The sequence below is a fragment of the Zosterops lateralis genome (assembly GCF_965231275.1).
Source record: "Zosterops lateralis genome assembly, chromosome: 25".
NCBI classification, from domain to species: domain Eukaryota; kingdom Metazoa; phylum Chordata; class Aves; order Passeriformes; family Zosteropidae; genus Zosterops; species Zosterops lateralis.
In genome coordinates, this window is record NC_139785.1 from 5,565,372 (window position 1) to 5,797,913 (window position 232,542).

The window sequence follows — 232,542 nt, forward strand, 5'->3', positions numbered from 1 at the left end:
TCCCATTATTGTGCATTAAACCTGAGAAACTGATTCTGCTGGATCTCACACAGCCCCTCATGCACAATCTTAATATATCCTAAGAAATCACCTTACTTGCTACATTTGAAGGACTTTCTCCCCTCCAAATGCTTGGGTGACACAAAGTCCTCCAGAGCTGTGGCGAGGGATAAAGTTCCCTGCAGGAGTGAGAAAGGAGCTGTGAGCTGTGGGAAATGTCCTCAGCCAAACATTGCCCAGGAGATGACAGTGGGAAATGTCCTCACCCAAACATTGCCCAGGAGATGACAGTGGGAAATGTCCTCATCCAAACATTGCCCAGGAGATGACAGTGGGAAATGTCCTCACCCAAACATTGCCCAGGAGATGACAGGGAGCTGATGCTGAGGAGACCCACCATGACCCCACTGTCCATTCCACTTCCCACCCACCACCCAGATCCTTCGTGCTCACAAAAGAGGTTTTTAAGAGAAATGTTTTGGTTCTGGAAAGCTCCAGGGGCTTTGGGACCTCTCGAAGCACAATTGCAAACCTCTCACCTTGATTTTCAGAAGGACATCCATGAAGACCTTGTAGAAATCAGAAACTGCTTTGCAGTTCAGGCATGTGACTGGAAGGAAAATCAAAATGCTGAGGGAAGTTAATTGATGGTGTCAGTTTGTGCTCCTGGGTCCTCCTAGGCCGGTCATCACAGGACCAGCTGCCTGTCACAGGCACAGTAGGGCACAGGACAGGCCAGGAAGAGCAGTGGCTGTGGGAACACACCTCTGGATCTCAGAAAGCCCCCAAATATTTGATGGATGACGGTCGTTTCTTCAGAAGAAGACAAGCTGGAGATAAAACAACAAGGCAGAGAGTTACCTCCTCCAAGAGTTTAGCATTGAAAGTCCTGGGTGTAGGTTGTCACTCTTCAAGGAGTCCAATAGATTGAGGAGCATTGAAAAGGGAATTTTCTGGTGCTTACTCGCTGCCTCCACTGAGACAAGCTGCCTGCATGGCATTGAGGGTGCAGCGCAAGAACTCGTAGGCGTCTCCCGGGATGTCAGGCTTGAATTCCCCTATGACTATGAGAAAGAAAGAAAGAACTCAGTAGTTCTCCTCTCAAAGAAGGAAATAAAACCTGTCAAAGCACCTGGAATTTCTTACATTTGAGGTCCCTGATGACAGCCCTGGGCCGGATGGCAGTGGCTGAGGAGTACAGGACCTTCCGGACGTGATCCTCCATGATGCACATCATGCAGAAACCTTGTTGGCGACCTGAGGAAGGAGGGAAGCCCCTCAGGTCAGCAAAACAACCCCCAGGTGGGAAACCTAAAGGAGGTCTTGAAGTTGTAAAGACTCTCTGCTCATCTTCTCCCGAAGTGCCAATGTCCTGACAAAGCCGGGACATTTTAGTGCATTGAAAATGTTCTTCATTGGGAGGCTAAACTGGCACGAGTTTTCTGTGCAATAAACCAAGAGGGACAGAGCAGAGGTGCCTTTCTGAGGATTGAACACACCTTGATAACACAAATGGCTTTTAGTTTCAGGGTTTGAGGAACACGAGCTCCTGGGGCTAACAAAGAAGGGCTGCTGTTCTCCTAAATGAAGAACGACTGAGGGAACTGGGGGTGTTTATCCTGGAGAAAAGGAGACTCAGGGGTGACCTCATCACTCTCCACAACTTCCTGAAGGGGGGTTGTGGACAGCTGGGGGTTGGCCTCTTTCTCCAGGCAAAACGAGAGGACACAGCCTTGAGCTGCACCAAGGGAAATACAGGTTGGATATCAAGAAGAAGTTTTTCACAGAAAGAGTGATTAAATATTGTAATAGTTTGCCCAGGGAGGTGGTGGAGTGGAGTAAAACCATCCCTGGATGTGTTTAAAAGGAAACTGGATGTGGCACTCAATGCCATGATCTAGTGAGGTGTTGGGGCTGGGTTGGACTCGATGATCTTGAAAGTCTCTCCCAACCTACACATTCTTTGATTCTGTGAAATCCAACTGCAGGTCCTGGGAATCCTTGGGACGCGCCCGAGAGATTTTAAAAGGAGATTATTTCTAAAGGCACTCACAGAAGCGGCTGTGGCGACGAGACAGCAGGTAATTAGCCAGAGGAGGTGTGTACGTCAGGCATTGCAGGATGACGTTGAGGTAGCAGGTGCTGCCCAGGTTGTAAAGCCCCGCTCCGGGTCTCCGCTTCAGCCGCCAGTCCATGAAAATCTTCTCTGGGGGGAAAAGGGGCTTTTGTGGTGGAGTCATTCCCTTGCCAGTGACTGCAGGCAAACATTGGAAAAGAGATGAGACTGTGAGGGAGACAGTGAGTTGGGATCAGGGGCAGCAGGGGAAAATGGACAATGGGGGACAATAGGGGACAATAGGGGACAATAGAGGACAATAGGGGATAGGTGATTTTTTCCCTGGAGAATGGCCAGGCAGGGCCCAGAGAGTGCTGGTGAATGGTGCTGGATCCACTTGGCATCCGGTCACTGGTGTGAGAAATCACCAGAGTGAGACAAACTTAATTAGCAGATCTAGTCTCAGGGAATGCCCCAGGATCCACCCCAGGCTCTCAGCACCTCAACATTTAGGGATGCAGCAGTGGCCATGTCCGTGGTCCGTGGGCGTTCACAAAGTCCAAACCAGATGGGGAAAATGTTACTCAGACAACTCATTCCTTGTTGTAGCCATTGCTCCTCTCAGGTGCAGAGTGAAAAGCTCTGGATGACAAAAGGTGTCAGGACCTCCTCCAGAAAAATCACCTGTTGGGGGAAAGGAAATATTGGTAGGTCAGTAAAATGATTTTTAAAACCCCAAATGTCACCCCAAAAAGCACCTTCAGCTGTCAGCAGCAGTTTTTTTGGTGCTGGTGGCTGCTGCCAAAGACAAAAAGAATACTTGAGAAAAGGCAGGCATGCAAGTAGCAGGGGAAAGAGCCAAGTTATCCCAATGGGGAGCTCAATGCAAAAGAGCTTTTGCTGCCCCACTCCTGGGGGCACCAAACATCAGACGGGTGAGCTCACAATCACCAGGCACAGGTTCCACCCCTCTGGCACTTCTGTGACACACAGCAGTGTGGCCACCACCTCTGCCACCTCTCACAGCTGGAACCACCCAAGTGCTGGTGCTGAAGGGCTGCCCATGGGCCAGCAGAGCTCCTGCTGCTTCAGGACCTGCAGAGCCTCCTCAGGGCTGTGCTGGAGCCTGGGCACAGCTCCTGGATGGCACATTCGGGGTGCTGGAGGTTTCTGTCCTGTCATTTCCAGGTATTGGAAATGCCCATTGGGGTTTATGGTTTGTTTTCAAGTTTTCTCTTCCCCTGGGCTGACCCTGAACTGGCACTGTCACACCTCCAGTGATGGCACAGGGGAGGTTTTGGCTGCCCACCAGGCCCCCACCCACAGGCTCTTTCACCCTGGAGCTCCCAAAAGTGATCATGGGTGGCTCCTTAGCACTGGGATGCTTTGGAGTCCACAGCCTTCTGTCCTGGCACCTTTTTTACAGGAGCAATCCCTGCACAAAGTCAATTTTGGAGCTCCTGAAAGAAGAATGAGACGTTTTGGAGGTGGTTTCCTGGGACAGGCTCTGCCCCAGGGCCAGGGGCTCTCCCCACATCCATGGGGGATCCTGCAGGTGCTGGATCCTTGGCAGCAAAGGTTGGATGTGGCCACCTCTGTGCTCTGGATGTCTGTTCACTCTGGAAAGGAGAACCAGGCTGCAGTTTGTGTCTCCAGCTCTCAGTTCTCCCACACCCCTGGGCTGTGGGACACTGGCAAGTGTGTCTTTGCTGTCCCCAGCCCTGGGAAAGGTTTCAGTGCTGAGTCCAGCCCCTCCACACTGCCCACACACTCCTGTGCTGTGGGGCTGATATTTCTGGGTTTTTCCCCAGGAAAAAATTTCTCAAGGAAGCTTCTTCTCAAAACAATCTTGGCAAATTCTCCTTTCTCAGAACAATCTTTCTCCAGGTGGTGTTTTGCTGTTTCTCTGGTTTAACCCATGGGATCAGAGAGGTGTCGTTCCTATTCACCAACCATGTTCAGTCTGGATGGGAACACCTTATAAAAAGTAGTAAAAATTAAATAATAAAGCCTTTTTTCTATGCTCTTTGCCTTCTGAAATATTTGGAGTCTTTCATCTTTCTTTCATGTCTTACAGCAACAGATCCATCCCTTTATCATCCACCATCCATCCCTCCCTCCATCCATCCATTATCCATCCTTGTGGGACTGATATTTCTGGGTCTGGGAGATTTCAGCCTGCTGGCAGCTGCTGACTTTTCCCCCCAAGGAAAAATTTCTCAAGAATTCTTCTTCTCAAAACAATCTTGGCAAATTCTCCTTTCTCAGAACAATCTTTCTCCAGGTGGTGTTTTGCTGTTTCTCTGGTTTAACCCATGGGATCAGAGAGGTGTTGTTCCTATTCACCAACCATGTTCAGTCTGTATCAGAACACCTTAAAAAAAGGTGGTAAGAATTAGACAATAAAAGCCTTTTTTTCTGTGCTCTTTGCCTTCTGAAATAAAGCTACTAAATTCTGAGTGCTGCAAGACGAGGGACACTCACTGAGGCTCCAGGAAATTTCTATTTTGACTGAAACTGCCCCAAAATGTTCTGTGGGTTAGAAAGGGCTGAGAAGGTGTCACAGTTCTGGTTTTTTATCTCTGCCAAGGTCAGGATGGAAGACACAGGAAGATTTCCAGTTTGGACTTTAATGTTTATTATTTCTTACCTTTCTTTTTGATCTGTCTGTAGAGTTTCTAACTTTTTCCAAGGTTATTTAAGTGATAAATACCCAATAACGAGGTATTATTTGATAATTACCCAATAACAAGATGACACCAATATTATTTATATTTCTGACCCAATAATGACCACCCAAGGCCCTCCATGTGGACATTTATCACCCAATGACAGAAAACCACCCAAACCCATGAAGAAGAAGGAAAAAGAAGATGAACAAGAAGGTGAAGAAGTTGAAGAAGAAGGTGAAGAAGAAGGAAAAAGAAGGAAAAAGAAGGTGAAGAAGAAGGACTCAGACAACACCCCAAATCCTTCCATCTTAACTCACACGTATTTTTATATACTAAAGTCTTAAATCTAAATTTCCAGCAAGAAATGGCCATTTGAAGCAGCATTTCATCACTCTGATCATTCTCATTGTTTTTTTTGGTTCTGTCCTGCCTCGACAACAGAGAAAAAAACCCATCAAATCTCTTATTCTTCACACCTTGCTGGACTTTGAAGCCGTTTTAGTCATTTTATTTATATCTTATTCATTTTATTTATATTTTATTCATTTTATTCTGCTCAGAGCTGGGGGGACAGGGCATCCCTCCTGCTCCTCCTCTCCCATGGCAACAGAACACGGCCCCAGAGGGGACTGGGGAATGTTCACCTCAACCCTGGCACTGGTTGCCAACAACAGAATTTGGTCCTCACCCTGCCCAGGGAGAGCTGTGACATAACCAGGATTCCCCTGGAAATGATCACAGGCCAAAGAGGGAATTTTTGTGCTCTCAGCCATGGCCAGGTGCCGCCCGTGTGGGATCCTTTTCTCCCTGAACCACCCAAACCGAAGTAAGGAATTTAATTTCAGGGATATTGTTTGTTTTTATAGGGAGAATTCTGACCTCCCAGTGTGAGGCTCGTTTAATGGTTATTTTCAAGGTTATTTTCAGTTATTAGGGAGAACTGGGCTAATTTGGAATCAGTGAAAATAATACAAAATTTTTTGGGTCTAATTTAAGGGAATTTCTTAAATTAATTTCCTTGTGTTGTGGGATTCCTGAGCCCCCCTTATTTTCAAGGTTATTTTGGTGTTCACTCCTTAATTAGTGAGAACTGGGGTCCTTTGGAATCAATGAGAATAATACAAAATTTTTTGGGTCTAATTTAAGGGTATTTCTTAAATTTCTTTGTGTTGTGGGATTCCAGAGCCCCCCCTTATTTTCAAAGTTATTTTCAGGCCTTGGTGTTCACTCCTTAATTAGTGATAACTGTGCTCCTTTGGGATCAGTGAAAATAATATGGAATTTTTTGGGGGTCTAATTTAAAGGTATTTCTTATATTTCCTTGTGTTGTGGGATTCCTGAGCCCCTCTTTATTTTCAAGGTTATTTTGGTGTTCACTCCTTAATTAGTGAGAACCGGGGTCCTTTGGAATCAATGAGAATAATACAAAATTTTTTGGGTCTAATTTAAAGGTATTTCTTAAATTTCTTTGTGTTGTGGGATTCCAGAGCCTCCCTTATTTTCAAAGTTATTTTCAGACCTTGGTGTTCACTCCTTAATTAGCAAGAACTGGGCTCCTTTGGGATCAGTGAAAATAATATGGAAATTTTTGGGGGGTCTAATTTAAAGGTATTTCTTATATTTCCTTGTGTTGTGGGATTCCTGAGCCCCTCTTTATTTTCAAGGTTATTTTGGTGTTCACTCCTTAATTAGTGAGAAATATGCTCCTTTGGAATCAATGAAAATAATATGGAATTTTTTGGGGTCTAATTTAAGGGTATTTCTTATATTTCCTTGTGCTGCCCAGTGGGATTCCTGAGCCCCCCCTTTATTTCCTGGTGATGATGATCATCATCTCTCCTGACACAACATTCTCTCTCTGCTCTTTGCAGTTGACAGAGGTGCCAACAACAGCTGGGCCGTGCCAGATGTGCTTCAGTGAGTGCCACTGTGGGTTTGGGGTGGGAAAAGGGGATCCCACCACCCTCCATCTCCAGAGGGGCTTCCCTGGGTCTCCCAGAGACAAAACCCACCTGAAGTTGTTCTCCAAAAATCCTGAAATGGGTGGAAAACATCCTCCAAAACACCCCAAAGCACAGGGAGTAATGATGGAATGGGAATAAACCCCGTTTTTCAGTTATTTGACCCAGAGTTGTGGCATTTAGGGCTCTGTTTGCTGCCCAAACAATATTTTGCCCAATGGTTCTTTTCTTGTTCTGAGCATGAAACTGTTGCTAATTGTTGATTTGTACAATTGTTACAACGTTGTGTAATCGTTGATTGTGGGGGAAAGGAGAATAAAGGGTGTGAGTGATAAAGGAGGCAAAACTGGCCAATGAGAACCCACTTGATCATTTAAATTGATCATAAAACATAATTCTTGGACTATAAATGGATCTTGGATCATTACTTGTAGCATTAATTAACATTAATTTGTTAATTTCATGTTAGCACTGCCTCCTTAAACCTTTTTCTGTTGTTTTTTTTTTGCAGCAATCCTCAAGCCTTGAACAATTTTTTTCCTGGATGCAGCAAGGTGAGTGACAACTGACCTCTCTCCCCAAACCCACAAAAGGTCTGTGACACAAACATTTCCTTTAAAGAAAAACTGGATTTTTACATCAAACCGCCCCCAAGGTCGGAGTGTGTCTGTTACTCCTGAACTTAGAGGGGAAAAAAGTTGTGATGTGGGTGCGGACCCTCGCAGAGGACAGCAGGCACAGCAGGTCAAACATGGTCAAACTCTTTATTATCTGACTCTAATTTTACTTATTTACATTTTGTACAGAGGGCCCAGATTGGCCCAAGGAGGTCACAACCTCCTGACTCCATTGGTCACTCTTAATTTCAATCAAATTCTCCTCTCAGAGAACAACTATTCAAAACAAACAGATAAATTCTGAGAACACAATATCATTTATGTGAAGCGGCATGGGAAAAGCCGCTGCAAAGGTTCAAACACTCAAAAAAAAAAAAAAAAAATAAAAAAAAAAAAAAAATCAGGGGTGACAAGTGTGTTTCTCATCTTTTCCTTTGGCAGGTGTGGGAGCCCTCCCTGAGCACGGAGCTGCCCATCCCTCAGTGCTCTCCCTGGGGCAGTGGGGCAGTGGCTGGAGCAGCCCAGCAGCAGGACCTGCTCCAGCAGTGCCTGTGGGCTGCAGGCATCACTGAGCAGCTGCTGGAGGCTGAGGCCAAGAGGGATCCAGGGAATTTCCAGCCCTCTGTGCCTCCCCACAGCACCCAGCAGAGATTCTCTGGAGGAATCCAGAGCCACCAGCAGCTCTTGGTGCAGCACTTTGGGGCTTTCCCCAACCTCCAGCCCGGGGGACAGGCAGTGGCCCTGCCAGCACAGCAGGTCGTGTTCCTGCAGCAGGCAAGTGAAACCCCTCAGCTCTGATTTTTCACCCTTCTGATGTGTTTGCATTGTTGTATCAGAGTTCTCACAATTTTAACATAAAGTAGATTTTCACATTCCTCTCTGTGCTGGACTGCTGGGTTTGACCATTGGGGTCAGAGGGGTGTGTGGGCATTATTTCATGTCCACACAGAGGACAGCAGGCAGCAGTTTGTGGGTTAAAAAGCACTGGATTTAGGGCATGAACATCAAGCACTTTGCAGGTTAAAAATCACCGGATTTAGGGCACCAACCTCAAGCAGTTTGCAGGTCAAAAATCACCAGATTTAAGGCACCAGCCTCAAGCACTTTCTGGGTTAAAAATCACCAGATTTAGGGCACATTTTAATTTTTTTCTCTCATTTTTTCCCCCCTCCAGGTTCCACAGGGGATCATCCTGCAGGTGAAGCCGCCTGGCCCCAGCACTCTGGCTCTGCTCCCCAGCCCTGCCCCCCGTGTCCTGGGGGGTCCCCAAGGGCCACCAGCCCACAGAGCCACTGGCCACCCTCCCTGTGCCACCCTGTCCCCCTGTGGCCACCAACAGCCCAGAGCTGTGGCCCCCCAGCTCAGCAACATCCCCAGGGCTGTGGGGATGGAGCTCTGCCATGGGGAAAACCTTTGGGGCCTGGAGCCCAAATGGGGGAACACAGATTCTTTTGTTTATTTTTAATAAATTCATTTGGTTTTAATTTTTTTTTAATAAACGCGTTTGTTTTTTAATAAATTCTCGATGGGAAGGGATGTGAGAAGTTGCAGTGAGGTTATTTGGAGTTAAAAGGTTTGAGTTTAAACACATCCCCAGGCTTGTTTAGTGTTTTGTTTTGTGCAAAGTATCATCAGCCTCGTCTTTGAGGAGAGGAAAAGCTTCTCCGGTGTTTTTGTCCCCAGTTTTGCTGGGAACTCACCGGGGTCCTTGTCCCTTGAATTGAGGAGCTGCAGTTCCGCGCTTTGTCCACTCGGGGGCAGCCGCGAGCGTGGGAACTGCCCGGAGCTCCGGGAGGGGACACGGGTGACGCAGGGGACACAGAGGGGACACAGAGGGGACACTGGAGGGACACAGAGGGGACACAGAGGGGACACTGGAGGGACACAGAGGGGACACAGAAAGACATGCGGTGACACTGAGGGGACAGAAGGGAGACACGAGGACACAGAGGGGACACAGAGGGGACATAGAGGAGGACACAGGAGGACACAGGGGGAGACAGAGGGGACACAGAGGGACAGAGGGACACAGGGACAGGGAGGACACAGAGGGGACACAGGGAAGACATGAGGAGGACACAGGGGTCATAGGGGGGACACAGAGGGGACACAGGGGGACAGGGTTAACACAGAGGGGACACAGAGGGACATGGGGGACACAGGGGAGACACGGAGGGGACAAGGGGGGACACAGAGAGGAGGCTCCAGGGCCAAGAACATTCCTCTGGATGGTTCATTCAACAGCCAGATCTGACATTTGACCTTATCCCATCCCTTATCCCACCCTGGAGCTGATTCTTTGTGCCCTTCTGCTGTGGAGGAGCAGTTTGAGGGCAGAGTGCACGGGGCAGACTCGATATTTTTTGAGCTTGAGAGTTCTCAAAAGGAACTTTTCAACAGTTTTTCCTAAAACAACCTTGTGTAAACAATATTCCTTTCCCATGACAACAGGAGTTGTTTGCTATTTCTGTCACTGAGCCAATGGGAGAAATGTCAGTCCTATGGACCAATAACGTGACTTTAGCACAGCGTGTTATAAAAGGGCTGAATGGATTGTAAATAAACCTTCTGATTTCTCCTGACTGGAGTCAAACATCTTTATTTTGTGTCCCATTGTGACAGCAGAGGCACAGGCAGTGCAGCCCAGCTGTGGGGGCTCCCCCAGTGCTGGGATGTTCTAAATCCATATTATAAAGTTGGCATTTTGCATATATCAAAATTAATGTTATATGTGTAATATGGGAGGGGTTTACTGTATTTTCTGTTCTTATTAACAGATGTGATGAATGTGTGTTTTGTTTGAGTTGTGACATATTAAGGACTATGTTTTTGTGGCATCCAAACCAGCTGGACCAAAAGGATGGAGAGGATCCCTTGAATTCCTGAATTATCTTATCCAGATGAAAACTAACTTGTGGAGGGTGAGTTCCTCCAAAAAATGAGGGTATGTGAGCAATGCTTATTGGGAGAATAAATCTGTAACCCCTTCAAGGGCAGCAAAAGTCATGGATAAGGAAAAACAAAAGGGTCTGGCAGAGGGCAGGGTTAGGTGGGATTTTGGGAAGAAATCCTTCCCTGGGAGGGTGGGGAGGCCTTGGCACACGTATCCCATGGGAACTGTGGATTCTCCGTCCCTGAAGTGCTCAGATCCAGGTTTGATGGGGCAAAAGGAGCTTTAGGAGCTTTCAGGCCCTTTCCAGCCCAAACCACTCCAGGATTCGAGGATTCCCTCAGCTCTGAGCCAAGGCACGGGATGCTCCAGCCAGGGCTTGGCAAAACCTCCTTCAACTTAACAACAACCATTTCACAGCCTCTTTTAAGGTTTTTTTTTTTTTTTTTTTTCCTTAATATGAGCAGCTCGAAGCCAGAGGGAAAACACTGCTCCTGTCCTGCTGCATGGAAAAGCAGCATGGAGAGAGAGCAGAGCCTACCAAGGGCTGGGAAAATGAGTTTAAATCCAGATATTCCACTGGGTTGTGAATTAAATCTGGATTTAAAAAAAAAAAAAAAAGAAAAAAAAAAACCCCACAGCCTACATGACAACATTCATCCAAAGCAATTGTTTAAATTGTTGATAAATTAAAAAAAAATTAAGCTGAAAAAACATTATTATAAAAAAGCTAATCATTTCTTTTGATTGCTGCTTTGGTTTTTTGAGAGGAAAAAACGCTTTTTTTTAATTTTTGTAATTCCCTTTATTTTTATTTTATAATTCCCTTTATTTTTATTTTATACTTCCCTTTATTTTTATTTTGTGATTTTGAATTGCTTTATTTTAGAAAGAATATACTAAATTTCTTTTCTTTTAGAAAAAAAAATAAAAGAAAAATGCTTTATTTTAGAAAAAAAAATATTTTTTTGGATATATGACTTGACCTATATGACATCTTTTTTTTTATATTTCCTATATAAATTTCCATTGTCATTTCCATGGTTTCAATTATTTTTATTCCTTTCTCCCTCGGTGTCCCCGATCCGTGCAGGGGTGTTATGAACGCAGGGATGGAGGAAATGGGGGGTTCAAACAGATTTTTTAGGGACCCAAAAAAAGGCTGGACCCCCCCCTGGGCTGAGCGATGACGTCACGGCTCCCCTGACCACCATCCGCATCCCCCTCCCGGTGACGTCACCAGCCCTCCCCCGCGCCTGCGCAGTGCGCGCACAGCATCCCCCCCCCACACCCCCCCGGAGCGGCGCGGAGGATGCGGGGCTGAGGGTGGGTGAGGGGCCGGGGGGCCTGGGGGGGCCTGGGGGGTCCTGAGGGGTCCTGAGGGGGGGTGCGGGGCTCGAGGGTCCTGAGGGATGCGGGTGGGTGCGGGGCTGGGGGTGCCAGGGGGAGGTGGAGGTGGTTGCGGGGCCGAGGGGCTGTAAATGGGGCTGGGGGCTCGGGGGGGCCGTGAGGGGTGCGAGGCTGAGGGGGCCGGGAGGGATGCCGGGCTGGGGTTTGGTGCGGGGCCGGGGGGCTGCAAGAGGGGCTGGGGGCGAGGGAGGCCCTGAGGGATGCGGATCTGTAGGTGGGTGCCAGGGGGGGCTGGAGGTGGGTGCGGGGCTCGGGGGGCCGTGAGAGATGCGGGACCGGGGGGCTGTAAATGGGGCTGGGGGCTCGGGGGCGGTGAGAGATGCGGGGCTGGGGGTGCCAGGTGGGGCTGGGGGTGAGTGGGGCCGTGAGAGATGCGGGGCCGGGGGGCTGTAAATGGGGCTGGGGGCTCGGGGGCGCGGTGAGGGATGCGGACATGGGGGGCAGTGAAGGATGCGGGGCTGGGGGTGGATGCGGGGCTGGGGGCGGTGAGGGATGCGGGGTTTGGGGACAGCAGGGGCGGCGCTGTCCTGACAGGCGGGGCGGGGGTCGCTCGGGGACCCCCGGGGGGCGGTGACAGCGGGGCCTGTCGCGGGGAGGGCGAGGCCGGGGGGCTGCGCTGCCGCTGCGGGGGCCGGGGGGAGCGGGGGAGGCGCTCGCTCAGCGCGGGGGCGGTTTTGGGGGGTCTCGGGGAGCGGGGGAGGGAGGGGCGGCGGGGGCAGCGAGGGCGGGTCCGGGTGTGCGCGTGTGTTTGTGTGCGTGTGTGCAAGGGATGTGTGTGTGTGTGTGTGGAATGGATGCATGTGTGTGCAAGGGATGCGTGTAAGGGATACATGTATGTGCAAGGAATTGTGTGTGTGCAAGGGGGTGTGTATGGGATGCATGTATGTGCAAGGCCTTGTTTGTGTGTGCAAGTAATTGTGTGTGCAAGGTGTGTGTATGTGCAAGGGACGTGTGTGTGCAGGGGATACTGTGGGTCTGCAAGGGATGCTTGTGTGTGCAAGGGATTCTTGTGTGTGTGCAAGGGATGTGTGCGTGTGTCCAATAGAGGGGTCTGTGTGAGGGATTACATGTATGTGCAAGAGCTGTGCATGTGTGCAAGGGATGCGTGTGTGCAGGGCTGTGTGTCTGTGCAGATGCGTGTGCATGCAGAGGTGTGTGTGCATGTGAAGGTGTCCGTGTGCAGCTGCAGGGGGCACACGTGCAGATGTGCACGTGTGTGCAGGTGTGTGTGCAGATGTGTGTGCAGGGGTGTGTGCAGATGTGTGTGCAGGGGTGTGTGCAGGTGTGTGTGCAGATGTGTGTGCAGGTGCGTGTGGGGCCTAGGGCTGGCTCTTGTGCTGCACGGGTGGGAATGCACAAGTGCAGAGCTGTGCACGGCGTGTGCAAGGGGGTGCACGGGGTGTGTTTGTGCACAGCACTGCACATGGGGATCTGTGAGTGTGCACACACAGGCACTGTGGGGATGCATGCACACCTGCATGGGACAGGGGGGTGGATGTGTGTGTGCAGTGTGTGCAGCCCTGCACGTGTGTGCACCACTGCAGCACCCCTGCATCTGTCTGCAGGCACTGTGTGCTCACATGCACTGCTCCATGTGTGCTCTGCATGTCTGTGTGCATGGCGTGTGTGTTCACACAGGTGTGGGCACTGTCCTCTGTGTGTCTCTGTGTGTGTGTGCTGCATGTGTGTGCAGGGCTGGGCTCACACGCATGACCTGCACCCTGTACATGTGAAGGGTGTGTGTGCTGCAGGTGTGTGCAGGGCTGGGCTCACACGCATGACCTGCACCCTGTACATGTGGAGGGTGTGTGTGCTGCAGGTGTGTGCAGGGCTGGGCTCACACGCATGACCTGCACCCTGTACATGTGAAGGGTGTGTGTGCTGCAGGTGTGTGCAGGGCTGGGCTCACACGCATGACCTGCACCCTGTACATGTGAAGGGTGTGTGTGCTGCAGGTTTGGGGCACACGTGCATGGGGGTGCTGCACACAGGTGCTGCTCAAAGTCAGGCCAGGTTTTCCCCCCAAAGTTGAGATGTTTGTGCTCCCCTCCCCAGGGAAGCATCACCAGGGCTGCCGATGCCTGTACTGGGCTGTTCCTGCCTTACTACTGAGTTACTCTTTGCTTCCTCTGAGGATGCTACCGGGATTATTCTCAATAATCTCCTGAGGGAGTAGTGAAATGCTGTCAAGGCACAGCTGAGGTTCTCAGGACACTGCTGAGGTGCTACTCTGAGTTTACTAGGATGTGGACAGGCTACTCTGCAGGCAGCAGTAGGGCACTTCCAGAGTGGCACTGGGGTACTCTCAGGATACTATATGGATACTCCTGGGGTGCTGCAGGAGCTCCACTAAGGTACTATCAGGCTGCTACTGAGGATTTCCAGAGATACTCAAATGAAGCAGCTCACACAGGGTTCCTCTCAGGATACATTCAGGTTACTTTCAGGATATGTTCAGGTTGCTGTGAGGATCCTATCAGGACACTCCTTATCTACTACTGTGATACTACCAGGGCACCAGGATGTTGTGGGGATGCTCCTGACAGAATCAGGATATTCCTGCCTGTGCTCATACGACGTCAAGGCAATGCTGAGCTACTCAATGGCTGCTACCAGGATACTCTCAGTGTAGCACAAAGCTACTGTCAGGATGCTGCTGAGATATTAATAGAATTACACCCCGGATACATCCAAAGTGTCACACTGCTAACGAGGCACTACTGAGATACTACAGGCTCATTACTAGGATACAACATTAGTTACTACTATGATACTACCAGGATTTTATGACAAAGCTACCGAGGTGCTGTGAGGACAGGAATCAGTTTGTAGGAGGATACTCTGAGGATTAAATTTAAGTGTAGGATACTTCCAAGATGCTACAAGAAAAGATTGTGGTGAGATACTTCAGGGATGCCATCAGGGCAACACTCACATTTTTGGGATATTATCAGCACATTACTGATACTTTGCTTAGTAGTGATAAGGATAAGGATACAACTAAGATACTACCACTTCAGGGAGACAGACATTTCTCACACAATCTCAGGGTAGCACTGAGCTGCTTGGACCACTGTCAGCACTTTGTTGTAACTCATAAATTGCTACCAGAATAGTGCCAGGCTATCAAAATATTTCTTCTGGAGGTCCTGTTGGGATACTACAGAGATACTGCTGGTTGTGTAACCGCCCTGGGAGTTACAGTCAGTGAAGGGGACAGAGATCTGGCTGTTGTAACCTGTTAGTAGCCCAGTGGTTGATGAGTGTAACAGTAGGGTTCCAGTGAGCACGGCAGCAATGAAGGGGATGGGGAGCTGGCTGTTGTAACCTGTGAGTAGCCCAGTGGCTGATGGGTGTAGCATTAGGGTATCAGTGAGCACAGCAGCAGTGAAGGGGACGGGGAACTGGCTTGTGTAAGCTGTGAGTAGCCCAGTGGCTGATGGGTGTAACAGTAGGATTCCAGTGAGCTGGCTGTTGTAACCTGTTAGTAACGTGATGGCTGATGGGTATGACAATAGTTTCAGTGAGCACAGCAGCAGTGAGCTGGCTGTTGTAAGCTGTGAGTACCCCTATGGCTGATGAGTGTAACAGTGGGGTTCCAGCGAGCACAGCAGCAGTGAGCTGGCTGTTGTAAGCTGTGAGTACCGTGGTGTCTGAGGGGTGTAACGGCAGTGAGCTGGCTGCTGTAACCCGTGAGTAACGTGGTGTCTGAGGGGTGTAACGGCAGTGAGCTGGCTGTTGTAAGCTGTGAGTACCGTGGTGTCTGAGGGGTGTAACGGCAGTGAGCTGGCTGCTGTAACCCGTGAGTAGCCCCCTGGCTGACAGGCACTCTCCCCACAGCTGAGGCAGCAGTCAGAGCTGAGCAGGATGGAGGCCCCGCTGGTCAGCCTGGAGGAGGAGTTCGAGGAGGGCCCCGGGGAGGATGGCGGGTCCCCGCAGCGCCCCGCAGACCCCGCCCTGGCCGAGCTCGAGAGCTTCTCGGCCGAGATGATGAGCTTCAAGTCCATGGAGGACCTGGTGCAGGAGTTTGACGAGAAGCTCACCGTGTGCTTCCGCAACTACGACGCCGCCACCGAGGGCCTGGCCCCCGTGCGGGGCCGGCTGCAGGCGCAGGAGGAGGAGGAGAGGCTGCAGGATGAGGAGTGAGTAAGGCCCCCCCTGCTCCCTCCTGGAGGCTCTTCACACCCCTGAACCTCCTCACAGTGCAGGCTGACTCCCAGGAGTATCTCTGTAGTATCCTGTGAGGAAGGGTCTGTGTGCTGGCGAGGTACAGCCCACATGTATCACAGTCGTGCAGCAGTGTGGAAGGGCTGTGTAGTATCTTTGGAGTAGCTGTGTAGCATCCTGTAAGTAGGCCACCCTCAAGCCTCCATGCATCCTGTGCTGGTCATGAAATGCCTCCATTCCCAGAGGCATTTCCTCCTTTTCCTCACAGTGTGATTGTGCAGCACTTCAGAGTAGTGGTGTAGTATCTTATGAGTAACAGCCCTACCTCTGTGCACTCTTCTATGAGCCCATCACACTCAAATCAGCACCTGGACTGTGCTGTGATCATGCAGCACCTTGGAGTAGCTGTGTAGGATCTTACACCTTCAAGTAGCTTCGAGATCCTGTGTAGGATCTTTGGAGTAGCTGTGTGAGCTCCCTGGAGTAGCAGCCTGTGAGGAGGAGGAGGAGCAGCGTGTCCTGTGCCACATTGCAGCTCTGTGTGTGCAAGAAAAACCCCAGGGGTTGAACATAAACCTTGAGTAAGGTGTGAGTAGAGTTCAGCCATCCCTCTGTACCAACTTCCCCAGGGTCAAATCCTCCCCCAGTTATTATTGTGCCTTTTGTGTTCAATTCTGGTTTCATTAAAAACCTTGCTTTTGTTCCAAAATGTCATTTTTTTTCCCAGCAAACCCTTGGGCTTTTTCACTGTCACATTTCTACTGGATTTTTTTTTTTGTGTATTTAATTTGGATTATTCCAAAAATTCCTAACCCTTCTTTTCCCTAAGAAAGGGGTTGCTTTCAACCCCAAAAAAACCCCAAATCTGTTGATTTTCTTGCTTTGTGTTTGGATTTACCCACTGAGGCTGAATTGATTTTTTTGCAATTGGTGAAATTCGTGAGGTTTTTTTTTCAGAGCAAAACTGAGCTTGGCCCAAGGCCGGGGCTGTCACCGCTTTGTGCCACTTATTGTGTCTTTTTTTGGGTCACTTTGGGCAAAACAGGCCTTTTTTTTTTTATTTTTTTTTTCAGTCTTTGAATGAGCTCTGTGTGCAAACCAGGGGGAGGAGCCATGTCCTCACAGGGATCGAATTTCCACATTTTTTAACCATTTCTTGCCATAATTAACTCAGAAATCACTGCTGGTCTTGGCTCTGCTCTTGTGGAATGCTGGTCCTTTAACAGCAGAGAAAAAAAAAAAAAAAAAGAAGCAAATTTAGTGGGATAATTACTAATTTATATTTAATTTATTATAAACTACTAATTTGCTGCGCTCGGTTCAAAAATAAGTATTAAAGATTCAGCAGCCGCATATTTGTGTGTTAATTTGTGAAATCTGGAATTCTAAGGGGAATTCAGCCCCTGGTGAGGAGGGAAATATAAATAAATAAATCCCAAAAATGAGCAGTTTGGGGGTTGGAGAGGGGGCAGATGGTTTTGGGGTGATTTTCAGGGTTTGGATGTGGCACCATCATGGACTGAACACAGAATTTCTGGTGGGGAAATGGAGGGGGTTGCCTGAGATGGGGAGAAAATTTCTCAGCTCTTTCTGTGCTTTTCCCCCCATTTTTGACCTTTTTTTCCATTTTTAGCCTTTTTCTCAATGTTGTCACTTTTCAGCTCTTTTTCCCCATTTCCTCTTTCTTTCAATTTCCTCCCTTTTCTCCACTTTTCCTCCATTTCCCCCCTCATTCTCCCTTTTTTTCTTATATTTTCTCTTTTTCCTCATTTCCCTTTTCATGTGATTTTTCCTTTTCCCTCCTTTGGCCCTTTTCCTCTTTTTCCTATTCCCTATTTTCTCCTCTTTCCCTTTCTTCCCCTTTTCTTTCCTCTTTCTCCATTTCCCACCATTTTCCTTCTTTCTCATTTTTTCTTCCACTTCCCCCCTTTTCCCCAGATTTTCCTTCTTCCACTTCTTCCCCTTTTTGCCCTTTTTTGCATCTTCTTCTTTACCCCTTTTTTTTCCTCTTTTTTCCTGTTTTCTCCCTTTCCTTTTTTTCCCTCCCCCCCTTCTTTTCCCTTTTCCTTTTCTATTTTCTCCTCTTTTGTTCAGTATTTCAGGAAACCATTTTAGGGCATTTCTGGGTGTTGAAAAATGCCATTTTGGGATCTCTGGGGTATCTCAGTGACCTTTAGGAGTCCCTTTTTGTGGGTATTTCAGAAGAACATTTGGGGACAGTTTGGAGCATTCCAGGGCAGCATTTTTGAGCTGTTTTGGGGCTTTTCAGAGACTCTTGAAAAGCCTGCATTAAGAGAATGTTTTGGGTCACTTCAGGTTGCCATGGTGACATTTTTGAGTGACATTTGGGGACATCTGGAGACATTTTGGGACATTGCTGCAGCTTTTTGATAACAGCATTTCAAAAATGACATTTAGAGGGCATCACCTCAGCTGCTGGGGCAGCATTTTTGGGGATTTTGGGGTATTTCAGGGCAGTATTTCATGATGAGAAGCTTTGGGGTTTTTTAGGACAACATTTGGGGTTTTCCAGGATATCATTTGTGGTGTTTGGGGATGTTTCAGATGTTTGGGGATTTGTGGAGGTCACTCCAGGATGTTTCTGTGCCGCGTTTTGGGATGTTTTGCGGCATCTGGGCGTGTCTTTTTTGGGATGGAACATTTTGTGCTCAGGCCTGACCAGCTGTGTCTCCCTGCAGGGTGTGGGACGCCCTGACCGATGGCTTTGCCCCCCGGAGCTCCCCGAGGCCCTGGCAGCTCCCTGGGACTGAGGCCCTGGATGGCAGCGAGCCCCAGGTATGGCTGGGACCCCCCTGTCCCCACAGGATCCCCTGGCAGGCTCAGTGACCATCCTGGCACTGCAAACCACCCAAAAATTCAGTCATTTTAACATCTGGCCTTTGCCATTTTGTCACAGGTGGGGTGGGTGGGTGGTTTTTGGGGGTAGAAAATGTGTTTTCATTTGTAGTCAGTCTGTGCTTTGGGGTTATAAAAGTGTCCCAATATCCATGGAATTGAACCCATTTGGATATTGTAAGGGCCTGTTGTTAAAGGGGGAAGAGAAAATAAATTCCTTGGGTTATTTTCTGTTAAAAAGGTGAAAAAAATAGTGAAAGATGGGAAAAAAGAACCCTCCTCACCCAACATCTCCATCCATCCAGTCCCTGGTGGTGTTCCCCTCTGCCATGTCCCCATCTGGTGTCCCCACCCCGTGTCTCCATCAGACCTCTCCCATCCAGCTCCTCCTGCCCTGCTCTCCCCATCCAGCATCCCCTGGATCTCCATCCATCCAACACTCCTGGCCTTCTCCCTGTCCTCCTCCTCGTCCATGGCTCCATCCTACAGCTCTCCCTGCAGTATCTCCCTGTCACACATCTCCATCCATCCTCTGGCAACATTTTTTCTCCAGTGCTTCCCTGTTCCTTGTCTCCAGCATCCCTGGAGCCCCATCCAGCCTCTCCATGGAATACCCTCAATCCAACAGTGTCTCCCCATGCCACCCCCATGTCCCCCTGAGCCACCCTGGTGGCTTTGTCCATCCTGGGGCCTGTGGTGCCACCAAGGCTGCCCAGCCCGTGTCTCCTGCAGCTCGGGAAGGAGGAGGAGGAGGAGGAGGAAGAGGAGGAGGAGCTCACTGAGAGGAGTGAGCAGGACTCTGGGATCAACGAGGAGCCTCTGCTGACAGCTGAGCAGGTACCCCAGGGGCATCTGCAGCCTGCATGTCCTGCATGGGGAAAGGATCAAAGTGTGGGGGGCACAGGTGGGATGCAGCTGCAGGGTGAAGATGTGGGGTGCAGGGTGCAGATGTGGGGTGCAGGGTACAGGTGTGGGGAAGGGGGTGTGGAGGCAGCTGCAGGGTGTGGATGCAGCATAGGGAATGCAGGTGCAAGCACGGGATGCAGGAGGAGGTGAGTGCAGAGAGGAGCAGGATGCAGGTTTAGATGTGGATGCAGGTCCCCTGTGTGGAATGTGGGATTTGCATGTAGGTGGGAATGTGAAATGCAAGATGCAAATAGAGAACCCAGGGTACAGATGGATGTAAATGCAGGTGCTGATGCAGGATGGAGAGCAGAATGCAGATGCAGGATGAAGGGGAGGAGGATGCAGATGCAGGATGCAGAATGCTAATAATGATGGAGGATGGAGGGAGCAGGCTGCAGATGGAGGATGGAACTAGAGGATGCAGGTGCAGGGTGAAAGGAGTAGTTGCAGGTGTAGGGCAGGAGTGCAGGGTTCAGTGCAGGACAGTTGCAGGTGTGGGTGCAGGGTTCAGTGCAGGACAGGAGTGCAGGATGCAGGGCAGTTGCAGGTGTGGGTGCAGGACAGGAGTGCAGGGTTCAGTGCAGGACAGGAGTGCAGGATGCAGGGCAGTTGCAGGTGTGGGTGCAGGACAGGAGTGCAGGGTTCAGTGCAGGACAGGAGTGCAGGATGCAGGACAGTTGCAGGTGGGTGCAGGGTGTGTGGGCTGCACCAGAGACAAGGTGCAGGAGGATGCAGGTGCACATGGAGGTCACTGATGCCCCACAGGTCATCGAGGAGCTGGAGGAGCTGATGCAGAGTTCACCTGACCCCGAGGCTGACCCTGAGGGTGAGGAGGAAGATGAGGAGGAGGAGGAAGAGGATGAGGAGGAAGAAGGCAAGGCTGATGCTGAAGGCAAAGGTGGTGGCAGGGGCACGGAGCCCATCCTGCTGCGGGAGCTGCATGCCTTCTCCCCTGCCCTCAACAACAACTGCTCCCACGAAGGTATGGCCAGCAAAGCCCAGGCCAGTCACTTTTTGGGGACAATTCCAACCAAATTGGACAACTGAGTCTCTCCAGGCCTCAGTGCTGGCTTGCTCGGGGACTTGGCCAGAAGGGCTCTTGGCAAAAACTGTGAAGAACACAGGGATGTGGCTTTTGGTGTGGAAAGGGTTCACCAGGAGCCTTGGTGTTCTGCATGGGCTGTTCATGCACGTGGGATTTGTCACCAGTGGCGTGGGCTGTGTCACCAACAAAGCCCAGGCCCTTCACTCACTGCTCTGCTCTTCATCACACCGTGCAGGTTACTAATTACACCCTGTCACTAATTGCACTGTGCATGTCACTGATTGCACCATGCATGTCAGTAATCACACCACACGTGTCACAGAATGCACCATGCATGTCAATAATTGCACCATACATGTCAATAATTGCACCATACCTGTCACTAACCCCACCCTGTCTGTCACTAATTGCACTGTGAACAGTCACTGAGTGCACCTTGCATGTCACTGATGGTGCCAGGAAGTTCCTTCATTGCTCTGGGCACGTTGTTGATGCCTCTGGGCATATCAGTAATTGCACCACGGGTTTTATCTCTCTGTGTCTCAGAAAATGCAGAGCACGAGGTGCATTTTAATGGTTGCAATGTGAGTTTCACTGACTGCACTGGGGGTGGCACTGACTGCACCAGGCCTTTCTTTCCCTCCTTTCCCCATGCATGGCACTGGCTGCAGCGAGTGCAGGGGAGGCCACAAAGGTTGGGAGAGCTGGGAGTGCTCAGCCTGGGGAGGAAAAGGCTCCAGGGAGAGCCCAGAGCCCCTGGCAGGGCCTAAAGGGGCTCCAGGAGAGCTGGAGAGGGACTGGGGACAAGGGATGGAGGGACAGGACACAGGGAATGGATCCCAGTGCCAGAGGGCAGGGCTGGATGGGAGATTGGGCAGGAATTGTTCCCTGTGAGGGTGGGCAGGGCTGGCACAGGGTGCCCAGAGCAGCTGTGGCTGCCCCTGGATCCCTGGAGTGTCCAAGGCCAGGTTGGGACCCTGGGACAGTGGAAGGGCTCGCTGCCCTTGGCAGGGAGGTGGAAGGAGATGGGCTGTGAATCCCTTCCCGTCCCTATTCCGGGATGTCCCGCGGTGCTCGTGGAGCACCACCCGGGCAGGGGTGGCTGTACCCGGGCAGGGGTGGCTCCAGGGGGCAGGGGTGGCTGTACCCGGGCAGGGATGGCTCCAGCCGGGCAGGGATGGCTCCAGGCAGACAGGGATGGCTCCAGGGGGCAGGGATGGCTCCAGGGGGCAGGGATGGCTCCAGGCAGACAGGGATGGCTCCAGGCAGACAGGGATGGCTCCAGGGGGCAGGGATGGCTCCAGGCAGGCAGGGATGGCTCCAGGCAGACAGGAATGGCTCCAGGGGGCAGGGATGGCTCCAGGGGGCAGGGATGGCTCCAGGGGACAGGGATGGCTCCAGGCAGACAGGGATGGCTCCAGGCAGACAGGGATGGCTCCAGGGGGCAGGGATGGCTCCAGCCGCCCCGTCTCTCCCCGGGCAGGGCTGGGCCAGCTCTCGGCGCGGGAGCTGCTGGCGGCCGCGGGCCGGGCGGAGGCGGCGAGCCGGGCGCTGTCGGCGGAGCTGGTGGCGCAGCTGGCCCGGCGGGACGAGCTGGCCTTCGAGAAGGAGGTGAAGACGGCGTTCATCGGGGCGCTGCTGGCCGTGCAGGGCGAGCAGAGGGAGCAGCGAGAGGCCGCCCGGCGCCGCCGCAGGGACAAGGGGCTGAGCCTGCAAGGGGCGCGCTCCGAGCGCGGCACCAACAACATGCCCAGAAAGGTGCGACACCGGGACACGGGACACGGGACACGGGACACGGGACACGGCCGGGCGGGGACGGGGGGCGGGATGGGGCACGGGGGTGAGGGATGGGGCACGGGGGTGAGGGATGGGGTGGGAATAGGGGTGGAATGGGAATAGGGATGGGATGGGAATAGGGATGGGATGGAGCAGAGGGGCGTGGGGGGCAAGGTGACGAGGGATGGGACAGGACAAGATGGGATGGGAGTAGGGATAGGATGGGAATAGGGATGGAATGGGAATTGTGACAGGGTGGGGCACAGGGACAGGGACACGGGGGCAAGGTGACGAGGGATGGGAATAGGGATGGGATGGGATGGGATGGGATGAGAATAGGGATGGGATGGGGCAGAGGGACATGGGGGCAAGGTGACGAGGGATGGGACAGGACAGGATGGGATGGGAATAGTGACAGAGGGACAGGGACATGAGGACAAAGTCATGAGGGATGGGATGGGAGTAGTGATGGGAATATTGATGGGATGGGAATAGTGACAGGGTGGGGTGGGGCAGAGGGACATGGAGACAAGGTGGTGAGGGATGGGACGGGAATAGGGATGGGACAGGGCAGAGGGACAAGGGGACAAGGTGACAATGGATGGGACAGGACGGGAATAGGAATGGGATGGGAACAGTGACAGGGTGGGGCAGAGGGACATGGGAACAAGGTGATGAGGGATGGGACGGGAATAGGGATGGGAAGGGAATAGGGATGGGAACAGTGACAGGGTGGGGCAGAGGGACAGGGACAGCATGGAAGGGAAGGACACAGGACACGGGGTGATGGAGCAGGGATGGGGAATGTGGGACACGGGGACTTGGAGCAGGGGGACAAAGGGATACGGGATGGGGGTATGGAGCAGGGTGATGGATCTGGGAGTCAGGGAGTCGTGGGGACGCTGGTGCCACAGGAGGTGCCATGGGGCTGTCACTGTCCCCGGGAGGTGACAGGGTGACACGGTGTCCCCCCAGCGGTTCAGCATGGAGGGCCTCTCCAGCATCCTGCACTCCGGCCTGCGCCAGACCTTTGGTCCCACCACCAACGAGAAGCAGGTACCCTTTTTCCCTAAAAAAATTTACCCAAATCTGTTGGTTTTCACTCCTCCTCCCCACACTCCCCGTTCCCCTGCATCCCCCAACCCCATTAAAATATTTCTTCATTTTTCAGCCCTGCTCTGTCCCCTACACCCTGCTAATCCCTCTTGGAAAAATTACATTTTTTCACCCTAAACAATCCTCTCTGAGGACAGATAGATTTGTGTGGAGTTTGCAGCACCCGATTAGTTCAGTACTCCCCAAAATACCAAAATTCTGCAGGAACTTTGCAGAAATACTCTTATTTTTGCACAAATTTGGGGTGATTTGTCTCAAAGCAGAGCAAAAACCAGGTGGTTTTGTGCCATCTGGGTGGTTTTTGGGGAGTGGCTTTTTTTGTTTGTTTTTGCAGTACCTGAACACGGTGATCCCCTATGAGAAGAAGGGCTCCCCACCCTCCGTTGAGGACCTGCAGATGCTCACCAACAGTGAGTAATTCATTCAGGCTGCTGCTTTGGCTCAGCATCACATCTTTTGGGGACAAAAAGGCACATTTTGCTTCGCTGCAGTGGCTGCAGTTTGAGGTATCATGGCTGCAGTTTGGGGTATCATGGCTGCAGTTTGGGGTATCATTGCAGCACAGCTGCTTTGGGTTTGTTTTTTGGGGGTTTTTTTTGTGGTTTTTGGTTTTTGTTGGGTTTTTTTTTGTTTGTTTGTTTGTTTTTTGCATCATTGCAGAATGAGCAATTTTAGGTGCTCCCACCCCACGTTGCATCATCATTGCAACAAACCCACCTGGTGGGGGAAAATTCCTTGGTTTGTATCAGTGCAGCACAGCTGGTTGGCAGCCAAAAATTCTTCCCAATTTATGGTTCTTTTACCAGGATTGATCTGGGGGTAAATCATTTATTCTGCACTGCCACAGTCTGGCTAATTGGGGATAAAAGTCTTTTTTGGTTTATGTTGCCAGGCCTGCTGCATAAATTGTATGGGGAAATTGGCAGCTGTGGGGCTGGTTTAGGGGGAAAAAGGGACATTTGGGGGGCAGCAGGGCCAGGCTCACAGCTTTGTCCCCCTCACAGTCCTGTTTGCCATGAAGGAGGGGAATGAGAAGGTGCCCACTCTGCTCACGGATTACATCCTCAAAGGTACCTGCTCCCCTCCTGCCTGCCCTGGGCCCTCCCTGCAATCCCTTCTGCATCCTGCTGCCTCTCCATTGCATCCTTTGTGCATCCCTGCCCATCCCTCCTGCAGCTGCATTCGTCCCTTGTGCATCCTCAGAGAATCCCAGATACATCATTCCTCGTGTATCCCAGGTGCATCCTTTGTGCATCCCCCACATCCTTCAGGAACCCCAGGTGCATCTCCTGCACCTCCCTCAGGCATTCCTTGCACGGCTCTCCTGCTCTGCCACACCCCTGGAGATCCCTGTGCAGCTTCCTGCCCCATCCTGGGGCCCACCTGCTTCATCCACACAGCCTCATCACCCTCTGTGTGCCCTCTGTCACCCTCCTCTGCCTCCCTTGGGGATCCCCACCCATCTTCCTTGCATCCCCTGGACATCCCTGTGCATCTCCCACCTCGTGTGTCCTTCGTGCTCTTTCTGTGCCCTGTGTGCATTCCTTGTGCATCCCTTCCATGTTCCTCCTGCATCCCGTGTGCAGCCTCGTGCAGCATTGCATTGTGCATTCCTGTGCATCCCCTTGCACACTTGTACTTCCTCCTGCATCCTTGTCCATCCCTGTGCATCCTCATGGATCCACAGTGCTTCCTCCTGCATCCTTGTCCATCCCTGTGCATCCTCATGGATCCACAGTGCTTCCTCCTGCATCCTTGTGCATCCCTGTGCATCCTCATGGATCCACAGTGCTTCCTCCTGCATCCTTGTGCATCCCTGTGCATCCTCATGGATCCACAGTGCTTCCTCCTGCATCCAGGTGCATCCCTGTGCTTGCTCATGAGTCACAGTGCCTCCTTATGGATCCCTGTGAATCCTCCTGCATTCCAATATGTCCTTCTGCATCCTTGTGCATCCTTGCACATCCTCCTGCATCCTTGTGCATCCCTGTGCTTGCTCATGGATCACAGTGCCTCCTCATCCATCCCAGTCCATCCTCCTGCATTCCAATGCATCCTCCTGCATCCTTGTGCATCCCAGTGCTTGCTCATGGATTACAGTGCCTCCTCCTGCATCCCTGTGCATCCTCCTGCATTCCAATGCATCCTTCTGCATCCTTGTACATCCCTGTGCTTGCTCACAGACCACAGTGCCTCCTCATCCATCCCTGTGCATCCTCCTGCATTCCAATGCATCCTCCTGCATCCTTGTGCACCCCTGTGCATCCTCATGGATCACAGTGCATCCTTATGTATCTCTATGAATACTCCTGCATTCCAATATATCCTTCTGCATCCTTGTGGATCCCTGTGCTTGCTCATGGACCATAGTGCCTCCTCCTGCATTCTAATGCATCCTCCTGCATCCTTGTGCATCCTCCTGCATCCTTGTGCCTCCTCCTGCATCCCAGTGCATCCTCCTGCATCCTTGTGCATCCTCATGGATCACAGTGCCTCCCCATGCATCCCTGTAAACCCTCCTGCATCTTTGTGCATCCTTCTGCATCCTTGTGCATCCCTGTGCTTGCTCATGGATCACAGTGCCTCCTCATCCATCCCAGTGCATCCTCCTGCATTCCAATGCATCCTCCTGCATCCTCCTGCATCCCTGTGCATCCTCCTGCATCCCTGTGCATCCTCCTGCATCCCTGTGCATCCTCCTGCATCTCTGTGCATCCTCCTGGCTCACAGTACCTCCCCATGCATCCCTGTGCCTCCTCCTGCATTCCAGTGCACCCTCATGCTTCCCCCACACACCTGTTGATTCTCCTGCCTCACTGCACCCTCCTACAAAGCCCCCACCCTCCCTCTCCCTCTCTCTCTCTCTCTCTCTGCAGTGCTCTGCCCAACCTGACGCGGTGCTGTCCCCACACTCCCACCCCGTGGCCTCCAAAAAACGGGGCCAAACCCCGAGGAAAAAGGGTCACCCACCCGTGGCTGCCCCACCCTGCACTTCCCCCTTTGCACAGCTGGAAATAAAGAATTCCTTACATTAATTAAGCAGCTGGTGTCCAGTGTCTGTGTGTCCCCCATTGCAACTTTTTGATAGGAAAATGATGTTTTTAAGCAAAAAAATCCCAGTACAGGTTTAGCTGTAGTGCTCACAAATATTCTGGGATCTGTTAAAAACACAAATTTCTGGCTAAGGAGCTGCTGGGTGCTCAGAGGCAGCTGCTGCTGCCACCACAAGAAGGACAAAATTCAGATTAAATTCCATTCTCGAGGATTTTTCCCATTTTTTTTTTTTACTTTTTTGCAGCTCAATTTTTGCTTAAATTTGTGCAGAAATCACCTTTTGGGTCATCATTTGGTTCTGAGGAACATCCCTCATTTCTGGAGACTCATTTTGGGGTGAGCATCACCCATTTTGGGGGGTCAAACACTTTGGGGAACCTTCTGGAGGGAAAAATCATTAATTTTTAGAGAACACAGCTCATTTTGGGGTTTGGGGGTGTGTCATTCATTAATGGGCAAAATCCCATTAATGGAGCTTGTTTGGGGGGGAAAATTTTAATTTTTGCTGGACCATCAGCTTTGAAAGTATAAATCTAATTTTCTCCACATCAATCAATTACCAATTTGGGTGCCTCCACTCCACTTTGGGGGTAAATTGGTTTTATAAAGAGAATTTTGCCCATTTTTGGGGGGTTTATTCCTGCATTTTGGGTCTTCTCCACTCAAAGGAAGAAGCTGCCAATAAATACAGGTGCCACCCCCTGATCTTGTAGCACTTTTATAATAAACGGCCAGGAAATTAATACTAAATTACAATGAATCCTTTATGAAATTACAGATTACATTCACGCCAGATCAGTATCCAAAAATAGGCATTTCTGCCCATTGCATCATTTATGGTTTTTTTTTAATCCCCAGCTCTTTGTTCAGGTTCTTTTATCAACTCTTCAAGAGCCAGGAAAAAAAAAAAAATAAAATAAAATAAAATAAAAGGACAATATGGGCAAAAAAAGCCACCAAGAAAATGATCCTTCTCCCAGAATCTCCCATTTAGAGCAGGAACCTGCAGAAGACAATTCCTTTATTTTTTTTTTGCCCTGGTTTTGATTTTTGCATTTCCTCCCATGCCACGTTTTAAGGCGAATACACCCTTTTTGCTAGCATTTAAAATAAAATTTTAAAAAACCCCAAAATACAGGGTTTTTTTGGCAGCTGCCTCCCCCAGGGGGATAAATCCCCACCATTTCCCATGTGGAGGGACAATATCAGGGAAAAATCACCTTTTAAACCACAATACTGAACTTCCTTCCACCCAGGCGAGTCTTGGGGATTGCCATTAAATTTTTGGGTGAAATTTTACATTTTCTTAAACCTGTTTTTGCCCAAAATTTTAACTAACTCTGTGCCAAAACGCCCTTGGGGAAAATTTTATTTTGGCAGCCTTTGCCCCAACTCTGCTGCCTCCAATCTCATCCTTAAAGACGAGAACAAGGTGAGTTGGTTGAGGTTTTTTTTTTTGAAATTCAGCAGAGGTTTTAGCACATAAATTAAAGGATTTGGAGGAATTTCCTCCCCTTTGCAGAAAGTTGTGTCCAGAGTCACCAAAGAGCCACAGCATCGAGGCCAAAATTGGGAGATTTGGGCAATCCCACAAGTCGAGCACCAAACCCTCCTCAGATATGGCAGAATTTGCACTCGCTGGTTATTTTATTTTCCTTCCCCCTCCTGTGAATGATTTTTCTGGGGGAAAAAAAAATCAAAAAAAAAAAAAAAGCATCAAGTCCTGGGGGTTGGTTTGGCTTTTTTCTTTGCACCAAGAAGATCCAAGGGATGCATCACCTGCCACTGCCCAACAACATCCGAGCGTCGCGTGGGGAACGAATAAAACACTTCCCCTAAAAATGCTTTTGCTTACCAAAAAAAAAAAATGAAGGGAAAAAAAAAAAAATAAAACCTGAAAGAAAGGATTAATCTGGCCACAATATGTGCCTTGTAAACGTTGTGTCCTTCACTTCCTTGCGCTGCCGTTGGTGGTCCCTGTGCTCCTGTGGGCAGCCAGGGCCTCTGCCAGCGCCTCCAGTTTGCTTTATTTCTCACCAATTTCTTCTTCTTGCCTTTTATTTTTTTGCATTTCAGGGGGGAGATTTAGTATCTGGTGCTGTCAATGATTTGGGAGGGTGTAAGAGGAGCTATTCCAGTGAGTCACTGTGGTCCAAACCAAGGTCAGCACCAGGTGCTGCTGGGAGGCCACCGGGCTCTTCCTCCAGCTCTTCCTCCTCTTCCTCCTCCTCCTCCATCTCGTCCTCGTCCTCCTCGTCCTCCTCCTCCTCCTCGGTGCCGTCCAGGGAGTCGTCGTGGGCTGCCAGCATCGCCTGCTGCATGGCCATGGTGGCAGTGGCTGAGGACAGGGGCTGCAGGTTCTCCATGCTGAGCGAGCCTGGAATTGAAAGTACAGAAATGAGGAGAGTCCCCAGCTAATAAATATAGAAAGGATAAAAGAGATGCATAAACCAAGAATAACTCAAGGGAAAAGCTTGGGGAGCTTCACCCATATGGTGTCCCACCCACCCCAGTCACTGCCCAAGGTCCAATCCTTAATTTTTTTAGCTAATGGATCATTAAATAATGAGAAACCTTAGTTCTGAGCCCAAATTGGTTGGGCAGATCTTCTCTTCATCTTCTCTCTAGTCCTACCTTCTCTTCATCTCATCTGGTCTATGTTCATTTCTGCTCTGTTCACCTTTTCTTCATCTCCTCTCTTCATCTGTTCTTTGTTCATCATCTCTCTTCATTGTCATAATCTTTTCTATTCTTCTCTTCATTTCCATCATCCGTTTTCTCTCTTCATCTTTTCTCTTCCCCATTTCATCTCCATCTCTCTTCTCATCTCCACCTTTCCAAGCCTCCCCTCCCTCCCTCCCTTCCCCAGCCCCTCAGGGGATGCCCCATGTGGGTGCCCATGGCAAGGACCCCGCATTGCCCCCTGTCCCCGGTTGTGGTGTAGGATGTGCACACAGTATTTATCCCATCCCCATCCCCATGAGCTGCTGGAACCAGGTGGGGCAGTGTTTTCCCAGGCCCCTCCTTTGGGCTCTTCTGCTCATGGCCCATCAATGCCTTGCCCAGGACTCACAGGGAACTCCCTCCAGGAGCTCTCTCTGTTTAATGGGCCATCAAGGAGCCACTGCACGACTCCTCATCCCATTGGGAGATGCTCCCAATGCCCAGGGGGAGGAGCCAAGCATTCCCACCTGGAGAGAATCTGGGATTTGGGACAGGACAAGCAGCCCTGAGCCACTGGATTCCCAGAGGAGCAGAGCTCCCAGACCTTTCTGTGGGATCACTGCTTCAGGAAGAGCCCCTCACCTGGACTGCTCCCCCCACCCTGCTCAGGGTGTGTTCTGACTCTGGCACTGCTCCTTTGTGTTATTGCATTGATTTTATTTTATTTTATTTTTACCTTTTTTTTCCCATTAAATTGTATTCCTGCCTTGAAGCCTCTCACTCATTTTGCTTTTCAAACCACAACACCCACCTCCTGCATTTCCCCACAACCCAACAAAAACCTCTAGAAATCCCCAACTGATGCCATCACTAATGCAATGACCACTCATTCCTGGAAAAGCAGGGGCTGGTCCTTACCATCAGGATTTGTCCCTGCATTTCCCCCCTGCTGCTGCAGGACACCGGCGGCGATGGAGTTGGGCCAGAAGCGCTGCGTGGGCCGGTGCTGGGATTTGATTTTCTTGGCTTTGGGGGCCGGGTCCGGGTTGCTGGCGTCCAGCATGGGCTGCAGGATGCGCCGCCGCGCGTTGATGAACCTGCCCGTGGGGCACGAGAGAACACGGGGGTCAGACAGAGCTGTGACACCAACACCAAATTGAAACATCGAGTGGAGAATGTGGGAATTCACAAAAGTGAGACTGATTTAATTAGCAAATCCAGTCTGGTGACTGGGACGCCCTGGCGAGGACAAACAGAACTTTGAGTTTATATAAAGATGGGATTAAAAACCTGCTCACAGAAGAAGATTCAATCAACCCCCTACATGGATATGTTGAAAAATGTATGAGTTGTTTGTATGATCTTTTAACCTAATTATTGTAGCAGAAATTATTAACTTTACTGAGATGGTTTATAAGTTCTTGGAAAATCAGATTCTGATCATGGTCAGTCTCTCCTTCAATCACCAATAGGAGAAGACCCAAAATGCAGAAATAAACCCCCAAAATGGGCAAAACTCCCCTCATGAAACTAATTTACCTTCAAAGTGGGGTGGAGGGACCCAAATTGGTAATTGATTGATGTGGCGAAAATTAAATTTATACTTCCAAAAGTGATGGTCCACCAAAAATGAAAACATGAGTCGCAATATAATTGTCGCTATTTTGGCCACACAAAGGATGAGGCAGCAGAAAATCAGGCAGGACAGGAAAACTCTGTTTTCATTTTCTGACTCCATTTTATATTAATTTAGATCAGGAGGCAAAAGATTGGCTGCACCTCTTTGACCTCATTGGTGAAACGTCCCCATCAATCACATTTCTCCTCCCAGAGCAGAAATATGTGAAAAAAAATAGATAAATTTTAAATATATTACACAGTTTATATCAAGCTGCCTGAGAATCTCCACTGCAGGGATTCAAACACTGGAAAGCAAGAAAATTTAGGGCGACATATAATAATAATAATAATAATAATAATAATAATAATAATAATAACAATAACAATAACAATAACAATAACAATAACAATAACAATAATTTAATAATTTAATAATTTAATAATTTAATAATTATAATTATGATGATAATATAATAATAATAATAATGATAATAATAATAATATTTTTTTAAAAACAGCTTCATGGTTCAAAAAGCTGAGGATTTTTAATTTGCACGTTATAGCTCTGCATTGATTTTTCCTGCAGAGCTGCACATTGGATTTGCCAGGAGAGGGCACTGAGACCTTGCAAAAAAACCAGTGCTGAAATTAAACAAAACTAAGCTCATCTCCCAAAAAATCCCACAAAATCCCAGAATGTGCTGAGCTGGAAGGACTCACCAGCATCACTGAGTGCAGGACACCCCAAAAATCAGCTTTAACCACCCAAAAAAGCATCACAAAGCACCAAAAAAGGATAAAAAATGATCCTAAAGGCAGCAAAATGACTCTGTGGACCACCAGGATCTGCTCACCAGTTGTTGACTTGCAACAAGGTCAGGTTGGTTTGGGCAGCAATTTGTCTCTTCTCATCCTCTGTGGGGTAGGGGTGCTGCAAAAAAAAAAAATAAAAAATAAATAAATGAGGCAGCAAAATTATATCTCTCCATGCAAAATGTCATCCCTGAGTGAAAAATAATTAAATCTGCCTTCTTTTTTCCCCTTTTTTTTCTTTTTTTCTTTCATTTTTTTTTTTTTTTTCATTTTCTCACCCTAAATTTGGTGTTTTCTTGCATTTGATGAGTGTAAGATCCAAGAACATTGAAATTTCCTCAGGGCTTTTCCAAGGTTTTCCATCAAATGCTTTTTCCTTGAAGGAAAATGTCCTTGGAGTTGATTTTTTTTGTTTGTTTTTTTTTTTTTTTAACTTTCCGGTGATGATTGTTGGCAAACATTGGATTTTTGAACTTCAAAACTCACAATTTTTATTGTCAGAGGCGATTTTGCAATTTCTGTGTTTTGACCCCCAAAATACAAACCACTTTGCATTTCCACACAGGAATTCAGACAAACCAACACCTGAATTCGAGAATTTCTGGGCTTTTTTTGTCCATTTTTTGGGGGTTTTTTCCCCCCATTTTTTGCCTTAAAAGAATATTTTTTTTTAACCCACCTGCAGTGACAACTCTCATTCCCAAAATACAAATCACTTTGCACTTCCACACAGGAATTCAGACAAACCAACACTTGAATTTGAGAATTTCTGGGCATTTTTGTCCATTTTTTGGGGGTTTTTTTCCCCCATTTTTGAGGGTGTTTTGGTGGCTCACCATGAGGTGCTGGAAGAGCCACGAGCGCATGATGTTGGTGGCGTGTTTGGGCAGAACTCCCCTCTTGTTCTTGGATTTCTTGTCTTCACCATCCAGGAGGGAGGTGAGATCCAGGTTCACCTGCCAGGGAAAAAAAATAAAATAAAAAAAAAAAAAAAGGAATGGGGAGAGAATTGGCTGAAAAGTGATTTTTAACCAAAAGGATTGGTTGGAAATGGTGATGGGGAACCCAAAAAAATGAGTAAAACCAACCCAAAAAATGGGAGTGGGATGAGTAAAAAAAAACCTGGCACTTATAGGAGCATCTAAAAATCATTTCCTGCTCCATAAATACAGATTTTTCAACCAGGATTTGTATCTTTTATCTCAATTTTTTTATTTTTTGTCAATATTTAGCAAGGGGTTATGACACCATTGGGGACTGTGATGGTGCCATGACCAATTTCAATATGAAGGAAAACACTTTTACCTAAAAAAATAAAGTTAAAAACCCACCTAAACCTCATAAAAATATGATTTTCTCAATTGAAAGTTAAAAAAAAACAGCCTTGCCACTCACCATCCCCTTATCCCTCACCCATCTCATTTCCACCACAAGGAGGGAAATGCCCATTGAGCCAAAATTTTTGCTTTTTTTGCCCCCCAGAAATTAAAAAAAGCATCATCTTGCCGCAAGAGAAGCTTTAATGAGGATTCAGGAACCAAACTGAAATCTAAGCACTTGAGTAAAAAAGGGGAATTTTTTTTTTCTTTTTTTTTTTTTTTTTCCCCAAGTCTTCATCAAAACATTTCTCCTGGATGAATTAAACATCAGCCACAGGTCCCTGTGGTTCCCCTGAGCTCCAGATGAATAAATTGTGCCAGTGGCATCCAAAGGTGCCTGTCCAGGTTCTCTCCCTGCCCCAAAATTCCCTCTGCACATGTTTTTTCCCCACCACAGAGAGTTTTGCTGCAAAATTTAAATCTGAAGTGGAGAAATATTATAGAAAGAAAAAAAATTTTAAGCATTTTTAAGCATTTTTAAGCATTGCACAGGCAGAAAATAAAAAACCAGCCAGGGAGGTGCCACCTTTTTTTTCAAAATGCTGTTTATTGATTGTTTTATAGTTAAAATTAAAATGCAATTAAAATGGGGCATTTCAGTAATAATGGGGGTGAGTTTCTGCTGCTCTGCCCCTCAGGAAGCAGTTACAGAAATTGATGGGGGTTTTTTTTTCCCCAGATTTCTGGAGATTAGAGGTTGGGAAGAGCTCAAATAAATCCAGTTCTGCTCCCAAATCATTGTGTCCCTGCAAGAATGATCATTGCATAACTCATTGCAATGTCAGAAAAAAAAAAAAAATAAAATCAGAGCAAACGGCTGAAAAATGTCCCAAAATTCAGAAAGAAAGACCTAAAAATGAGCTTTTCCCATGAGTGTTTCCCATGATTGTTGTGCTGGACAGGCAATGCCAGTGATCCCAGATCTATAATAAGATAATAATTATTATTTTAATAATATTAAGATCCTAGATCTATAATAATACAATAATATCTGTCCTATCCTATCCATAATAATTAATAGAGAGTTTGGAATCTGCAATATTGGTCAATGAGAGGAACAGCTCTCTGAGCCCAGTGGTGAATCCTGAAATCCACCACTGAGAGGAATGAAAATAATCTACATTGTTTTGAGAGACTCCAAAGGAAAGTATGTAGACAATCATCATGACAATAATTAACAATTTAAGATGCTCCAAGGATTGGATTTATGGAGGACTGGGAGGAGCCTGCCTGTGACTGGTTCAGCCTTACCTGGGCATTGGGGATCTGCAGGGCCCCAGGGGTGATGGCCTGGGCGAGCACCTGGCCCTGCGACGTCACCATGGTCACGGGCTGGTACAGGGCTCCACCTGCGGGGGGTGATAAAAACCCAAATGTGGGGGGACCAAAACCCCAAATCCCCATGTCCCCATCCCTGCCCATCCCGCATGTACCCCCTGTCCCCATCACTGCCCATCCTGCAGGGACCCCATGTCCCCATCACTGCCCATCCTGCAGGGACCCCATGTCCCCATCATGTCCCATACCCCATGTCCCCATCACTGCCCACCCTGCATATACCCCCCTGTCCATCCCCTACCCACCCCACACGTACCCCCCTGTCCCCATCAGTGCCCACCCCACACATACCCCCATGTCCCCATCCCTGCACGTACTCCCATGTCCCCATTCCTGCCCACCCCACACGTACCCCCCTGTCCCCATCACCATCCTGCACATATCCCCATGTCCCCATTCCTGCCCATCCCACACATATCCCCATGTCCCACCACTGCCTATAAGCCCATGTCCCCATCACTGCCCACCCCACCCGTACCTGCCCCTGTCCATCCCTGCCCACCCCAGCCATATCCCCCTGTCCATCCCTGCCCGGCCCAGCTGTACCCCTCTGTCCACCCCTGCCCATACCCCTGTCCACCCCTGCCCACACCCCTGTCCACCCCTGTCCATACCCCTGTCCACCCCTGCCCATACCCCTGTCCACCCCTGCCCATCCCTCTGTCCATCCCTGCCCATACCCCTGTCCATCCCTGCCCATACCCCTGTCCATCCCTGCCCATACCCCTGTCCACCCCTGCCCATCCCTCTGTCCACCCCTGCCCATACCCCTGTCCACCCCTGCCCACACCCCTGTCCATCCCTGCCCATACCCCTGTCCACCCCACCCATACCCCTGTCCACCCCTGCCCATACCCCTGTCCACCCCTGCCCATACCCCTGTCCACCCCTGCCCACACCCCTGTCCATCCCTGCCCATACCCCTGTCCACCCCTGTCCATCCCTGCCCATACCCCTGTCCACCCCTGTCCACCCCACCCATACCCCCTGTCCACCCCTGTCCATACCCCTGTCCACCCCACCCATACCCCCTGTCCACCCCTGTCCATACCCCTGTCCACCCCACCCATACCCCCTGTCCACCCCTGCCCATACCCCTGTCCACCCCTGCCCACCCCTGTCCATCCCCCCTGTCCACCCCTGTCCACCCCACCCATACCCCTGTCCACCCCTGCCCATACCCCTGTCCACCCCTGCCCACCCCTGTCCATCCCCCCTGTCCACCCCTGTCCACCCCACCCATACCCCTGTCCACCCCTGCCCATACCCCTGTCCACCCCTGCCCATACCCCCTGTCCACCCCTGCCCATACCCCCTGTCCACCCCTGCCCATACCCCTGTCCACCCCTGCCCATACCCCCTGTCCACCCCTGCCCATACCCCTGTCCACCCCTGCCCATACCCCTGTCCACCCCACCCATACCCCTGTCCACCCCTGCCCATACCCCCTGTCCACCCCTGCCCATACCCCTGTCCACCCCTGCCCACACCCCTGTCCACCCCTGTCCATACCCCCTGTCCACCCCTGCCCATACCCCCTGTCCATCCCTGCCCATACCCCTGTCCACCCCTGCCCATACCCCTGTCCACCCCTGCCCACACCCCTGTCCACCCCTGCCCATACCCCTGTCCACCCCTGCCCACACCCCTGTCCACCCCTGTCCATACCCCCTGTCCATCCCTGCCCATACCCCTGTCCATCTCTGCCCATACCCCTGTCCACCCCTGCCCACCCCTGTCCATCCCCCCTGTCCACCCCTGCCCATACCCCCTGCCCATCCCTGTCCCCCCAGCCATCCCCTGCCCCAGCCCAGCCGTACCTGTGGCTGCAGGGGAGGCAGCAGCCGTGCCCAGGCTGAGGCCGGCCGGGGGCAGAGCGGCCGTGGGCACCACGATGCCCGGGGGGGGGTTGGAGGCGGCGGGCAGAGCCCCCGGGGAGCTCTGCAGCATCTCCTGGGCACACACAGGGAGGGGGAAATGGGGAAAGAGAGAAAAAATAAATTAAAAAATTATGTGGTTTTAGTGTGAGAGAGTTTTTTTTCCCAGATTTTATTTTATTTTATTTTATTTTATTTTATTTTATTTTATTTTATTTCATTTTATTTTCCCAGATTTTATTTTATTTTATTTTATTTTATTTTATTTTATTTTATTTTCCCAGTTGTTTTTATTTTATTTTATTTTATTTTATTTTATTTTATTTTACCCAGTTATGTTATTTTATTTTATTATCTTTATTTTATTGTTATTTTATTTTAATTATTTAATGATTATTTTATTTTATTTTATTTTATTTTGGGGGGTTTTTATTATTTTATTTTATTGTTTTATTTTGTTTTAATTTTTATTATTATTACTATATTTTAATTATTTTTATTTTATTATTTTAATTATTTTATATTTTTTAATTTGGGGGGTTATTATTTTATTTTATTGTTTTCTTTTGTTTTAATTATTATTATATTTTAATTATTTTATTTTTCTTTATTTTATTTTTATTTAATTTGGGGGTTTTATTTTATTTTATTATTTTATTTTTATTTTAATTTTTTTTTTTAATTTTTTTATTTGGTTCAACATGAAAAAATTCCCAGATTTTGATGAGTTTCTTCACAATTTCATTTCTCCTGTGACGCCAATTCCAAAACATTGGAGCCAATTCTTCTGCCACAAGTTACTTTTATTATTTTTCTTATCTGAAAAATTTTACTGTGAATTTTTTTCATTCCCTTCCCAGACATTCCTGAATTAATTATAAAAATGCAAATGTGACTGTAAAATCCTTGTATTTTTTTTTATTCCTTCCCCACCTCCAGTCCTCTGGGGGATGTAATTTTCAGTTTGAAAAATGAATATTTCTCAAGATATAGAGAGGAAAAATCAACCTCTATTGAACACACTCCTGGATTTCACCCTGACAAAGGATCTGACTGATAAAAATGATGGAAATATTCATTAAAAACCAAATGTGGTTTAGAAAAACACCAAAAAATAGAAGTTTGGAGCAGCTTGAGGACCTTTAACTCTCCTCCCCTGCCTTGTTTTTCCATGATTTTTCCTAAAGAACACCCAGAAAACCATTTTTGGTGTTGGAATATCAAAAAAATGAGAACAAGAACCTGCTCAGTGCCATTTTCAACAATATTTTGTGATGAAAAAAAAAATTACTTTTTTTTTTTTTTTTTTTTTTTTTTTTGTGGTGTAAAGGAAAACTCTCCCAAAACATTGGTGTCCAAAAAAAAAAGCAGAATATTGGTGATTTTTAGAGATATTAAAAGAATTAATGGTTTTTCTGCAGAACAGAATTGAGAGATCAAAATGACTCAATGGAAGAGGAGGCTCCACCTTCAAATAAATATAGAGAAATATCTCCAAGAAGATTTAAAATATATATATATATATTTTTTATTTTTTTTTTTTTTACATACTAATTGCCTCAGATTGCAAATGTCAGCCAAATTCTCTTAGGCTTGGCAGTTTTTGCTGCAGTGGAAAAAATATTTTATATATATTTTATATTTTATATTTTATATTTTATATTTTGAGACTGAAGGAAGTTCACAGAATGGTTTGGGACCTCAAAGATCATCTCGTTCCTTCACATTTCACTGTCCCAGGTTGTTCCAAATCCTGTCCCAACCTGGTTTTTGGATAATTCCAGGGATCCAGGAGCAGCCACAGCACCCTCAAGATGAAAAACTTTTAGCAATTTTTAAAATCTGAATGTGAAAAAAAAAGCATCACTAGGTGTCTCTGCAGACCCACAACCGGCACATTGTCAGATCAACAGCAAAATATCATTTCCCTGAATTAAAATCACTTCAGTGAAACAGCAAAACATGATTTCCCTGAATTAAAATCACGTCAATGAAACAGCAAAACACGATTTCCCTGAATTAAAATCACGTCAATGAATAAAAATATCTGGGACATGACACCAAAAAAATCCTCTTTTCTTACAATAAGGAAAATTCCCAAGCATCAAATGGTAAGAAAGTGCTAAAATTCAAATTCAGTGCTAAAATTGAGCTGCTTTATGATACAGATATTAATTTTTAGGTGGTGCAGAGTGTGTAAAAAATGTGTGTCTCATCCCAACTCTGAGAATTTCTTGTGCTGGGGGAAATTGGGATTATCTGGAGAAAAAAAAAAAAAAAAAAGATACCCATGGGTTGGCCAAGAAAGAGCTGGCCAAACTCAAAGCCATGTGAGATAAATTCATGAGGCTCCTTTGTGAATGGATGGGGTGGATGGAGAGGAGGAAAAAATTGGCTTTAAATTAAGAGAAATCCAGGGGAAAACTTGGATAAATTAAGATCTATCAATTAAAATAATAAATTAAGATCAATATAGGGAAGCATTGCATGGAGTTCCACCAAACCAATCTCCAAACCCATCTCCAGCCACCACCAGCCTGGGCCAGTGGAAGGTGAAACAAAAGCTGAAAAATATAAAATTTGATCCCATTTCCATGTCCCTGGCAATGCTGAACCTCCCACAGGGATTTTTTTTTTTCTTGCAAGCAGAGAGCAATAAGGACCCCTTTGATGTCAAGGGAAAGGTGAAGTTAAACATTGATTTAAATTGGTTTTCTCCCTCTACCATGAAAGAAGGGCCTCCCCTCTCCTATTCAGGTCAGAAAAAAGCTAAAAATATATTCATTAAATAAAGTGAGGGACTAAAAATGAGGAGCTGAGGTGGAGGAATGAAAAGCCACCAATGAAAACTCCAGAGGAATTGCTTGGTGGACTTGCAGGACAAAGAGACTCAATCACAAAACAAAACAAAGCAAAAAATGAGGAAACAACGTGGAAAACAATGGAAAAAAAAATCTTTGTAAGGTAATAAAAGTTCAGGGAAAACCCTGAAACCCCAAACTTGGCCAACACCAGGAATCATCTCTGGACATGAGAAAATTTCAGCAAAAATCAAAAGACTTTGAGTGTTTTCTCCTCTTCCCATCATCTCAGGCACATCGCCATCCCAAAAATTCTTGCATTTTCCATCTCAGAAAGCAGAAATAACAGCAGGGGAAGGACCATCCTTTTTGGACACACCGGGGAAATCCAAATAGATTTGTTGTGCTGTGATGACATTTTGACAGGTGCAGGCATTGTTTTGGTTGATATCCTCGTCCATAAGTCTTTAAACATGTCCTGGGGTAAAAAACTCAGCCAAAAACTGAAATATTCCACCTTCATGACAAACTTGCTTTATCTCCTCACAAAATGATTGACATTCCTTCCAAACCCTACAAAAAACTATTTGCTGAGAAACCTCCTTCGCTGACACTAATTACACTTCAATATTTGGATTTTTTTCCATTTCTTTAAACAACCAATCCCACGATTTTTTCAGCTCTCTGGAGCATCCTTCGCCTCTAAAACTCAAGTGATGGATATAGAGCATTTCCACTCTTTTTTACTCATGCAAACTCAAGTACACTCCATGATTTGAAGTGTTCAAACTCTTGACATGGCACAGTTGGACACAGGAAATATTTCCCAGGGTATTGTCACCATGACCAGATGAGATGGTGGCTCTTTCTTGGTCCATCACCGTGAATATTTCAGCTCCACCTGCTGAAAATCCCTCAGTGGCTGAGCCAGTATTTACACTCCAATATTTGGATTATTATTTACACTTCAATATTTGGATTTTTCCATTTTTTAAACACCCAATCCCACGATTTTTTCAGCTCTCTGGAGCATCCTTCGCCTCTAAAACTCAAGTGATGGATATGGAGTATTTCCACTCTTTTTTTATCATGCAAACTCATGAGTTGAAGTGTTCAAGCTCTTGACATGGCCCAGTTGGACACAGGAAATATTTGCCAGGGTATTGTCACCACTCTGTCTTCCCATGACCAGATGAGATGGTGGCTCTTTCTTGGTCCATCCCTGTGAATATTTCAGCTCCACCTGCTGAAAATCCCTCAGGGGCTGAGCCAATATTTACACTTCAATATTTGGATTATTATTTACACTTCAATATTTGGATTATTAATTACACTTCAATATTTGGATTATTATTTACACTTCAATATTTGGATTTTTCCATTTTTTAAACACCAATGCCATCATTTCTCAGCTCTCTGGAGCATCCTTTGCTTCCAAAGCTCAACTGATGGATATGGAGTATTTCCACTCTTTTTTACCATGCAAACTCATGATTTGAAGTGTTCAAACTCTTGACATGGCACAGCTGGACACAGGAAATATTTCCCAGGGTATTGTCACCATGACCAGATGAGATGGTGGCTCTTTCTTGGTCCATCCCTGTGAATATTTCATCTTTACCTGCTGAAAATCCCTCAGGGGCTGAGCCAATATTTACACTTCAATATTTGGATTATTAATTACACTTCAATATTTGGATTTTTTTCCATTTTTTAAACACCAATCCCACTATTTTTTCAGCTCTCTGGAGCATCCTTTGCCTCCAAAACTCAAGTGATGGATATGGAGTATTTCCACTCTTTTTTATCCATGCAAACTCAGTACATTCCATGAGTTGAAGTGTTCAAACTCTTGACATGGCACAGTTGGACACAGGAAATATTTCCCAGGGTATTGTCACCACTCTGTCATTCCATGACCAGATGAGATGGTGGCTCTTTCTTGGTCCATCACCGTGAATATTTCAGCTCCAGCTGCTGAAAATCCCTCAGGGGCTGAGCCAATATTTACACTTCGATATTTGGATTATTATTTACACTTCAATATTTGGATTATTAATTACACTTCAATATTTGGATTATTAATTACACTTCAATATTTGGATTTTTTTCCATTTTTTTAAACATCAATCCCACGATTTTTTCAGCTCTCTGGAGCATCCTTCGCCTCCAAAACTCAACTGATGGATATGGAGTATTTCCACTCTTTTTTATCCATGCAAACTCATGAGTTGAAGCGTTCAAACTCTTGACATGGCACAGCTGGACACAGGAAATATTTCCCAGGGTATTGTCACCACTCTGTCATCCCATGACCAGATGAGATGGTGGCTCTTTCTTGGTCCATCCCTGTGAATATTTCATCTCCAGCTGCTGAAAATCCCTCATGGGCTGAGCCAACATTTCTCCTCCAGTTGGGTCGTTCCTTCAAACCCTCACTCAAATTCCTCAACTTCCAAGCCTTGGCCCAGAAGGGAAATTCAGCAGCTCTGGGTTTCCAGGAATCAGAAGCACTCGGTGCCTCTCCACGGGCCTGATTATTTTCCAAAGCCTCCTGCTAATTTTCTGATATGATCCCCACCTCTTTGTGAGACACTAAATCCTCATTACTTTTCCTGACCGATGCATTCTAATTAGATCAACACTTAAAAAAAAAAAAAAAAAAAAAAAAAAAAAAAAAAAAGGAAGGAAGGAAAGGAGAGGGGGGAAGAAAAAAAAAAAAAAAAAATTCACAATAGCCACAGGACGGCTTTCCATCTCATTAACTCCCTCACTTTATTATTTTCATGAAAATTACTGATAAAAAACGTGCATCTCCATTTGCCGGGACCGGGAGCTTTGTCGGCTCCTATCTAACATCTCTCTCATCACCCGGGATGTGAGCTGTTGCCATGGCAATGCACAATAATAGAAACTAATAAATTACAAACGAGATGCTCGTTGAGCAATTATTGTTCTCTTTTATGCGCGTGTCTTGCTAATTTTGATCATAAGGAATGCTCCCATAAAGCAGCCCAGGGATAATAAGTCTATTTCTAGAGATTAGTAGAATATGGAGCGAGGATGGGGTTTCTTAGATCGGTGATTAAGTGGTTTTGGTGATTTCGGGGAACCCAAATAAGGCACGGAACTTTTCCCCTCATCGTGTTGGGAGCTTCAAACTCTGCAGCACCCAAAGCTGAGCTGCTAAAAAATTGTATTTTTTCCTTTCCAACCACCTTAAAAATCCCCCCAAAAAGCCCTAAAAAGGCTCTACCAGCTGCCTCCTTTTTTAGGGAGAGCCCCAGAAGCTGCCTGGGTTATTTTGGGTTCTCTGCAGTTATTTCTGGTGGGATTGTGCAACCCTAAATTCTGTTTTTCTACCCCAAAAAGCAAGTGTCTCTCTGAGAGAGAGAAATGCCCTAGAGGAACACAATATAGCATGAAATTTTTTGGGATGGAACCAGCCAAGATTTATTCCCTGCACATGAAAACCCCAACCCATGGGCAACTTCCTTTTTGAATATTGAGTTACATCCCTTATTTTGCCCCAAAAGCCACCAAGGTTCAACTGGGATTGGCTATTTCAGTTGATATTTCTGTAGTTCTTCTACTCTTCCACTGTGCTTGAGGCACCAAAAGTCTTCTTCTCCCATCTAAAAATCCAAATTATGCAAAAGAAGAATTCAAGGGAATGTTGACGGTGCTGGGGGAGAACTGCAAGATCTGCTGGGACAGAAAAAGAAGCAGCAAAGCCAGGAAGGGTCACCTGAGACCCAAAAAATCCTTTGAAACAAAAAGTGAGAAGCGGCGGAGAAAATCCTGATGTTTCTGTCCTTCCTGCCAATAAATAGCATTTTTTTTCATTTTAAAAAATGCAACTTTCTTGTTTAAATTCCCATACACTTGCCTTGCCTTCATATTTAATTGTTGCAGTATTTGAGTTTAGGAGTTATTCATTCTCTCTCTTGCAGAACCATAAACAATTGGGGTTGCAGCTCTGCCAACCCATAGAAAAAAAGGACATAAAAAAAATTAAAATAAAGAAGAAAAAGCACTCCATGAGCAAGGTACAGGATTTTTTTTTTTTTTTTTAAATTCTTGGGGATAAACACCAATGACTTTTCAGGAGGCCACAATTCCTGAAAATAAAGTCTGAAACCTTGTTGGCCCAACTCCCTGTTGGCCAAAGTGTAAAAATGGTTATTTAGAGAGGAATTTGAAGGAATTACCTGGGGGTGGAGGCTGATGGAGGAGGGGTTGGGGGAGTAGGGCCCCCCCAGGTCGTTCCTGAGTAGGTTGTCACTGTGCATCTTGGTTTTGAGGCAGGTGATGTAACGGTTGCAAAAGTCTTTGCACAACTCGTTGACCTTCTCCAGCTCCAGGAGGTGGATGCGCAGCACCTGGATCGCCTTCACCATCTGCAAAAGCCAAAATCAATATTCAAAATCAATATTCAAAATCAATATTCTCCCCCAAAACTTAACGTAGAACTCATCCCCTACACCAGAATGAAATTAATTTCCATTCTCAATACAAAAAAAAAAAATAATATTCTTGCCCAAAATCCATCCCAAAGCCCATCCCTCTCCATATCTCCATACCTTTTCCTTACATCACAACTCTGAGATCCAAGAGGAAAAAAATCCACCAAATTCATCGTTGCCTTCATGATTTCCTTACATCACAACTCTGAGATCCAAGAGGAAAAAAATCCACCAAATTCACTGAGAATTGCTCCCCGTGCCCCCCCAAAAAAATAAAAATACAAGCCAAACCCTTCGTTGTTGAAAAGTGTTTGGTTATTCTCTGGAGGCCACTTCTTCTAACGAGATTACGGGGCTGCAGCTCAGCCGTGAGCTGTTGCTGGTGCAAAGCCTGGGCCTCATTAAAACGTACCCCATAAACCTTCAAAAATTTACACATAAAACATTCCTCTCGCTCGAGCTGAAAAAACCTTAAGTTTTACAGCCGCCGTTTGAAATCTTGCATAATATATATAAAATTTCAGCTATTCACTCCGGGGCAATAAATCGAGGTTTTTATGTAACAAAGCGTCTTTGCATTTCAAAGAGTGGGTTTTAACTTGCAAATTTTAGTGGTCATCTTTACAAACTGCGAGTTGCCACGGTTGGGGGAAACATCGTGAAAAATCCGGGGGCCAAACTCCAGTGGCAGAAAGGGAATTTTTTTTTGGTCGGTGAAAAACGGGGATGATGAGTTGAGGCTGGAAAAAAAATCTTTTATTTAGTGGTTTTTTATTTCTTTTCTTTTTTTTTTCTGGTTTATTTTTTCCTCCTCCACACTCGAGGCAGGCACAGCACAAGGTGGATGAAGGCCCAAGGAATTTTCACATCTCGCCGGCCATGAAAGTCAATATTCAAGGGCAAAGCCAAGAAGACCTGACACACATATATGTAAAAAAATAAATCTCTCAATTATCTCAGCTCATTTGCTTAGGGTCTCATTTTATGTCCCTGCTCCGCTGCCTCGTATATCTGTCCGGAAAAAAAGAGTTACAGTCCGACGGCGGACGTGCGCGGGGTCGTAAAAAATACAGATGCTGAATTAATTGACTGTGTGGCACTCGGCAGCTGATTGAGTTGATAATGGTGAGATCTGACCTTTTTTTTCTAATTTGTAATTATGTGCATCTTGGCAGCGAGGAATACATGACTCTTGTTCTAATGATGGCGCTAATGCCACTGGCCTTTTCAGCCCCCGCTGGGCCCATCGCTGGCATTGAGAAAATAAAATTAAAAAAAAAAAAAGACATCCGAAAAATAACAACAATAACAACAAAAAAAAAAGGACAATGTAAATAGAGGAATAGAGGAAAAAGAGGAATAGAAGAAAAGTGTCAGCTCAATAACAGGTTGAAATATTGAGTTTTGAGCATTAGAAGAATTTTTAACCAAAAATTTCATTCAATTTGTGCCTCCCACTAACAGCAATGCGCTTCTCCAGCATCATCATATCGACCATCTCCTCTGTCCTGATGCAGGTTACCCACACTGAGGTGGATAATCTAAAAACTCCTCCTTTTCTGGGCATTGGATAGAAAATATACAATATAGAAAATGTACTACAACTAGGGCAAACCCACATAAACAGAGATATAGATACACAAATAAATAAATATAAAAATATATGAATATGAATGTATAAAGTGCTGCAAGGTTATCCACGGGATCAATCCAGCTGCTCACGGCCAAATTTCACCTTGGCAGGAAGAGTTGTTTCAAAATATGTCTAAAAACCACAATTGGCGTGGTTTAAAAACTACAAAAAAATCTGAAAATATCCAGTGTGGATACATTTCCTGCACTAAATATTTGCTGGTGATATTTCACCTTGATACGTACAGAAATATGTTTTCCTTTCTCAAAATTTTGGAATTTTTTTTCTTCACTTGGCCTCATTACACCCATTTTTAATGCAATTTAATGCAATGGGGGTTTGTTGGTGCAATCTCAGCATTTGTTTGTCCAAACACTGAAATAATCCAAAACATTGGTTGGGTTGGTTTTTTTTGGAGTTGTTTTTTTTTATTGCTTTTCTCAGAGCAATTTCTGTTCTTCACTACAAGTTACTGCAAAATGGGTTTAGAAATATGCAAAAGGGGTTTTGCCAGGCCTGGCAAATTTTTTGGAGGCTCTTGGTTTAGGGATGTTAAAAAACTTTTCCTCCACAAGCTGAAACTGGGATTTTACTTCATGTAAAACATGTGGGATTTTATTTCACCTTGAAATCCTCTCTTGCTTAAAAAAAAAAAATAAATAAAAATAAAAAAGTTGTTTTTGCACCTAGACAAGTTTTGCTATTTCCTCCCATCATCATTCAAAGTCACCTCCTTGACATCTGTAATACTCAGATAAAGGAGTCTGTGAATTGCCTGATTTTGCTTCTTTTCTGGGATGGAAATCCCTCTGCTGCAAGTCCCAGGGCACACATCAGCCCCCAGGGAAGGAATTTATTTTGCTGCTTTATCATTTCAAGTGCACAGAATTTCCTCTTCAAACCTTGAAGATTTGCTTGTGGAGCATCAGGACAGTGCCACCAACTCTTCAACCCACATATTTGCCATGGAGAACATGTTTGGATGCTTTCTGGACAAAATAATGGGATTTGTGGATATTTTCTGAGGTCAATATGAGAAAAAACCCCAAGCAGAGTCTTCTGAGGCACCTTCCAGCAGCAATGGACGCAGTAGGAAATTTGAGTTGATGTGACGGGGAATCCACCAAAACCAGACCAAGAGTTCCAAACTGTTGATCTCCCTTACATTAAGGAAAAACTAATTATTTTGCCCTGATTCCAGGACGTGAGCTGGCCACGACACCCCAAACCAGATGACACCAGTGAGGAGCTGTAATTCCTACAGAGACGGCAAATTTTGGGGCACAAAGCAGACAGCTGCTTTCAGGAACCTCATTGACCCCATGGAGGTTGTGTGGGACAACAAACAAAAAGGGGGCAGAGAAGTTGTTCCTACAGAGAATCTTCTGGAAAATATCTTGGGAAGGGTCACACAAGGTTTGTGGAGAACATCACCAAGATGAGCAACACTACAGAGCCCAAAGACGTGGTGGTAGATCTTTGTCTGTTCCTCACCCCCCACCTTTTCAACACCCCCCAGAAATCATCTGCCAAGCCCCAGCTGCCTGTACCAGGTTGTCCAGCTCGGGGTCATCACTGAAGAAGGGCTTGTGCTCCTGCTCCTGCTGGTGGACGAAGTTCTCAATGTCGACATCGAAGCTGGCCGAGGTGATGCACTCGGAGCCCTGCGTCGCCTGCTCGCACTTCTCAAAGAGCAACGTCAGCAGCGGGAACAGCGGGTGCCTGCAGGGGACAGAGGAGACCCCATAACCCCACTGCTTTGGGGCCCATGTCCATCTTCACCCTGCATCATTTATCCATCCATCCATCCGCCTGTCCGTCCATCCATCCGTCCATCCATCCATCCATCCATCTGTCCATCCATCCGTCTGTCCATCCATCCATTATCCCTCCATCATCCATCTGTCTGTCCATCCATCCATCCATCCATCCATCCACCATCCATCAATCCATCACCCATCCATCCCTCCATCCATCTGTCCCTTCATCCATCCATCCATCCCTCCCTCCATCCATTATCCATCCTTCCATCATCCATCTGTCCATCCATCTGTCCATCCATCCACCATCCATCCCTCCATCCATCCATCCATCCATCCCAGGCTGTAAGAACTTGGCAATGCAAACGTCAGTCCCAAGTCACACACTGGCAGTGCTCGCTCTAGTTCTCTTTCAACAACAACAAAAAAAAGCTGAAAATTTTGTAAAATTCACTATCTTCTCCATCAGGCAATGACCTGTTCCGACATCTTTGTGTTTTCCACCATTGCACCAAAGTCAGCATTTCCTAAAGGCTGTGTCATGGACACAGTCAAGATGTCCTGGAGCCATCTGCTGTCCAAGTGGCCTCTCCCTTCAAGGATGGACATCAGCACCTGCTCATTGATGGTCGTATTTTACCTCAAAATATTTCTGTTAGTTGGAGATGATGGATGGGGACTTCCCATAACAATCTTGTTATGGGCTGCTCCTCCACCAAGAGGTCTCTCTGCACCTCTGACATGTCCACAAAGATGGGTCAAAACCCCACTTCTTTCTTACCATGAGATGATCTCGAAAACAAAGATTTATAGTTCTTCTTGACATTCAAATCCCTCCAGTGATGACGTTAAGTTGATGCAACATAAAATACAAATTCACAAAGAGCACCAATACCAGGGTGAAGACCACGGCTTAGGACAAACCTCCATGAGCCTCTCCAGCCTTGAAAATTCAAATCAAAAATGTTTTATGGGAGCCTTTCCAGGCAGAAATGCAAAACGCTCTCTCACAGCACTTCAGTCATCCGAGCACGATGGGATTGGCTCCACCATTTCACCTCCAAAAGATGACCCAAAAGAGGATCACGAACCACGTCCTCAGAGCCTTTTTGAGCCGGAGTCAGGCGAAGGGGTTAAACCCCTTGGCAAAGTCTTCATTTGCAGGCGTTAATACCACAGCATATTATAGTTTAATCTGTCCTGATCCTGGTTTAATGCGAGATTCACCGAGGCCGGAGCAGAGAGTGGCGAGAGGGGGGGGGAAAATCATTTCATAATTTCAGGAGGCCCGGCAGAGCTCAGCCAAGGGATATGAAAGGCAAATTCCAGGCGGAAGGTTGAGTTATTGGGATTTAAGGAGCGCCGGCAGCGCGGCAGGTGCCTCCTGCCATTTCCACTCATCAGTCAGGGGCAGAGCAATGGAATGGCCCCAAGGATGGGGGTTTGGGGAGGGGAGAAAGGGGGTTGTAACCCCTTTTTAGAGCAATTTTTAGACTCTTTTTTTTGCGGGGTTGCATTGAGAAAGAGGGATTAAAATCAATATCACTCCGTGTTTCTCAGTATTGATAATGGGGCAGTGCTGCTCTGGGCCCCCAGGAAGGTTTTGGGGCTGGCAGGGAGTAGGAGGAGGAAGGAAAGTGGCTGAAGGGAGAATGGTTTGTTTTTCAGCTGAAAATAAAGTGGAATTAAAAAAATTAAAATCTGAGATGTAATAAAAAAAATAATAAAACCAAAGTGGAGTCCAATCTGATCGAATACACCAATAAATAAAAATACTAAAAATAAAAATTTAAAAAAAATAAAAAAAAAAATAAAAAAAAACTAAAAAAACCCCTAAAACTAAAAATAAAAATAAAAATAAATTTAAAATAATAAAAACCTAAAACTAAAACTAAAAATTAAACTAAAACTAAAACTAAAAATAAAAATAAAAATAAACAAAATAAATAAAAAATAAAAAATATCATTAAATTACATTAAACAAACAAAAATATCAAAATTTTAAAAATAGATATATTAAAAGAAAAAAAATTTAAAAGGGGAAATCAGGGGGCCAAGCCCCCAGAGATGGATTAAAAGAGACCACCAAGAGCCCTCTCTGAGTTCACTCTTAAGAAGTGCTGGAATTTGGGAGTTTGCCATGAGCTTTACGCTGAATTATTGTGGAATTTGTGGGGTTTTTTTCATTTCTACACGAGAAAAAACCCAACCCAAACCTCTGTTTTCCCCATGTGGCCACACCACGCAAAGGAAAGGACAACCCACCACGGCAGGTGGAGGTTGGGGCATAAAAATTAAGAGTTGGACCCACTTTTGCTACAAAATTTCCAGTGGGGGAAATAGGTGGATATTCAGGAGGATTTTCCCCACTGTGGGTGCTACAGTTAAAATCCTCCTACAGCATGAAAAAAGAGTTTTGAGGTAAAAAATCTCCTTTTGCTAATTATAGTTTTGCAGAAAAAAAAAAAATATTTTGTTTACTTGGTTTAATTTTGATTTATTTTTTTTTTTTTTTGCCCAGGAATCCTCCAAATGAAAGGGCTGAACCAGCCCTGACATTTTCCTGCAGGAGAGAGGTCGTTTGCAGCCACTAATAAAAAGGATTCGACACGGGCTAATAAAGAGGAATGAATTCCTCTAATGGCCTAATTTCCCACCTTCAGCCGAGCCAGCAGCGCAGCAGGCACGTCACAACAGGAATTTTATTTTTTTTCCACTCTTTTTCCCTCTAAAAAAACCCTCAAACAACACAAAAAAAGCCCCCCAAAAAAATCCTCCAACAAACGAAAAAAAAAAAAAAAAAATAAAAACCATAAAAAGCCCCTTCCACCAAAACTTAATGCAAAAAAATCCAGTCGTTTCCCACTTGGAAAAATCCAATTTGTGGTGCTCGGGTGGTTTAAGCATCATTTCCCTTCAGGAGCATCATCTTTTCTGGTCCAAAATCCATTGGGAAGTTCCGAGCCCTGATGTTCCATAAAGTCAAGAAAAAACCACTTTATCTGACACTGCTGGACCTGCCACACCAACAAGGGTTTGGGGAAGGATTTTTTTATTTTTTCTCCTTTTTTTTAATTTTTTTAATGGGTGATAAACCTCCTGCTGGGGCATAAAACTCAGCGGGGTGACTTGTCCATCGCTTTTTTTTATTTTTCCCAGCAATTTTCCCTTTCCAGCTTGATGGACCGACGCTCCCAACCTTCTGCCTGGGTGTAATTATTGAAAATTAACAAAAAAAAATCCATTGTTTTGGGCAGAGGGAAATGGACTTAGAAGGGCTAAAAAAAAAATCCTTGATGCCTAATGACACGTGTACTATTTATTTTAATCACCATTTATTTTTTTCAGCAAAAAAAGAGGTTAATTTGATGTAAATATATAATGTGTTGTGTAAATATTATGTTTGTTTTATAGGAAAATGTATTTGTGGGGTTGTTTTGGGTAAGGATCCAAGTTTGGGCACACAACAAATTTCTAGGGGGAATAATTCCCATAAAGTGGTTTTTTTTCATATTTTTTGACCTTCCAATTAAATTTGTGAAAACTCCAAGGAGGGAGGATTGGGTTTTTTCCCTTTATCCCCCAAATGTTGCAGAACTCCTCATGGAAGGGCAAAAAGAAGGTGGTTTTGTCTTCAAATGGCTTCTTTTGGTTTGAGGAAATGATTTCCATCACTGGGAAACCTGCAGCCAATAATCCTTTGTGTTTTCCTGGGGAAAAGTGAGTTTATTCCACACCTTCATCCACCTTTTCAGACCTTTCAGCCTTAGAACATTTGAATATTTGGAGGAAAAATATTTAAATTCTGTCAAGTCCAAGTTGCAATTTTTTGGTTCACAAGTCCCCCCATTCCTGGTCATTGACAGGTTAATCCTAAACCTTTAAACTTTAATCCTAATTATATTAAAATATTGTTACTCTTCCATCATTGCTCTACGTTGCAATATTGTAAATTACTCCATATCACTTGTATAATTATGTGTTACTTATATAATTACACTATTTACATAATTAGCATATTACTTATAGTGGTTATACAATAACATTGCTGCATATATTAAAATAGAATATGTTATTTTATATTATATATTACATATAATATAATATAATATATAAATTATAGTGTATATATTATATTATATTATATTATATTATATTATATTATATTATATTATATTGTATTGTATTGTATTGTATTATATTGTATTGTATTGTATTATATTATATTATATTGTATTGTATTGTATTGTATTGTATTATATTATACTGTATTGTATTGTATTGTATTATATTATATTATATTGTATTATATAATATAATATTATATTATCTTATATAGTATTATATTATATTATATTATATTATATTATATTGTATTGTATTATATTGTATTGTATTGTATTATATTATATTATATTATATTATATTATATTGTATTATATTGTATTGTATTATATTATATTGTATTATATTATATTATATTATATTATATTATATTATATTATATTATATTATATTATATTATATTATCCAACCATCCCTTGCCCATCACTGCCCACATCCTGTACAGATGCAAGAACTGCACATTTCAGGTTCATATGTGACTCCACTCCTTGTTCAGCCCCAAATCACTCGACTTTTCCCCCAAAAAAAGGTTAATTTGGGGCTTTTTGAATATTTTTTTGACTATTTTCAAGAGACAGAGATGCTGCAGAACAAAGTCCGCGAAGGCGCCCCATCACCACCCGCTATAACCAACGGCTATTATTGCTAAAAACGAGCTAATTGCAAATTCCCCCCTTCCCGTGCGCTAATTAATCCATTAGAAGAACAGCAGATTAATAATACATAACAATAAAAATAATAAAAATAATAACGAATGCATCAACCAATCAACCAACCCAACAACCGACGCGTCAATTAACGCATCACCAAACCGACGACGCATCAATTAACGCATCACCAAACCGACGACGCATTAATTAAAATACATCACCAAACTCACGCCGTAACCCTACATTACAACAACGAGGCCATTGATTAAAAGGCATTAATTAATGAATGCAATCATCCCAGGCTCACCTGTAGACAGCCCTCTTGTCGGCCTCCAGCTGGGCCTGGGGGTCTCCGCCCGCCGCCGGCACCGCGGCGTTGGCGCCCGCCGCCGGCGTGGTGAGGTGCACGGGCTGGGCTTTGCTGGGCTGCTGGGCTGTGGCTGTCATCTGGGGGAAAAAAAAGAAAAGATGAAAAAAAAAGAATATAAAATCAAATTTAAAATAAAATATTTAAAAAAATAAATAAAGGGTTTGGCGTGAGTTTTAGGTGAGTTTACGGCGTTGCGCGCGGAGTTTTGAGAGTTGGGGATGCAACGCTCTGGTGGTACAACACCAACACAACACAGGTATTTTATCTTTGGTTAGAAACAAAAAGTTTTGAGATTTTTACCCCATTTTCCCCCATTTTTTCCCCACTTTTCACCACCATCTTTATTGCGCGGGGTAATTCAGGACGGGCCGTTTCACACGAGTCGCGGATTATTAAATCAACCTCAACCCCGCCGTTTGCCAAGAGCCCTTTCCAGGCAGGTATTACTGTCTAGACACTCTCATTTGCAATTTTATCCTCAAAATTAACTAAACCTCTTTTATTTTTCCAGCTCAGCAATGAGTCACCTCAGAGCTGTGAGGAAACAGCCAAAAAAAAAAATCAAACTTTTTTTGGTGCTCAAATCACCCAATGGGAAATAAATCACCCTGACAATAAATATTGTGTTTTATTTTAAAAACAGCAATGATTTTTAGGTAAATAGGAATATTGAAGATGGGAGATGTGTTTGTGTCATTGCTCCAGAAATACCCCAAAATTCTGGTCCAGACTAACACCAATTTAGGGGCAGTTTTTACTTAAAACAATGAAATCCTTAAAAAAAAAATTTGAATTTTGCTGTCAGACATGAAGACTATTAAATGCTGTCAGACCAAAATGGTCTTTGCGTTATCGTCGCAAGATTCCTTTAAAAAAAATAAAATTTCAGGGAAAATTTCCAATAATTGAGGTTCAAACGCATCAGCAGCACCTCAAATCCAGTGGAAAATTAAAAATCCCAGTGGAAAATTAAAAATTTCAGTGGAAAATTAAAAATTTCAGTGGAAAATTATTGCAAAGTGGTTGGTTTTGCTGCCTCTCTGGTGAAATTTGTGAAAAAATTAGTATTTGCCTATTTTTACCCGTAAATGTTCAATCCTCCCTCAAGGCACGGAGCAAAAGGAAGTTCTGGGTCTTGCTAAATGTTATAAATTTAATTTATTTATTTGTCTAATACAATTATTTCTGTATCTATAGATAATTATATATTATCTATGTCTATATAATGTTTCTTCCTGTGGTTTGATATAAATAATAAATATATAAATAAATATTATAAATGTATTTTATATATATAATATTATCTATATATAATTATAAATAAATAAATATTATTTACTTGCCTGACACACTTTCATATTTATTTCTGTGTTCATACAGATAATGGGCTTTACACATATTTTTTTATTTCTTTGTCTAACGTGCCTTTAAATCTATTTGTGATTATTAATAAATAAAAACATTCATATACATAAATTATCTTGTCATAAATTAGTATAAATTTATATACATATATGTCTATTTATATATAAATATATAGAATTTAATATATTACATTTAAATATATATATTTAAATTTAATATATATTACATATTATATATATATAAATTTAATATATATTACATATAATATATATATTTAAATTTAATATATATTACATATAATATATTTATATATTATATATTTATATTAAATATAAAAATAAAATATAGACAAATATATAAACCCAAGCTGGACCCAAACGACGATATTTTTTCCTTTTAAAATATTTGTCTTTAATATCTCCTGCCTGACCTTTTCCTGCCGCTTTTTTTTCCCCTTTTTTTATTTTTTTATTTCCCTTTTCAATCTCCTTTATTGTTCATAACTCCAAAGTTGGGCTCCAGCACCTGCAAATTCATTTCATTTCCAACTCTCTCCCAACAGGTTCAATTTCTGTCCCTCTTCCCTTGTGCTGAAAAAAATGAGTCAAATTCAGGTTTCAGGTCCCAGCAGTTGAAATTTCACCTTTTTCTCCCTCATTTTCCATTTAAATCCAAATTGGAGCAGATTTTGGGATGTTCCAATCACATCATTGAATATTTCCTCACCTTAATTCCCTTTTCCCCCTTTTTTCTCCATGAAAAAATTCATTTATTCAAGGAAAAAATGGCTTTTTTTCCCCAACCTTTCCCCTTTTTTCTCCTCACCCTTATTCCCTTTCCCCCTTTTTTCTCCCTGTTTTCTCCATGGAAAAATTCATTTATTCAGGGAATTTTATTTTTTTTTCCCCAACCTTTCCCGTTTTTTCTCCTCACCCTTATTCCCTTTCCCCCTTTTTTCTCCCTGTTTTCTCCATGGAAAAATTCATTTATTCAAGGAAAAAATGGCTTTTTTTCCCCAACCTTTCCCCTTTTTTTCTCCTCATCCTTATTCCCTTTCCCCCTTTTTTCTCCATAAAAAAATTCATTTATTCAGGGAATTTTATTATTTTTCCCCCAACTTTTCCCCTTTTTTTCTCCTCACCTTTATTCCCTTTTTCCCCTTTTTTCTCCCTGTTTTCTCCATGAAAAAATTAATTTATTTAGGGAATTTTATTTTTTTCCCCCAAACTTTTCCCCTTTTTTTCTCCTCACCTTTATTCCCTTTTTCCCCTTTTTTCTCCCTATTTTCTCCATAAAAAAATTCATTTATTCAAGGAAAAAATGGCTTTTTTACCCCAAACTTTCCTCCTTTTTATTCCCCCTCTCATCACACTTATTTCCCAAAATTCCAAAACCTTTTTTTTTTTTTTTTTTTTTATTTTCCATCCTGCCAAGTTATTTCCAGCCAAGTCTGCAACTAATTGAGCTGTTACCTAAAAAAAAAAATAAATAAAAAAGAGAAAAATCTCCTTTGGGGCAGCTCTGAAGGCATTACCTCACCTTGGACTAAAGAAAAGAATAAAAAATAAAAATAATTCCAAGAAAATGGAAAAAGAGGTGAGAGGACTCTGGGATGGGGGAATTTGCAGCTGAAGAAGGAGAAAAGCAAAAAAGTGGAGCCAAAAATGAGATTTTTTTTGGGAGCAGGTGGGGAAAAAAATAAAAAAATAAAGTGGGAAAAAAATAAAAAATAAAGTGGGAAAATGGGAAATAAGAGGAAGAATTTTGGGGTAAAAGTTGTAAATTTTGATTAAAAAAACACAAGTTTGGGGTTTTTTTTCCTCCCTGGAAAAGGATCAAAAATAGTTGCAGGAAAAGGAAAAAAAGGAAAATAAAAAGCACAACCTTTAATAATCAATAATTTTTCCTTTTTTTTAAATTTTTTTCCCACTTTTTTTTTCCCAATAAATTTGTGTGATTTTTTTTTTCCAATAAATTTGTGTGATTTGCTTCTCCAACCCCAGGAAATCCCAAATTTTCAGGTGAAAAGTTCACAGCAGCTGCAAATGAGTAAAAAAATAAGAAAAAAAAAATAAAAAAATCAATTCCTGGCTGCAGCTTTTCCTCCAAACCCACTCAACACAGAGAGAGAGAAAAAAACTCTTTGATAAGATAAAAATAAAAAATAAAATAAAATAAAATAAATAAATAAATAAATGAAATAAAATAAATAAATAAAATAAATAAAATAAAAAATTAAAAATTAAAAATTAAAAAATAAAAATAAAATAAAATAAAATAAAATAAAATAAAGAAAAATAAATAAAATAAATAAATAAATAAAAATAAAAATAAATAAAATAAAATAAAAAGTAATTAAATAAAATAAAAATAAATAAAATTAAATAAAAGAAAAAAAGAAAAAATAAAATTAAATTAAATTAAAAAATAAAAAATAAAAATAAAAATAAAATAAAATAAAATAAAATAAAATAAAATAAAATAAAATAAAATGGGCAAGATTTGGTCAACAACCCCAAAAATTCAATATATTAAAACAAAAAAGAGGAAGAGAAAAAGAACCATCTCCAAAGGATGATACAGAAAATATCAACTATTTTAAAACTCCCTTAAATTGCCCATTAAGGACTCAAACTGTGCCGTGGCTCCCCCGCTGTGTAAAATAAATAAAAAAATAAAAATTTGGGAATAAAAAAAGAAAAAGTCCAGCTGAAAACAGAGCAGTGAATGAGGAAACGATGACACAGGAGAAATAAAATCCCACCGAGGGTTGTTCGGGGAAAAGTGACCTTTTCCCACCCGGGGAAATGAGGAGAGAGGAGATACGGGTGGAAAATCAATTTATTTATTTGAGTTTGGAGAGGATGAGCGTGGGAGTTTGGGGCTTTTAGTGGATTTTTTGTGGGTTTTTTTTTTTTGTTTTGTTTTGGTTTTTTGTGTGGGTTTTTTGGGGGGTTTTGGGGGTTTTTGGGGTTTTTTGTTTGTTTTTTTCTTTTGTGAGTTTTATATATATATATATATATGTAAAATATATATACATTTTAGTTTGGTTTGGTTTGTGGTTTTCTGGGGTTTTCTGGGGTTTTCTGGGGTTTTGGGGGGTTTTTTTGTCTCTTTTTTTCTTTTTTTTCCTTTTCTTGGGTTTGGTTTGGAGTTTTCTGGGGGATTGGGGGTTTTTTTTTTCCTTTTTTTTTTCTTTCCTTTTTTTTCCTTTTTTTTGGGTTTGGTTTGGGGTTTTCTGTGGTTTTGGGGTGTTTTTTTTCCTCTTTTTTTTCCTTTTCTTTTTTTTTTTTTTTTCCTTTTTTTGGGTTTGGTTTGTGGTTTTCTGGGGTTTTGGGGGTTTTTTTCTTTGTCTTTTTTCTTTCCTTTTTTCTTTCCTTATTTTTGGGTTTGGTTTGGAGTTTTCTGGGGTTTTTTTTCTCTTTTTTTTCCTTTTCTTTTTTTTTTTTTTTTTTTTTTTCCTTTTTTTGGGTTTGGTTTGGAGTTTTCTGGTTTTGCTTTCAAACCACAACACCAGGGAAAGCAATGCAGGAGTTGGGGGGTCTGGGGGACACTCACCTCTGGGGGGTCTGGGGGACACTCACCTGTGGGGGGTCCTGGGGGACACTCACCTGTGGGGGGTCTGGGGGACACTCACCTGTGGGGGGTCCTGGGGGACACTCACCTGTGGGGGGTCCTGGGGGACACTCACCTGTGGGGGGTCCTGGGGGGTCTGGGGGACACTCACCTGTGGGGGGTCTGGGGGTCTGGGGGACACTCACCTGTGGGGGGTCCTGGTAGGGAGGAGGAGGAGGCACAGTCTGCGTGGCCATCATGGTCAGAGCCGGGGCCGGGGACACATGGTGCATCCTGCTTGGGACTCACATCGAGAACCTGGGGGCAGCACAAGGAGCTGATGGATTATCTGGGATCTCTTCCCTTTCAGGAAAAAATCCCCACAGAAAGGGAAAGGAAAAATGAAAGGTGTAGGAGCATCCATGGAGGGCAGGGAGAGGGAACTCTGCAGAGCTGAGATATTCTAGACACACGGGGGTTTATTGCAGGGTGGTGGGGAAAAAGGGCTTTGCCTTCAGCCACAGCCTGGGCTGGAGGGAACCCCAAAGAGAGAGGGAGAGAGAGAGGGTGTGAGGTGAGGGAGGTAAAAGAGCTGAGAGGGGTAAGAGAGGTAAGAGAGTGCAGGGGTCAGAGACTGAGGCCCTTGTTCCAATCCATTCCATCTCCTTTTGTGTTGAATATTCTAATTTACAGTGACCAACCAGTGCAAGATACAAACCCTACAGACTTTGCCTGCAGCCCATGAGAACTGCTCTATCACCACATCATCCTGTATTCTATATTCTATATTCTATGTCCTATATCCTATATCCCATATTCTATATTCTATATTCTATATTCTATGTTCTATGTTCTATGTTCTATGTTCTATATTCTATATTCTATATCCTATATTCTATATCCTGTATTCTATATCCTATATCCTATATTCTATATTCTATATTCATCCTATATTCTATATTCTATATTTTATGTTCTATATTCTATATTCTATGTTCTATATTCTGTATTCCATATTCTATATCCTATATTCTATATCCTGTATTCTATATCCTATATCCTATATTCTATATTCATCCTGTATTCTAAACTCTAAAGAGACTTTTCTTATCCACCTTTTCCCTGATGCCTTGGCAGGGTGGAGAGGGGCTGCACCCTTGGCTCCTTTTGTTTTCTGTCCTTCCACCCATCTCCAGCTCATCCCCGTCTTCCTGCCTGCCATGATCACATCTCAGAGCTGCCCTTCATTTCTATTTCCCTCACAGGTTTTACATCTCCAGTATTTCTCACCAGACAATCATATCCACAAGCCCTTCCTGTCCCATCTTTCCCAACAGAGAGGAGAGGTGACATTCCTGACACAATCCCCACGCTCTGTCACAGCCCCTGGAGGAAACTCAAGGTGGTTTGATGACCCTTATTGTGATTTATTTGATGATTTTTTGTGATTTTGGGTAAGGAATGCATTGGGGGGGAAGAGCAGCAGGTCACTGCAGGGAGATCTTCACTGCAGAGCTCTTGGAGATGGTGCTGCCATCAGTGAAACTCAGGATATTTTTTCCCCAGTGAGTCCAGGGCATTTTCTTTCCACTCCTCACACCTCACCCCAGTCCCTAAATGGGGATTTCCACCCCCTTTCCAGCTATTCCTCTTTTCTGGAAGCAGAAAGACAAACCATAAATACAAAAAAAAAACATGTCTTTTTTTAAATTACACAACTAAACCCTCCCAAAATGATGAGTCCCTTTGCCTTTGGCCATCACAGAGTCACATCCTCACACTCAGTTTCAGAAGGGACATTTGAGATTCACCAACACATTTAATATATTTATTTATTAATTTTTTTAACACATTCCCATGTTTTGCTGTCTCCTATTTTGATGTGACTGAGCCCATATTGATTAAATGCACAGAAATTATCTGAACCAGGGGAGCAAATCTGGATTTTGCACACCCCATAAACTAAGATGGTTCTCACACCAACTCCAACCCCTCTGGAAGTTGCTGCTTCCTCCAAAATCCAGTTATCTGGCAGAAAAACAGACTAATTTTTTATTATTATTCAGGTCCAAAAGAGATGGAGAAAAAAGAGAGGCACCAGAAAAGGAAAAAATTAAAAAACTCCATCCTGTCCTCCCTGTGGCTCAGAGTTCTGGTTTGGGCCAACTCAAAAAGCCCCCCAGAAAATCTTCCTGGGTCCTCCAAAGGTGAATTTCTTCTTGCAATTCCTCATTTTTGTCAGAGGTGACATCTCCCCAAGGGATGTGGTTATCCCACCTGGAGAAGAGCCACGGCTCCATCCCATGAGGAAATGCAGAAAGTTGTGTGAAGTCCCCTGATTTTGTAAAAGAACAAAAATCAGTGTCAGCAATATCTTCCACCAAGAAATGGTGACAGGGAAGGAAAAGGAATGAGCTCAGCCAAAAATGAGGCACATTTGGGAAAAATTTAGTCCTCTCTGTGAGTTTTTTTGGGGAAATATTCTGATTTTCTGGAGGCTCCAGGCTTTGCCAGGCACTCAGATCACAAATGCACCAAATCCAAAATGCAAAACCAAGTGTTGTGTGGATGGGATGAGCATCAACAACTCCTTTTTTATTTTGCATTAATAAATGAGGTTATTCCCTTTTACACTTTGCACAAATTTGGAATAACCCGTGAATTGAATGTTAAAAAATCACACCCCAAATCCCAAATCCATTGTGAAGGTGGATCAGGGTTCCTGCACGACACAAACCTCTGTCAGGGAGGATATTGCATTTATGGGATTAAAATCCTGCTTTTTCATCTTTTTTTTCCCTCCCCGACAGCAAAATAGCAGGAGGGGAAATGATCTGCTCCTGAGTGAACTCACAGCTTCAAATCTTTGATGTCCAATGACAAAACTCAGCTCAGAGCTGCAGGAGCACAAATATCTGTGTCCTCAGGGGGGGAAAAATTCCCCATCAGAAACAGGTTCAGCTGGGGAAAAGCAGAATTTTACACTGTGTGGAGAACTAAAATAAAAATATATTGGTATTTTTTGGGGGAAAAAAATACCCTGCCTGGGATTTATTGTTTGGGCCAAGAGGGATCCTACAAGCAGCAGAATTTCCTGAGATTTTTGGGTGAGGCTGTTCCCAGAAGGTGGCAGCCCAGAGCCCAATTTAATTGCTGAATAATCTATCAAAGCTGCTCAAATCGAGCCATTTATTGAGGTTTAGTGGGTGCTGATTTGATTGGAGAATAGGAGTGACAGCTAAATGTGGAGGAAATAAAAAATTAAATAAAAAAAATAGTGGATAAAAGTGGGAAAGAGCTGTGGCCAATTGCAGAATATTTATTTTGGGGGGAAATAAATGCATTGTGGCACTGTAAATATCCAGGAAAGTCTCTGGACAGGTGTTTCACTGGAGCCCCAGCCATGAATGTGAGAACAGAGCAGAGCTCTGAGCCCCAGGGATTGATCAGCAGCCAGGGCAGGGAAAGGCTGAAATCTGACATTATTTTGCATTAATCCTTCTGTATTTTTTATATTTTTTGTTCTATACATTAATCTTTTCTTTTTCTTTCTTTCTCTTTCTTTCTTTCTTTCTTTCTTTCTTTCTTTCTTTCTTTCTTTCTTTCTTTCTTTCTTTCTTTCCTTCCTTCCTTCTTTCCTTCCTTTCTTTTTCTTCCTTCCTCCTTTCCTTTCCTTTCCTTTCCTTTCCTTTCCTTTCCTTTCCTTTCCTTTCCTTTCCTTTCCTTTCCTTTCCTTTCCTTTCCTTTCCTTTCCTTTCCTTTCCTTTCCTTTCCTTTCCTTTCCTTTCCTTTCCTTTCCTTTCCCTTTCCTTTCCTTTCCTTTCCTTTCCTTTCCTTTCCTTTCCTTTCCTTCCCTTCCCTTCCCTTCCCTTCCCTTCCCTTCCCTTCCCTTCCCTTCCCTTCCCTTCCCTTCCCTTTCTCCACTTTTAAATCAATTTTTCTGCCTGAGCTCTTTGACTTTGGGCATCCAAATATTGTCATAAAAGCATCACCAAACCCCTGCCAACTCCTTAAAAATTGCTCAAAACTTGGGTGAAGAGCGAATTCTGGGGATCTGCAGCACAAGGAGAGCAGGAATTTCAGCCAATTCCAGGGAGATTTGCACAGAAATCAGAAATGTTGAGCAATAAAAACCCCATAAAAGTCTCTTCCATTTCCAGCAGCAGCAGCAGCACTTCAGATTTTGGCAGTGACTGGAAATCAAAGTGTCCCGAAATTTCCTTATGAAATAAAATTATTTCAGCTCTCACTGAAATGTTGCCATTAGGTTGGGAATGTTATTTTTCCCCAAGAGTTTGTGCCCATCTAAAAAACTCTCAGATTTATAGGCTGGGTTTGTTTTTTTTTTTGTTTTTTTTTTTTTTTTTGCCAGCAATATTTTACATCTTTATTCAAGTAAAAATAATTAAAGAGTAAATTGAAAAGTTGTGTGGTTTTTTTTTTCTTAAAACACTTTAAAAAACCAAAGTATTGTCAGTCATTCCGTCCTCCCTGATTAATAAAACAATATTAGAATGGTTAGGGCTGGTCAGAATTTGGGGCTGAATAAAAAAAAAATAAATCCTTTTTTTTTTTTTGGACTCTACATCACTATTTTCAAAACAAAATATTATTATTCAATTTTACATTATTATTCAATATTTATTATTATTCAATATAGAATTGATAACGGAGGATTGAACAGAAAAAAATCAAAAAATCAACTTTTCTTCCTTTCCTCCCTCTCCACCTGCAGCACCAAAATTATTAGAGATATTTGAATATTTTTTTTTCCCCAGCTATGTAAGATATTTTTCTGTATTAAAGCAAAATTGTCTTTTTTAAAGGGGAATTTTTTTTTAAGGAAGAGATTCCTTGTCAGTCACACTCTCCCCACTGCACACTCAGGTTTTTTTAGAGGTTGGAATTTATGATTTATCCACCCAGCTGAGTTCAAATGAAGAAATAGAGCAGAGGAGGGATGGGGAGGATGATAAATCTCACTCAGAGCCACAAGGACAAGCTCAGCCCCAGAGGGTGATGCCAACCCTTGATGGGCCATAAAGAGAATTCACAGTCACCCTTTTCTCTTCAATTCTCATTTCTATCAACAAATCTTCACCTTTTTTTGCCTTTTTTTACCAAAACTCACCCTGAGAGATGAATACCAGAAATCCTCTGTGCCACCCTGGGTTTGTTAAAAACAAACCAAGGTGCTTTAAATGGTCAAAACCAGAAAAAAAATCCAATTTTTTAAGACATTCCCCATTCTTGGCTATTCCTCCATGTTCAAAGTTGCTTCCAAACAGGCTCATGTAAAAAATATCTGGGGAAATCAGGAATATTTGTACAAAGACACCACTGTGCCATCAAATAGTTATATATATATATATATATATATATATATTTTTTTTTTTTTTTAATGTATCATAGTCAAATTTCCTCAATCCAATTCCCAGGAGTTTTTTTTGGGGGGGGGGGTTTTTGTGAGGTTTATTTGGAATTTTTTGTGGTTTTTTTGGGTTTTTTGGGGTTTTTTTGTTTGTTTTGGGGTTTTTTTGTTTGGTTTTGGGGGGGGGGGTTTGAGGGGGGGTGGGTTGTGGTTTTTTTGTTGTTTTTTTTTTTTTTTTTGCACTGGGAGCATCTTTTGCTCTTGGTCAAGGTGCTGATTTTACTAAAAACACCCTCCCAGTATCCTGTTATTAGTCATTGCCTGGTAAAAAATGGAGAAAATGAGTTTTTATTTCTGCTACAATTCTGGGTTAAAGCAGAGAGTGATTTGATATTTCTGTAGAACCAAATCTAGATCACAGCAAATCCCTTTTTCTATTTTTCTCTTACAAAAGCAGTCGGTCAATACATAAACACTGGGATAAAACAAAGAAGGAAACACCACAAAAAACTCTTCCCAAACACTGGTTTGGAATTCCAGGAAATTTCCACCATTTATTTAATTAATGTTTTCACCCAGCTATTTAATACTTTTTTTTGTTTGTTTCATATTTACCTGTATTTATTTCTTATTTGTATTTATTTAATTCCAACTCCTCCTCCCAACCTCAGCTCCACAGAAAAGATGCTCCAGTGAGTTTCTGATGAGAACAACAATTACCCCTAAATATTTCTCTCCTCTCTCCAAAAAAAACCCATCCCTGAAAAGCTCCAGGGACATCTCAGCAACATAAACATGAGAATAAAACCTGCAAGAGCCACTCAGAGCTTTCCTAGACCAGGTTAATGTACCTTGAACAGCAGCATTAAACAACTTTGCTCATTTTTTTTTTTAAGTGGAGAGCTGAGATATCTACGTACATTTAAAAGTGTTATTTTTATAGGGGAAAGAGCATTAAAGCACCTTCCAAAACAAACTGACACAGGGAAACATCAAAGAAGCTTCTTCAAAGTAACCTGAGAATATTTGAATTTTTTTGTGCAGCCCAGCTCTCTGCCCAAAGAAAAGTTCCCAAAAGAGCAAGTTGGGATTTATTTTTATTTTTTTTTTCAGCAAATCAAGAAGCTTTGAAGTGAAGTGTAGCTCAGGAACCCCCAAAAATGCAGAAAATTCCTTTTGCTGGGCATAAAATATAAAAAAAAAAATAAAAATTCAGGTTGTGTTGTAAAAAACAGAGAGTTGATGAATGTCTTAACAGTTTTTCTGTGAGATCAATCACCTCTGAAAAATTTACACCCAAAGTTTAAAGTCTCACGTTGTGTTGTCAAACCTTGGGTTGTGCTCTTTCTTTATTCTCCATCACAAACCTTGGCTTGTGCTCTTTATTCTCCATCACAAACCTTGGCTTGTGCTCTTTATTCTCCATCACAACCTGGTAATTCCGTGGGTCAGGAACCCACATTTCCATCCTGCAAAGCCACCCTGGCAGTGAGGAGCTCACAGAATCATCTGAGCTGGAAAAGATCCACAAGGATCATCAAATCCAACCCCAGAATCTTCACAGCTCCATCATCAAATGCCTGAGAGAATTATCCAAATGTTTCTTGAGCTGTGCCAGCCTTGGGGCCAAGCCCACTGCTCTGGGATCTTGTTCCTTGTGCTCAAACAACCTCTGAGTGAAAAATTTTCTTTAATATCCCACCTAATCCTGCCCTGGCACGACTTCAGGCCGTTCCTTTGGGTGCTGCCCCTGGGCACCACAGAGCAGGGTCAGTGTTTGCCTCTCCTCTTCTCTCACAAGGATATTGGAGACTGAAATGAGTTGAAATCCCTCAATCTCCTCCAAGATGTTCCTCCTTGAGCTTTCACTCAAGACTCTTCTCTGTTGTCCTCCTTAGGATGTTCTCTAATAGTCCAAATTCCTCTCAATAGTCAAAATTCCTCTCAATAGTCCAATATTCCTATCAATAATCCAATATTCCTCTCAATAGTCAAAATTCCTCTCAATAGTCCAATATTCCTATCAATAATCCAATATTCCTCTCAATAGTCAAAATTCCTCTCAATAGTCTAATATTCCTATCAATAATCCAATATTCCTATCAATAGTCCAATATTCCTCTCAATAGTCTAATATTCCTATCAATAATCCAATACTCCTCTCAATAGTCCAATATCCCTCTCAATAGTCCAATATTCCTATCAATAGTCCAAATTCCTCTCAATAGTCCACTATTCCTCTCAATAGTCCAATATTCCTCTCAATAGTCCAATACTCCTCTCAATAATCCAGTATCCCTCTCAATAGTCCAATGTTGCTGCTGTGATGCCCCAAACTGCCCCAGGAGTCCAGGTGAGAGTCCCACCCCAGCTCAGGGCAGGAAAGGACAAGACAATCCCAGGAAAAGTCTGTCCCTCCATTCCTGACTCAAATCCAATTTTCCATCAACCAGGACCCCCAAGTCCCTTTGAGCAGTTTCTGTCCAGCATCTCATTCCTTTATCTGTCTGTCCCCCCATTTCCCTGAGAAACCCCCACCTAAATATAACCAGTTTAAGAACAAATCAGGCTTTTTTTTTTCTTTTTTTTTTTTTTGCAGAATACTTGCACAAATTGAAGGTGCCACTCCCATTTTAAACAAGCAAAGATTTCTCTCTGCTCCTGCAGGAGCCAAGAGAGTTTTATTTTCTGTGTCACCTGCAGGGTGCCCTGGTTTTGGCACGGATCAAGCGACATTTGTCACTCTGTCAAGCCCTAATTTTAGTGACCAGGCTTGATTAAAGGACTGTGAAACCCCTGGTTTCGTTTCTATCTTATCTCCAGCTCTGCATTTCATTTATTTTTAGTTGGTGACCATTTCTCTGCACCCCTGCTGCTGGCTGTGCCAAAATTCTGCAGTGATAACAGGATATATTTCAGAGTATTTTCACAAAAATATATCTGTGTTTTCCTCCCAGGCTGCTTAATGTCTTGTAGGGCTCTTAACAATATGTTATCTACACTTGAGCTTTAAAACAAGATTCCCTGCACAGACTGATTTCTTTTTTTAAAAAAATAAAATTAATTCTGCTCTGAAATGCTCGCTGCATTTAGGGAAGAGGGTTGATAACAATTTAAATACAACAGAAAAACAGCAGAAATCCCTCCAAAATAAAGCCACACCAAGGTCACCACTCACCACATCCTGCTCAATTAATGCACATAATTGCACAATTAATAGATAAAATTGATTAATTAATATAAAGCAAAGCAGCCTTACTGTTAGGAGGTGCTCAGGGAGCCCTGGAATTGTCTTCCCACTGCCCCAAAAAACTGGGTAGGGATCAGAGCCTGGAAAAACAAAAAATTAAATATTTGAATATTGATAGAAAATTATGAAATAAGAAATATTAAGCAAAGGATGAAGGTCTGCACTAGGAAAGGTGTTTTGGCACTCTCAGTGATGGCAAATCACTCTTAATGCATTATTTTTTTCTGAAAGATGATGGGGAAAATAAGAGGAATGAAGGAAAATTTAGGTGGGAATATCCCCTGGGATGATGTCTGAGCCAGACCAGGGGTTTTCCCCCAGCAGGTTTGAACATCTCCAAAAAAGGGGCAAAAAATAAATCAGATTTTTAGAGGTCGAACCGAGATAAGTCCAGGAATCCAGGGAGTTCCTGTTGTTGGTGTGTCCACAGAGGAGGGAGGTCAACGTCGTCCTGCCCCGTCCTTTTCCACTCCTGCTGGGGGCTGAAAGCTCCTCACGGGTAAACACTGAGGGTCACTGGTAAAATCCAGCTCTGAAGAGGAGAAAAAAAGGAAAAAAAAAAAGAATTAAACAGCACTGATGTTGGCTGTGCCCCCATTTCAGCCTGGCTGGTTAATTATAATATTTCCTGGAGTGTAAATGTGGTTTTTTATATTTGGGCTCAGAGGGAGTGAAGTGGGGAACAGCCACAAGCTCCAAAATGAGACTTTTTCCTGCTTAGGAAGGAAAAGTCCATCCATAGAGGTGATTTTGGAACTGTCAAGAATGTGGCCTTTATGGGACTGGGATTTCTAGGCCCATCTCAGCAGTTTTAGTGGAAAAACAAAGATGGGCTGAGCAGAAATAAGGCTCTGCCAGTGCTAAAAGAGCTCTGATAGACTGATTTTCATCCCTGGAGGTGGCCAGCCCTGAGGTCTTGGGTGCTGCAGGCACTGAGGACCAAAACACCGAGCAACTTCTGCAGAAACGACGCCGGTTTTGTCCCCACCACGAGGAGCACAAAGAGCCAACCCAACCCCACCAGGGACATCTCCCTGAACACCCTCACAGAGAGAGAGAAAAGTCTTTTTGAGCTGGCACACACTTTTAGCAACTTCAAAAGGCTTCCTTTGAAGTTCAGCAGAGGCCTTTGAAGTCCTCCCAGTGCGAGAGGGAATGGAGGAGATGCTTTCTCCAGGATGCTCCACCACGGGCAATGCCAGGCAGGAGGATCCATGGTGTCCCCGTGGTGTCCCCGTGGTGTCCCCGTGGTGTCCTCATGGTGTCCCCGTGGTGTCCCCATGGTGTCCCCGTGGTGTCCCCATGGTGTCCCCATGGTGTCCCCGTGGTGTCCCCATGGTGTCCTCATGGTGTCCCCATGGTGTCCTCATGGTGTCCTCATGGTGTCCTCATGGTGTCCCCATGGTGTCCTCATGGTGTCCTCATGGTGTCCCCATGGTGTCCTCATGGTGTCCCCATGGTGTCCCTGTGGTGTCCCCGTGGTGTCCCCGTGGTTGTGCTCATGGTGTCCCCGTGGTGTCCCCGTGGTGTCCCCATGGTGTCCCCATGGTGTCCTCATGGTGTCCTCATGGTGTCCCCATGGTGTCCTCATGGTGTCCCCGTGGTGTCCCCGTGGTGTCCCCATGGTGTCCCCGTGGTGTCCCGCGGTGTTCCTGTGGTGTCCCCATGGTGTCCTCATGGTGTCCCCGTGGTGTCCCCATGTTGTCCCCATGGTGTCCCCATGGTGTCCCCGTGGTGTCCCCATGGAGTCCCCGTGGTGTCCCCATGGTGTCCCTGTGGTGTCCTCATGGTGTCCTCGTGGTGTCCCCATGGTGTCCCCGTGGTGTCCCCGTGGTGTCCTCATGGTGTCCCCATGATGTCCCCATGGTGTCCCCTTGGTGTCCCCATGGTGTCCCCATGGAGTCCCCGTGGTGTCCCCATGGTGTCCCCTTGGTGTCCCCATGGTGTTCCCATGGTGTCCCCATGGTGTCCCCATGGTGTCCTCATGGTGTCCCCATGGAGTCCCCGTGGTGTCCCCATGGTGTCCCTGTGGTGTCCCTGTGGTGTCCCCGTGGTGTCCCCGTGGTGTCCCCATGGTGAGACCCCATTTCTGACAAGTCATCAATCCCCACAAATGCCCTAAATGCTGATCTGGCTGACCTCAACAGCAGCCAGAGGTGGGAGCCCAGGAGCCAAAGGCATCTCTGTTAATAAGTGTTAATGAAGTGGAAGGGAATGCTAATAAAGCTGGCAATTAGCAAAAAAAAAAAAAAAAATTCAGGATTTTTTGCAGAAAGTGTAGGATTTTAAAGCAAGAAGGTTTTTCCTGGGACGTCACTTTGTTTCTTCTGATGTGAGCAGGTCATGGAGATTTCCAAGCTCACCATGTCAATGCTGTTTAATTGTGAAAATCACATTTTAATAAATTTAATGCCAGCCCCTCTGACTTAGGGGGAAACCACAATCTCCAGTAACGCAGAGTTTTGTTGAATTATTTTTCTACCCCACACTATGCCCACAGCAAGCTCTGCTGGCCCCAAACTCCACAGCCACAGGGACAACCAAAACATGTTAAAAACTGTATAAATGCAAAAATCAAAGCTCAAATTTCAGTTAACCCTTTAAGGAGCTCCAAGGGACGATCATGACTCTCCAAAATATCTTGGAAAGTCACAATCAAAATACCTTCTGCCAGGAAGACTTTTGTGATAAAAAACTGTTGGGTTTTTCCCCCAAAAATATCCAATTTCTGTAGCAACTCCAACCTCTGGATAAAGGCTGGGGCCAAGTGTTGGGGATGCTCAAAGGGGCAAAGAAGAAAATGGGATTTTCACTTCAGAAGTTAAACTGGTGATGCACAAACTGAGAGAGAGTGAAAGATTTGAGACATACCCATAACACCCAAATATTTTTTCCTATTTCTGCAAAAGCAAAAATATAAAAGGTTTATACAAAAAGGTGAGGCAAAACACAACTGGGAAAGCCACGTCTGTTGGCGCAGAGGACTCACATTTATCCAAACGGGGCAAGTAGAGAAATATTGGCCATCCCCACCCCAGAGTTGTGCCTGTGAGCACATCTGGATCCAGGGAACAAAAGCAGCTTTTCCTCCACTGTGCTGATAAATAATGGAAAGGCAAAGTGCCCTGCAGAAAGCAGCACCACACTGCTCGGCCTCGGGCCAGACAGAGGAAAACTCGGTGCCCATGAGGTCTGGAACAGTGGGATTAATAACACATCAATTTTAATGCAGGGTGGCTTGTGTAGGGTTGTTTTGTGGGGTTTTTTTTTCTCCTTTTTCCTTTTTTTTTTTTTTTTTTTTTTTTTCTTTCCTTGCTTCACAAACAGCAAAGTGAATGTTTGAGCATCTCAGTGGGGGGTTAATGAGGACTCTGATTAGTTATTCAGATTTGCTGATGCTGCCTCCATCCATCCTCGGCTGGGGGAGTAGAAACCCAGCAAAGGGTTTGAAGAAAAAAACCTCTTAAAGATGACCTGCTTGGCTTTCACAGCTCAGGGGGATGAAGGTTTTTGGGGGGGCTCAAATTACAGGGGTCCCCCCAAACCCAAAATCCTAGTGATAACTTTGAGATGGGAAAACTTTTTTTTCCCATTATTTACAGGGGATGGTAAAAGCTGCTGTTGGGCATTCAGCCACGCCAATTCCTGTGAAGTCTCTGAGGAAAATATTTGGATTTGGGAGGATTTTTTTTCCACGTTAAATAAAAAAAAAAATATATATTTTTGAATAAATATATTAAATATATATATATAATATATATATTATATATATAATATATATAATATATATATTATATATATAAATAATAAAAATAAATATAAATAATAGAATATGTAATAAATAATTATATTATATATTAAATATAATATATAAATAAATAATATAATATGTAATAAATAATATAAATAAATAATATATAAATATATATATATTTAAAGATATATTATATATATATTTAAAAATATATTATATATATATATATATATATATATTGGGTGCCCTTAATAAAATTTGTGTGCAGTTCTGGTGAGAGTATAAGACCAAAAATAATGGATGGAAAGATTCATGGATGCAAAGGTGGAAAAAAGGATGGATCATCCCATAAACCACCACTGGACTCCAAAAATTCAACAACAGCTGCAGAATCTCCTGCAGCATCCCATCAAAGTCCACCAGTGGTTTATGTCCTTGCAGAAAAGCAATGAGCTCACCTCCCTGCTCCTTGACCCAGGGAGATTTTAAGCAGGTTGAGCTCACATCAGTATTTTAAGAAGGTTGAACTGTTGTGTTTTCAGGGTTTGTTTCCAGATTTTGTTCTTCACCTGCATCAAAAATCAAAAAGGAGCCTGAGAAAATCAATGGTGGGTGTCCAAAATGATGCCACGAAAGGGGTGAAGGATGGAGCCAGGGAGGAGCTTCAGGGCATTGCAAAAAGGCCAATAAAAAAATTCAGGCATTATTTTAGGATTCACTCCAGGATTCGTTATTTCTTCATCAAGAAAAAAAAAAAAAATTTGAAGGGTGAAGACACTCTGTCTCAGTGGTAAATTCATCCTGACAATGAACGTCAAGACTTGATTTCTTTTTGGGTCTAGAGACCCAACTGGCTCTTGCTTTGAGCATCACTCACCCCAATATCCAATTGTGGGGCTAAACTCCCCCAAAACTGGTTTTTGTGTCATTTCCCTGCCAGGATTTAAGGAGAAAGACAAACTGGAGTTCTCCTTCCTCTTTTCCCAAGGACTGTCTCCATATGCTTTGTCTGGATTTTAATCGGTGTGTAAATTGTTCTGAATTAACAGCTCCAGCTGGAGGAGCAAACAAGCGATTTGGAACCTTAAGATAACACCCAACTTATCTCAAGTGATTTAAAATGGGATTTTTTTTTGGTTTTTTGGTTGGTAGGGAGAGGGTTAGGGGGTTTTTTGGGGTTTTTTTTGAGGTGATATTTGGGGTTTTTGATATTTGATACTGGGTATTTGATATTTGATATTGGGTATTTGATATTTGATTTGGTTTTTTTTGTTTGTTTTTTTTTTGGGTTTTTTTTGTGGGTTTTTTTTTTTGTTTGTTTTTTTGTTTTTTTTTTTGTTTTGTTTTGTTTTGTTTTGTTTTGTTTTGTTTTGTTTTGTTTTTGAGGTGATAACACCTTTCTGGATGTGAATCCACTGTCCAGAGCCTGGATAACATCATTTAGTGCACCCAGTCTGTCAGGAGTGGCCACTGGAATGTGGCCACAGGAGGAGATGGGATTGTAGAGAAAAAAGGAAAAAAATCTCTGCATTTCACTTTGCTTTAGAGACAAATATATATCCTATTTAGATATATATTAGAGATATATATATATATATCTAATATCTCCTCATCACTGCTGGGCAAACCACTGGCTGCAAAGAGCTGAGGATTATTTTCTTCTCAACACCTTTTTTTTTTTTTTTTTTTAATTACACAGAACCAGGGAATCCCAGAATGGTTTGGGTTGGAAGGGACATTAAAACTCATCTTGTTCCAACTCCCTGCCACTGTCAGGGACATTTTCCACTGTCCCAGGTTGGTCTAAATCCCCCTCCAGCCCGGCCTTGGATATTTTATTTTCAGGGATGGGACAACCTGTGCCAGCCCCTCACAGGGAAGAATTTCCATTTACACTTTGCTTAAAAATATTCACTACTCTCAAAAAGACCAAAATAAAATAAAAACCCACCAGCAAATTCTTTCAAGCTTTATCCTTTTGCCCTCTTTCATCTTTTTTCTCTTTTCTTTTTTTATTTTTTTTTTCATTTGCTGCTAGATAGACAAAGGGAGAAGGAAAGACTATGAGGATAATTTGTTTACAGGACTGGATCTTCAACATGGATATATCCATTATTTTTAAAATTGTTGTTTCATCAATTTAAATCCTTTCTAATCTCACTCAGGGTGTGGGGATTCGAGGAGGAAAGTCCACCCCTCTCTCTCCCCACCTTCCCATGGCTGGTTTTAAGAGGAGCCAGGCAGTGAAACAGATTCCACAAGAAAAGATTTCTCTTTTTTCTTCTCAAGAAAAAGATTTCTCTTTTTTTTTTTCTCAAGATTTCTTTTTTTTTTTTTTCTCAAGATTTCTCTTTTTTTCTCAAAATTTCTCTCTTTTTTTTCTCAAGATTTCTTTTTTTTTTCTCAAAATTTCTCTTTTTTTTCTCAAAATTTCTCTTTTTTTTTCTCAAGATTTCTCTTTTTTTTCCTCAAGATTTCTCTTTTTTTTTTCTCAAGATTTCTCTTTTTTTTTTTTTCTCAAGATTTCTCTTTTTTTTCTCAAGATTTCTCTTTTTTTCCTCAAGATTTCTCTTGATTACGACCAAGTGTCTGTGGCCAGATTGAGTGGAAGCTCCTCCTGCTGCCTGTCCTGGCCCCAGCCAGCAGAGGGTTAATTCTGCAGTGCCTGGGAGGGGGCACAGCCAGGACCTGGTTATTCTATACCCCTTCACATCATTTTTTTTTTGGGGGGGAAGGGCAGGAAAGGGACTCCCTTCCCAGCTGGAGCAGCTCCAGCTTAAGGTGAGCATTTTTCTTTTTTTTTTTTTTTTTTTACCCTTTCCTTACTAATATTGTTGCTGTGACCGTTTGTTTTCTCGCTCCACTTTCCAGTAAATTGTTCTTATCTCAACTCATATTTTTGATGATGATCTTTGCCTTTTACACCTCAAATTCTCTTCTCCAGGAGGGGAAAGGGGACCCAGTGAATGGCAGCAGAGTCTCAATAAAAGCACTGAATTCCTAAACCAAAATCCTGCCCCAGCCAAGACTGAGTGGGGAGTCAATGTCCATCAAACCCCAAAAGTTTTCCAAGAGCATCAGGGCTGGCTCCTATCAGACAACTGGGGTCATGGTCCTCCAACTTGTTCTTCTGCTGAAGTTGGGACAGTTTGGCTCTGTTTTATCTCTTTTTCCCAGAGAAAGGAAGGTCTAAATGTGCCCTGAAGACACAAAGAAGGGGCACAAAGATGCAGTGAGGGATCTTTCTCCAGTTGTGGGAGGCACCTCCAAAACCCAGACCCAACCCTGGGGCAGCCTCAGATCCCCAGTGCCACCTGAAAACCTCCTGGCACACGGATAAAGCAACAGGAGAAGCGAAAAATCACTTTGGCACCTTCCCTGGGCATGGCAGCCCTTGATAAAAAAAACCCAAACGCAGCAGAGTCTCAATAAAAGCACTGAATTCCTAAACCAAAATCCTACCCCAGCCAAGACTGAGTGGGGAGTCAATGTCCATCAACCCCCAAAAGTTTTCCAAGAGCATCAGGAGTGGCTCCTATCAGACAACTGGGGTCATGGTCCTCCAACTTGTTCTTCTGCTGAAGTTGGGACAGTTTGGCTCTGTTTTGTCTCTTTTTCCCAGAGAAAGGAAGGTCTAAATGTGCCCTGAAGACACAAAGAAGGGGCACAAAGATGCAGTGAGGGATCTTTCTCCAATTGTGGGAGGCACCTCCAAAACCCAGACCCAACCCTGGGGCAGCCTCAGATCCCCCGTGCCAAAGCTGTGCCACCTGAAAACCTCCTGGCACACGGATAAAGCAACAGGAGAAGCGAAAAATCACTTTGGCACCTTCCCTGGGCATGGCAGCCCTTGATAAAAAACCCAAACTGGAGGGGAGGGAGCCTTGACACCACCACACCATTCCCATCCCGGCGCGTTCTGCCGAGCACATTAATCCTCCTTGATGGAGAATTACAATTAAGGCACCGTCTTAAGGAGATATCAGCAATCAGATATCTTATCAAATGCCACCTCAATTATTCAAATAATCCCTGGCTCTTAGATTTGGGCTCTGTTTAGGGAAAGCAGTGAGATTAATGTGCTGACACTTCCCCATCACGTCCGACACCCTCAACTTCGCCTCTGATTACGGAATTTGCATTCAATTTCATTTTTTTTTTTTTTTTTTAACTTTTTTTTTTTTTTTCCATCTGGAGTAAATGACTAATCCGAGTACCTACCCCCAGCCTTAATTACATTTGTTAAATTAAAAACCTGGGATGTGAGAAATTTAAATGCATGTAGCTCCATGGGCCAGACAAACCTGCACGTTCAACCTGCTGCAGCCCCTGCTCCAATTTCTCTTCCTTTCCCCACAGCCAGGCATCAAGGAAATTACAACTAGAAAACAAAAAATTCTTTCTAAATGATGAAACAATAGATGATCTTTTGACATTTCCAGCGCTGTTTGCCGAGGGAAGGAGATAAAATGTAATAAATTCATATACTTCTGTGTGTTTCTTGGCTCCAGCAGCTAAAAATTTCCATCTCTTTATGCAGGAGTCCTGGGGAGCAGAAATCCTTGATAATGCCAAACAATTCGACACTTTATTTTCTCTTTACTCCACACCATGCAAAACACAGGCTTCAAGCTGCCAGCTGCTGGGAGTGAAACCAGATGCCACAATCCCTTTTCCATATGGAAACTGAAATGGGCCAGTCTGGGGGGGGCTCTGAGTCTCAGCCCTCCCTGACCCCAGAGCTGCTACTGGCACAGCAAAGGCTCCTTCAAACACCCAAAAAAACCCAAAAAAACCCCAAAAAAACCCCAAAAAACGCCCCCCACAAAAAAAAAAAAAAAAAAAAAAAAAAAAATCCAAAAAAACCCACAAAAAATTAAAAAAAAAAAAAAAAAAAAAAAAAAAAAAAAAAACCACCAAAACAGTATTTCAATGGTGCAATTGTCATTTTCTACACTCAGCCTGGCTCAGGCAGGATCCTGGTACCATCAGACTCAAAGAACATAAAAAAAAACCTCACCCCAAGCCACTGCATTTCCTAATTTTAAAATCCACTGCATTTCCTAATTTTAAAATCCATTAAAATCCACTGCATTTCCTATTTTTAAAATCCACCGCATTTCCTAATTTTAAAATAAAGAAGTAAGCGGAGAGGTGTAAGTAAAACTACTGAAGTTTCATTTTTTCAAAAGTATTTTCAAATTTTTTCAAAATAAACTTAGCAGTTTATTGCTCAATTTTCCTTCTTTTGGTGATGATGAAACTTAAAGGGATGGAAATAATAGGTGGACTCGAAGTGGTGATAAATGTCCAAATAATTAAAGAATAATTAATCATTAAATGGGAGATAAAGCATTACCAGCTCGGACCGTTTCAGGAGGAATAATTCACAGATTAACTGGAAACGGGAAATGTCAAATAAATAAATTTGGGTGTTGATCTAGATGTCAGCAGCAATGAAAACGTCGAGGAAAACCTTTTCTCAACACTCCCAAAGACTGAATTAAATAACTTACACGTGTGTGAGTGCAATGACAGCAATGCCTCAGCCTGAGCCTTGTGAGACCAGAAATAAAATACAGTTAAAAATATTCAGGGAAAGCCACACTGGGGTAAAGTGACACAGGTGAGAGCAGAATCAAAACCAGTTTTCCCTTTCCTCCCAGCACTTCTGCACCCCCAGGAAACTGGATTTAACTCCCCAGCCCCAAAAACTCCCTTCAGAGGGGTGTAACCCCGTGGTTCCTCATCCTTCCTGACTTTCTCCTGCTTTGTTTGGGGTTTAACAGTTCGAGTTCCGGAGAAGAAAACATCATGTTTTAGCAATGAGGTCCCCAGCGAGGCTGTTTTAAAAAATTAATTAGTGCCATGCAACGTATTAGGGATGAATAGTAATTTTAGCTTTGGTACCTACTTCATTGCCTTCTACACGGTTGTTATTGCAGCTTTTCCATGGGCCTCCCAGGCAAGCAGGACCTGCACAGAGCAGAGCAAGGGAATTATTGCCTGTGAAATACCCAATTCCACAGCAAACACACACACACCTGTCCTGGGTTGCGGTGTAGGATGTGCACACAGTATTTATCCCATCCCCATCCCCATCAGCTGTTGGAACCAGGTGGGGCAGTGTTTTCCCAGGCCCCTCCTTTGGGCTCTTCTGCTCATGGCCCATCAATGCCTTGCCCAGGACTCACAGGGAACTCCCTCCAGGAGCTCTCTCTGTTTAATGGGCCATCAAGGAGCCACTGCACGACTCCTCATCCCATTGGGAGATGCTCCCAATGCCCAGGGGGAGGAGCCAAGCATTCCCACCTGGAGAGAATCTGGGATTTGGGACAGGACAAGCAGCCCTGAGCCACTGGATTCCCAGAGGAGCAGAGCTCCCAGACCTTTCTGTGGGATCACTGCTTCAGGAAGAGCCCCTCACCTGGACTGCTCCCCCCACCCTGCTCAGGGTGTGTTCTGACTCTGTCAGTGCTCTTTTGTGTTATTGCATTGATTTTATTTTATTTTACCTTTTTACCTTTCTTCTTATTAAACTGTATTTCTGACTTGGAGCCTCTCACTCGTTTTGCTTTCAAACCACGACACCACCTCCTGCACGTTCTCTCTGAAGGTTTTAAAGAAATTAAGGTCGTATTTGCTGAGCTGGCTGGAAGGGTGGGAACCTGCTCTGCTCACACAGATCATCCCAAAAGGGGTCATCCTGTCCAAGGGGAGTCCCTGAGCAATGAGGGTGTTGTGGCTCATCCAGGATGGAGGACAGAGGACAGACAAGGGTGGAGACCACCCAAACATGAACACGCAGAACCTTCAGGGATGGAGGTGTCCCAACGCCAGATGTATCTGTCAGCCCCAAGGAGGAAGATTTTCCTCCAAACTCAAGGAAGAAGATCCCCATATCCCAAAAATGGAGAGACACTCCCAGCTCTGAAAGTGAAGATGCTCAAGCCTCGAGGATGGAACTCCACAAAACACAAAAGAATGCACCTCACCCCAAGGATGGGAATTCCCCCAAACACAAGGAAGGGATCTCCCAACCCTGCAAACAGAGATCTCCAAAACACAACAACAGAGACTCACAAACCAAGGACAGAGCTCCTAAACCTGAGTGTGGGGATCAATCTGACGATGCAGAGCCTCAAAACCCAAGGCCCTGACAACCCAGAGAATCTGCAGACTCCGAGGATGGAGACCCCTCAACTCAAAAATAGAGAAAGAAATCACCTCCAAGACTGAAAATCCGCAAAGCTAAAGATGCAAACCCCATCTTTACCAATCCCATAGAGGGCAATCACCCCTGGGACATCTGTGGGTGAAATCCTCACTCCAGGCTGCAGGGAGCAGAACCTGGGCTCATCACCCTGGTCCAGTAACAACCACCTCCCAAATTTCAAACCCCAAACGAGCCACCCCTGAGCTCCTCCTGGCAGCTCACGAGGCAGCCAAGGAACCTGGCTGTGCTGACTGCCTTCAGGTGGATTGTGGAGGGGAATTCGCCGGGACATCTGGAATATATTCATTTTATGGCATGTTTCATATCACAGACAGGTACTTTGAAGCAGTTATAAGTGGTAGCAGGGGCAGCACGTCCCCATGGGTGGGCTGTGGTTTGTGCTTTCAGCCCCAGCGTGACAAAGGGGCTGGGGAGACAGGGCTGACGTTTTCCAAACACAGCTCTGTGCCTCTGGGGGAAAATCCAGTGAGAAATGGAAAGGAAAGGAAAGGAAAGGAAAGGAAAGGAAAGGAAAGGAAAGGAAAGGAAAGGAAAGGAAAGGAAAGGAAAGGAAAGGAAAGGAAAGGAAAGGAAAGGAAAGGAAAGGAAAGGAAAGGAAAGGAAAGGAAAGGAAAGGAAAGGAAAGGAAAGGAAAGGAAAGGAAAGGAAAGGAAAGGAAAGGAAAGGAAAGGAAAGGAAAGGAAAGGAAAGGAAAGGAAAGGAAAGGAAAGGAAAGGAAAGGAAAGGAAAGGAAAGGAAAGGAAAGGAAAGGAAAGGAAAGGAAAGGAAAGGAAAGGAAAGGAAAGGAAAGGAAAGGACCCCCACATTTAAGTGATGTTGATCCCCACATCAGGCTATTAACAGGCCCCATCACAAATTGTAAATGGCTCAGATAAATTAAATGGTTTAGCAACTGTGAGGAAAGGCCCTTCTGAAGATTCGTTTGCTTCACAGAAAAGAAATTATTCGGGCATTTAAAACCTTTCCAGCAGCTCCACACGGGCACCCTGTCAAGCCCACATGTTGATGCTCTGCAGCCCTGGGAGGCGTCAGAAAAATCAGAAAATCCCAGAATGGTTTGGGTTGGAAGGGACCTTAAGGATTCTTCCAATTCCCTGTGATTGGCAAAGACACCTCCCACTGTCCCAGGCTGCTCCATGCCCCATCCAGCCTGGCCTTGGACATTCCAGGGATCCAGGGGCAGCCCCAGCTTCTCTGGGCACCCTGTGCCAGGGCCTCAGCACCTTCACAGGGAACAATTTCTATCTGATATCTCAACCTCCTCTCTTTCAGTCCAGTCCAGTTCAGTGCCATTAAAGTGAGTTTCCAAAAGCAGGGGGATGCAGGCACGTTCCCACTGCTGAGGCTGCACCTCCTCCAAGCAAAACTATTAAAAACTTCAGCAAATGAGGAGGTTTGAAAATTGGATTATTTGACCCAAAACATCTCCATGCAGAGGGGAAGCAGCAATTGAGCTACAATGAAAAATAAAAAGTGGATAGTAACATGGGGCAAGAAATTAAGGCTGAAACCCTGAGTGCAGTGAGGGTCAGCAATGCCAAAACCTGCAGTGATTTTCCCCCCAAAACAGAGACCCACCGCTTTCCTCCCCTGTTAATTCATTAAACTCTGGCATTAAACCTGCCCGACTTCAGAGGCAAAGCCCAACTCCCCATTCACAGCCCTTTTAGCTCATGCAAAATTGAGGGGCTGTTCACCTTCAGACGGGATTTCGCCAGCAGCAGCAGCAGCTCAAAACCCCTTTTAGTGGAAGTTCAGAGGTATAAAAGATGCAAAACACCCCTAAATTATTCACAGGGTGTTTCAATCAAAGCTGCACTGTGGAGTAAAGGGAAGGAGATGGTGACCCTGGGGATGTCTCCCCATGTCTGATTGGATGGGAAAACCCTTCTGGTGTTTTTTGGGGGAGAAGTGAAAGAAGTGAATGGGGGAGACAATGAAAAAAAAAAAGGGTTTTCTGTATCCAAAAAGGGCTGGAGAGTGAGGAATGCAAGGAGAATCCATTTTTTAGGTGCATCCAAGCAGAGAATCCTTTGCATTTGCCCTTTGGCAACACTGAAGCTTCTCCAAACTTTTATAGCAGCAGAGGAGTAAAATTAAAGTGGGGAAGAGAAATTGCAAACCAAGAAATCCAGCAGGAAAGGAAAGGAAAGGAAAGAAAAAGGAGGAAAAAATAAAAATTAATAGGAGACTCAAAAATTATTATTTTGTATTTCAAATATAGGAGGTTCTCAAAAAGCCTTGGAAGTTTTTTTTTTTTTTTTTTCTTCCATTTTTTCCTCTCTGTTTTGCTTCTTTCTCTTCCATCGAGCATCCAGGTGCTCCTGAACTGGGATTTCCACTTCTCTGGCTCCTTCTTGGGGCAAAACCCCAACAGCCTGATACAAAAAACCCACCAAAGCTCAATCCCAAAAGTAGGACAGGGAGGCCTGCTCGATGCAGCCCCAGCTTGAGGCTCACTAATTAGCCAGTAATAGTATTTATATGCTGCTGGCACACTCGGAAATGCAGCTCCTAATAACCCAGGTCGGCATCAATATTAATGTCCCAGCTTGACTCTCCATACACAGGGACCAATGAGAGATAAAAAAAAAATAAAATAAAATAAAAAAATCACAGCAAAGTGAAAAGAGGAGCAGAAAACAAAATTTTAAAGTATTTTTTTCTGTGTTTGGGCAGGAAGGGAGTGTTGGAGATTAAATGAGGGGGGCAGCAAGAGGAGTAAGTGGAAGCATAAATCATCATCGTCCACCAGTGAAAAATGTTTCACTTTCCTCAAACTCTGAATTTCCCTCCCAGGCAGGAACAGGCAAAAAAACCTCCTCTCTTCCTGTGAGAATAGATTTCTAAAACTCAAGTCCTTCCCCTTACCAGAGTTAATCTAAGACAATCAGCTTCAAATATTCACCCCTGCAAAATTCAGTCCTTTTTTGGTTGCTCATGCAAAACCCCAAACTTTGTGAGAATAGATTTCTAAAACTCAGGACCTTCCCCTTACCAGAGTAAGGACAATCAGCTTCAAATATTCACCCCTGCAAAATTCAGTCCTTTTTTGGTTGTTCATGCAAAACCCCAAACTTTGGGTTGGCTCAGCTGGAAACAACCTCTGATAAACACTTTCTTTCCAGTGATAATTTGGGAGAATCTCCCCCCAAACCCAATATTATATTTCATGAAAACATACACAGAATATTTGCAAAAATGTGGCTACACAGGGCACAGTGCGGGTTGCACACGTGTCCCAGCATCACTCCATAATTCGATTTAAAAAACGCCTTTTTTTTAATAATTTCTACGCAGAGACACACTTGTCACACCAGGAGCGTTAAGGCAGAGTTGAAATGGAGTTAATAAAGAATTAATAGCCTGCAGTAAGGCTGTGATGGATCTGAGCTGGATGTGATCAGTGTGTGACCAGGTCCCTGCTCCGTGCGCATTGGAAAAAAATCAGAGTTCTCCCAGGAAAAATGCAGGTCCAGGAAATGAGATGTTTCCCGAGGAAAGATTTGGGGATTTTTCCCATCAAAAATATATGGATGTGGCATTTACTCTGTGGAGTGTCAACCCACACCACTGACACACTAATTCATTAATTAATACAGAAAGAAAATTAAGAGGAGCCATAAAATTCGTCCCCAAGAATTCAATATTAAGACACTCCCAGATCATCATTCTGTGATACTTTCCTTCCAATGCAGTTTGAGAATTTCCTTATTTTTAGTCAAATTCCAAGCAAGAAAAGCACAAATTATGGAAAGAATTTGAAAATAGAGACTCTACTTCCCCCAGAAACATTACGAAGCCTTTAATGCCACATTTTGAGCTGTTATTAAACAACACCAACAAATAACATTGATGCTTCACTCATTGATGACTCCAGCAGCAGCAGGTAACACATCAATTGAGTGTCAGGTGTGGGATCAACCCACACCACTGACACACTAATTCATTAATTAATACAGAAAGAAAATTAAGAGGAGCCATAAAGTTCATCCCCAAGAATTCAATATAAGACACTCCCAGATCACTATTTTGTGATACTTTCTTTCCAATGCAATTTGAGAATTTCCTTCTTTTTACTCAAATTCCAAGCAAGAAAAGCACAAATTATGGAAAGAATTTGAAAATAGAGATTCTACTTCCCCCAGAAACATTATGAAGCCTTTAATGCCACATTTTGAGCTGTTATTAAACACTAACAAATAACATTGATGCTTCACTCATTGATGACTTCAACAGCAGGTAACAAATTAATTAACCCTTCAAAGACCCAGCCATGAGTTAATTATTAAATTTAATCCTACACAGAATACCCTAAAGGGTTTTAAAGGCAATGAGTAAACTGTTGATCCTACAGAGAAGACCCAGCCCTGCACTGTGTAGAAAGCAGGACTCAAGCCAACTGCCTAAAGACTGCCATAAAAATCAAATTTTTACTGTTAAGTGATTTCAGATATTGCAAGAAATCTCCAGAGATTAATTATAACCTCGTTTGGCAATTTGGGTGGAAAGCACAGTCCTCAGTTGTAGCCTTGGCCATCAATCCTGGTCAAATCAAGATCTTTCCAAAGAGTCGTTGTGTGACCCAGTGGAAATGGCAATTTTTCATATGGAATTTTTCCCAAAGCTTAAATCGCCTCTTTATTAAATAATTCTAACTTGTGGAAAAAGGCTGCGAGGTCTATTCCGGGAGGAGCAGTCTGTGACAAAATGTCAGAGGGAAAAAACAAAAAAAATAAAAGTGAGGATTTCCACTCAAGATGTTGACTGGCACCACTGGAGGACCCAAACCCAAAACAGGAGGGGTTTGTTTTCTTTCGTTGGGGTGATGAAAGAAGAACCATGAGAAGGAGAAACACCTTCCTCCACCTTTTGGGCATTCAGAAATGTTGTTTTTTCAATCAAAACTCTCACTGGAAAACTCTTCCCCAACCACTTCCAAGACACAGGAGTGAAAGGAGTGAAAGGGTTCTTCCAACTCTTCCATCAGCATCAGAGAAAACACCAAAATGACCCCTCTGCAAACCCCTCCCTGCCTTCCCTCCTCAGTGTCTCCTTTCACCACAGAGGATCCTCCAAAACCTCCTCAAAATCCCCACCTGCCAAACAAACAACTGAAACCCAACAAGAAACTGAGTTAATTAATAAATCGGGAGTTGAAGTCAACACAATCGACTCTCCGTACCAGACACAGCTGGTCCGTCAGTGCTCCAACTTTGCCTCCACTGATTCCCCGTGAAATGGGAATTGCAATGACTGAGAGAAATATAAAAAGTGATTTTTTTTTTTGAGGGTTTGCTGCAGCTTTTCAGTTCTCTGATACAATTGGCTGATCTCCTCCACAGCTGCTCCCTGTTCAATAGACACGTCCCACCTCCGACGCCCGTTGGCCATCAACCAATGTGGGAATAAAATGCAACTTTTGGGGTTTTTTTTCAGCTAATATGAATTTTTATTTTTTTTTTGGCTAAGGGATATGTGGTGATTTATCCAAAACTGTATTTAGATGGAAAAAATCCCCTTTTTGCTGTCTCATCTCTTACCTAAGTGGGCAACTGGGATGGTGACCACCATCCTACAGCCAAGTGGGTCAGGACTTTTTATTTTATTTTTATTTTATTTATATTTTATTTTTATTTTATTTTTATTTAATACCAAAAAAACTGGGGAGAAATATTTTACTTCTAATGCCAAAAAACTGGGGAGAAATATTTTACTTCTAATACCAAAAAACTGGGGAGAAATATTTTACTTCTTCAGCAATAAAAAGCTCCTTTTCCCCAAGTGCTAGTTCAGAATGGAGAAAAAAAAAAAAAAAATCAGTTTTGAAATGCCTCAATGAAATTTAATTTTTGGTTTGAATCAACAGCTTCACTCGGTGCCATTTTAATGCTATTTTATGCTGAAATGTCAATTGGAAACTAACATTTTAAAATGTCAAAACATTTCACGTCTGCAGACGGTGCCGATAGTTTTTTTTTTTTTTTCTTCCATGTGTCCAAACAGAAAATGCTTTTGGAATTTTACCATGGAAAGAAAAAAAAAAATATATATATATATATATATACATATAAATCAATATTTTGACTTCTTGGAATGAAAACAAAGTTAAAATATAATATTTCTCCTCAAGGATGCAAATATTTTTTTGACAAGCTGTAATCACCAAAAAAACCAATCCCAGCCAAATGTTTGCTGCCACGTTCTGCTGCAGCTCAATGGCAAGACAAGAAAAAGAGAATTTTGATTTTGATATTTTGATATTTGATATATATGTAGCCTCTCTAAATCCTTTTTTTTGCCAATTATTTCCAAGGTGCAGGAAGCTCCTTCTAAGAACCATTTTCAATGCACTGATTTTTCTTAATAGTTGGGGAAAAATAGCCTCAAAAACATGGTTTTTCTCCTCTAAAAAAGGAGAATTTTGGGGAGGATTTTCTCTGTATTTTTGGACTGATGAAAACTTACCCCCATTAGTTTGGGGGAACTGGGGAGGAAATGGAATTGGGAGGTTTTTACACATTTTTACACAAAGTGGAGGGGGTTTTATCCAATATAAATCAAATTATCCACTGATCTAACCTTTTAAATCCCTACCTTGCCCGTGCATTACCAAAAAAACAAATAAAAAAAAATAGCAAAATAAGGCAAATAGAAGGCAAAAAATCTATAGCAGGTATAGGGGAAAAAAATAGAATTTTGATTATTTTTGTGCTTCAAGGAGTGTAAACACACAGTGTTTGAAAATGGGATGAGAACTGGGAGTTTTGGTAGTTTTTATCAGCCAAGTTTGTAATTCCAAATCTCGCCCTCCACGGCACAGCTGGGCCACCCTGCATCACCTTTACATCTCCTCCAAATTTGGATTTTTTCTCATTTTTTTCCCCCTTTTCCCCCAGCCCAGGCTCCAGCCCCGCGCGGGGAATAAGCGCAATTATCTCGTCTCACCACATTTTTCCAGCTCTGCCTGAGGTTTAATTAAAGCCAAGAGAAAAAAAAAAAAAAAAGAAAAAAAACACAGAGGAGCAGCAGTGGGTTCTGATATCGCCCCACCGCACGTGGCGGGGAGAGAGGGGGGAAATGGGAGGGAAAAGAGAAATATATAGAGGAAAATAAAAAAAAAAACCAGGAAAAAAAATCTCATATTCCCTTCATTGTCGACTTTTTAATTTAGTAAATCTTCCTGGATGTTGCTCCTTTATCACATTTGGTTAAAAAAATTAAATATATATATATATAGCTACATATATATTTTTATATATATATATAAAAAAAACATATATACATAATATTATATATATATGTAAAATATATATGGATATAATATATATGGATAAAATATATATGGATATTTTTATATATATATAAATATATTATATATATACTATATATGTGTGTAAAAATATATATCAATATATATAGCTACATATATAGATACTTTATATACATATATACATTATATATTATAGATATATGGATATTATATATATGGATATGATATATATGGATATATACGGATAAAATATATATGGAATTTATATATATATAAATACATATAAATATATATACTATATATGTGTGTAAAATATATATAAATATATATAGAGCCACATATACAGATTTTATATATATATAAACATATATACATAATATATATTATATATATATGTAAAAATATATATGGATATAATATATATGGATATATGGTTAAAATACATATTATATTTATATATATAAAAATATATTCTATATATGTGTGTAAAAATATATAAATATATATATAGCTACATATATCGATATTTTATATATATATAGATATATATACACTATATATATACACTATATATATACATACTATATATATGTGTAAAATATATATATAATTATATATAGCTGCATATATCGATTTTTTATATATAAACATATATATCTACACTATATATGTGTGTAAAAAATATATATAAATACATATATAGCTACATATATCGATTTTATATATTTATACACACACACATATCTATTAAAAAAAAAAAATTATATATATATATATATGTAGCTATGCAGGTGTCCTTGAATATATGGACAGCAGGAAACACACACATCCTACCTCTATATATATATTAAAAAAAAAAAAAAATATATATATATATATATGTAGCTATGCAGGTGTCCTTGAATATATGGACAGCAGGAAACACACACACTCTACCTCTATATAAAAAATATCTCTAAGTGCAGGTTAATCCCCTGTAATCTCCCTGAATTACACCTCCAGCACTTCCCCACAGGTGACCTTTCCACAAAAGGCTGTTTCTATGCCAACAGCATTGTTTGAGTCAGGCAAGGGGGAAACACGGCACAATAATCTGGAATTTCTCCTTAATTTGTTTTTTTTTTCATCCATAGTTAGGAGCCAGTTTGAAGACAGAAACATCATGGTCATTGGGATAAAAAATAAAATTAAAATTAATTGCCAACAGCATTGTTTGAGTCAGGCAAGGGGGAAACACGGCACAATAATCTGGAATTTCTCCTTAATTCAGTTTTTTCACCCACAGTTAAGAGCCAGTTGAAGATAGAAATTCCCTGGTCATGGGATAAAAAATAATATTAAAATTAATTCCCAACAGCATTGTTTGAGTCAGGCAAGAGGGAAAAACATGGCACAATAATCTGGAATTTCTCCTTAATTCAGTGTTTTTACCCACAGTTTAGAGACAGTTTGAAGATAAAAACACTTTGGTCATGAGATAAAAAATAATATTAAAATTAATTGCCAACAGCATTGTTTGAGTCAGGCAAGGGGGAAAAACACAGCACAATAATCTGGAATTTCTCCTTAATTTGTTTTTTTTCACCCACAGTTAACAGTCAGTTTGAAGATAGAAACACCCTGGTCATTGGGATAAAAAAAAAATTAAAATTAATTTCCAACAGCATTGTTTGAGTCAGGCAAGGGGGAGAACCACGGCACAATAATCTGGAATTTCTCTTTGTTTTTTTTCACCCATAGTTAGGAGCCAGTTGAAGATAGAAAGACCCTGGTCATGAGATAAAAAATAATATTAAAATTAATTTATATCTAGGATTTAAATATGAAGGGAAGAGGGCAATGCCCTTGACCCACTTTAGATTTTGACTAAATTTCTGGAATTGTTTTTTTACTGTAATTCCTCTCATTTGGGGATTTAGGAGCAAAATCCTACAGTTTTAAAGTCTTTTTCATCTTAAAATCTGCATTTCTCTCTCCCGCTCCATCTCATCTTGCCAAACACAATCCACAGGTATCAATTCCCACCAACAAGTCCAATTATGGAAAAGTCAGAAAACTCAATTTTTTTTTCCATTTTTCCTGTTTTTTTGAGGATTTCCACCAAGTAACTCATCTCTAGTGAGAAAAAAAATAAAATTACAATTCATAAGAGACCTGAAAAGCTTGAGAAATTGTTCTAAGATGCACCAAGCCAGCCAACAATGCCAGGGAATAAATGGTTTTGAGATTTGCCTGATATAAATAATTTTCCCAGAAATAAAGATTCTTTTGGGTCTAGATAAGTTCATTGCATTTAAAATTTGGGATTTTTTTCCTCAATTTTTTCAACGCCTGGAGTTCCAACTCAGCCTATAAAGATCATCCCAATGAAAGAGAGAAAGAAAAATGAGATTTTTCCAGCACAATTTTGGTTTTTTTGGTGTATTTTGAAGGACTCATTGACTGTTGGGTTGAATTATCCCCAAAATTATCTTTGTTTGAGAGAGGAACAACCTCCAGGTTCCTCTTATTGGCTGGTGAGGATTTATTTCTGTTTTTTTTTTCTTCTTCTGACCCAACCCCAAGATCTTCATGTGTCCCAGGAGGGAAAATATTTCCCAGCAGATCCATCTCCCAGCGCTGAACCAAGAGGATAAAAATACCGGTTGCCATGGGAACATAAACTCTGGAGTTTGAAAATACCAGAATTAAACCTTACACTAATTTTGAGCATTAAATCCCTGTTTTTCCATCTGTGTTTTTGGTGGGTTTGAGGGGTTTAGAGAAAAAAAAATTTAAATTTCAAGACTTTTGCCAGGGTTTAACATCCTTGGAAATTTTTTCCCACAGCCGTCCCCAAGCCAGGAATAAATTTATAAATTATAATTTAAAATATAAATTATTTTCTAGTTTAATAACAGTGATATAATTAAATTAGATACGTTATTTTCTATTTCAATAATCTTGGTGACTTTTAAATTAAAAACAAAGATCAGTCCCAGCTTGTGGAATCACCTCTCACCATCCAGCCTTGGATTATTCCTGGAATCAGGGCAAGGAGTTGATCAGCCAGGGGCCAATAGACATAAAATCCATTAAAAAAAATGTTTTTGAGATTAATATTTTTTGCTCAAAATGCACTGCAAACAGTTAAGAAATATTTAATAATAATAATAATAATAATAATAATAATAATAATAATAATGAGGCCCCAGTGCTAATGATGCTCAGTTTAGTGGCACCAAGATATTTAAATGGCTTTAATGCAACTTTTGGAGTTGGTGTTGAGTGAAATTTCTCAGCTCAAACAGGGAAAAGCCACTCTCAAAAGGAAAATAAATCTTAATTTTGTTTTAGTCATTAATAAGGAGTAAATTTGGGATCGCAAGAACAGGGATTGGTCAGGAAGGGAAAGCTGAGTGATGAGTGAGAATATTCCTCATCACAAAAGATTCCAGCCATTAAACTTCACTTTCCAAAGGAAAAAAATGGAAGAGGGAATCCACTCCCAGGATCAGAAAAAACACAGAATTACTGCAAATAATCTGTTGGCAACAACAATAAAATGATTTTATCCCAACACCAGAGAGGGTTGGGAGGGTTTGCCATGGGGCGCTGGGGGATTGTTGGATGTTTTTCCAATAAAAATCAGGAATGTTTGGAGTTTTGGAAGAGCTGAATCACTCCAAACACCTCCATAAAAAGAGTTAAGTTTCTTTAAAACAAAATTCATGATGCTTTGGGCTCCCCCCAGGCCCAGCTGCAAAATTTCAGGTGTCAGAGATAAAATAATAAATCCCACTGTCTTTTCTCCCACAATGGGGGGAAATGCTGCAAAATTTTATTTCTCTACAAAACCAAGCCACAATCCTGCTCCATTTTTGGGGAAATCTCAGTTTTGGGGCGTTGTGGATGTTAGTGGGTGTAGAAACAACAATTTTAAAAGTGGGAATTTACTTACCCAAGTGATGCTTTCTTTTGGCAGCAATATCCCCCCAAACCCCCCAAAAAATAGAGGGAAAAACAAGCCTGTGGGGCCAAAAAGGGGGTTTTTTTCACCTAGAATTCCTAGCTGGGAGAGGAGGCCTGGCTGCTTGCATGCCTCCACATTGAAAAAAAAAAAATAAAATTTAAAAAAAGCGAGAAAAAGCAAAAGCAAAAAAAAAAAAAAAAACAAGGAAAAGGTGTGGGGGCAGAGCAAGGAAAAGAAGAAAAAAAAAAGCAGCAAAAGGCAGGCTGGTTGGTGCAGTTTGGGAAAAAAAAAAGGTTGGAATGAGGCTCAGAGAGCAGCTTTCCCATCGCCCCAGAATCCCTCGCTGGCCCCCAGTGGGCTTGTGCAAACACCAGGGCTGGCCACGCTCCTTTTAAATAAATACTGGAACAGCAGCAGCAGGGCAGGGGAGAGGCTGCACCCCCAGCCCAGCACAGGATCTGCCCTGGGAGGGGCTCAAAAGTGCCTTTTGGGGGGATTTGGTTCACTCAAGTGTCGGAAAATTGGATTTTTCCAGGTAGAGCACAAAGGGTAAATTTGGGGTTTAAAGGTAAAGGGAGGGAATGGGTTGTGTGTGGTGTGTTTGGGTATAGTCAGGATTCATTTGGGGGTTTTTTAGTAATCCAGGTGGAAATTCAAGGTTTGATTTTGGCAGAGGGAGAGGGGAGAGGCCACCACATCAACTAATGCCACTATAGATCCTACTCTATATATTTAATATCACATACCACTAAATATCCTTTATTATATAATGCCACTATATATCCTACATTATATATTTAATATCACATACGACTATATATCTTACATTATATAAAGCCACTATAGATCCTATATTATATATTTAATATCACATACCACTACATATCCTATATTATATAATGGCACTATAAATCCTATATTTTATATATATATATCCCTTTTATATATATCTATATATATTTAATATCACATACCACTATATATCCTATTTTATATAATGTATATTATAATGCCACTATATATCCTATATTACATATTTAATATCACACACCACTATATCTCCTATATTATATATTTAATTTCACACACCACTATATATCCTACATTATATATTTAATATCACACACTTTTATACATCCTATATATTTAATATCACATACCACTATATATCCTATATTATATATTTAATTCCACATACCTCTATATATCCTATATTATATATTTAATTTCACATACCACTATATATCCCATATTATATAATGCCACAATATATATCCTATATTATATATTTAATATCACACACCACTAAATATCCTATATTATATATTTAATATCACATACTACTATATATCTTATATTATATAATGCCACTATAGATCCTATATTATATATTTAATACTCCCATAAAACCCACCACATGTTTTATGTTATAGATTACATTTCTAGCAGCTTATTCCATGTTATAAATGTTAAGTTATATATATATTACACAATATATCAGAGTAATATGTATTAGTTATATTCCAATAATGGATTATACATTAACCTATTTTATATCATATGATACCTATTATAAAATATGGGATCAGTAAATTATTTAGTCTCTGATATTTCCTTACATATATCTATTTCCATATTTCCATACATATATCTATGATGTGATGGGAATAACACATATTATGTAAAAAAAAAAATAAAATAAAAATATATATCTTTATTAAGCATCAACCTCATAGAAAGGAGCTGAAATTTGGTGCCTTTCCTCACCCCAAGTTCTCACCTGGACCTTGTTTTCAGCCCATCCCAGCTAAAAAAAAAGTCAATAAAGGGGAAGATGAAAAGCTATTTATTAGGATTGATAACAATCATTAAAACTGGCTGGGTAGGAAAGCACAATTCTGGCTCCAGAGAAGGAAGAAGGGAAAAAAATGCAAATTCTGCATGAAAAGGAGATATTTCCCTAATCGCCCCAATCAAAGGCTGGTGCAATTATCTGTGGCCAACCCAACGGGTTAAAATTATCCTCTTCATCTCCGGACACAGTGAGGAGCCGAAAAAAATGTTTCATTTTAATAAAAATGAAATCTGGACCCCGCAGAAAGCAGCTCCGCTAATGACGTGTTTACACAGAAAAAGACAATTTCTATTTAATGGTGATTACTAGAGAGAAGAAATTAAACTTCCCAGAGTCTACGGGTTAGGGGATAATGGGGGAAGAAAGTTATTGAGGGTGTGGAAAAATCAGGAGAGCTGGATGTGGGAATGGCCAGCTCTGCTTTGATGGGGCTTAGCGGGGGAAAAAAAATGGATATTTTGCCGTGCAGATTGATGTGATGTGTGTTTGTATAAATGTAAATTATCTGTGTGTGCACTGCAAAGGTGGAGAACAGGGAGATGAGTGTGGTGTGGATGGAAATGGGCACAAACACACACATGTGCAGGCACAGCCAAGGGAGGTTGTTGCGTGTCTGTGAACAGGCCAGAGCGTGCACAGAAATGCAAAAATGCCCCAGGAAAATGCAAACATGCATGGGACATGAGTGTGAAAACACAAATCTGTACATGCACAGGGCAACACACACAAAGTCCATCCTGTTCTACCCCAGGTTGTGCACACCCTGCATCCCATTCCTGGGGGATCTTGGGATCCCCATTCCTGGGGGGATCTTGGGATCCCCATTCCTGGAGGGATCTTGGGATCCCCATTCCTGGGGGGATCTTTGGATCCCCCTTCAGAGTTTTAAAAACTACAAAATTGGGTTTGATGGTGAAGCCGCGCCAGAATTTCAGGTTTTGGCTCCCCAGGTGAGCGGCGCAGATCTCTCCTATTCATCCTATTTATCTAATTAATTTTTAATTCTAGTTCTCTTTTGAAATTATTTTTTTTTTCAGGATTAAAAAAAAACAAAACTGTTAGATTTCTTTCTTAAGAAGCCAAGACAAGATCTTTTCACACCCATCTCCCGCCCAGGACGAATTAAATTTTGGGGGATCTTCTTTGTGCCAAAACCATTTCCCTCCCTGACCTGTGCAAACCCATCCCAGGGCAAAAAAAAATCCCTCCAGTGTGTCAAGGCTTTAAAGTCTGCTCCTTCCTAGAGCAGAGCAAAACATCTGCAGAACAAGCCCAGATGTGAGAGCTGCTCACCCCCCTCTCCCTCCTTCAGGAATTTCAGCTCCAAGGCACATAATAAGGCAACGTCTGGGATGGTTTAATAATAGTAAAATTAAAATCCTTCCCGCAGCAGAGTGAAGGGCACACTCGAGAGGAGGTTTGCAAAACAAAAAAAAAACCAGCCCTGAGCTGAAGTCTCGGGGGAACAGTTGGATCAGAGGAACAGTAAACAACGCACAGAAATGCAACTTAATTATCTTTACAACCCGAGTGTGCCACCGCCTGCCGCAGTTTTATCCAGGGATGTGGGAGAGGAGAGGTGCTGGAATCCCCAGGATGAAGCTGCAGCATCTCCCCCAAAAAAAAAGGCAAGAAAAAAGGCTCTTCTTGCAAAGTTTTGCTTGAATTTTCAGTCAAGAGCTGGAAACAGCAGGGCTGATGTGGGATCAGGGATGTTCATCTTGACTTTGTATTCAGCTCAGTTAAAATACAATTTGTTGGTGATTTTTTACTCATTTTTTTAAGCAGTCAAGAGGTAAAAACATCAGGGCTGATGTGGGATTGGGGATGTTCATCTTGACTTCATACTCATCTCGGTTAAAATACAACTTGTTGGTGATTTTTGCTCATTTTTTTAAGCAGTCAAGAGGTAAAAACATCAGGGCTGATGTAGGATCGGGGATGTTCCTCTTGACTTCATACTCATCTCGGTTAAAATACAATTTGTTGGTGATTTTTGCTTATTTTTTTAAGCAGCCAAGAGGTGAAAACAGCAGGGCTGATGTGGGATCGGGGATGCTCATCCTGACTTCTTACTCAGCTCGGTTAAAATACAACTTGTTGGTGAATTTTTGCTTATTTTTTTTAAGAAAAACAAACTCTTGGCTTGAGCTGGTCAGGTCTCACTGCATACATGACCAACACCACATGGGGAACTGCATCCCTTTCTCACTGGGATGCTCTCCCATGAAAAACTGGAAATGGGCAGAAAAAATACCCATTTATAGATTTTATATATATAAATATTTACATATATAAGCTGGGAATTGTGTTAATTTAAACTGAGGATGCTGATGAGGAGAGAGGTGATGTTTGAAATCAAAGTGTGGGAATGGTATCTAGCCGGGGATGGTGGAAGGGACCAAATCAAGGATGTTGGGCAGGATTAGCTCAAGGATTAAACAATCAATCCATGGATGTTGGTTGGGTCTTATCAAAGTAAAACTTCCAGCTTAACAAAAAAGAGGACGGGGGAGCACAAAGATTAGGTCAGATGAGGTTCAAGAACATCCAAGAACATTCAGTGCATCCATTCTGCAACCTGAAGGTGCACAAATCCATAGAACCTGGGAAGATGCACCCACTGGATTTATTTCCAGAGGAAAATTGCAGAATAAGTGGTCAAGCCACTCTCCATCATATTTGAGACATGGCACTCTGCAAAGAATGGAAAAAAGGGAAATAAAACCAGAGGAGGAGAATTGTGGTGCTGGTGGGGGAGAGCTGGACAGGCCCTGGCCCAGAGCCCCCCTGTGCTGGGCTGAGCCCCCAGCGGGGGCAGCAGGGGAGGGGGGGATTCTGCCCCTCTGCCCCCCCAGGTGAGACCCCACCTGCAGAGCTGCCTCCAGCTCGGGGGGCCCAGCACAGGGAGGAGCTGGAGCTGCTGGAGCCACCAGGATGGGCAGAGGGATGGGGCAGCTCTGCTGGGAGAGCTGGGGGTGCTCACCTGGGGAAGAAAAGGCTCCAGGCAGAGTTTAGAGCTCCTCCAGGAGAGCTGCAGAGGGACTGGGGACAAGGGATGGAGGGACAGGACACAGGGAATGGCTTCAGGCAGGGCTGGATGGGAGATTGGGCAGGAATTGTTCCCTGGGAGGGTGGGGAGACCATGGAATGGATTTCCCAGAGCAGCTGTGGCTGCCCCTGGATCCCTGGGAATGCCCAAGGCCAGTTTGGACAGGGCTTGGAGCCACCTGGGATAGAGGAAATTGTCCCTGCCCATATCAGGGAGGAGAAACTGGATGATCTTTAAAGTTCCTTCCAACCCAAACCATTCTGAGATTCTGTGACAGCTAAAATTAAACCCAAATTAAACCCAAATTAAACCCAAAGCATCCTGTCTGTGCCCAAAGCAGGGATTTCAGCTGGGATCCACCCAGAGATGCTGCCCTGGAACCAGCCAAAGCCACTCACAGCAAACTCAACATCCACTCAGCACCAAAGCAAAAACACTGCCCTAAAGCAAAGCTCAGCAACTCTCCCATTTTAATCCAACTTTTTTTTTTAAAAAAAATGCTAATTTTGACGTCTCCCAGCCTGCCAACAGCCTGGCAAGGTCCTGCAGCCCCTCCAGCAAAGCAGCAATGGGTTTTTTTTTTTATTATTAACCTTTTTTTATTAACCTGACTGAACTGGCTGGGGAAAAACAGAGATATTTTCTGGAATCACAAAAGGTCCAGGCAGCTCCTGGCTGCAGAGTTCAGTGCCTGAAGTCAGCTCAACTCCCCCAAAACCCAGATTTTATTTCTACCCATGGCATGGGTTTTTTTGTTTGTTTTTTTTTTTTTTTGTTTGTTCGTTTTTGTTTTGGTTTTTTTGGGTTTTTTTGTTTTTTGTTTTTTTTTTGAAATGATTTTCAAAAAAAAATCGTTTGTTGTTGCCATTTAAGTCGTGACACGTGAATTCAGTGGGGGTTTTTGGTCGAAAAGTGGTTTTTATGGAAAATTTCTTGCAAATCACACTGCACCCAGCCAGCACAGGTTGTTAAATGGTGATGCTCCTTCTCAAGGGATATTCAGTTTTCAGTAAAGGTTTCCAGCAAAGCCAAACCAACCAAAACCTTCCCAAAATTCTGGATTTAATTCTTGAGTTCATGAGAAAACCTCAAGATCTGGGTGATTTTTTTGGGGTTCCTTGACCAATCTATCTGGATTGGCAAATCAGATGTCTGGAGTGGAGAGAAATCCAATCTTTACCCAACTTCAAAAATATTTTATTGTTTTTAAACCCTCATGCTTTGAAATTTAGTTCACTGCTTTTATTATTATTATTATTATTTATTTATTTATTTATTTTAAAAAATAGGTGATTTTTCCTGGAAACATAAAAACTTTTCACCCCTCCCTTGGCACACCTGAGCTAAATTTGAGCCTCAGAAATAACACCAGGAAAGAGAAAACTGCAAAAAGTCATGGATTTCCTGCAAACTCAACAGCTGGAGGAAAAATCCAGTCCCCAAGCACCCACCCCAATCACACCCAGTCTCCAAACTGGACACCAATAATTCCTCTGTTCAACTTTCAATACAAAAAAAACCACATTACAACATTTTCCTGGCCTGAAATGAAGACAAATTAAATCCAAAGTGTTGCTAAAACCCCATTCAATGCTGCATCCTAAAAAAGTATTAATTACAAAACAATTTTCTAATTACTTTAACAAGGATCGGGCTCTGACAGGGTTGAGATGTGATGGTTACAAACCCCTCCAGCCTCTTTTTCCAGACATTTAAAGTGCTCTAATGTCACAGCCCAGCACTGGGGAAGTTTGGGCCACACTTCCATGAGCTTTGTGCTTAATGAGCGATGCCTAATTAAAGTTGGGAAGCTCTGATTTCATCAAGAGACCCTGCATCAAGTCTGTCTTAGGTTTTATTTTTATTTTTTTTTTTGGAGAAGTGAACATCCCTGGCCGTCTGGTCACTCATCCCAGCAAGGTCGTGGCTGCAATAATTCAGGATTTTGGGCTCATTGGGTTGTACCAGCCTGGGCACTATCGAGGCTGAAATAATCCAAATTAATAATAAAATAATATCCTGAATTATTCTAATGATTGAAATGGATTTCCAGAGAAAGGAAGGCGAGTGGAAAGATATAAATACTCCTAAAATTTTTGGAAATATAGAAGGATTAAAAGCTTGGAGGGGATGATGCAACCCCCCAAAACCATCAGTTCAATATGAGGATGAGGATGCTAAAAAAACCAAGATGAAGAGTAATAATGTAATAATGTAATAATGCACATCCAGCCTGGCTGGGTGCCCAGGTGACAAAGAGGAGCCCCCAAAAGGACAAGGTGACAATGACATCAGCGCTCGAGGCACCGAGACCTGGCGGTGGCACCCGGGGTTGGGTTAATGGAGCTCTGCAGCAGCAGCTGGCGGCTGTTTGGGCAAAAAAAATAATAAAAAAAATCACAATTTTGTCCCAAATAAGATGCTGAAATAGATAATTTTGAGTATTGTTCAGCCCCATCCCACTTTTAGGTGTTTTTCTGCTGTCTAAACCTTTTACTTAGATGAGGAGTCATCCCCAGTTTGGCAAAGGCAGCTCCAGAAGGTGAATAAAAATGCCAATTTTTTTAGGAAAAATACATACACACACACTGTGCTGGAAGGTAAGGATTGGAGGTCAGGTAGTGTGTTTAAAAAGATATATTTTGCAGGTTTTAAAATGAATTTTCTTTCCTTTTATCTCTCTTAGGGTGGAGCAGCTCGTGGGTGGGAGTGGGTATTTCTCACAGCTCCATTTCAATATTTCCATTTCTATCAGGAAAACAATATATTTATATTGAGACATCCTTGTTCCTATGCCCAAATTTATTATTTTTATTAATTTCTCCTGGGGCACAGGCAGTTTTTTGGGGGAGACACCAGATGTGGGCAAGGCTGAGCTACAGGAAACCACAACGATCAGTGAAGGATGCAGGGCCAGGCAAGGGGTTGTTCAGAGGCATTTTGAAATAAAAAAAATATTTAAAAAAATTAAAAGAAGGGGTTTTTTTAATACAAGATTTGCTCCCCTGGTTTGGTGGGTAAATCCATATTCCTGTGGTTTAACACCCAGAAGAGTTGGAGTTCTCTGGAATGATGAATATGCAAAGAGCAGCATCCAAGAGAGAGATAATTGGATCATTTTATATATATATTTATATCTACAATTAAAAAGAATATTTCTATACCCTTCCTTTACATATAGAGAGGATATTAGGGAGGGGAAAGGAAAGAGGATATATAGAAAAAAGATAGGTATATATTGGATTAATATATTGGATATATCATACTTAATATTTCCTGTGGATATAATATTAAATTGATACCGTAGCATGGCTAAAAATATATATTATACATTATCTATTATATACTATATATTACATACTATATATTACATACTATATACTATATATTATATGGTGTATATTATATTGTATATATTATATTGTGTATATTATATTGTATATATTATATAGTATATATTTTATATATATTATATAATTTGTGCAGTACATTCATATAATTTCAATATAATGTAATATATCCAATATATTCAATGCCTATCCTATATATATCCTATATATATATATTTATATATAGATATTATAGATGAAAATTTCAAAATAATATCATTATTATATATTATTCAAAATAATCATCCAAACGTAATCCAATAGATGGATAAAATGTAATAAATCTGACACACTCAATGTGCATCCAATATATATATTTATATATAATGTCCAATATAAAGGATCCAATGGCTGGATCCAATGGAATAGAGGTTCTGTAACCTGTAGATTTATTATATATAAATATATTTATATAAATATATAAATATTATACATATATATTTATTTATATATATATTTATCTATATCTATATATAGATTTTTATATATATATATACGACTTCCATAAGGATTAACCCCTCCTGCTGTTGCTTTCTGTCTATTTATCGAACTTCCACAAAAAAACCCCAACTTTTCTCAAGTTTTTGGCTTTTTCTCCTCCCACAAAAAATCAGCATTTTTCTCTGAAGAGCAACCCCCCCATTAAAGCCAAATCCCCACATTTTGGGGATCACTTCTACTTAATGCTATTATAAATAATATATACAATAATATACAGCAAGATAATAATTCCTTATTATATCAGACATTATACAGCAATCTAACACATATCCTATAGTCAGTACATCCCTATATATCAACCACTATAAATAAATATATCAATATTAATAGATCCTAATCAATTCCTATAATACAGGATTCTGCCATGCAGTTATTTAATTATTTATAAATATTTGTAGTGTTATATTGACTCATTACAGGTTATAGATCAATGTTGTTACATTGATATGTATAATACATTTATATCATAATCCTATAGAATATTATAAATAAATATCATTTATTTCTATTATATATATATGAATATATAAAAATATATTTATAAATGTATTATATTTATAACTATTTTATAGATATATTATTTATAAATATATTTATAAATGTATTATATTTATAACTATATTATAGATATATTGTTTATAAATATGTTTATAAATGTATTATATTTATAACTATATTATAAATATATTATTTATAAATATATTTATAAATGTACTATATTTATAAATATATTATAAATATACTATAAATATAATATTTCTAATATATTTATAAATTTGTTATACTTATAAATTTACAAATATATTTATAAATGTATTATATTTATTACTTTTGTATATAAACTAATAAATTAATGTAAATCTATTTATAAATTATTTATAAATATATATATTTATAATATATATATACTGTTTATATATATTATTTATAAATATCTATTTATAGTATAAATATAATATTTATATATTATTTAGATATATATATAAAAAAATAAATATAATTTATCAGTATATACCTAGCAAAAAATACTAAGAAGGAAGCCAGATTTTCCAAATTACCAGCAATATAATTTATCAGTATATACATAGCAAAAAAATACTCAAAATACAGTGTTTGCAAATTAGCAACAATTTAGTGAAAAAATTTTTAAGAAATACCCCAAACCCCCCAAAAAAAAAGAATTTGGAGAAAACCCCACTCAACACCCAAATCACCCAAAAAAATCCCACTCAAAACCCAACACACCCCAAAACAACTCATCCCAACGAGATAAAAAGATAAAAGAACTTGTTTAAATCTCTTTTTTTTTTTAATCTTATTTTTTTTTTTTTTTTGCCCACAGAGCTGGAGCTGGGAATCCATTAGCCTTTAATGAAGTGAAACCCTCATCTCGCCGGAGCCACCTCATTTAGCGCAATTGTTTCGCAGCCATTACGGAAAGACAATTACAAGGAAGCGGCGAGAGTAATTGGAAATGCTGGCAGGAGTTGGGCGAAATGATAATAAATAAAAATATTCCCCCTAATAAGCTCGCCAGGAGGGGGGTATAGGGGGGGGTGGGCTGGAGAAAATCAACATAATTAGAGCTGAACCTCGGCGAGGAAAAACAAGACAGCGGGGCGGCGAGGAGGGAAAGTGATGGGGGGAAAAAGTGGAGAAAAGTTTGGGGTTTTTTAGTTAAAAATAGAGGAGGGGAAAGAGTTTTCATCCCAACGCCTGTAGGGTGGTGTCAGGAGGGAAAAGCGTGGTGGAATGGGAGATGATGGCCATGGGATGTTCCTCCAGCGCCTGTTCCAGGGTGGAATTAAAGCCAAAAGAAAAGTGAGATGGGTTTGCTCATGGGATGTCATTGAGGAGCATCACTGGGTGACAGGAATTTGTCTATTTGAACTATTTATATTAACTTTAAGGCCATTAAGGAAAAGTGTGGCTGGAATGGGAGATGATGGCCATGGGAAGCTCCTCCATCGCCTGTTCCAGGCTGGAATTAAAGCCAAAAGAAAAGTGAGATGGGTTTGCTCATGGGATGTCATTCAGGAGCATCACTGGGTGACACAGGAATTTGTCCTCATTGAGGGTTTAACACATAAAATACAATAATTTTTCCAAAATGTGGATTATTTACATTAAGTTCAAGGCCACAAAGCATTAAGGAAAAGCGTGGTGGAATGGGAGATGATGGCCATGGGAAGCTCCTCCATCGCCTGTTCCAGGCTGGAATTAAAGCCAAAAGAAAAGTGAGATGGGTTTGCTCACAAGATGTCATCCTGGGTGACAGGAATTTGTCCTCATTGAGGGAGAAAATACAATTATTTTTGCAAAATTTGAACTATTTACATTAACTTTAAGACCGCGAAGCATTAAGGACGTGGATTTGGGGGAAAAGGGTTCAATCATATTTAAAACCAAATAAATAACAAACTACATGTCAAAAATAATAAAATACTCCCCCAAATAATAAAATATATGGAATAATTAATAATTTTTGCCCCCAAAGGATCAAACAGCCCCAATCTCTGGAGCAAAGGCGACTTTCATTTAAAAACCACACACATTTTTATTTTTTTTTTCCTTTGCCACTTCCCAACTCGGTTAAGATCATTATCACAGAATGGGAGCGGAGATAAAACATTTTTATTTTCTTTTCTTTTGCCTTCTAGTGGGATTTATTTTATTTTATTTATTTTTTTTTTAGCAAGAGCATCCCACTCCCAGCTCTCATGGAAGTCAACTCATGTTGGGAGTTAATGTTTCGTTAATACATAGGAGGCTTTTTTGTTAATTTATTTTATTTTATTTTGCTTTTCCATATTTCTCCTCAGTCACCAATTATTTGGCTCCCAAAGGGATTTATTACAATTTTTTTTTTTAGCCCACAGGTGCTGCTCGTGCCACAATAAGTTGTTATTAAATAATATTAAATTATTTAGAATTATGTGAAGCGCATTAAACGTTATTGAATAATATAAAATATTACTAAATGTTATTAAATATTTTCCAAAGCCATGCAGACAAATATTTCGGAGCTGTGAAATGACTCCATCAATGGGCTGGGAACCAGCAGGGTGAATCCTGATGGGGAGAACTGGGCAAAGCTCAGGGAAATTGGGGGAAATTTGGGTTATTTTGGAGTTTTTTGACCATTTCAGGTGGATGGGAGGGAGATGGGGAGTGTGGGGAGAGTGTGAGTGAGCAGGGAATGAGTAGAGAGTGAGCAGGGAGTGAGTGCAGAGTGAACAGGGAATGAGTACAGAGTGAGTAGAGAGTGAGCACAGAGTGAGCAGGGAGTGAGTAGGAAGTGAGCACAGAACAAGTACAGAGTGAGCACACAGTGAGCACAGAGTGAGTAGGGAGTGAGCAGGGAAGGAGCACAGAGTGAGCAGGGAGTAAGCACAGAGTGAGCACAGAGTGAGCAGGAAACAAGCACAGAGTGAGTAGGGAGTGAGCAGGGAGTGAGTAGAGAGTGAGCACAGAGAGCACAGAGTGAGCAGGGAGTGAGCACAGAATGAGCATAGAGTGAGCAGAGAGTGAGTACAGAGTCAGCACAGAGTGAGTACAGAGCGAGCACAGAGCAAGCAGGGAGCAAGCACAGAGTGAGTAGGGAGTGAGCAAGGACTGAGCACAGAGTGAGCACAGAGTGACCAGGGAGGGAGCACAGAGTGAGTAGGGAGTGAGCACAAAGTGAGCAGGAAACAAGCACAGAGTGAGCAGGGAGTGAGCACGGAGTGAGCAGGGAGTGAGTACAGAGTGAACAGTGAATGAGTAGAGAGTGAGCAGAGAATGAGCACAGAGTGAGTACGGAATGAGCAAGGAGTGAGCCAGGAGTGAGCACAAAGTGAGCTGGGAGTGAGCAGGGAGTGAGCACAGAATGAGCATAGAGTGAGCACAGAGTGAGTAGGGAGTGAGTAGGGAGCCAGTAGGGAGTGAGCAGAATGAGCACGGAGTGAGCAAGGAATGAGCACAGAGTGAGCAGGGAGGGAGCACAGAGTGAGTACAGAGTGAGCACAGAGCGAGCAGGGAGCAAGAACAGAGTGAGTAGGGAGTGAGCAAGGACTGAGCACAGAGTGAGCACAGGGTGAGCACAGAGTGAGTAGGGAGTGAGTAGGGAGTGAGCACAGAGTGAGCAAGTGATCCCTCCAGGTTTCAGCTTTTCCACTCTCCCCGTCCTGCCCTGGGTCAGTGCAGAGCTCTGAACCCCACACAGTGTCAGGGAGCTCTCACATCAGTCTGGGCAGACACAACAATCCTTCCCGGCCTGAGAACCAAGGCCACCACACAGCCTCAGGAACCAAAAAATACAAATAAAAGTGACTTGGGGAGGAGCAAACTGGGGGTAAATGACTCCATCACCTGGAGCTGGAATTGCAGCATTAACCCCTGATATGCCAATGGACCAAAGTGATAATTGTGTGACAAACTGGTGCCCACGGTCCATCCTGGGGCAGCCCCTGGGAGGCTGTGACTGCCCAAGGTGGGGCTGGTAAAGCCTTTAATAAACACCCACTGCATCCTCTGACTCTGCCTGGCCTCTGCTCCAGGTGAGGAACTCTGAGGAATCACAAGGAATGAGCAGGGAATGAGTAAAGAGTGAGTACAGAGTGAGTAGGGAGTGTGTAAGGCAGTTGGGACCACGCTCCATCTTCCCACCCATTAAAATCCCATTAGATTTCCTAAAGTTCACTTTTTTCTCTCAATAATAAAAAATAACTTAATAATAGCTTATATTTAAATATACAGTTATAAGTATTACAAATATATAATTATGTATTTATAATATATATATGATTTTGGGGCTACTTTTGAGAACCTCCTGTAAAAAATCATCAGTGCAGGGCAAGAGAAGATTTCCCTTGTCCTGCAGGATGCCTTAAAAAATGAGAGGAGAAAACCCAAAAAAGCCCTGATAAAATCACCCAGAACACACGCACAGATTTTATATTTATAATTATATTTATATATATTATTTTCAAGAGGAATCCCTGGGGATCTCACCTCAGCAGCCTCCACCTCCAAGTTTTAACAATCCCTAAAATGATGATTTCCCACCTCCATCAATCCTCAATCCCAGGTAAAAGTAATCCCAACACCCCAAAACATCAATGATAATTTTAGAGCCCCTTTTTGAGCCTCAAAACCCCTTCTCTTCCTTTTCCTGATCAAACCAATCCCAAATAATCCAAACCCCCTCTGGAATTTGGCATTTCACACCAAAATCCACCTAATTTTTGATGCACGAACATCCCAATGAGTGACCACAAAGGGGTTTGCAGGGAGAAACTCCTCTAAATTTTTGGAAAAAAAAAAAAAAAAAAGGGCATTTTCAGGGTTGCAAGAATGAATTAATTTGCCCAAAGCAGCGTTTCCATCCCTCATTCCCAGCGGGGAATTTTCCAGTAGCCAAGTGGAAAGGTTTATTTAGCCGGGAGCTTTTCACAAACATTTCCCTCTTATCCAGCAGGGAGAACCTCACCAACCGAAAGGAGATTTAATTAGTGAAAAAAAAAAAAAAAAAAATCTCGTTAGGAAAACGAAATTATCCGTGCTCTGGACAGGGGGGGGTGATTAAATAGAACCATTTGCTCCAACAGGCAGATCTGCTGCAGGATTGGGGGGAAAAAAAAGGACTCTGCACCCCCCAAACCCCTTTTAATTCCTGCCTAAAAGCCCTTGAGCATCTCATCAAGCTCACCTTGATTGCATCATGCAAATTGCAATTAGCTTTGCAGTTTCATCACCCCAGAAAAGAGGAAAAAAAAAATATAAAAAACAATATATTTTGGAGGTGTGGGTGCAGCAAACCCTAAAATTTGAGTGGTACCCGCTGGATGATGTGGTTGCGTCTCATCATTGAGCATTGAGTGATGAAAATGTTATTTTTTTTAAGTTATTTTTAGGATATTTTTACCACTAAAGCTGTGGTGGGTGTTTTCACATTGGTCCCTAATAAGAAATGTGGCCTCCAAGGTGCCAGGACACACAAGGGCAGCTCAGAACTGCAGGAAAATCTAAAAGAAATGAGAGATATTCCAGAATTCACCAGGACTGGAGCAGAGGAGCAGCAGGACCTGCTGTTCTTTTAACCCCCCTTTAATAGGATATCACAGAGCCCCCTGTAAAAATCATCAATTCAGGGCAAGAGAAGTTTCCCTTTGTCAGGAAGTCCTGTAGGATGGGTTAAAAAAATGGAGAAAAACCAAAAAAAACCATATAAAACTGCCCAGAGAATATGCATAGATTTTATATTTATAATTATATTTCAGAACACTCATGGATTTTATATTTATATTTCAGAACACTCGTGGATTTTATATTTATAATTATATTTCAGAACACTCATGAATATTTATATTTATATTTATATTTATATTTATATTTATATTTATATTTATATTTATATTTATATTATCTCAGGTTCAAGAGGACCTGAGATATTTATTTCAGAACACTCATGGATTTTATATTTATATTTATATTTATATTTATATTTATATTTATATTTATATTATCTCAGGTTCAAGAGGAATCCCTGGGGATTCCCAGGAACAGCCTCCAGTTCAAAGTTTGAGATCCCTAAAATGAGGATTCCCACCTCCATCATTCCCCAAATCTGGAGGAAAGACACAGTATTTCCACCACCACCTAAAAAAATGGGAAATTTGGGAGTTTTTTAGGTTTGGGGTGAAAATGAGCTCAATGAAAACCACCCAGGGATGCAGAAGTTAATTGAGAAATATCAATTAAATCCCCACTGGCAGGGCCCAGTATATTTATTCCCCATAAATTATATTCCCAAATATGTTCTTCCACTATATTCTCCAATATATTGTATTTATATACATATAGATGTATAAAACACTGTATTATATATATATATATATATGTACAGGGAATATTGTCTAATTTTCTTCAATACAGACAATATTTCCCAATATTTTTTACTCCTAAATATATTCCCCAATATTATATATTTTATATTCCCCTATAAATAAATATATATAATAAATATATAAATATACACTTATATATAGACTATATTATTTGCACTGCCCTTAACTTAAAATTGATTCAGAGTCTGCAATTCACACAATTATTTGAGCAATTCACACAATTATTTGAATTGTTTTGCAAAATCCATCAATTTTTTTCTGCATCTTGGGCTCAACTTATTGTTGTCTCAACTTCTGCCACAAATTTGCTACGAGTTTTGGGCAAAACTCACTTATTTTTTGTCAGGCAAAAGGGATTTATCCTTTAAAGGTCCTTACTAGATCCCACTCTCAGGATACAAAAAAAAAAAAAAAAAAAAAAAAAAAAAAAAAAAAAAAAAAAAAAATTTAAATGTGGTTTTATTTAAAATCTGAAGGTCAGATTTTACTAAAAAGTTTTGTTTTTAAGGAAAATTATTGATTTCAGATGGGAAATTCCAGACCTTGGGTATAATATGTGACAAAATCTATTTTGGGATGAGACAGGAGTGACCAGCCTGGCAGAGCAGGACATTTGACACTCGTGGACTTTTGGGGAATTTCCCTTTTGGGATGAATTTTAGGGGAATTTCCAATGCTGAAAGCGAGAAGAGATGTGGGATTTGGGTGCTCTGAGAGGACCTTTGGTGTGGGGGGCTTTAATTTGGGAGCACCTTTGCTAATTAGGGGAGTGAACAAAGTCTTCATTTGGGTGCCCTTGATGATTGGGGTACCAACTCAGTCTGTGCTAATTAGGGTGCCAGGGTCTTTGTTAATTAGGGTGCTCTGATGAGGTCATTAATTTGGGCCCCCTGCAAGGACCTTGGCTCATCCTCACACCCCTTGGACCTTTGCTAATTCGGGTCCCATCCCACCAGCTCTGCCCATGGTGATGCCACATCAGTCTCTGCTAATTAGGAGGCCCCATAATGACCTTTAATTAAGGCCACCTGGTAATTAAGGCACCCTGATTTGGGGTGTCTTTATATTTTGTGTGCCCTATGGGTATCTTTGTTCATTGGGGTGTCTGTGACAATCAGGGTGACATCCCACGGCCTCTGTCACCTCCAGGGCTCTCAGGTGGCACCTTTGCTGTCCATGAGCAGCAGGTGACACAGACAGACAGGACAGAGGTGACACAGGAAGGACAGAAGTGACACAGACAGGCAGGACACAGGTGACACAGAAAGACAGGACAGATGTGACACACATAGAACAGGACAGAGGTGACACAAACAGGACAGAGGAGACACACATAGGACAGGACAGAGGTGACACACACAGGACAGAGGTGACACAAATGGGCCAGAGGTGACACAGGCAGGAGAGAAGTGACACAAACACACAGGACAAAGGTGACACAGACAAGACAAAGGTGACACAAATGGGACAGAGGTGACACACACAGGACAGGACAGAGGTGACACCAACAGACAGGGCAGAGATGACACAGAGAGACGGAACAGAGGTGACACAGACAGGCAGGACAGAGGTGACACAGGCAGGACAGAGGTGACACAGACAGGGCAGAGGTGACACACATAGGACAGAGGTGACACAGACAGAGCAGGACAGAGGTGACACAGACAGGACAGAGGTGACATAAACAGACAGGACAGAGGTGACACACACAGGCAGGACACAGGGGACACAGACAGGGTAGAGGTGACACAGGCCAGAGGTGACACACACAGGACAGAGGTGACACAGGCAGGATAGAGGTGACACAGATGGGACAGGGGTGACACACACAGGCAGGACAGAGGTGACACAGACAGGACACAGGTGACACACATAGGACAGAGGTGACACACACAAACAGGACACAGGTGACACAGGACAGGACAGAGGTGACACAGACAGGAGAGAGGTAACACAGGCAGGAGAGAGGTGACACACACAGGACACAGGTGACACACACAGGACAGCACAGAGGTGACACACACAGGACACAGGTGACACACACAGGACAGCACAGAGGTGACACAGGTGACACACACAGGACAGCACAGAGGTGACACCGCTGCTGCCTCACTCTGGGACACCCAGCCCTGGGCAGGCCGTGGTTTCACCCACCCCTCACCTCCAGGAACGACTTTACACCCCAAACTCCTCCTGGAGCCGGTTCTGCACATCCCTGCGGGACACAGGGGCAGCTCCTGGGACCCCTCAGAGCACCCCAAACCCACCTGTGCAACCCCCACACTGCACCAATGGCTCACATTTCGTTAATTGTACAAACCTAATGGGGGAAGGAGCTGCCAGGGGGGGAGAAGAAGAAAAAAAGGGTAATGGCCATCAGGGCGGCAATAAACCAAAATTAATGGGCTGTGAGAAGAAATCGTGTCCACTCACCGCCAGGTTTGGAACTCAAATGGAATCCTGGAGCACCAGGGGGGGTTTGGGGTGTGCTGAGGTCACTCCTGGATCTGATGGAAAGTTTGGGAGGGGAGAGGGAAGAGCAGGAGCATCTTCCCAGTGCCCAAAATGCTGCAGGCAGCAGGGGAGGGCAGAGAGGGAGAGGAAAAACATCCTGATGGGACTCTGCCTTCAGCTGCTTTTTTATCTCCTTTCAATTTTTTTTCCCAATTTTCCTTTTTTAATTTTTTTTTTCCAATTTTCCTTTAAAAAAAAAAAAATTCTAATTTTCTCTTTCAATATTTTCCTATTTTATTTTTTTCCGATTTGATTTTTTTTTCACCAATCTTCCTTTAATTTTCTTTTTCTATTATTTGTCCTCATTTTCCCTTTTGTTTTAATCTTCTTTTTTTCCAATTTTGCTTTATTGTTTCTTTTTAACCGATTTTATATATTTTTTTAAATTTTTTTCTCCTATAAATGCCAAGGGGGAATAATTATTTTAAAAATGCTCCTGTTGTTGAGGAGCCACTCAGGGCTGGGAAGGATGGGAATGATGGATTAACCCAGGCTGGACCAGGGATGCTCAGGGATGCTCCATATGAGCAAAGATACAGGGATCAAACCCAGTTTGGACCAAGGATGCTCCAGCTCTGTGTGAGCAGGGATACAGGAATCATCCCAGGCTGGACCAGGGATTTTCCAGCTCCATGTGAGCAAGAATTACAGGGAACACCCCGACTGGACCAGGGATTCTCAGTGACACTCCAGTTCTTTGTGCTTGGAAACCAAGCAAAGATACAAGGATCATCCCAGGCTGGACCAGGGATGGTCATGGATGTTCCAGCTCCATGTGAGCAACAACACAGGGATCACCTCAGGCTGGACCAGGGATTCTCCAGTTCTCTGTGAGCAAGAATTACAGGGATCACCCTGACTGAATCAGGAATACTCCAGCTCCCTGTGAGCAAGGATACAGGGATCATCCCAGGCTGGACCAGGGATTCTCCAGTTCTCTGTGAGCAAGAACTACAGGGATCACCCTGACTGGATCAGGAATGCTCCAGCTCCATGGAAGAATACAAGGATCATCCCAAGCTGGACCAGGGATACTCCAGCTCCATGTAAGCAAGAATTACAGGGATCACCCTGACTGGATCTGGGATGCTCCAGCTCCATATAAGCAAGGATACAGGGATCAAACCCAGTTTGGACCAAGGATGCTCCAGCTCCATGTGAACAAGGACACAGGGATCATCCTGCCTGGACCAGGAATACTCCAGCTCCATGTAAGCAAGAATTACAGGGATCACCCTGACTGGATCAGGAATGCTCCAGCTCAATGCAAGCAAGAATACAAGGATCATCCCAAACTGGACCAGGGATGCTCAGGAATACTCCAACTCCCTGTGAACAAGGATACAGGGATCACCCTGGCTGGATCAGGAATACTCCAGCTCCCTGTGAGCGAGAATTACAGGGATCATGCTGACAGGATCAGGAATACTCCAGCTCCCTGTGAGCAAGAATTACAGGGATCATCCTGACTGGATCAGAAATACTCCAGCTGCCTGTAAGCAAGGACACAGGAATCATCCCAAGCTGGACCAGGGATGCTCCTGTCCCCTGCACACACGGAGAAAATCAAGTACCCAACACAGATCTCCCCAATTCCCAGATTTTCCCCACAAAGCTTCAAGCTGCTCATGTAGAAAACCAACCCAGGCTCGCAGGCAGGAGCTGTTTGGATGCCCTAAAGCAGGAGGAGGAACCAGCAGATGTAAATAAAGCCGGGATATCACCCAGGGAGGCTGCCCAGGGCTCAGGTTGCAGGATCCACCAGGGACTGCAGCTATTTTAGGATGGGGGGATCATTTCACCAACAATTCCCCTTCAGTTTCATATGACACAGGCCTGGCATCCCTAAAATAAACAGGGACTACACCTCGTCTTAAAGGGAATGGAAATAGAAATGTTCAACCTAATAAAAGGCACTCAAATCGTTGGTGTTAATGATTTACTTTATTTTATTTTATTTCTAGGGAGGAGAATAAATTGCACTTTGGATTTTAGCAAATTATTTGGGAATTTTGTTAATTAATGGGACAGTGGATGCAGAGATGGAGCTGAGATCCAGAGTTTGGGATCACACAGGGATTTGGTGGGTGTTTATTTTGTATTTGAGGAGTTTTCCCAGAGATATTAAAAATAAATAAATGAAAACTTTGTGTTTGGTCCCTGTCAGTGACATGCTCAGGGTTCCTCACCTGGAACAGCAGAAAGATGTGAGGCAAAATAGCAAAAATTTGGAGAAAAATTGTTATTCACTGATTTTTTTTTTCCCCCTATTGCACAATGAGTCAAATGGGCATTTTTGCTGTTTGGGGTCAAAAATCTCAGATTTAGGACACTCCCAACTTTTGCAGCCATATCACTGCTTAATTTCATTGTACATTAAAAGAACATTATATAAATATAATTTTTATTAATTTATATATATTTAATTTATTTATATTATTTATATTTTACATATTTTTATTAATTATATATACTAATCTAAATAAAATATCTTTATATTTTATAAATTATATATTATTGTATTATATCATTTATATATTTAATGAATATTTTATATCTATTTTATTAATTAATATATAAGTGTTGTATATGTAAAAATAAGATATTTTATATTATTTATTATATATATTGTATTAATTGTGTTTATTATTATATATGTATATTCATTTTATATATTATATATATTATATATATTATATCACATTATAAAAGTTTGCTAACAGATCCCAATCTCATTGAAAACTATCATTTATCAGCTGGAAAAATCATCCTGTGAAAGATCACCATCACTTTTGGCAGCTAAAAACTCCCTCAGCAGCCAAGTTTCAAATTTCTTTCAGGCTCCACTGCTGCAGCTTCAGAGATCCCATCTCCGAGTTATTCCCCCTCCTCTCTTGCAAAAAGAATTTAAAGTTTGAATTTGGAGTTGTAACCAAAAAAAAAACCAGCACAGGGACAGGGAATTTCCCAGGAAACTGAAAATTTACTGTTACAAATCAACCAATATTTCTATTATAAATCAGAAATTTCCTGTTACAACCATTACTTCCTATTACAAATCCATCAATAATTTCCCACCATAAACCAACCCATCATTTTTTACTCTTAATCAACCCACTATTCCCCGGGATGACTCAATCAACAATTTCCCATTATAAATCAATCAACCCACGACTTTCCTACCCCAAATCAACTAAAAATTTTTTTTTACTACAACCAAACCAACTCAGAGCTTTCTACTACAAGTTAATCCATCAATAATTCCCCATTAGAACCCAATCGACCTTTGCCTTTGGAGCATCAATCAATCAATCAATCAATCGGGTTTTATTCTGAAACAATTTGAATTCAATTGAAATTAATGAGATTTTGGTTCAGTTTTTTGGGTTTTTTTTTTCCTGCCAGCCCCCCAGAAACGCCCCCAGCAGGTATTTATAGTGACCCTGTCTCATCCCCAGTGCCCTCAGCCCCAGCCGTTAATTAAATTAACACAAAGAGGGGCTTGTTGAGCTCTCCAGCCTCCCAAAGTGGAGCTGGAGAACAGGAAATAAAGGGGGGGATTCTGTCTGCTGGGCTCGGGGGGGCTGCAGGGGGGTTTGGGGTGAATCCCACCCCATAACAGCCTTGCCATGGGATGGGGAATAGGAAATAAAGGGGGGGATTCTGTCTGCTGGGCTCGGGGGGGCTGCAGGGGGGTTTGGGGTGAATCCCACCCCACAACAGCCTTGCCATGGGATGGGAACAGTAAATTGGGTGTCCCCAAACCTATAACAGCCCTGCCATGGGATGGGAATAGGAAAAAATATGGGGAATTCTGTCTGCTGGGCATGGGGTGTCCCCCACCCCACAACAGCCATACCATGGGATGAGGAACAGGAAAAAATGAGGAGAATTCGGTCTGTTGGACTTAGGGGGGCTGCAGCAGGGTTAGGGGTGTCCCCCACCCCGTAACAGTCACACCATGAGATGGGGGAACAGCCCACCCAGGACTGGGCTGTGGGATGGGAATCCGCCTAAGGGAATTAAATCCCACCTTGCAGCCCCTCTCAGCCCAGATTTACCCCCAAACCATGGGCTGGAACAATTCAGGATCAATTCAGGCACTTCCCAACCCTTGAGCCCTTCCCCAGCTCATCACAGCCCCGAGCCCCTCTCCAAGCACAATTAACTCAGGGGTGAAAACACTGCCAGTAATTCCTGCAGGGATAACAGCACTGGGGATTTCTCTGGCTTTTTCCCCCTGTTGAGCCAAATCCCTGTATAAATGGCTGCAGGGAAAATAAAAAATAACCCCCCCTGATGTCTCTACCTTGAGATAACCTTGGCCACTCTCCAGGTGCTCTCAGCTCTTAAAGATGCTCCTTAAATCGCTTTATTTAGTGGGTTTTAGCATAAATATTCTCACCAGGACCTTCAGCTCGGCTGTTTGGGGTGTTAAATTTAAAAGGGAAGGAAGAGAGGGGGGAAAAAAAATCCCTTTTGGAGTTGTTTAGGCAAGGAGGAGTGATTTAGTACGGTACAGGCTGGGATTAGGATGGCAAAAGGTCAGGTTGGAAAGAAGGAAAAGGTTCCCAACAGCAAGAGGTGGCTCCTGGTATGAGGAGAAAACACTGAAATGGTCAAAAAGAGAAAAAAAAAAACTTGATAAAAAGTGATGGTTGAGGCAGTGGGTAAAGGGGAAGGTCGGGTTTGTTCAGTGGCCCTAAAGTTGGACCTTAAAACTGCACCAGCATCCCTAAAATAAGATCAGCATCACCAAAGGGTGATGAGCAGCCCTAAAGTTGGACCACCATCCCTAAAACTGCACCACCAGCCCTAAAACTGCCCCAGCATCACTAAAATTGCAACACCATCCCTAAAACCATCCCCAGCATCCCTAAAACTGCATCACCACCCCTAAAACTGCACCACCATCCCTAAAATCACCCCAACATCCCTAAAATTGCCCCAGCATCCCTAAAACTGCACCACCATCCCTAAAATCACCCCACCATCCCTAAAACTGCACCACCAGCCCTAAAACTGCATCAGTATCCCTAAATCTGCACCAGCATCCCTAAAACCACCCCAGCATCCTTAAAATTGCCCCAGCATCCCTAAAACTGCACCACAACCCATAAAACTGCACCACCATCCCTAAAATCACCCCAACATCCCTAAAACTGCACCAGCATTCCTAAAACTGCACCAGCATTCCTAAAACTGCACCAGCATTCCTAAAATTAGATCAGCATCACCAAAGGTAGATGAGCAGCCCTAAAGTTGGACCAGCATCCCTAAAACTGCCCCAGCATCCCTAAAATTGCAACACCATCCCTAAAACCATCACCAGCATCCCTAAAACCATCCCCAGCATCCCTAAAACTGCATCACCACCCCTAAAACTGCACCACCATCCCTAAAATCACCCCAACATCCCTAAAATTGCCCCAGCATCCTTAAAACTGCACCAGCATCCCTAAAGCCACCCCACCATCCCTAAAACTGCACCAGCATCCTTAAAAATGCACCAGCATCCCTAAATCTGCACCAGCATCCCTAAAACTGCACCACCACCCCTAAAATTGCACCACCATCCCTAAAACTGCCCCAGCATCCCTGAAATTGCCCCAGCATCCCTAAAACCACCCCCAGCATCCCTAAAACTGCCCCAGCATCGCTAAAACTGCACCAGCATCTCTAAAACTGCCCCAGCATCCCTAAAACCACCCCCAGCATCCCTAAAACTGCACCACCAGCCCTAAAACTGCACCAGCATCCCTGAAATTGCCCCAGCATCCCTAAAACCACCCCAGCATCCCTAAAACTGCACCATCATCCCTAAAACTGCACCACCATCCCTAAAATTGCACCACCACCCCTAAAATTGCACCAGCATCCCTGAAATTGCCCCAGCATCCCTAAAACCACCCCCAGCATCCCTAAAACTGCCCCACCATCCCTGAAGTTGGATAAGAATCTAAAAAAAATTCAAATCTAAAAATCGCACCAGCATCACCTCATAGCACAATAACCCATCAATATTAAATTTAGCATTTAATTCATGTTGTTATCTTTAATTATTTGCTATTTGTTTTTTATTGGTTATTGACTATGTATTAGTATTTATTTATTTTTTTATTGTTCATTTTTTTTTTTTTTTAGGATGGTTAAGTTTGTTCTTTACCATCCCACTGACAAAGTGCCCCCCACTTCATTATTTTTTTTTTTTTTTGTTTTAGAGCAAATTAATTAATTGCTGGAGTTACCAGAGGTTGGATCTGGCAGCAAGATATAAAGAAACCAATTTCTGCAGATAAAATGCATTAAAAGATCTTTTGCAGGCATTTGGATATAAATGGGATTTTTTGCTTGGGATTGAGATAAAAAAATTAATAAGAATTTCTTTCTTTCTTTTTTAACTCCTGCAGCAAAGTTCATTTGCTCAGAAATCCAGATTTTGGGGGGCTTTTTTTTTAAAAAAAAATAATTCTATTTAAAGCAGGTGAATAAGGTCAGGAAGGGGATAAAGGATGGTCTGGAAAGGAGAGACCTCACCCACTATATCTGAACCAATTATTTATAATTATTTATAATTATTTATAATTATTTATAAAGAGATGATGAAGGAGATAATAAAATACAAAACCTGGATCCCTCCCTTTGACAAGAAGCTGCAGGAATATAGTGAAAAAAGGGTAAAAATATAAAAAATATGGGGAAAAAAAAAGGAGAAAAATCAAGCAAAATTAAGATTTTTTTTCTTTTGGGATAACACCAAAATCTCCATCCAGGTCCCAGATCAGCAACAGGCACTGGGATGGAGAAATCAGCAGCTTGGAACAATAAATTCCCTTTTAAATTTATTGCTCAGGAGCATTAAAAATGTCTAAAGTGGTTTTAAATCCACCAGAGCCGTGGGAATTGTTATTCTCAAACTTGCCTTGGAAGATTCAAGTAGTGCTTAAAAAAAATGAAAATTTAAAAATAAAAAAATAAGATTTGAAGGGGTTTTTAAAGCCATAAAGACGGAGCTGGTCCTGCCTCCACTAAATAATTCTGGGAATTTCACATTGTTGGTCTGGTAATGGAAAAGGAAAATGCTACAATTAAATATTGGGATTTTTTTTTTGCCATTATTTGGTCAATTTTTTGCCTCGTTGTTGGGCTGGGGAATGGTGGGTTTGCTGCTTGGACAGGGCTGGGCTGGCAAAAAATGATGGGGGGAAAAAAAAGGCAAAATAATAAAGGAAAATAAATAAAAGTTTAAAAAATAAATAAATAAAAAAGGGGAAAGAGGAAAAGCAAAAAAAAAAAAAAAAGAAAATTAAAAAGGGGAGAAAATGGAAAAAATAAAAAATAAGAGTGAGAAAGAGAGAGGGGGGGAAAGGGAAAAAACAATCCTCTTTTTTTTTTTTTAAGGGGAAAAAAAGAGGAAAAAAAAGAAAGGAAAACAAAGAAATGAGAAGAGAAGAGAAGAAAATTTTAAAAAGGAAAAGAAGGAAAATCGCAGGGAAAATCAAACAGAAAAAAGGAAAAGATTTAAAAAGAAGGAAAAATGAAAACTAAAACACGAATAAAAACAAAACTAAAACAAGAATAAAAACAAAACTAAGACAAGAATAAAAACAAAACTAAAACAAGAATAAAAAACAAAACTAAAACAAGAATAAAAAACAAAACTAAACCAGATAATCAAAAAAATAAAAAGAAAATAAACCAAAAAAAATTAAATAAGAAAATAACATGAAAATTAAAATAAAATAAGTAATAAATAAAAAAAAAAATCTTAAAATTTGTAGACATGGTGCTTTTAAATTGAGGATTAATTCCCAGCCTTCTGAATTATTATTATTATTATTATTATTATTATTTGGAGATGGTGTCTTAATGATCTGACTAATGATGTTGGGAATTCATTTATTTTTGGGGCTAATTAGAGGGCATTTTTTAACACCCTCTTTGGTGGGGAAAATTATTTGGGAATCGAGTTGTTTGACAGTGAATGGGATGTTAAATACAAATGTGAATTTTCTGTAAATTATCCCACTAATATCCCAAAAAAAAAGTGGTGGAGGATGTTAAATGTTAAATGCAACTGGGAATTGTCTGGATGCACTAAATTATCCCATTAATATCCCAAAAAAAAGTGGTGGAAGATGTTAAATACAACTAGGAATTCTCTGGGAATACCCCACTAATATCCCAAAAAAAAAGTGGTGGAGGATGTTAAATACAACTAGGAATTCTCTGGGAATATCCCATTAATATCCCAAAAAAAGTGCTGGAGTGAAGTGAGGATGGGAAATAACTGGGGATGGGATGTTGGGATGCATCAGCAGCACCAAAAATGACCCAAAATAAAGATGATCCTGATGCTCCTGATCTGGTTTTTCCACCAGGTTTGCAATGCCCAAATCTCCCTGAATTTATCCCTGACTGTGGCAAAAGTTTCCTGATGCCTTTAGGAACTGTTACAGCCCCATCCCCATCACTCCAATCCTTCAAGCCACAGCAGTTCCCAGGAAAATAAATTGTCCCAAACTGGGGTGTCCCAATATCCTGAATTAATTTTCTCCACAATTTCAGGAAATATCCCAAAGATCCATCACACAAAAAGCAGGACATGGATGGTACCCAGAGGTGCAAGTCCTCTGCATCCCACCCAAAATGACCCAAAATAAAGATGATCCTGATGCTCCTGATCTGGTTTTTCTACCAGGTTTGCAATGCCCAAATCTCCCTGAATTTATCCCTGATTGTGACAAAAGTTTCCTGATGCCTTTAGGAACTGTGGGGCTGTTACAGCCCCATCCCCATCACTCCAATCCTTCAAGCCACAGCAGTTCCCAGAAAAATAAATTGTCCCAAACTGGGGTGTCCCAACATTCTGAGTTAATTTTCTCCACATTTTTAGGAAATATCCCAAAGATCCATCACACAAAAAGCAGGATGTGGGTGGTACCCAGAGGTGAAAGTTCTCTGCATCCCTGAGGATGAGGATGGATGGGGTAAAGGATGCTCTTTTCCCAGTTTATTTATATATTTAAGTTTTATGGGAGAAAAAAAAAACCCTGTTATCACTCCAAGAGTTATAGGTGTTGTCCATCAACTTGGGAAAAAAAAGACAAGAAGAAATTCAGAAGCAGTTCAATGGAAAAGCCAAAATCACCCAAAATCCAAAGCTGCCCCATTGAGGGTCTTGTTTTATCCTGGAGGTGGAAAAGGAGTTATTCCTGATGTGCCAGAGGGTAAAAAAACTCTTCTCTCAATGCAATTTTATGCATTTAATCCAAAAGAAATCCAAAAGAGGAGATCTCCTTTAAAAAAAAATACCTTAGCAAAAAAAAAAATGAGATTTCCTTAAAAAAAAAAAGTGACTTCCTTTAAAAAAAGAAATAATAATTCATTTAAAAAAATGTTTCACTTAAAAATGGAGTAACTTTTTTAAAAAAAGAAAGTGAGATTTCCATTAAAAAAAAAAAAGAGATTTCCTTTATTTCCCCCTCCCCAAAAATGATTGAGGGAAAAATGAAATATGTTCCTGCAAACTCAATGGGGAGGCTCAACATCACTTTTCTCCCTGTTTTTTTGATATCAGGGAGTATTTAATGCTATTTATAAATAAATCTCCAATATTATAAAGATCTCAGGTTAAAATAAAGGGGGTTATGGGGTGGCTTTGGGGAGCAAAGGCTGCAAAGTGCCTTTAAAAATCCCAATTTTGGGATGTTAAAGAACCCAAAGCATCTCCTCCTCCTCCCGACACCACCAGCTCCCCCATTAACCTCTCCTGTAATTAGCCTCAAGCAATTAACTTTTGCTCCTAACGAAGGAATCTCAGCGCAGGGAGTTAAATAAAATAGGAGAAAAAAAATAAATAAAGGGAAATCCTGATCTCATCATCCATAAACCCAAAACAAGGCGCTGTTTTTTCACCTAAAAATCCAATTAATTCACCCAAATCCCTCTCCCCATCCACATGAGGCTGAAAGAACCCCCAAAATAAAGGGTTTGGGGTTGTTTTTTGGGGTTTTTTTGGGTTTTTTCCACACCGAGTCAGCACTTTTGGAGGCAAAATATCCAAAAGTTTCACCAGAATCAAATCCACTGAGCCACACACTCCAACCCCAAAACCTTCCAGCATTTAAAGGCGAAAAAATAACTTGAAAAAAAACCAAATTAAAGCCATTTCCTCTCCTCTTTTGGTGCTTCTCCCCGGCAGACAGCTGTCCCAGCATCCCAGCCAAAAATAATCCATCTCCCCCCTCCCTTTCCTCAATCTAATCTCCCCTGGCTGGGAGTTTGAAAATATCCTGCTGGGTTTAGGGTTTCCCGTTACCCGGTGGGCGGCGAGATAGTGGAGAGAGGGGGAAAATAAAATATCCTTGGGAATGAGAGAAAAAAAAAACCCAAGAAGAGCCCAAACAAAGAGCTCAAGTTGAGGTTGGACACCTGGCGAGGAGTGGGATTGAAGTGGGATAACCCCAAACCATTGGGAAAAAAACTTCTTGAGTTGTATAAATGTCACCATCTCATAGAGGGAAATACAACAGAAAAAATCAAGGATTCAAATTATTAATATTCAAATAAAAATTCAGATTATTATTATTATTAAGAAGAAGAAGCTCTCCCTGCATTGCTGCTGCAGAACCACTTAAATAAAATGGGATTTCTGGAGTGTTTCACCCAACCTTGTGGGAACACAGGGGGAGCTGCCCAAGGGGAAGGGGCTGCCCTGGGGGGGATAAGGTGACACACACGGGGGGATATCCCGGGTTTGTCCCGGGAAAAGGGGCAGGATGGGGCATCATCCCCAACCAGGGCCATGGGGGGTGTTCAAGGGGTACCGGGAGGGCTTTTGCAAAGGGGGGATGCTGCAGGGAAAGCTGAACTGGGGGGTAACTTCCATCCTTGGGGGTCCTGACTGTGACCCCTCCTCAGTGACCAGCCATGGGGGGCTGGAATCCCCTGGGAAAGGGCTGAGAACAGCCAGGGGGGATCAGAACCCCCAGTGCCCCCAGGGTGGGCACTACAAGCTCTTGCAAAGTGGGGATGCTGCAGGTAAAGCTGCACTGGGGGGCAACTTCCCTGCCTGGGGGTCCTGATGTGACCCGTCCTTTGGTGAGCTGTGGCGAGCTGAGAGGGGCTGGAATCCCTTGGGAAAGCCAGGGGGGATCAGAACTGGTCAGGGTGGGCTGCAGCCCCCCAGGAGGGCACCCCGAGCTCTTGCAAAGTGGGGATGCTGCAGGTAAAGCTGCACTGGGGGGTAACTTCCCTCCCTGGGGGTCCTGATGTGACCCCTCCTTGGGAGAGCTGTGACCAGCCATGGGGGGCTGGAATCCCCTGGGAAAGGGCTGAAAACAGCCAGGGGGGATCAGAACCCCCAGTGCCCCCAAGGTGGGCACCCCAATCCCTTGCAAAGTGGGGATGCTGCAGGTAAAGCTGCACTGGGGGGTAACTTCCCTCCCTGGGGGTCCTGATGTGACCCCTCCTTGGGAGAGCTGTGACCAGCCATGGGGGGCTGGAATCCCCTGGGAAAGGGCTGAAAACAACCGGGGGGGTCAGAACTGGTCAGGGTGGGCTGCAGCCCCCCAGGAGGGCACCTGGAGCTTTGCAAAGTGGGGATGCTGCAGGTAAATCTGCACTGGGGGCAACTTCCCTCCCTGGGGGTCCTGAGTGTGACCCCTCCTCAGTGACCAGCCATGGGGGTCTGGCATCCTTGGGAAAGGGTTGTGAACAGCTTGGAGGGATTGGAACTGGTCAGAGGGGGCTGCAGACCCCCAGGAGGGCACCCCGAGCTCTTGCAAAGTGGGGATGCTGCAGATAAAGCTGCACTGGGGGTCCAGCCCTCCCTGGGGGTCCTGATGTGACCCCTCCTGGGGGGAGCTGTGGCCAGCCATGGGGGTCTGGCATCCCTTGGGAAAGCCAGGGGGGATCAGAACTGGTCAGAGGGGGCTGCAGACCCCCAGGAGGGCACCCCGAGCTCTTGCAAAGTGGGGATGCTGCAGGTAAAGCTGCACTGGGGGGCAACTTCTCTCCCCGGGGGTCCTGATGTGACCCCTCCTTGGGAGAGCTGTGACCAGCCATGGGGGGCTGGAATCCCCTGGGAAAGGGCTGTGAACAGCCTGGGGGGATCAGAACCCCCAGTGCCCCCAGGGTGGGCACCCCAATCCCTTGCAAAGCCGGGATGCTGCAGGTAAAGCTGCACTGGGGGTCCAGCCCTCCCTGGGGGTCCTGATGGTGACCCCTCCTTGGGGGAGCTGTGGCGAGCTGAGAGGGGCTGGTATCCCCTGGGAAAGGGCTAAAAACAGCCTGGGGGGATTGGAACTGGTTAGGGGGGTTTGTAGCCCCCCCAAGGAGAGCACCCCGAGCTCTTGCAAAGCCGGGATGCTGCAGATAAAGCTGCACTGGGGGCAACTTCCCTCCCCGGGGGTCCTGATGTGACCCCTCCTGGGGGGAGCTGTGACCAGCCATGGGGGGCTGGCATCCCCTGGGGGGTCAGAACGGCTCAGGGGGGCTGCAGCCCCCCAGGAGGGCACTACGAGCGCCCAGGGGGGGTCAGAGCATCCCCGCCAAGCGCTCGGGGCTCCGCAGGCAGCCCGGGGTCTGGATGGGGGCTCTGCAACCGGCCGGGGGTCTCAAACCCACCCCCCAAAACACAGCAAAGCTTTTCGGGTCCACCCCCCAAAAATCCCCGCGACCCTCCTGGGGGTCCCCCCACCCCACACTTATCAAGGGGGGCCGCGATCTTTATTTTGGGGGCTCAGTGCGATGTTTTGGGGGGCAGTCACTGCCCCCCCGGGATGGCCAGGGCCGGTAACGGGGGGTGGGGAATTCCCGCATCCCCCCAAAACCAGCCCGGCCCGGGAACCGCAGCGCGGCTCGGCCGGGGAACCGCACACCGGGAACCGCAAGTTACTTCCCCCCGCACCGGGGGATGGGGGGCTGGGGGGGATGGATGGGGGGGGGATGGATGGAGGGGGGGTGTCCCCGCCGCTTTCCGCCGCACGTGCCCCGCCGCCCGCGCCGCTTTGTCCGCCGGGCTCCGCCCGCCCCCCCGCCGTGAGTGACAGCCCTACCTGCCCGCCAATCTTCATCACACCGACACCGGCCTGACAGCGCGGCCGCCGCTTTTCGCCGCCCGGCCCCGCCGCGCCGCCGCCGCCACGCCCCGCCCACCGCCCCGGGGACACGCCCCCCGCGCCGGGGCACGCCTCCTATTGGCCACGCCTACAGAGTGAGGCCACGCCCCCTCAGTGAGGCCACGCCCCCTCGCCGCGCCCAGCAGCGCCCCCTGCTGGACGGAGCTGCGCCACCGCACCAAACTGAGCCTGGACCCCTCCGGACCCCCCCAGACCCCCTTGCTGTCCCCAAGACAGCTCTCAGACCCCCCTGGTGTCCCCAGGACAGCGCCCAGACCCCCCTGCTGTCCTCATTCAGCGCCCAGACCCCCCTGGTGTCCCCATTCAGCGCTCAGACCCCTCCCCAGACACCCCTGCTCCACTCAGACAGATTTCCCACACCACATCTGCCTCCCCAGAGCATCCATCCCTCCTTTATACCCCAAATACACTGCCCTGCACCCATAAACCCCTCCAACACATATTCCCCCTCCAGCAGCATCCATCCCCCTTTATATCCCAAATACACTGCCCTGCACCAATATTATTCCCCACACCACATCTGCCTCCCCAGAGCATCAATCCCCCTTTATATCCCAAATATATTGCCCTGCACCCCTAACACCCCCCAATACATATTCCCCCTCCAGCAGCATCCATCCCCCCCTTTATACCCCAAATACACTGCCCTGCACCCATAAACCCCTCCAACACATATTGCCCCTCCAGCAGCATCCATCCCCCCCTTTATATCCCAAATACACTGCCATGTGCCAATATTACTCCCTGCACTGTATCTGCCTCCCCAGAGCATCCATCCCTCATTTATACCCCAAATACACTTCCCTGCACCCATAAACCCCCCCAACTCATATTCCCCCTCCAGCAGCATCTCCTCCCCTATAAATCCCCGCCCACCCCACCCCAAATCCTATAACCATCCCAGACAGGTTCAGAGCCAGTCTCTGTAGCTTCAGACTCCCCTGGCTCCAACCCCAAATTCCCTGGGGGTTTTTATTCCCTCCATCAAACCCCCCCAGGGGGGTTTTACCAAACCCTCCCACCCCCAACTCAACCTTTAAGGAAATTTTGGATACCCAGTGAAATCCCACCCCAAACCTCTCCTGTGGTATTTTCCCCCAGAAGATATTACCTCCCACTCTTATTTTGGAAAGATCTATTAATTATTGTTAATTTTTTGGAGGGGAGAGCTTCTAACTGACCTCCCCCTACCCAAATTTTGGTCCACAAGAGACACCAACTGCCCTTCTCTGTCCCAAAGTCCCAAAAATGAGATTTTCCTGGAATAATATTCATTGGAAATACTGGGTCCTGCAGCCAAATTTTCCCACATTTTATTGCAAAACCCGCAGGGACAGATTTTTCTGGATCAGTTTGACCACTTCTTTATTTTTTTTCTCCCAATTTCCCTAATGAAAAATGCCATTGAGAGTGGCTTTAATGAGAAACACTGAATTTCTGCCCATTTCCTAAAGATGCTGAGTGTGGGATGGAGTCACCCAATAGAAAACCAGAATTCCTTTGGAATAGGTTAAGGTTAACAGGTTAAATAATAGGTTAAAACTAACCCCAAAGAGTTTCAGAGGGTTGTAGGAGCCAGGGGCACTAATTGATATATAGGGGATGCAATAGGAATTTTTTTTGTCCAAAAAAATCAAATTTAAGGCCAAGAACCCAAAACACTTCAATTTTTCCTCTTCAGTTTTCCAGAAAAAATGGCTCCTTGAAAACTCAGCATTCCTAAAATCCTTCCTTCTAGTTTTTCCTGAAAATAAGTCCATCCACAAAGTATTTTGTCCACTGTTTATACTTCCTACTTGGGAGCTGATCTCCTTTGGGTTGGCCAACGAAAAACAAGGAAAAATAAATGGCTCCCACTTGGAATCCATCAATAAAATAACAGAGAGATGCAGTGGGTGGTTGGGATGAATCCCTACCCCTCCAAAATAAAAAATAAAATAAATAAAAATAAAAATCACTGCATTGCATCACTGAGAAAACCCAGCAGGAACTCAGAGCATCCCCCCCCAAGTCCTTTGGAGATGTTGGGATGATTTAAAGGGATTTCTTGCCTTGTAAATCAGCCAGCAGGACGTTTTTTCCCCTCCCTTATTGCTATTCCACAGAAGGCAGAGAAGATGAGGAGCCATAAAGCTGTCGCCGGTTGTTTCACCCAGCTGGGGATGCCAGACAGAAAATATTTCTGGGTTTGGGGTTTTTTTTTTTTTTTTGCAAGAAGCTGGAGAATTGGAAAGGAAGAGAGAAAAGGGGGAGGCAGATGGAAAAGCCATCAGTGTGATATCAAAGGATCATCCACATTTGGCATCTCATCCTCCTCCTCTTGTCTTGGAAAACAGGGGTGGAAAAGAGCAGCCACACGTGGGGTGTGTTTTAAGCCACATCATGGCCAAAAAAATATCCAAGAGCTCAAAATTTTAGGGTTCTTTTGGTACAGGGATATTTTTTACAAGCTCCTCACATTCATTCCTCGAGCATCCCCCATTTGATCCTTGAATATCCCACATTCACTCCCTGGACTTCCCTCATTTATCATCCCCAATTTGTCACCAATTCCTCCACTGCTTTTAGAATCTCACTTTTAAACTTCAGGAAAACTATCCAGGCCCAGATTTTTTTTTTTTTCTTTCACAAAGGCAAAAGCTGCTTCATCCCTGGAGAGTTGTTTTTTTTTTTCCAGAGGTTAATTATCATCAATTATCATCCCTGGTAAGAAAAAAAAAAATTCATTTCCCAGTTGGGTTGGCCACTTCATCACTCAGCCAGGGGAACTCGGTGGAGATTTTTTTTTTTTTTTTGGTGGTAAATTAAAATTCTCTCACACTCAATCTCATAGTCCTTTTCCCAAAAAAAAAGCATCTTTTCTGCTGCAACTGAGTGATTTTTTTTTTTTTTTTTTTTTGGTCAAGTCTAGTCCTACAAACCCTGAGTCTCCAGGACCACATTGAGAAGAGTTTGGGTGCCAACTCAAAACACACTTTTTCCCACCCTGGACTGCAGCTGGAACCCCAAAAACCATGAAATCCTCCTTCACACACCTTTTTCCATCCCTATCTCAACCCAGATTGCAGGAAAACCTCCCTAAAATTAAATCCCCCCAAATTCTGGGGGGTTGTGCCATTTCCACACCCCAAACTGGACCATGGGCACCTCAAGGGGGATATTTTTATAAATATAAAATTGCCACAAACTCACTGGAACTTATTCCAGAGGACATGGACAGGTTCTTTTTAAAAGAGACGAGAATTCAGAGCAGGTTTGATGAAATATTAAACATTTGGCAGGAGCAGCGACACACATAACCAGCAATATTTACATTTTTTACATAACGGGCTTCAGGAGAAAACAAATTACATAAAATACAGAGCTTTAGTCTCCATCATTTCGCTGCTCCTCCATAAATAATTCAATTCTCTTTCCAAGATTGCGTTATTGCTCGTGTCAGATTTCTCTAAGAAAAAAAAAAAATAAAAAATAAAATAACTGTGACGGGGATTCTCCGCAAGATGCACAAGAGTAAAATCCAGTAAATTATTCAATGATGGTTATTAAAAACAAGAATTTTGGGGCATTTCCTTGAGGCTGAGCCTGGTTTAAGCACTTGGAGGGGTAAAATGTCCCTGATAAATTAAAGGAGGGAAGGTGTCCAACCCCTCAGGAGTTAAAAAAGGCTTCAAAGGGATTCCTAAAGAAAATTTAGGATTTTTTTTTCCCCCAGTGGGACCCACCAACCCTTTCATCCTTCTCTCCCAGACTCCACATTTGGATCTGCATCCAAATCAGCCATTAAAATTCCTGCTGGATTTTTAGGAGATATTAAAGGACATGGATATTTCCCTTACACCTCTCTAAACTCTCTCCAGCAATGACTTTCAAGAAGTGAAAGAGAAAATTCAGCATCAACCGATGGAGCCTTAAAAACAACATCCACACCTCTCCCAACCCAACAGTGTGGGATGAAATTAAAGGATTTCCCCAAATTTTAACTCTTTATCTCATTAAATTTCTCTATAATTTGATTTTCCCTCCATTTTTGGTGCTTCACTTATTTACAGGACAACTCCTCTATTTACCTGATTTTCCTGGGAATAAGAATTTCCTGGGAATAATAATAAGAAGAATCAACCCCAAAAGATTTAAAACACCAAGACAACAATATTGTTATTATTGAAGTGCATTTAAAACAATCTCAGACACACAAACGAGCACGTAATTTCACAACTAATAGATAAATACATGGGAAAATATAATTAAAGGGTTTATCAATAATCCATAGGGACAAGGAGGATAAATTAAGAATAAATAATCAATGCCAGGGTGGCTTTATAATCCCAGAGGTTTTTCCTTATGCAAGATTAAATAAAATTAAGTTTATTTCTTGGGAGAGGTTGATGGATTGATAATAAAGAAAGCTAAAAACAAAAAGATTTTTCCCAATTGATGGGGAAAAATCCACCAAGCAGCAGGAACTGAGTGGGAAAACATCTGAAAAAATGGGATTTCATCTGAAAAAATGGGATTTTTCCCCTCCTCACACTGGCTTTTTGAGCCAGAAAAGCATTTTTGGGGTCCTTCCAGAGGGCAAGTGATGAATAAAAGGCAGGTTATATATATTTTGATTAGAAAATCCCTGCTGCCAACTTACTCCTCTTAAATGTTTAATTTCAAGGCATAATAAGTCCTCGGCTGGTTTTTTTTTGCTGCTCCTTGGGGCTCTCCTGTGCAAAGTTACTGAAAAGCATCAGACTGACTGATCCTTTCCCAAGCATTTCCAGGGATAAATAAATAATAATAATAATAATAAAAAAAAGAAAGCTCTGGATGTTTAAAGTGACTTACCTCCAGCACTCTGATAAGATTTGGAGTTTTATTTTCCAGAGGTGAATATCAGCTTGATTGAGATAGAGATAAGGTGGAGGGACACCCAAAAAAAAATATAAATAATTGTAAAAATTGCAAAAAAACAAAGCAAGGCTGGGTCAATATTATGAAATTTATATTTCTCTTGGATATCTGCAGTACCTGATAGTGGCAAATTCAACCTGGAGATGCTGATTTTTTTATTTTATTTTAAAAAATTTTAATTTTTTTTTATTTTACCTGAGATGTTTCTTCACCTTTGGCTGGGTTTGGCTCTTACTCTTCATCTTCCTTGGGGTTCAGCACTCTGATAAGATTTGGAGTTTTATTTTCCAGAGGTGAATATCAGCTTGATTGAGATAGAGATAAGGTGGAGGGACACCCCAAAAAAAAATTATAAATAATTGTAAAAATATACTTTGTGAAAATAATGCAAAAAAAAAAAATAAAAAAAAAACAAAGCAAGGCTTGGGTCAATATTATGAAATTTATATTTCCCTTGGATATCTGCAGTACCTGATAGTGGCAAATTCAACCTGGAGATGCTGATCCTGTCCTTTTAAATATTTTTATTTTACCTGAGATGTTTCTTCACCTTTGGCTCTCACTCTTCATCCCCCTTGGGGTTCAGCCCATGGTGGGAGCTCAACCTTCACCTGCAGCGTCTCCTCCCTGAGCTGCTGGAGGGAAAAAAGCAGAGAAATGGTCACAACTCTTTAAAGATGCAAATTGAGAGGCAGCCATCATAACCAGAGAGCTCCGCTAATTCTCTGACGAGGATGCAGATTTCAGAGCTGACTTTTTCCTGGGTTTATTTGTTTTATTTAGTGATGGATTTAATGGCAGCTCCCCTGAAGCAAAGAGACAGATGGACTATAAACTTTGAATTTTGAGTAGTTTTTATTTTCTTTAGATTTGTGTCATCTTTGATGCTTTCTGAAATTACATCTTGGGAAAGTTCTCAGGGATTGAATTTTGTTTTTTTTTTTTACAGCTCTCAAAGCCGTTTGATGAGGCGCCTTTTAATTTTAATTATATTTATTTATTTTTTTTCTTCTGCAGGTTACCTGAAGGATCTTAAATACCATCTCAGTGATTCACGTCCTTGGCTGCCAGAGTTGTTCTCAGGGAGCTGCCAGTGGACCTGAGAAAACCAAACCACAGCACAACATCTTCTCTGCGGGCAAAGAAAAGCAAATTTTTCTGCATCTTTTGGGATGGAAAACCTCTGAGATCTGAGACCAAAAACCCTTTGGGCTGAAATAAAAAATAAAACGGTGCCTTTGCTGGGGTGGGGGTTTGGAAGGGCCACAAAGTCATAAGGCAGTGGGGAGGATTCAAGTTTTTTTGGGTTTTGTTTTTTTGGTTTTTGGGGGGGGGGTTTTGTGGGTTTGTTTTTGGTTTTGTTTTTGATGGGGTTTTTTTGTGGGTTTTTTTTGGGTTTTTTTTGTTTGTTTTGTTTTGTTTTGGGTTTGGGTTTTTTTTGGTTTTTTTGGTGGGGTTTTTTTTGGGTTTTTTGGGGGTTTTGGGGGGGTTTTTTTGTGGGTTTGTTTTTGGGTTTGTTTTGGGGGGTTTTTTTTGGTTTTTTTTTTTTGTTTGTTTGGTTTGGTTTGGTGTTGTTTTGTTTTGTTGTTTTTTTTTTTGTTTGTTTTGTTTTGTTTTGGGTTTGGTTTTTTTTTTTGGTTTTTTGGTGGGTTTTTTGGGGGTTTTTTGGGGTTTTTTTTGTGGATTTGTTTTTGGTTTTGTTTTTGGGGGTTTTTTTGGTTTTGTTTTTGGGTTGGTTTTTTTTTTGTTGTTTGATTTGGTTTGGGGTTGTTTTGTTTTGTTGTTTTTTTTGTTTGTTTTGTTTTGGGTTTGGTTTTTTTTTGGGTTTTTGGTGGGTTTTTTTGGGTTTTTTTGGGGTGTTTGTTTGTTTGTTTGTTTGTGGTTTTTTGTTGGGTTTTTTTGTTTGGTTGGTTTTTTGGTTTGTTTTTTTTGTTTGTTTGTTTTTTGTTTTTTTGGGGGGTTTTTTTTGCCATCCACCAGGAATTAAAAAATGAGGTTGGAAATGAGGATAAACAAGGTTTATCAGCCCAGGGAAGCCCCTGGGAGGAGGATGAGGAGGTTGATCTCCATCCTTCAGTTCCCCACAGGATGAAGCCACGAGTTTATTGAATCCCATGATGGTCAAATACACAAAAAACATCCTTTTTACCAACAAACCTGAGGTGTGTGAACATTTAAAATTTAATCTGGAGGTGTAAAAAAACCACATTCCACACGCTCAGGAGTCAGGGAGAGGTGAACTCAAGGGTAACACTGTGAATTTTGAAATGAGCTGGGCCCAGCCAGGTCCCATCATGACTAATCTCCCCACAGTCACACACACAAATAAGGGAAGGAAATTAAATTTAAAGGAAAAAAAAAATAAATAAAAACCACAACAACAAAAATCCTGCATCGTTTCCAACCTGCAGACCAGGAAAAAAAAAAAATCGATATGTGTCAAATAAAAAAAGGGGGAGAAAAAAGATGCTGCAAGAATAAAACCAGAATAAAACTTCAAACTGGCTCGAGTGCCAAAAAAAAAATCCACCTGCCTCAAAATCCTGTGAGTCCCAGCAATAAATTTGGGTCATTTCAGCAGTTTTTGGTTGTTCTCAGCCACCCAAAATCCCACCATGGGCAGACGTTGCCATCACTCACTCAACCCTTCCCAGCTTTGAGCCGTTATTGACTCGCTCAATTGAGATGGAATTATGACAAATGATAATTATGGGCACATTAAAATCTAATGAGTGGCCAGTGATGAAGAATTCCAAAAGAACTAAATGAGGATGAGGCAACTCAGGATGAGTTTCGTTATCGATGGTTCCTTGGTTTCTCACCTGAAAGCTCTTGGGTGAAAAGGAAGAGGAGGATTCCACAAAAATTCCAAAGTGATGATGGAAGGAGGACCCATATGGGTCCCCTTTAAAGGTAAAATTGGTTAAAAATTTCTTTAATTTTTAATTTTTAAAAGCGTTTCTTGGGGAAATGTGGGGGAAAATTGAAGTTTCTTGGAAAAACATTTGACTGTGGGTTTTAATCACACAAATTTTAATAGTTGTCGTCTCCCCAAACCCTGTTCTTGACTTTCTTTTTTTCTCTCAATCTTCTTATACTCATTTTTTTTACCTCCTTCCTTTAGTTTTGCCTCTTCTCCCTCCCTTGCAGCACTAAAGGAGGTCTCCACAGCCAAATTTCAATCTCTCAGGTAGTTTCTTTCCTCCTTCTTCTCTTTTTTTGGAACAGATTTTGCCGTGTTAACTCCATGGGGTTCTATCATCCCATTTGGGCATTAAAACATCTCCAAGTTACACCCACAGGAACTTTTTTTTTGTATTGTATTTAGAGAAATTGCAGCAGTTGTTTGAACTTCAGAGAACTAAATATCCAAAACCTCATCTGCACCAATTTACAGATTTACTGGACTGAACTAAAGTTGTGTTTATTATAACAAGTCACTGAACCCAAATAATCACCAGCTCCCTCCTGACTTGGGAGGGATGTGAACCACAAGAGGAATTACAATAATGACAGAGACCCCCTCCCTTCCTCCATCCACCTCCTCCAGGAGTTTTTGCCTTGAGCTCAGTCTTGTCCCACAATGAGAAATATTTTCACCAACCAGGACCTTTTAGAGGCATTTCCACGTGCTGGGATGGGATTTTTAATTTTTTTTTTTCTTTTCTATTTGAAAAATGACTTCACATTCCATTTTATTATTCCTGAATGTTGCAGGATTTATTCTGTTTGAAGTCTTACATCCTCATTTCCTGTCGGGATGATTAAAATTGATTTCTGCCATCAGCTAGAAAAAGATAATCCGAAGTGGGTTCCTGTGAGAGAGAGAGCTCTGTCCCCACTGGGGACATTACCAACCCTCAACTATTATTTTAAATTTCATTTTTGGGGGGGTTGAGACATTACCAACCCTCAACTATTATTTTAACTTTTATTTTTTGGGGGGTTGAGACATTGCCAACTCTCTCTTATTATTTTAACTTATATTTTTGGGGGGTTGAGACATTACTAACCCTCAATTATTATTTTAACTTTCCTTTTTGGGGAGTTAAGACATTACCAACCCTCTCCTATTATTTTAACTTTCATTTTTGGGGGGTTGAGACATTACCAACCCTCTCCTATTATTTTAACTTTTATTTTTGGGGGGTTGAGACATTACCAACCCTCAACTATTATTTTAAATTTCATTTTTGGGGGGTTGAGACATTACCAACCCTCTCTTATTATTTTAAATTTCATTTTTCTGGGGGGGAGTTGTCTCTTTTGGAAAAGGACAACTATTTAACCTCATTTTCCCCACCCCAGAGAGTGGAGTGAGGGATTTAAATAACTCTTGTTTACCACTGCCACCCTCCTGGCTGTATTTTTAGAGGAGTAATTGGATCCTCTCGATGTTTTTTTGACTCCACATCCTCTGACCCCACACCTGCACCTGTCCCAGTTTGTATCTGGGAAAAGCTGAAATGGGATTTATTTTTTATTTTTTTTCCCAGAATTAAGGTGGGTGAGAGGCTTTGCAGGAGGACAAGGGAGGGATTTGGGATGGAAAATATCTGGGAAGCAAAAAAAAAAAAAAAAAAAAAAAAAAAAAAGGAGAAAATTAGTCCAGAGGGCAAGTGACACTCAGGGATGCAGCAGTTCCAACCTTCACCCGTCTCTTAAATCGACTAAATCTGGAATATTCTAAATAAATCTACTAAACCTGGAATATTCTAAATAAATCTACTAAATCTGGAATATTCTAAATAAATCTATTAAACCTGGAATATTCTAAATAAATCGACTAAACCTGGAATATTCTAAATTTTAAAAAAATCAATTAAAACAAACAACTTTTTCCTAAAAAAAAAAAAAAAAAAAAAACAATTAAAATAAACAACTCTTTCCTAAATCGATTCAAGCGCATTTTTTTACAATCGAATTAAAATAAATCTTAAAATTAACAAAAAAATCAACTAAACGCTGGACATCCTGAATATACCCCCAAAATATCCCTAGAAAATAAATAACATTTTTCCCAAAATATCCCTAGAAGATAAATAACATTTTTCCAAGCTGAAACCTCTTGGGGCCTCACGACCACAGTGGTTTTGCAGCCAAATTTATTCAAATAAGGGGGGACTGGGAATTCCTATAACACCAAAAATGAAACCCCAAAAAAGGGGTCCCCAAACAAATCCAAAGCATCCAAAAGATCCCCATCAGGAGCTTTAAACACCCTTACAAGAGACTAATTTAACGCCATTCCCAGCTTAAGCTCCATATCTTACCGGGCGTGAAATTAGTTCCAGCAAAGCTGCAAATTTTGCCGCTAATAAAAATATTTAGCAATTCGCTCGTCTTTAAATCAGGAGCGGAATATTTCCCCCCCTTCGTTTGCATCGACGCCTGGTTCCTTTTTTAATTCTAATGCTGGAGCTCCAGCCGGAAAAATGGAAGTGTTGGGAAGGCACGAGGGGTTTTAAATGTTTTTTTGGTGATTCCAGCTCCTCCAGCAAGAGTTTGATCATTTATTATCATTCAGTATTAGGCTGTGATGGATTTTGACCACCAGGATGAGCTGGGAGTGGTGGGTTTGTAGGTTTGAACCCCAAAAATAAGTTGTCCAGACCTGAATCTGCCTCGTGTTCAGGGGTTGCTCCTCTCACAAATGAGATTTGGTGAATGTGGTCCCATCTTTCAAATCTCTCTGTCCTCCTGTGCCAAGTGAAATTAGTTCCAGCAAAGCTGCAAATTTTGCCACTAATAAAAATATTTAGCAATTCGCTCGTCTTTAAATCAGGAGCGGAATATTTCCCCCCCCTTCGTTTGCATCGACGCCTGGTTCCTTTTTTAATTCTAATGTTGGAGCTTCAGCCGGAAAAATGGAAGTGTTGGGAAGGCACGAGGGGTTTTAAATCAGGTTTTTTTGGTGATTCCAGCTCCTCCAGCAAGAGTTTGGTTATTTATTATCACTCAATATTAGTTTGTGGTGGTTGTTTTGGCCACCAGGATGAGCTGGGAGTGGTGGGTTTGTAGGTTTGAACCCCAAAAATAAGATGTCCTGACCCAAATCTGCCTCGTGTTCAGGGGTTGCTCCTCTCACAAATGAGATTTGATGAATGTGGTCCCATCTTTCAAATCTCTCTGTCCTCCTGTGCCAAGTGGTTAATTAACCTCAGCACTAATTGCATCTCTCTGCCAAGTCCATTTCATCCAATGCCAGCCTTGGGATCTTGGTCACACCTTTGCCAAGAAATGCCACAATTCCCTGAGCTCTTCCTTGGGAAAAACCATCCAAGGTGGTGACACATCCTTCAAATCATTCCTTCTCCTTGGCAGGACAGCAGTGCCCATCCACTGGACAACTCTGAATTATTTGTGCCCAAATAAATCCTTGGGGTTGGGTTTTCTGGGCTACAAGAACCCAACAGCACCTGTGAGAGTCCCCTTCTCCTTATTTAAGGCAAATTGTTGCCTGAGAGTCCTGCAGGAAAGGCTTTATGGGACCTGTTTTATGGATGTCAAACACACTGGAGCTGGAATTAATCATCACCACATCATTTTTTGTGGCTTTGGTGGGTCCTGTCCCATCAAAAGTCTTGGAGAAAACCTGAGTGTGTGACACCAGCAAACTTCCCAACATCAACAGTTATCCTGGAGAAAAAAACACCACAAATATGAAACTTCTCCCAGAGTCATCAAGCAACACAAAAATCCTCAATATTTGCTGCTCCCCCATGGTTTTTAATTCACCTTTTATACCCAGTATTGCCTTTCTCCCACTTTCTGTTAATTCTTTTTTCCAGGTGCAACACAAGCAATAAATAGGACCAAATTCCAGCAGGTAAAAACTGGAAAGAAAAGTCATTTTTTTCCTTATCTGTGAATTTATTTGCCTTCATTGTGCTCAGAAAAACCTGCAGCCTTGCTGGGATACAGTATGACCTGTGCAAAAAAAAAAAATATTAAATATTATATATCATATAATAAATATTAAATATTATATATCATATAATAACTTATGTATCATATGTATCATGTGTAATATGTTCTGTATTATATGTATTATTAAATATTGACTACATTTAATATTAAAAAGATAAATATATAAGTATTTTGGAAGAGGTTGGGCTGCTGGGCATCATTTAAATTCCAAACCTGCTGTGGTCCCCCTGTCAGCGTTACTGGATTTACAAAACCCGCCTGATTTTGGCCCTAAATATAATTATGGGTGTGAACAGCTCAATTTTTAGGGTTGAAAGCGTGTTTTAGAGGCGCTCCCTGCAGCAGGGCGGGCACGAGATGGGAATGAAGAACCGACCCGGGACTAAGACTGGCGTAGGGGCGGGATCAGGACAGGAACGGGGACGGGATTGGGATTGGGATGGGGATCACAGCCGGGATTGGGATGGGGATGGGGATGAGGATCAGAGCCAGCACTTGGTCCCCTGGGCGCGCCCCCGCCTCCGGCGGCGCGCAGAAAGCCCCGCCCACCCCTCCACCCTCAGCCAATAGGAAACGCCGAGTCAGAGCCAGGCGGGGCATGGAAGGAGGCGGCCGCACCCCCGCGCTCCTCCCCTCAACCAATAGGCAGCGCGGGGCGCGCCGCGGGCAGCGCTGATTGGCCGGGGCGGCGCGGTTGCTAGGCAGAAGCGGCGGCGCGGGGCGGCATGGCGGGCGCGCTGGGCGTGGGGCCGGGGGTGCTGGCGCTGCTGCTGCTCTGGGCCATGGCGGGGCTGCTGCTGCTGGCGCTGCTCCGGGCCCGCCGAGCGCGGTGAGAACGGGGATGGAGACAGGGGGGACCGGGGATGGGGCGGGATGGGGCCTGGTGAGCGCTGGGACGGGGATGGGGATGGGGATGGGGTCGGGAGGTGCAGGGTTCGCTCCACCCGGCGCTGAGCTCCCCCCTCTGTCCCCTCTGTCCCCTCTGTCCCCTCTGTCCCCCCTGTCCCGCAGTGTCGCCGCGGTGCCGCTGTCGCTCGGGGCCGCCGCTCTCACGGCCGCGCTGCTGCTCTTCCCCCGGGACGGCCCGAGCCCGGCCCCGCCCGGGGCCCCGCAGGTGAGACCGGGATGGGACAGGCTGTGCCCCGGGAGGGCCCCAGAGCCATCCCGAAGCCCCAAGGATGGTTCTTTACCCCGGGAAAGGGCTCTGACCACCCCCAGGATTGCCCTGGTTATTGCCCCGGCCTGCCCTTCTGCTCTCCCGCTGGTGGAGCCAATAACTATTAATTTCTCTGATTAAATTACTGATTTACACCCCGCTCCACCCATCCCTGGGGTTTGCTCCTCTCCTGCTCCAGCCTCTGCTCCCTCTCTGATCATTTTCCCTCCAATTCTGCAGCTTTTCCCTTTTTCCCCATCTCTGTTCTGTGATTACAGCCCAGTGACAGCCCTTGTTGTGATCAAAGCCCTTTCTCTCTCTATGCCCATCCCTGTTCCCAGCCCAGGGATCTCCCCCAGGTTTGGAGCTGCCCCCCCTGAGCTCCCCCAGAGCTCCCCAAGCTTTAAAAACACAAATTTTTCTGCCCTTTCAGGTGCCGTTTCCTCTGTTCTATTATTAATTATCGCCCTTCTGGCTCTTGTTCTGTGTGTAAATCCCCGCTCAAAATGTTCTTTTCTCCTGCCCGTGTCACATCCGAGCTGCCCCTCTGCAGGCTGCAGGGAGATGAAGGACAGCCCTGTTTGTTGCCTGGGAGGCAAATGGAATTGGGAATCTGATTTTTCTTACAATCCTTCAGTTGGACTGGACCCGCCCTGCCCATCAATAATACATGACCCGGGCTCTCCGCACCAAAACTCTGCTAATTGGCTCATTAAAAAGTGCAAGGTGCAGAAGGAGCCGGGGCTGGGCTCACCAGAGACTCTGCAGCAGCACCAGGGCTGGGATAATGTGATGGGTAAAGCTGAGCTGGGGCTGAGCACAGCTCTGGGGGGTCTGGGGAGCAGAGAGGGGATTTCATAAACAGCCTGGCCTTCTCTTTGTGGCTTGCCTTAGCTACCATAGCTTTTCTTTATTTTTTTTTTTATTTTTTTTCTTTTTTTTTCTTTTCTTTCCATTTTTTCTTTTTTTTTTTTCTTTTTCTCTTTTTTCTTTTTCTTCTTTTTCTCTTTTTTTTTCTTTTTTCCTCTTTTTTCTTTTTTTTTTTTTTTTTTTTTTTTTTTAATCATTTATTTTTTTCTTTTCTCGCTCTCTCCCTTCTGAAAAGGAATCAGGGCTGTTTGTGGCTGGGGAGAAGAGCTGCTTCAGGGCTTGGTGCTGTCTCTTCCCTGTGCTGCTCCACATTAACATTCCCAGTAGCTTTTTTTGTTCTCATTTGTCTCACACATCCCAGAGAATGCCCATGGCCAGGGGTGAAAAGCAAGGAGAGAAATCTTGGAGTGGTTCTTATTTCCAGGGACAGAGTTTTTATTTCCAAGACATAGTTTTTATTTCCAGGGACACAGTTCTTATTTCCAGGGACATAGTTTTTATTTCCAGGCCATAGTTCTTATTTCCAGGACATAGTTTTTATTTCCAGGGACAGAGTTTTTATTTCCAGGGATATAGTTCTTATTTCCAGGGACACAGTTTTTATTTCCAGGACATAGTTTTTATTTCCAGGGACATTTCCTGCTCCCTGGAGATGAGGGAGCTGTGACATGCTGGGATTTTTGTGTTCCTCCTCCCTGCAGATCGTGGACACTTTCCTCATCGGCCGCTTTGTCCTCCTGGCTGTGATGAGCCTGGTGTTCCTGGGCTGCCTCTTCCTCTTCCTCATTTATCACCTCATGGAGCCCCTGTACGCCAAACCACTGCACAGCAGCTAGAGCCAGCAGTGTCTGCAAAGAGAAAATCCTGATTTTTCATGGGAATAAACCACAAAGAGACACCAGGAGATTGTTCAGAGGTGACCCTGGTGTTTTTGCTGAGCTCAGAGAGAGCCAGTGAAGTTTTTGCTTCATCTTAAAAAGCAAAGTTTGGTCTGAGCCTCTTCCTCCTCAAGGTGTTCAAACCTCTGCACCTGTAAAGGTGTGTGAACCTCTGAATTCTGCTCTCATTTACAGGAGAGCTGGGACCAGGCACTTGGTGCTGCCCCTGGGTCAGGGCAGTGAACTGAACCCAGATTTGTTATTGTTACCCACAAGGGATGGTTTGTTACTGCTCCTTTTTCACTCTGATTAATAAAACTCTTTGAGAAATCCCTGGCTCAGGTTTTATTTTATACATCACTGTGGTAACAGTGCCCATGAGAAGTGCCTTTTTCTGGGGCAGATCTGGGGGTTTGAGAAAAAAATAACCAAATAAACATCAATGTGTGGCCATGGATTGTTTGGGATGGTCCCTTGGACTGGAAAAATCAGGGAATCTGCCTTCCCCAGGAGTGGGGGAAAGCTGTGTCTGCCCTCCCCTGTGCTGAGCAGAGCTGCCAGCCAGGGAAAAGCCCTTTGCTGATGATACCTGAGTGTTCCCTGCCTGGGAAAACCCTGAGGTGTCACCAAAGGCTCAGAGTTGCTAAAACTTCAAACCCCAAAACTTCAAACCATTGCTGGATTCCAGCACAGATCCTACTGAAGCTGCTGTCCCTTTTTTCTCCTCTTGCAGGAAAACACTCTCTGTGTTTTCCAGGAGCATCAATGGGGTTAAATCCTACTTTTGTCCCATTTTTGGGAACACTGAAGCAGATCCAAACCATCAGCCTGTGCTGAGGTGGGTGAACCTGTGAGCAGCAGAGGCACCAGCTGCCTGCAGAGCCCTCAGTGGCAGCAGAGTTTGTTTTCTTGCATGAAAGCTCAAAAGGCTTTTAAATTGTAGGAAAAAAAAAAAGCATTTTTGGTGGTTCAGAGCATGTTATGGGTCATATTGTCCAGCCCCAAAGGGATGGAGCTGCTCAGCCTTCCATGGTTGAGCAGGAATGAAATCAAAGCCAGTGAAACAGCCCTGAGCAGTGGGCAAGGTAAATACAGCAAAAAAACTTAAGGGCAGAAACTCAGATTTTTAATTTTTTTCCCTGTTTAATTAGAGATTTTTTTAAAAAAATATTTTTCGTTTTGAGCTGATGGCAGTAAATTAAAGAAACTAACTGGATTTTTCCATCCCTGTCCTGACAGCTGTCAGTCACCAAGCAGAGCTTCCAGGACATGAAAGATTGATAAGGCAGAGCCAGGGGGTGTGGAGGTGATGCTTCCCTGGCAGAAAATGCCCCAGCACCCAAAAGCACTGACTCAATCAGCTCAAAAAATATAAATACAGTCCAAAAAAATATAAATACAGTCCCAAAAAAAAAGCTGAGGAGAGGCATCTGTGCTTTCCAAACCGCAGGCACAGAGTGTGGTGAGGAAATGCTGAGCATTTATTCAACACAAGAGCATCGGGGTCTCCTGGTGATTTGGATAACAAAATTCATATTTAATTCATCGTTTTAATAACGTCTGTGAACACGGGGTTTGTCTGGCAGCTCCAGCTCGGGGCCTGCTGTGTTGTTACCCCTGTGGCTGTGGGTGGTTTGGGGAGGCCACAGTGGGGTTTCACCAGGGTTTTAGTCCAGCAAAGGGGAGGGAAACTGTGGAAAAAGCAGCAAAACTCAACGCTAAAAGCAGAAATGTGAAATTTCTCCCTAATTTGCACTGTAATTAAACACAAATAAGAGGGTTTTCTGTCCCCTTAAACTGAAATGGGTCTAAAGGCTGATAGTGCAGCAGTTATTTGGGGGAGGACAGAAATCCACACTGCAAAAAGACACAGGAGCTCCTGCTAAAAGAGGCCATTTCAGCATTTTCCCAAAAACTCCATTAACTGGGGAAAGAGCCTCATGTGCTCTGAGACATCCTGAGCTTCATCCTCATCCCTCACAGCCCTTGGCAGTGGGGGAGAAGCAGCTGGATGAGCTCAGCCCCAGCTCTCTGTGTATTTATTTATTCTGCTCCTCCCCACAAAGGGGCTTTCCAAACGCTCCCTGGTTATTTTTGGGAAAGGAAAGACCACGTCAAGGAATTGGTATGAGTCAGACCAGCCCCAAATGGTGAATTTTTTTGTTTCCATCCCCATCCCAAAGCTCCAACTCCTGGGGGATAAACCCTTGTTAGCAAATCTTCCTCCATCCAGCAGCCTGAGCCTTTATTTTGGAATAAATGTGCCACAGGAGGGCAGGTTTGTTTAAACCCTCAGCTGCAGGTGAGGATTTTGGGAGTTTGGAGGATGCGCCTTGCTCCACCCTGTTGGAATTCTTAGATTTTAAGATTTTAGTATATATAATAATATATATAAAGCAATATGGAGGGTTTGGGGCGTTGTCTAAGTCCATTTTACCTCTGGTTTTTTTTTTTTTTTTTTTTTTGCTGGTTAGAGCTCAACAACTCCTGAGCTCTAATAACAGTAATATAGATAAGAATTAATAACCACAGAGTCCGAACACGAAACTGCAACTCCTGTGTATCAATCCTGGCTCTAACATGAAGAAGAAGATTAAAAAAAACAACATCAGCACAAACTGATCCAGATTTCCTCTTGCAGGAGGAAGATCTGCTGAGTCTCAAGGTGTGAGCCCCATCCAGGTAAAAAAAAAATCAGTGCAAAAAGATTCCCTGTGTGCCAGGACAAGGGCAGGCTGGCTGCTGGAAGTTCAGCTGGAAAAACAGCACTTTTTTCTGCCTAAATTCTCTGCCTGGTTTGTTAGGAATGAACAGGGATGTCCCTGCAGAAGGATGTTTGCCCAGGGACTGAGGCTCCCCTGCCCCAGGGCAGAGATGGAAGGAGCAGGAGTGTCTGCAGGGGAAACTCCTCTCCTTGATTTAAGGTCCTTGACTGAACAGCAATTCCTCATGTCTCACTCTGCTCTCTGCCGCTGCTTAATTACCCTCCCTGGAAAAACTGCCCTCACATTTCCACCTTGACTTTGCTGACTTCAGCTTCCCCGCTGTTGGATCCTGATTTGCCTTTGGCTGTTAATTAAAAAGCCCTTCAGCCTTTGCCAGCTGCTCCTTGCATAGGTAATGACAGACCTCTCCACCTCCCCAGCAGAATTCCTCCAAAAATCTGTGCAGCCTCTCCCCACTTTGCCTCCTGGTGACTGGCATTGCTGTGCTCTGGGCTCACCTGGAGAAAAACACTCACCAAACCTAAAAAGCCCATTTGGGGTGGGATTTGTCCCATCACAGCACAGGGATGGATGTGTGTCCCTGCTCTCGGTGCCAAAGGGGCTCATGGCAGAGGAAAAGCAGCATTCCCTTATCCAGCAGAGGAGAAATAAGGGAAATTGTCTTCCAGAAAAGCTCAGCTCCATTTAAACAGATTTTTTTTTTTTTTTTTTTGGCTCAGGCAAACCCAGGGGATCCCCTCTCTGCCTTCCTGCTCACCCTTCAGTTCCAAAGCTCAGTGAGATCTGGAGTTTTCTTTGGCATTTGGCTCTTTTTTGACTTTAAAGCGGCCACAGGCTGCGTGCCCTTTCTCCTCACTCCTGGCAGCTGAGTCAAGGCTGTTCAGACTTTCCAAACACAAGTGGGACATGGCCCAGGCCTAAATTTGTCCAGGAAAATTTGTAAGCAGCTGAAAGAACAAGCAGGAGGGGGTAAAGGCAAAAAAAAAAAAAGGGAAGAAAGGGGAAAAAAATCCCCAAAGCAACTTGCTGTTGCAATACGCTCCCATCTGTGTCAGGACTTAAGGAATTTTTTGTTTGAAAAGGGTATTTTGAATCCCCTTCTCTCTCCACAAGAAGAGAATGGTCATGGAGCATCACACATGGACTGACAGAGCCATTCCCAGCCCAGCTCGTGGGTCTCTGCTGCTGGTGAGGTCCTTGTGCCCACAGAGGCCCCTTGTGCCATAAATCAGTGGCCTGGGGACACTGCAGGGTCAGACTTGGGCTCTGCTGGGGACAGACCCTGTTGTGGCACCTCTCCCATGGCTCTCTCAGGGTTTAGATTGATATTTCCCTGGGGAAAAAAGGCACTTGAGGATTTTGTTTTTTCTCTGCCTGCTCCATCATTTTTCCTGCTTTATTTCCCAAGGCCCACTGAACATCACCAGTCAGAGTGGATCAAAGGCCTCTTTGGTCACCTCAAACCTGCAGCTGCCCCTCTCCAAGCTCCCTGATCCCACTCCATCACCTGCAGAGGTTTACAGGGAGCTGCTCCAACTGGCCAGCAAGTTTCCTCTTTTATTCCCCCCCCACCCCTTTTCCCCCCTTTGCTGATGAAATCAGCACTTAATAAAATCACATCAGGCCCAGATGTTTTCTCCTCGGGTCAACATCCAAGGAGGTGAAGTCAATTAGAGCTGCAATTTATCCCAGGCGTGCACAGAGCCCCCGGCACCGGGCACTGCTCCGGGCGGGGACTCAGAGCCTGTCCTGAGCCATCCCGGGGCGGGGAGGGGATGGAAACACATCCCAGAGGATGGAAACATATTCCAGGGGACTGAAAACACATCCCAAGGGATACAAACACATCCCAGGGAATGGAAATACATCCCAGAGGATGGAAATACTTCCCAGGGGATGCAATCACACCCCAAGGGACTGCAAACACATCCCAGAGGATGCAATCACATCCCAGAGGTCTGCAAACATATCCCAGGGGATGCAGTCACATCCCAAGGGATGCAAACACATCCCAGGGACTGCAAACACATCCCAGAGGATGCAATCACATCCCAGAGGTCTGCAAACATATCCCAGGGGATGCAGTCACATCCCAGAGGATGCAAACACATCCCAAGGGATGCAAACACATCCCAGACGATGCAGTCACATCCCAGGGGATGCAAATCCATCTCAGGGGATACAAACACATCCCAAGGGATGCAATCACATCCCAGAGGATGCAAACACATCCCAGGGGATGGAAGCACATCCCAGGGCACTGCAATCACATCCCAGGGGATACAAACACATCCCAGGGGTCTGTAAACACATCCCAGGGGCTGCAAACACACCCCAGGGACTGCAAATACATCCCAGAGGATTCAATCACATCCCAGGGGCTGCAAACACACCCCAGGGAATGCAGTCACATCCCGTGGCTTCCAGGCCCCCCGGCTCCACTCACATCAAAGTCTCCCCCCCTCCCCCAGCACACAGCTGGCTGCACATCTGGCCCTGGTGCAGTCAATTGACCCCGCGGGGGTCTCTGAGCCCCGGCCCTGCCCGTGGAGCCGGCAGGGCTGGCAGGCAGCGCCACAGCCTCAACCTCCTGGGGCTCCTCTTAATTAGGAAGATTCTAACTAAGATCATCAGCTCTGCCCAGAGCAGCCGGAGTGTGCGAACAGTTCATCCTAGTGTAGGGGGTGGATCCATGTCCTTCTTCTGGAGCTAAATGGTGTGATTTTTGAATATTAATAATCAGGAAAAATACTGGGTTTGGTCTCTTTTTTTAAGCCAAGGAGTAAACTCAGCTTGATTTGGGCTCAGCCCAGGGATGTTCCTGTGTAGAATGAGCTTTGTTGGGGAGGCAGTGCCTGAAGTGATTTGGAATCCTCTCGATCCAGACCCTGGAATATCAAATATCTGGATGGGGCAGGCTCATAAACCAGTGGAGGAGAGCAAGATGTGATCACTGCCCCCATCAGGACACGGCACGGACCGGCCACACAGATTTTGTACGTTTTTATTAATAAAACGGCCGATGGTGAAGAATTGACCGAGAAAAACCGCTTGGCCAAGGCCCTCTGACCACTCCTCGCCCCTGCCTGGGCTGGAACAAACCCTTGGCTGGCAGTGCCCGAGGCTGGGCTGCAGCTCTGCCGGGACACCCCTGGTTGTGCTCAGCCTCTCTCCTCCCTCCGGCCTTGGGGCGCGTCAAAACTCCTTAAACCTGCGGGGAGAGAAGAGGCTGAGGGCACAGAGCATCGTCCTACAGCTCTTGGGATTGATGGTGGTGGACACTGAGATGCTGCAGAGGTGGAAAGGGAAAACAGCCCAGCCCCATCCACACCAGGAGGAGAAGCAGGCTCAAGGAGGATATTCCAGCCATGGTTTTGTCTCCGGCCAAAGCTGAAATGTCCCCAAAAATCCAACAGCGTTTTTGTGCCTCTTCTCTGCAAAGCCGCTCCACAGACACTCCCCAAAGCCTTCAAGGCATTGCAGTATTGCCACAGACTGAGCCAGCTGCTTCCCCCAGCAGAAACCAGCCAGGGTTTGGTGCAACACAGGGATGCTGTGAGCCCTGGGACAGTGGTGACCCTAAAGCAGCCCCGGCACAGGAGAGCAGGACCTGGCAGCCCTCCACCAGCAGCCAGAAAAGGAGATTTGGGCTGCACTTACCGCAGCACGAGGCCCAGACTATTGGTCTTTCACCTGCAAACACAAGACATAAGGGACAAAATGTTCCCAGGGGGTTGAGGTGTCCGGGACTGGCTGTGGTCCCCTCCTCGAGGTGTCACACAGGGGTGGGGGTGGCAATCAGAGCCAGGCCAGGGCTGATTTGGAGATTATTTATACACTCGCTGCAGTGATTCTGCTGCAGGTTTGATTAGTGAGCCCTGGCTGTGTGTAATCAAGCTCGGTAGCACAGGTGGGCAAAGCCTATAAATTCAGTTGTTTCAAGTGCATTAATCAATTCCAATCGATTGGGCATCTGGGCCAGTATCTCCTAAGTCAGCCGGAGACAAGGATGCACTGCCCAGCCACATCCCCCTTCCTCCCACCCTCCCACTCTCCCCCAGCCATTGCAATTTGATCTTTTAATTCCCAAATCATGATCTCGGCCCTGAATGATTGGGGGAGTGGCTATTTCTAGGCTGAGCCTGCGAAGCGAAACTCAGAATCAGAACAAATCAGGCTTGTGTTTGTGTTTAATCCTCAGGGCTCAAGTGAAGGTACTTACACCAAGCTACTTCCCATCCATCACTGACTCTGTTAGCTGCACACTAGAGCTACAAAGACACAAGGACGCTGCGTTTAGCACCCCAAATGAGGTGTTTTTTTTGAGGTGCAGCTGGCTAAAATCCCCCAGGCGCTGCCTTGGCTGGAGGTGGAAATGTCTCTGTGGCCACAGGAGCGAGGCAGGGGGCGGGCGGCCTGGGGATGCTCACACGGAGATGCAGCAGCGACAGCAAAGGGTAACAAACATCCTTCTGGAGCAGCACTGACACAGTGTTGGGGCACTGTGGGAGCAGAGCCTGCCCCGGGGTGGTGATTACGTACCCTCTCTGCCTGGCCATGGGCCCACACCAGCCACGAGCCTCCTTGACCACCACACGAGCCAGGAGCTGCAAGAGGGAAGGTGGAGGATTTGCTGCAAAGCTGGAGGGCACTGCAGCCTCCAGCCTTGCCATGAGTGTTGGGAAAGATGGGACAGGAAGGGCTTGTGGATATGATTGCCTGGTAAGAAATACTGGAGGTGTAAAACCTGTGAGGGAAATAGAAATGAAGGGCAGCTCTGAGATGTGATCATGGCAGGCAGGAAGACGGGGATGAGCTGGAGATGGGTGGAAGGACAGAAAACAAAAGGAGCCAAGGGTGCAGCCCCTCTCCACCCTGCCAAGGCATCAGGGAAAAGGTGGAGAAGAAAAGTCTCTTTAGAGTTTAGAATACAGGATGATGTGGGGATAGAGCAGTTCTCATGGGCTGCAGGCAAAGTCTGTAAGTTTTGTATCTTGCACTGGTTGGTCACTGTAAATCAGAATATTCAACACAAAAGGAGATAGAATGGATTGGAACAAGGTCATCGGTTTCTTACCACTCTTACCTCTCTCTCTCTTACTCTTACCTCTCTTACCCCTCTCAGCTCTTTTACCTCCCTCACCTCACCCCCCCTCTCTCTCCCTCTCTCTTTGGGGTTCCCTCCAGCCCAGGCTGGTGGCTGAAGGCAAAGCCCTTTTTCCCCACCACCCTGCAATAAACCCACGTGTGTCTAGAATATCTCAGCTCTGCAGAGTTCCTGCTCCCTGCCCTCCACGGATGCTCCTACACTTTCCATCACCAGGAGATCAATTCTGCAGCTCCTCCTAGCAAGTATCGTGTAAACTAAACCTGTGTGAGGAGGAGGTTGTTGAGAAAAGCCAAGTCAAAGCAGAGGCTTGGAGTCAATTTGCAGTTTGCCCTGTGCCTGGATGTCTTCTGAGAACCATCTGTGCCCTCCAGCAGTGAGCAGGCAGCGAAAAGGGAGCCTGTGACACCCCAGGGCAGAGAAAGGAGTCCTGCCAAGGAGAGACCTACCAGACAAGCCAGGACATCAGCTGCTATCAACATGTAGAAGACGTTATTCCAGCCCGTGGGAGAGATGAGCCCCGCGAGCAGCGGCCCCAGAGCAGCACCTGTGGGGGCACAGGAGGAACATCAGCCCCAGTTCACACCTGAGAGGGGCCCAGGACACCCCTGACCCACCCCAGCCATACACACCAACAGATCCTGTGCCATCGATGATGGCTGTGACAGTCGAAAGGGCTTTGGCATTTCCTTTAAGAGATTCATGGGTTCCCTGTAATGGAGGAATAAAACATAAGGAGCAAAAGCAGCTTTGGGGTGCATGGCTGGCATATCCCAGAGTGAGACTGATTTCCATCTGTCAGACCCAGCCACGGACACAAAGACCAAACTCAAATGCTGCCTGCAGCCAAACCTGGATGGCCAACAGTGGGCAGAAATTCCCAGGGGATTTGCCACCAAATATTTCCACTCTGCTTGTGCTCAGAGGGAGATGCAGCAAAGTTGAAATAGTCGTGTGGCCAAGATGAAAAAGCAACAGGAGAATCTCCTGTGTTTGAGGGCGCAGAGCACAGCACCAGGTGTGACAGCTCTGCCCTTCTCCACTGGGCTTCAGAGGCTTTGGAAAACAAAGGCAAAGTGCAAAAATCCCAGCAAAACATCCCTGTGGGGAAGAGGGAACAGCCCCTGGGTGTGCCAGGGCAGCGTGGTGGGGTGTGAGTGCAGCTCTTACCAAATCTGCCGACACCGCTGTCGTGATGAGCGCGTAGGGCCCGTTCACCAGAGCGCCACAGATGATCAGCATGGCTGCAGCCGTCCAGGGAAGAGATTAAAGCTTTAGGGGCAGGGAGCAGCAGGACATTGGATCCATCGTCCCCAGGCTGTGTGTGGGCATTGCTGTCCCACACCTCCACCTCCTGTGGATCTCCAATCTCTCATGGAGATCCCACCCAACACCACCCTCCCCAAATTCAGCCTGGGAGGTTCCAGAGGAGGAATAAAGGGAGGTGAATCCACAGTGTCCATCTCAAATTCAGTGACAGGACCAGGCTGCACCACAGAGCTCCTCACCTATTGATGTGCCAATGCCGTTCTGACCCACATGGTTATACAGGAACAGCTGGAAAAGAGACACAAGGTGAAGCAGTTATGGCTATTCCAGCTGTTTTACCTTGCAGCAGAACCCTGGGGACTGGATGGAGAATGTGGAGACCTGAATTACCAAGCACCAGCTGGGATGGGGGGCTGAGTGCACCCCTGACCTCTGCATCCCACTGGCATGATGAAATACCTGGCAGCTGGCAAACAGAGGTGCTGCCACAATTTATGGCTCTGCTGCCTCCCAGGGCTGCAGCCAGACATAATTTGCCCCAATGGTGCTCTTGGGGCTGCTGACATGACACAGCCCCTCTGCTTCCCAGCCAGCTCCTTCTGCAGGAGAGGCTCCCACCCCAGAGCCAGCCAGGATTGGATTACAGCTAATTAGCCATGCTGTGAAAGCAAAGCCAAATGAGCCCCGTGCAGGTGCTTGGGAAGGATGTCCAAGCCAAGCTCCAGCAGAGCACGAGGCTGTTAGCATGGAGGGTTTTGGGATGAAAATCAAAGAGACAAAAGCTGGACCGGCTCGGTGCGACCCCCAAGGCTTTGAGCAGAGTTATGGCAGGATGGAAAAACCTACAGGGTTGTGTTTTTTTTAAGTTGTCAAGGTCTCTGCAATCCCTTCCCAGGAACATCTGGGCACGTGAATCAACCCCATCTCCCATCTGAGCCCAGCGCGTGACCAGCTCATCCCGGGGGCTCGGGGAGAGGAAGGCAGCTGTGACTCAAAGGAGCCGGGGCACAGGAAACCCTCGTGACGGGGCGTGGGGCCCTCGTGACAGCTCACCATGGGAGCAGCCACCACCAGCATCACGCAGCACGTGGTGGCCCTGCCGCCGGTGTAGTCGGAGATGAGGCCGGCGAAGATCCCCCCTGCGAGAGTGGCAGGTGTCAGTCACACACCCCAAAGGCAGAGCTGGGGCCTGCCTCAGTCCAGTGTGATGCTTTTTCACCCCCCATCTTCTGCCCACTGTGCCCTCAAGGTTAATTATAATAATGTCAGAGTGAAGAGCTTTGGTTTATCCCTCCCACTCCCTCCCTGCAGATGATTTCTCAGCCACTCTGGTCTCTTCTGTGTTTGCAAAAAGTAGGAAAAGGAGCACCTGAGCAAGCAAGAACTGAGGAAAGAGGCTGTGAATGTCATCCAAACAAATGGATGCCAAAATAAAACAGAGGGGTGTTTACTGCCTGCTGAGTGCTGTGAGCACTGAATAAATCTCTCAGGGAAAAGAGATGGTGTTGCGCATGGGGGGGACCAGCCAAGGCTGGTCAAGGCCAGAATTGTCTCTAAATCATCCCTGATCCACCCTCTCCACACCAGTATATTGACCAACCTAAAATACCCCCGACATCAAAGAGGGTCGACAGGTCCCCGGCTTCCTTGGCACCGAAATGAGCTGTGGGGGAGAGGAGAGGGGTGAGGAGATGCTTCCCTTGGCAAGGCTCACTCCTGCCTCACTGTCCCCAAAACTCACCAACATTGACAATGTAGAGGGGCAGCCAGTACAGGAAGGTGTAGCTGACCAGCTTGGCAAAGAGCAGGCACAGGGAGAACTCCACCACGCCCTGGGAGGAGAGGAGGGGACATCAGAGGAGCCTCTGGATGGTGGGTTTTCCCCATTTTCTGCCCTGTGGATGCTCTGAGTTTGCTCTTTCCTCCCTCCCAGCACTCACAGGTATCCGAAGTGCCCCAAGGAAGCTGATGGCTTCGGGCTCCTCAGCTGGCTCCTTGGGGCTGTTGGAGTGGTCCACACTGCTCTGGCCTGACAGGCTGAGTGGGCCCTCGTTGGAGGTGACAGCTTCAGGGTCCTTCTCACTGGTGGTCACTCCTCCAGGATCATCATCAGAGGCCATCTAAAATCAAGGCAAAAGTAGCAGCAGATGTGGCTCTCATGGCTGGAGGAGGCTGAAACTGGCTCTGCTGCTGGGGCACGACCCAGAGGATTCTCCCAATGGAAGAGCAACAACCATCCCCTGTGACAACTGAACATTGCTCTAATTCCTGCCCTTACAACCTGATGACCCAGTTGTTTCACTGTGCCCTGAGCGACACCCGGCCCAGGACGGGCCTGTTGGGAATTGGTGAGACTCACATGGTGCAGAGGTGGACTGCAGTCAACATCCTCAGGATCTGCAGGGAGAAGGAATACTCTGTGAGGAGAGCCTGGACCAAGCCCACTCCACCTGCTCTCCCTCCAGCATCTCACAGGGGCTGGGAACACCCAGGTTTAGGCTGCACCTCTGTGTACCCTCTTCCCCAGTAAAAACCCAAAGGATTTCCATGATATTTGGAAAGACAGGCCCAGAGGAGTGACTGGTATGGGGGATGAGCCTGCCTGGACAACCCCAATGATGCTGAGTATCCCCACGGTGGTCAGATCCACATCCTTGCTAGCCACAGGTTGGAAATAAGCATTAGGGATTGCCAAAAATGCTTAGAGATGGGCAAAGTGGAAAATTGTACATATTACACTGGTTGTCTGCTGTGCCCCAGATCACAACTCACACTCCACGAGGAAGAAGAAGCAGATGATGCCCACGGCGATGATGATGATGCCAGGCACCACAAAGGACAGGCCCCAGGCAGAGGAAACCCAGGCCCCAGCAATGAGAGACCCCAAGATGTTCCCAACAGAGGTGTGCGAGTTCCAGATGCCCATGATCAAACCTCTCCTGGTGGGGACACAGCAGGGTCAGCGACACTGGGGTGGCTGCCAGGGTCAACAGGGACCAGGGCTGGCATGGGACACATTGGAGAAAAACTCACTTTCCTTTGCCAAACCAGTTTCCAACACACGCCACGACAGCAGGCCAGCCTGTCGTCTGCACCAGCCCATTGCAGACCTGGCAAGAGATGGGGAACATCACCCAGCAAACCCCAACCACAGCCACGCACCCCCTGCACTGTTTTGGCCAACTGGGCTCAAAAATATCCACCCCTATCCCAAAGCTGTTAAGAAAACACTTGGTTTGTTTGGGTTTTCCTCCTGCTGGGGCAATCCTGGAGCCGTTTGCATGGCTCCCATGGCTAAACCGGGAGTGGCTGGTGTTGCCAAACCAGCTGCCCTCCCTGCCTGCAGACGGGCACGCCCGGAGGTTTCGACGCCCACGTTTTGAGGGGAGTGGAAATGCTCAGTGCTCCCCTGCTCAGAAACTGGGCCACCCCAATCCCTGAAGGCCACTGAAAAACCAGGTGATAAAGCCTCCAGCACAACACACCTGCACCACGATGAAGTACCAGAGGACGTGGATGTGCCAGAAGTAGCCAAGGCCAAACAGGGCAGTGAAGAGCCCGCTCAGCACCATTCCCCCCGACAGGTAATAACGCAGGGGGAGGCGCTCCCCAAAAATGCCACTGCAGAGAGAGAGGGAAGAGCACAACACTGCTGGTGACACCAGCAATGGGCATCATCACACTGAGCCAGTACCCAAATCCTGAGAGGATTCCTGGCTGTTTTCCTGTTAGCGTGATCCCATCCCAATGAAAGCTGCTTCACCAGACTGGTGCAAACTGGTGAGTGGAGGGAAAGGCCCTGGGTACCTGATAAACATCCCGATGGCGTAGGCCACCAGGAAGGCATTATCCAGAGCCCCAAAAAGTTCCTTGTAGTTGTCCCCATCTGGAAAAGAAATATTAGGGCTACCTCAGCCTGGTCCCCCCATCTTGTGTTCCTTCCCTGTGGCCACCAGCTCAGCTTTGTCCCCCATTCCCCAAAGCCTGGTCTCCGTTGGGGCTTCTGGGGGCATGGCCGGGTGCCACCAGCGCTGGGACCTGGTGCTGTCCTGTCCTGGACTTCACCACCCACTGCTGCCCTTTGGCCCAGGGGCATGGGACAGACGTTTATCACTTAATTACCTCCGGGAGCCTAATGAGCAGCCGGCCCCCTGCCAAACCCTGGCCACCACCTGGTTTTAGGGAACGGGGGGAGCCCAGCTTGGCTGCCATGAGTTTTGGGGTACCTGAGGAGGCTCAGCCTTACCAAAAGGGGCCCAGCTGCACCAGTTGGTGTTGTTGGAGTCATTGTGGGGGTTTGGGCCCAAGGTGGAGCAGTTGGGGTGCAGCTGGCTCTGCAGGGAGAGAGAGGGGGGGTGAAATCGAGGTGCTCCCTCTCCAGGTTCCTTGTCCCCACAGCAGGGGTGAGATGGAGCCCACCTTGACGATGCTGATGGGTTTTCGGGACAGGTGGTAGCTGGTGTAGGAGAGGAAGGTCAGTACCAGAGTCAGTCCCCGATAGCTGCGGGAGGAAGGAAGAGAGGTCAGGGTTTGTGGGACAGAGATGAGCTGTCTCAGCACTCAGTGGGACTCTTCTACAGGATTGGTGACCTGAATCAGCTCAGCTGAGCTGGTCAGGAAGTGAGGAGACCACCCCAAAAAGCCCAGGATGTGGTTTAAGAAGATCAGCTGAGTTTTGTGGGGAGCATCAAGCAGTGTTTCCATCTCCACAAGCAGCTACATCTCACCAAAACACGGGGTGAGCAAGTGCCTTCCTGGTGTCATGAGTGGAAACTGTGCTGATTCATCATCACTCCCAGGGTTAATCAAAAATAAGCTGGAAAAAAAAAAAGCAGGGGGTGGGATGCCCTAGGAAATACCAGCTCCCCTTCCTCCACCAAAAAGCCATTTCATTATCTTTGCTTGGATTAAACGCAGGAAAATGGGGGAGTCTGGGCTCAGGAAATGGGGATGCTGCACCCATCAAAACTGACAGATAAAGCCTGGAGAATCCCGAGTAGGATCCAGCATTCTCTGGAGCAAGATGAGTATCTCTGAAGGAGCTGTCCTGCCTTTGGGAAGGGGTTTATGGCAGACCAGAGGATGCAAGTGAGTGGTCAGGGGCAGCTGCAGCACACAGACATGTCACAGCATTGCTCCAAGTTTAGAAAAAAAAAAAAAACAACAAAACAAAACTAAACTTTTTTTTTTTTTTTTTTTTTTTTTTTTTTTTTTTTTTTTTTGTGGTTTTGGCCCATCCTGCTCCTCTTTGCAGTTTCACTTCTCCCTGGAGCTGCAGCAAGGACAGGTGCCCTGCAAACCCTGAATATCTCCCTGTGCTGTGGTGCAGGCTCCAGGGCTGCACTGAAACTGCTGCTCCCACCCCCAAAAATGAATAAACTACCCAAAATCACTGCCAGGGATTGCAGGGCTGATCCAAGAGGAGCAGAGAGGCCACAGGGAAGGGAAAGATAAACTTCTTATGCAGTGCCTCCCTGGGCCAGACACTTGGGTGTTGGGTTTTTTTTCTTTTTTTTACCCTACGTGTTCTGGCAGGGAAAATACCAGCAGATGGAAAAGCAGGGGGAGTGTCTGGCAACGGGCTTCCAAAAAATCCAAATATTAATTGAAATTAAACGGGCAGCAATCCCATCACCTCGTTAAAAGAGAAGGCAGCAGGAGAGGTCTGTGTTGGCCACAGCCCACTGAATTTTGAGTGTCAGGGCCTGAGACATCTCGAGGTTCCCCCTCCCCAGGCTGAGCCCAAAGCCCTGGGCTGATCCCATCTCACAGCGGCTTCAGTGATGCTGGGCCCTGGGGGAGTCACCCCAATCCATGTCCCCACCCCAGGACTTGTCCCTGTCCCAGTGTCAGTCCCCAGGTAAAGTCAAGTGGTTTCCAGTCCGGGGCTGGTCCAAGGTCAGTCTCCATCCCAGTGCAGCCCCTACACCCCGGGCCAGTCTCTATCCCAGTCCCAGTCCCACTCCCAGTGCTCCCAGTCCCCAGTGGAATGTCAGACACTCCTCCCTACCCCAGGGCTGATCCCAGTGCCGGCTCTGCTCCCCATCCTGCTGTCCAGGGCCGGTCTCCATTCCAGTGCTGACCCACAAAGGAGTCCTATTCCAGAGACCATCCCTACCCCGGTGCCCATAACCCTCCCTGCTCCATGTCAGTCCCTATCCCGGTGTCAGTCCCTATCCCGGTCCCTATGTCCAGTTCCAGTCCCTGTCCCAGTTCCAGTCCCCATCCCGGTGTCAGTCCCTACCCCAGTCCCTATCCCGGTGCCGTGTCCCCATCCCAGTTCAGTCCCTATCCCTATCCCGGTGCCGTGTCCCCATCCCGGTGCCGTGTCCCCATCCCTATCCCAGTTCAGTCCCTATCCCTGTCCCCATCCCGGTCCCTGTCCCCATCCCGGTCCCGTGTCCCCATCCCTATCCCTATCCCAGTCCCCATCCCGGTCCCTGTCCCCATGCCGGTCCGTGTTCCCCCCGCTCACCGGCTGTCCCGGGGGAGGGCTCGGAGCAGGCGGACCCCGGGGGCGAGCGCTGCCCTCATGGCGGGCGGGCGGCGGCGGCGGCTCCGGGCCCCCCCCGGCTCCTTTTCACCGCCCCCGGGGCCGCCGCTCCCGCCCCGCCGGTGCCGGTCCCGCCCCGGCCCTGCCCGGCCTCAGCCCCGGCTCCTCGGGCGGCCAGGGGCGAACCGGGCTGTATTTGCTCCCTCTAAAGCAAAAACCCGCTTCAAACCCGCCTGGCACGAGGGAGGCAGAGCCCCTAAGGGACCGACCAGCCGTTTTTATATCCCCCCGGGGCTCTGTGAGTTTCCCCAGGTGCTGCATTTTCCAGCAGAAAAAATTGGATTTAACTTTTGGACTCTCAGTCCCAGCACTCCCCGACCAGGCTTCACTGCACTGCTGGTGACTGAGCTACCCCAGACAGGCTTTGGGGTTAGTGCCAGGGATTTTGGGAGTCCTCCTCCCACCCCATCCCCTTTCAGAGTATCCCATTTATCCTGCTCGGGGCAGATGGAGGATGAGGAACAGAAACAGCTTTATTTATTCTTTGACTAAGCCCCGATTGAGCCCAGAGCCCCTTTGGGGATCACTGCAGAGAGGTTGGAACAGGGGTTCCCAGGGCCTGAGCAAGTTCCTTGGGGACTTGCCAAGAAACTGCTTGTCCTCAGCTGCCCTAGAGCTGAAATCAGTTACAAAAAGCCCATTGGCAGCTTTAGCCCTTTGCTTCCTTTGCCCCCTCCCAGGGCAGATCCTGCCCCTTCCAAACCCACTCCACCACCCTGAATTAAGGCTGGGGCACCTTCCCCTGACGCAAGCGGCTGTTAATAAACAGCACCAGCCAGCACAGAGCCCTCAGTGAATGATTCTCCAGGAGGAACAGAGGAGCAATCCCTGGCTCTGTGCCCTCTGTGCCACCTCTGGACCAGGGCTGAGGTTGCTTTGTGCCCAATGGGATGGAAAGAGGGAGAAGAAATGATCCGGCACGCTCGGCCACCCATCCTTCCTGCCACGGTTAATATTGGAGAGCACGGCCAGCAAGGAGCAAATATTAATGACAGGGTAAGGAGCAACCTCTGCCCAGGACCACGTTATCTCACCACAGTTCAGGGAAAACCCATCTTGCTGCAGTCATTCCTGCAAAGGACTGCAGATTTTTTTCTTTAGTAGAAAAATGCTCCTTCCTCTCAGGAGCAAAGTAGAGGCTATGGGAGCATGGGTCAGGTATAAAGCTGTGGGGGTGTTATTGAAGAGAGATCCTCACACAGAAGAGAAGGAGGGAACAGTAAATACCTGGAAGGTGATCCATGTGGCAGGGGCTGGCAGAAACCCTAGGAAAAGGGAAAGGTTAGAAATCCTCCCCAAGAGATACTGACCCCTGGCACCTCATTTCTCCTCCTTTCACACTTCAAATGAGACAAACAACCCTTGAAAAAAGTTTATTCCACAAGTCAAATGCTGGAATGCAAGTGCCTGCCATAAACCAACCCCACAGAGCAATTGCCTCCTTCAACCTCGACCAGCTGCACACCTGGAGCAGAGAGGGAGAGGCACCCAGCACAAACCAGGAGAGCAAAGGTGACACCGTCCTGGCAGCTGGCGTGGAGGGGCAGGCAGGACACGGCCCAGCCCCGCTCCCTGCTCACCCCAGGGGCTGGGACACGGAGCTGCCTTGGTCACAGAGGCCTCCCTGCACGAGCACAGAGAGCAGCCAGGTCCTGGAGAGGCCGTGTGGCCGCGTGGGCACAGGAGGAGATCACCGAGTGCAGCGCCTGGCTGTAGGCTGAGAGGGATGGGGACACAGAAACACTGTCAGGGCATGGCACTTATGGCCTGAAACTGGGCTTGGCTCTAGCCTTTCACCAGAACAGAGAGACAGTCATTGGGGTTTAAGGTAGATCCACATGCCTGGAGTTTTCTGTACACTCTGTACGTTCCCAAATATAAAGCAGTACACACACCAAAGATTGTTTTATGAACCCAAATTTCTCTCTTTTCCCTCCTAGATGATTCCCAGTTGCCAAAGATTATTTTATGGACCCAAATTTCTCTATTTTCCCTCCCAGATGACTCCCAGTTGCCCAGCCAGGTATTTTTCCAAGCTGTGCTCAAGGTCAGAGCGCTCCACCACCTAAGGAAGGCCCTTACCACACCTGTGTGCATCCTCCCAGAGGGCTCTGTGTCCCTAATGAGATGCTTTGCAGCATTTTCCTCGTGGCTGTTTCACAGCTGTGTCATTTAACACATTGTAGGGGCTGGTGCCTTGCTGAGGCTGCCACTACACTCCTTAAGGGAGAGAGGCTGGGTCAAGCAGCAAAGCCCCTGACTTGCCCTCTCTAGGGTAAATTTGGAGAAGCATCTCTGCCCAGCAGCCCAGGAGCATGGAAACATTATCCTGGTTTAATTTCTCTCTGTATAATCAGGCCCAGATGTCTCCTCTCTGAAAGAAGAAGCTCCTTCCTACCTTTGTGGTTTTTGTAGAAGACGCAGTTATTGGCACAGGTGTCCGGGTGGGAATCCCAGAAATCAGACCCACAGGAACACAGTGGGGGCAAGTCGATGTTACAGAGTTTGACTTTCTCTCTCATCTGGGCTCTCAGAGCTTCAACATACCTGCAAGGGATCAAACATTCACCTCTGCCAGTGGCACCTGGCTCTGCACGAGGAGGGAGTGCACACTGGCTGTACCTCAGGAGCTCCTTCTCCCGCTGCTGCCTGTCCCTCACTCTCCTCTCCTGCAGCTGCAGCTGGGCCAGGGCTGCCCAGGCTCCCTGTCCCAGGGAGGGCTCTCCCTGCTCAGCCACATTTTGCATCCTCTGCTCCTCTGCCCAGCGCTGATTCTCCTTCTGCCTCTTAATCCTGCAGGAACACACATGGTTAGAGAAGGAGCTTCCCCATTCCAACCTCCATTGCTGGCTGTGAGGTCAGGGCACAGGAATCTGGGTGATGCTGCTGTTTTCAAAGGCAAAAGTCATTCTGCACTAATCACAGCATTAAATATAAATAAATATAAACAAATATATTGGCTTTAAACATAGAAGGGTCAGAAAAGCTTCCATTCTTCCCCCCATATGGCAACACCAGCCTGGGAGTGCTCTCCTGCCCTCAAACTCTCCCTGCCTGTCTGTTTTCTCACCATCATGGACTTCCTCTTCCAGCTCCTTCCTCTATCACATCCACACGTGCTCCTGCCACCCACAGTTCCCCAAAGCTGCACTTCTCTTCTTAAACAAAGCCATGTAGGCTGGGCTCTTTAACACCCCCCAGAAAGGGCAACACCTTGGCTTCCCCACTTCCCATTGCTCCTGATTATGAGGCAGCTTGGATCCTTCTGGAAGCACCTTCCAGGACAGGGCTGGGAACAACAGAGACATTCCAAGGATCCCACTCTTTACTCCAAAACAGCCTTTAAGATGTATTTTAACTAAGTTTTTCTCTATTTCCTCAGTCTCCCTTGCACCTACATGGCCCTCCAGCCCTTCAGTGGGACCTGGGTTATGTAATTCCCACCAAACATGACACGCATTCCCTGACAAGCAGCAATTGAAAAGCACAGAGAGACTTACACCAGAGTATCTGACATTTTATTCCCAAATGAAACAACATGTCCCAGGCCACTCCTTGCCAGGGGGCATAAAAACCAAAATTAAGGTTGGGAAGAAGCCAGGAGAAGACTTTTTGGACCTTACTTCATATAGGGAGGGGGTCAATAGCCCCCTATAGTCATCCAGAAGGAAAGTGCTAAAGTTGAACTTCTCTGATTGACTTATAAACTCAGATTATTTTTTTTTATTTATTTAATGAAATGTAGAACCTTAAGTACAGCACCATAAATCTGCTCCAGAAACTGAGGCAAAGGCCAGCTCGGGGCTTTACACCCCGTAATTACAAACCCTGCTCCTCTCTGCACACATTCCAAGGGAAAATCTACTAATAAAAAAGGATCACACTAACTAGGAAATCCCTGGGGCCTTGCCAACATTCACAGGGTAGGACAAGCTCTGCCAAGGTCTCAAGTGCCATTGGAATGTCAGGATGTGGCTCAAGGAGCACTTGCTTTACACTGGCAGTTTTTTCTCAAAAAATGCCAGTGAAAATCCTGCCCTGTGGTGCCTGTCCCACTCCCAAAAAGCCTGATCACAGAAGAGCCAGGATGGTCAGCTTTAGCTCAGTTCATTCAAAGCCAAGCCAGGGAAAAAAGAAAAATTAGAGGATCTTTCCTATTTGGCTGTGAATTTGCACAGTGTCTCCTCAGTGAACCCTTTTCACGGGAGGAGGTGAGAAAAACTCCAGCACAACTGATACTCTTACACAGATACCAAGTGTTAACTCTGGCACAAAAGCCTGGAAATCATTTTATTACACTGTATAAGCTTTTATGGCTATCAAGGTGAAGGGTCTGATACTAAAGATGTCAGGGATAAGTCACAGTTTAGCACAATGACGTGACCTCACCCCAAAGTTTCTAAACACAGGCTTAGGCTCCCAGAGTCATGGTTTGGGAGGCTGCACCTCTCCCAGCTCCCAAATCCTAAACAAGGGACTTCAAAACCAGATAGAGAAGTGCTAAAGGACTCCTCATGGCTTAAGGGTCTCTGCTGGGGGGGTTGGCTGTGTGAACCCCACCCCAGAGGGGTTACACCAGACAAACTCACAAGACTTTTCCAACCTTCTGAAGGACCCTGATGGAGGAGGCGACCCCAGCCCCTGCAGGGACTCACTGGGAAGCTCTGTGCTGCCTCTCCTGCTGCCGCTGCTGCTCCCTGACCCGCTCCCGCTCCACGGCCATGAACAGGCGCCGGCACCGCAGGAACTCCCGCTGCCGCTGCGGAGGAGAAGAGAAGGACCTTTGGGATAAATATCAAGCAATATCCGTGCTCAGCTCAGTTTCTGGAGGATGGAACCTCGTTGTTTTCCCCAAAAGATCCTCCAGAATCTCTGAGTGCAGGTGATCCATGATTGGGAAGCTGAAGAGATGGCACCAAGGTAGGAAAGACCAAGTCATCTCAAACATTGGAGAGCTTTGTACCAGCATCCCTCCACTGAAGCTGCTTATGGATGGAAGCTCTGCCACCTGGTAAGTTCCTAAACTCTCACTTTGCTGAGGGGAAAAGAGCCAATTCCAACTTCAGCCTGCTTGGATTTGGATCCACCTGGACTCTGGTGCTCCCCTGCAGTGCACTGGAAGCCTTTATCTCCTCCAAAAGACACCAAGCTGGATTCTCCACATGCAGGAGAACCACAGAGGTGACAAAACCACTGCTGAGACAAATCCACGGGCCCTGCAGGGAAGAACTCCCATATGGATACTGAGGGTTTAGTGTCTGGGCTTTGGCTGATCCCACTGGTGCAGCAAGGGCAGGGAAACCTCCTGGCTAAAGCTCACAGCAAAAGCCCTCCTGCTGTGGGGTACAGAGATAATCTGAGCTCCACGACTCCCAGAAGTTTAATGCATAGATTTTTCTTCATGAATGCCAAAACCTTTGGGCTGAGTTTGTCCACCTCCCTCAGTGGAGAGAGCCCAGCACAGCTGGAGATAAAGGAGGAGGAGAGGAGATCACCAAGCTGCCAGTACAGAAAACCGGATGGAACAAACCCAGGCAGAGTGCTGCAAAACCAGTTATCTTAGATGGATCAGAGCCAAAGAGATTAAAAGCAAGGGGAAAGGGAACAGCAGGGTTAGGAGGAGCAACCTGAGAAGTCCCAGCTGTTGTCACACTGGCAAGAAACCACAACCATGTTTGGGATTAGTTGGTTGGAAAACACTCCAAGAAACAAAAAATACAAATCGTTCAGAGTTTTACGCTGCAAGCTGCAAGAAGGGTGACAAAAGGAGAGAGAAATGTTCCTCTCTGTGGCAGGAGGAAGCAGGAAAATAAAAGTCATTGGCTTTAGGCATCCAAGACAAACATCTTCCCTCTGTATCACCGAGATTAACATGAGCCAAACTGTCCAGGACACAGGCTGTAAGCCCTCACTGTGAAATCATCCACTTGGCCTGCAGGCTGGGCTCGAGGCTATTCCCAAAATCAGAGAAACCTTTACATTCCAGCCTTGTATTTAAACAAGATAAAGTTGGCTTTGTTCTTTCTTTCTTTCTTTTTTTTAAAAGCATTTTTGGCAGCTTCTTGGGCTCCCTGCAACTACAGCAAGCACCCCTTGGTTTTGCCAGGCAGAATGAAAGGAGCCTGTTTCCCCTTCAAACTTCTGGTGTTATTGAGATCCCAGATTTTGAAGGAGGAGTAGGTAACAGCTGCACTTAGTCACATTTTAAAAAATAACCTGGTAGCTTTGCCCAAGACCTGAGACACCACTGAAGCTATCAAACTAAACCCAGCAGGGGTTTCACACATCAAAGCTCCTCTGAGGCTCCTTATTTGAACCAGCAGCATTCCCAACACCCAAACCCTTTGAAACAAAACCACAAGGGCTTGGCTCCCCTGGACAGACCTGCTTCCTGGTTTCCTCTTGGTCAACACCAGCCCAGAGTTTGAGGGGAGGTTGGTATTCACTGTGTGGCCTCCCAGGAGGCCCAGACAGGCTCGAGTCCTTCACTGACCCATCACAGACCTGAGAGATAATGGAAGGGAACAGCATCAGCATCACCACAGTCCTCTCATCTTCCCCCAGAAGGGCTTCTGTGTGATCCCTCCAGACCTCAATGGGATGAGCCACCATGGAAATGGGCTTTATCTGGGGTACAGGTTGGCCATGAACAGGAGAGATGTGCCACATCTCAACACAAAGCTTTGTCAAAACACCTCCAAAGATATCTTTGGAGGAGGGTTCTGGTTTAGTTTAAATATGGATGTACATCTCCCCATCCCAAATTTCTATTATGAACTTGTTGAAGTGTGGAAAAAAAAAAACCTAAATGTAAGGGGAATTCCACAGCCAAGATGTCCCAAAACAAAACCTCAGTGTAAACCTCAGCAGGAATTTCCGCTGTGTCCCTATTTGCCCAGCCAGTATTTCTGCTCCAAGCTGGACTAATCCCCAGCCAAGGTTGGGCACACACTGCCACAGCCATAAAGCCTTTGCCAACCACCTCAGGTAATTGGGATGAACCATTTCCACCCCCAAGATGCTCAAAAAAAAAGCTGCCTGGAAACAAAAGAGGAAGGATAAATACATCAAGCCCTCCTAGGGCAGGGCCTGCCACCCCCAGGCACCAGGATTGCTACAGTCATCTTCACCTGATACAAAGCTTTTTTTAATTTTTTTTTCCCCTTTTCAAGGAGTTTTCTGACTGATTTGATCTCTTCCACCCTCGGGTGGTCTGAGCATGGCTCTGGGTGTGATGTGACTGCACTCCCTGGGTTTCAGCTCGCTCCTGGGCAGCTGCCAAGTGGCATCACAAGCAGGCAGGAATCCAAGGCCACAACTGCACATGAAAGCAGGGAATGGCAGTGCCGACCTCCCTGAGCTCCAGTACTGCTCCCAAACCTGCTTTGAGGATGGTGGGTTTAAGAGTTAAGCACCCTGAGGGAGCAACTGCTCAACTCCAAGAGCAGCTTCTTCCAGACACCAAAATAAATCTCATGCTCCGAAACTCTTAAGACCAACTTTGCACGAGTCTTACTTTTTTAAATTCGATTTTGATGTAGAAGTCATCATCCTGCCCAGTGCCATTGGGGGCTGTGCCCTGCTCCAGCAGCTCAGCAGGCAGATCGTGGTGTCCTGCCAGCAGCAGCTCCTCACTCTCCTCCATGGGCACTGGGTCTGGTTTCTGGAGAAGGGAAGACATGGATGTAAACATGGAATTGAAATCTGTTTGCTTTGGTGCCAAGGGAAAACTGAACACCCTTGGAGCAGCTTTAACACACAGGAGGCTGTGTGTGCTGTCACTGGGATGGGATCTGGCAGCACCAGGGGCCACCAGAGCTGGGAAACAGGAATGCAGCAGGGTGACTGTAACTGTGCCCTCCCCAGCTGCAGCAGCAGGACAGACGTGTGGGGTGAAGGGAAGAAAAGGGAAAAAACCTCTCCAGGCACAATTTCACAGTGGCAGGGAGCTGGGATCTGAGTACACTCCCTTCAGATGGGAAGTGGGCAGGCTCCCCAGAGGCAATCCACAATATTTTGAGAGGCAACAGATTGTTTCCTACAAACTAAAGAATCAAAATGCCAGAAGCGAGCTTGAAGCCAGGATATTTTTTTTTCCCCCTTGCTTTCTTTTTTATCCTTCAGCATGATGGGAAAGGAAATGCAGGACTGCTGTCAGAGGGAAAGGATGGATCAACAGGAGAACAGGTAATGCCAAGAATTCCTTGATATGGCTCTGGCACTGTTTGGGAAGGACAGAGAATAGCCTGGAGTCGGTCTAAATGTGGAATTATTTGATAGGCACAGGAATTACTCCATCAGCCCCATTATGACAGAAACATGACAGAATAGATGCTTTGATAAGGGAATAGAGGGGAAGGGTTATATTGCTTTGGAAGGTTGCTCTGGAGCACTGGAGGCAGAAAGACACAAAACTGGAAAAACACCACCAGCTTGGTGGAATGAGACACTGGGGACAAGAATTTGGGTGCTGCAGTGCTGGGATGGGAGCTACAGATGTCCAGCAAAGCCTGAAGGCAAAGACTCAGTAACAGGATGAGCTGGAACACTGGACAGGTCATTTCCAGGCAATTACCATTCTGGTATCTGCTTGGGAAAGCAGGCAATTAACTCTTTGGATGCTTTTCACCTCAGAAGAAATCTTGGGGAGAGAGAAAGAGCAACAATTTTAGGAACATGGATTATTGATCACAGGGAGAAAAGAAAAAGAAGAGAAAAGCAAAAAAAAAAAACAGATTGAAGAAAAAAAAAAAAAACCAGAAAAAAAAACATTTCAGCTAAAGACTTGCTTTGAGTTAGCAACAGCAGCAGGGAGAAAAATGGTGGGAAGATCTATTATTGGGAAGAAAAAGAGAGGTTAATTACTAAAGCTGAAGTTTTTAAGGAGGATGGACCTGCCCTGGGCTGCTGCCAGGATCAGCAGCTAAGGTGCAAACAGCTCCCTGAGATCTAAGGAGGTCCAGATTATCAGAAAAGGCCACAAGGAGTGTCTTTCTTTATTTAAAAGAGAGGAAAAGGAAATACCAAATAGAAGATTTTAACCTCGAGAGTTTAACTGTGACTTTTGAAAAAAACAAGAGGAAATCACCTTGCAAACTGCCTGTAAGCCACGAGAAAACAAGATAATCACCAACCAGCATAAATTTCTCAAGAGGAGTGAGGTCAGGCTAAGCTGAATGTCTCCTACAATAGAAAGAAAACGCCTCAGGCAAGGAGCAGCAGAAAACTCTGGGGTTCAGCTGAGTTTTTGACTGGTCTAATTCAACACTGGGGTAAAGCCAAACCTGTTAAATGGAAGTCTGATGTGGGAGGCACAAAACTGATTAAAAACATGGCCCAGATTAGGTCTCAGGAGTTCACTGCACAGAAATAGGGTAAGAACTAGGTGGGCTCTGCTCTTGGATTTTATTATCAGCCTGGATGAAGGAAGAACAAAGCATCCTGATTAAGCTACTGACCCCAAGTATTGGGTGAAAAACCAAAGAAATGGGCTGGAATACAAAGCACAAGGAAATCCAGGGAGCACAAAAGCAGAGGCAGCACTACCAAGGGGATTAAGTCCCTGGTTATGTCTGTAGCAACCTCTTGCACCTGAAGAGAAGGGAACACTCTGCTGTCCTGCCAGGCTGGGAACATGCCAAACCATACAGGGATCCAGATAAATACGGGAGCTTTTCTCTCCTCATTTATCACGGAGTAATAAAACAGAACAATGCAATAAATCAATATATTCCTCCCAGAATAAATCAGGGAAGCTGTTAAACTTCCTTATGTAGATTAACTGTAGCTGCAGCGAGGCTGGGGATGGGAGGATGGTCCCAAACCCCTCCCAGTGTTTCTCACTGCTGTGGATGACTTGCCCCAGGACTCCCACGGATCTCCTGTAACCTGGGCTCACCTGGGCAGTGGCTTTATTATTTGAGGTCATAAATTAACTCATCTCACTGACTGCACTAATGGCTCAGACAAGAAGGATGTTTGCTGTTGGTGACAAGGGTTTTGAGGCCATAATTATTGTGTTTCTCTCAGTCCTGTTTGCAGAGCTGACCGATTTAATCAGAAGTCCAAGAGTACAAAGAAGAGGAAGAGCCAGACCAGCCCTTCTATAAAAAAAAGGCAGTTTTTAGATAATCAGCAAAGCTCTACTTCACCTTTGGTGAACCTGAGAAAGAGAAGGGAATGAAGATTTACAGGATGGGCAGGAAACTGGCTCCAGAGCCAATAACACAAAACACCAGGCTGGCTTGCTCCTGGTGCTCTCCAAAGCACATCAGTTGAAGAAAGGTCTTGGCATAGAGACCAGGAAAATAGTCACAACACAAAAGGTGTTCTTGAGAACTGAAGGAGCAAAATCAGGATGAAAAGCAGCAGAACAAAAGGTGGGACTGACCTTCCATGCACTGCTTTGAGGAAAGCAGCTGCATGCCAATCATTCCCTAGCAGAAGCCAGCCCCGGGTAAGGGAAAACCCTCCAGATCTTTGCCACCCACACAAAACAAGGGATTGATGCAACGGGAAGAGCTGCTGAGGTTTGAAGAAATGAAGGCACCTGAAGGGAGGGCTGGTCATCACATTCCTCCCAGATACCCAGATCACAATCTCAACCTTTAAAAATCTTTTCTGCATTCTTGAGTTCATCTCAGAGATGTTTTCACACACTTTATCCTGCTGCCTTCTCTGAAATGGGTTACCCACGAGGTGTGTCAGGAAAACACAGTTTATTTCACTCCTGCTGGACAAACCTCCTAAATTATGCTTTGGATTTGCTAATTAGAGCCAAACCTTCAGGAGTTTGCAAGGTGATTTGTCTGCCCTGAGCCCAGACAGCTCTCTCTGCTCACCTCCTGCCTCCAGGCGCCGGGGAACACGGTCCTGCAGGAGGCCAACCTGCGCCGCACCTGCTGCACAGCCCTGCTGAGCTGTGCCCAGAGCACAGCCAAAGGAAACACAGGACAAGTTCAGGACATTTCCAAGTCGCTCTGCTCCAGCCAAGGAGCTCCATCAAGGCAGCACGACCCAACACACAATCAGCCAAGGGTTTTTCAGAGCTGCCCCAAGATACCAAAATCCTGATCTGCTCCCAAAACATGTTGCCAGATCCCAAATTTTCTTGCTTGGTATCCAGCCAGGAGTGATTTTCCACCCCAAGGTACCTCAACTGGAATGATGCATCCCATGGTGCTTCGACTGGAATAACTCCAGCTCCTAGGCGAGCACACAGGCTTTCTAAACCACCAAATGCACCATAAACATCACTACTAAGAAAAAAAAAAAAAAAAGTTTAAACAATCCTAAAGGCAGATTTCCCCGGATTTTGGTCTACACGAGATATGCTGCAATGAGCTGGCACCACCTAGTGCCACCTCAGCGCCAGGACACGGCTGGGAGAACACGGTGCTGCCAGAGCAGCTCAGCCACAGCACAGGCTGAGCCACCCAGCTGGATGCTCTGAGGAGCACAGCAACGTCCAGAGTGACAATAGGAGCCTAAAGTTTCATTCAGTATCTAAACTCAAATATTAGCTGTAGAAGAAAAAAAGAAAATGTGGCCAGTTTCCCATTTCAAACAGTGAGGATCCAAAACGCCGATGGAGATGCAGGAGGGGCAGGGCTCACCTCAGCAGCTCGTTGCTGGAATGGCTCCTCATGCTCCTCTTCTGGCTGGGCTGGGCCAGAGCCAGCCCTGGGCCCACAGATGATGGGAGCAGGGAGATTCTGGAACAGGCAAGTGTTCTTCCAGGGGGCCGAGCACTGCAGGGCAGCACAGCTCTCCCTCTCCGCCTGCCAGGAAAAAGCCAGTGGGATCTCCGTGATGGGGCAGGAGGTCAGCCGCGCTGACATTTCATCACCCCTGGGTGAAATCTCTTGGGAAGGGAGGTTTTGGCTCTCCATGCTGAGAGAATACAAAGAATCAGGCTCTTTGGGGCTGAGGGCATTTGCGGGCTTCCCGCTTGGAGCTGGCAGAGCTACATGAGGACATCCCTGGCCATGGAAACAGCCCAAACAGCCCAACCGGTGGCCAAGGCTGGTGACATGTCAGTGCATTCTCTTTTCTGCCACAGTCAGATCCTGGCAAGTCTCCCCAGCACTTGTTTGAGAATAGAAAGAATTAAATATTCACAGGATAATCCAAAACAAGCCCATGGGGGGAAAAGGGAATGTGGAGACAGAGGGAAAGTGTTGTTTGAAAACTACTTGGCTGCTCTGGAAAAGGGAACAGAAAAAAACAGAGAAAAACTGCTTTGCTTCAAATGCAGCCAGGACACATCCACATCATTCCCAACTCCTGCCTGGCTGTTTTTTTACTTCAGGCAATTCTGCAGAGAGCTTCAGAACTCTGTTCTGCTGTTGCCTGAGGGAGGCAGTAACCTTTCCCTGGGGAGGCTTCAAAGCACCTCCAGCACCAGCCAAAGCGTCGTGCTGACCCTGAACGCAGTTTGCCACCACAGGGTCTGGAACATCAGATTTTTCTCTTTTTTTCTCATTAACTTCAGGTGTTGACTCATGCTCCAGCATTTAGATTTTTCCCAGTTTCTGCAGGGTTTGGAGGAGTTTCTCCTGCCAGAGCCTCACTTACTGCTTCGTAGGCCTCCTGCAGCTCCTGCCTGCGGCGCAGCCTGACCTGCCAGTTCACCCGCTGCCTCACCTCGCCCTGGAACCTCCTCAGCCTGGCTGCCTTCCTCCTCTGCTGCTCCTTCAGCTCCTCCTCCACCCGGGATGCTGAAGCCTGGCAGAGAGGGAAACACATTTCACCAGGGTTTTGTTACACTGGAGCATTACAGCAGCCTGTATTCCTGTTTCCTCCATCCTGAGGGAGCAGGCAGACAAGCAGCACCCAGAGCAAACTTCATGTTTTGTTTCAAAATATGTGGAATAACAGCTTGGGCAATATCTACTGGGTTATTATGGACTGGATTGAGATACAATCTCTGCAACACACAGGGAAGGAGAGAAAAGCAGACCCATGGAGCAGCTCCTGCTCCATTGAAAGGATGCTCAAATAGCCAAAGCTTGGATCCAAAAGGAACAGGCCAGGCCCTCATCCTGTTAATGTTCTGCAAGGTTGGAAGCACTTCAGGGAAGCAATTCACAGAGCACAGCACTGCTCAGGAATGTCTTCTACCATCTGAAGTGAAAGGTTAAGAGCAATGACCTGAAAAACCCAAAAATCCCATTTTATTCTCCTTGCAATTCTGCCAAGAAACTCTGCAACACCACCGTGGCTTAAATTAAAACAGAACTGCTCTCCTGGCTGCCAACACAGCCAGAGAAACCAGAGACTGAAGGGATGGAGCAAAAAGGGGTGAGGCCAAAGATGAACTTGGAACAGCAGGGTCAGCACAGCCCAACAAAGCTCCAAACTGGGGAGAAATCCACATTGTTAGGGATGAAACCAAGACTTCTCCAGGGAACAGCCCAGTGCCAGCTCACCTCAGCAGCAACTCTGGTGCATGAGGCAATACTATGGATTAATTAGAAGTGTATTAAATAAGCTCAGATAACCCTGGGCAGCTTCATTCCCCTCTGGAAGCCCCAGGAGCATCCAGGCCCCCTGAAGCTGTCAGGAAAAGTTCAGCTACCCCAGAAGTTTCATAGAGCCAAGGTGGAAGTCCTGTGGAATATGGAGATTGATTGATTTCCATAAATTATCTCAACCTTTCAGGGTTTAAATTACAATATAGAAATAAATCATCTCAGAAGGGCAGGAGCTTCTATAATGTTCAGACATTAATTACAGGGGACTGAACTCATCATCCAACATTTAATGCACTTTTAGTCCTCTTAGAATAACCCTCAAAACAGAAATCCCTGAGATAACCAGCCATGAAGATTTCCTTAAGTGTTTCTAAAGGGGTTCAGTGGAGATTGGCTCCAGACCCTGAAACACTCAGCTTAATTTATTTTTTTTTTTTTAATCAGCAACACAGAATAAAATCTCAACTACCTGACATCCTTTAGGGATGAGTGGGAAAGTGAGAAGCAGCACTGGCTGGGTTCTCTACCTGATTGATGTTTAAAATTGATGCATTTTTCCTCAAAAACACAGTTTAATTTGAGGGGAATCAACTCAACTAGAGAAGTTGTGGGCTTGTACAAAGGGGAGGCCAGGCTACATGGACCTAACACGTTACAACAAATTATTATTTTAAGAGCCATGCTCCTGGCTGCCCTCAGGCTGTGAAGAAGATCACTTTTGTCTCTGACCCCCACCCCGGGAGTTTTCCTGGCACACTGAAGGGCCGGCAGATGGTGCCCTGGGTGCACTCACAAAGGCCGGGCTCTGCTCCCCCGGCCCACTCTCCACCCAGGCGCCCACGGGGGCCACGCTCTGGTTCCTCTCGGCCAGGACGCTCCATCTGCTCTGCGGGGGTTTGCTCTGGGGCCTGGCCGGGGGCTGCCCGGCCCCCCGGCGCTGCTCCTTGGGGGGCGGCACCATCCCGGTACCGCCGCGGGGCCGGCCCTGGGGACAAAACAGAGGTGAGAGTGTGTGCCCGGGCACCCCAACCCGCGTCTGCCCCGGCTGTGCCCTCAACCAGGGGAGCCCAGGGCCCTCAGAGTCCTCCAGAGCCCCAAATCCCACCTGCGGCTCCCCACTCTGAGCAGGACCCACAGCCCTTTATGGATGAATGTCCCCTCTATCCCCATCACTGCCCCCTCTCTCCTCACTGCCCCCCGCTATCCAACCCCATGGCACCTCGCCTTCAGCTCCCGCCTTCCCCCGAGCGCCCTCAGATCTCCACTCTACACCCCCCCCCCCATCCCAACCAGGCCCTCCCCAAGCATCGCCCCCTGTGGAGACTCCCCTGTGCCCTCATCTTCTCATCCAGCCCTGGGCACCGCTCCACGGCCTCGGGGCCATCCTCCCCTATCCCCACAACCTCCTCCGCAGGGATCTGCACCTTTATTCCCCTTAACCCCCCCCCGGCCGAGCCCCGGGCCCCGCGGAGCCGCCTCAGGCCGCACCAACCGCCACTTCCGCCGCCACCGGCGCTTTGAATCCTGGCGCCACTTCCGCCGCCCCCGGCCACACCCCCAAGAGTCCCGCCCACTCCAAAATCCAGGTCACGCCCCCAATATGCCTGGGACACGCCCACAAAGTCCTGGCCACGCCCTCATAAATCCTGGGTTACGCCCCACTCGCTCAAGCCCCGCCCCCTCCCCATAGCCAACTCCAGGCCATCCCCAGCCCCTCATGGTTCGGAGGTCCCCGGTTCGAGTCCCGCCTCTGGTAGAACGGGGTGAAGCATCCCCTAAACAGCCCCCTGAGCATCCCCAGTGCAAATCGCCCCCAAATATCCTTATAGTGTCCCCCTAAAGCGTCCGTGTATCCCGAGTACCCCCTTAGAGCATCTACACGGAATCCTTCCAAAGCACCTCCCCATAGCGTGACCCCAAAGCATCTTCCTCACGAGCCTGCCCCCCTTAATGCCGCCCCAAAATTCCCTCAAAGCCTCTTTCTGTGGCATCTCCCTACAGCATCCTTCCTAAAAATCCCCCAAACCTCTCCCCTGCACCATCTCCCCATAACGCATCCCCCCCAAAGCATCTCCCTCTCTCTGGGACAGGATATTTAGAGGCATCGCCCCCTTTTTGGGGTCCAGGAGACCCCCGGGGGGGTGGGCGGTGGTTCAGTGGGATGATGAGTTTAGTTTGGCAGGAGCCGGGATGGGGATGGGGGTGGGAAGTGGCTCCGGGCATCCTGCCCCACATCCCGCTGCCCCATTCAGCGCTGCCCGGGGAACCAGCGCTAATTGGCATCAAGTTGGAATGAAGCCTGGATGCCACCGGCCTTCGATTGAGAGCCTGGGAAGAGGCAAAAAAAATAAAATAAATAAAAAAAAAACCACTAAAAAAAAGCGGGGGGTAGCTCCTTTGGGGTGGGGATCCAGCTTTGCAAAATAACCCTTCTAAAAAAAAAAAAATAAAAAAAAATCCAGTTTAAGTTAATGGGGTTTTCAGAGCCCAAAATCCCATTGGATTGTCCAGGGAGGGGATGACAAACCCCAGTTGGGCTCCATGGGGTGATGTGTCCCGAGCACTGAGAAAACATAAAACTGGGGGGTCTGTAACTGGGAAAAAAAACCCAAAAAAATTGCAAATCTGAGTGGTTTCTCCTGAAATAAATAAATGTCAGCTCGAGGCCGGCCGAGGAGGCGAAAACCACCAGGACACAACACAGGGCTCCATTGAGAAAGGAAAGAACAAAAAAAAAGAAAAAAAAAAAAAAAAAAAAAAATTAGCCGGGCGAAAGGCCAAGCCGGGAGCTCCGAGGGACGTGCCCGGAGTGGGGAAGAGGAGCAATTCGGGGGGCGAGGCTGGGGCTGGGCTGCCCGAAATGTGGGGAGCGCCGGCTGCCCCGCGGGGCCACCCCGCTCCCCCCTGCCTGCTGCCCATGACCTGCCTCCTGGCTCTGCACGCAGGTACGCGCTTCTCCCTTTTTAGTTTTAATTTCCCCTTTTTTTCCATGAGTTTTGGGGGTATCAGATGGAGGATGAAGGCTGGGGAGGGGGGTGATGGAGCGGTGATACCCTATGGGTTGTGCTGTTGAGTGTTTTCTCTGTTTGGGAGCTGGGAAAAAAGGGGGTAAAATTGGAAAGGAAAACTGGGGAAAACACTTGGCTGGAGCCAAGCGGCTCCTGATGTGGGGGAGGATTTGGCACCGCCCTCACCCTGAGTTTCTCCCCGGTTTTTTTTTTTTTTCTTTCATGGACCCCATTTTTTCTTAATTTTTTAGCGTCTCCAAATATTTTCTCTTATTCATTCCTCAGCTTTCCTTAGAAAGGAATTTTTCACCCCATTTCTAGGCTTGCCTCATCCCACTGCTTTTCTCCATCATTTATTCTCTAAATTCTCATATTTTGGAATTCAGTGAGCCCCAAACTGCCCCATCCCAGGTCTGGCAACACAGAAAATCACCTTCAACAATTTTGTTCCATTTTACCAAAGTTTTGTGCCCCAAAAGCATCCCTGGGGAGGCCCCATTTCCCTTCAGATGAGGAGGATGGATGAAAAACAAAACAAACTGGCTTTGATTTAGACCCTAAAAACAGCCAGGGCTACTGCAAGGACACCCCCAAAAAATATTGCAGGGCTTAAAAAATAATAATAATAGAGATTTGTGCAACAAAATAGTGTGAAAATGAGGAAATTTTGGTGGGCTTTTTTTAATAAAAGCCATTGAAAAGGGCTGGGAGATCTCCATCCAGGGATGCTGGAGGAAAACTGAATGTTTATTGATTTATTAATGAACTCCCAAATTTTTTTTATCCGGAGTGGAGAAAAAAATCAGAAATAGGGTTAAAGAAAGGGAAGAAAGAGTTAAAGAGCAGCAATTTGGCAGTGCCAGGGAGGGGACCAAAGGCCACATCCCCATCCCAAGGCTTGGCTTTCCCTGTGGACTGAGGGTTCCCCTAAACTTGGCGAGTCGGGGCTTGTTTGTGGGGCCGAGCAGCCGGGCAGGACGGACGGACGGACGCTGCATACCAATAGGTCCCATGACTTTTTCAGGCTTGTTTAAGGCCTTTCTTGCTCCTGCTTCGCTCTGCCCAGCTGCTTTTCCCACTCTCCCCTCCTCTTCAATATGGGGTTTGTTCGCTGGCGATGACGGGTGTACAGATGGGACCTCTGGGATGTCAGAGGGGGGATGTTAAGGTGTTTTGGAGAGGGAGGATGTTTTAAGGAGTCCCCCTCCTCCAGAAAAATCATGTTTTTTACATTTTTCTCTGCCCTTTCTTGGCTTAAAACCAGCGATGAGGAGCAATGCACGTGCACAGGCTCCCGTGATGCAGTTTTGCATCTGAGGGGGCTTTGTCTGGGCAGGAGCATCCGATGGAGATGGAGGTGGGATACAAAATCCTTCCCCCCCACCATTTTTTGGGGGAATTAGGGTATCTTTGCACTGATCCAAGCACTGGCATCTCTCACTCCCCAGGCAGCTTTTGCAGGGCAATGACACAACTTTGCCAAGGGTTCCCTCCCACCCCCTGCATTTTTACCACTGACTGTGTGCATTTTTGCAAAGGGTTGCATCAACCTGGCTGCAGGAGCACTCCCCCTGCATTTTTGGGGGGTGATGGATGAATTTCTGCAAAGGGTTGCATTGACCCAGGTGCAGGAGAGCTCCTGCACAAGCCCTGCACATTTTGGGGGCACCACAAGCATTTTTGCAGAACCCAGCAAGAGGAGCTATGCCATCCACACCTCCTCCTTGCATTTTTGGGGTGATGCTTGCATTTTTGCAAAGGGTTGGTTACATTGGCCTGGCTGCAGGAGCACTCTCACCCCCAGTGCAGTTTTGGGGGGTGATAATGCATCTTCCCAGGGGGTTGCATTGCCCCACCTCTGTTACCCCTGCATTTAGAGGGGTAACATGTTGTGATGTGGGTGTGGACCCTCCCAGAGGACAGCAGGCAGCAGCAGGTCACACATGGAAAGCTCTTTATTATCTGACTCCAATAGCTTATATACATTTTGTACAGAGAGCCCAGATTGGCCCAAGGAGGTCACAACCTCCTGACTCCATTGGTCACTGTGACCATCAGTCAAATTCTCCTCTCAGAGAACAACTATGCAAAACATACAGATAAATTTTAAGAATACAATATTGTTTACATGAAGCAGCGTGAGATCGGTGCTGCAAAGACTCAAACACTCGAAAGCAAGAAAGTCAGGGGCGACACACCTCCCATGCCCAAAGCAATTTTGGGGGTGATTCCTTGATTTTTACAACATGTTACATTGATCTGAGTGCAGGAAGACTCCTACCTGGCTGCAGGAGCTCTCTCACCCCCAGTGCAGCTTTGGAGGGTGACAATGCATCTTCACAGGGGGTTGCATTGATTCTCCTCCCATGCCCAAAGCAATTTTTGGGGGCAATTTACAACACATTGCATTGATCTGAGCGCAGGAAAGCTCTTACCCCTCCTGCACTTTTGGTGTCATCCACACATCTTTGCAAAAGTCATAGAACCAAGCTGGGCATTTTGGGGGTGCTCAGCACAGCTCCAGCTTGGGGTTTCTCTGTTCACTCCATGCTCGGCACCCCACTTTCTCTCCCCACACCCCAAGGTCTGCTGGCAGGGGTGAACATCACCAGCCCCACGCCGCTGGTGCGCGGCACGGCGGGCAAGGCGGCGCTGCTGTCGGTGCGCTACGCCAGCGCCAGCGCCGACAAGCCCGTGGTCAAGTGGCAGCTGAAGAGGGACAAACCCGTCACCGTCGTCCAGTCTATTGGCACCGAGATCATCGGAAACCTCCGGCCCGATTACCGTGACCGCATCCGGGTGCTGGAGAACGGCTCTCTGCTCATCAGCCCCCTGCAGCTGGCGGATGAAGGCGCCTACGAGGTGGAGGTGTCCATCACCGACGACACTTTCACCGGCGAGAAGACCATCAACCTCACCGTGGACAGTAAGGGCAAGAAGGACATCCAGGGGAGATTGGGTTGTCCATGGGATGTTTTCCCTGAGCGCGTATTGGGAGGGTTTTGTCCAGCTGGGAGGTGGTTTTGGGGGTTTTGACCAGCCTGTGTAGACAAGTTGGGGTGGTTTTGGTATCTCTCTTCCTGTCCCCTGAGATGTGGCATCAGTGTGGTTCCTCTCTTTGCCCGCAGTTCCCATCTCAAAGCCACAAGTGCTGGTGGCCTCCTCAACGGTGCTGGAGCTCAGTGAGTTCTTCACCCTCAACTGCTCACACGAGAACGGCACCAAGCCCACCTACACCTGGCTGAAGGATGGGCGGCCACTGAGCAACGACTCCCGCCTGCTCCTCTCCCCTGACCAGAAGATCCTCACCATCACCCGTGTTCTCATGGCTGACGATGACGTCTACAGCTGCCTGGTGGAGAACCCCATCAGCCATGGCCGCAGTATCCCTGTGAAGCTCACTGTTTACCGTAAGCCACCCCTTCTCCCCTCCTTCACTCCAGGTTTGACCATCCATTGCAGATGCTTTCAGCTGAAATTCTTGGGGGGTTGTCCCCCCTCATTCCTCTCCTGCAGGCAGGAGCTCTCTCTACATCATCCTATCCACGGGTGGCATCTTCCTTCTCGTCACCCTGGTGACAGTTTGTGCCTGCTGGAAGCCCTCCAAGAAGTACGTGTGGGGATAACACGGGAGACAAAGGGGGTTGTCCCATCCTGTCTTGTCCCATTCCATTTTGTCCCATTTCATCTCTTCCCATCCTGTCTTGTTCTGTCCCATACCATCCTACCTCATCTCATCTCATCTCATCTCATCTCATCTCATCTCATCTCATCTCATCTCATCTCATCTCATCTTGACACATCCTACCCCATGTCATCCCATCCCATCCCATCCCAATCCATCTATTCTATTCTACTACATCATCTCATCCCATTCCATCTTGTCCCATCCCATCCCTCCCTCCCTGCAGCACTTGACCCTTCCCTGCCCCAGGCTGTTCCCCACTCCCCCTAACCCCAGTGCTGCCCCATCCCTTGTCCCTTTCCAGGGAGAAGCGACAAGCGGACACACAGCCATCCTCTGACTACGCTGAGCAGGATGAGGAGCGCCTGAAGCACGAGGGTGAGTGCCGGCCCCAGCGTGGTCCTGGTGGGCTGGGGGAACACCAACCAATGCTCCTGGCATGGTGAGCAGCACCTTGTTTCCCCACAGCTGAAGGCATCCCAAGGAGCGGCGAGCACGAGCGCAAGAACCCAGTGGCTTTGTACATCCTTAAAGACAAGGTGAGAGCCAGTGGCACCAGTGGCACCAGCAGTGTCCCAGCACAGGGTCTCACACATGTCCCAATGTTAGGGAAGATGAATTAGGGAAACCTTATAAATAGGATTGCTTAGCAAAATATTCTGAAAATGTCAAACCTATAATTGAAATAGAAATGGAAGCTCACTTTGAGTTGTAGGATACCGAGCCTTAGTTACTCTATAACCTGAAGACAACAGCCTGGCCAGCTGAGGGAGAATCTTTTTTGATTGAACAATACCTGAGGGATCCAAAGGTCAATGGAGCAAAACAGAAAAGTCTAAAGAGGAGTTTTTAGAGTTTAAAATATAACACAGTGTGGTAATGTACTAGTTCTTATAGGCTGTGTGGAGATTCTATAGGATGTTGTGTCTTGTATTGGTTGGTCACTGTAAATTAGAATATTCATCACAAAAGGAGATAGAATGGATTGTAACAAGGACCAACCTCTCTTAGCTCTCTCAGCACTCTGACCCTGCCCCTTGCTCTCTCTCTCCCTTCTCTCTCAGCTCTCACCCTCTCTCTCTCCCTCTCTCTCTGGGGTTCCTTCCAGCCCAGGCTGGTGGCTGAAGGCAAAGCCCTTTCTACCCACCACCCTTGCAATAAAATAGAATATCTCAGCTCAGCAGAGCTCTTTCTCCCAGCCATCCAGGGATGCTCCTACATCCCATATTCTCCTGCTCTTGGCTTTGTCAGGACTCTCCAGAGGCGGAGGAGGACTCACTGCCCGAACCCCGGGGCACAGTGGACCCGGGCTACACCAGCTCTCCTGTCCCAGCAGCCGGACGCTCTCCGGGGCCGGTGGGGCGCTCCACCCGCCGTTACCATCGCTCTCCAGCTCGTTCCCCCGCCTCGACGCGGAGCCACCGGTCCCCGCCGGGCTCTCCTGCGCGCTCCCGCGGCGCGCCCCGGCTGCTGCGGACTGCCGGCGTGCACGTCATCCGGGAGCAGGAGGAGGCCAATGCCGTGGAGATCAGCGCCTGAGCGGGGAGCAGGACTGTGCGCGCTTCGGTGGCAGCGTGCTAAGCGAGCAGGGACACCGGCACGGCCACACTTCTGCCACCGAGCGAGCGGGGACACCGGCACAGCCCTGCTGCCACCGCTGGGTGTCATTTCTGCTCGGCGTAAAGTCACTAATTTCCTATTGATCCCGCCCAGAGCTCCCCTCTTCCGTCCCCCCATCTTCCTGGGGCATCGCTTTAACGGCTTTCTCGCCGGGACGAGTGTGCGGGGAGCGCACAGGTGTGCAGAGAGAACATGCAATCATTGCACGGAGTGTGTCAGAGCATGCAGAGAGGGCACTGGAGCACTGCACAGGGGAAAGGAAAGCATGGAGCGTGCAGGAGGGCACACGGCTGTGCACACAGGGTGCACGGGGCAGGCACGGGGGTGTGCACAGAGTGTGCAAAGAAGATGCACAGAGCGTGCAAGAGCATGGAGAGAACACACAGGGAGTGTGTGCAGTGTGCACAGTGTGTATGGAGTGTGCACGGACCTGCACTGGACCTTGCACAGCACTGGGGGTGTGTTCCAGGAGTGCACACAGTGTGCAAAGAGGATGCACAGAGTGTGCAAGAGCATAGAGAGAACACACAGGGAGTGTGTGCAGTGTGCACAGAGAGTGTATGGAGTGTGCACTGAACCTGCCCGGCCCCTGTGAGCGTGTCAGCACTGGGGGTGTGTGCCAAGTGTGCACACAGTGTGCAAAGAGGATGCACAGAGCGTGCAAGAGCATGGAGAGAACACACAGGGATGTGTGCAGTGTGCACAGTGTGTATGGAGTGTGCACTGGACCTGCACGGCCCTTGTGAGCGTGCCAGCACTGGAGGTGTGTTCCAGGTGTGCACAGAGTGTGCAAAGAGGATGCACAGAGCGTGCAAGAGCATGGAGAGAACACACAGGGAGCGTGCAGTGCAGTGTGCACAGTGTGTATGGAGTGTGCAGAGTGCCCTCTGAACCTGCACAGCCCTTGTGAGCGTGTCAGCACTGGGGGTGTGTTCCAGGTGTGCACAGAGTGTGCAGAGAGAGTTCACACAGAGAGCACCTGTGCAGAGGGTGCATGGAGCATGTGGAGGGAGCACACACACAGCGTTTGTGTGGGACATGCACACAGCCTGTGGTGAGTGTGAGCAAAGAGGGTGTGTGCAAGGCTTGCACAAAGCACACACAGACTGTGCATGGTGTGTGTGGAAAGAGTGTGCACAAAGCCAGCAGCTGAGTGTGCTCAGAGTGCCTAAGAGTGAACCTGCAGTGCTCCACAGGGCACACGTGGAGCCTGCAGTGGGCGTGCAAAGGGTGAGTGTGCTGTGCGTGCACAGAGTGTGTGTGGTGCACGTGGAGAGAGCGAGCACGAAGCAGATGAGTGTGCTTGGAGCGTGCACACGCACACGGGGAGCACACACCCTGCACGCCCAGTAACCGTGGGTGCACACGAGTGTGTAAGAGCACGGTGCCCACACGCCGTGGCACGGCCCCCCATGCACGGAGCAGGACATGCACTGCCACACGAGCTCGCCCAAGGGTGCAACGTGCATCAGGTGGTCTAAACAGGGGGGGTTCCCTCCTGTCCCCAGCTCCCCAGCTGCAATGTCCCCTAAACACGGGCTGGAGGCCCTGGCCCGAGCATTGCCCCTTTGCCATGGTAGGATTTTCTGTGAAAATCCCCCGGTTTGGGGGCACACGACGCTGTCTCTCCCCAAGACTTCATGGGAAATAGGTTTAGGATGAAGAGCAGAGAGCGGCCGGCCAAGCGAGCCGGGCCCTGGGGCACCCAGGGTGGGTGCCAGGGCACCCTGGAGTGCTCAGGGTGCACTACTAACCAATAAACTAAACGTACTACCCGTCTGGTGGTGGCACCCTTGGGTGGCAGGGGTCCCCCAGGGTGGGGGGATACATGAGAACTGGCTGACAGGTAAGACCATACAAACCTGATGCACCTGGCTGGCATCAAACTGGCACTTGAAGTGCTTGGGAGACCTTGGACTGCTCCCTCTGGTACCTACTGATGGTATCCTCAAGCTGAGAGCCCGTTTCTTCTTCATTTGCCTTCCTCTGAACGTGGCGAAGGAAAAGGGGAATTTATTCTGACTAATTAAATTCATTAACCGCTGGTGTCCCCCACTCCGCTGTCTCCGGGCGCTGCCAACGCCACCGTGGCCAGGCACTAACACTGCCGCAGGATGGCTGAGCTGTTTGTGCTCACCCTCACCTTCCCCCCCTTCGGCATTTCCCGGCCCCCACATCCGCCTATTGTACCCCCCCATCCGGAGCCGGATCCAGCCCCGGTGCTGGCAGGGAGGAACCGGGATTTGGGGAGGAAATGGGAAGGCTGGCCAGGCCGGCATGGCGGGCGGCTGGGAGACAGCACTGGGCCTGGGGCTCTGCCTCGCTGCCCTGCACCGTGGAGGTGAGTGCAGCCCGTGGGGGGCCAAAATCCACTTAACTCTGCCCCCTGCCCCACCTCAGGTCTGAGACCGTGCCCATTTTGGGGCACCTATTGGCATTCCCCCACCTCCTTATCACCCTACAGGCTGCCGCCTCCCCAGCGTGGCCACGGCACCCCAAACTTCAGCTGGTAAGGACACCTGGTGGGTGGGTGATGCAGATGGGGAGACACCAGAAAATCCTATTCCCCCCTCAACCACAATGTGCCCTCCCCACCGCAGTGCTGCAGGACAATTTCCGCCTGCAGCCGGGTGATTTGGTGACCACGGCGGGGCAAGCGTTGGAGCTGGACTGTGTCCCCCCTTTGGGCTACCCCGAGCCCTACATTACCTGGAAGAAGGACGGGGTGACGTTGGACTTGGTAGGCGGCAGGTACGTGGTCACCAAGGGGAAGTTGCAGGTGGCATCAGCGCAAAGGAGCGACTCCGGTCTCTACGTCTGCGTGGCGACCAACGCGGCGGGCAAGAGGGAGAGCCGGGGTGCCCGTGTCTCCGTGCTGGGTAAGCCAAGGGTCTCCCACAGGCGGTGGGCACGTCACACCCAGCCGTGGTGCAATGTCCCTGCTGTCCCCCTGCAGAGAAGCCAAGCATTGTGCGCCACCCAAGCGATGCCGCGGCGGTGGCTGGCAGCACCGTGGAGCTGGGCTGCAGCGCCCGAGGTGACCCGGCACCGCAGGTGCAGTGGCACAAAGAGCACGGAGACCTGCCCTGGGGCAGGTAGGTGGTGGCAGGGTGGGGAGATGTCCCATCCGTGGCGTGGGGTGAGGCTGATGGAGAGCTGGTGACCCGCAGGCACGAGGTGGACCGGGAGCACACCCTGCGCCTCTTCGCCGTGACGTCCGCCGATGCCGGTGCGTACGTGTGCACAGCACAGAGCCAGCTGGGCACCGCCGCCGCCACCACCGTCCTCCACGTGCAGAGTCAGTGGTGACACCTCCGTGGCCTCCACCATCACAGGCATCCAGGGCCATCTTGGGGTTCATGCAAGGGGATTCATCTAAGAGGGTCCATCTAAGGGGGTTCATCTCAGGGGCCATCCAAGGGCAGTCGGTCCATGGGGGTCCATTCAAGGTCATCCATCCATCAAGTAAAGTCCACCCAGCTCAGTCATTTGAGGGGATCCATCAAAGGGGGCACTTCCAAAGGTAGGTCCATCTAAACACATCCATCCAACAGGATCCATCCAAGAAGGTCCATGTAAGGGGATCCATCTAAGGAAATGCATCGAGGTGGGAGTCCATCCAAAGGGATTCATTCAAGATCACCCACCTAAAGGGGATCCAGCCAACCTGGTTCCTCCAGGAGGATCCATTTAAGGGGATCTATGCAAGGTGGAAGTACATTAAACAGGGGTAGAACAAGAAATATACATCCAAAGGGTCCATTTAAGAGGGGAATATCACAGGGGTGGATTATGGGATCCCATCCCATGTCCCCATATCAAAGGGAGCCCATCCAAGAGGGGTCCATTCAAGACAGACCCATCAAAGGGTGTCTGTCCATTTGAGTGAGTCCATCCAGGTAGACATCAGGATCTCCATGTGCAGGTATCTGAGGCAGGTGCCAGGGGACCTTGGTCCTGCTTGGTGCTGCCATTCACCTCCTTCTGCCCCACAGACCGTGTGGCAGCGGGGCAGCAGGAGCCTGCCCCCCGGGACCTGCTGGCTGTGCGGCTGCACCTGGACAACGGCACTGCACTGCCCACCGCTGCCGTCCACCTCCGATGGCAGGTTGGTGCCCTGCCCAGCCACCCCCAGGAGATGGGGGAGATGGGACACATCCCCATGTCCCACCTTGACTCGGAACCCTTCCCGTGCTCTTCAGATGCTGATGCCGGTGCCGGTGCCCGTGGGCTACGTGGTGCTGTACCGCAGCCTGCTCCCCATCACCACCTCCTGGATCCAGCACGACGCCGGCAGGGAGCTCAGCACCATCATCCCCGCGCTCCGCAGGGGCTACAAGTACGAGTTCAAGGTCCGACCCTACACCGGAGGGGCCCAGGGCTCCGACAGCAACAGCAGGCACCTCTGGATACCCGAGGAAGGTGCGTCGTGTGTGCCCTGGGATTTCTGGGTGGAGGACAGGGAGGTTGGTTGGGGGTCCCAGAGGTGTCATCATCTCTGTCCCAGCAGTGCCCAGTGCAGCACCCCAGCGTGTCACCATCAGCCAGGCTGAGACAGGGAATGGCACCGTGGTCGTGAGCTGGGAACCTCCTCCTCCTGAAGCTCACAACGGCGTCATCCAGGGATACCAGGTTTGGGGCAATGGGCAAAGGGGGCAGGGTTGGGGTCTGCTGGCTTAGGAGGGTAAATCCAAGGGGATCCATCCAAAAAGGGAGTCTGTCAAAGGTGGGGTCTATCCAAGGGAGGAACCATCCAAGGGGTCTATCCAGGAGGTATCATCCAAAAGAGGGTGGTCATCCCAGGGTATCTGTCTAGTGGCATCCAAGGGAGTTCATCCAAAGAAGACCAGCCTAAGGGATTTAGCCAAGGGGATCCATCCAAAGGGGGGGGTCCATCAGTGGGGGTCCATCCAAGAAGTATTCACCCAAGGAGGTCCATCCTAGGGGAATGCAAGAGAGCCCATCCAAAGGGGTCCTTCCAAGGGGAGTCCCTCAAGGAGATTCATCTAAGGGGACCCATCAAAGTGAATCTGTCCATGGGGGAGCCGTCAGTGGGAGTCTGTCAAGGGATGTTCACCTGAAGGGGTCTGTCCAAGGGGGTCCATCCACAGGGGGGCCATCAAGGCAAATCACCTAAGGGGACACATTCTCTTGGTGCCTGCCAGGTCTGGTCAATGGGTGAGGGCTGGCAGCGCCCCACCAACAGGACAGTGGACGGAGCCACCCGCCGCCTGGAAAACCTCCTCCCACACCCTGGGGCCGAATTCTGTGTCCAGGTTGCAGCTTTCAACAGTGCAGGGCTGGGGGTTCCCAGCAATGCCACCTGTGGAGTCCTGGGTAGGATGATGGAGAGCGACGTGGGGTGCGGGTGGGGGTCAAGGTGGTGACATGAAATGACAGTGATGGGACCCTTGCAGGGCTGACAGCAGGGAGCAGCAGGGTGGTCCAGGCACTGCGGCAGCCTGCTGTCATTGCAGCTGCTGGCTCCATGCTCTGGTTGGCCTTACTGGCCCTCCTCCTCCTCCTCTGCCAGCGCCGCGCCAGCCAGGACGCCGCAGCTCGCCACAGGTGAGAGGCCGTGGGGTGGGGGCACGGTAGATCCCTGGTGTGGTGGGGATTGATGCACTCACTGACAGTATTTCTTGCCCTTCAGGCTGGTGGCTGCTGACTCACCATGGCTTGGTGGTCCCTGGAAACCCAGCTGTGCCCCCCGAAACCTCAGCAGCAGCAGCAGCCTCAGCAGCCGACTCCTGGGGAGTGATGGCAGGGACCCCCACCCATCCAGTGAGCCCCGTGGGGACTGGGACCCCCACCCACTGCCTTGGGACCCCCACCCCTCCAGTGAGCCCCATGGGGACTGGGACCCCCACCCACTGCCTTGGGACCCCCACCCCTCCAGTGAGCCCCATGGGGACTGGGACCCCCACCCACTGCCATGGGACCCCCATCCCTCCAGTGAACACTAGGGTTGGGGTCCCCACCTGGTGCCATAGAGCCCCCACCCTCTGCCATGAGACCCCCACTAGTACTGTGGGATCCCCATCCATCCCATGTGATGCTATTGGATCCCCACCCAGTTCCATGGAACCCTCACCTCCTTCAACAGGACCCCAGGCCCAGGATCCTCACAGAGTGCCATGGGACCAGCAAAATTATCCCCAAGACCCTCACCCTATGCCTGGGACCCCCAGTGTTATGGGACCCTCACCTTGGTGTCCCCCATTGTCTGTCTGCAGGCAGTGAGGACTTGAGGACACACAGATCTAAGAACAGAGGGGACAGGGGACACGTGTCCCCATGGGTGCCCTGACCTCTCTTACTCTTCCAGCTCTATCCTTGGAGCCCAGCCTTGGCCCCCCCACACCGCCCATCCACAGCAGCCTCCATGGGGGACACCCACCGACCCTCGGGGACATGGGGTGCTGTGCTGGGGGGCACCCCGGGGTGCATTCCTCGCCCAGCACCCCAAACCCAGCACCCTGGGAGCGTGTTCGCAAGAGAGGTGGGTGTGGGGGCACATGGGGGGACATGATGGGATATGGGGACAGCAGGGTAATGGCCCATGGCTCTGTGTCCCTCATTCCCCTCGCAGAGCTGCATCAAGTGCACAGCACCCCGGTGCTCATAGCTGGCCCCAGCCACTTCCCTGCCACTGGGATTGGAGGCGAGTGGGGGGCAGATTTTGGGCTGGCAGCCAGGCAGCCTCAGCAGAGGGGACACGAGGGTGACACCAGCACTGCCGTGATGGACAGCAGGGACCCGCGGGTGCCGCTTTTCAGCTCCCCAAAACCACGTCGGGGCAGCACTTCCCTGGCCTCTGGTGTCACCAGGTCACCAGTGACACCCCCGAGGCCACCCCATGCCTGGCACCCACCGGTGACACGGTGAGTTTGGGTGTCCCCATCCAGATGGGTGCCCTACAACCCAACCCTTTGCTGCAAAACCCAACGTGTCCCTTGCACCTGCAGGTCCCCAGCCTCCGTGTGCCCCAGGGACACATCTCTGGCCACCAGGCATGCCAAGGACGTGTCCCCAGGCACTGGGATCCCCAGGGACACATCTCTGGCCACCAGGCATGCCAAGGACGTGTCCCCAGGCACTGGGATCCCCAGAGACACATCTCCAGCCGTGAGATGCCCCAGGGACACATCCCCAATCACTGAGAGCCCCAGGGGTGTGTCGCTGGCCACCAAGAACCCTAGGGACATGTCCTTGGTCACTGAGCACCCCAAGGACATATTCCTGGACAGCAGGCACCCTAAGGATGTGTCCTCAGTCACCAGGGACATGTCACCAGCCACCAGGCACCACAAGGATCCATCACCAGCAACCAAGCACCAGAGGGACACAGTCTTGGCCACCAGGCACCCTGAGGACACCTCCCTGGTCACCAGGTGCCCCAGAGACCCATTACCAGTGGCCAGGTGCCAGAGGGACATCTCACTGTCCACCAGGCACCCCAAGGACGTGTCCCCAGCCAGCAGGCACCCAAAGGACACATCCCCAGGCATGAGGCTCCCCCAGGAGATGTCCCCAGACACCAGGCTCCCCAAGGAGATGTCCCCAGCAACGAGGCACTGCAGGGACAAGTTCCTGGCCTCCAGGTATGTCAAGGATGTGTCCCCAGCCAATGAGTACCCCAGGGAGCCATCACTGGTGACCCTGCACACAAGGGACATGTCCTTGTGCAGCAGGTACCCTGAAAACATGTCACCAGCCTTGAGGCATCCCAACGACACGTTGCCAGCCACTGAGCACCCCAGGGACACGTCCCCACCCACCAGGCACCCTGAGGAGATGTCACCAGTCTCTGAGCCCCACAAGGACAACTTCTTGGGCACCAGGTACACTAAGGACGTGTCTCAGGCCACCAGGAACCCATCACTGGTGACCCTGCACACAAGGGGCATGTCCCTGTGCAGCAGGTACCCTGAAAACATGTCACCAGCAATGAGGCATCCTAAGGACACATCTCCAGTCGCCAGACACTCCAGGGACACATCTCCAGCCACCAGACACCCCCAAGAGGCTTCTCCACTCACTGGTCACCAGAAGGACAAGTTCTTGGGCACCAGGTACCCCAAGGACATGTCCCCAGCCAGCAGCCACACCAGGAACATGTCACTGGAGACCAGGCACCCAAGGGACACATTCCTGGCCCCCAGGTACCCCAAGGACACGTCCCTGGCCAGCGGGCGCCTCTCGCCGGCATTCAGCGATGGGGTCCTCACACAACAGCAGGTGGCTGAGGTGCTGGAGATGGACCAGGACACCACCTGCTCCAGGTATTCCCCGTCCCCCTGGGACACTCCCATGATTGCAGCATCCCCTGGTGCCAGCAGTACCCCCATTATGTCCCCACAGACCCCCAGCACCAACCACACCACGGTCCTTCTCACCACTGCACACCTACGGCTACATCTACGGGCCACCAGCCTCTGAGCTGGGTGAGGAGGAGGAGGAAGAGGAGGAAGAAGAGGAGGAGGAGGAAGAAGAGCGCACAGCAACACAGGGCTCTCCAGGAGGGTCTCTGTTGAACGGCTGGGGGTCTGTCTCAGAGGACAACTTTGCCAGCACCCGCTGCAGCCTGGTGAGCTCTTGTGATGGCTCCTTCCTGCTGGATGCCAGCTTTGCCCGGGCCCTGGCCGTGGCTGTCGATGGCCTCTGCTACAGCCTCGAGGACACTGATGAGGCTTATGAGGGTGAGTGAAATGTCCCTGGACGCCCTCTCTGGCCCTGAGCATTGTCACCTCCTCAAGGCAGGTGGCCCTTTCTGGCATCCGGAGTCACCGAGGGGCTGGGTGTCACTGGGGGGGTGTCTCCTGGCAAAGAGGGGGTGGAGTGAAGCCAGGGTGGGGGGAGGAGTGGGATGGTGACTCAGGGGCCACCACAGTGCTGGCACAAGCCCTCCAGAGCTGTGCCAGAGCCAGGAGAAGCCCTGTGTTATTGTCACAGCTGTGTAGGTGGAGTGAAGCATCACAGCTGGATAGAAGTGCCACAGCTGGATCCATCACAACACCATGTGATGCCACCATCTCTCGCCTTCTTCCCTGCAGGTCCCTCACCACCACCATCGCCCTTGGAGCAGGTTTTCCCACCCAGAGTCCACACGGCCACCTGGGACTGGTGGTCAGTGCTGGAGGTCCCACAGAGAACCAGGACAGAGGCAGCCGTGAACAGCAGCTCACAGCACGGTGTGTAGTGACCCAGTGCCAGGGTGGTGGGCACTGGGGGTGGTGAGGTGTTCCAGGGTGTTGGAAAATGTTTTCTTTACTTTCCAGGTGGCCAGGGGTCAGGGATTGGCAGCCCCTGGGCCAGGGAAGGTGGTGAGCTGAGGACAGGGGGGACAGGAGCGTGGCAGTCCCCAGGGCACAGGACGCAGCAAGGCCAGAGTCCCCTTGGCTGAGCTAAAATCCAGCTTTATTAGGCAGCTCCCCAAACAGGGGCTCTTTACTAGGAAAAGCCGCCCACAAAGGGTGGGTGACACCAAGGTGGGTGGGTGGGTGGGTGGGTGTTCCTCCTTATTCAGCATTTTTGTCCTTCCCAAGTGTCCTCCTTCTTCCACAATGTCCCCATCCCTCCTCAGTGTCCCCACCCCTTCCCAAATTCCTCATCCCCCCTAACTAACCCTTCTCCAGCCCAAGCACTGTTGTCCACCCTGTGTCCTTGTCTTTCCCTAGGGCTGCTGGCCCCTGACCATCCCCATTCTTGCTGACTATTCCCATTCCTTCCAACTGTCCTTGTGCTGATACTTCATGTCCTTCCTCAGAACCCTTGTCCATCCTTGTCTCTCCCAAGTGTTCTCATCCTTCCCAGGCCACCTGAGTGGCCTTGTGCTCCCTCTAAATGTCCTTGTCCCTCCTAATCTCCTCATTCCCAGGCTTCTCAGCCCTCCTGAGTGTCCTTATCATCATTTTGTCCTCCTTTTCCTTCCCCACTGTCCTCATCCCCCTGCAACCATCCTCCTTGTCCCTTGCTACTGTCCTTGTCCCTCCCAGGCAATCTTGTTTTCCCCAAGTGTCTTTTTCCCCCCAGCAATCCTCAGTGCCCTGGAAATCCTTGTCCTTCCTCCATGTCCCCTTCCCTCCAGGCATCCCTGTCCCCCAGACTTCCTTGTCCTTCTCCAGCACCCTCATCCACCTGCTGTGTCCTTGTCCCCCCATGTAATCTTGTCCCCTTCCCTTCCAACCACCTCATCCCTCCCAAACATTCCCAGCATCCCTGTTCCTCCCAGCTGTTTGTCTCCAGGATCTTTGCCCCACCTGAGCATCCTCCTCATCCCTCTTCTGCTCATCTGCCCCAACCCTTTCTGTCCCCAGGGTTCATGTCCTTCCCTGAGCATCCTTGTCCCTCCCCAGGGTCCTCATTCCTTGTGAATCCCTGTCCCCCCACTGGTTGCAGCCTCTGTGAAACCCTATTTGAATGGAAAACCACTCAGAAATTAAAGACCATCCCTCCGCATCCCCTGTGTGTCCCATCCCCACGTCCCCAACTCTTTATCACCGACTCCCCCACCCCTTTTATCGCTTTTCCTGCGGCGGGCAGGGAAAGGGGGCCCCTGGGCGGCGGCAGTGGGCGCTCCCCTCGCCGCGCTCCGCCGGGGTCCGGCTGCGGCCCGAGCCGTGCCCCGAGCCGTGGCCCGAGCCGTGCCCGCGGGAGCCGCTGGAGCCCCGGGAGGAGGCGCTGCCGGTGGTGGAGCAGGTGCCGGACACGTGCCCGCGGGGCAGGCACGAGGCTTTGCTGTAGGGGGTCACCTCATCTGCAGGGGAAGGGGCAGTGTTGGGGCTGGCAGGGACACCCCCAGCCCTGTGGTGGCGCAGTGGGTGGCTCTGTCTTACCCCCGCGGGGAGGGCGGTGCGGGGCCCTGCGCTCGGCCCCGCTCGGCTCCAGCTCGGGACAGGCCCCGGGGCTCTCCCCGGGCGGCGGCAGCGGCGGCGGCGGCAGCTCTGCGGCAGAGAGGGGGGACAGGGCTGAGCCCCCTGAGCCTCCTTAAACTCCCTGTTTTCTTCCCTCCCACTCACCTCCCGTCTGCTTTTCCCGGCGGCAGCGGCTGCATTTGGGCTTCGGGCGACTTTTGGAGGTCACCCCGCGGGTTTTCCCTGGGGAGGTGGGGATGGCACCGTCAGAATAGCCAGGGCGGTCCCCACCCACCCAAAGTGGCCCCTCAGGGCTCACCTGTGCCAGGAGGGCAGCGGGCTCGGGGTGGGTGGCCCTCGCTGGCATCCGGAGTCACCGAGGGACTGGGGGTCACTGGGGGGGTGCTGGTGCCATGGGGGTGTCTCCTGGCAAAGAGGGGCTGGAGTGAAGCCAGGGTGGGGGGGAGAGTGGGATGGTGACTCAGGGCCACCACAGTGCTGGCACAAGCCCTCCAGAGCTGTGCCACAGCCAGAAGAAGCCCTGTGGTATTGGATGGCACTGGTGTAGGTGGAGTGGAGCATCACAGCTGGATAAAAGTGCCACAGCTGGTGTGGCAAAGGGGAGATGGCTGAGTGCAGTGGCACAGCCTTGGCAAGGTTTTGATAGCATGGCTGGCCTGCAATGGCACGTCTGGAGCACAGCTGGATTGCAGTGACACAGCTGGATTGCAGCGACACAGCTGGATCACCACACATCTTGGATTTCAAGCACACTGGCAGATTGCAGCTGCACAGCTGAACCATGACACAGCTAGATCATAACACGACTGAACCGCAACCGTGCAGCTTGACTGCAGCTGTCCAGCTGGGGCATAGCACAGCTGGATTGCAACCATGGGGCTTGAGCAGCTGCACAGCTGGAGTGCAGTGATGGCACAGCTGGGTCACAACAGCACAGCTGGGTGATGATGGCCCACCTGTGATGGTGCAGCTGTACTGCCTTGCCCCAGCCAGCCCACAGTGTCATGGATGTGTCATGACAGCACGGCCAGAGCTGGGGAGAAGGGGTGGATGGTGGTGACACCATGGATGGACCACAAAGAGATGCCTGGACCATGGTGGGGCATCTTCAAACAGAACATCTGGACCCCAATGACACAGCTGGACCATGATGGCATGGCAGGGCTGGGTAGTGACAACATGGCTGGATCACGATGGAACACCCAGGCCATGGTGGGACATCTGGACCCCAATGGGGACATCCAGACCCCAATGGCACGGCCAGACCAAGCAAGGCCCATCTCCTACCGGGGCAGGAGGGAGCTATCGAGGTCGCGGAGGCGAGGGATGTCCTCCGTGGTGCGAGGTGACGGCGTCAGCGTGGCGGTGGAACGGCAGCCCGAGGACGTGGTGGGTGAGGATGCAGCAGTGGCACAGGGGGTGTCCTCACCAGGGTACCACACCTCCATCCCCAGCCTGCAGGGTGGAGACCACAGGGTAGGTGCTGGGGGCAGCACGCCTGGTCCTCAAGCCCCCAAACTCACCCCCCAGCTGCCTCTTCCTCCTCATCCTCCTCTTCCTCCTCCTTGTCCTCCTCCTGGGTGCACTGGCTGAGCTCACTGGCTGAGGGTGGAGGGGGCAGCAGCTCTGTCCAGCTCACCACCGGCGGTTTCACTGGTTGCCCCAGCTTTGCTTTGGCCCCTGTGCCAAGGAGGGATGCTGGGGGGGCTGTGGGGAGGGCACCGCACCACGAGCACCCACGGGTGCCCCCACCCATCCCACCACCCTACCGTGCTCAGCCCGGCCACGGGGCACCTGGGAGGCTGCAGCATCCATTGCCTGGGAACCCACCCCAGGGTAGGAGGTCCCATACTGTGAGAAGGGACGGGGGAACGTGCAGTGCTCCTCACTGTCAACCTCGATGGTGCTGTACACCGGCCCCTCGCCAGCTCCTGCTCCAAACTGTTCTGTCTGGGCGATGTAACGGGTGATGCCAGCGTCTGCAGGGGGTGACCAGCATCAGCAGGGCTGACCATGACCCTCTCAATCAGAGCCACCAGCCCCACGCTGACCCCTCACCGTTGTAGTATCTCTCAGTGGACCCCAAGCAAGCAGCAGCACTGGCCGTGCTGCCACCACGCCACGCGTCCATCAGCCACGGGTAACCACCAGCAGCAGCTGCCCTGCAAGGGGATGGGCTGAAGGAATGCTGGTGGTCAGCCCTGGGGCTCCTGGGGAGGGCAGGGGATGTTGGGGGCATTACCTGGGGTTGCTGCGCCCTGGGGCCGGGAAGGAGACTGTGGAAAGAGATGGGGGTGAGGGCAGCGAGAGGCCGTACTGGGACCCCGCAGCACTTACAGGCTTACCCGTGGGCGTGTAGGCAAAGGAGGCTGTAAAGAGAGGGACGGTGGGTGGCTGATGGGTGAGAGGTGAGGGGTGAGGGGTCCCAGGGGTAGCACCCCCCTGTACCGGTGAAGTGGCTGAGCTCCTTCTTCCTCCGGCGGCGGCTGTAGAGCCAAGCGGCAAAGGCAGCGAGCACGACCCAGCAGGCACCGCCAACGCCGGCAATGAAGGCTGGCTGCCTGGCTACCTCTGCCAAGTGCTCGGCCAGGCTGCTCCCGCCTGCTGGCCCCGCACCCCGCTCCACCAGGGGGGCTGCAAGTGACATGGGAAAGAGGGACACACCGCAGGGTGCCAAGGAACCGTCCTCAGCACTGCAGGGTGGGCTCACCCAGTGACCCCGTCCTGCCCCACCCATGGGTGACATTGGGAGACTCACCGATGTGGATGGGGACGGGGGCACTGCGGGCACCCACACCAGCACTGGTGGCAGCAGCAACTTCAGCACGGTAAGGGACCCCAGGGACCAGTCCCCGCAGCACTGTCGCCAGCACTGTCCCCTCCACGCTCTGGTTGATGTGGAAGCGGCTCTCGTTGCCCAAGCACCAAATCTGGTGAGGACCAGGAGCAAAAGATGGGGAACGCCCATAGGGACACCATGACATGGTGCCATGAGTGGACAGAGTGGACCTGCCACATCCCTGCTGTGACCACACTTACCCGGTAATCACGGATTACACCATTCTGCTCTGCCACAGGTGGCGGCTGCCATGAGATGCGGACACTGGTACCATTCCCAGCCACACTGACAGCTCGTGGTGGGGCACTGGGGGCTGCCAGGGGAGGACACATGGGCTGTCACCTCCAGCTTGTCCCCAGGGACCCACACTACCCCCTCCATCCCTGCACTCACCTGCCTCAGGGGTGCGCAGAGCTCGCACAGCGCTGTCAGGACCATTGAGGTGATGGAAATAGGGTCGGACCTTGACCTCGTAGTCCTGGCCCCAGCGCAGCTCGGTGAGCAGGGCCCCCCTCTCCCCTGGTGCCCACACCATCCGTGCCTCCTCCCAGCGCCCGCCACGCTGCCGGTACAGCACCCGGTAGCCCTGAAGGAAGGGGGCCTGGTGCTCCACCTGAGGACCCGAGGGAAGGGTGGGATGGGGGGATGATCGACACTGGGAGCCCTGCAGCAGTAGGGAGGCTCAGCACTCACGGTCCAGGAGAGGTGGACGGTGCCCAGTGGCAGCACCACAGGTTCCTTCAGGTGCACAGCTACCTGTGCCAGCTCCTGCTGCACCTGCTCAGGATCCAGCCCTTGCTGCATGGGGTTGGTGTCTGCTGGAAACACCAGAGGGTGGAGGGTCCGTGCATATCTCCACTGGTGCCACCAAGTGAAGGAGCCATGATGACAGCTCATACCCATGGCAGGTCCATGGGAAACTCCCATCACTGGGCAAGGATGGACCCAAAAATTTTGGGTGCACAGGTGACATCATGGGTGTCACCAAGTGGAGATGGACCCAGGGGTGGGGGGTTTGTGGACACCTCCAGTGCTGTCAGTCCTGGATCTCACCTTGGGTGCGCACGGGCTCCGAGATGCCGCTGGGGTCACTGAGCCCGTGGGCGTTGACCGCCCGCACCAAGAACAGGTAGACAGTGTCAGGGACAAGGCCGGTCACTGTGTGGGTCTCACCCTCCACATCAGCTGCCACTGTCTGCCATGGGCCACCCGCTGCCTGGCTGCCAGGGGACAGGGGTGACTCGTGACAGGGTGGTATCAGGCCACCACGTCATCCCTGCAGCCAGAGAAGAGGCTTGTGTGATACCTGAAAGCCTCCACTATGTAAGAGGTGACATCGGTGGCACCACTGTCCTCGTTCCCTTTCCAGCTCAGGGTGACACTGCTTTGGGTAACGTTGGTGACCACAGGGGTGGAGGGTGGCCCAGGGAGGAGACCGGGTGCAGGGGAAGGCAGGGAGAGGTCGGATTCATCACCTGCAGGGAGATGCATGGAGGTCTGGGGTGGCTTTGTTCCCAGTGCCACGCTGTCCCCACTGCAGTGACATTTCCATGACCCACCTTGTACCTCCAAGGAGATGCCCCAGCGTGTCTCGCCCGCTGGGCTGGTGGCGACACACTCATAGAGCCCGGAGTCTCTCACCTGCAGGGGGAAGAGCTCCTGCCCCATCACCCTGAGCACCCATCACCTCGGCACCCACCACCCTGAGCACCCACCAAGCTTTGTACCCACCACCCTGAGCCCTGGTACTGCTTGTATCCACCACCCTGAGCACCCATCACCTCGGCACCCACCGCCCTGAGCACCCACCATGCTTTGTACCCACCACCCTGAGCCCAGCACTGCTTGTACCCACCACCACAACCCCAGTATTGCTTGTACCCACCACCATGAGCCCCAGTACTGCTTGTACCCACCACCACAACCCCAGCACTGCTTGTACCCATCGCCCTGAGCCCTGGTACTGCTTGTCCCACCACCCTGAGCCCAGCACTGCTTGTCCCACCACCCTGAGCCCTGGTACTGCTTGTACCCACTACCATGAGCCTCCCTTTGCTCCACCCCTGACAGCCACAGCCCTGCAGTACCCCCAGGGTGCCCCTGCCGGGGCCGGCTCACCCGGAGGCCGGTGATCTGCAGGGTGCTGTTCTCCAGCAGGCTGGCACGGGGCTGGACACCTACCAGGGCACTGCCATCCTTCAGCCAGCCCACACTGCCTGGGGGGTCGTGGGGCCCTGCTCCACAAGGCAGCCTCACTGTGGCCCCCGCTGGCAGCACTGTGCGGTTAGTGGGAGCCAGGCTGATCAGCGGTGGGTGGAGCTCAGTGAGTGCTGCAGGGAGAAAATTGGGAATTGCTGGGTGGTGGGGTGGGTGTCACTCGTACAATGAATGTCCCAGTTCTCCACTAGCACTGGACTTACCCCCTGTCACCTCCAGGCGTGCCCTGGCCAGGACACTGCCGGCCACACTGATAGCCTGGCACAGGTAGTGACCAGCATCACTGGGCTGGACGTTGACGATGGTCAAAGCACCGCTGGGGCTCACCCAAACACGGCCAGAAGGGACTGGGGGCTGGCCCGGGAACAGCAGGGTCTGAGAGGGAGGGGGATTAGTGGGGGAGTGAGGGAGGGGGAGGATGAGAAGCCAGGGATGAGATGAGAACAGGGTAAGCCAGGGATGAGATGAGAACAGGGTTAGGGGTGGGAATGGGAATGAGATTGGGGATGGGGATGGGGACAGGGATGTAATAGAGACTGGGATGGGATGGTGATGAGGACAGGTAGGGATGAGGATTGACACTGGTGTGAGGTTGAGATGGGATGAGATTGGGATGGAGATGAGATGGGGATGGGGTGGGAATTGGGATGAGGATTATGATGATAATTGGGACCAGCTGGAATGGAAATGGAATGAGGATTGGAATGAGGATGGGGCTGTGATTGGGTGTGGGGTCAAGGATGAGGGAAGGAGACTGACCTGGCTCCCCTCCTTCTGCCAAAAGACAGCGGGTGGTGGGTTGCCCTTGCTCTGGCACTGGAAAGTCACGCTCTGGCCAGGGGTGACAGCTTGGTCATGGGGCCCAGTGACAAGCTGGGGGGGCACTGCAGCAGTGTGGGGAGAGACAAGGGCTTGTCTGGGCACTCCACCAGCACCCAAGGGTGCTCCCCGGGCCCCCCCCTTACCGTGCACAGTCAGGGTGCCTGATGCCTCCGACCTGCCCACGCTGTTATCAGCCACACAGGTGTAGGTGCCCTCATCCTCCACCTGCAGCCGGCTGATCCTCAGGGTGTTGTCTGGCAGCACCTCCCACCTGGCAGGAACCCCACAAGGCTGTGGCACCAGCAGTGTGCTGGGGGCACCAGGAGGGCGTAAGGTGCCACAGGGTTGGGATGTAGTGAGGGTGCAGGATGTGATGGGGATGTGTGATGTGATGGGTACAGTGGAAATGTGGGATGCAGGAAAATGGGGATGTGAAATGTGGTGGAGACGTGGAATGTGATGGGGATGTTGGGATGCAGCAGGATGTGAGTTGTGGTGAGGATATGGGATGTGATTGGGATTTGGGACGCAATGGGATGCAAAGAAGATGCAGGATGCAATGAGGATTTGAGATGCAAAGGGGGATGTGGGATGTGATGGAGATGTGACAGAATGGGAAGGTGGAATGCAACAGGGATGCAGGATGTGCTGAGAACAGAGGACACGCCAGGGTTATGTGATGCAATTACTTGATGCCATGAGGATGCCAAGTGCTCCAAGCACACCAGGCTGACACACACTGATGCTGCCCCACAGAACCCCTGGCTGGCCTTGGTGTCCCTGAGCCACCCCCCTTGCCCCTTACTCACCTTCCCAGTGGCATTTCACCCTCCTCCTTGCGCCAGCGCGCCGCCGGCTGCGGATCCCCCACGGCCTCGCAGGCAAACTCCGCCGTCCCCTCCACCAGCACCACCTGGTTCTGGGGCCTCTTGCCAAACGCTGGGCGCTCTGCAGGGTGGCCGTCAGTCCCACCAGGACAGCACCCACCTCCCTGACACCCCAAAAATTAAATCCCCACGCACCAAAGACGACCAGCTCGGCCGGCTCGCTGTCTCTCTCCCCCACCACGTTGGTGGCCACGCAGACATAGACGCCGGCATCGCTCTTGTGAGTGCTGGCCACCATCAGCTTCCCACCACGGATCTGCAGGAAGTAGAGCTCATCCCACATCCCCATCACATCCCACATCCCCACTGCATCCTACCCCCCATTGCATCTCATACCCCCACTGCATCCCAAATCCTCATTGCATCTTTCATCCTGACTGCATCACATCCTGTATCCTCATTGCATCCCACATTCCCATTGCACCCACACTGTCATCGCATCCCCTGTTTCCATCCCAAATCCCTATCCCATCCTACACCCCCATCTCATCCCATACCCATCTCATCACACAACTCTCCCCACCACATTCGAGACCCTCACTGCACCCTCATCCATGTCACACCCCACATCCCCATCACATCCTGTATCCTCATTGCATCCCATGTTCCCATTGCACCCACACTGTCATCACATCCCGTGTTTCCATCCCAAATATCCCTATCCCACCCTACATCCCCATCTCATCACACAACTCTCTGCTGCATCCCACATCCCCACCACATTCCAGACCCTCATCCATGTCACACCCCACATCCCCATCCCATCCTGTATCCCTATAACATTCCCTATCACCTTCAGCCCAGCTCTGACCCCCCTCTCACCGTCAGCCGCTCGTCCCTGTCGCTGACCCGGACTCCGTTTTTCTTCCAGGAGACGCTGGGCTCGGGGTGGCCTCGGGGTGGGACACACTCCAGCACGGCCGGTTCTCCTGCTGCCACCACCACGTCCCCCGGGGGCTGCCGGAAATCGTCCCGCAGCACTGCGGGGACACGGCAGCCTCAGGGGCATCGTCTGAATCAGCTTCAACATATTTTCATTTATCTTCATTGGTTTGACTTGATTTTCAAACTCTTTCAAATATTTTTTTCTTCTTTTTTTTCATTTATTTTCGTGTGTTTTCAATTATATCCACCTCTTTTAATTTGTTTTACCGTGTTTTCATTTATTTTCACTCTTTTTCAGTAATTTGCACTTGTTTTCATTTATTTCCAATTATTTTCAGGTTTTTCATTATTACTCTTCACTAACTGGTACTTTTTTCATTTATTTTCACTTACTTTCAGTTATTTTCACTTTCTTTATTTAATTTCTCTTTTTTCCCCACGATTTAATTTATTTTCTGCTATTTGCATTCATTTTCTCTTACTCCCTTGCTTTTATTTCCATTCCTTTTCACTTGTTCTCTTTTTTTTCACTTGCTTTCAATTAGCTTCATTTATTTCTATTATTTCTCACTTGCTCAAATTTTTCATTTCTTTCCACTTTATTTATTTATTTATTCATTTATTTATAATTATTTTTCTCCCTTATTTTCATTTATTTTCCCCTCTTCCATTGCCAGCAGAGACCTGGGAATGTGAGAACCCTTCATTCCCCAGGCAGGCTCAGCATCGATACCAGGCTGGACTCAGGGATGATACCAGAACTCCAAATTTCCCTCCCTCCTTAAATCTTCAGGACTCACCAGCCACTTCCAGGGAAGCATTCCTGCTGGTGGCCTCGCCCAGGTAATTCCTGGCCACGCAGACATAAACCCCCTCATCGGGCTTTCCTCTCCTCCCGTGCAGGATGCGCAGGAAGAAGAGGGACCCGCCGGGCAGGAGGGTGCGGTGGGAACGGGGATCCTCCCGGTCCGTCTCCACCCTCTCCCCGTCCTTGTACCACTCCACCACCGGCGGCGGGCGGCCCTCGGCCTTGCAGCTCAGCGTGGCCGGTTCCCCCTTGGAGACCAGGACGTCCGTGGGGTGCTCCACGATGCGGGGAGCCGTGTCCTCCAGATGGGTGTTGGATCCTGCGGGAAAATCAGGAGGGGGAGGTCTGAGAGGTTGAGCATCCTTGGCTTTGTGTGGTGCTTTCCTGGCTCCAGATTCTGCTTTGCTTGGAAGGCAGGAGGTGAGAGGTGAAGTGTGGCCAGGTCCCAGCCCAGGGTATCCCGGGGTGGGCAGGTGGGGAGGGAGCAGGATCACAGGAACACAGAATCACAGAACCACAGAGTCACAGGATCACAGAATCCCAGAATCACCAGGTTGGAAGAGACCTTCAAGATCATCGACTTCAACCCAACCCAAACACCACCTGAACTAAACCCTGGCACCGAGTGCCACATCCAATCTCTTCTTAAACACATCCAGGGATGGTGACTCCACCACCTCCTCAGGCAGACTATTCCAGTATTTTATTGCTCTTCCAGTAAAAAACTTTTTCCTAACATCCAACTTAAACTTCCCTTGGCACAACTTGAAATCGGATTGGGAGGTTGTCAGGTAAGGCCAGTGGGACAAAGCAGCTTCACTCCCAGTAATGGCCTTTTCCACCTGGGCATCCCTGAGGAAATGGGGTTGGGGCTAAATTCTCCCCAAACAGGGATTTTTCCATCAGCTGCAAGTGCTGACTTTCTGTAGCAGAGCTGGTCATTCTGGGCTGCAGAAAATGCTTCATTTTAAGTTTTAAAAAGCCCCATATTTGGGGTTGTGGAGCTGTTCCAAAAAAACCCCAAAAACACCCTGCTAGGGCAGTGTAATTAATGGTTGGTCATTAATGCCAGCATAATTAATGGTCATTAATGCTGGGGCTGGCTGGGCTGAGCCATGTGTGCCCCCAACACTGCCTGGGGTGGCTTGGTGGTTCAGTCCCCAAGTGTCACCGCTGGCCCAGGGGCACAGGCACACACCTGCACAATGTGCATTACACACCTGTGCATGCATGCATGTGTGCATTACAAGTGCAGGTGCGTGGTGCACACATGCATTGCACAGGTAGGTGCATGAACACACGTGTGGGCAGTCATGCAGGAGTGCACACACACACACACATGTATTCAGGTGGAGGGGGTCCTTACACACACACACAGGTGTGTTCAGACATGCAGAGGTGCACACGCACATTCACACAGGGGGTGCACATGCACACACAGGCTGCACACGCACATGCACATGCACAGGGACATGCACATCCCTACACATCCACACATGCTCAGGTGGGGCCATGAGCCTGTGCTTTCCCACATTGCTGTATGCACACACATGCACACACATGCACACTGTACAGACATGCAAACACCTGTACAATGCACACACACACACATGCATGGACACATGCACATTGCACTTAAATATACACACATGCACACTGCCCTGAAATACACACACGTGCACTCTGCACATGCATGGACACATGCACACTGCCCATAAATGCACACACACATGCACACAGCACAGACATGCACACATATGCACACAGCACAGACATGCACACATATGCACACTGCCCCATAAATGCACACACACATGCACATACATGCACACTGCCCATAAATGCACACGTGCATACACATGCACACGTGCACACATATGTACACATGCATAAAATGCACACATATGCACACTGTACAGACATGCACATGCATGCACACACATGCACACTGCCCACAAATGCACACACATGCACACTGCACATACACACACACCACACACGTGTCTCCCACTCACACACGCCCTTCCCCTGATCCCCCACACGCCAGGGCAGGATGCAGCCATAAGGGGGCTGCAATTTGGGGTGTCCCTGGGGTTGCCATGGGGATGGGATGTGGCTGCCATGGGGATGGCAGCAATGCTGCAGGGGACCGGGCACCCCCGGGGGGCACAGCAGGGACTGAGGGGGCCGCAGCTGGGCCCGGTGACTAATTGGGACACGCAGGGGGTCAGGGCAGGCCCCTTCCTGTGCCCGGCTGGCTATGCAGGGGCAGGGGGTCCCAGGAGGTTTGGGAACACCCCCACCCCCTCACCAGCCACCCAGGACCAGCTGGAGGGGGACAGACTGAAAAAGAGAGGAGAAGCTTAAAATGGAATCAAAATTCAGACAGACACCCTCTCCCTCCCCCCTCCTTCACCCCCACTCTGTCCCAGCCAGGGGTCACGGGGCTGGTTTGGGGACATGGGGAGGATTAGGGCACACGGAGCTGGTTGGAGGACACTGGGAGGGTTTAGGAATGTACAAATAGTTTGGGAACACAGAGACAGTTCCAGTTAGTAGTCCGGGGATTGGCTTGGGGACACAGGAACAGTTTTGGGACACAGGGCTGGTCCTGGTTTGGAGACTGGGGATGGATGTGGGGATGTGAAGGTTGTTTAAGGACACTGCGTTGCCCCTGGTTTGGGGTCTGGGGACAATTTGGGGATGCCGTGTCTCTCCCAGCTCGTGGTCTGGCAGTTGATGCAGGAACACGGGACAGTTTGGGAACAGGAAACTGCTCACAGTTCAGGATTTGGGAACACAGGACAGGTTTGGGAACACCGGGACAGTCCTGACTTCAGGAGAGTGGGCTGGTCTCGCTTTGGGGTCTAAGGACACCACATCACTCCCGGCTCTTGGTCTGGGGACAGGGAGCTGTCCCAGAATGGGGACACGGAGCCGGTGTGGGGACACCGGGTCAGTTCTGGAGTTGGGAAATGGGGCAGGTCCCGCTTTGGGGACAGGCTGGGGAATCCACTGTCGGTGCCGGTGGGTCCCAGCCGGGGCTGGGCAGGAACTCCGGGGCAGGGGGGACAGGAAAACCGGGGACAACGTACCGTTCCCGGGGACGAGCTCGGGCAGGTGCAGCGCGGCGATGGAGCGGTTGATGCCGAGCAGGAGCGAGGAGGAGTTGGAGCCTTCCCCTCCCAGCGAGTCGGCGAACAGGTTCATCTGCAGCAGCGTCTTCAGCAGGTACCGCAGCATCCTGTCCCGGCTGCGCTCGGCTTGGCTCAGATCGGCTGGGCTCGGCTTAATTCACCCCAGTCAAGCTCAGCCTGGCCAGAACTCAGCCCGGCTCCGCTCAGCTCGGCTCAGGCTCCGGCACCGCCCCCCGGGTGTGGGACGGGCCAGGGCGGTGCTGGGGCGGGGTGATGGGGTGTCCCTCTGTTCCCGTCCCTAAGGAGAAGGATGGGGATGAAGGCGGGGGGTGTCCCGTATGGGATGGGGGCTTGGCGGTGGAGTGGAATTGGGATGATTTTTTGAGGGGGCAGAGGAAAAGGGGGGTCCTAGAGCTGCAGGGAGGAGAAGGAAGAGAGGCAGCAGCTCCCTGGCTTCACCCCAAATTAGGTGACACCACATGGGGCTGCTGGCACCCCCAAAGTGTCCCTATCCCTTCAGTGGCCTTGAATTTGCAGGGAGGGGGGGTAGGAAATAGGAAGGAATCAGCACATTATGGCAGTGAATCCGTAAGTAGCAATTGGCCACTTAATTATTGTGTTGAGGCTGATGTGGAAAGCAATGAGACTCCTTCAGCCGGGGTGGGGAAGGGTTTGGGGGAATTCATTAGGGAGGTTCATTATGGGGGGACCTGCTGGGGGGGATTGTTATGGGACTTTGTTACAGTGGCGTTTGGAATAGGGGAAAAGTGGGGGGAAAGGGGAAGTCGGGAGTGTGGAAGGGGCTCAGGGAAAAAGAGGAGGTGGGGAGGAGAAGGGGCAATGGGGAAGGAGTGGGGGGACAGGCATGTGGGTGTGCACATCTGGGATATTGGGGGGGAGAAGGGTCCTCACATCTGCATCCACAGCAGTAAATTGTGTCCACACATGTTTGCACATCTGGGTCCCCAAGGGCAGTCACATCTGGAGGACTCTTGGGGCACAGCTGGGGAGAGGGAGGCTTTTCCACAAACATCTGGGACAGCAAGGATCTCCAGGATGTTCCCATCTGGGAGGGTCGGGGCATGCAGCTGCATTCACACCAACAGCTGGAGAAGTCCTCCATGTCACAGCTGGGCACACAGCTGAAGGCACAGGGATGCCCAAGCACATCTGGAGAACCAGGTGGCTTCCATGTGTGCACATCTGGAGAGCCTGCACATCTGGAGAGCTTGCCCAGACTTATTTTTCCACACCCAGAGCTGTGCTGAGCCTGCAGACACATCTGGGCTCAGCCTCAGCAGCATCCTCTGGGCTCTCCATGTCCCACCGACTCTGCCAGGTGTCCGGTGGGCGATGCATTATTCATCTGTCCCTTGGAGCCGGGCACAGAGAAAGTAAATAAATATTAATTTAGCAGGAGCACAAAGCTTTTTTCCGCTTCTCCTGCTGGCAATGCAGCAGCACAGGGATTTCTCAGTAGGATCAGGGGGAAAAAAATATCCACAGAATAACGGGTTTATCCAGATACTACCTAAATATTTCTCTGGGATGAGAATTTATGGCAATGCTGGAATATCTAAACCTGCTACATTTCTCTGCCTTCTCCTTTTGGGTCCCTCTGAAAAGCTGACCTGAGGAATGGGACATCTCCAACACAGAACTACAGGATGGAAAAGGGAGTTAATCCCTGGAAAGCCTTTGGGCCTCCTTTCTTGGAGTTCTTGGAAAATGGGAGAATTTTTAATGGGAATCCTGGAGGTTTTGGGAGCCTCAGGGATTAAAGCACCTCTGTATTAATCCCACAATGAGCCCTGAGGCTGCAGCGATGGGCTCCCAGGGGTGACACACGCACATCCAATTCCTCCTCTGAGAGAGCTTGTGATGGGGAATGGAGACAAAGGAGCCGCCTCATCCCGATGGATAATCCCCCTCAGATTCATCCCCGTTAATCAGCTGGGCAAACAGCGAGGGCGGGGGCATCGCCTCCTTGTTAGCAGATTTATTCTCACTGCCACGGCATTTAATTGCTGCTTGATTCGGCGATTAGCGGCTGTTTGCCCAGGCTTTGCCCAAATCGCCCTCCTTAAAGTTTTTAGATGGGGAGGAGGCTTCCTCCATACTTTATTCTCATTATTCCACATCGGTTTTGCTGCATTCTTATTCCTCTTATTTTTTTTTTTTTCCAACCCTCGTTGGGTGGCATCGAGGGACTGGGGCAGGGGGGGAAGGGAGAAACTGAGGCACGAAGTTTGGCCATAATGAGGAGCGACAAGATATTTGTCTGGGCAAATGAGCGGCTGGGTCCCCCCTCCCCTCCCCGCTGCCAGGGGGGAATCCCTGGCAGCCCCGTTATTAACATTCCCCCCGGGAGCCCCCCACCCCAAGCCAAGGCGCTTGGCCGGGAAATGCGGCTTTTTGAATATTTATAGAGGTTGTGGCAGCACTTGGGGTGGGGAGGAGGGAAAGGGGAGCATGGGGGCTGCTGGGGGGGGGTAGGGAAAAGCAATGTTGAGGACTGGGGGTAGTGGGGATGGAAGGGACGGAGGTGGAATTCTTTAGGGATGACACTGGGGTGGTGTGGGGAATGACACTGGGGATGGTGTATGGAATTACACTGGGGTGGTGTAGGGAATGATGCTGGGATGGTGTATGGAATTACACTGGGGTGGTGTAGGGAATGATTCTGGGATGGTGTAGGGAATGATGCTGGGATGGTGTACAGAATTATACTGGGATGCTGTAGGTGACACTGGGATGCATTAAGGGATGGCACTGAGATGCTGTCAGGAATGACTCTGGGATACTGTAGGGAATGATGGTGGCAGGCTTGAGAGGACAGTGATGTGATTCTTTAAGGAATGATGCTGGGATGTTTTAGGAGAAGGTAGTCAGTGTCCTAGAAGATGAAAGTAGGATCCTTTGGGAGATGATGATGGATACTTCAGGGAGTGACAAGACTGGGATTATTTGAGGGATAACAGCACAATGCTTTAAGGAAAAAATGCTAAGATGTTTTAGGGGAGCATATGGGAATGACTACAGGATTCTTTAGGGGATGATACTGTGATGATTTGCAGGATGATGCTTGGATGCTCTAACAAATAATGCTAGGATGCTTTAGGGCATAGAACTGGAGCATTTTGGGGAGCATACTGGGATGGTGTAGGGGAATGAATCTGGGATGGTGTGGGGAATGGCACTGGGATGGTGTGGGGACTGATGCTGGGATGGTGTGGAGGATGACACTGAGATGCTGTAGGGAATGACACTGGGATGGTGTATGGAATGACACTGGGATGCTGTAGGGGATAACGCTGGGATGCTGCAGGGAATGGTGTCAGGATGCTGTTTAAGGGGATAATGCTGTTTAAGGGGTGCACACTGGGATGTTTTAGGGGATGATACTGACCTGCCCTAAGGAATGACACTGAGATTTTTTCAGAGAACAGACTGGAATGCTCTAGGAGATGGTGGTGGGATGAATTAAGGGGACATGCTGCCATATTTTAGGGGACCTTATGGGACTTCAGGGTAGTGTGATGCTGGGATGCTGTAGGAGAGCAATCATGCTTTAGCAAATGTCACTGGGACGCTTTGGGGGATGAGTCTGGGATGCAGGGAGGGGTGCCAGGATGTATTAGGGGATGGCAGTAAGATACTGTGTTGTAGTACACCAGAATGCTGCAAGGAATAATGCTGGAATGCTGTAGGGGATGGTGCTGGGATGCTTTAGGGAAATGATCCTGGCAAACCTTAGGGAAGCACACTGGAATGATTTAGAGGATGACAGTGAGAGGCTTTAGGGTGTGTGAAGGAATAACGCTGGGATGTTTCAGATGAACTGCTGGCATGATCTAAGGGATGACACTGGGATGCTGTAGGGGTTGATGCCAGGATGTTTTAGGGGATGGTGATAGAAATTTTTAGGGGATGGTGACAGAATTTTTTAGGGGGATGATGCTGGGATGCTTGAGGAGACCTTAGTGAGATGCTTTAGGGGGTGAGTGAGAAGATTTAGGGGAGTGCACTGAAGTGCTTTAGCGGGTGATGCCAGGGTGTGCTGAAGGATAAAGCTGGGATGTTCCAGGGAAGTGCGCTGGCATGCTTTAGGGGATGCTTTCAGTGAGCAGATTGAGATGCTTTAGGGGATGACCCACGGAGCCTCTGTGGAACGGTGTGGTGATGCCTCAGAGGCCGGCTGTCAGTCTGTCTGTCTGTCCTGCACACCTGGCAGGCGCAGGAGGCCGCTGGGCCGGGATCTCCTCGCGGGCATCCCAGCCCGCCTCATTACCAGCATCCTCGGCAAGCCGGAGCCCATGTGTTCTCGAGACGAGCGGCTTGGGGTATATTAACATCCCATTTCCACCTCTTTAATATAGAGTTTGTCGAGATCATTTATCAGCCGAGCCTCCCTCCAGGGCCCGGGGAAGGCGGGCAGAGCTCGGCAGCTGGGTCATAGCGAGAGGCGAGGGATGCTCGTCCCCGAAGGAAGCCGGAGCCGGGTTTAACAGGTAGTGGCTCATGTGCGAATCGCTAGTTTGGGACCGCCACATCATTGGGAAAGGCTTTATCAAAGCTGGGCTTAATTGGGTGGAAGGCTTGTTTGCATGGCCGCTAATGGGGGATCAGAGGGCCGGGGACCCAGCGCTGACGGCCTCACAAAGGCAAGCAATTACTTGCTTGTCTGCATTATGTATTAACCCATCTGGGGTCGGGATATTGGCTGTGAAAGGGAGACAAAGAGGGGGGCGTGCCGGTTGCCCCTGCGCCGAATTAGCCCGCCTGGGTCCCCTTTGTGCAGCGGGCAGGGCAGCTGGATGGGGATGCAGGCGCTCAGGATGCTGATGGGCACCGGCCCGCGGCAGCAGGGCGCTGCCTCGCTCGGCATCCCCAAATATTGCATCTCTTCTCTCCTTTCATCAGTTTCCCGCCTGCGGCCACATCTCGGGATAATTACAGCTTTCGCTTTAATTAGCCACCGTCGCCGCTAATAAGTTTATACTCCTTTTCAGCGGCGTCTTTTGGCGGCAGGAGGTTAATTACAAGCAGGTCAGTAAATTGCGGAACACACTGATCTGGCTCTAATGACTTGTCCGCTCGGCTTTTTTTGGCGGACTTTTAATTATGCCTATTGAATTAGGGTGACTAGAACGAGGCGGCGGGGGAGTGTTGGGGACAGGGGGTGTTTCCCCACTGCCTCCCCAGCCCCAGAAGCTGAGAACGGCCACAACTCATTGCATGGGCGAGCCCTGGCTGAGAACGGCCACAATTCGCCTCCCGGCTGAGAACACCCAAAAATCCTCGCATAGGTGAGCCTGGGCTGAAAACAGACACAATTCCCTGCGCGGATAAGCCTTGTCTGAGAACAGGCACAAGGCTTTGCACGGGTGAGTCTCATTTGAGAATGGGCACAGCTCATTGTGTGGGTGATCCTGGATGAGAATTGCCACAGCTCATGGCAGGACTGAGCTGTGGCTGAGCACAGTCCCAGTTTATGGAGAGGATGAGCCGTGGCTGAGCACAGTCCCAGTTTATGGAGAGGATGAGCCGTGGCTGAGCACAGTCCCAGTTCATGGCAGGGATGAACCGTGGCTGAGCACAGTTCCAGCTCAGGAAAGGATGAACCGTGGCTGAGCACAATCCCATCTCATAGCAGGGATGAGCACAGTCCAGCTCATGGCAGGAATGAATCGTGGCTGAGCACAGTCCTAGCTCCTGGCAGGGCTGAGCACAGTCCCAGCTCAGGAGAGGATGAACCGTGGCTGAGCACAGTCCCAGCTCATGGTGAGGATGAACTGTGGCTGAGCACAGTCCCAGCTCACGACAGGAATGAATCGTGGCTGAGCACAATCCCAGCTCATGGCAGGAATGAGCCGTGGCTGAGCACAATCCCGGCTCCCAGCAGGGCTAAGCTCGGGCCCCGCTCATTCCAGGGCTGAGTGCAGAGGTGCTGCCGGCCTGGGGGGGCCCCCCGTCCCCCCGCTCACCCCTCGCCCCCCACCCCGCTGTCATTATCGTGCGGTCAAATGGCGCTGCCGGGACTCGGAGCTGCATCGCAATCAGCTGCTCTCGGCCGTAATGAGTGTTCAGGCCCTAATTAACCGCCACCCTCATTTGCATCCGGCCCGCCTCCCCCTTCCTCCTTCCCTCCTCGGGCTTCTAATTGTGGTGTGGGCAGCTCCGAGGGGCTTGGGGATGGGGGTCTGCAGCTGCGGGGACACGCCAGCAGTGGGTTCACTCCACTGGACACCCTGCTTTGGGGACACTGGGTGCACACAGCAGAGCTACATCCCTTTGGGGACGTGCCTCAGGGGTGGCACTGGGGACACACGAGTGGGGCCACCCCTTTGAGGACACTCCAGGGAAAAGTGGGTGCACACTTTTGGGGACACGGTGGCACAGCAGAGACATCCCCTTGCGGTCACACCAGCAGTGGGGACTTCTGTTTTGGGGCATGGTGGTGGCAGACACATAATTTTGGGGACATGATGTGGGGGCTGACATTGGGGACATTAATGCTGCAGTGGGGACATTGGGTGCCTGTCACAGTGGGGGGACAAGCAGCATGGGGAGGTGGTGGCACCAGGGACATTCCTTTGAGGACATGCCAGAGGCAGATGCATCCCTTTGGATGCCACAGGACTGCCACTGACACATCCCTTTGGGGGGATCATCACACCCTGGGGGGTGTGGTGGCAGCAGGGACATCCCTTGGGGGACACGTTGGCATTGGGGACAGCCCTTGGGGGACAGCAGTGACAAAGAGCCCGGCCGGGGTGGGGGATGGAGTGTGGGGTTATGGCTCCCCCCACCCCCTACATCCACAGCCGCTAATCCCGCTAATTAGAGGGGTATAATTACACTGCTGATGGCTCCTCGGCAGGGGCAGGGACAGACACAGGCGGGGGTGGGGGGGGGGATGTCCCCTTCCATCCTTCCCCCCCCAACATTTGTTTAACCAACACGGCCCTAATTAAAGCGTTTAATTAACCAATCCGGCCGGGGGTCCCATAGGACCTCTCTAAGCACCCCCCTTGGATTGGGGGGAGGTTATAAGCGGGTCTGGAGAGGTGGAATCTCCGCGCTGCTCGTTATTCTTGGCTTAACGAAGAGTTGGGGCGCAGCTGGGGTGTCCCCCCCACCCCCCGCCAGCCGAGCCCGGCCTCATCAATCACGGTCACCGTTAATTGGGGTTTCGGAGGCACCGGGGCCGGGGGCAGCAAAAGGTGGGGAAAGAGAGCCCCCCGCCCACCGGAATGAGCCGCAGTCCTTGGGGGATGCTCGGTAATGAAGGCCAGATTTCAGGGGTGCTCCACGCCAGGGATAGGGGGTGCCCGGCCTGGGGAAGTGTTTGGCCCGGCGGGGCGAGCTCAGCTCCAGTACGGTGGGAAGGCTGTGCCACAAGGATCGGGGGTGCTAAGGCTCACTTTTGGGGTGTTCGGCCGCACGTTTGGGGTTCTCGGGCCGAGGCAAATCGCGGGCGGTGAGAGAGAGGAGTTGAAGGGTCGCCGCCCTGAGGGGTCTGAGGGGACCCTGCCCCGCCCAGCGCAGGGCCACGCCCACCGCGGGTGGTGCTGAGGATAGACCACGCCCATTCACAATACAAACTCCGCCCATTTAATGACCGTCCCCACATCTGACCACGCCCCTTCCGCATAACCACGCCCCTTCCCCGCCGGCCACACGCCCCTCTTGTAATGGCCACGCCCCCTCTCTGTGGCCCCGCCACATTGGCGCGTCCCGGTCCCGCCCCCTCCCGCCCGGCCCCGCCTCGGCGCTGCCGGAAGTTCCGCCCCCGGGCACCGCGCCACTTCCGCCCGCTCGGTGCGCACCCCCATCATGGCGGCGCCCTGCGGCTCCTCGCAGCTCCCGCCGGCCGAGCCACCGCTCCGCGTCCCCAAGATGGAGGTGCTGTCGCCGGGCTCCCCGGGCGCGCTCAGCGACGGCAACCCCAGCCTGTCCGACCCCTCCACGCCCAGCGGCGCCTCCCCTTTAGGCGCGGGGCCGGCGGCCGGCGGGGCCGCGCTGGGCGCCCGCGGCGGGGCCTCGCCCTCCGTCTCCTTCTCGCCCGGCGGAGCCGCCGCCGCCGCCGCGGCCGCCGCTTGCCGAGGGATGTCCTGGACGCCGGCGGAGACCAACGCGCTGATCGCCGTGTGGGGCAATGAGCGGCTGGTGGAGGCGCGGTACCAGCAGCTGGAGGGTGCGGGCACCGTGTTCGGCAGCAAAGCGCCCGGGCCCGCCATGTACGAGCGCGTCTCCCGCGCCCTGGCCGAGCTGGGCTACGAGCGCACCCCGTCCCAGTGCCGGGAGCGCATCAAGGTACCCCGGGAGGGGACGGGAGGGCGCGCCGGGGGTCCCCGGGCTGGGGGAGCTCCTGGGACAGTCCGGGGTCATTGCTCCGGAGAGTGTTCCCTGAGCGTTCTGTGCTCCTTGGGCACCGTGTCCCGGCAGTTCTGTCCCGTCAGGATCTGTCCTGAGTGTCCTTTGGCGCTGGCTGTGAGCATCCTGCTGGCTCAGCCCGTCCTTTGGCCCTGGGGCTGGGGGCACCGTGTCCCCCAGGGCTTGTCCTTTGGGGGTCTCTGTGCTGCAGCTTTCTGGAGCGTTCTCTGGCCTTTTTGCACGGTTGTCCCCAGGTGTGAGCCCAGCCCTTGCCCTGGGTGCAGGGTGCCTTATTCCCTGGCTCTCATTGCCTCCCTCCCTGCAGTCCCATTGGTGTCTCCTGGGTGTCGCATCCCCTGGGTCCCTCCCTTGCTCCTGTATCCTCCAGCAGCACCTTTGGGACACGGGTGCTTTACATCCCAAGGGTTCAGTTCCTCTCCTGTGGCTGGGCTGTGGCAGCACCCCACGGTCCTGAGTGGGGATGGACACAGCATCCCACCCCAGCTGTTTGTGTCTCCTCGTGGAGACAGCCCCAGCAGGATGTTTCCCCTGGGTTTCCCCCTTTGGCCCCGAGAGCTGTGGGCACTGTGGTTGACTCTGTCCCCTCCTGTGTCCTCCAGCATCCTCTGGCCATGAGGGGCTGGCACTGGCGGCTCCCTTGGGCTCCCAGTTCCCCCAGTAACAAAGGGTAGCTCTGGTTGCTCTTTTGCACTCCTGGCTCTGTCCTTTGCTGTGGAGTTGTTTTATGGTCTGATGCCTTCCCTGGCTCAGCAGGAGTGTGCTGTGGCTTCACAGACCTCTTTGAGTAATTGATGAACAGCCCCATGGGCTGTGTTTTCCAGAGGGGTCTTTAGAGTTCCATCATTCCCTGGGAAAGCAGGGCTGAGTTTGGCTCCTGATTTGGGAGCAGTCACTTTGTGCATCCTGTTTTTACGGAGGAGGTGTTTGGATGGTGTGGAAATTGCTGTGGGGTTTGGGTTTGTAAACATGGATGGTGTTTGGGAGGTGAATTACACGCTCTGATCTCCTTCTGGCTCTGATTTCTCCTTTCCTGACCCATTGGGATCCTGCAGCCACTTCAAACACTGATGGAGTGAAAAATGTGTGTGTTGTTATTGCTGGGGCTCAGTTGTTGTTGTTGTTGTTGTTGGTTATTTCTCCTTTTCTCTTCCCATCCTTTAAAAATCCCTGCTGGCCAAGCTGGGCTGGGGCTGTCCAGGTGTGCACACCTTTAATTTACAAAATACATGGAATGAGGGATGCTGCAGCATCAGGAATGCCTGAGAGTGAGAGATTTCCACTTTGATCCCTGTTGATCAGAACAGCCTATCCTGGACAGAGATACTCAAATCAAACCCACTTTCTATAGAAGTTTTGAGTTCTCAATGTGTTTTTCTCATGTCTGTGAATGCTGCCCAGAGATCTTTTTCCCTGGAACACACCTGAATATTTTTGCACTGCAAACCCTCCTGGAGTCCCTCATTTTCCTGGTGCCTTCCAAGCTGCTTGTTGCTTGAATCAGCTCTTGTACAAACCTGTGAGCTTTGCCATGGGCAGTTGCATGGTGGAAAAATTCCTTGAAGTGATTTGGTTTGTCCAGCGGTTGTGGGCTGTGATGAGAGTCAGTGCAGTGACTGTTGAGGTCCCCAGCCCCAATTTTGGGGGATGCTGGCAGGTTTTGAGGTGTTAGAACAGCCCAGGACTGGCTGTTTGGGTTTCCATGGTGCTGATTGCAGGAGCATCTTGGTGACTCCCAGCAGTTTGACCCCCTTGCAGCTGGGGATTCTCCCACTTTCCCTTCACAAGTGAGGCTTGAACTCACCTTTGTCTCTGAAATGTTCAAGCTTGGGTGAAACCACCCATCAAACAGCAGTCAAAGAGCTCAAGGCTGTTATTTATCCCAAGAGCAGCTCCTGACAGACCTGTTGGATGTTTCTAGGTTACAGAACTTTGGGGTGGACTCTCCTTCAGTGCTGTAACACCCAGCTGGGAGGGAGTTGTGTGTGTTCCATCCATGAGTGTTCAGTGCACAGCTTGGCTGTGTGCAGGAGGGGAAGAGCTGATGGAATGCTGCTGTCTCTGGCCCCACACACCCCAACTCTGCATCTCCTGGACCCCCACAGTGTGAGCCTTCCTTAGCACAGTCATTGGAGCAGCAAAAATGTGGCTTTTCTGAAGCCTTTGGGCTCTCTGTGGGTTTTGGCCTGGAATTGGTGGGAAATTTGTGCTTATTGAAAGCTCTCCTGGGTGTCAGGAATTTACCTTCTTACAGGGATTATCAGGATAGTTGTGCCAACCCTAAAGTCCCAGTTTTTGTAAGATCCCAGGCAGGATTGGCTGCTTGGCATCTCAGTGGTCCACCACAAATAAAAATCACTTCTGGATGTGGAGGGGTCATGCCTGGATTCTTCTCTGAGATGGAGCAGGAGGACTGTCAAGTGTTGCAGGAAGGAGAGGAGGGCACAGGGACTTTGGAATCCTCCACACTGACAACAGGACTGGGGAGATGGTTCTGAAGGAACCCATGCCTGTGTTGTTCCATTCATTACCCAAAATGTTCTGTGTTCCATGAATTTTGTGAGATTCTTAATGCCCATCAGAGGACAGAAGCTTGAGGCTTTGCTCTAGGATAATAAATGGTGCTTCAAACATCCCGGGTTCAGCTGGTTTTTAAATGAATTTTAGATAAGGATGGTGTGCTGCTTTCCTTGGGATCACCTGCATTCCCTGGACATAACCAAATCTTGAGTGTCAACAGCCCAGTTGAGCTGGAAAGGAACAAGTCAGCTTGTAGAGCAGAGGGTTTTGCAGTTGTATGGCATGGATGCATTCCCTCTTAATTCAAACAGGGTGTGCAGGAAGGTCCTGATGCAGATTTTTGCCCGTCTCTTACCATCTGCTTGTGCTTTTCTGCACATCAGCAGCTGGAGCAAGGCTGCTGTGGGATTGGAGCTGCTCTGGAAAGGTCTGTTTCAAATTTAGGGATTCACATGGAACCATTCCAGCAGTTTCTCCTTTGGAAAGAGACCTTGAGTCTGACCTGGGGGCTCTGAGGTAGGTGGTTTGGGGAACTCTGCAGTTGGGAGCTGCAGGAGGAATGGAACATCTTGATTTCTGCCTGTTGTATTCCCAGAAAAGCTGTTTTGTGTGCCATGGCATCCTCATCCTGACAAGTCTTGTTCTGTCCTTAATTCTTGCTTGTTCAGTGACACTCTCTGTTTTCCTTTCATCCAGCCCTTTCCTATTCCCTGTGTTCCTGAAAAAGGGTTTAGCCTGGTTTTCTGTCCTGAAACTCATCACCTTCCCACAGCAGCACATGGAGAGCTTTTTGTTTTCAGGTTTGACCTTAGAGCTGGGATTTTAAGGCAGGTGATGGAGTATTTGGCCAATCCTTGCCAGGATCCTGTTTCAACCAGGCAGCAGGAGGTTTGCTGGGAATTTAAACATGGGAAAACGAACCCTTGCCTTGTGCTGTGGAGCTGTTGTGTGGGGGAAACACAGAGTTTGGAGATCACAGTCCATGGGGTACATGAAACATGGAACTTCATGGTCTCATCCTCTTCCAGCAGTGACAGGATGCTCTGGGAAAGCTCAGGTGAGCTCAGGTGTGCAATTGGAGTTGAGTCAAGGGGTGTTTTCAGGCAGAAAAGGCTCGTTTTGTTTTAAAGGAATGTTATTGAAATGATGGTCTCCAGTTGTTTCTTCAATACCAGGTTTTAGGCCTTTTTTTAAACCCATGGGGGATTTTTTGCTTGTCTCACTTGCATCTGTATGGAGGGTGGAATCGTGATGGGACATGGCTCAGCTGGGCTGAGAGAGCATTTCAGGGCTGGAAATCCTCTGGCTGCGGGTGCAGCCGGAGAGCCTTTCCCCAGCAGAGACAAATCCCTTCTTAGAAGTTGCTGTTAGAACTAATTTGGAGGCATTTTTAAAATGTCATTTCTTCGGCTACTGCAGAAACTTGAGTTCTGCTTTTATTTTGCTTTTCCCAGAGTCGGTGCCAACCCATTGATTCAAAGAGAAGCAGTTCCAGCGTCTTAACTCCTGAGTGCAGGAATTCCCAAGCATCACTGCCAATCCAGTTCCCCTGTTGTTGGTTTTTTTCTGTGTGCAGCAACTTCCTCCTCCCCCCAGATGGGTGACTGGAGGTTTTGGCTGGGTTGTGGTTGACCACAAAACTAATTTGTTTTTCAAAAAGAAGATAAATACCTTGAAGAAGCTGTTTCAGTGCTCAGAAAGAACAAAGCTGTAGACGGGGAGTGCCACAAACCCACATGAAACGGGAAGGGGTGGAAAACCACACCTGCCTATCTATCAGCTGTTGGTATTTCTTGCTTTAGGCAACGGGGGCTTGTTTGTAAGGAGGTTGTGGTTTGAGCTGCTCTGTGATGTAAACAATCTGTTTGTAAATCTTGCGTGGAGTTTGTTTTTTAAGGCAGGAAAAGCTACTCCAGCAGAGCTGTCTCTTTGCTGTGGTCTAGTGTGAGCTGCTGGATGTTAGAGGATTTCAGCCAGAATTCCACCCTTGGCTCCAGTGGGTGGAGTGGCTGTCTGTGTGATTTGCAGATGTCAAATGATGGAGCATTGGTGCATTTTATTATCCACCTTCAGAGCAACTTTGCCTTTGATTTGAGCTGACAGGAAGGATGGAGAGGGACTTTTTACAAGAGCCTGGAGTGGCAGGAAAAGTGGGAATGTCTTATCAGTGACCAGGCAGGGCTGGATTGGATATTAGGAAAAAATTCTTCCCTGTGAGGGTGGGGAGGACCTGGCAAAGGGTACCCAGAGAAGCTGTGGCTGGAAGTGTCCAAGGTCAGGCTGGAAGTGCCCAGGGCTTGGAGCAACCTGGGATAGTGAAAGGTGTCCCAGCCCAGGGCAGGAGGGCTGGAACAAGATGAGCTTTGAGGTCACTTCCAACCCATTTCCATGAATCTGAGTTTCTATTTCTTTTGAACGTGGTTTGTCTTAAGTTTATCTCAGTCCCAGCTCCCCATGGCAGTAACTCCCTGGGCTGTGATGTGTGGAGGTGTTGAAGTCACCTCCCATTCTTCCCTTGGCTCAGATAGATTCAGATGTGCTGAGTTTTCCAGGCTGGGCTGTTCCTTGCCATGCCTTGAATCCTTCCCAGCTTCTCACTGGAGGATCTCATCTGCTCCAGTAGGTGGGAGAAACTTTTTGTTGACATTTATAGCTGGGAAAAATAAACCCTTCAGTGACAAAGAGCAGATTTAATTGTTTCAATCCTTTCTGGGGCTGTGGCAGAGGAGCATTTCTGGGCTATGAGTGTCATGTGGAATGAACCCTCTTGGATTTGCTCTCAGCCAGGGTATTTGCAGAGTGCTGGTAAGAATCTGGTCTGGATTGCACATGCAGGATGAGTGTTTTTAGCATCCAGTGGCTTCTGCAGCCACGTTGTGTGTCTGTGATCCTCTGGTGCAATCCTTGTGTGCCTGGGCCATCCACTGCTCGTTCCATGGGTGCAGAATGATTCCCAGAGTGGGCTGGGGGTTATCTTGTAGAGACAGAATCCTCAGCATTCTGATAGCAGCAACCAGTGGAGCTTCTTCCCAGGTTGTCCCAGAGACTGTGAGATGTGGGTTTGAGATGTGAGGTCTCAAATCTTCCCAGGTTGTGGATTTGAGGCTGTGAGGTCTGTTGTCACAGCACCACACATCACTGTTTTCCTCACCCTGATGGGACACAGCCTGTTAAACCCCAGCTTCGTTTGCTCTTGGCTGCTGGCAGAGTCTTGTCTCATGGGGGCTGACCTCTGCAATTTTCTGTGCAGCTTCTGTTAATAATTCCTGTCCAGGCAAGAGCTTTTTTAAAATTATTATTATATTTAATTGTGATTTAGAAATTGGCAGTGGTGTGTGTGAGTTTGTGTTCAGTTCCAGCTCTCCCTAACAAAAACCTGTGTCTGCCCTGCCTGGACTGACATCCCCCTGCCTTTGCTGCCAGGGTGACTTTGCTTCTTTGTTGTCCCAAGAGAGCTCTGCTTCTTACCTCAATCAAGACAATCAACTTGTCTATATTTACCCCCCAACCCTTCTCCCTTAAGGACATTCCCATCACTTTTCTACTGCACTGGAGCCAAATCCTTCAGGAAGTCCTTGGGTAAATCAGGATACAACCAAGGCCTTGCTCTTTGATGTAGAGAGTAACTCACTGTACAGCTGTTGTGTCCCCAGGGCTGTGTCCCTAGGGCTGTGTCCCCAAGGCTCTGTCCCCACGGCTGTGTCCCCAGGGCTGTGCTCAGACAGATGTGCAGCCAGCTGTGGGGCTGGAGCCTTTGCAGAACTGGGCTGTGGCAGCTCCTGGACTGACCCTGAGCTCTGGGGGTCTGTTTGGGTGCTGGGCTCTCATTCTGCAGAGGGGTATTCCTGTTTGGGTCCTCATGCTGGAGATGCATTGGTGTCACCAGCTGCCTTCCTGCAGTGGTGTGTGGCTCTCCCAAGAGTTTGAGGTGCTGCTTTTCTCTTTTTTTTTTTGATAAACCACAGAAATGGGACTTGTTACCCCATATAAGTCTTGTGTTCTCCTGCCTTGCACATAGCTTTTAACCTAGAAGTTCATGAGCTGAAGCTGTTGCACAGATTTGTTACTTTCTACTCCCAGGAACTTAAAAATAGAGACTTCAAGACCTTTTTCACTGTCCCCTACAACCACTCCAGGCTTCAAAAGCTGTTTCTTTTGTCCCAGTGTAGTTTCATCTTGTGTTTCCTGTGAATATCCTGGCATGATGATGAGGGAGGGAGCTGTTGGGCACTGCTGTTCTTAATTCAGGATATAAAGCTGAGAGCTCCTCTCCATTAAGTAACAGAGCATCTTTGAAGCTGAGTGTTGTGCTAAGTGGTGCTCTGGGACACCAGGACCCCTTTAGGCTGCTATCAATAAATCAGCTTAAACAGATAAGTGTGGACACAGCCACAAGCCACCAAACTGCTCTGCAGAGCCCATAGCTTCTCCCTGAGTGAGAGCATGTCTCAGATCAGGGATCTGGAATTCCCTGTTGGACAACCTCAGGTTATTTATAAAAAGCTTGCTGCGGTCTGGTTCTCCCTCATCTTATTTTTTTGCTGGAAGGAGAACCATGTCTGCAGCCTTCCTAAAGGTTTTTCTCATCCTCATCCTGCAGTTCCTGCAGAGCTCCAGGTTCTTCGGTGGCTTCACTTGTAGAGATGAGGACTCGTGAGTTAGAAATGGTGAGAAAATCCACATTGAGCTTTGTGACTGTCTCCTCCTTTGGTTTTCCTAACTCTGAATTAAGCGGGGATAATATGTGTTCGTGTTGCAGGCAGTGTTGCAGAGCAATAAGCAAAAGCCTCGGTCTCTTCCAGTCTGAGCAGTCACTGGGCAGTGATCAGGTCTGTTTTCAGTTCCTTGTCCTAAATTTCCTGCTTTCTGTATCTGTATCAATATGTGTGTGTGCACTTCAGGAGCCACGGAGCAGGAGTTGGACACCAGGAGGAGTAGAGGAGGTGCGTAAGAAAAAAAAAACCCAGATCTTAGATCCTGGAGGAGATCAGGAGAACCTGGTGAGAGAAAGGTTAAGGATTGTAAAATGTCCAGGTTTCCTGAGGTCTGAGCAATAATTTAGGTCTTACCAGGCTCTCTGAAGAAGAGAAGTCTGTGGGTTTACATGGTGACTCGTGGTGTTTGGAGGGAACATCAGGAGAAGTTGTAGGGGCTGCCAGTTGGAGACACTGGGGAGAGCCTCTGAGAAGGAAGAGCTAGCAGGAATCTTGATTCTCCAGCACACAAGACCAAGGAGTCACCAGCTGCTTAGCCACAGGCCTTTTGGTGCTTTGGAAAGCCCTGTATTTGAGATTATCTCCCTCAAATTTTAGGATATCACCTTCCAGAAGTGGAGGTAACACAGCCAGGTGAGCATCTGTGCAGTGCCCCCAAAAGTATCTTGACTTTTAAGGGTAATGAGCAATCACACTGTTGCTCATTTATTTTCATCCCCCTTCCTGTGCTGCTCCCTTTAGTTTTCCTACTAGTCCACATTGACTTGCTGCTAAATCATTTTGATAGTAAAATACACCAGATTGCAGCCTGGCTGAAATAATTAATTACTACAAGGCTGCTACCTAGTGTGGGATCCTCTGTGACCCCCTTGGTGGGGAGAGACGTTTGAAGCACAGGCTGAAAATAGGGTGTGAAAATAGAGTGGCTGAGGGTGTTGGGCATTCCCAGAGGGCTCGGCCAAGCGTAGGGATGCTTTGGAAACAAGTTTGTTTCACTTGAAGGCTGCTAATAAATTCAGCTGGAGCCTCTAAATCCGTGTTTAACTCCTATGGAGAAGCTGGGGCAGGTACAAGAACTGGGGTTGGGAAAATACATTTTTAAAAAAATCTAACTTGGGTGGATTTTAGAAAGAATCTGGGAGTGAAATGACTTTGCCCTTATCAGTCAGTGAGATTTGAGCTGAAAGGAGAGAAATTGGAGTGAGAAAGCAGAATTTTAACAGCCAAATGTATCTATGCCCCAGCCTGAGGGAACCCTCTTTGCACCAGTGAATACCAAGAGGTTTCTGGGCTGAATTTTGGTTCTAAGTTGCCACAGCAGGTTGTTTTCCACCCTGCTCACAGACAGAAAACTAAAATATGCTGGTGTCCATCCAAAGAGGATCTACCTGTTTATCCTGAGGTAGTTATGGCAAAAGTGGGAAGGGTTCCACCTTAAACCGTGGAATAACTCATGCCTGTTGCTGCCTGTGTGTTTATATGGGTTATTTTTTTTTTATTTTGTGTTATTTTCGTGTGTTTTTGTTTAAAACAGCAGAGTAATACTGACTTGCTGCTTAGCGGTTTTGCTTCTGCCCCCAGGGCTCTGAATCTCAGGAGGAAACTGGTTAGAAATGTATCCCTTTGCTGCTGATGCTGTTAAACCAGTGTGTGAGGAGAATTAGGTAGGTTCCAGCTTTCTGGAGTTTTAAAAGTTCCTTTCTTTGGGGGGGAAAATAATAAAAAAAAGCAAGTAGTTTTTGTAATGATATGTCCATTCCAGTCCTCCTGCAGAAAGCAAGGTAACAGGACTAGTCCTTCCCAAATTAATGCCTCTCGTGAATTCTGGAGACAGCTTTGCCATTCAAGGCAGAACCTCAGCAATCTGGTAAATTTAATTTCTAATAATGTTATGAAAAAAATACCCAAGACCCAGCAAACCTGGGGGGGGGCATTATCATTGTCTTTCAAAATCAGAATTAAAACCACATTGAGGGTCGTGTAGAAAGCTTTAGGGTTTTTTTTTACTCCCAAGTAGTTGTCTTTTGCTCCAGACGAGGGGGAAAACATGGATGGAACCATATTTTGGAACCATCCATTGGCTTATCCAGCAGCAATGAAGTGGCTTAGCCCTTGATGTGAGATGTCAAAGGGGTCACCAGAACTGGATGAGGTTTTGGCACCTGTGTGGGAGGTTCTGCCACAGCTCTGTTTGAGAGGCTGCTCACACCAAGCCCCCTCAGTGCTGTTACTTAACTTGATTCTTGATATCAAAGTCTGGGAACTGGGAGCGTTATTGATTTGACCTCTTTTAAATTTCAGCAGCTTCACAAGAGACAGAGTGAGTTAGTAAGGAATGCAAAAAATATGTAAGTAATAAATATTTTCCTAGCTGAATAGCTTAGGCATATTCATTTTGTACCTTGTGTCTTCTTACCAGAGTAAGGAAGGTTGGACTGTCTTTGCTTTTGGGGGAAATCTTTCTGTTTTCCTTTCTCTCTCCTCCCTGCTTCCCCCCTCTCCAAGCTGTGGGCACAACACCAGCTCTGCTTTCTCCTCCTTGTATTAGGTGTGCATTTTCCTGGCTGATTGGTGTCTCTGACTGGGGGGCTCTTTGGTATTTTTATTTATTTATTTTTTTCCCTGCATCCATAGGAGATCCAGGGCTTTTATTTTTTTTTTTAAGTGAGAAAGAGAAATAAAATCACCCAAGTTAAATCTGAGGAATCTGTAGCTGCTACATGACTTGTCCTGTGTCACAGATTTTAACGCTCAGCGGGAATGTCGGATATACACGTAGATTAATTTGGGAGCATTTCTCACGAGCGTGGGGCAAATCTGACCAACACAAATAAACCCCCAAAGCCCTAAACTCTGCCTGTGTGAGTGTGTGAGTGCCTGTGTGCTCATCCAGCCCCACAATCCCTGAGTGAACCTCTTGTGTTTCTCAGACCCTCCGCAGGTGCTACAGCCGCGTGAAGGAGCACGGCGTCGGCAAGAGGAAAAGCAGCTACACCTTTGAGCAGCTGGAGCAGGTGTTTGGGCAGGGAGGATGGGACTCCCAGCCCTGCCAGCCCGTCCTCATCAACAGCAGTGGCTTGTACCAGGAGCTGGAGTCAGATGGCAGCACGATGGAGGAATACTCTCAGGAGGACTGGGGAAACCACAGTCAGGATCTTCACTGCTACCAGACCGGCGAGCAGGAATTGGGTGAGAAATCCCGTCTTGGCACATCTCCATCCTTGGATTTTACCTGTGCTCGGAGCTGTCTGGCACACACATATCTCTGTGCCAGTTTTCACCTCTCAGACAGAATGTGCTCACAGTGCTGAACACATCCTTGGGGAGAAAAGAGACAGAAATTCCTCAATTAATCAAAATCAAGCTGTGGTTCTTGAAGTACTTTAGGATCAGGACTGGAGAGAAGAAGGGCTCTTTGGGCAGAAATAGCAGAGGTGACACCTTCCCTGTCTCTCCTTTCACTCTCAGTTTTACTTTCCCTCGTGGGATTTGGGAAATATTTTTCCTTTCAGTGGTTACCTGGGTGTTAACATTCAAACACCCTTTGCTAATTTGTGAACGGGGCTTCAACCTGCTGCTGGCAGCACCAACAACTGTAAAAAGTGTTGTTCTTTTTCATTTACCTTGATATATTAATATTAAACATGTCAATATATTTATATCCAGAGATGTGGCCTTTTTTAAATGAAAAAAACAGCAAGCAAGCTCACACTCAATATTTGAGACCTAAACCCAACTCCTCCATGTGCTTTTCTTGCCCTAATTATTGCTGTCTCTGCCTAAAAGTCAGTATTTAAATTAATTTGGAAGTTTAATTGTTACCTATGGCTTTTTAACTTTTTTAAACAGATCAGGGTACCACATCCTTGATAGAAAACACACTCCAGTCTGAGCAGTTCTGGGGAGAAGTGTGTTTCTTGATTTCTTGAGGCATATTTCTCTCAAGCTGCTGCTCTTATGGGTGCGTGTTCCTCCCTTGCTTGAACAGAATTTTTGTCACAGTGAAAGCTTTAAGTTGATCAGATCCAATGGAGACACAGGTGAAGAAGGTGAATTGTATAAAAGCTTTTTTCCCATTTGTAGGATGAAAGAGGGAGAGGAGATGCAGCCTGGTGTCTGTACACATCTGTGTTTGGGGGACTGGTGAGTCAGGATGCTTTGAAAGAGCCTCAGATCGCAGTTTAATGTTAAAATTTGCAAGTTGGCTGTTAACCGCATTCCTGCTCCTCAGACTCCTTCCCTGGGGGATTTAAAAGTCAGAAATATGTGGGAGAAGCAACAGTGGGGAGAAGAAAACGTTACAAAACGTATGTAAATGGTGGCTAATTCTGTCTGGTGTGGCTGGTTGTGGTGAGTCAAGCTGGGATCTCCTGGTTTGTCACCACTCTCGGGGACGTTTTCGTGCGCTCGGGCTGACGATGCCCTTCACGCTCTGGAGTTGTGAGCAAAGCACTTGGCGCACAAGGCCTGAATTGAACACAGATGCAGTTCTGCTGCTGCTGCTGCTTCCTCTTCAAATGTGCAATTAGAAGCAGAGTTGCTTTTTTCTTATTTTTTTTTTCCTTGAAACAATGTAGTTTGCAAATCTGTCGATGAGTGATTTAATAGGAGGGATTGGAGCCTGAAAGGTTTTGCACTTGCAGGGAGAGATTCAGATCATAACTGACCATATCTCTTCCAAATTAAAGAAAAACCCAATCAATTACAGAGGGTGTCACATGCAGAACTCCAGCAGACTGCCTGGCTTAGGAAGCAACTCAGATTTATTTTTAATTTAATATCAACCTCTTAAAAAAAAAAAAAAAAAGCCCTAAGAACATTATTTAAAATCTAATTATGTGGTGGAATTTTACCTTTCAGATGAAATGCCTACCACGAAAAGAACATTAAAGATAAAACAGGAATCTTCAGAAGACACGCAGTAAGTAATTTATGAATGTTTTACCCTGGAATGTATTTCCCTGGGGATGTTGTGCAGGAGGGGAGGATATTTGAAACTTCTGTTTATAATTATAAATACATTGTGCAAGACTATTCATACAGTTGAATCTGCTTTATGCATTATTCTCATTACCTCAGAACAGCTGAAAAGCTTCACAACTGTGTTTCTCCTTGGCTTTGCCATTCAGCAAAGAAAATAAGACTTACTACACGGATGTGAGGATTTAAACCACGGCTAGAATCCCTAAGAACAGCTCCCTTCTTTGGTGGGGAAGGCTTGCCAAAGCTTGGGAGTCTCTGATTTTCATTTTTATAACTTTCCAGACCTCACTTGTAACCTTTTGGCTGGGTTTAATCTAACAAACACTGGGGCCTTTTGAATGCTTTGAGCATTTGGCTCTCCCTTGCCCTCTCCAACAATAACACTGAGCATTCCCAAAAATGAAAGGAATTGTGCTGTATTTACTCAGTCCAGGGCTGTTTTCTGCCAGCCTTTAGGGGTGGTTGTGGGTCTGTCTGCAGTGGGATAAGCCCAGGCTCACAGATTTCCACACAGGAGCTCCCACTCCAGTGGGTTTTGGTGTCACTGGTGTTTTCCGTGCTAGAAAATCAGCTGCTGTAGGGTGGGAGGTCAGCAGCACTGGGAACAGCAACAGAACATCCCTGATGACTCACACAGAGCAAAGATTTTTGTGCTGTAACTCAGCAAAAAAAAAAAAATGCTCTACAAAAAAAAAATAAATATAAATAAGTATAAATAGAAATAAATTTAAAATAACTTAAGAAAAGAAAAATAATTTTAAAAGAAAAATAATTAACGAGAAGTTTCCATGGCAGTGGTGTAGCTTTGGCAGACTCCTCACTTCAGGTGGATATTGACACAGCCAAAGGTGACTTTTTTGAGCAAATTCAGTTTAACAGCTGATGAAAAATAGCTCTTTCCAGTATAAACTTTCTGACTGCCTCCTTGAACAGTTTTTTTGGTGCTATTCTGGAGTAATTTTATCTTTAAGGAGCTCCTTAGCAGATAATCCTGAATTTTCTGAGGTGAAGGCTTGGAACCACATGAATCTTCTCTTCCAAATTTTAATGTCTACATAAACAGCTGAATTAGATTTTGGTAAATGAGACCTTTCAGAGTTTTATGTTCATTTTTTTCCCCCCAAATTCCCTGTAAAATGCAGTGGAGTCTGAACTCTGGGGCATTTTGTGAAACGTGCCAGTGATAAACTCGTCCTACGTGCAGAGTGGAAGCACAGAGCATTTTCCAGTGCACATATTTGCTGAAAACTGCTTTTCCCCTTGTCTGTGAGGAGAAGGAACTTGTAAACTCTGACTCAGTAGGTTAAAAGCAGTCAGAAGATGCACGGCTGATACAAAGATAAGCTGGGTATTTATTTTTTTTATCTTAAAAAAAATAAAATTTCATCTAAAAGCCACAGTAGATAAATAGTTGTCAAAGTCTTTCATCTCTTTGCACAGCATTTTAAAATGCAGATAGTCTGGTTCAAAGGCGGGTTCATCTGCCTTTTTGGTCAAGGGCAGATTTTCAGCAGAAATTGTCTCCAGAAATCATTCAGATCCTGGTGAAACTTGTGGTGTGCTTTTGGACATAGAGAAACAGAATTCTAGAATGGTTTGATTTGGAAGGAGCCTTAAACCTCATTTCATTCCAACCCCTGCCATGGGCAGGGACACCTTCCACTGTCCCAGGTGCTCCAAGCCCTGCCCAGCCTGGCCTTGGGCACTTCCAGGGATCCAGGGGCAGCCACAGCTGCTCTGGGCACCCTGTGCCAGGGCCTCAACACCCTCACAGGGAAGATTTTTTTCCCAGTATCCCATCTGACCCTGCCCTCTGGCAGGGGATTCTGCCCCTCTGCCCCCCCAGGTGAGACCCCACCTGCAGAGCTGCCTCCAGCTCAGGGGGCCCAGCACAGGGAGGACCTGGAGCTGCTGGAGGGAGTCCAGAGGAGCCACAGAGATGCTCCAGGGCCAGAGCCCCTCTGCTCTGGAGCCAGGCTGGGGAGCTGGGAGTGTTTACCTGGAGAGGAGAAGCTCCAGGAAGAGCTCAGAGCCTTTTCCAGGGCCTAAAGGGGCTCCAGGAGAGCTGGAGAGGGACTGGGACAAGGGATGGAGGGACAGGACACAGGGAATGGCTCCCACTGCCAGAGGGCAGGGCTGGATGGGAGATTGGGAAGGAATTCCTCCCTGTGAGGATGGACAGGCCCTGGCACAGGGTGGTGAAGGGCAGCTGTGGCTGCCCCTGGATCCCTGGAGTGCCCAAGGCAAGGCTGGACAGGGTTTGGATCAAGCTGGTCTAGTAGAATGTGTCCCTGTCCATGGCAGAGTTGGGAATGAGATGAGCTTTTTAGATCCCTTAAAGGCCAAAGCGTTCTAAGTCTGTGACACACAGAGACTTCCCACCTTTCACTTTATTTTTGACAGTGTGGGAAGCAAAGGTAACCTGTGTCCATGTCCTATTCTCCATCAGGATGCTCCTTCCCCATGTCAGCTCTGCTGTTGCCTGCCCTTGACTGTTGTCTCCTAATAAACGGTTTTGAGAAGTGAAATACTACTTTAGAGACTTTGAGAAGTGTTTTGATTCACTGCCGGTTTTGGGAAGATGAACTAGAGAAAGCTTGTGGATCTTCACTGGCAGCAGCTGTTCTGGGCCCTTTGAAGTCTTGCCTGGTTTGGAAACAGCGCCTTAGAACAAATTTGCGCCTACTCTTGTCTCAAGTCTTTCCTCATTTGAATTGCAAAACCTTCCAGGGAGGAAGAAATGCAGGTCCCAGACTCCAGCAGGGAGGTGATGGTTTGATGATGAGGGAAAATCCAGCTCTAGGGCACCTTCTGCAGCTGAAAAGTGAGATTGTCCTGAGACACACAACAGGTTAAACCCTCTGCTCAGCTCCCATTGTCCTCCTGAAAAATTAATCATATTTACAATATAAATAAAGCAAATATATAAGCACATGTTTAATAAATACTTTTAAATAGTTGAATGAATGAAAATTACATTTTAAATTAATAATAATAGTCATTTTTACTGCTTATGATGCCTTTGCTTGGCTAAGTGATCAAGATCCTGGATACAGCCTGGGAATGCAAAGCTCAGCCAAGTCAGGTCTTGGCAAAAGCGAGAAGATGCTAAACCTGAGAAGCAAAAAAACTCCTTAAAATTGGTCTTTCCCTGTTTCCCTCTGTGCTGGAAGCGGTGGGTTCCCTGTGAAAAGCCCTTCTCTGTCTGCTGCAGGAGCTCTGCTCTCCTGCAATGATTCCCATCCCCTGCAGGAGCAGTCACAGTGACTAATGCAGCCAAGCTCGGGCTCTGGGTTGTGCCGAGCTAAACCCAGCAGAGTATTTATAGTGCACTTAATAAAGGTGGGGGCTTTGCTTTCAGTTCCTCGCTCTGTTCCTCAGCTGTTGAATGAAAACCTGCCCACGCCGTGCTCTCCTGTCTTTGCCTTGGGAAGGGAATAACTGGAGCTCAGCTGTCAGCAGGAGTCTGTGTGTGCCAGTGCTGACACCGAGCTGTGCTCCAGCACTGCCCTGTCCCCTTGTCTGTCCTACCCCCTTGTGCCCACATGGTAAACTTGCACTTCCAGAAGCCTCAAAAAGATGTTTTCTGAGTATGGTAAAGCTTTAAAGCGGTTTTGCCACAATGTTTGAGTAAATGGAAGTGGATTTGGGGTAAGCACACATTGTTCTTCTCTCTTGCTGTCAGGTAGTGGAACTGACTCCTGAGAGATAACTTGGAGCAAGAATCAGAATTTTGGTGCTGATGAAATAAGTGTTTTTAAGAACCCCTGGCACAGACAGGGCTCTGCTTGTCCAGCCTGTGCTCTAAAAACTCAGTTACACTCCAGTTGTGGTGGAAATGCACTTCCCAAAGTGCCTTTGAAGGTCTTTTCAGGGAACTTCTGACATGTTTGGTGCTACAAGACAGGTGAGACAGATGAGGTGGTGATGGATGTGATGCCAATGTCACTGTGAGGAGGGAGCTGTCCCAACCTGGATGCTCAGAAACACTCAGGGGGGCTTGGACAGTGCAGATGAGGTTTGCAGATGGTGTGCACCAGCCATCCATCATATGTCAAACCAGAGCTGTGTGTCCTGAGTGCCCTCAGCCTGCTCCAGAGGCCTCCATCACCTGCAGGACATCCAGCAGCTGGAGAACTTTGTCAGAATCTCGTGCCTTGTAGTTAGACCTGTAAAAGCTGATTTTTTGGGGGGATGAAAGGCTCTAAAGTGGAGCCTCTCCAGCACCACAGGAAGGCTCTGCAACTCCCAGTCCAGTTTTCTTTGAACCCTTACATACATTATGATGGAAAAAGCCCTACTCCCCATAGGGATTTATTGCCCAGCCTTGGTTGTGGGGTGTCACATCTGCTCCTAGAGACCTTCATGTCCCTCAGCAGTCTGGTGCTGGACTCCACTGGGAAGCAGTTGGGAAGGACTGGTTTTAGGGAGTTTAAATGATCTTGAGGATCCTGCAGGAGGAGGAAAGTTTGCCCTGTGTTTCCTGGTATAGTATGTCCTCCTGGTGGGATGTGGAAGGAGAAAAAAATCCTCCTGGGAGTGCAGTGGCCTCCACAGTTCAGCTTTTCAGACATGGCACAATGGATAAAGGAAGGAGAGTTGCACGGAAAGATCCTTTACATCCCTTTTGTTGGACCAAGAGAGATTTCTCTGTTAGCAAATGAGTTGCAGTATCTTCCTACAGCTTTGATTATAGGACAATAACTCCTCGAATTAGGAGTTCTCCCTACCAGCTAATTACAGCCTAATGGTCTCATTTATCCTGGAGGAAGCTGTTCCAGCTCGCTGCAGGTGCACAAGGATGCTCTCTCCTGACGTAAACCCCTTTCTGAAACCTTGCTGCTGGGAGTGAAAACAGATTTTTGTGAGCGTGGGAATTTCTCTTTTGGCTATCTGGAGGGATTGCTGCTGTCTTTCCCTCAGCATCCAGGATGTGTCTGGGAGCATCTTCTGCTCCAGGGGATTGGTCCCTTGAGCTGTGTTTCCACCCCAGCACCAGGACAGAGCCCTTGGGAGTGGCTTCATGCTCCCAGTGGGGTTTTTACAATTACAATCCCATTTATTGGCATTAATTTGGGGACAACAATGAGGCAGAAGTGTTTTGAGTGGCAGTCCTGAGTTCAGGATGCAGCTCATGGACTGTGTGCAGACAGAAGCCCAGGACTGTAAAGACTCAGTAGTTGAGTGTGTATTTATTCAGCAGTTCCATATATATATTTGTCCATCCTGTCCTTCCTCATCTCCCTTGGAAATGCTTTGATATCAGGAGGAATTTGGGTTGGGTTTGTTTTGGTTTTATCAAGATTAATTTAAAATTTCCCCATCAGGGTGTTGTTATAACACATAAACTGCCCCAGAAATGTGTATAGTAGTAAGAAAAATCAGACAAGAAAGCTGATGGGCATTAATGTTTTCTGAAGGTTGGTGTGTTCACTGGGAAAGTTTTTCAGCTCTGATGCCTTTATCCTTCTCTCCCCCTTTCTTAATTCCCAGGAAGCGCGACGTCATGCAGAACATTATGCAAATCTTGGAGTCGGTCCAGTTGAAGTGGGAGCTATTTCAGAGCTGGACGGACTTCTCCAGGCTCCACCTTTCTAACAAACTGGCCATTTTTGGCATCGGGTACAACACCCGCTGGAAGGAGGATATCCGTTACCACTACGCCGAGATCAGCTCCCAGGTGCCCCTGGGCAAGCGGCTCCGGGAATATTTCAACTCAGAAAAACCAGAGGGTCGGGTGATCATGACCCGAGTACAGAAAATGAACTGGAAGAATGTTTATTACAAATTCCTGGAGATCACCATCAGCGAAGCCAGGTGCTTGGAGCTGCACATGGAGATCGACTGGATTCCCATCGCTCACTCCAAACCCACCGGAGGGAACGTGGTGCAGTATTTATTACCGGGAGGGATCCCGAAAAGCCCTGGCCTGTACGCCATTGGATATGAGGAGTGCCACGAGAAACTCCCCTCCCCTCTGGCCGAGCACCGGGCACCCGACCCTGGCAACGAGACTCCAGGGGAGCTCGAGGTCCCCTCCCCACAGGCCTCCCTTCGGGTGGATATGGAATCTGCCCGGATTATCTACTGTTACCTCGGCATCGCCGAGGTCCGGACTCTGCAGCAGTGCCTGTTTTTACACTTCCAGGCAAACACCAAAACCTTCAGCAAAGATTGGGTCGGGATCAACGCCTTTTTATCTCAGAACTGCGTCGTAGAGCCCGGCGTCTCCCCCAAATCCATCTACATCAAATTTGTGGAAGTGGAGAGGGATTTTCTGTCCGCCGGCTCTTTGGTAGAGTGCCTGGAAAAAGCCATCGGGTACCCCTTAAAATTTAACAACTGAGCCTTCATCCTTCATAAGGATCAGGGCACTGCGCCCCATTTTCCATCTCACTCGGATCCTGTCCGTTCCCATCCGGGCACGGGGGACTTTTCCTCCTGGGAGGGTGTTTGGGGTGCGCTCCCCGTGCGCCGGGCCCGGCTCCCGGATCGGCGTTGGGGCCGGAGGAGCGCCCGGCCCCCGAGACGACTGTCGGTACATTCCACACGGGACAAGCTCCTACACACACGGCGTTTTCATACACAAACTGAGGGTCTGGTCTGGTCTTTTCCTTTATTCCACGGTGTCTCATTCGGATGCATCCGTCTCTTAAGTGTTACTCTGGATCTGACTCAATAAGCAATAGATAACGGCGAGGGAAAGCCCAACTCCCGGCCCGGGGACTGTTTTTTCAAAGCCACCCTTAGGTATCTTGTATATAATTTAGAACTTCACTTTTTTCACCATCGAGTGTTCTCCTCTCTCCAAACAGTGTTGCCTGCAAAGACTTTGGGTTCCGTGACGTATTCCACATCCTTAGTAGCGTTGCCATATCTGCTTTTATTTTATTTTATTTTTTTATTGTTAAAATAATTCCTGGCCTTTTTATTTTTTCTTTTTTTTTTTTCTTTCCTCATTGATTTTTCCTATTTTTCTCCTTTTTTATCATTATTTTCCTCTTATTTTTCTCTTCTTTTTCTTTTTTCTCTATTCCTCTTTTTTGTTTTCTTTTTTATCTTTTTGTCCTGTCTGTTTTGTTTTTTTTTTTACACTTTCTTTATATTTTTTCTTTTTCTTATTTTAGTTTTTTTTATAATTTCTATTTTCACTTTTTACCCCTTTTTTGTCTTTTCTTTTTCTCCTTTCTGTTTTTCCTTTTTTTTTTCTTTTTCTTACTTTAATTTCAGTCTTTTATAATTTCTATTTTCACTTTTTACCCTTTTTTTTGTCTTTTCTTTTTCTCCTTTCTGTTTTTCCTTTTATTTCTTATTTTAATTTTTGTTTTTTAATAATTTCTATTTTCACTTTTTACCCTTTTTTTTGTCTTTTCTTTTTCTCCTTTCTTTTTTTTTCTTTTTTTCCTTTTTTTTTTTTTTTTAAATCGAGTTCCGAAACTCTCTGTGAGAAGAATAACCTGGCAGCTGGGGAAAAAAAAACAAACAAACAAAAACAAACAGATGATTCTTTTTATTTGTTTTGTTGTCCACCCATTGCTTATGGATACAATCAAAGCTGTGAGAAGGGGGAAGGTGGGGAGGGGGAGGGAGAGGGAGGGGGGTGGGGGAGGACGCATTTATGCCTTTTCAGCGTGTTCCTGGTCCAGCCCCGGCGTTATTCCGGGGGGTTTTATTTCCTGGAGCTCATCCATCGGTGACGTTGTGACATACGATGAATGTGTCGGTCCTAATAAAATCAAACAAACACGTAACAGAGGCTCCCACACGTCCTTCTCCTTCTCTGGGGGAGTTTGGGGAAGTGCTGAGCTCTTTTTCCTTGTGGACATTCCCATCAGGGCTTTGTCGTTGTTGAAGGAATCGCGTATTATTTTTGTGTGGGGGTTCCCAGAATCCGTGAAAGGAGTGAGGATCACTGCCCGTCTGGAATTTGGCATCACCTTTAGATCCCTGATGTGCTGGAGTGAGGAAGGGGAGCAGGACACCAGTGGGTCACCCACGACCCCTCCCTGCTCCCAGTCTGAGAACAAGGTGAGTTGCCCCAAGGAGCTGCAGAGCTGGGAGCACCAGATGCAGCAGAGGGTGAAAATGCTGTCAGGGAGAGGAGGGGTCCTGGTGGGATCAAGCCAGGTCGATCCCCCAAAGCCTCCCTGCTCCTGGGATCCTGCAGTCCCGAGGCCAGGCTGGATTTACAGGGGTGGCGAGGGCGAGAAGGGATTAATTCAGCCCCCACTGCCTCCTCCTCCTCCTCCAGCAGTGTCTAATCTCTGCTGGTGCTTCGAGGTCTGACCCTGCTCTGCTCGAGGACTGGGATAACCCTGGCTGAGCCGGGGAGGATCCACCCGGGGCTCCCAAAAAACAGGTACTCAAAATTCCCCTTTTTTTATATATATATAGTTTATTTTTCAGGATCTATGTGTTTATCTGTAGGGGCAGGGGGGCGTTGGACAAGGGTGAGGGATGCAGGACAGGATGTTCCACCCTGTTGGTGTGGGAGGGATGAGAATGGGGAGGGTTTGGGGTCCCTGTGCTCACCCTGGAGGGGGTGAAATCTGACACTGATTTCCACCCTTCACCCTAATATAAATAATATTATATTATTATTATATATAAGTAATATTATTTCCACCCTTCACCCTAATATAAGTAATAATAACCCATATAACTAATTAATAATTGCGTACCGTGATGGGGAGGCTGGAGAGGGGCTGGACCCCTGGAGGAGGGTCAGTGCTGGGGATGGGACACTCGGGGTGTGATGGGTTTGGGGACACCCATAGGGGGTGTGGTGGACTGGGGGACACCCATATGGGGTGTGGAGGGCTGGGGGACACCCATAGGGGGTGTGGAGGGTTTGGGGACACCAACTGGGGTGTGATGGACTGGGGGACACCCATATGGGGTGTGATGGACTGGGGGACACCCATAGGGGGTGTGATGGACTGGGGGACACCCATAGGGGGTGTGGAGGGTTTGGGGACACCCATAGGGGGTGTGATGGGTTTGGAGACTCCCATACGGGGTGTGGTGGGTTTGGGGACACCCATACGGGGTGTGGTGGGTTTGGGGACACCCATAGGGGGTGTGATGGGTTTGGAGACTCCCATACGGGGTGTGATGGGTTTGGAGACTCCCATAGGGGGTGTGATGGTCTCAGTCCCGCCCCCACCTGGCCGGTCCCGCCCCCGCTGCCCCCGGGCCCCCCCGGCACCTGCTGCGGCTCGGGCGGCTCCGGCCATGGGCGCGCTGCGGCGGGCGGCGCTGGCGCTGGCGGCGCTGCTGGGTGAGCCCCGCGGGACACGGGGGGCTCCGGGGGGCGCCGGGTACCGGGAGGGCACCCGGCGAGATGCGGGAGGATGGAGGGAGAGCGGGGAGAGCTCTGGGGATGCGGCGGGCGGGTCCGGCAAAGCGCGGGGGAAGCGCTCGGGATGGGGACGGACGCGCCGGGACCGGGGGAGTGAGAAAAGCGGGATAAAGCCGGCACGACCAGGGAGAGCTTTTGGGAAAACATCGGAGATACCGGGCAAGGGTGTGGGAACAGCCGGAGAGACCCAGCCAGAAAAACGGGAGCTCAACACCCCCAAGCAGGACCCTGGGGAGCTTTAGGGGGGCACCGGGTGGTGCCCTGTGGGGTACCAGGGGTCACACAGACACCTGTCTGTGCCCACAGCCCCCACATCAGCAGGCGGGTTGGTGGGGGGGAGGTGGGGAAAGGATCCACCCCACTCCCCTTTAGGAGTGCCCAGAGTGGAGAAAATCTGAGTCACCCCAGGAAATGCCATTTGTACCTTGGGGCTGCCAAACAGCTCCTTCCAGCTACCCCAACCCCAAAGCACCCCCAAACCCAAAGCACCCCCATATGGGGACACGCCAGAAACTCCATCCATAGTTCATTCTCCCTGCGTGACATTGGGCAGGAAAAAAAATCCATTTGTTTTTCCTTGTTTACTGGTGCTCCACAGCCATCCCAGCTGGTTTTGAGGTGAGGGGTCTCAACCTTTCTCTGTCCATGGGTTTTTCCCTTCTTCCACCCCTGAATTTCCCACCCTATTTGAGTTTTTTTGCAACTGCCACGGTTGCTCCAAAAGGAAAAACATCCTTTGGCGTTCCCAGCGAAGGAGAGGCCTTTGGAGAAAGGAAACGGCCCCAAAAACAATGGCAGCAGCATTTCCTTCCAGCAGAACACTGGGTGGGGGTCCTGGAGCCGCCACTTGTTCCTCCTTGAAGGTTTTCTTCCTTGATAAAAGTCAGTTAAAGCTGATGTGAGGCGTGGGGGGCACTCAGCCCTTAAATCCCACCAGGGACCTCCTTTGCCGCATCCTGATGGCGTTTTTTAAGTGGAATCTTGATGGATTCCCACCAAAAAAAAATCCCACTTGAGCCCTGGGATGTGACATCATGGGCACTGAGAGCTCAAAAAATGCAGCAAAAAGACCCTTTTGAACCCCAAATGTGTGTTTTGCCTTTAGTTCTGCTTCCAAGCAATCCTTCCTCATCCCGTGGGATCCTCATGGGGTTGTGATGGAGAGAAGCAAAATGAGGGATGTTTGTCATCCCTGTTCTCTTCCCAGTGCCTGTCCCATCCCATCCCCAATCCCTTCCTCAATCCCATTCCAATCTCATCCCCTGCCCATCCCATTCTCCATCCCATCTCCTCCTCTCTCTCTCTCTCCCACACCCAGGGGTGAAGCCCGTTTCCATCTATAGCCAAGTCACATATGATTATTGCATTATTTAATTTTTTTTCCCCAAATTTGGTCTCTCTGGAGGATACAGCACTTTCTGCCCCCCCCGCGCCATCCCCCGGCCCCGGGGTCGTGAGAAATGCCTCAGTGGATTTTCCCAAAGGACGCTGCTCCACAGCCCTGCATGTCCTATCTGCCCGTTTATAAATAGTCAAAGTTAAGGGAAGAAAAAGGAAAAAAAAAAAAAAAAAAATCCCAAAAATAATTTAGAAAAAAAAAAAAAAAAGAGAAGGCGACTGGCTGCGTCGCCGAGATGCTCCTTGACCTTTTTCCAAGCTTTTTCAAGGGTCCCTTTTTCCGGCCAGATTCCCGCTGTGTGTTTTAAATCCCAAAGCTTGATCTTTTGGGATTTAATTTGGGTCTGGGTTTCACATGACTCCAGCTTGATAATCCTATCAAGTGGGGTCATCAAACCCCAAGCGCCTCCGGGATTTAATTCCCCATACAGTTAATGGTTTAGAGACTCAAGGAGGGGACTGGAGGGGGAGTTTGCTTTTTTGGGGGGAGGTTCAGACTGTGCCACAACCAAGAAACAGCTTTTTTAGGGGCTGAAATGATGCAATTTTACAGGATAAGGTGATTGATATCAGCACAGGGATTAATGTTAAGATTGCACGGATTTAAAGGTGATTTTTTCCATAGGGAAAAAAAAATTCAAAGGAAATTTAAAGCAGCTTTTTATTATTTTTTTTGTCACGGGAAAATTTAAAGTATTTCGGAATGCTAAATTGTAAGATATTTATTCCATAGGGAAAAAAAAAAATGTAGCTATTTCTAAAGGTAAATTTAAATCTGTTCTGTTTTTCCATATGCAAAAAAAAATCCCAGCAGATGGGCTGGGGCGGGGGGAAAACACCCGGGCAGGTGTTTAGCTCAGGGCAGCTGGATAAAAATCCAGGTTTTGAGCCCAAAGAGCAGCTGGGAGGGGCTGAGGGCCCCAGGCCCCCCCGGATCTGTATGAGCACCGAGAGAGGCTTAATTTTTTCGATCTGGTTAAAGCATTAGAGGATTTGGAGCGTCGAGGTGGCCAAAGGCAGAGCTGTGCCAGGGGGTTCAGTCCCATGTCTGCAGCTCCAGACCCAGCTCCACCAGCATTTTCCAGGGTCTGGGATGAGGAAATTGGGTGAATTCTGCAAGAAAAAAGGGGATTTTGGGGAGTTGAGCAGCCCTTCAGGTGTGGATCCCTCTCCCTCTCCCCAATACACCAAAGGGGAGATGATGGAGCTGGGGATCTCCTGTTGCCACAGGAGTTTTGGGGATGACAGAGCAAAGCTGCAGCTCCAGAGCACAATTAACATAATTAAGGTGGTCATCATTAGGGTTCAGAGTTCACACACCCTGGTTTGCAGCGCCTGGGGCTGGTTTAATGCCTTGGGGTGCAAGGGGAAACCTCTGGTTGGTGCCAGAACATCTTTTCCCTCTCTGGAGCCTGGATTTCCCCAGGAATCCCCAGCACCTTTTTTTTGTGCCCAAAAAAATCATGCTGATGGAGGAGGTAGGATGAAAAACTTAATTTTTTCCAGCTGTTGGGGATGCACAGGGGTGTAGAAGCTGTGGAGTCATTTATCAATGCTATTGTATCATTATAATAATATTTTATTTTTATTATTATTATCACCATTATACTTATTATCACTCTTTTATTGCTATTATCGTTATAGTCACTGCTATAATTGGTATTATAAAGATTATAACTGATTATAAAGATTAATAAAAATTATTTTTATTAAATTACAATTATAATTATTCTACAAGGTCTGTTACCTGCTATCGCTAATATTTCTAATAGAAATTGCAATATGATTATTGAATATAATCTGTTTTCTTCTAGATTATCCCAGTTTAACACACTTTTATAATAATGGAGGATTTGGGCTGAAAACACCTGGATTTTCCCAGTTATTGGGAATGCAGGGAGGTTCAGGGGCTGTGCCATCTGCATAATTAATTAACTGTATAATTTTGATCACTATTATTAGAATTAATATTATCATCTGTATCATAATTATTATGAATATTTTCATTATTGTATTGGAATCATTGTTATAATTATTATATTCACTATTACCATTATTATTTTTATCAGTATTGATATCACTTTAATCATTATTATTCCCACTTTTATAATTATTATTCTCAATTAATTCATTACTCTCGTTATTCTGAGCACTATGATCACTCTCACATCCCCACTATTATCCCTATTCTTACAAAAATATACCTATATTTATAACTATTATAAATTATATGTTCTCAGTGATCTATTTTGCTCTGGAAATTCCAATTTAATGAGTCGCCATCCCCATATTTCTTTCCACTTTCTCTAAATTTAAGCCAATTATCTGTATAATTACATATAAATACACTATAATTACCATTCTTTTTCCATTGGATCTGATACCATGGCTTTGTGTAATTAATAAATAATATTATCAATGATTTGGGACCTGCTGGTGCCTCCAGCATCTCTCCCCCCTCAAACCCTCCAGGATTTAAAGGTTTATGTTCTTAGCCCGGGTGAGCTATTTTTACGCATCCTCACCAGACTGGGCCTTATTTCTCCCAGTTTTTCACCAGAGAAAGGAAATTTAATTATTTTATTTTTTTTTAATTCCTGAGAAGACTTATCAGCCGGAGCAGAGTTTCCTGCCTGGAGCTGGAAGGCTCCGTCCGGAAATGGCACCAAAGCCTTGCCAGGAGGGGGGATGAACGGATGCGGGGAGGAGGCTAAAAATACCCCCCAGCGCCTTGTTTTCCTCTTCCCACCCTGGAAAAATCCAATTAAAACCTCTGAGCTCTTAGGGAAAAGTGCGAGGTTATTGAAAGCTCCTGAAATCCTTCAAACCCAGGGGGTTTTTTTCCCCTCAAAGTGAGGATTTGGGATGAAGGGGTAGCATCATCCTTTCCCCTGCATCCCAACGTGCAGCATCCCTGGGGCAGTGGCAGGAGCAGGGCCAGGCGGGGTCAGGGATCGATGGGCGGGCGCAGGGATGGAGCCCTGGGATGCAGAGCCTCGGTGATGTTCCCCGAGGGAAAACAAACCCAGCCCAGCCTTGCCCGAGCTGATTAATTTTCTGGCTGAGCCTTGAGGGGAAAGCTGGGGAATGATCTTCCCCCAGGAGCTGAGCATCCCCCTCCGCTCTGTGGTACCCATTGCCTCCTCCCAGTGGGGCTTGGGGAGATGCTGGAGAGCAGGGGACACGGTGACAGGGGATATTTGGGGTCAAATGAGGTGGGGCACCAGAGGGAGCCACTCATGGATTATCCCAATTTAGTGCTGGCAGCAAAAAGGGGATGCTGGGGAAGGCTTGGGGAGGGCACATGGGGAAGCCCTAGAAATAAATCCCATGGGATGTGGTGCAGCATCACGGGGGGCTGGGAGAACCCCAGTACTGAGCTAAAGGGGTGTCTTGTCAGATCTGCCTCCTGGGAGGGAGGATTTAGGCCTTAGGAATTCCCAAGCTGAGTGTGGGGCGGAAGCTGGGATGGGAGGGAACAGCAACGTCCTGAATCCTCCGGAGCAGGCGGAAAGCCCTTCCTGTGGCAGGGAAGGAGGCAGAATGTTCTCCTGGCCCAGCTTCCTGCTGAAAACTTGGGATTGTTGTTTTTGTCTTGGGAATAGGGTTTTTTCTCACAATCAGTGAGGTTTTGTGGGGTTGAGTCATTTCTCGATTTCTTCCCTCTCCCATGGGCAGGTGTTTCCTTGGCTGTGCTGGAGGTGCACGTGGGGACGAGTTTGGTGTACTCTGTGGAGGGGCAGCAGGCGGTGCTGCCTGTCTGGTACACCAGCCATTCCCAGAACAAGCCCTACGTCACCTGGATGCTGAACAAGAATGCTGCTCACTCCCAGGTGAGAAGAGGGCAGGGGCTGCAGGATGGAGGGGGCCAGGCTGGAGGATCGGATGGGAGGACCATGGAGGTGCCCATGATGGGGGGAAGATTATGGTGGCAACCATGGGGTAGTGGCCACAGTGCCCGTGGTGAAAGGATGCCCATGATGGGGAGGTAGCCATGGTGGAGGGAAGCTCATGGTGCCCACCATGATGCTCATGATGGGATGAAGCTCATGGTGCCAGTGCAGGGAAGATGCCCACAATGGGTCAAAATGCCCATGAGTGGGGGAACCTTATGGTGGTTGACCATGGGTAAGTGTCTGGGGTAAGGACATGGTGCCCATGATGGGGAGATGCTCATGGTGGGGATGTGCCATGGGGAGATGTGTGTGGTTCCCACTGTGGGGGCATGCTTGTGGTGCCCATGGTGGAGAGTTGGCCCATGATGGGGTGAAGTTCATGGTGCCCACCGTGGGGAGGTGACCACAATGAGGGACATGCCCATGGTGCCCATGATGAGGACATGCCCATGGTGCCATCCCATGGGGAGCTGCTTGTAACATCCATGACAGGGGAAGCTCATGGTGGCCACCATGGTGGGTGCCCTGGATGGAGGAAGCTCATGGTGATGTGCAGATGCCCACGATGGGGTCATGCCCACAGTGCCTGCAGCAGGGAGGTGCTTGTGGTGCCCACAGCAGGGAGAGACACAAGATGGGGAGATGCCAATACAGGGAAGTGTTTGTCATGTCCACAGTGGGAAATGCTTTCAGTGGGGAGATGATGGTGGTCCTCATGATCAATACGTGCCCATGGTGGGGAGGTGCTCATAGTGCCCTTGAGGGGAGATGCCCACACTGGGGACATGCCCAGGGGGCCTGCAATAGCGAGGTGCTTGCCATGCTCACAATGGGGAGATACCCACTTGTGATACCCCTGATGGGGAGATGCTCATGATGGGACAGTTGCTCATGGTGCCCATGCCAGGGGTATCTGTGCCTGTGGTGGGGAGCAGTTCCCATGTCCAGGATGCTCAGGGGAGGTAAGGCAGGAGGGAGCTTATGCAGCAACCACTGCTCTATGAAATCTGGGATTTGGGGGGCTTTTCTCTCCAGCAACACCTTCCAGAAGTTAAAGCATGTCGTTTTTTCCTGTGCAGATCCTGGCATACCTGGGCGGGGTGGTGAAACAGGCAGAGACAGATCTGAGGCCCCGCATGGGGTTCCTGTACCCCATGCCCAACCACAACATCTCCATATTCATCAACTCCACCCGGGAGCAAGACTCGGGTCAGTACATGTGCTCCGTCAACGTGGTGGACGACTCCTTCACATCGGACAAGAACGTCGGCATCATCAACCTCACCGTCCTGGGTAAGGCTCTGCCAGTCACCCCTGGCTCCCCTGGACCTCCCCGTGGTGTCCCTCAGGACTAATGTCAGTGCCCACAGTGCCACCAGCCACCCCCACCTGCCAACTGCACGGCAACGCCGTCGTGGGGGCCAACGTCACCTTGAGCTGCTCCTCCAAGAAGGGGAAGCCCTCGCCCTTGTACCAGTGGCAGAGAGAACCTCCCACCCTGCAGGTCTTCTTTCCTCCTGCCCAGGGTAAGGTGGCCCCAGTGTGGGGCTGGGGAGTGGGGTGGGTGGGTGGGCTGGAATATCCTGAGGGATTCTTTGGTTTTGTCCCCTCAACCACTTCTTGCACGAGGAGGTGGAGGGTTTAGGAGTGGCTGTGAGGCAGCACCCCAAATTTCTCACCTGCAGACCGCACCAGGGGCACCCTCAAGCTGACCAACCTCTCCCTGGAAATGTCAGGGGTCTACGTCTGCAGGGCTGAAAACCAAGCAGGTTCTAAGAACTGCAGCATTGTCCTGGAGGTGCACTCAAGTGAGTAACGTGTCCACAGGGTTGAGGAGGGGGACACAGTCCCCATGAGGTCCCTGTGGGGATAAGGGACTAAGGGAATCTCTGTCTCTCTCTGGCAGCAAGCACCAAAGCAGTGATTGCTGGCGCCGTGCTGGGCTCCCTGGGTGCCCTTGCCACCATCATCTTCTTTGCCCAGAAGGTCGTCGGCTACAGGAGGAAAAAACGTGACAGCCAGGAGGAGGGAGCCAATGAGATCAAGTGAGGAGCTCTTCCTGTTGAAGGGGGTTCAAATCATCATTAGGTTTCAGGGTTAATGGGTGAGGAGAGTGTTTCTACCTCTGGCCTGTCATTTCTCAGGTTCAGAGTTAATAGTGGGGAAGAGTTCTTGATCTCTGGCCAGTCATCAATGTGCTCCAGAGGAAACAATCAGGAAGGTTTCCACCTCTGGCCAGTCGTGGTTTCAGAGTTAACAAGGGCATTTTCCACCTCTGTTCTCCCCTTTTGTGGATCCAGGCTGTTCGCACAACCTCACTGCTCAGGGAGAATATGCTGGGTCAGGGAATGAAAGGTTCCCAGAGCCAATCCCTCTGACACTCTCCCCTCTTGGCAGGGAAGACGCCGTGGCACCCAAAACCCCAACATGGGCGAGGAGACCAGCTTCAGACACCATGTCCAAAACCAGCACGCTGTCCTCCATCGCGGGCACCCGGCACACGTACGGAGCCAGAGCCCCCTCGGACACGGCCTCCATCCTCACCACCACGGGCAGCTACCGGGGACCCCCGCCCCGGGCAGGGGGGCGGCCCCCCAACCTCTCCCCCCCGGCCGTTAACGGGACCCCCCGGCGCCACCAGGACCCAGCCACAGCTCCCGTGGGGTCACTGCCCCCCTCCAGCCTGGCACGAGCAGGTGCCGTTCCCGTCATGGTGCCAGCACAGAGCCGAGCTGGCTCCTTGGTGTGAGCAGCCCCTCGCCCCAAAAAAACAGGGGTGCCCATAGCCAATCCCACTCCCTGTTTCCTGGGGTGGTTTTGTCCCTTTTTGGGGTTTCCTTTTTCTTTTTTAACAGATGCCTCGAGCAGCTGGACTCATCGTGGGCGTGTTTAATGGGTGCAGAGGCCTCTCTGGGTTTGGAGGGACTGAGTCTCCCCATAAATATCACCCCCCAAACCAGCCCCAGCCCTGCCTCAGGGGGGTCCCCTTCTTCTTATTTTTTTTTCTATATCTATATATCAGGTGAAACGAGGGATTTTTCATAAAAGAGCATTAAAAGGGGGGGGGGTGGGGTGATGGGGTCACACACACACACAGACACACTTTTTTTAGGGGTTTTCTGATTAAAAGCTGCTGCGCTGCCCAGCACCGGCGCTTTGGGTGAGTTTGTGCGGATTTCGGGGCAGGGAGGGATGTCCCACGACCTTCTGGGTGATGTCATAGGGCAGGGTGATGTCACAGCGCACCAGCCAAGGTCCTCAGGGTGAGGTGACATCACGATGTATGTGTTGTCACACCCCGTGACTGTGATGTCACACCCTGTGTCAGGAGGTATGATGTCATAATGAGTGTGTGACATCACAGCATCTCACTGATGCCTGTATGATGTCACACCTAGCAGTGACATCACACACAGTGGAATGATGTCACCTCAGCCTGTATGGTGTCACACCTGTATGGTGTCACACACACCTGTATGGTGTCACACACCCAGCAGTG

At 47.2% G+C, this 232,542-nt stretch overlaps 11 protein-coding genes and 1 long non-coding RNA gene across 19 annotated transcripts; 6 read left to right on the plus strand and 6 right to left on the minus strand.

Annotated features, from left to right (window-relative positions):
* The first annotated feature begins 11,481 nt into the window (after positions 1-11,481).
* On the plus strand, positions 11,482-26,493 carry FEZ1 (fasciculation and elongation protein zeta 1). Its single transcript, XM_083878123.1, has 10 exons — positions 11,482-11,522; positions 15,447-15,748; positions 18,473-18,569; positions 19,362-19,466; positions 20,301-20,517; positions 22,064-22,338; positions 23,332-23,412; positions 23,807-23,882; positions 24,477-24,542; positions 26,349-26,493. Exons 2-10 carry the CDS (start codon positions 15,474-15,476, stop codon positions 26,363-26,365), a joined length of 1,209 nt encoding a protein of 402 aa, XP_083734249.1. The 5' UTR covers positions 11,482-11,522; positions 15,447-15,473; the 3' UTR covers positions 26,366-26,493.
* A 628-nt stretch (positions 26,494-27,121) lies between these two features.
* On the minus strand, positions 27,122-119,195 carry PKNOX2 (PBX/knotted 1 homeobox 2). Its single transcript, XM_083878124.1, has 14 exons — positions 119,039-119,195; positions 75,232-75,293; positions 65,944-66,095; positions 65,573-65,643; positions 57,149-57,260; positions 51,960-52,099; positions 46,668-46,839; positions 43,230-43,418; positions 36,161-36,293; positions 34,254-34,351; positions 32,460-32,579; positions 31,665-31,741; positions 30,109-30,287; positions 27,122-28,903 (listed from the first exon to the last, which is right to left on the minus strand). The coding sequence occupies exons 5-14, from the start codon at positions 57,233-57,235 to the stop codon at positions 28,656-28,658; spliced, it is 1,443 nt and encodes a 480-aa protein (XP_083734250.1). The 5' UTR covers positions 57,236-57,260; positions 65,573-65,643; positions 65,944-66,095; positions 75,232-75,293; positions 119,039-119,195; the 3' UTR covers positions 27,122-28,655.
* Positions 82,152-82,474, minus strand: LOC310918884. The gene is made up of 2 exons (XR_014591748.1): positions 82,254-82,474; positions 82,152-82,217 (listed from the first exon to the last, which is right to left on the minus strand). It is a non-coding gene; the product is annotated as an uncharacterized lncRNA (long non-coding RNA).
* Positions 119,196-124,084: 4,889 nt separating the features above from the next.
* Positions 124,085-126,670, minus strand: LOC310919030 (uncharacterized protein). The gene is made up of 2 exons (XM_083878137.1): positions 124,496-126,670; positions 124,085-124,141 (listed from the first exon to the last, which is right to left on the minus strand). Exon 1 carries the CDS (start codon positions 126,231-126,233, stop codon positions 125,043-125,045), a length of 1,191 nt encoding a protein of 396 aa, XP_083734263.1. The 5' UTR covers positions 126,234-126,670; the 3' UTR covers positions 124,085-124,141; positions 124,496-125,042.
* Positions 126,671-131,679: 5,009 nt separating this feature from the next.
* On the plus strand, positions 131,680-134,171 carry TMEM218 (transmembrane protein 218; the record flags this gene model as incomplete). Its single annotated transcript, XM_083877939.1, has 3 exons — positions 131,680-131,783; positions 131,966-132,068; positions 133,682-134,171. 3 exons carry the CDS (start codon positions 131,680-131,682, stop codon positions 133,814-133,816), a joined length of 342 nt encoding a protein of 113 aa, XP_083734065.1. The 3' UTR covers positions 133,817-134,171.
* Positions 134,172-139,572: 5,401 nt separating this feature from the next.
* On the minus strand, positions 139,573-149,517 carry SLC37A2 (solute carrier family 37 member 2). 2 transcript variants are annotated; one of them, XM_083878088.1, is made up of 20 exons: positions 149,436-149,517; positions 147,380-147,461; positions 147,207-147,294; positions 146,768-146,846; positions 146,446-146,581; positions 145,994-146,070; positions 145,733-145,899; positions 145,320-145,357; positions 144,901-145,080; positions 144,702-144,792; positions 144,561-144,623; positions 144,014-144,099; positions 143,200-143,248; positions 142,862-142,935; positions 142,324-142,402; positions 142,141-142,238; positions 141,127-141,191; positions 140,807-140,855; positions 140,245-140,277; positions 139,573-139,795 (listed from the first exon to the last, which is right to left on the minus strand). In XM_083878088.1, exons 1-18 carry the CDS (start codon positions 149,492-149,494, stop codon positions 140,813-140,815), a joined length of 1,554 nt encoding a protein of 517 aa, XP_083734214.1. In that variant the 5' UTR covers positions 149,495-149,517; the 3' UTR covers positions 139,573-139,795; positions 140,245-140,277; positions 140,807-140,812. The 2 variants fall into 2 exon arrangements, with proteins under 2 accessions (XP_083734214.1, XP_083734213.1); XM_083878087.1 differs by lacking the exons at positions 139,573-139,795; positions 140,245-140,277; positions 140,807-140,855 and having other exon boundaries at positions 140,907-141,191.
* Positions 149,518-150,855: 1,338 nt separating this feature from the next.
* On the minus strand, positions 150,856-164,594 carry CCDC15 (coiled-coil domain containing 15). 3 transcript variants are annotated; one of them, XM_083878040.1, is made up of 11 exons: positions 164,477-164,589; positions 163,782-163,973; positions 162,090-162,239; positions 161,129-161,293; positions 160,355-160,432; positions 157,030-157,176; positions 155,898-156,017; positions 154,169-154,272; positions 152,136-152,306; positions 151,912-152,060; positions 150,857-151,230 (listed from the first exon to the last, which is right to left on the minus strand). In XM_083878040.1, the coding sequence occupies exons 2-11, from the start codon at positions 163,947-163,949 to the stop codon at positions 151,124-151,126; spliced, it is 1,359 nt and encodes a 452-aa protein (XP_083734166.1). In that variant the 5' UTR covers positions 163,950-163,973; positions 164,477-164,589; the 3' UTR covers positions 150,857-151,123. The 3 variants fall into 3 exon arrangements, 2 of the variants coding, with proteins under 2 accessions (XP_083734165.1, XP_083734166.1); XR_014591769.1 differs by having other exon boundaries at positions 151,119-151,230; positions 151,912-152,049; positions 164,477-164,594; XM_083878039.1 differs by having other exon boundaries at positions 150,856-151,230; positions 151,912-152,306; positions 164,477-164,592.
* A 511-nt stretch (positions 164,595-165,105) lies between these two features.
* Positions 165,106-171,220, plus strand: HEPACAM (hepatic and glial cell adhesion molecule; the record flags this gene model as incomplete). 2 transcript variants are annotated; one of them, XM_083878221.1, is made up of 7 exons in its annotated part: positions 165,106-165,933; positions 168,581-168,922; positions 169,125-169,406; positions 169,513-169,606; positions 169,986-170,059; positions 170,150-170,220; positions 170,933-171,220. In XM_083878221.1, exons 1-7 carry the CDS (start codon positions 165,849-165,851, stop codon positions 171,218-171,220), a joined length of 1,236 nt encoding a protein of 411 aa, XP_083734347.1. In that variant the 5' UTR covers positions 165,106-165,848. The 2 variants fall into 2 exon arrangements, with proteins under 2 accessions (XP_083734347.1, XP_083734348.1); XM_083878222.1 differs by lacking the exon at positions 165,106-165,933 and having other exon boundaries at positions 167,995-168,922.
* Positions 171,221-173,574: 2,354 nt separating this feature from the next.
* Positions 173,575-181,733, plus strand: ROBO4 (roundabout guidance receptor 4). Its single transcript, XM_083877885.1, has 19 exons — positions 173,575-173,642; positions 173,766-173,810; positions 173,902-174,180; positions 174,258-174,396; positions 174,472-174,599; positions 175,297-175,409; positions 175,504-175,723; positions 175,812-175,933; positions 176,467-176,638; positions 176,719-176,869; positions 176,955-177,085; positions 177,630-177,803; positions 177,894-178,185; positions 178,270-178,905; positions 178,996-179,145; positions 179,224-179,586; positions 179,666-180,003; positions 180,358-180,495; positions 180,583-181,733. The coding sequence occupies exons 1-19, from the start codon at positions 173,579-173,581 to the stop codon at positions 180,705-180,707; spliced, it is 3,780 nt and encodes a 1,259-aa protein (XP_083734011.1). The 5' UTR covers positions 173,575-173,578; the 3' UTR covers positions 180,708-181,733.
* Positions 181,734-181,821: 88 nt separating this feature from the next.
* Positions 181,822-193,879, minus strand: ROBO3 (roundabout guidance receptor 3; the record flags this gene model as incomplete). Its single annotated transcript, XM_083877942.1, has 26 exons — positions 181,822-182,060; positions 182,140-182,247; positions 182,323-182,400; positions 182,477-182,583; positions 183,466-183,633; positions 183,702-183,858; positions 183,948-184,157; positions 184,237-184,340; positions 184,421-184,547; positions 184,627-184,812; positions 184,937-185,108; positions 185,218-185,330; positions 185,411-185,630; positions 185,711-185,835; positions 186,071-186,237; positions 186,324-186,492; positions 186,577-186,658; positions 187,136-187,347; positions 187,438-187,609; positions 187,994-188,118; positions 188,200-188,327; positions 188,866-189,004; positions 189,079-189,199; positions 189,766-189,923; positions 190,629-190,955; positions 193,732-193,879. 26 exons carry the CDS (start codon positions 193,877-193,879, stop codon positions 181,822-181,824), a joined length of 4,062 nt encoding a protein of 1,353 aa, XP_083734068.1.
* A 7,733-nt stretch (positions 193,880-201,612) lies between these two features.
* Positions 201,613-221,946, plus strand: MSANTD2 (Myb/SANT DNA binding domain containing 2; the record flags this gene model as incomplete). Of its 3 annotated transcripts, XM_083878111.1 has the most annotated exons (5): positions 210,440-211,069; positions 211,707-211,753; positions 212,336-212,594; positions 214,266-214,326; positions 219,882-221,946. In XM_083878111.1, 3 exons carry the CDS (start codon positions 212,516-212,518, stop codon positions 220,732-220,734), a joined length of 993 nt encoding a protein of 330 aa, XP_083734237.1. In that variant the 3' UTR covers positions 220,735-221,946. The 3 variants fall into 3 exon arrangements, with proteins under 3 accessions (XP_083734236.1, XP_083734238.1, XP_083734237.1); XM_083878110.1 differs by lacking the exons at positions 210,440-211,069; positions 211,707-211,753 and adding an exon at positions 201,613-202,092; XM_083878112.1 differs by lacking the exons at positions 210,440-211,069; positions 211,707-211,753; positions 214,266-214,326; positions 219,882-221,946 and adding exons at positions 201,613-202,092; positions 213,489-214,010.
* Positions 221,947-222,187: 241 nt separating this feature from the next.
* Positions 222,188-232,099, plus strand: ESAM (endothelial cell adhesion molecule). 2 transcript variants are annotated; one of them, XM_083878202.1, is made up of 7 exons: positions 222,188-222,416; positions 228,826-228,980; positions 230,123-230,336; positions 230,414-230,569; positions 230,729-230,851; positions 230,950-231,088; positions 231,441-232,099. In XM_083878202.1, exons 2-7 carry the CDS (start codon positions 228,951-228,953, stop codon positions 231,790-231,792), a joined length of 1,014 nt encoding a protein of 337 aa, XP_083734328.1. In that variant the 5' UTR covers positions 222,188-222,416; positions 228,826-228,950; the 3' UTR covers positions 231,793-232,099. The 2 variants fall into 2 exon arrangements, with proteins under 2 accessions (XP_083734328.1, XP_083734327.1); XM_083878201.1 differs by lacking the exon at positions 222,188-222,416 and adding an exon at positions 223,616-223,668.
* Positions 232,100-232,542: the final 443 nt, after the last annotated feature.

What these genes read in the sequence shown, in the direction of transcription:
- ROBO4 (XM_083877885.1), top strand. Translation starts at nt 173,579, where the DNA reads ATGGCGGGCGGCTGGGAGACAGCACTGGGCCTGGGGCTCTGCCTCGCT. An exon ending in GGAGACCTGCCCTGGGGCAG is followed by an intron (nt 174,397 to 174,471) that starts GTAGGTGGTGGC and finishes GGTGACCCGCAG; the next exon opens with GCACGAGGTGGACCGGGAGC. An exon ending in CCGTCCACCTCCGATGGCAG is followed by an intron (nt 175,410 to 175,503) that starts GTTGGTGCCCTG and finishes CGTGCTCTTCAG; the next exon opens with ATGCTGATGCCGGTGCCGGT.
- FEZ1 (XM_083878123.1), top strand. Translation starts at nt 15,474, where the DNA reads ATGGAGGCCCCGCTGGTCAGCCTGGAGGAGGAGTTCGAGGAGGGCCCC. An exon ending in CCAACAACATGCCCAGAAAG is followed by an intron (nt 22,339 to 23,331) that starts GTGCGACACCGG and finishes GTGTCCCCCCAG; the next exon opens with CGGTTCAGCATGGAGGGCCT. An exon ending in CCTGCAGATGCTCACCAACA is followed by an intron (nt 23,883 to 24,476) that starts GTGAGTAATTCA and finishes TCCCCCTCACAG; the next exon opens with TCCTGTTTGCCATGAAGGAG.
- ESAM (XM_083878201.1), top strand. Translation starts at nt 223,623, where the DNA reads ATGGGCGCGCTGCGGCGGGCGGCGCTGGCGCTGGCGGCGCTGCTGG. An exon ending in GGCGCTGGCGGCGCTGCTGG is followed by an intron (nt 223,669 to 228,825) that starts GTGAGCCCCGCG and finishes TCCCATGGGCAG; the next exon opens with GTGTTTCCTTGGCTGTGCTG. An exon ending in TGTCCTGGAGGTGCACTCAA is followed by an intron (nt 230,852 to 230,949) that starts GTGAGTAACGTG and finishes TCTCTCTGGCAG; the next exon opens with CAAGCACCAAAGCAGTGATT.
- CCDC15 (XM_083878039.1), bottom strand. Translation starts at nt 163,949, where the DNA reads ATGGTGCCGCCCCCCAAGGAGCAGCGCCGGGGGGCCGGGCAGCCCCCG. An exon ending in TGCAGGAGGCCTACGAAGCA is followed by an intron (nt 161,294 to 162,089) that starts GTAAGTGAGGCT and finishes TTTTCCTGGCAG; the next exon opens with GCGGAGAGGGAGAGCTGTGC. An exon ending in CTTCTACAAAAACCACAAAG is followed by an intron (nt 151,231 to 151,911) that starts GTAGGAAGGAGC and finishes CATCCCTCTCAG; the next exon opens with CCTACAGCCAGGCGCTGCAC.
- LOC310919030 (XM_083878137.1), bottom strand. Translation starts at nt 126,233, where the DNA reads ATGTGGTTTTTTTACACCTCCAGATTAAATTTTAAATGTTCACACACC.
- SLC37A2 (XM_083878087.1), bottom strand. Translation starts at nt 149,494, where the DNA reads ATGAGGGCAGCGCTCGCCCCCGGGGTCCGCCTGCTCCGAGCCCTCCCC. An exon ending in TTGGGGCACTTCGGATACCT is followed by an intron (nt 144,793 to 144,900) that starts GTGAGTGCTGGG and finishes CTCTCCTCCCAG; the next exon opens with GGCGTGGTGGAGTTCTCCCT. An exon ending in TGATGTCGGGGGTATTTTAG is followed by an intron (nt 144,100 to 144,560) that starts GTTGGTCAATAT and finishes CCACTCTCGCAG; the next exon opens with GGGGGATCTTCGCCGGCCTC.
- PKNOX2 (XM_083878124.1), bottom strand. Translation starts at nt 57,235, where the DNA reads ATGCACCATGTGTCCCCGGCCCCGGCTCTGACCATGATGGCCACGCAG. An exon ending in CCATCAGCCTCCACCCCCAG is followed by an intron (nt 36,294 to 43,229) that starts GTAATTCCTTCA and finishes GTGTGTGCCCAG; the next exon opens with GAGATGCTGCAGAGCTCCCC. An exon ending in TTGTTGCAAGTCAACAACTG is followed by an intron (nt 30,288 to 31,664) that starts GTGAGCAGATCC and finishes CCCCACGGGCAG; the next exon opens with GTTCATCAACGCGCGGCGGC.